Source organism: Bos taurus, chromosome 15, assembly GCF_002263795.3.
Source record: "Bos taurus isolate L1 Dominette 01449 registration number 42190680 breed Hereford chromosome 15, ARS-UCD2.0, whole genome shotgun sequence".
Taxonomy (NCBI): Eukaryota; Metazoa; Chordata; class Mammalia; order Artiodactyla; family Bovidae; genus Bos; species Bos taurus.
Window position 1 is genome coordinate 82,703,290 of NC_037342.1, and position 227,941 is coordinate 82,931,230.

The window sequence follows — 227,941 nt, forward strand, 5'->3', positions numbered from 1 at the left end:
GATTTCCAACAGCGGACTGCTCACCACCCTGTGGTTCGTCTTCCTCCTTGTATCGTATATGGTCATATTATTATTAATAAGGTCTCAGGCTGGGGAGGGCAGGGGGAAAGCCATCTCCACCTGCACCGCCCACATCACGGTGGTCACCCTGCACTTCGTGCCCTGCATCTACGTCTACGCCCGCCCCTTCTCCACCCTCCCCACTGATAAGGCCGTCTCTGTGACCTTCACTGTCATCTCCCCTCTGCTGAACCCCTTGATCTACACCCTGAGGAACCAGGAGATGAAGGCAGCCATGCGGAGACTGAGGGGAAGACTTGGGCCTTCTGACAAGGAATAGAAAATCTCCCAACTCCTCAGTACCAAAGAGTCCTTCTGTTATTTTCCTCATAGATTCTTATTCATATACTCAAATACATTGTCCAAGAACCCAGTGCCCTTACTAAGTAATCCTTTCTTTTCCTATTTAAGTCAATAGGTTACTGATAGCTCAAGCTTCTGGTCAGAAAAGTACTCAGACATCTTGATGGGCTAGATCACTGATGCTCTTCTATACACTACCTACATTTCATTTTGTAATATTTATACCCACGGCTTCAAATTTTGAAAATGTTGCTTATAAAATTAAATATTTGACTTCCCATGTGGTCCAGTGGTTAAGAGTCTACCTGCCAAAGCAGCGGACATGGGTTCCACCTCTGGTTCAGGAAGATTTCCACACGCCTCAGAGCAGCTAAGCCCTTGGACCACAACTACTGAAGCCTGCGTGCCTAGAGCCTACGCTCCCCAAAAAGAGACGCCACCACAAGGAGAGGCCTGTTCACTGCAGCTGGAGTCACCTCCCCAAAAAGAGACGCCACACAAGGAGAGGCCTGTTCACTGCAGCTGGAGTCACCTCCCCAAAAAGAGACGCCACCACAAGGAGAGGCCTGTTCACCGCAGCTGGAGTCACCTCCCCAAAAAGAGACGCCACCACAAGGAGAGGCCTGTTCACCGCAGCTGGAGTCACCTCCACTAGAAGCAACTAGAGAAAGCCTGTACCCAGTGCAGCCAAGAATCAATCAGTTAATTAAATCAGATTTTTTTAAAGCTAAAAAAAATTTTAAATTAAATATACTTACTAAATGACTGCTAAATATGTTTCATTTTCTTGAACAATATATGCAACATTCAGTTCAGTTCAGTCACTCAGTCATGTCCAACTCTTTGTGACCCCATGGGCTGCAGCACGCCAGGCCTTCCTGTCCATCACCAACTTCCAGAGTTTACTCAAACTCCTGTCCATCGAGTCAGTGATGCCATCCAACCATCTTATCCTCTGTCATCCCCTTCTCCTCCCAGCCTCACTCTTTCCCAGCATCGTTAGATATGCCACATTAGATTTATATGTGTGTGTGTGTATCAAACTTCCTATCAGCATTAGTTGATATAAATAATAATAATTTAAACAGATTTCATGCATCAAAGAGGAAGCAAAAGGAAAACCGCTAGCAAATGTACATGGATTTGCAGCGCAACTTTTAAAGATGATTAATCAAGGTCTATTCAGACATTATTTTTACGTTTCTGCTCATTTTACAGAAAAGGAAAGTAAGCTCTCACTCTCATTCTCTCTCTCTCTGCTGTGAACTTCTCATGGAGAGAGGTTATGCTTTACTTCCTTTCACAGCAACAAAAACATACTACCACTTCAACAAAAACTTATTGAATTAATGTGAGAATTCTGATTGAACATTGTCTTTTTTAAATTTATTTATTTTAATTGGAGGCTAATTACAATATTGTAGTGGTTTCATACAATTGACAATTCATACATTGACATGAGTCCGCCACGGGTGTACATGTGTTCCCTCACCTCCCTCCCCATCCCATCCCTCAGGGTCATCCCAGTGCACCAGCCCTGAGCACCCTGTCTCATGCATCAACCTGGACTGGTGATCTATTTCACATGTGATAATATACATGATTCAATGCTATTTTCTCAAATTATCCCACCCTCGCCTTCTCACACTGAGTCCAAAAGTCTGTTCTTTACATCTGTGTCTCTTTTGCTGTCTCACATATAGATCATCATTATTATCTTTCTAAATTCCACATATGTGCATTAGTATACTGTATTGGTGTTTTTCTTTCCGACTTACTTCACTCTGTATAATAGGCTCCAGCTTCATCCACCTCATTAGAACTGACTCAAATGCATTCTTCTTAATAGCCGAGTAATACTCCATTGTGTATATGTACCACAGCTTTCTTATCCATTCATCTGCTGCCAGACATTTGGGTTGCTTCCATGTCCTGGCTATTGTGAACAGTGCTGCGATGAACATTGGGGTACACAAGTCTCTTTCAGTTCTGGTTTCCTTGGTGTGTATGCCCAGCAGTGGGATTGCTGGATCATAAGGCAGTTCTATTTCCAGTTTTTTAAGGAATCTCCACACCATTCTCCATAGTGGCTGTACTAGTTTGCATTCCCACCAACAGTATAAAAGGGTTCCCTTTTCTCTGCACCCTCTCCAGCATTTATTGTTTGTAGACTGTTGGGGTTTTTCTCCCCGGGATTTGGAAGCAACGAAGCTGAAAGAAGGACACTTGGACAGTCTCTTGCAAAGACTGACAAGTTTATTTCTGCAGTCAAGCTTTTTTATAGAAGCAGGAACAAAGAGCTTAAAGTATGCGGCCAGCAGAGCGCATACGGAGTTAACACATAATCAGTAGAACCATTTCAAGGACAGCGTACTCTAAATGACTCATGGGCTTCTCCCACAACCCGTTTTCACAAGTAACATCTCTATTTATTATTAACTCTTGGCGCTGAGCATAACCAAAGGCAGGAGATGTCTTTCTGTCTGTAGTGCAAAGCCGAGTACTTCTGGCCCTTCGCCATTTTCCCAAGGACTTTCTCCTTTTACGGCTATTTTGCACTACGCTTCCCAACATACCCTCCTTTTGTTTTTAAATTAAGCACGGCGGAGGCTAGTTGGACTCCATTGTGGGAGGCACAAAGTCTTGAGTAGAGACTTCTGTATCCTATAATCAAGGACAAAAAAAGCAGGGTGATTAATACATATATGAAAATATTGCTTCCTGAAAGCCAAGCTCTAGGGTCTAGAGACGATAGGGTTTTGGTTAAAGTATCATAGAATTGAGTGCTAGACAATTCCCTAGGTACACTAACTTGAAAATTAGCAACTTGTTGTTTCAACAAATTGATGTCTAAACTTGAGTTACTTGTGAGATCCTGCAAATGCGCCTTAACCTTATTCCAAGGATATTCAGTGCTGTTAAAGGGCGTGTTAGTCAGACAAAAAGAAGTATCATTATTCTGAGTTCTTTTTCAGGTAGACTCCCTGTCTTCTCCTCTTTGGTTTGGTTTGGTGGGCCTTTACCTGATGACTGTTTCTCTGCTTTTTCATCTTGTTTATATTTTTGTGTTTCGGATGGCCTTTCTGTATGCTGGTAGTTTGTGGTTCTTTATTGTGGAAGTTCCCCCTTGTGGGTGGGGTTGGAAGAGTGGCTTGTCAAGGTTTCCTGGTTAGGGAAGCTTGTGTCGGTGTTTTGGTGGGTGGAACTGGATTTCTTCTCTCTGGAATGCAATGAAGTGTCCAATAGTGAGTTTTGAGGTGTCTATGGATTTGGAGTGACTTTTGGCCACCTGTATTTTAATGCTTAGTGTTGTATTCTTGTACTGTTGGAGAATTACCTTGGTATGTCTTGCTCTGAAACTTGTTGGCTCTTGGGTGAAGCTTGGTTTCAGTGTAGGTATGGAGGCTTTTGGATGAGCTCTTATCAATTGATGTTCACTGGAGTCAGGAGATTTCTGGAGTTCTCAAGTTTTGGATTTAAGCCTCCTGCCTCTGGCTTTCAGTCTTATTCTTACAGTAGTCTCAAGACTTCTCCATCCATACAGCATCAATGATAAAACATCTAGGTTAATGGTGAAAAGATTCTCCACAGTGAGGGACACTCAGAGAGGTTCACAGAGTTACATGGAGAAGAGAAGAGAGAGGAGGGAAATAGATGTAACCAGGAGGAGAAGAGGGGGAATCAAGGGGAGAGAGAGCAATCTGGCCAGTAATCAATTCTCTATGTGCTCTCCATGGTCTGGAACACTCACAGACATTCACAGAGTTACACAGAGAAGAGAAGAGGGAGGAAGGAGATACAGGTGACCAAGAGGAGAAGAGGGGGAGTCAAAGGGAGAGAGACAGATCTAGCCAGTAATCAGTTCCCTAAGTGTTCTCCACAGCCCGGAACACCCAAAAAGATTCCGAGTTGGGTAGAGAAGAGAAGAGGGAAGGAGGAGATAGAGGTGACCTGGGGGAGAAAAAAGAGAGTCAAAAAGGGGAGAGAGCAATCAAGCCAGTAATCACACTCCTAAAAATTGGTACTGAAGATTGGATTCTTAAAGGTACAAAACTGATAACAAAAACCAAAAAGCAAAGATTAAAAATCTAGAGTAGAGGTTCAGTTCAGTTCAGTTGCTCAGTCATGTCCAAATCTAACTCCCCAAAATACAATATTAAAAAACAAAACAAAATCACAAAAATTATTTTAAAATACATGTATGAAATTTGCTTTAAAAATAGGGTCTTTTTTTGCAAGGTAATAGTAAGTTATTAAAATTAAAGGAGTAATAACTTAAAATTTTTTAATTAAAAAATGATAATAGTAAAATATATCTAAGAATTTCTCTGGAGTTGTTGAGGGGAGTGTGGGGTCAGTTCAGTTTCAGATAGTTCCTTGTTCCAGCTTATACTTCTTCTCAAGGTCTATAGGCCCCTTCCAATGTAGTCAGTGCTAACTGCAGGGTTTTAATCTGTTGCACCTGTCACTTCCAGGTCAGTCCCCTCTTCTTTGTTTATTTTGGCTTCCTCTGTTTGCAAGTCTCTTCAGTGTCTAATTTCCGCCCTGACACAAGGGGGTGAAGGTGGTCACTTATTTAGGCTAACTTGTTCATTTGTGCTGTGGGGAGGGAGGAACACTGCAAACAAAGATCACTGGCATGTGTGGGGAGTGCTCACAGCGTCTGGGCCACACCAGGTTTGCCCCCGCTCACGGCGTGTGTGCTTTCCTGGTCTACACTGCTCAGGCTCCAGGTTGCTCTGCAGGGGTACTATCTAAAATGGGCCCTGGGCTGTGCGCACTTCCTGGGTCTAAGCCACTCAGGCTCAGGTTCTCGGGTACTCCACAAAGGCACAGACTCTGTTGCGCCTGTGTTTTGTGCCCCTCCCAGGTTTGAGCAGCTCAGGCAACCAGGTGCTTGGCGAGTGCACTCTCCCAGTTTGGCGGTGGGTCTTATCACCTCCCCCATCCCAGCCTCCCGGTTTCCTGGGTGTGCCAGCAAGAGCGTCATCTCAAGTGTGCTGTGTGTCTCCTCTGGGAGGCTGATTTCTGACTGTGACTCTCCTGGCGGATGTAAACTGTCCAAGATCCCAGGAAGACTTGGTTAGTAACTGAAAGCCTGCTCACAGTTTGGTGGAGGATGCCATCTCTGGGGCAGAGATTGCCCCTCGCCTTCCAGCTCTGGCTGCCGCCCGCCTGCCTCTCTGCCTCTGGCAGGCGGATTGGGGGGAGGGGCTGGTCCACAGCTAGCTAGCTCTCCTCTGGTGTTTGCTCAGTCCTTATCCTGTGAGCAGGCCAGGCTCTTGCGGAAAAGTTCTCTCTCTGACTCTTTTTTTCCCTCTCTCTCTCTCTCTCTGGCTATCTCATGTTTGCTCCCTCAGATTGTCCTCAGGGCATTCAGGCCCAGCGCCCACCCTAAGTACGCAGCCCATGCCTCCCTGTTCAACCCCACTCGCTGCTGGCGGTCTCCACTGGGAGTTGCGACTAGGCGCGTAATCTGTGGGTTTTTTTTTTTTTTTACCCCCCTCCCGGTTATGTTGCCCTCCAAAATTCCAAAACTCCCCAACAGATCCTCAAGTGAGAGGGTTTCCTGGTGTTTGGAAACTTCTCCTCCTTCACAACTCCCTCCCTGGGACAGGTCTCCATCACTAACTCTTTCGTCTCTCTTTTTATCTTTTAAATTTTGTCCTGCTGCTGCTGCTAAGTCACTTCAGTCATGTCCGACTCTGTGCGACCCCATAGATGGCAGCCCACCAGGCTCCCCTGTCCCCAGGATTCTCCAGGCAAGAACACTGGAGTGGGTTGCTATTTCTTTCTCCAATGCATGAAAGTGAAAAGTGAAAGGGAAGTCACTCAGTCATGTCCGACCCTCAGCAACCCCATGGACTGCAGCCTTCCAGGCTCCTGCATCCATGGGATTTTCCAGGCAAGAGTACTGGAGTGGGGTGCCATTGCCTTCTCCGATATTTTGTCCTACCTCCTTTCAAAGAGATTGGGCTGTCTTTCTGGGTACCTGGTGTCCTCTGCCAGCGTTCAGAAGTTGTTTTGTGGAATTTTCTCAGCGTTCAAATAATCTTTCAATGAATTTGTGGGGGAGAAAGTGGTCTCCCCATCCTATTCCTCTGCCATCTTAGGACCACCTGAACGTTGTCTCTTACACAATAGTCAGTGAGACCGTATAAAAGACAAAAACATGTGAAGCTACCTTGTGCATATTTATGCTAAAACTTCGAATAAACTGAAACTGTTATTTTATGTAATTCTGCAGTCGTATTTTTATTTGTTTACTTAATATTTTTTCACAGCTACCAAGAGTTCTTCCTGTTGAAACTGAGATTATTTTCTGAATCTGATACCAATATCATCCTATAATTTAGGCATACAAAAAAAGACATAGCATTCTTTAATTTTTGTGTAACAATTTAATTTCTATTTCAAGCTACCATTCAACTTTGATGTTTGAAGATTAATGAAAGTTCCCCACCACACCATAGTGTTTTCTGAGTTTCAGGAAAATAAGTAAAAAATAAGGGTAAAAAGAGATGCATAGTTATATAACATGAGTGTTTTTATAATCCACTTAGAGCAGAAGCCATAAATGAAATACAATTGTCTAATGTCTCTATCATGCTAACAAAGCACCAGGATACTCTGTGAATGTATTTCTCCACATTCAGATTAAAGAAAAAAAAGTTATCTCACTAAATGTAGAAGCATTTGACAATATTCTATACCAATTCATGATCAAACTCATAAATATATGAGGAAAAGAAAGATTTTTTTAATAAATAAAAAGTTAATGTAAAAAACATGTAATGGTAAACAGAAGCGATTTATTAAGTGCTGCCTCCTATATCCATTCCAATAAATTCCCTATTTTTTCCCATGAGAGACACAGAGAGACTCTGAATTCAACTACATATGTAATTTAGCAATCTGTATTATTAAATTGTGCTTCCCTAGTGGCTAAGGCAGTAAAGAATCTGCCTGAAATGCAGGAGACCCAGGTTCAATCCCTGGACAAAAAAATCCCCTAGAGAAGGGAATGGCTACCCGCTCCAGTATTCTTGCCTGAAGCATTCCATGGAGAGAGGAGCCTGGTAAGCTACAGCCCATGGGGCTGCAGTCAAGAGGTGACTGAGTGACGAATGCACTTAACATAATTAAATTATGGGTCTGATCTCAGTGAGATCAGTCCTATGTCAGCAAGAAATAAGAAGTTCAATGCTTCTAAGAAGGTCTCTAGAACTTGTACTTCACCTTGAGCTGGGAACATAAAACTAAGCTTTTCATTTCCTTAGTGTAAATTACCTCTTCCTCTACAGTCGCTATATTGATTCAATCAACTATGGTCACCACCTAGTGATACAAGGCACTTGTTTTACTAGGAAAATTACTGCAATCAATAATATGTGACAGTTAGTTTTAATGCCTTTATATGCCATGGCTTACCAACTCCTTAATTCCCATCTGTAAAAAGGTCAGCATGATGTTTAAGACTAAATTCATCCAGACACTTCTAAATAATGCAGATGTCAAAGAAAAAAGTCACAAGATAGTATTCTGAACTAAATCATAATGAAATCACCATATCCCAATTTGTGGAATGAATAAAGCTAAGAAATCATTTATAATTTCACTGCTTACACTAGAAAAGAAAGATACTCTAAAATCAGTAATCTAGCTTCCAACATTTCAATTTTTTCAAGGAAATGATAAAATTAAAAATCAAAGCAAGTTAAAGAACTAAAACAATAATGTAAAGACAAAAAATCAAAAACTCTACAAACAACAAGAGCTGGAAAAGGGAACCCTCCCACAATGCTGGTGGGAATGGAAATCGATACAGTGATTATGGAAGACCGTATGGAGATTCCTTAAAAAACTAGAAATAAAACCACCATAGGACCCAGCAATATCACTTTTAGGCATATACCCTGAAGAAACCAAAACTGAAAAAGACACATGTACCCCAAAGTTCATTGCAGCACTGTTTACAATAGCCAAGACATGGAAGCAACCTAGACGTCCATCAACAGATGAATGGGTGAAGAAGCTGTGGTACATGTGTGCAATGGAATACTACTCGGCCATAAAAAGGAACACATTTGAGTCAGTTCTAATGAGGTGGATGAACCTAGAGCCTACTTCACAGAGTGAAGTCAGAAAGAAACAAATATCATGTATTAACGCATATATATGGAATCTAGAATGGTACTGGTGAGTCTGTTTGCAGAGCAGCGATGGACACACAGACATAGAGAACAGACTTATGGACAAGGGTGGGGGAGAAGAGGGAGAGGGTGAGGTGAATGGAGAGTGTAGCATGGATGCATATGCAGTAGCAAATGTAAATAGATAGCCAATGGGAATTTGTTGTATGATTCAAGGAACTTAAATTGGGGCTCTGTAATAATCTAGAGGGGTGGGAATGGGCAGAAGGAGGGAGGGAGATACAAGAGGGAGGGGACATACGTACACCTATGGTTAATTCATGCTGATGTATGACAGAAATAAAACCAATATTGTAAAGCAATCATCAATTAAAAATAAATAAATATTTTTAAAAGTCAATAAAATAGGAAATGACTACACAGTAGAGAAAATCAATGACACCAAAAGGTTAGGAGGGTTCCTTTTCACCACATCCTCACCAGCATTTGATATTTGTAGACTTTTTCATGACAGCCATTCTGACAAGTATCAGATGACACTAAAATAGGATTCTTTGAGAAGATCAACAAAAGTGATAAAGGTGTAGATAACCAGTCAAGAAAAAAGGGGAGAAATTATCAGTATCAGTAATGAAATAAGGCAGCTCATACAGATTGCACAAACGTTAGGAGGATATTAAGGGAATATAATGACCACATGCCGAATGTTGACTATTTACATAAACAAATGAGGTGACATCTCCTTGTGGTTTTGGTTTGCAAATAAATTGAAATTTTAAATTTTAAAACCTTCCTATGAAGAAAACTCTAAGCCTAGTTAGCTTCATATGTAAATTCTAACAAAAATTTAAGGAAGAAATAGTAACATTACTACAGAGCTGCTTCAAAAAATAGGAGGGACCACTTCTCAACTCAGTTTCTAAGAACAACCTAACTCTGATAGCAAAACCAAAGACTATAAGAATCTCAAAGACTAGATCAAAATCCCTCATTAACACACATGTACACTGAAAACTAAACCAAAAAATTGCTACAGAAAATAAAGAAGTCTTTAAAAATGGAGATGTATATTATATTCACAGATTGGAAAACTCAATATTGTGAAGACTTCAATTCTCTCCCAAATTAATCAATAGGTTCAATGCAATTTGAGGCAAACTGCATTGCCTTGCAAATTGCCAAATTCCAGCAGGACTTCTTTTTTGTTAAGTTGATTATAATAGTTTTAAGCAAATGCAAAGAATCTGAATACCCAAAACAGTTTTGTAAAGAAAACAAATTTGGAGAACTTCTTCTACCTGAATTCAAGAACTATTATACAGTTCAATCATCAATATCGTTTAAAAAATGGGCATGAAGATAGAAACAAATCATTGGAAAAACATAGAGAGCCCATAAATGGGCACACAAACATACACACACATATGTATGTATGTATGTATGTGTATATATGTAGATATATACACAGTCAAATGAATTTAAATAAAGGTGCCAAGATAAATCAATCTGGAAGAGAGTAAATAATAAATTTTTCAGCAAACTGTGGTGGAAAAAACCAGACGTCCACATAGGGAAGAAATTAACCTTCATCCTTACCTCACAACTATACAAAAAATTAACTTGAAATCTATTAAAGACAAACATAAAAGCTCAAACTATTAAACTTCCGAAAGAAAATATTGGACAAGAATGTTTACAATCTTGGGGTAGGCAAGGATTTTTTAGAAAAGACATAAAGATCTTAACAAATATTGACTTCAAAATTTTAAATTTATAATTTTCCAAGTACATCATTAAGAAAATTAAAAGAGAGTTGTAGGCAAAACTATTTCCAATAGACATTTCTAAAAAAGGACTTGTATCCAAACTTTATTGTTAAAGAGAAAATTATTCATGGCACTTGTTATAGAACACTAAGAAAACCTTTATTAAACAAGAGGGTGTCATGATAGTCTGTAAGGACCATAGTGATGAAATTTTACAATAGGGGAGAGAAATTGGGCTCAACTCTGAATACAGTGTGGAAGAGCAGGAAATTACAGCCAGGGAGCAGGGTTGGAGCTGCGGAATGGCAGGAGATGGAAGACTACTAAAAAGAAACATCAGGAACAACACTGGCTAACTTGACCTCAGAGAATTGTCTCTGAAGGCAGTCCTGGGTGATTTGATGTCACTTGGGGGTGGATGGTAGAGAGTGAGAAACCCATTCAGATAGCAAAGGTGATCAGATGTGAAAGATGGAAGAGTCTGGCTAAACTGACTTAGCAGAGTCCTGGCTAATATTAAGAAAATGCAGAGATGAAAATTCAAAAGCCAAAGCATCACTGGAAAAGAACTCAGACTGAATAGGGTTTGCTCAAAGACAGAATCTTTCTCAATGCAGAGAATCGCTAAACTCAAAATAGGTACTAAAGAAATAATAAAAGCGTAAAACAATTTAAATAGCAGTAAATATGAAAACACTCCACAAAATGAATTATATGAATCCTCAGTAATTACTTGAAAAGATGTTCAGCATCACTAGTCATCAGAAATGCAAATCAACACCATAACGAGATACCACCACACACACACACCTCCAAATAGTTAAAGTAACATTGTCTTGCAAAGCAGAAACAGACACACAGACTCTGAGCACAAATGTATGGCAATCAGGGAGGGAAGGGGAGGAGGAATTGGGATATTGAGACTGGCCGTGTACACTGCTGACACTCTGCATAAAACAGAAGATGAATGAGAACGACCTGTGTAGCACAGGGAAGTCTACTGGATGCATGTGAGGAAGTCCAAAAGGCAGGGGATATGTGTACCTGTATGGCACATCCATTCACTCTACAGCAAAAACTAACACAACGTTTTAAAGCAACTATACACCAAAAAATTAAAAAAAGAGAAAAAAACATTGTTGAGGAGAACCTGGGCCCACTGGAGCGCTGCTATCGGCAAGGTCAAATGAACATACAATAAACACGCTTTCCAGTAAGAGTAAATGTGTACTTAGCGTATAACTGCCCTTACACCTCCAGGTACTTACCCAAGAGAAATGAAAAACTAGGTACACAAAAACACTTGCACAAATATTGATAGCCAACATTTACCCGTAAGAGCCAAAAATTGGATACAACTCAAACATCATTTAACATAATTAGATAATCAAACTGTGGTGTATATATACACATATAATCTAATACCACTCAGCAACAAACAGGAACAATCGGTACATGCAATAACATGGATGAATCTCAAAAACAGGAAAAATTCAAATATGAAAATTCCCCTATGTTACAACTCTATGGGCTTGATTTTTTTAATTGAACTGAAATTAATGTGTCCAAGTATTAATATCTACATACTCCTGATAATGAATACATAGTTTTCTATTGCTCTTCTTCAGTCATATTTCTACTGCTGCAAGAGATATCCCCAAAGACCAATCTTGTCAGTTCTCTGTTAAGAATCTTCCGTTTTCAGCATAAACCCTCGTCACCTTTTGACATCATCACATAATCAGTGGCATTCTCCATGCCTCACTCAACTATTCTTTCTGTACAAGTGTAAATTGAAACAATACAGGGCTATAATCATCCTGTGTGTAATTAGAAACTGGAATTGTAAAAACGAGATTTGTCCAGTTGTCTTCTTCCAGCTCTTTGGCCATCTAATTAAAACTCACTTGTATATGGTCCTCTGAGCTTTGTAAGTCCTAGAAACGGAACGCTTGCAGTCTCTCGGGCACAGAACTTGGCATGTTTTAACAAAGGTCTGATTGAATGGTGTATTAAGGCATAAGTTTCATCTACTGCCTCTAAATAATTTGGACACTAATTAAAATTCATGTGTGTGTGTGTGTGTGTGTGCATGTGTGTGTGTACATGTGCATGTCCTGGTGACATTTTAATAACTCCCATTGAAAATTCATCACCAACAACACAATCACACATTTGACTTTCCCTTGCTAGTCCAATAATATTCCCTTTCCAGCTCTTATATGAGATCAGAGCTGATGGGTTTGTTCATTAGACACAACGAAAGAGCCTTGAAGATGTGATTCTTTGAATCTGCCCTTTCTCTCCTGAAAAGAGAGAAAAGACACTAAGATATTTAGTCCTCCAAAGAGCTTGACCATCAGAAACAAATTTTTCAAGAATTAATGTCACCAGTATCTTATTCTGCACTTACCTAATGGCATACAATTCACACTTGGAGTTTCAGGATCAAAGGAATTAGGTAAAGACATTCAACTTCTAGCTAAAGTTAAGGTCACGAGAATGAAATTGAGGTGTCCGTCTTGATTTTGTATAAATACTTTGACTTTCATATTTCTCAGTTAAATTAAATATTTCAGAGCCAAGATGGTCTTCTCAGTGCTAGAGACAAAGGTGGGTGGTAACCAGTGGGAAGAGAGATGTTGTGTTAAGAGGAATGCAGAGATATGGTCCATTCAGCGTGATTTTCAGAGCCCTTTCCGCCAAGTGGCTTATCTTCAGACATACTTTATCACACATTCTTGTTATACAAAATTATTGTTATATATTCATCTTATATGTACACACACACACACACACACACATATTTTCTTATTGTTGTTCAGTCGCCCAGTCTTTGCCACCCCATGGACTGCAGCACACCAGGCCTCCCTGTCCTTCACCATCTCCTGGAGTTTGCCCAAGTTCAAGGTAAAAAAAATGGATAGTATTTCTTTCCATCCTATTTCCATCTCTTTATTCCCTTTAACCAGACATAGATTCATAACATATTCCATGTAAGAACCAAGAATAATATTAGTACTTACTAAAAGATGATGATAAATAAACTTTTGGTAACTCTTCACATATAGTAAGATCTTAAAAATAGTAGTTTTGTTACTACTGAAAATCATGACATCTCCTATCATATCTCTTATCCCCCCCCAAATCTACTACTTCTCTCCTCATAACACATTTCACTTTGTATCATGCTGAATTTATGTATGTTCATCAATTTACACGTACCATCAATTTTGTTAACCTGTAGACACTTTGACAATGTGGTGCAATGTATCTATATACATTGGGGTTTTTGTATACCTGTAATTTTTAAGCTGGAATATACTTGCTTTACAAGGTGGTGTTAGTTTTATCTGTATGCATTTGAAGATTGCAACAAATGGTCACTAGCTAACGAGGAACAAATGATAATTATAAAATTTCCTAAAGATTATTAGTAACAGCTTATGTAAAAATGCTGATGATACGAGTATCCCTGCCTGCTATACGAACACTCCACCCTTTTATCTTTCATCCACAGAAGAAGAGGCAGAGGAGAGCGTGCCTGATACAGTCTGGACCACCGCTCAGAACTAGGCCAGTGTCTCTACCATCTCCCCCAGATTAGAGCAAGAACATGTCAGTTACACAAGATGAATATGTTCTAGAGTTTGCTGCGCACGACCGCGGCCACGGCCGGCAGTACTGCGCTGTGCACTTGAAACTCTTGTTAAGAAGGGAGCTCTTACATTTCCGTTTTTACCAAAATAAAAAAATTATGATACCATTTGAGATTTGGATTTGCACAGTTTCAAGCTGTTTTCCAATAGCAAATTTTAAATGTTTTAAAGAATTAGGAAGTAAGTTATCTCATTAGTATAAAGTAATTGCAATGACAAGTTATCTACACAAAATAGCAGCCGCAGATTTAAGAAGTCCCTCCGTAAAAGCCAAGAGCAAGGAAACTGACTCATGGACAGCAACATTGTAATGAGAACCAGATGACAGCTTTTTTAAAGCAAGAAGTCAGCAGAATATTTCCTAATATGAAATTGAAACTTGCTAATATAAAGTGAAGGTGGCTCAGTCATGTCCGACTCTTTGTGACCCCATGGGCTAAACATCCATGGAATTCTCCAGGCCAGAATACTGGAGTGGGTAGCCTTTCCCTTCTCCAGGGGATCTTCCCAACCCAGGGATCAAACCCAGGTCTCCTGCATTGCAGGAGAATTCTTTACCATCTGAGCCACCAGGGAAGCCCAAGAATACTGGAGTGGGTAGCCTATCCCTTCTCCAGCGGATCTTCCTGACCTAGGACTGGAACTGCTATCTCCTGCATTGCAGGCAGACTCTTTACCAGCTGAGCTACCAGGGAAGCCCAATGAGAAACAGATGACATCTTTTTTAAACAAGAAGTCAGCAGAATATTTTGCTACTATGAATATTAAACTTGTAGATTCTTAAGTCCCCAATGGCTGGAGCCATGTCTTACTTATATCTGAATACAAAGATACGGTTTGAATACAGGAAAATACTTTAGACAGCTTCTGATATCAAGAAATGTGTGTGAAATTAAAAATAACATTTTAAAAATAAAATAAATTAATTAAATAAAATAGATTGTGTAAAGGTCACTCAGTTCGTTCAGTCGCTCAGTCGTGTCCAACTCTTTGCAACCCCATGAATTGCAGCACGCCAGGCCTCCCTGTCCATCACGAACTCCTGGAGTTCACTCAAACTCATGTCCATCGAGTCAATGATGCCATCCAGCCATCTCATCCTCTGTCGTTCCTTTCTCCTCCTGCCCCCAATCCCTCCTAGCATCAGAGTCTTTTCCAATGAGTCAATTCTTCATATGAGGTGGCCAAAGTACTGAAGTTTCAGCTTTAGCATCATTCCTTCCAAAGAATACCCAGGACTGATCTCCTTTAGAATGGACTGGTTGGATCTCCTTGCAGTCCAAGGGACTCTCAAGAGTCTTCTCCAACAACACAGTTCAAAAGCATCAATTCTTCGGCGCTCAGCTTTCTTCACAGTCCAACTCTCACATCCATACATGACTACTGGAAAAACCATAGCCTTGACTAGACAGGCCTTTGTTGGCAAAGTAATGTCTCTGCTTTTTAATATTCTATCTAGGTTTGTCATAACTTTCCTTCCAAGGAGTAAGCGTCTTTTAATTTCATGGCTGCAGTCACCATCTGCAGTGATTTTGGAGCCCCCCAAAAATAAAGTCTGACGCTGTTTCCACTGTTTCCCCATCTACTTCCCATGAAGTAAAGGTCACTACTTAACACAAATGTTTATTCCTTCCAAAAACAGGTTTACAGGAAATGAATTGTTGAATGGCTTCACATATGATGATTTGAATGGATCACTAAACTGAGTGCAATCTTAAAAATTTGGACAACTCAACCAATTGTAAACACTACGGCCACATGGGGAAAGTTCTGAATTGCATTCACAGTGTTTAAGAAGAAAACAAGATAAATAGCTGAGCACTTTCATATGAAGTAGCTTCAAACAAAACAGACAGAAAGAGGATGAGTCCATGGAGCTGGGAAACGGCACCAGGGTGAAAGAATTTATTTTCCTCGGCCTGACCCAGAATCAAGAACTGAGCTTGGTCTTATTTCTCTTCCTCCTTTTGGTGTACGTCACCACTCTGCTGGGAAACCTCCTCATCATGGTCACGGTGACCCGGGACTCTCGCCTTCACACCCCCATGTACTTTTTGCTCCGGAATTTGTCTGTTGCCGACATCAGCTTTTCTTCCATCACAGCCCCCAAGGTCCTGGCGGACCTTCTGGTCCAGAGAAAAGCCATCTCCTTCAACGGCTGCTTCACCCAGATGTTTTTCTTCCATCTTATTGGAGGGGTGGATGTATTTTCTTTGTCGCTGATGGCCTTTGACCGCTACGTGGCCATCACTAAGCCCTTGCACTACGTGACCATCATGAGTCGGGGGCGGTGCACTGCCCTCATCGTGGCCTCCTGGGCAGGGGGCTTTGTCCACTCCATCGTGCAGATCTCCCTGTTACTACCCCTCCCCTTCTGTGGACCCAATGTCCTGGACACTTTCTACTGCGATGGCCCCCAGGTCCTCACACTCGCCTGCACAGACACTGCTGTCCTTGAGCTCCTGATGATTTCCAACAGCGGACTGCTCACCACCCTGTGGTTCGTCTTCCTCCTTGTATCATATATGGTCATATTATTACTAATAAGGTCTCAGGCTGGGGAGAGCAGGGGGAAAGCCATCTCCACCTGCACCGCCCACATCACGGTGGTCACCCTGCACTTCGTGCCCTGCATCTACGTCTATGCCCGGCCCTTCACTGTCCTCCCCACCGATAAGGCCATCTCTGTGACCTTCACTGTCATCTCCCCTCTACTGAACCCCCTGATCTACACCCTGAGGAACCAGGAGATGAAGGCAGCCATGCGGAGACTGAGGGGAAGACTAGGGCCTTCTGACTGCATAGACTGATAGCTCACTCCATTTCACCATCTTTGAAAGTCTTTGTGCACCAATAATATATATTTATTAAAGGATTTCTGATTAATTTTTAAAGTCTACTAAGATACATTGTTCTTGCTGTTATTGTTGTTTAGTCACTAAGTCATGTCCTACACTTTAGGACCCCATGGACTATAGGCCGCCAGGCTCCTCCATTCATGGGATTCTCCAGGCAAGAATACTGGAATGGGTTTCCATTTCTGTCTCCAGATAATCTTCTCAACCCAAGGATCGAACCTGCATCTCCTTCATTGGCAGGCAGATTCTTTACCTCTGAGCCACCAGGAAAGCCCCACTAAGAAACATATGACTTACAAATGTTCTGAACAGCATGCAATAATAATTTTAAAATGGATTTTATATTACAAAAGAAGTAGAGACATTGAGTAGATAGCTAGAGAAATGAATGTCACCTACAGCCTTGGAAGAAATAAAGAAAATGGAATCCAATTCACTCAGATAATTTTATCACATTGGATAGCTATGGGGTTTTTTCAGCTCTATTGAGTTGCAATTGACAAATGCAAATGGCATATATTTAAGATGTACAACTTGATGTGTGGATATACATGAATATTGTGAAATGGTCACTGCAGCAAAATGAGTTACAGTGGGGTCTCTCTTGCTATCTCTTACAACTACATGGGAATCTACACTTATCTAAACAAATTTTTCGATTAAAAAAAAAAGCAAAATATATACACAGACATTCTCTCTGCATTCCTACACTGTTCACAGGAAGGGAGATGAGATACATTAGAAAATAACGCAGTTTGTGCGTTTGCATTCTATCAGGTTTTCACATCTTGAGGAAGTAAATATATCCAAAAGAAGTTCCTCCTCTGACTTTAGACTATGAATAAATTAAGTAACTATTTGCTGAAGGTCTTCCTTTCCAAAGCCCACACTTTAGTGGTTGAAAGAAGGTGCCCTGAAGTTAGCAAAGCTTGAATATGGATGTCACTGAGGAGTTCTGTCTGAGCCACAAAGGAAGCATGGCCGAGAGGAGCTACCCCACGTCCGAGGTAAGGAGCAGCGGCTGCACTTTGCTGGAGCAGCCATGAAGAGATACCCCACGTCCAAGGTAAGAGAAACCCAAGTAAGACAGTAGGTGCTGAGAGGGGGCATCAGAGGGCAGACAGACGGACACTACAATCACAGACAACTAGCCAATCTGATTACATGGACCACATCCTTGTCTAACTCAATGAAACTAAGCCATGCCTGTGGGGCCACCCAAGACGGACAGGTCATGGTGGGGAGTCCGACAGAATGTGGTCCACTGGAGAAGGGAATGGCAAACCACTTTGGTATTCTTGCCTTGAGAACCCCATGAACAGTATGAAAAGGCAAAATGATAGGATACTGAAAGAAGAACTCCCTAGGTCAGTAGGTGCCCAATATGCTACTGGAGATCAGTGGAGAAATAACTCCAGAAAGAATGAAGGGATGGAGCCAAAGCAAAAACAACACCCAGTTGTGGATGTGACTGGTGATAGAAGCAAGGTCCGATGCTGTAAAGAGCAATATTGCATAGGAACCTGGAGTGTCAGGTCCATAAATCAAGGCAAATTGGAAGTGGTCAAACAGGAGATGGCAAGAGTGAACATCAACATTATAGGAATCAGCAAACTAAGATGGACTGGAATCGGTGAATTTGACTCAATGACCATTATATCTACTACTGTGGGCAGGAATCCCTTACAAGAAATGGAGTAGCCATCATAGTCAACAAAAGTGTCCAAAATGCAATACTTGGATGCAATCCCAAAAATGACAGAATGATCTCTGTTTGTTTCCAATGCAAACCACTCAATATCACGGTAATCCAAGCCTGTGCCCCAACCAGTAAAGCTAAAGAAGCTGAAGTTGAACGGTTCTATGAAGACCTACAAGACCTTTTAGAACTAACACCCCCAAAAGATGTCTTTTTCATTATAGGGGACTGGAATGCAAAAGTAGGAAGTCAAGAAACACCTGGAGTAACAGGCAAATTTGGCCTTGGAGTACCGAATGAAGCAGGGCAAAGACTAATAGAGTTCTGCCAAGAGAACACACTGGCCATAGAAAATATCCACTTCCAACAACACAAGAGAAGACTCTACACATGGACATCACCAGATGGTCGATACCGAAATCAGATTGATTATATTCTTTGCAGTCAAAGATGGAGAAGCTCTATACAGTCAGCAAAAACAAGACCAGGAGCTGACTGTGGCTCAGACCATGAACTCCTTATTGACAAATTTAGACTGAAATTGAATAAAGTGGAGAAAACCACTAGACCATTCAGGTATGACCTAAATCAAATCTCTTATTATACAGTGGGAGTGAGAAATAGACTTAAGGGACTAGATTTGATAGACAGAGTGCCTGATGAACTATGGACGGAACTTTGTGACATTATACAGGAGACAGGAATCAAGACCATCCCCAAGAAAAAGAAAAGCAAAAAAGCAAAATGGCTGTCTAAGGAGGCCTTACAAATAGCTGTGAAAAAAGGGAAGCGAAAAGCAAAGGAGGCAAGGAAAGATATACCCATCTGAATGCAGAGTTCCAAAGAACAGCAAGGAGAGATAAGAAAGCCTTCCTCAGCGATCAGTGCAAAGAAATAGAGGAAAACAACAGAATGGGAAAGACTAGGGATCTCTTCAAGAAAATTAGAGATTCCAAGGGAACATTTCATGCAAAGATGGGCTCAATAAAGGACAGAAATGGTATGGACCTAACAGAAGCAGAAGGTATTAAGAATAGGTGGCAAGAATACACAGAAGAACTGTACAAAAAAGATCTTCACTACCCAGATAATCATGATAGTGTGATCACTTACCTAGAGCCAGACATCCTGGAATGTGAAGTCAAATGGTCCTTAGGAAGCATCACTATGAACAAAGCTAGTGGAAGTGATGGAATTCCAGTTGAGCTATTTCAAATCCTGAAAGACGATGCTGTGAAAGTGCTGCACTCAATATGTCAGCAAATTTGGAAAACTCAGCAGTGGCCACAGGACTGGAAAAGCTCAGTTTTCATTCCAATCCCAAAGAAAGGCAGTGCCAAAGAATGCTCAAACTACCACACAATTGCACTCATCTCACACGCTAGTAAAGTAATGCTCAAAATTCTCCAAGCCAGGCTTCAGCAATACGTGAACCATGAACTTCCAGATGTTCAAGCTGGTTTTAGAAAAGGCAGAGGAACCAGAGATAAAATTGCCAATATCCACTGGATCATTGAAAAAGCAAGAGAGTTCCAGAAAAACATCTACTTCTGATTTATTGACTATGCCAAAGCTTTTGACTATGTGGATCACAATAAACTGCGGAAAATTCTGAAAGAGATGGGAATACCAGACCACCTGACCTGCCCCTTGAGAAACCTATATGCAAGTCAGGAAGCAACAGTTAGAACTGGACATGGAACAACAGACTGGTTCCAAATAGGAAAAGGAGTACATCAAGGCTGTATATTGGCACCCTGCTTATTTAACTTATATGCAGAGTACATCATGAAATGCTGGGCTGGAGGAAGCACAGACTGGAATCAAGATTGCCGGGAGAAGTATCAATAACCTCAGATATGCATATGACACCTCCCTTAAGGCAGAAAGTGAAGGGGAACTAAAAGCCTCTTGATGAAGGTGAAAGAGGAGAGTGAAAAAATTGGCTTAAAGCTCAACATTCAGAAAACGAAGATCATGGCATCCAGTCCCATCACTTCATGGCAAATAGATGGGGAAACAGTGGCTGACTATTTTTCTGGGCTCCAAAATCTCTGCAGATGGTGATTGCAGCCATGAAATTAAAAGACGCTTACTCCTTTTAAGGAAAGTCATGACCAAACTAGACAGCATATTAAAAAAACAGAGACATTACTTTGTCAGCAGAGATCCATCTAATCAAGGCTATGATTTTTCCAGTGGTCATGTATAGATGTGAGAGTTGGACTATAAAGAAAGCTGAGCGCCGAAAAATTGATGCTTTTGAACTGTGGTGCTGGAGAAGACTCTAGAGAGTCCCTTTGGACTCTAGAGCCCAGAAGCCACGACAAGAGAAGCTGCCATGATAAGAAGCCCGCACACCACAGCAAAGGATAGCCCTCCCACTACGCACCTAGAGAAAGCCCAAGTAAAGCAGGAAGACCCAGGGCAGCCAAAAATAAACAAATTAAATTTTAAAACTAAAAAGTCAATAAATGAATACTGCCTCACAGTCATTTTGTTGCTGCTCAGATCGTTGGATAATAGGTTAAGAAAACAACTGACTCATTTTTTATGTCCTGACAACCTGACTTCCTAAAACAGAAACCTTTGAAGCTGCTTCAGAAGATGCACAAATACTTAAAAGAGTTGGGATGAAGTGGAAAACATATTTCCACTTATTTTTCCATATATCCATATTTCATTTGTTTACTGCTGACAGATGATGGGAGGGTTTTTGTTTCTCTCCTTTTCTGAAGGTAAATTATAGGTCTTAAAATTTTTGAAATTAGAAAAATGTTCATGTTGTGATATAACTATCAGCCCACAAATCAGACGTGCAAAAGCCCTAAGTTTGGGGTGGGAGATGTGCCCAGAGTATCCAAGAAACAGCGAGAAAGACTTTGTAATTCGATGAGAGGAAGCAAGGTGAGGGGTCAGAGAGAAAACCAGGTCATAAGATCAGCTCACTAGGACTTTTTAAACCATTGTAGGGATTTTGGCTGTCACAATATGTAAGATGAGCTGCACTTGGAGGACTTTGAAAAATGGACTAATTATGCAAGTTTTAATGGCATTGTAGGTGCTACTGTTTCCGAACAGACTAAAGAGGGTTGAGGACAAAAACATGGAGCCCAGTTAAGAAGTGACTACAGCAGAAATAATGAAGACATGACTTCGGGTGGTCATGGTGGAGGCAGCAAGACTGTTGAAAACTCTGAAGGTCAAGCAAGTAGGATTTTCTGATGGAGCCAGTGTAGACCTTACGAGAACTCCATCATCTGCCTTAGTCATCACCCTGCCGAGCCCTCCTTCACTCTCACCTACATGACCCTTCCGATCCAAGGGCTCCTGCCAACACCTGTGTCTTCAGGAATCTCCCCGCAACTGTGAAACTGCCTGAGGAAATTCACAATCCTTGAAGACAAACATTTATTTCCCAACAAGAAAATTACAAAGGAAACCATTAGTGTAAGGAGGCATCCTGGCTAACCTGCCCTAATGGGATTCTTGCGGAAGGCAGCCAGGCTGATCAGACATCACGTGGGAGGTAGTGGAGGATGAGAAAGCTGATTAGACAAGGAAGGTGATCAGATCGGGAGGGTGGGGAATTATGGCTAAAGTAACTTAGCGGGATTTTTGTTAAAATTGGACAATGCAGAGACAAACATGGTGGTCCAAATGTGCAGCGTTTGTTGAAACATTCAGGGGAGGCTTGCAGCACTCGGTCAAGGAGAGAACCTTTACCACTGCTGAAAATGTTAGACCCCAAACAAATATGTGTTTCAAAGTGTATGTGCCTGCATGAAAAGATGTTCAGCATTCTAATTATTAGAGAAATGCAAATTAAAGCTACAATGAGATATCACCTCACACCAGTCAAAATTGCTATCATCAAAAAATCCGCAAATAGGAAATGTTGGAGAGAAGGGACCCCTCCTACACTATTGGTGGGAATGTGAATTGGTACAGCCACTGTGGGGAACAATATGGAGGTTCCTTAGAAAACTAAAGATAGAGCTACCATATGACCCAACAATCCCACCAGGAGGCGTGTATCTGGAGGAAAACACGGTCCAAAAGGATGCATGCACCCCAGTGTTCACTGCAGCACTGTTTACAATCGCCAAGACACGGAAGCAACCTAAATGTCCATTGACAGATGGACATTATCCTTAGAAGATTTGGTACATACATACATATTCAGTTATCAGAAAGAATGCAATAATGCCATCTGCAGCAACATGGATGAACCCAGAGATTGTCATACTGAGTCAAGTCAGACAGAGAAGCAGAAACATCATGAAATCCCTTATATGCAGAATCTAAAAAGGTTTGATACAAATAAACTTAATTACAAAACAGAAATAGACTCATAGACTTAGAGACCACCTTCTGGTTGCCAGAGGGGGAAGGGTGGGAGGAGAGTTCGGGAGTTTGGGACGGACATGTACGCACTGCTACGTTTAAAATGAATAACGAACAAAGACCCACTGCACATGAACTCTGCTCAGTGTTATGTGGCAGCCTGGATGGGCGGGGCGTGCGGGGCAGAATGGATGCATGTGTACCTACATCTGAGTCCCTTTGCTGTCCCCCCAAAACTACCACCACAGTGTCAGTCGGCTATACTCCAACACACAATACACAGTTTAATAACAAAGTGTATGTGCCTGAGTAGCCTTTTAATTACTCCCACTGAAACCACCTCTCCACCAGCAGAATATTTCCAGAGCCACATCCATCTGCTTTCCCTGTGATAATTCTCACACTGGCTTGGGGATTAAGGCATTGGTAAATGTGGTGCGGCAGAGTCTCAGCATGGAAAAGTCAAGAAAATGTGGCTCCCTGTGTCTGCCCTTTTCCTCATAAAAATGGAGGCCACTGAAGTCACTGGCTTTCAGAGAGGTTTTTAACAGAGTTTTCTGAAGTTTAGTGATCCATGTGAACGTTATTTAGGATGTCAGAGACCTGGAAAGGAGACTGGAGATTTTAGGTAAGATGTATAACTCTATCTGGGTTTCCCAGGAGACGCTAGTGGTAAGGACCCCGCCTGCCAATGCAGGAGACATAATGCATGCGGGTTCGATTCCTGAGTCAGGAAGATCCCCTGGAGGAGAGTGTGACAACCCACTCCAGTATTCTTGCCTGGAGAATCTCACAGACAGAGGAGCCTGGCAGGCTACAGTCCAGAGGTTCGAAGAGTCGACACGACTGAAGCAACTTAGCACTCACACACAACTCTACCCGGGTATGTACATCTGTGATGTCTGGGTGTTTGGGCGTAAGAGGGAGAAAAACTGAAATCTAGATTTAATTGTTAATATTTATAAATATATTGTAACTACAAATAATAAGTACACAAGATCCCAGAGGCAGAACAGCACAGACAAGAAATGTTAACAAAGAAGACATTGCAAGATGAGAGACATGAAAACAAGTTCAGTTTGGAATTGGGAAAAAGCACCTTTTGCTTTCTGGCACCTTTTGAGCTGCACAAAGGAGAGATTTTTCTTATGCTAAATTTAAAACGACAGAGAAAAATAAAATAGTTACAACCCTCAAAGACATGGAAAGAATTGTACAATGATGCACATCTACATATCTTTTCTTCCATTTACAAAGAAAGAAAAGGTATAGCCATGATTTTCTTTCCTGTGTCTTTCCACGTCTACCTCTTTACATTTCTTCATTCCCACCAGACTTCCCACTCGCAAGCAGCTTTCATCATCCAAATGGTCCCCGAGAGTCAGAGCTCCCTCTCTCTCCATTCCTACGTGCCCCAAACGTAAATGCCACCTCCTCCATGCAGGATTCCCTGAGCCTCTCAAGGAGAAATCACCCTTTCCCCACACACAGCTCTTCATCTGTCTTTAGATGATCCCCATCATGGCCTACCTACTGTTAGATTTCAATTGTTTTTCCACTGGTTTAGGGTTACACTGTTTTCTCACAAATAGCATAGAACTCTGCCAATTTTCCTTTAATACTTGCTAAATAATCAGATGGATTCAAAATAGCAAAAAGATGGAGCAGCAGCCGGAATATGCTGTCTGAATCATCAAAGGTAGTTGGTGAACATGGGACCTGCTCCTTTCTGATACATGGGCTCACCTCGGGGCCTGAGGTTCCTTCTGCCCTCCTGTGCAGACCATAGTCTGTTATTTACTTGGGGGACCCTGTGGAAGGCTTCTGTAAGTAGGATGGATTCTCTCAATCTCTCTAGCAAATATATGGAGTTGGTTTTTGCTGGTAACCATTTCCTCTCTTTTTAAACTGGTCAGGATTGATAGCTCAGCTACCACTTAGTTCAGTACACTCTTTTACTGATAAGCCTCTTGTATTAAGGTTACTCAACAGAGTACTAACCATCGTATAGTCAAAGCTATGGCTTTGCCAGTAGTCATGTACGAATGTGAGGGTTGGACCATAAAGAAGGCTGAGCGCCAAGGAACTGATGTTTCAGGTTGCGGTGTTGGAGAAGACTCTTGAGAGTCCCTTGGACTGCAAGGAGATTGAACCTGTCCATCCTGAAGGAAATCAACCCTGAATATTCATTGGAAGGGCTGATGCTGAAGCTGAAGCTCCAATACTTTGGCCACCTGATGCGAAGAGCTGACTCATTGGAAAAGACCCTGATGCTGGGAAAGATTGAAGGCAGGAGGAGAAGGGGATGACAGAGGATGAGATGGCTGGATGGCATTATCAACACAATGGACGTGAGTCTGAGCAAGCTCTGGGAGATGGTGAGGGGCGGGCAAGCCTGGGGTGCTGCCATTGATGGGGTTGCAAAGAGTAGGACACGACTTAGAGACTGAACCACAACAAGCCTGTGTGCTGAGACCGCTGCAGAAGTTAATCCCCTTAATCCTCCTAACCTCCCTGGGAGGCGGGTATTACAACCCCCATTCCATACATGAAGTGGAGACTCAGTAGGTCTCTTATTCACATGAATTACACAGGGGCAAACCCAGAACTTGAGAACCTGTGACTTTCCATGCAGACATCCTGCCCCAGCCTTCTCTGGTCCGACAAGAAGCCCAAACAAGCAAGCCCTCTTCTTACGCCATACGCTGCCGCCACCTTCTGGGTTACTCTGCTTGCAATGGAAAGAAAAACAGCCTTCTATTTTCCTCAAAGCAGGATGTTCTGATGAAGCTGTAAAACGCACGTTCTCAGAAATATTTAGCTCCTCCGAGAGACGGTCAGTATATTTAAAGAAGCTGTGTGTCCCTATTATGCTTAAAACAGATAACCGACAAGACCCACTGTACAGCACAAGGAACTCTGCTCAGTACTCTATAATGACCTTAATGGAGAAAGAATCTGAAAAAGAACAGATACACGTATGTGTGCGTGTGCATACTCAGTCGCGTCCCACCCTGCAACCCCACGGTCCACACCCCGCCAGGATCCTCTGACCATGGATCTCCCGGGCAAGAATACTGGAGGGGGTGCCGCATCCTTCTTCAGGGGATCTTTCTGACCCAGGGATCAAACCCGCGTCTCTTGCATTGGCAGGCGGGTTCTTTACCACTGAGTCACTTTGGAAGCAGATACATGTATAAGTATAACTGAATCACTTTGCTATACACCTGAAACTAATACTACATTGTTAATCAACTATGCTGCTGCTGCTGAGTTTCGGCAGTCATGTCCGACTCTGTGCGACCCCAGAGACGGCAGCCCACCAGGCTTCCCCGTACCTGGGATTCTCCAGGCAAGAACACTGGAGTGGGTTGCCATTTCCTTCTCCAGTGCATGAAAGTGAAAAGGGAAAGTGAAGTCACTCAGTCAACTGTGCTACAATATAAAATAAAAAAATTTTTTAAGTAAAGAAGAGGAAGGTATTTGGGCCCACAGCATCCCACAAAAGCAAATAAAGGACTCAGAGATTAAAGAACAAAACTATGCCTGGTCTCTGAGCCAATTGTTATTCTTATTTCATAGAAGATTTCATGAGTTGTAAGTGTTAAAATAATAATTATTATAAACCTCTCAAATGTGACTTTCATGTCTTCAAAAGGAATTTAAAAAGGGAAGCTTCCAGAAAAAAAAAATGTTGTGTGACTGTGAGAATGATAACCTAAAGCTTTCCTTTGAGGTGACACACATGTAATCACACTTATCACGGATCAGGCAGGGCTCCCACTGCCGCTGCTTTGCTGCTGTTCGGTCGCTCAGCCGTGTCCGACTCTTTGCAACCCCATGGACTGCAGCACGCCAGGCCCCCCTGTCCTTCACCAACACCCGGAGTTTCCTCAAACTCATGTCCATCAAGTCAGTGATGCCATCCAACCATCTCATGCTCTGTCATCCCCTTCGCCTCCTGCCTTTAGTCTTTCCCAGCATCAGGGTCTTTTCCAGTGAGTCAGTTCTTCGTATCAGGTGGCCAAAGTATTGGAGTTTCAGCCTCAGCATCAGTCCTTCCGATGAACATTAAGGACTGATTTCCCTAAAGATTGACTGAAAGCATCAGTTCCTCGGCGCTCTTTATGGTCCAGCTCTCACACCCACACATGACCACTGGAAAAAACGTAGCTTGGCTATGTGGACCTTTGTTGGCAAAGTGACGTCTCTGCTTTTTAATATGCTGTCTAGGTTGGTCATAGCTTTTCCTTCAAGGAGCAAGCATCTTTTAAATTCATGGCTGCAGTCACTGTCCACAGTGATTTTGGAGCCCAAGAAAATAAAATCTGTCACTGTTTCCATTTTTTCCCCATCTATGTTTCATGAAGTAACGGAACTGGATGCTATGATCTTCATTTTATGAAAGTTGTGTTAAGCCAGCTTTTTCACTCTCCTCTTTCACCTTCATCAAGAGCCTCTTTAGGTCTTCTTCACTTTCTGCCATTAGAATGGTATTATCTGCATACCTGAGGTTGTTGATATTTCTCCCGGCAATCTTGATTCCAGCTTGTGCTTCATCCACCCTGGCATTTCACACAGTGTACTCTGCATATAAGTTAAATAAGCAGGGTGACAATATACACCCTTGACGTACTCCTTTCCCAATTCTGAGCCAGTCCATTGTTCTGTGTCTGGCTCCGATTGTTTCTTCTTGACCTGCATTCAGACGTTTCAGGAGACAGGTAAAGTGGGCTGATATTCTCATCTCTTTAAGAATCCTCCAGTTTGTTGTGATAGATGCAGACAAAAGCTTTAGTGTAGCTAATGAAGCAGAAAGTAGATGTTTTTCCGGAATTCTCTCTTTTTCTAAGATCCAATGGATGTTGGCAATTTGATCTCTGGTGCTTCTACCTTTTCTAAATCCAGCTTGTACATCTGCTGAAGTACTGATGTTTTACATAAGTGAGTTCATGTAATCCTTATAAAAATTATATAGAAGAGTTGCTACTGTTTCTAAACACCAGTGCAGAGCCGGAGGCCAAAGGGATGAAGCAACTTGCCCATTTTTGCATAACCAGTTAGGGTCTATCTGGGACTTGAACAGGTTTTGTGACGCCAGAGTTCCCCAGGTCTCTGCTGTATGCCGTGAGACCTCCCGTAGCTTTTTTAGTTTTCCATACTAAATAGACTGTGGACAAAACTGCACCCAGAGGAAAGACAGCTTGAAGGGAAAGTGAGCAGGGTGGAAAGAAAGATCTTCGTTGGAACTGAAAGATATACCCAGAAAGTAGGAGGGGGATGTATCTCACCTTTGTTTCTGATGCTAGCAAGAAAAGGGAGGCAAACTGCAAAGAAATAAGTTAAGGGCCATCTCAAAGATTCACACACACACATACACAGACCAAAAAAGTAGTAACTCAAAAGCCATAAGACTAAACAGTAAGTGCATGTTTAGCAATTTAAGAAACTGCCAAAATGTCGTATTCATCTCTTTATTTTTGGCTACACTCGGTCTCCATTGCTGCTCCCGAGTTTTCTCTTGCTGTGGGCACGGCTCTAGGCTGCGGACCTCAGGCTGCAGAGCTCGGCTTGGCGGCGGTGGCACACGGGCTCAGCTGCTCCTCAGCACGTGCAGTCTTCCCGGCCCAGGGATGGAACCTGCGTCCTCTGGCAGGCAGAGTCTTATCCACGGCGCCACCAGAAAAGTCCTTAACAAACACTTTTTAAGAAGTCACAATATTTGGGTCTCATTTGCATCAGGAAACGTGAGGCATTTTTGTTTGCTAGGTGTGCTAATGGCATGGCAGACAGATCATTATACGTTAGCATGTTAAGTAGTAATGGGTAAATTTATGTACAATGTGGGATTTTCTTTAAAATAATTAATCAAATAATTGGGTGGGGGGAAGTGTGGTTTGAAAAAGAGAGGAGTGCTTCTATAGAAATCAGTCCAAAGAGAACCATTCTAAAGATAGCAGTTTTTAAGCCATTTACATAAGGCATCATCTGAGGGAAAAAATGGAACTCTTGAGAACTAAGTCATATCAAACAGGCACTCATGGAAACTCAGCGGTATCAGACACTACCACTCACCAAGCCGACTCCAACTTCATATTCCTCATGCTACAATGGTCACTTTATCTTGAATACTTAGAACTTATATATGCAGAGCATCACTGTATTCATTTTCTAAAACATGTATAATCTACATAGGAAATAATAACTAAATGCATGCTTGTGTCATGAGGTATCACTTTGCTCATGTTAGCCATAACCCCAGAACAGATATCCACTGGGCAAAACATCTCACTAGTTTTTAGACCTAATACCTGACTCTCTAAACCTGACTCTGTTAAGGTAGGGCGGACACTCTCTGAAATAACACTTTTCATTTTTCCCCAGGAACACAGGAAGAGGACACATGATTCAATGGAGTTGGGAAATGGTAGCAGAGTAAATGAATTTGTGTTTCTGGGGCTTACTCAGTCCCAAGACCTGAGCTTGGTCTTATTTCTCTTTTTGTGCTTTGTGTACATGACCACTCTGCTGGGCAACCTCCTCATCATGGTCACTGTGAGCTGCGAGTCTCGCCTCCAGACCCCCATGTACTTCCTGCTCCGCAACCTCTCCGTCTTGGACATCTGCTTCTCCTCCATCACCGCCCCCAAGGTCCTGGTGGACCTTCTTTCAGAGAGAAAGACCATCTCCTTCCATGGCTGCCTCACGCAGATGTTTTTCTTCCACCTCCTCGGGGGTGCAGACATCTTCTCTCTCTCGGTCATGGCCTTTGACAGCTACGTGGCCATCACTAAGCCCCTGCACTACGTGACCGTCATGAGTCAGGGGCGGTGCACTGCCCTCATCGTGGCCTCCTGGGCGGGGGGCTTCGTCCACTCCATCGTGCAGATCTCCCTGTTACTCCCCCTCCCCTTCTGTGGACCGAACGTCCTGGACACTTTCTACTGCGACGTCCCCCAGGTCCTCACACTTGCCTGCACGGACACTGCTGTCCTTGAGCTCCTGATGATTTCTAACAATGGCCTGGTCACCACCCTGTGGTTCGTCTTCCTCCTTGTATCCTACATGGTCATATTATTACTAATAAGGTCCCACTCTGGGGAGGGCAGGGGGAAAGCCATCTCCACCTGCACCGCCCACATCACGGTGGTCACCCTGCACTTCGTGCCCTGCATCTACGTCTACGCCCGGCCCTTCTCTGCCCTCCCCACTGATAAGGCCGTCTCTGTGACCTTCACTGTCATCTCCCCTCTGCTGAACCCCCTGATCTACACCCTGAGGAACCAGGAGATGAAGGCAGCCATGTGGAGACTGAGGGGAAGACTCAGGCCTTCTGTAATGAAATAGAGTAAGACTTTCCAACTTATTCATCAGCAAGGATCCCTTTCATTATTTTTCCCATAGAGTCATATTTATATAGTCAAATACATTGTCAATAAACCAACTGCATGTACTAGGTAACACTTTATTTTGCAATTTAAATTAAGAGATTATTGGTAAGCCAAGCCTCTGGTGAGCACAGAGTATCAGGGTTACAGGATGATGTATTTTCACTCAAAGACCAAAGTCACAATGTGTGGACCACGAAAGCTATATGGCAGATGAAGAGACTAACTGAATCTAGTCAGTCTCTTTTCTTTCAAAAGGCAAGTAAATAGAAGAATAAAGATAGAGTGATTTGCTCAAGCTCTTGTCTAGAGTCAATTCCAGAGAGAAGCCTTCAGATACTCAGTCATTGCCGTCACCATACCAACGCAATTCACTTCATTACTGGGCCTGTCCGTGCCAAACTGCAATGCTCTACGAGAAAGTTCACGGATCGTGCCCCTGAAGTACACGTACATGAATACATATGGCCTATCACAGATTAAGGAATTTGTTCTGCTGAGCGTAACTCCATACGGGCTCCCAACCTAGTGAGCACCTCAAAGGTGCCTAATGGTTGTACCCCTGGATTCCTATCAGAATGAAGAAGCTTGGGAAGCTTTCCCATGATGGCCTCAAGGCATTTACCTTATGCAGAACTAAAGACAGATTCAAATTCTTGTAAGGTTAGACAAAGGCAGGGAGAACCTCAGGGATCCTACACAAAGAGTAACCCATTCTCCTTATTCAAGAGCTAGTTTTCAGTTGCAAACCTTTCTAGGCCCAAACTCAGGTAGGATTTACATTCTTCCCACTGGAAAGAGAGAGAAAGACAGATAAAAGTCTAACCAGACTGTCCGCTTCTCATCTGTTAGTGTTTATGAACAGGCAGCATAGGCTAGCGTTTTTGTCTGCAAATACAGTCAACGTAAAAAGTAAAGCGTGGCAGCTGAGAGCTCTAACTTCAGAGTTATACAAACCCGGCTCTAAATCCTACCTCTGCCACCCTTGAGTCGGTCTAACTTTTTTCTTTTTTTAGGTATTTATTTTGGCTGCGCTGGTCCTCACTGCTGTGAGCGGGCTTTCTCGAGCTGCGGTGAGAAGGGGCTCCCCTCCGGAGACGCGGAGTGTGGGCTTCTCTTTGCAGGGGCTTCTCCTTTCATGGAGCCCCAGGGTAGTGGGCTTCATCGTGGCTCACAGGCTTGGTTAGTCGCTCCTCAGAATGTAGGGTCTTCCCAGATCAGCGATCAAGCCGCATGTCCTCTGTTTTGACAGGCAGAGTCTTAACCACTGGGCCATCAGGGAAGTCCCTTGAGTTACTTTAACGCTTCACAGGCCACCGTTCGCCCATCCAAATGTACTTATACGATCTCCTGGAGTTGCTGCGAGGGTTAGCAGGCAATGGTGTATGTGGAACACAGTCCCTGGCAGATAGTACATGCTCAGTTACAGGCAAACAGGTCCATTTTATTTATTTATTTTATATTAGTGTTCATGCTTCTCTCTTTTCCAAAATGAAAATAACTGTATTTTAAAATTACACTTATAATGTATTTCTTACCTAAAATGCAGAAAGCTTAGAAAGCATAAAGCAGATAGTTAAAAATCTCCTACAGCTAACTGCTTTGCTCATCTGCGGTAAAAACCACAAATGAGTCCATTTTAATATGACCCTTTTTGCTCTTCCTAACACACATTCTGTCCCCCATCAGGCTGTTATACTCTTCTCCTATATATGGCCCATATTCATTATTATTAGAAAAAACAATAGTGTGGAAAAGATGGGAGTGTACATTGAATTCAAAGCGGCTATCATCTTAAATGCTGGGCTGGAAGAAGCACAAGCTGGAATCAAGATTGCCAGGAGAAATATCAATAACCTCAGATATGCAGATGACACCACGCTTATGGCAGAAAGTGAAGAGGAACTCAAAAGCCTCTTGATGAAGGTGAAAGTGGAGAGTAAAAAAGTTGGCTTAAAGCTCAACATTCAGAAAACAAAGATCATGGCATCTGGTCCCATCACTTCATGGGAAATAGATGGGGAAACAGTGGAAACAGTGTCAGACTTTATTTTGAGGGGCTCCAAAGTCACTTCAGGTGGTTACTGCAGCCATGAAATTAAAAGACACTTACTCCTTGGAAGGAAAGTTATGACCAACCTAGATAGCGTATTCAAAAGCAGAGACATTACTTTGCCAACAAAGGTCCGTCTAGTCACGGCTATGGTTTTTCCAGTGGCCATGTATGGATATGAGAGTTGGACTGTGAAGAAGGCTGAGCACCAAAGAATTGATGCTTTTGAACTGTGGTGTTGGAGAAGACTCTTGAGAGTCCCTTGGACTACAAGGAGATCCAACCAGTCCATTTTGAAGGAGATCAGCCCTGGGATTTCTTTGGAAGGACTGATGCTAAAGCTGAAACTCCAGTACTTTGGCCACCTCATGCGAAGAGTTGTCTCATTGGAAAAGACTCTGATGCTGGGAGGGATTGGGGGCAGGAGGAGAAGAGGACAACAGAGGATGAGATGGCTGGATGGCATCACTGACTCGATGGACGTGAGTCTGAGTGAACTCCGGGAGTTGGTGATGGACAGGGAGGCCTGGCGTGCTGCGATTCATGGGGTCACAAAGAGTCAGACACGACTGAGCAACTGAACTGAACTGACTGATCATCTTAAAATTTCTGGCTTTCTGAGACTTCCCTGGAAGTTAAGCCTCCCCAGTAGTTAAGTCTGCATGCTTGCAATGCAGGGGGCCTGGGGTCCCGGTCCTGGTCAGGGAACCACATTCCACTAAGAGTTTGCATGCCTGCAACTAAAAATAGTCTTGCATGCCACAATGAAGAGCAAAGATCCTGCCTCTGCAACTAAGGCCTGGGGCAGCCAAATAAATTAATAATTCTTAATTCTAGCTTTCTGTCACTTAAGCATGACAACAGGACTTCCTATTCACATAGCTTGGACCACCCTGAAGCTGCTGCAGTACAGCACAAGAAAGCTTCGTAGCAAAAGAAAACCATGGCTCAAAGAGAAACCATGGCCTTGAGAGCAGAGATAAGGAATCAGACCGAGAAGACAGACCCAAGCTGATTAAAGAGAGCCCCAAGGGAGTTAGTTAGCCAAAGGATGGTGCAGATTGAGGGGGCTTCCCAGGGGGCTCAGCGGTAAAGAATCCGCCTGCCAACTAGGAGACTCGGGTTCAGTCGCTGGGTGGGGAAAATCGTGGAGTAGAACATGGCAACCTGCTGCACTATCCTTACTTGGAACATTCCGTGGACAGAGAAGCCTGAGGGGCTGCGTCTGTGGGGCTGCCCGGTTGAGCACACACTGTGAATCTTAAAGACAGACTTCCTTCACACCCCTCACTGGATCTGGGCTGACCCCGTAAGGACCCATGAACTAACCAGCTCACTTGGTCATTTCCTGTCCCCTGATCAATCAGCTCTAACTTTTCACAGGACTAACCCAGCCTGCAAATGCTAAGAAGAATCCACACTTGTCACCACTCCTGTGGTCCTGCTAACACTGATCAGGTAGCTCTGGTCTCTAGACTCCTGAAGGTTTTCTTTATGAAACCGCCTATGAAAACTGCACACCACAAAGCACCTTATAGCCCATTTCGTGCAAATGCATCCTTCCCTTTCCTTCCTGTGACTCGCTCACACCAGAGCTTTATCACTGCGTTGGCACTGGATCTGTGGAGTGTGCATCACTGTATCGCAGAAGCATAGTCCCCAGGGAACAGGAACTCAGAACCCCAGCCACAGCATCGGGGACACCCGACACTCCCTCCAACTGTGTCTAAAAACACGGCATAGCCTGATTCAATGACCCCGGAGAAGGGGAAAGCAGCTGCATCTCATCATACCAAGATTTATTGTTTCTCTGGATGACATAAAAGTCACAAGCTGGGCTGCATTTTTCCCATTTAAATGAGTTGTTATTATTGCTTAAGCTCTATTGTTAAGAGCCATAGAAAATTTAACAGACTCTGATCATATACATGGGCTTCCCTCGTGGCTCAGCTGGTAAAGAATCCGGCTGCAATGCGGGAGATCTGGGTTCATGCCCTGGGTTGGGAAGATCCCCTGGAGAAGGGACAGGCTACCCACTCCAGTATTCTGGCCTGTAGAGTTCCATGGACTGTATAGTCCATGGGTTCAGAAAGAGTCAGACACGACTGAGCGACTTTCACGACCATAGGTCATATACATAGCTTTCAAACTACCCTTTCCTACCTCACACCCTTTAATCAGACATTGTAATGATAAACATCTCTGGGCATGAACCCGATGCCATAAAATAATTCTGAAGTAACTAAACAGATGAATATCAAGAACTATCACCATGCTACCTCCCGAGGATCCAAGTGAGCTATGGATCTCAGAGATGTAGATTAAGACAATCACATGGGGCAACGTGCATGTCACATTAAACAGAAATTGCAGGGAATTCCCTGGTGGTCCAGCGGCTAAGACTGTGCTCCCATTGCAGGGGACCCAGGCTCCATTCCTGGTCAGGGAGCTAGATCCCACTTGCCTCAACTAAGATTTTACATTCTTCTAGCTAAATATTCTGCATGCTGCAACTAAAGATCCCACATGCTATAACTAAAAAAAAATCCCGAATGCCACAACTAAAAAAGATCCCGCGGGCCACAGTGAAGATCAAAGGTGCTAAGTGCTGTGGCTAAGATCCGGTGCAGCCAAATAAATTCATTTTTAAGAAAAGAAACTGCATCTATAATCCACGCCATACGGTCTCTGAGAGCTACCCTGACTGTGGCCACAGAGCTTTGATTTTTCTATTGTTGCCTTTTTACTTAAGTTTCATTTCCCAGCTGGCGGCAAGCAAACCAATTTTGGTGAGGAAGAAAGTTGCGTGATCCACGGTGTGTTTTCACAGAACGTTTTCTTCCTGAGCCAAGGAGGGTAACACACGTCTCACGTGCTTCCTCTAGAGAAAAGGGTGTGACCTGGTGTTCACTAGTGTCTCTGCAGGTCCCTGTGAGACAGGTCGGAGTAGGGATGAGGGAGATGGAGACAGAGAAGGAGGAGGGCTTGGTGACCCTTTAATGACTCCCACAAGAACACCACTGAATTGGCCACTTGGCTTCTGCATTCATACCCAACAACACTCCCACTGTGAATTCCTCGATTAGGCTGTGGCTGGGCGACTAATAGAGGTGGCCGAGGCACTGCAAGGCAACACGGAAGAGACGAGATGATGTGACTTCCCGAGGTTGCCATTTCCCAGCTGAAGGAAAAACATAGCAAAATCACTCGCCTTGAGGTAGGCAATCCAGGAAACAGAATTTCCCCAGAACCAACTGCTAAGATGTGGTGGGAGCGTCATAAGAGGATCAACTTTTCCCTTGGAGACTGAGTCGTTTAACGCTGGCGGATGTGAACTTCCGAAACTGGAAGACTGCAGATTTTTCAGAAATGGCATAAATATGCAGAATATTCTTCTTGAAAGCAAACTTTTAATGAAGTCAAGAAAAGTGGTAGCTTTTCACTATTAGGAAAAAGGGAATTGGGGCTTGCAAAATAGAAGAAGGTCAGGTGGCTCCAAGGACATGAAGCATGTTTACTTGGTGAGATGTTGAGATTCGAATTGTTTTCAAGGTAGAGAGGGTGCTGATACCCCAGCTCCCCGGAGGCGACAGCCTTGGAAAAACTGCTCTCCAAGACAGCAGTTCCTGATTCCAAATATGCACTCTGGCCAGCTTTGCTTCTTGGCTGGGAATGGCATTTGGAAAGCTTTGAGTAAGGTGTTTTAACAGCTAGTTAATCTGTACTCTGGTGTGCTACTGAATATGAACAACGTTCCTAAAATTTGGAGGGATTCAATCAAGAGTAGGCACTTTTCAATCCAGGAAAAGAGACAGTTGTGACGGGGGCCCCTCTGAGATTCCACTCCATGCAGGGCCTGGGGCAGCACGCTCGGTGGGAAGCTGGGCTGGAAGGGAGCCTGAGTTTGCCGGCTCTGCGGTGTCCGATAAGCTTCTTTCCAAAGGGTGGTCCCCAAAGGGAGTGATTTCTAAGAAAACTTCATGATCCTTTTCACCTTGTAAAAACACACAAAATTCCATTTCTTTTTTTTTTTTTTTTGATTGAAGTATAGTTGATTTACAATGTTGTGTTAGTTTCAGGTATATAGCAAAGTGATTCAGTTATGCATATATGTATATATGTTCTTTTTCAGATTATTTTCCCTTATAGATTATACAAAATACTTAGTTCCCAGTGCTATCCAGTAGCTCCTTGTTGGTTATCTAATTTATATATAGTAATGTGTATTTCTTTGAGTCCCTTTTTTGGGGGAGGGGACAAGAATACTGGAGTGGGTTGCCATTCCCTTCTCCGGGAGATCTTTTCCCAGCCCAGGGATTGAAGCCAGGTCTCCCACATTGTAGGCAGACGCTTTACCATCTGAGCCACCAGGGAAACAGAGAAGTAGGCGCAGATGGTAAAGTATTGGCCTACAATGCAGGAGACCCAGGTTCAGTCCCTAGGTTGGGAAGATCTCCTGGAGAAGGAAATGGCAGCCCACTCCAGTACTCTTGCCTGGAAAATCCCATGGACGGAGGAGCCTGGTAGGCTACAGTCCATGGGGTCACAAAGAGTCGGACACAACTGAGTGACCTCACTTTCACTTTCACTTTCAATGTGTGTTAATCCCAAACTCTGAATTTACCCCTCCCCTCAATTGTATTTCTTTATCCACTACCCACCCCCACCCATCCTGTGCTGTGTCTCAATGCAATGTGCATAATCTTACAGTTTCAAAGCATCCTCACTCCGAACAAAGACAGCATCCTTAGAGACCCACAGGACTCATGATTTTCAGGAGGAGTTTGTGTTTGAGGTAATGCTACTGAGAACTCATTTCTGCACCTTGCGTTGGAACACTGTGGTTGATGGAGGTTCTTGGTGAAGGTACCTCTGAAAAATGTAGTCTACTTATCAAAATCACTTATCAAAAGGGAATTGGGGCTTGCAAAATAGAAGCAGGTCAGGTGGCTCCAAGGACATGAAGCACGTTTACTTGGTGAGATGTTGAGATTCGAATTATCTTATCCCATCACTCTGACACACTCTCGTGTAAGTTACTCCCAGTCAAGCCTTCCACTCACCGTGTGCCGGCTTCTGCCCTCACCATCACACACCCACGTTCTACTCTCACTCGCTTTGCAAAAGATGTTTTTTCTCTGCAGGGTTTTCTGAGAAGGGCTAATCGACACCGGGAAGAAGTATAGTTGCGGTAGTTAATAGCATCAGTCTTTGGATTAAGACAAATCTTGGTTTGAGACATGGATCTACCAGTAGTCAGATCTTGACCAAGTTACTTAATCTTTCTGTGTCTCGGTCCCCTCCTCTATAAAATCAGGATAATCATATTTATTTCACATGGATATGATGAGTTTTAGAAGCAATAAAATGAACATAAATATTCATGAAAAGGAAGAAAAAATTAGCAAAGCAGAGCTCCATTATTCTGCTCAGATTTCTATAATGCTGAAACCTTGCAAGTTGCCTGGACTCCCAACCCACCCCACTCCACCCCACCCCAAAGCCAAATATCCAGATGATGGTTTCAAAGTGAGGGTTATAGTTTATTTTCTTTCTGTAAAGATTTTTTTAATATAAATACCTATATTTATGACTGCATATAGAGATAAACTTACCTGTGGTTATAAGCAGGTGTGTGATATAATACCTTGATTATTTTTAACATATGCCTTAGTTTAAACTGCTGTGTAAAAAAAGAAAAACATCCCTAGAGGATAAATGGCATTTTGCACTTATTCCAAAGTGCTAGGAAGAGGGCTTTGAACCACAGAGTCAGTGGCAAGATGACCCACTCTCAGTCAAGTCCCTAAAAGGGATCTGACTTGTGTGAGGAAGCAGCGTGTGCCTGAAGCTGGTGAGACAGGGTAGCGACTGGCAACTCAGGTTCCTCAACGGCTTCTAGTTTGCAAAACAGACATACTGTCTTGCCTGCCCCTTAGAAGAGCCCTGCTTATGAGGTAGTTCTGAGTAACTGTCGCCAAGTCGTGTCCAACTCTTCGAGACCCCATGAACTGTAGCACGCCAGGCTTCCCTGTCCCTCACCATCTCCCAGAGTTTGCCTGAGTTCATGCCCAACTGTCACCATATTGTAAATCAGCTGTAGTGGTGCAGCCTGAGAACTGACTCTAATTCACGTCCTGTGACCCTCACATGTATTTCTCATGAGTTTGGTACTATTATCGAGTAACCTGCCCAAGGTCAAAGCAGCTAGGAAGCGGTCAATCCCAAACGGCATACATGCTCCAGATGATCCACAAAGGTGTATCCAAAATGCGAGTGTAGGATGTGCTGCTGCCCCAGCAGGCCTCCTGGACGAGGTTTGCAGATATTCCATGTCCAGTGGGGCGGTTTTTCATATATCTCCCCCTGGTTTTGTACCGCCTCACTTTTCTTTCTGCCGATTCCACAAGCTGCAACATGCTTCTTGTCTTAACTGTAAATGCCTTCAGGAGAGGATCTGTGTTAGAGTAACCATTTCCTCGATGTCATTATGATGATTACTTTTATGTGTCAACTGGACTGGCCACAGGGATTCAGATTAAAACTGGTTGCTGGGTGTGTCTGAGAGGCTGTTTCAGATGAGATTTGCGTTTGGATTTGGGGACTCAGTAAATCAGATTAGTCACCCGTCCCCCAGTAGGTGGATATCCTCCCACCTGTTGAGGACCCCAATAGAGCAAAAGAGGTGGAGGAAGGAGAAATGGAACCCCCATTCTTTTTTTTTTAAGAAAGAAAGATAAAAAGAGAAAAGAAAAAAAGTTCTGGTTTCCATTTTATTATTTATTTTTGGCCACACAGTGCAGCATGTGGGATCTTAGTTCCCTGACCAGGGATCAAACCCACGCCCCTGGCAGGGGAAGTGTGGCGTCTTAGTCATTGGACCGACAGGGAAGTCCTTGGACCCCTTATTTTGGCCTCACAGCTCAAGTTCGGCCATCTCATCATTTTATACCATTGGCTCCTCTAGTCCTCAGGTCGTTGAGTTAGGACTGAATTCCACTATCAGCTTTCGTGGGTCTCCAGCTCACAGAAGGCAGACTGAGGGACTTCTCAGCCTCCATAGCAGCATGAGTCAATTTTGCATAATAATTCTTTCACTAAATGTGCATATGTGTGTGTATATATATGTACATATATGCTTATATCCGTATGATGGATACAAATATAAATACTGATCTTACTGGTTCTGCTTCTGGAGAACCCTAACACGGCCATGGAAATGGTACGTAGAGGAAGGAAAGAAAAAAAGAAAACCCAGGTCTCCCACATTGCAGGTGGATTATTTACCAGCTAAGCCACCAGGGAAGCCCAAGAACTGGAGTGGGTAGCCTATCCCTTCTCCAAGGGGTCTTCCCAACCCAAGAATTGAACTGGGGCCTCCTACATTGCAGCTGGATTCTTTACTGGCTGGCTACCACGGAAGCTCCATATATGTGATGGATACAGATATAAATACAGATCTTATTGGTTCTGTATTAGGTTTCTAGAGAACCCTAGAAATGGTATATAAAGAAAGGAAAGAAAACAGAAATAGAGAAGAAAAACAGGAGCAAGAAGGAAGGGAGAACAGTTGACGCAGAAGCTTTTAATCTTGTCACAGTGGTTTCCTGAGCAGATTTGAAAACCATTCACTTATCACTCCAGTATCCAAAAGAAAGATTCTAGAATAAAGTGCTGTCGTCAATTAAAATACTTCTACGTTCCGGATTAACCAAAGACTTTGAGGATGATTTCTCCATTGGTTATGGTAAGTAGTTAGTGTAGGGAATATTAGGATTCCTGAGAGCCAAAATTTTCTGTATTCATGATTCTGAACATTTATTCTTACCACAATAACATTATTCTCATCACTCCATGTTGTTGACATAAACAACAAGCACTAACAGCAATGAAATGAAAAGGGGGCTCTTCTCTTATTTTTCTGTGTGAATAAAAGGAGAATGCTGCCTGGGGAACTGTGCTCTTTAAAGGATCTTTTCCTAAGATTTGGAGACGGAAATGGCAACCCACTTTAGTATTCTTGCCTAGAGATTTCCATGGACAGAGGAGGCTGGCAGGCTGCAGTCCACAGGCTTGCAAAGAGTCGGACAGGACTGAGCGACTAACTTATAAGACTTTCTGAGATTAGCAAAGCAAAAGGAGTGGGGATGGGGGTGTGAGGAATTAAAACTGGAATCAGAGAAAGAGCCACAGCAGGGCCACTGCACGAGGCAAGACTCTGGGAGGACCTAAGGTAAATAAACAAGGCAAAGACAAGACAATTTTCACGTTCTACTTGATAAAGGCTTTATTTGTTATAAAATAATAATTATGAAAATGCTGTTGTTCAGTCACTAAGGCAGGTCCTACTCTTTCGTGACCCCTGGACTGTGTGTAGCCCACCAGGCTCCTCTGTCCTTGGCGTTTCCCAGGCAAAAATACCGGAGCAGGTTGCCATTTCCTTCTCCAGGGAATCATCCCGAGTAGTCAATTAAATTTCCCTTGAAATGAAATGCAGCCTTTACACATGAGGCTAAAATATTATAAAGTCATTACCACGTTTATATTTTTTAACACTTTACTGAAGTACGATGTACATACATATAGAAAAATGTACATAAGCCTAGAGTCTGATGAACTTCCACACAAGCTGAATACATCTTTGCAACAAGTACCCAGATCAAAGAAACATAACATTCTCAGCACCTCAAAAGCCTCCCTCACGCTCCCTTTAGTTTTGCACACCTTGGTTCTTTATGTGAACAACACAGGAGTGTGTGTATCTTTTGTGCCTGGATCATTTGGTTCCACGTATTCGTGAGATTCGTGGATGTTGTTACATGTAGTGAGATCTTCCCCATTGCTACGTAGCAGTGTGTGGATTTAACAGTTTATCTTTCCTACTGTTAGCGGGTATTTGTGCCATTCTGCAGTTTGAGGCAATTACAAACAGTGCTATGAACATTCTAGGCTGTGTCTTCCAGTGGACACATAGAACAACAGATTGTTCTTAAGATGGAGATAGGTAGATGGATGACAGAGAGATACATATAGATCTCCATCTTAAAATAATAGCTAATAAAGATATCGGAGAAGGCAATGGCACCCCACTCCAGTACTCTTGCCTGGAGAATCCCATGGACAGAGGAGTCTGGTAGGCTGCAGTCCATGGGGTCGCTAAGAGTCGGACCCGACTGAGTGACTTCACTTTCACTTTTCACTTTCATGCATCGTAGAAGGAAATGGCAACCCACTCTAGTGTTCTTGCCTGGAGAATCCCAGGGATGGGGGAGCCTGGGGGGCTGCCATCTCTGGGGTCGCACAGAGTCGGACACGACTGAAGTGACTTAGCAGCAAAGATATAGGTATCAGTATTAGCAGATATAATCAAACAGCAAAATGGTTATTTGACACCCCACCAGCAGGGTTCCAACTGTCTCATAGCTTCACCATCACTTGATACTTTGCAGTTTCTTGCTGTGATTTTAATTTGCATTTCCCTGGTAATTAATGAAGCTGAATCCACTTTTCGATACTCTGTTGTGAATTTTTTTCTCCTAAATGTGCATCTATTATTTCAGCCATGCTGGGTCTTCCCTGCTATGCAGACTCTTTCTAGCTGCAGAGAGCAGGAACTCCTCTCTAGCTGTGGTGTGCGGGCTCCTCCTGGCGGCGGCTTCTCCGGCCGCGGAGCACTGGGCTCTAGGGTGCTCGGGCTCCGTAATTGCGGCTCCCAGGCTCTGGAGCACAGGCTCGATACGTGGGGCTCACTGGCTTAGTTGCTTTAAGGCGAGCGGGATCTTCCCCGACCAGAGATCAAACCCATGTCTCCTGCACTAGCAGGCAGATTCCTCACCACGGAGCCACCAGGAAAAGCCCTTTGGTAAAGTTTTGGTTCCTGTCTTTGGCCATTTTCTGCTTTGCTCATCTGCCTTCTTCTACTGATTTGCAGAAGTTGTTTACATACTCCGGATGTCGGTCTTTTCTCAGCTCTAAGTATTGTAAGTATCTTCTTCCATTTGAGAGTTCTTTTAATTCTCATAGTGATGTCTTTTCTTTGCGTGTCCTACAGCGCATGCTTGCTCTTCATCACGGCAAGTGTCACTTGCTACAGTACATGGAGAACTGAAGAGGTCCCCACAGCTGTCACCTGTGTCTCAGTGGCCACAGTGATAGAACCGACCTGCTTGAACGACTCCTGTCAGAAACCTGGGTCACCTTCTCCCTCACGATGGCGTACAGAGTTGCAGGCACAGAGCCTGCCCAGAAAATAAAGAACCTCCCAGGCCAACAGCAAAACCCAAGCGACAGAAAAGACAAGGGTAGATCTCTTAATACATCCTTTAACTGTGCTGTTATTTCTTCCAGAGATGTACTTGAAAAAGAATCTGTGACGCCATGGATCAGGGAAACTATACCAGAGTGAAAGAATTTATTTTCCTGGGCATTACCCAGTCTCGAGAGCTCAGCTGGGTCTTGTTCGTCTTTTTGTTTCTGGTTTACATGACGACTCTTCTGGGAAACCTCCTCATCATGGTTACGGTGACCTGGGATTCGCGTCTCCACACCCCCATGTACTTCCTGCTCCGTAACCTGTCAGTTCTTGACATCTGCTTTTCCTCCATCACAGCTCCTAAGGTCCTGGCTGACCTGCTCTCAGAGAGGAAGACCATCTCCTTCAGGGGCTGTGTCTCTCAGATGTTCTTCTTTCACCTGCTCGGGGGAGCGGATGTGTTTTCCCTCTCGGTGATGGCCTTTGACCGCTACGTGGCCATCTCAAGACCCCTCCACTATCTGACGGTCATGAGTCGGGGGCGGTGCACTGCCCTCATCGTGGCCTCCTGGGCGGGGGGCTTCGTCCACTCCATCGTGCAGATCTCCCTGCTGCTCCCCCTCCCCTTCTGCGGACCCAACGTCCTGGACACTTTCTACTGCGACGTCCCCCAGGTCCTCACACTCGCCTGCACGGACACCTCCTCTCTGGAGCTCCTGATGATTTCCAACAATGGATTAGTCAGTTGGTTCATATTCTTCTTTCTCCTCGTCTCCTACACAGTCATTCTGACAATGCTGAGGTCCCACTCCGGGGAGGGCAGGAGGAAAGCCATCTCCACCTGCACCGCCCACATCACGGTGGTCACCCTGCACTTCGTGCCCTGCATCTACGTCTACGCCCGGCCCTTCACCGCCCTCCCCACCGATAAGGCCGTCTCTGTGACCTTCACTGTCATCTCCCCTCTGCTGAACCCCCTGATCTACACCCTGAGGAACCAGGAGATGAAGGCAGCCATGCAGAGACTGAAGAAACAGCTAGGGCATTCAGAAAGGGTTTAGCGTCTATGAGGACAAGATAATACCAGAATTCAAAGATAAATATTAGGGGCTTCTCTGGCAGTCTTGTCATTCAATCCCTGGTCGGGGAGCTAAGATCCTGAAAGCTGCTTGATGTGACCAAATATATATACATACACAGGAGAGGGGTCCATTTGAGCCAGTCCTGAAAGTGGACTGTATTCCAGCCTTTAGTCCTACAGCCCCAACTAACTGCAAGGGAGTCGGGAATGTAATCCAGCTCTGCACCCAGAAAGAAGAGGTGAGATCATGAAAAACGGTGAGCGATAGAAATCTCTTTGGCATTTATGACTCATGGCTAAGAAATCACGATCGGATCGGAGTACAGGGACTAGAACATTGTGTTAAGGAGTCTCTTTATACATAGAAATGTTTGCTGGAAGGAGTACTGCACACTTGGAACGCACAGAGAACCACGCTGAAGTGAAAGAGACAAGAGATGAAGAAATCTAACTTTCCTGACCCAGGGATTGAAGCAGCGTCTCCTGCATTGGCCGGCAGATTCCCGACCAGCAGCGCCCCTGGGAATGCCTGTTGTAAGCCAACATTTATTAATACAGAGGCTCCTATAGAGATGAGCGTCGTCTTCTTACTGTCCTTTCCAGCGTTCTGTTCTCTTTCCACCACTCAAATATGTTCTGAATTATTTTCCAATATTAGACATTCTTCCTCCAAGCATCAAAGTCCCAGTAAAGACATAACTTGTCTTCAGTTGGATCCATCTGTAGAATAAACCCTCCTTTACTGCCTGGTTCCATCTTTACTCTGGTACCATTGTTCTCCAGCTCCTCTATACTTTTCACAAAGGTGTCTTTTTTTCCGCCTACTTCTCTGTTGACTTTACCTTGAGCAAAACTGTTATGACTGGGCAAAACTTTAAATAATCAAAGATCTATACCATCAGAGTCTGTGTTCCCAAGTGTGTGTGCGTCGCTCAGCCCTGTCCAAATCTTTTCAACCCCATGGACTGCAGCCCCCCAGGCTCCTCTATCCATGGGGGTTCTCCAGGCAAGAATACTAGACTGAGTTGCCATGCCCTCCTCCAGGGGATCTTCCTAACCCAGGTATCGAACTGGGGTCTCCTGCATTGCAAGCAGATTCCTTACCAGCTGAGCTACCAGGGAAGCCTGTTCCCAAGTGTAGGACCCCACAAAAGACTGTAACCTACAAAAGCTGTTCACGAAGCTGACTTGGACCATTTGCAACATGCAAAACAACCTCATAAAACACAGTGAGGAAAAGCAGCTGAATTCAGAAGACCGTTAAATTTACTTGTCTGTCACCATGACATCAAATACTTACTTGGATCAATATATATACATATTTTTTCTCCAAGTAGAGACATTTTCTTAAGGAACAATTAGATATTGAGCTGATTCTAGTTTATTCTACATACATTCCATATATCTGGCCCTATCATTTGTGATGTTTTTTCCTACCCCAGAAACATTGATTTTTTAAACTCCCATGATATTTTTCATAAGCAAATAAATGTATCTATATACACGGATGGGTTAATTTAGGGGTGATCCTGTCATTCTGGATGTCTTTGAAAAATTCAAAGAAGAGTCAGGTTGCTTCAGCTTAGTTTCCAAGATGCTAATGGAGTCAGCACCACAGAGACTATACTGAAGCAACCGTGAGATTCCGGCCACAAAACTCTACCCTGGACGGATCTGCAGAGTTCTGCTGTCGATACTGTTGTGTAACTTGTCTTTCGAGTCTGGAAGAGAGTGTTGTCCACATGGCTCTTACTCGATAACAGACTGTCAGCTCAGTACGATGTTAGTGAGCTATTGCTGTACAACCCATTACCCAAAACTTAGTGGCTTACAACAGCACCCGTTTCTTTTTATTTATCTATTTATGGCTGTGCTGGGTCTTCGTTTCTGCACATGGGCTTTCTCTAGCTGCAGTGGGCGGCCTTCCCACCTTTGTGGCAGCTGCTCTTGTTGTGGGCTCACGGGCTTCAGCAGTTGCAGCAAGCAGGCACAGTCGCTGAGGCCTGAGGGCTCCAGAGTGTGGGTTCAGCAGCTGTGGCCCACAGGCTTACTTGCTCTGTGGCACATAGCATCTTCCCCAACCAGGGACAGAACCCGTGTCCCCTGCAATGGCAGGTATTCCCACCCCCTGTACCCAGGGAAGTCCCACACACATTTCTTAAGTCACAGTTTGTGTGAGTTGGGGATCCGGGCACAGCTTAGCTACATCTTCTGCATAGAACCTCTCACAAGGCCGCAGTCAAGGCATGAGCTGAGAGCTGCAGTCTCATCTCAAGTTTCGACTAGGGAAGGGTCGGCTTCCAAGCTCACTCATATCGTGAGCCATTGGCCTGGGGGCTGCAGTTCCTTCCTGGCTGTGGCTGGAGGTTATCCCCAGGTTCTAACCCTCCAGGGCCTCTCTCACAGGGCACCTTACTTCACCAGAGTGCACAAACAAGGAGGAAAAGTGGGGGTCAGCAAGACAGAAGTCACGGGCTCTTATAGCCTGATCTGGAAAGGGGCAGGCTATCATTTTTGTCAACGTCTCATCTTTAGAAGCAAGTTAATTAAGTCCAGTCCACACACAAGGCAAGGGGATGGCACAAGAGCATGAATATTAGAGCAGGAACTGACAAGCTCTCCAAATAAACTAGGAAAAAATGATTGCAAATGATGAAAGAAACCTAAAAGCAATTGATTCAGGAAGAGTTACAAAAGACCTCCCTGCCAAAAAAAAAAAAGAGTAAAAGGAAGTATCAGAGGTATTTCAGAGATACTGAGTCCTTGTGACAAGGAGAAGAACAGTGCCAGGTATACCGAAAGAAGGATTGAGGTGTTCTTTTTTTTTTTTTTTGGCTACACGGGGTCTTCACTGCTGTGCTCGGCCTTTCTCTACTGCGGAAGGTCGAGATTACTCTCCAGCTGTGGCGCACGGACTGCTCACTGCTGTGTCTTCTCCTGTTGCAGAGCACGGACTCCGGGGCTTCAGTACTTTGGCCCACGGGCTTAGCTCCCCACAGCCTGTGGAATCTTCCCAAATCCGGGATGGAACCCAGATCCCCTGCATTGGCAGGCAGATTCTTAACCGCTGGACCACCAAGCAAGTCCTAGTTCTTTAAAAATATTTGTTATTTATTTGCCTGTCCTAGGTCTTCGTTGCAACATGCAGGATCTTTGGTTGTGGCGTGCAAAGAATTAGTTGCTGCATGTGGAATCCAATCCCCTGACCAAGGATTGAACCTGGGCCCCCTGCTTTGGGAGCACAGAGTGTTAGCCACTGGGCCAGGGAAGTGCCAGAAGTACTTAGTTCTTGAGAGCAATGATCAGATCTATTTTAGACGTTTTGAGTTGTAGGTGTGCCCTATATCCAAGTGAGACAAGCCATGGGTATGTGGTGAGAGACAAGGTTTCAAAAATGATATTGAAAATAAGAGGAGGGGGGAAATGGAGTTTTGGGGCTCATAGGGCCTGGAACAAGGGAGACAGTAAATATTTAGAGATGAATGGTACCAACCCATCCTTTGTCTGTTTACTTGCCTTCTTTGTATGAGAAGTTTGGGGGAAAACAAGAAAAAACGCATCTCCAAGTCTCTATGATGCATCTGATCATGTATACTATCAGGACAACAAGCAAACTACCTGCCTTAAAAAAAAAAAGAAAGAAATGAAACAGGCTGCACACACTCTCCTGGGAGTTCTGTTCATTTTCTCTGAGTTCCATCTCTTAAGGAGACAGAATCCTGTCTGTCCCCGTGAGCCCTTCAGGCAAAGATCCTCGGGTTCTAATCAGAAATCGAAGAGAAGTCACTCCTCCCCCGCACTAGGAGAATTTCAAAACCAAGGTGTGCGCGTTCGCATACCTTTTCCGGCGCGTGTTCAATTTCTTAATAAGACTCAAGGGAACGGCATCCCATTAGGAAAGTCTGGCCACTCAAGTTCAACAATCACATCTGGAAGCACACCCGGAGCCGAGGGACTGGCACTCGGGGCAGCCACACCTGCGGCTGGGTGGCAGGACGACGCGGAGGCGATTCTTGGAGCCCGCCATGTGCCTTCGGCAGCAGGAGAGAAGATACAGTGCGGCCAACCCCCAGCTGCACGTCCGCCTTAAAGGGGACTCTTGATGAGCATCCATGACTCCTAAGATCAGCGTATGCCGCCGGACGGCCAGCACTACTTCTCAGGTAGGAGTTAGAGGTCAGGGGCTCTAAGTGGCTCTATTTGGGGGCTTTGGGGTGCGGGCCTGTGTGTCTGAGTGTACGTCTGTGCCTGTGTGCGCATGCACTACCAGCTTGGAAAATCTTATTGTGGATTTCAGAAATACTTTGAACGTTAATAATGCTCCTGAAAGGTAGAGGATGCTGGACGTTAAAGCTCAAAACTTCAGAGACGCAGCGCAATTAGCCCTTCAGTATTCGGAAGGGTCCTTGAGGAGCAGAGAGAGGTCAGCTTGTCAAGAGGGCCCCAGGGGGCACACGCTTGGTGGACAATTGAGGGGGTGAGGAGTCCCTCAAGTTGGGGGTCCATGACGTTCCTTAAGCCTGTTTTGGTTGGGGGGATGTTGCTGTTTGGTTGCTACTGTTGTTTTGCATTTCAGCTGAGCCGTTCAGCTCGCAGGATCTTTAGGTTCCTGACCAGGGTTCGGACCCAGGCCCCATCAGTGAAAGCACCGAGTCCTAATCACAGGACGGCCGGGGAATTCCCTAGCCTGTTTTATCAGAATGGGTTTCTCTGGCCCTTTATTACTATTATTATTCTTTTTAAACTTTATTATGTAGATTAAAATATTCCCTTTAGAAGTTATCACTTTGCTTTTATGAGGGTTTCTTTTGTGAGCAGTACATTCGTTTTTTTAATTGCAACATAATTACAATGTTGCGTTAGTGTCCACAGTACAGCAAAGTGAACCATCCGCGTGTGGGCATACATCCCCTCCCACCCCACGCTCCAGGTCCGCACAGAGCGCCGCGCTGAGCCGTCGCGCTGCACAGCAGCTCCGCTAGCTGTCTATTTTACGCATAGTGGTGTGTATGTCAATGCTGCCCTCTCGACTGGTCCCTGGACCTACTTCTAAAGAAATTCTTGGGGTCTTGAACTCGTTCTTGCCAAAAGCAAAAAATAAAGCAAACATAAACAGTAATGTTCTGCTTTCTTTCCTTCTCTCCTGTTGCAAACAGACACACATACACAGAGGCTCTCATCTGTCTTCCCCTTTCCGCCTTTACTCTTAGCTGGGCAAATGCCCTGTGGAGGGAGGAGCAGCATTTTCAGCATTTTTCAGTTGGATCAATGATCACTTTGACCACTCCCTCCTGCACAGAATCTTGTGCCTTTGGGTTTCAAAGCCCATTCTTCTCACCACTAGGACGAACTGCCCCTGGCATTTCTTGCTACCAATCAGCCATCAGTTAACTTCCAAGACACACTTGAGATTTATAGGTTAACTGAGATTCAAATGCTGGTAAGCAATAGACAGAATACAATCTTAGACTCATCACAAGATAATTGAGGGCAACACTATTTAAAACAATCGAGAATTAAAGCTCCAAAGGTCTAGAGCAGGGGTAGGGGGTGGGAATAAATTGGGATTAACAAATGCACACTGTCATATATTAAAATAGATAAACAAGAATTTACTATATAGCACAGGAAACTATATTTGATATCTTGTAATAAACTATAATGCTATAATGGAAACAAATATTTGTAAAGAATATAGATACTTACATATATGTATATATAAAACTGAATCACTTTGCTATACTCTTGAAACTAACATGATAAGTCAACTATACTTAAACAAAAAATAATTTAATATATATTTATTTTTAAAAAGTTCCAAAGGACTTACCTGGAAGTCCACTGGTTAAGACTACACTTCCACGCAAGGGGCACAGGCTTGTCCTTGGTCAGGAACTAAGCCCCCACATGTTGCACGGTGCAGTCAAAAATATTTCTAATTTTTAAAAAAATGAAAAGAATTTTTTTTTTTAAAAAAAGCTGCAAAGGTCTGGAAATCACCTGGACCGATGGATCCATTTAATATTGTGTAATGCCGGGCAGACCTTGCCCGCTTACAAAGGGACTCGAGGCAGCGTGTTCTCCCGTTTCACGCATGAAAAGACTACACATCCTGGAGTTTAGACGCCTTTAAAACTTCCACTGTTGCTTCATGAAGTCCTCAGAGTTCAAATCTCCCAAGCTGGTATCTTCTTTCTGAGCCACAATACTTCCCACTGTAGTTTAAAATTTAAAAAAATAAATCCTCTGTGCGTTATCTAAAAAACTAAAAAGCTGCCTATGTTCTGATCACTTTATTTCAAAAATCTTTTAAAATATTTACTCTGGAAAAAAAAATAAGTGGCCCTTTTAAAAACAGAAAGCATTTGAAGGGGATGAAATCTTTGGGGAGTTCTTGATGGATTCGTAGGTCACTGGGAGTAAGCCAAGAAAATTAGCTTTGCTTGGCTTGGCCTTCAAAGGAAAGAGAATAGGAGGAAAGTTCACAACGTGAAGTTCTGTTCTGATGAGAAAATGACACATAAAGTACAGTGGGATCCAAAGACATATAGTACAGTGGGATCCAAAGACATAAAGTACAGTGGGATCCAAAGATCTGAGTCGTTAACTGAAGCTGAAGCTCCAATACTTTGGCCGCCTGATGTGAAGAGCTGACTCACTGGGAAAGACCCTGATGCTGGGAAAGGTTGAAGGCTAGAGGAGAAGGGGACGACAGAGGATGAGATGGCTGGATGGCATCACTGACTCCATGGACATAAGTTTGAGTAAACTCTGGGAGACAGTGAAGGACAGGGAGGCCTGGCGTGCTGCAGTCCATGGGGTCACAAAGAGTCAGACACAACTGAGCGACTGAGCAACAGCAACAGCAGAACAAAAGGATGGCTTCAAAGTGGGAAGGACACAGAAAGAAGTAAAAAGAAGTGTCAGAGGTGAACACAGCCCGACGTCCGTGAGAGCAGCAGTGAAAGGACTGAGCTCCGCGCCCATTTGCCCAGAGTGATCAAAGAGGGCGCAAAGGAGGGGGACAAGCTAGGGCTCGGCAGAGTCGAAAAGCAGAAAGTGGCAGCGGTGGTCGGTGCCAGTGCAGTCAGGCTTGTCTGCCAGCGGCATTTATGTAAGTCACCCCCTACACAGACTGGGAGACAGAGGCTCCTTCCTTCATCATGATCACATTCAAGGAAATGGCTCTTGGTCCTTGAAAGAGACACTTGTAAGTTGCAAGAGATACACATCACAGTTGCCAGGCTGCTGCTGCTGCTAAGTCGCTTCAGTCGCGTCCGACTCTGTTCGACCCCATAGACGGCAGCCCACCAGGCTCCGCTGTCCCTGGGATTCTCCAGGCAAGAACACTGGAGTGGGTTGCCATTTCCTTCTCCAATGCACAAAAGTGAAAAGTGAAAAGTGAAAGTGAAGTCGTTCAGTAAGTGTCAGACTCTTCGTGACCCCATGGACTACAGCCTACCAGGCTCCTCCGTCCATGGGATTTTCCAGGCAAGAGTACTGGAGTGGGTTGCCATTGTCTTCTCCGACATTTGCCAGGACTGTCCGTAAATGCTCTAAGCAAGGGAGATCGGGGGCCACCTCTGATGTTGGCTGGAACAAACAGTAAATTCTCCTGGCAGCTTTGTGCTTTCCCAGGCAGGCATTTTAAATGAGGGCCTGGGGTCATCCTAAGGACACTGTCCTGTGTCTCCAGAGGCCATGTGGTGGTCTGGTCATCTCTTTTGCAGGTTTGGACAGAGTCCTTAGGTGCCAAAATTCCGCAGTTCTCAGGGGCACAAGCGAACTTCAGGCTGAGGGAGATGTTCCTTATCCTAATTTGGTGATGGTTTCATGGGTGTATGTATATGTCAAAGCTCATCAAACCTTTAAATGTGTGTAGTAGTTCATTGCAAGTAAGTTACACCTCAAGAAAGCTGATTTTAACAAAAGAAAAAAGGTGCAAAGGATATTTTTTGTTGTTGTTGGTAAAATCACAATAGACTGATGCCTGTTAACACCCAAACTAGAATTCATTCTAAATACTCTCTTTAAAACAGGGTTGGAAACAGGACAACAGCAACAAATTAGGATCAGCAAATGAAGCTCGGTGATAAGCGTTTTAAAAATTGTGTTCCTTTGCAAAGTAGAAATGTTCTAAATTGTTTTATCCTTTGGTACATGTGTTGGGGCGGGGAGGTTCAGAGGAATAGATTTTATTTCTTAGAACAATTTTAAATTTACAGAAAAATTGGACAAAATGTACAGAGAGCTCCCATCAACTACCGTTGCCCACTGCCAGCCCAGTTGCCCCTCTGACTCCCACTGTCCACAGTGGGCTCCGTTGGGTAAAAGCTGACAGACCAGGATGGATACATTATTCTTAACCCCCTCTGACTCCCACTGTCCACAGTGGGCTCCATTGGGTAAAAGCTGACAGACCAGGATGGATACATTATTCTTAACCCCCTCTGACTCCCACTGTCCACAGTGGGCTCCGTTGGGTAAAAGCTGACAGACCAGGATGGATACATTATTCTTAACCCCCTCTGACTCCCACTGTCCACAGTGGGCTCAGTTGGGTAAAAGCTGACAGACCAGGATGGATACATTATTCTTAACCCCCTCTGACTCCCACTGTCCACAGTGGGCTCCGTTGGGTAAAAGCTGACAGACCAGGATGGATACATTATTCTTAACCCCCTCTGACTCCCACTGTCCACAGTGGGCTCCATTGGGTAAAAGCTGACAGACCAGGATGGATACATTATTCTTAACCCCCTCTGACTCCCACTGTCCACAGTGGGCTCCGTTGGGTAAAAGCTGACAGACCAGGATGGATACATTATTCTTAACCCCCTCTGACTCCCACTGTCCACAGTGGGCTCCGTTGGGTAAAAGCTGACAGACCAGGATGGATACATTATTCTTAACCCCCTCTGACTCCCACTGTCCACAGTGGGCTCCATTGGGTAAAAGCTGACAGACCAGGATGGATACATTATTCTTAACTGAAATCCATTGTTTGCATGAGGGCCAACTCTTTTTGTTAAGAAAAAAGGAAATTTTAAGTTTCCTTTCCATGCCATACATGATCATTTAGTATGAGGAAAGGAAAATTGGTTGCAATCACAGTTTTCCATATTCTAGATGTGTTTACAATACTGATACTTTAGCATTACTTTTAAAAAGGGAGGAAAATAGACACTTACCACATTCTTATTCTTTCTGACAAAAACAATAGTTCAAATAGTGCTAACAGCTTAATCATAAAAACAGATTATGGGTTTTATCCATAAAAGGTAATGGATGTTCACTTTTATCCATTAACTCACTTAGTGCTGAGTATTTCCATTTTCCTGCCAATAATAACAGAATAATAAAACATATGTCATAAGATGAGTATAGTACTTGCATGATTTTAGTAATGTTTTTTAAAAAGTAGATCTACCCTTCAATGACCTAGTATTGAATAACTGCCGTATTTCCTAAAAGCATGATTTAAATGATTTTTAAGCATTTGCTGAAAATTCTTTAAGTATCACTAACAATGATAGCATGACAATTAGAGTGTTCTTAAAGCTCTTTAGAATAACAACTTATAATATTTTAAGCTAACCTGAATCATGAGTGCAAATTTGGCTTCAGTGTAGAATTTCCCCTGGCAGTAACTGATTCAAGTGTGTGACCCAAATCCTTCCACATACTGGAAAGCAAGAATGTTATGTGTGCTTGTGCAAGATGAAGGTGTTCCACATGCATGAAAAGTCTGATCATGACCCGCTGAAAGCTTCAGACCCTGATCTTAAACGCCACTCGATGTTGTACATTCTATGGGTTTACACGGTGCTGTGTACCCGCAATCTGAGCGGCATACAGATTAGCTTCAGTGCCCTAAAAATCCCGTGTGTGTGTGTGTGTGTGTGTGAGTTGCTCAGTGCCCTAAAAATCCCGTGTGTGTGTGTGACTCGCTCAGTCATGTCTGACTCTTTGCGACCCCATGGACTATACCCTGCCAGGCTCCTCTGACCATGGAATTCTCCAGGCAAGAAGACTGGAGTGGGTTGGCATTCTCTTCTCCAGGGGATCTTCCTGACCCAGGGACTGACTCAGGTCTCCTGCATTGGCCGGCAGATTCTTTACCCTCTGAGCCACAAGGGATGCCCCTCAAATTCCCTGTGTCTCACCTATTTATCCCTCCCAGCCTCCACACCCAGCCCCCAGCAGCCATTAATATTTTATTATAATTGTGTTATAATCTTTCAATTATGATTTATTATATTGTCATTTCCAGACTGTCATATAGTGGGATCATACAGTAAACACCTTTTCAGATGGGCTTCTTTCATTTAGTACTATGAATAACGTTTCATCCCCATCTTTTGCTGGCTTGGTACCTCATTTCCTGTGATCACTGAATAATATCCCATTGTACAGAACATATCTGCTTTTGAGATGCTAGATTAGATAATAGTTGCAATTATTTCAAAGAACCATATTTTATAACAGAAGTATAAAAGTGCATTTTTGTCAGTGTTTTCAAAAAAAAATGTATAAACGACTGACCCTGCAAAATGTTAAGTGTATTATACATGGGGGAGATGTGGTCTGTGTCACCTCAGGTTGACTGTATTCAGCAAGTCTCCTCAAGGTCCACAGTCCTGTAAAACAAACACGATGATACTCAGTTTTACTGATGATGAAGAGTTATCTGCCAATTAAGTGGCAGCATCTACATTCAAATTCAGGTCTGCTGCATACAGAACAGACTTGTGCTTGCCAAGGATGCGGGTGGGGAGGGATGAATCAGGAGTTTGGGACTATCGGATGCAAACGTATTATACGCAGAATGGAGAAGCAACCAGGTCCTACCGTACAGCACACGGAACTATATTCAATAGTCTGTGATAAACCATAATGCAAATGACTGAATATGTGTGTAAGTGAGTCACTTTGCTGCACGGCAGAAATGTACATGCACTGTAGATCAGCCACATTCAGTAGAGTAAATTTGCACACACACACACAAATTCAGGTCTGCTGATACTAACATCTTTTTTTTTTCTTTTGAACTTTTTATTTTGTATTGGGGTACAGCTAATTAAAAATGCTGTGATAGTTTCAGGTGAACAGCAAAGGGGCCCAGCCACACGCACACACGCAGCAAAATCCATTCTCCCCCAAAGCCCCTCCCATCCAGGCTGCCACAGCATACTGAGCAGAGTTCCCTGCGCCGTACACTGGGTCCTTTTTGGTTACCCATTTTAAATATAGCAGGGTGTGATACTAACATTTTGCTCTTTGTGCAAAACTAAAGCCTCTACAAATACCGAAGTGACGCACAAATGTAGGTGACAAAAGGGAGGGAGACTGAGGAAGGAAGAGCACTGGTCCAGGGGCCAGGATGGTGAGGTCTTTGGCAACAGCATTATGAAAAGCAGAGACTGTAGTTGCCAAGTCCTGATCTTGGGCCACAGAAATCAGAGGAAAGCAAGACACCAAAGAGAAGGGAGATTGAAAAGGAAAAGAAGAAGGAAGAGGAGAAGGAAGGAAGGAAAGAAGAAAAAAAAGAAAGAGAGAGATGCACCCAATTAAATTGTCTTAGCTGCTGCAAAGCTGTTTGTCCTAAGTAGAAAGTAAAATGGAAACTGTCTTTCTGGCCTTGATTTAGTGCTGATCACTGGTATCATGAAGATCCAGCAAGACTATGCCAAGTAGATTGTCTCCGGTGGGAGAAAATGAAGGAGAGGCTACGAGCTTGCGTTAGAGCCACAGACTGTGCGTTATACCGTCCCCTCCGCGTGTTTCCCACTTCCTAACAACTGGATGCGTGAGTGTTCATTGAAAACAAAAACAAAGCTAGTCTCTTCACTTCTCAGAGCATTCAGCGGTTTTTCAAGAATAAAATGATGAGACATACAATTTTTAATAAGAATAACATACTAATTAAGGTGTTTTAATTAATTTGTTGGTGTTCACTCATTAAGTCATGTCCTACTCTTCACAACCCCATGGACTGCAGCACGCCAGGCTCCCCTGTCCTTCACTGTCTCCTGGAGTTCACTCAGATTCATGTCGATTGAGTCAGTGATGCTAACAAACTATTTCATCCTCTGATGCCCTCTTCTCCCACCTTCAGTCTTTCTCAGCATCAGGGTCTTTTCCAATGAGTTGGTTCTTCGAATCAGGTGGCCAAACTATTGAGCTTCAGCTTCAGCTTCAGCATCAGTCCTTCCAGTGAATATTCAGTGTTGATTTCCTTTGGTTTGATTGTCTTGCAGTTCAAGCGACTCTCAAGAGTCTTCTCCAACACCACAGTTTGAAAGCATCAGTTCCTCCTGCTCAGCTTTCTTAATGGTCCAACTCTCACATCTGTACATGACTACTGGAAAAACCATAGCTTTGACTATACAGACCTTTGTCGGCAAAGTGATGTCTCTGCTTTTTAATATGCTGTCTAGGTTTGTCATAGCTTTCCTTCCAAGGAGCAAGCGTCTTCTAATCTCATGGCTGCAGTCCCTGTCTGCAGTGATTTTGGAGCCAAGAAAATAAAATTTGTCACTGCTTCCACTTTCCCCCTGCTATGTGCCATGACTGGAAGACCCCTGGAATGGCAAACCACTCCAGGATTTTTGCCTCAAGAACCCCATGAATGGTATGAAAAGGTTTTAACTAAATACTCCTTTGAAAACCCACTCTTTGTTTTGCTCTGAGATAACTCAAAAACACCATCTACGGCAGTTGGGGTCTTTCCGCAAAAGGAAAATAACTGCAAAAATAACACCCAAGGCAGTCCAGTCATATAATTCACACTCCTTTGGTTTTTAATGATATGTTTTCTGTATTCCATTTTCTGTCTTCTCTCCAGGAAGTTGAGAAAGAAGAAAAAACATGACCCAATGGAGCAGGGAAATCACAGCAGGGTGAAAGAATTTATTTTTCAAGGACTGACCCAGTCCCGAGAACTGAGCCGGGTCTTATTTCTTTTGTTATCATTGGTGTACACAACTACCGTGTTGGGCAACCTCCTCATCATGGTCACTGTGAGCTGCGAGTCTCGCCTCCAGACCCCCATGTACTTCCTGCTCCGCAACCTCTCCGTCTTGGACATCTGCTTCTCCTCCACCACCGCCCCCAAGGTCCTGGTGGACCTTCTTTCAGAGAGAAAGACCATCTCCTTCCGTGGCTGCCTCACGCAGATGTTTTTCTTCCACCTCCTTGGTGGCGCAGACATCTTCTCTCTCTCAGTGATGGCCTTTGACCGCTACGTGGCCATCTCCAAGCCCCTGCACTACGTGACCATCATGAGTCGGGGGCGGTGCATTGGGTTGATAGTGGCCTCCTGGGCGGGGGGCTTCGTCCACTCCATCGTGCAGATCTCCCTGTTGCTCCCCCTCCCTTTCTGCGGACCCAACATTGTGGACGGTTTCTACTGCGATGTCCCCCAGGTGCTCACACTCGCCTGCACTGACACCTTTGTCCTTGAGCTCCTGATGATTTCCAACAATGGCTTGATCTCTACCCTGTGGTTCGTCTTCCTGCTTGTGTCCTACACAGTCATCCTGATGATGCTGAGGTCCCACTCTGGGGAGGGCAGGAGGAAAGCCATCTCCACCTGCACCGCCCACATCACGGTGGTCACCCTGCACTTCGTGCCCTGCATCTACGTCTACGCCCGGCCCTTCTCCGCCCTCCCCATGGACAGAGCTGTCTCCATCACCTTCACTGTCATCATTCCTGTCCTGAACCCCCTGATCTACACCCTGAGGAACCAGGAGATGAAGGCAGCCATGAAGAGACTGAAGAAGAGACTTGGACCTTCTGAAAAGGAATAGATACCATGCAGTCTAGAATGGAAGAGTCAGAACTGAAAAGTATTTTCTCACACACAGTAGAAGACCCTTATCAATAGACCATCGTGAGGCCAGATGAGGCCATCTTTACCCTATGGCAGAATCTTCTAACGAAGATGGTCTGAAATAATTGTTTCAGTAAGGATTTGTCATGGTGAGATTTTCTGCTACTTAAGTCTCAGATCCAAAAGCCATTAGCTCATGATGTTGTTGTTGTTCAGTTGCTAAGTTGTGTCCAACTCTTTGTGACCCCATGACTACAGCACACCAGGCTTCCCTGTGCTTCACTATCTCCCAGTGTTTACTCAAATTCATGTCCATTGAGTCAGTGATGTTATCAGACCATCTCATCCTCTGTCACCCCCTTCTCCTTTTGCCTTCCATCTTTCCCAGCATCAGGGTCTTTTCCAATGAGTCGGCTCTTCCCATCAGGTGGCCAAAGTATTGGAGCTTCAGTTTCAGCATCAGTCCTTCCAATGAATATTCAGGGTTGATTTCCTTTAGGATGGACTGTTTGGATCGCCTTGCAGTCCAAGGGACTCTCAAGAGTCTTCTCCAACACCACAGTTCAAAAGCATCAATTCTTTGGTGCTCTCACATCCTTACATGACCACTGGGAAAACCATAGCTTTGACCATATGGACCTTTGTCAACAAAGCGATATCTCTGCTTTTTAATATGCTGTTTAGGTTTGTCATAGCTTTCTTTCCAAGAAGCAAGCATTTTTTAATATCATGGCTGCAGTCACTGTCTGCAGTGATTTTGGAGCCCAAATAAATAAAATCTGTCACTACTTCCACTTTTTCCCCTTCTTTTTGCCATGAAGCAATGGGACTTGATGCTGTAATCTTAAAGGAACTCCAAAGTTTATATCACTCAAGCACCTCATTTTACAGGTGAGGAAATGAAATCTGAAAGAAAATTACCTCTCAGTTCTTGAGTTGTGGCTGTACCTTCTGCAGCCCAAGCAACAATTAGTAAAATGATCTTTAGGGACCAGAGTCCATCCTATAAAATCCAGCCACTCTTCCCTTTGTGGAGAATTTCCATTGCCCATTTTGAGGATATCAGTTCTGTTTTTCTAAGGAAACCTCTGGGTCTTCCTTACAGAAGCTGAGATGGTTCATATTTTATCAAAGTTTTTGTCATTGATAAATAGCTGAGACAAGGCTAGATCTGAGATATCTGACCTCAGGTAAATGCGTGTCTGACTACTCCTGTTGCCTCAGGCAAGATTTGATGGCATCTGAAACAAGCTCATCTATTTATCCTCTATTGTAGTGTTGAGCTTCCCAGGTGGCACAATGGTAAAGAATCCGCCTGCCAAGGTTGAAGCTGCAGGACATGCAGGCTCGACCCCTGGGTCAGGAAGATCCCCTGGAGGAGGGAAGCGGGCAGGCCACAGCCTTTAAATGAATGACAAGGCCTTGAGGATATGACAAACTGGCTAGAACCGACTAGGTCCAAGATGGCAGAAGATGTGACTTCCAGTGGACCTTGAGCCTCATTATGCACTCATTGTAATACACTAGCATCTAAATGACATACCCACAGTCACCATGACAATTCCGAGGCCAACCATCAAAGACCAATGATGCTGATACATGGTGCTCAGTTGTGTCTGACTGTTTGCAACCAGTCAGACTGTAGCCCACCAGGCTCCCCTGTCCTTGGGATTATCCCGGCAAGAATACTGGAGTGGGTTGCCATTTCCTCCTCTAGGAGAATTGTCATGGTGCCTGTGGGTATGTCATTTAGATACTAGTGTATTACAATCCATACATGACTACAGGAAAAACCATAGCTTTGACTAGATGGTGGAGAAGGAAATGGCAACCCACTCCAGTATTCTTGCCTGGAGAATCCCAGGGACAGAGGAGCCTGGTGGGCTGCTGTCTATGGGGTCACACAGAGTTGGACACAACTGAAGCGACTTAGCATGCATGCATTGACTAGATGGACGTTTGTCCACAAAGTAATGTCTCTACTTTTTAATATGCTGTCTAGGTTGGTCATAGGTTTTCTTCCAAGGAGCAAGTGTCTTTTAATTTCATGGCTGCAGTCACAATCTCCAGTGATTTTGGAGCCCCCAAAAATAAAGTCAGCCACTGTTTCCCCACCTATTTGCCATGAAGTGATGGGACCAGATGCCATGATCTAGTTTTCTGAATGTTGAGTGTTAAGCCAACTTTTTCACTCTCCTCTTTCACTTTCATCAAGAGGCTCTTTAGTTCTTCTTTGCTTTCTGCCATAAGGGTGGTGTCATCTGCATATCTGAGGTTATTGCTATTTCTCCTGGCAATCTTGATTCCAGCTTGTGCTTCATCCAGCCCAGCATTTCGCATGATGTAGTCTGCATACAAGTTAAATAATCAGGGTGACAATATACAGCCTTGACGTACTCCTTTCCCGATTTGGAACCAGTTCCCTCCTGTTTCACCATCACTACAAAAGTTAGATACATTTCTGGAAGGCCATGGCCATCTTCTGGTGGTTACGGTGTAGAAAGGGCATCTGCAGGCCCATTCTCAGTAGTGTCTCACTAGTAATTAACTTCAGGTGGTCTACTGGCCCAATCAATGGCTCCAGGTGTCATCTCACAGGGGAAGAGATACAGGACAGGACAACTGCAGAGGGTGCACATGAGGGAGATACGTCCAAGCCCAGGTGTCAGAGGTAACCTGAGAGACCCAGGTACAGACAAGTGAAATACTTCAGCCAGGTGATGGGCAACACAAGACAGAAGCTATGGACAAAATTCACATACACTCATATCTGATCCTGGACTTTTAAAACTCTACATTAAAAAAAATCTACATTTGCTTCTTTGGGGTGACTGTTACTTTCTGACTATAATTAAAATCATTCACCAGATTTCTGACTATAGCTTTGAATTTTGTACCTAGCTATCCACATGAATGGAGAAGGCGATGGCACCCCACTCCAGTACTCTTGCCTGGAGAATCCCAGGGACAGGGGAGCCTAGTGGGCTGCCGTCTCTGGGGTCGCACAGAGTCGGACACGACTGAAGCGACTTAGCAGCAGCAGCAGCAACCCACATGAAAAAACATCAAGAACAACAACAGAAAGTCAAGAACAATTCAAACTTCCTCTCAAACCAAAGAATACAGAATCATAGTCTCCCATAATCAGTATGTTGCTTTATCACCAATAGCTATTTGGTTCCTTGTAAATCAATTTTTATACAAAAAAAAAAAAAAATTCCCTTCCTCATACCTTTTCTCAGCATTTAATATTTACTTTCTAGAGACAGTGAATTGAGGATTCCAAATACACACACACACAAAATCATAAACACACAAACACCCACACATTTACTTTTAAGAAACAATTGATTTTAAAGAAAGTGAAAGTATTAGCCTCTCAGTCCTTTCCAACTCTTTGCGATCCTATGGGCTGTAGCCCACCAGGTTCCTGTCCATGGGTTTCTCCAGGCAAGAACACTGGAGTGGATAGCCATTCCCTTCTCCCGGGGATCTTCCCTACCCAGGGATTGGGCCCAGGTCTCCTGCATTGCAAGCAGATTCTTCACCATCTGAGCCACCAGAGAAGCCCAATTAATCAATTACTGGGTTCCTAAAAGACTATGGTACTTTGGAGACATAGTATACATTAAAATCTGTTTTCCCAAGGAATTCCCTGGCAGTTAAGCAGTTAAGATTCTGAGCTTTCACTGTCAGGGGTGCAGGTTCGGTCCCTGGCCGGGGAACTAAGATCCCCAGCTTTCTGTGTAGCCAAGTTCTTTTAAATAAGTTTGTGCTTTAAAAAAAAAAAATATTTTTCACAAAAATGTGTTTCTCCTCCTTCAGTGTGATAAGAACATGTTGCTTGACAACAACTGTTTAACATATGAGTTCTAACACAGGGTATTTGTATTTTGACTAAACTGTTCAACATCTCCCACCCTGGGAAGCTGTATTTCTTTCCTTCTTTTTTTTGAAGCGGGGTGGGGGGTGGGGGTGTGCTATATTTCTAAAGAACCTCTTCAATAGGAGCAGAGTCTACAGAGCAAAATGTTTCATAATGTCTTCTCACCACTAGAGGGAAACATTCATTTTCCATAATCCTCCCTTTGGCAAACCTGTAAGAGTTTAACTCAGATTTTTATTTCCAGAGATGAGGCCTGAAAACCCATGTTGAATGGGGGGGGGGGGGGGGGGGGTGGTGCAAGGACACACAACCTAAGAATCAAGAATTATGTTTTATTCGGTGGACTTACTGAGGACTTAAAGCTGGGGTCCAGCCTCTCAGGTAGCTCTGAAGGGTTGTTCTGAAGAGGAGAGGACCAGGATGTAAGAGTTTTTTGAAAAGAAAAACAAAAAGTCAAATATCAAAAGATTACTGCTAATTAAAGAGACATCTCAAGTTAATGAATTTCACACCTTTTTTATGCACGGGAAGATGCAAGAGTTGGGCTCGATGGAATCATTGCTCTGATGTGTACCATGACTGTCTAGGGCACTATGAGACTTGGGCTATCAATTAACTTCCCTGTTCTTTCTCTTCCTCATCTGTAAAATAGGTCAGATAATAGTGACCATTCAAGATTTCTGCTATTAGTACTCTACAGACTGATCCACTCCAAAACCTACACATAAGGAAACCCACTAGAGCATGGTCTGTAAGACTGAATACAATGTAATCGCTCATTAAAAGGCACAGATTAAAGAACTGGGCTATACCCAAACCATGAAGTGAAAGGATGAGTGAAGGCTTAAGAAGGAAATAGAAAGACTTCTAGGATATTGCTGGGGCGGGGGAGAGGTCCTTATGGCATGCTACCTTTTGTACAATAATCGTAAGTCTTTTACGAAGAGCGGCTCTGGGTGGTGCTAGTGGTAAAGAACCCGCCTGATGCAGGAGACACAGGCGATGAGGGCAAATTCAGCTCCTGTCTGGAACAAACAGTAAAGGCGGAACGGGGCGGCAGCCTTCAGCTTTCTCAGGCAGACTCTGTAATTGAAAGTCGGGCCATTTTAGGGGGTGCAGCCTTGAATTCAGTCAGTTCAGTCGTGTCTGACTCTTTGCGACCCTATAGACTGCAGCACGCCAGGCCTTCCTGTCCATCACCAACTCCCGGAGTTTACTCAAATCCATGTCCATCACGTCGGTGATGCCATCCAACCATCTCATCCTCTGTGGTCCCCTTCTCCTCCCACCTTCAATCTTTCCCAGCGTCGGGCTCTTTTCCAATGAGTCGGCTCTTCGCATCAGGTGGCCAAAGTATTAGAGTTTCCGCTTCAGCATCAGTCCTTCCAATGAATATTCAGGACTGATTTCCTTTAGGATGGACTGCTTGGATCTCCTTGCAGTCCAAAGGACTCTCAAGAGTCTTCTCCAACACTACAGTTCATTAAAAGCAATACTAGTGTTACTGTCTCTTCAAGCCTTATAAGCCGGCTATTTGAGACAAGGGCTCAGAGGGGCCGGCTACAATTTGGTCAAGGAGAAATTCTTAACCGGGGGAAACAACACTGTAAAAACAGAGGGCTGGTTTGGTTTCTCCAGCATCCGCGTGTTACTGCTCAGCGCTCAGTCGTCTCCGACTCTTTGCGACCCCAGGGGCGGCAGCACGCTGGGCCTCCCTGTCCCTCACTGTCTCCCAGGGTTTGCCCAAGTCCACGACCATCAGCACACAATGTTTCAAAAAGTACTGTAAACTTAAATGAAGCAACAGGTCAGCGGACGTGAAGTAATGAACAAACAAGGGAGGGGACCGTAGGGATGTCCCTCGCGGCCAAGCAGGCGTAAACAGAGCAGGGCCCGCGGACCTCCTCAGGGACCCGGAAGCAGATCCACTGGCGGGCGCGAGCGCGCAGGCGCAATGGCGCGCGACGCCCGCGGCCCCCTCAGGGACCCGGAGGCCGACCCACCGGCAGGCGCGAGCGCGCAGGCGCAATGGCGTGCGACGCCCTGAGCCGGGCGGGGCCGCCCGCACGCTCCTAGAAACGCCGCGAAGGGGCAGCCTCGGCGGCCCGTCTGCACGGGCACCTCGGCGCGAAGCCCCGTTGGGAGTCGCAGTCGCCACTTCCCGAGTTAAAACTCAAGCAGCGGCTGGCCCCAAGAAGTCTCAACTTAAAATGCTTCTAAAAGAGAGCGACCCCCGCCTCGTGGTTCCACTGGGGCTCGAACCCAGGACCTTCTGCGTGTAAAGCAGACGTGATAACCGCTACACTATGGAACCGCGCGCTGCAGACCTCCGCCAGGATGGGATACAGAAACCGCGCGCAGAGACTTTTTCCTCCGCACAGTGAGGCGGAGGGTGGAGGCCGGTGACGGCCCGCGGAGGGAAGCGTTCAGATGGCCCTCAGACCTCTCCCCGCAAGTCCCGTCCGCACTTGTCCTCGGCGACACGAGCGCCCCCACTTGTCCGGGGCAGAGCCGGTCTGGATGCGCCCGTGGCGGCCCCCAGACGCCGCCGCTCTGCCTTGATGTCAGCTGCGCGGAGGGGGCCTGAGCACCGGGCTCTGTGGCGCAATGGATAGCGCATTGGACTTCTAGATAGACGGAGGCATTCAAAGGTTGTGGGTTCGAGTCCCACCAGAGTCGCTTCTCTTTTGATAAATGAGGAAAGAGTTCGGAGGGAGATAAACACATCACCTACCAAGTCCAGCGACCTTCGCCCACGTTGGGAGGGGTCCCATCCCACTTCGCTGTGATGGCCTCAGGCGTGAGTCCTGCCTCTTCAGTCTTCCCCATCGCTTTGATGTGGCTCCAGAGCCTCTGCTAACTCGACCTGAGGAAATTAACAGGCCGTGGTGAAAGCTGCTGAGCGGCCCCTCCCCACTCCCATTCCCTTGTTGTTCTTGTACAACAGGAATAAAATTTAAAAGGAATAAAATGTTTTATTGTTTTACAACTTAGCAGTAGCTTAATATGACTCAATTTGCGTAAAAGTAAGACTTACTTGGCAGATACCAGAATGGCCGAGTGGTTAAGGCGTTGGACTTAAGATCCAATGGATTTATATCCTCGTGGGTTCGAACCCCACTTCTGGTACAACGGGTCCTGCTTTTCCAGCCTGAGGCGCGATGACCTTTTAATCTGAAAGTTTGTAGCAGACCTGGAAAATGTAGCAATAACTTCAGAATTTACGACTTGGAAAGTTAGAAAGTACACGTCAACGTGAAGCTATGCCACTTGGTAGAGAAGTGGGCAGGAGGCAGTGTGCAGTAAAAACTTTCGCTTTTTTAAACAGTCACCAAAATAAATTTAAATTAAAAAATAAAATAAGCAGTCGCCATTTAAGATCATGCTATGTGCCAAATACCGTTCTGAATGCCGAGGTTGTGGGCATGCAAAGATTAAAAAAATAAATAAGCAGAAAATAACATGAACAGCAACAAAGATACAAGGTCCTTACCAGCAGGCTTGCAGAGTAGAGTAAGAGAGGGGAGAGATGGTTTATAAACCAGCAAATAGAATTCCAGATGGTGGTAAGCGCTATGCACAATTAAGTGGGCTGGCACGATAGAGTGCCACAGAACTTTTTCAGGACAAAGGTGGGCCTGCCTGTGGTGGGCGCAGCAATACCGACGGTCTAAGAGTCCTCAGGACCGGACGCCCTCTGGAAGGGATCAAGCCGGGATCTCTGTGGCAAAGACAGGCGAGATCCCTGACTTTAAGGACTGGAGGGAACTTCCCAAACCAAAGAACTTGGAAAGTGGGAAGACGGTGGCATTTCAGGATGGAGGACGAAAAGATGGAGGGATAGTACATAGGGGGGGAAAAAAAAAAACACTACAGTTTGTTAAATGAGATTGCACACAGCTCCAGTTAACTCTCTCTGTGCCAAGCAACCCAGTTCCACACCATCAACACTTGATGTTTCGCCCTCTGAGACTTCGGTTCTCCGTGTTCAGTGCCTGTCCATCTAGTCTGCCTTAGGAGAACAGCAAATAGATCTTCATGCTCCCCCAGTTGCATTCAAAGCCGAACTCAGCTTTGAACCCAGAGCTGTGGTAGAAGCCGAGGTTATGCCAAAAGCTCACCAGCTCCTCAGAGGATTGACTTCATCAGACAGGGAACTCCTGAGGCAGGGGTGGGGGAGCTGCTTTTATTTTTCTTGGTTAAAGCCATGTCATATAATTCGTAGGGATCCACACCTTCATTTGTGAAAGATGCTTCTAATTTCACTGGTGATTTTTCACTACCAGTGGAGGGGAGCAAATTCACCATCTCAAAATGTGTCTTTGGCACGCGGATTGTCTCAAGCTGAAAACAATTGAAGTCTAAAACGCTGGAGAATAAAGTGTGACTTTTGACCTTCTCCCTGACCGCCTGAAGAAAGGCCATGGAGAACCTGTTCCAGGCAGGGAGCTATCGCTGTAGACAGCAGGAGCCCCAACAGGTGTGTAGACAGGGAAACACCCAGCACAGGCTCTGCATTAAAAGTCCCTACCCACCCCCCACCCCCCACCCCAAACACCCCCCCACCCCCCACACACTCTGTGTGACCCCATAGACAGCAGCCCACCAGGCTCCCCCATCCCTGGAATTCTCCAGGCAAGAACACTGGAGTGGGTTGCCATTTCCTTCTCCAATGCATGAAAGTGAAAAGTGAAAGTGAAGTCGCTCAGTCGTGTCTGGAGTGTCTGGAATACTGGAGTGGGGTACCATCGCCTTCTCTGGACCCAGCTCCTACTGGGAGGGAAATTTGTTTTTCTCTTTTGTCTGCTGGGGTCTGTAGAAAACACAGGATCAGGGACGCTTTGATCTGAAGGACTGCCTATGTGATCTCTGAAGAGTAGAATAATCTGATACATTTTTCTTCATTTATTATTTAAAACAATACGCGCTTGTTTTTTTTTTTACCCAATAATACAGATGTACTTAGAGGAAACACACACTTCAAAGCCGTTCCTCTAAAGGTGGTCATTTTTATTAGATTGTTTTCTATTCTTAAACATCTCATGTATATGCAAAAAACAAATATGTAAATATATATATTTAATACATGTATGCGTTTATACATGTTTATACATGTTTAATACGTATATATACAGATATACACATTTAAAGGATGTCTATTCCTGTGCACATCCTTGACTCTTCCACACATATTATGGCATACATATTGTTTGGCAATTTTTGTTCATTTTTGTTCAACGTAACTTGAATATCTTTCCATACTGGATTACTTTTTAAACTTTGTTCGTAGTTCCTGAGGTTAGCGGCAGGAGCTGGAAATGAACTCAGGTGCAGCTGCTCTCACTCAAAAGTCAATGTTCAAGAGACACAAGAACTGGTGGGAAAAGAAAGAAGCTTTTTATTCAGGAAGCCAGCAACCTAGGAAGATAGAAGACGGGTGTACCCCTAACCGTCTCCAAGTTTTCAGATGGAGAGAAAAAGATTTCATAGGGAAAAACCAGGAAGTGTCCGGGGTGAGCGAGTGGGTCTTGTGTGCAGAACAGCACAGCCAGCTCTGACGGTCGTCTCAAAATGAGTAACGCTGTGGTCTGGCTGGACTCGTCTTGTTTTAATCACAGTTAATCTTCAACTCCAGGGGCAGTTTGGTTCCACTTTCTTGAGGCAAATTTCTGGAAGTATGCAAGCCACAGATTTGGTACCGCTCAAGATGGAGTCATTTGTGTCAAGGCTACAGTCTGCTCTCTGTGCAGCTGGCTTTTTCCCTCTGGTGGTGGTTTTAGCATCTGCAAACCACCTCAGGAATGTGCATCAGATACTGTTATCTGTGTCTTTCAGGGAGGAACTAAAGATTCTGTGACTTATGTGGCTGATCTATTTCCATTGTTACCAGTTCTCTTGGCCCAGGAAGGGGGCGACAGAGGATGAGATGATCATATAGCACCACCACTCAGTGGGCATGAATTTGAGCAAACTCTGGAAGACAGTGAACAACAGGGAAGCCTGGTGTGCTGCAGTCCATGGGGTTGCAAAGAGTTGGACAGGATTTAGTGACTGAATAAAAACTCCTGGCCCAGCTGCTAGCTTTTGTTACTAGATGTTTACATGTTTCCAATCCTTACCTCTAGAGCTAGCCTTTGGGAGGCCTGGGATAGGAAACCTTTTCTACAAACAAGAGACAGGTAGCCTTGTAGTGGGGGGGGAGGAGTGTGTCCCAGGAAGGCCCCCTAGGATCCTGCTCAGTTACGCGGTACATTTCTCCATAAAAGAACTACAATTATTCTTCCCCAACAGAGGAGGTGTCTGAATTCCAGGGACAGCTAAAACCCTTATGAGGCTCTACTCCATAGGATTCCCTTCCCTTCCTTTCTCTTTCAAGGGATCTTATCCAACGCCTCGATGAATAACATGGCAATGAAGGAGCAGAAGTAAGAAAAAAAAAGCGGGGGGTGGGGTGGGCCTACTATTGACAATTGAAACACACACACACAACCGACAACTTACGAGTCACATTTTATTCAAGGAACTGACTGAAGACCAGCCAGAGAAGCAGACTTTCAGGTAGCTCTGAGGAACTGTTTCAAAGAAAGTAAGGCAGGACCCAGGATATATATGGATTTTTTCTGGAGGGGAAAAAAATATATAATTGAACATCAAAAGATTACTGCTAAACATAGAAAAACATACATCTCAAGTTAATTATTTTAGTGCTTTCCTAAGTATGGGATGATGCAATCGTCATTGAAATTATTGAAATTATTCCTTTGACATGCATCTTAACTATCTAGGGCCAATATCCTGTTTTTTATCCATTCTGAATTCCCCTTAGAGTACACAACAGGGAAGCTGCAGTGCCTGAAGGCTTGATGGCTGCAGTGCCTGATGGCCTGATGGCTTGATAGATGGCTATCTATCAGTGTTTGATAGAACGGTAGGCAACATGGGTTGCCTCCAGGGTAATAGGACTTCCTAAAAATATAAAATTCAGCCTGATTGAAACTTTTCAATGAGAGCTTCAAGGAAAATGTTCAGATTCACTAGCGGAGGTCTTTTCCCTTCTGCCCTTCCCTCTGCTCAGGATTCTCTTCCTGAGCCTTCAGGCCCCCAGTCACCATTGGCAGCTCAGCTGGCAATCATCATCCGCTGGAAGACTAGTTAGGACCCTTAACTTCCGGTGTTGACCGGCTTCCCACCACCCAAGCGCTTGATATCTATCTCGTGTGTCTTCCTGCCTCACTGAGGACGCCCACCGAGTCTTGGTCCTGAATAGGTTCTGATGAATAAAGACAGGAAACCTAATCAATTATTCATAAGGTTCCACCCACAAGATGCTCTGGGGCTCTTCACAGACCAAGACTGGGTTTAGAAATCCCCAGCTCCCCAGGAGGCCCCCCAAGGGTCCTAAATCAGAATTCCTCCTGAGATGTTTCCTTGAGATGCAAGGGGGAGAGCATCCTCCTCTGGTCGGAGCAGGGGTTGGCCGGCACTTACTAATATTTTCTTCATAGTCTGTCTGTGACGGGATCAGAAAAGACTTCCACCGAGAGCCTGCTCCAACTTGATTTTGCAGTTTCACCACTCACTAAATCAACAAAAAGACTCAGAATTTTAATCCAATAGGAACGGCAGCGCGGTCTATTTTCTGTGGATAGACTAGGAGAGGAAGTATTTTAGGGAGCCCGGATAGCTCAGTCGGTAGAGCATCAGACTTTTAATCTGAGGGTCCAGGGTTCAAGTCCCTGTTCGGGCGGCGGTTATTTTAAAATCGTGAAACAAATTGGAATGCGTCCACACCACTCTCTGAGGTGAGGTTGTGCAAAACACACTTGATTCAGTCCGGAGTTTACAACCCAGCAGGCAGGCCAGACCGGGGTGGGTTTTGCAGAAAAAGTGAAAGGGGAGGAAAGTGCCCAGTAACTTTCTCTCCCAACCTCAGTCTTTTACAGCCTTTGTATGATAGATACTTGGTCTTTGGATATTTTTATCTTAAAACTAGTGTGTAGAATTAGTTTATTTTCAAAACATCAATAAACACATAACCAAGACATTTGCATCCCTGTCGTCAGAGTAACGATGGTAATGCTCCTGACAGGAAATTTGCAAACATTCGCTCTGAGCAGTAACAGTTCACGCACGGTTTATGAGAAGAGAGGTGAGAAAACTGAGATTGCAAGAAATATTTTAGGTCGTGACACGTGCTTATAAATTACCTCTCCAGCCAGGAACCATCCCGACCATTCTTCTAATGCACTGGTGGGACCCTGATTTGCCAGTCCTGCTGTAGAGACAAACGTTTTTGAACACTGTCTTCATGTCTGCCTCCGATAAGAAAAACTTGCAAGCCCAACGTGATTATATCTGGCATCAAACCCAAGACCTTCCACCTGTAGACCTGAGCTGACCACATTATAAATGAGTCAGGCCACACGGCTGCGACCCAGCATCCGACAGTGTGTAAGTGGAGTGACTGTGCGACCGGGTCCAGGTTTCTTTAAAGGCTTAAGCTCTTAGCATCTTCACCGTGTGTGGTGGCCTGCCTTTGGAAAGGCACGAAAGAAAGGAAAGGACTCCAGACCCACTCAGCAAAAGCCCTGCCGAAACCCGGGATTGAACCAGGGACCTTTAGATCTTCAGTCTAACGCTCTCCCAACTGAGCTATTTCGGCGACGCTGGCTGCGTCTTCAACCCTGTTAAGGAAAATTCTAAAGAAAAATTGTAAAAAGACTCCTCTCTCGTCTCTGCTTCTTCAGTTGCCAACCTCACCTTCCAAAGTGCGCCGCTTTTAGCTCGGAGCTTTCCGGAGCAGTGAGGAAGAAACCGCATTCCTGTCGTCTGAGGAACAGTCACGGCCCGCCGAGTCCCAGGCCGCCTTTTCTCGCCCCCTGACGCTTCCCGGCCTCTCCCCCGGACGCCAACGAGAGGACCGACAGCCGCCCACCAAGTGCCCGCCGGGTGCCCAGCGCGTGACCGACGCGGGTCCCTTCAGGCGCCGCCCCGCCGTCAGGGTGGCAGAACACGCTATCTTTTAACTGCAGTCACTAATCTGCCCTCAAAGCACCCACAACCAAGCAGGGCTGCCCCGCTCCAAACTCTGGGTGAGACCGGAGGGCGGCGGCCATGCGGGAGCCCCGGCCTGCCCGACGCGCCGTCCACCTCCGCAGCGGGGCCGCGCCGCCCGCCCGCGGCTGCCCGGAAACCCGGGCTTTAGAGCGTCCGCGACGCCCGGCGCGTCTCGCGGGGCCTGTGCAACCAGGGCTTGCGGGGTCTGCGGGGCTGTTCCCCCGAAAGCGACTGGGTGCGCAGCGTACACGCGCCACATCTCACTCCCTTTTCCAAAGGAAAGAGGCTAACAAACGGAGGCTCTATACCTGGCTCTCACTTTCAAAAACCCCGGTATTTTTGTTAAAAAGTCAAAATTGCGCCCGAACAGGGACTTGAACCCTGGACCCTCAGATTAAAAGTCTGATGCTCTACCGACTGAGCTATCCGGGCTCACGACTCGGAAGCACACTCTGATGAGTGAAAGCCTACGAAGGCTGGCGCTGAGGATTGTGGGCGAGGCGCTCCGGGCGTTTCCGGCTTCCTCCAGCGAGCGTCTCAGTTCCAGTCTGCAGGTTCCGCGGCGGGGCGCGGCCAAGTGGGGAGGGCGGAGGGGAGGGGACTAGGCGGCTCTCTGGCAGCCGAAGGCAGGTTCCTGCAGTGAAACAGGAGAGGTGCGCCTTCCTGTAGAGAGCCCTGGCACACGTGCTTCCTGAGGCCGGAGAAGCCAGCCCTCAGGGCCCCACCCCGCGCGGCGCCCTCACCCCGGAGCGCGCGGGGTCGGAGGCCTCGGTTCAGCGCGCGAGGCGGGGTTGAGGCCGCTTCCTCGCCCAAGAAGCGCCACGCGGCACTTCCCTGTCCCCGTCCTGGGCCCACGAGACGGATTAGCGGAGGGCGACGCTCTGGGCTTCGTACACGCCCTGTTTCGGCGCCCTTTCGGTCCTGTGGGCTCGTCACGCCGCGCCCCCCCAATCCTTGGTGTTCCCTCGCCCGCGCTGTGGGTCCACTATAGAGCTGGGAGCAGACCTTTCAGTTCATTTCAGTTCAGTCGCTCAGTCGTGTCCGACTCTGCGACCCCATGGACTGCAGCACGCCAGGCCTCCCTGTCCATCACCAACTCCCGGAGTCCACCCAAACTCATGTCCATCGAGTCGGTGATGCCATCCAACCATCTCATCCTCTGTCATCCCCTTCTCCTCCCACCTTCAATCTTTCCCAGCGTCGGGCTCTTTTCCAATGAGTCAGTTCTTCGCATCAGGTGGCCAAAGTATTGGAGTTTCAGCCTCAGCATCAGTCCTTCCAATGAGTATTCAGGACTGATTTCCTTTAGGATGGACTGGTTGGATCTCCTTGCAGTCGAAGGGACTCTCAAGAGTCTTCTCCAACACCACAGTTCAAAAGCATCAGTTCTTCAGTGCTCAGCTGTCCTTATAGTCCAACTCTCACATCCATACAGGACTACTGAAAAAACCACAGCTTTGATTGAAGGGACCTTTGTTGGCAAAGTAATGTCTCCACTTTCTAATATGCTGTCTAGGGACCTTTGGAGCCGTGTAATTAATGCTTTAATCCAGGAAGATGGAAGTGCTCAGATAACACAGAGGAATGCTTAGAAGGCCAGGAGAGAAGGACCTGCCAGCAGGGGTGCGGGGAGAAGTAGAACTGTGCCCTGAAAGGCGAGTAGGAGTGTGCCAAGCTTTCAAGCTTGTTACTTGCAGGCAAGTAACACCTGTCTTCCCCGGGCCTCTTGTTTCTATCTAAATACCTCTGGAAGACATTCTTCAGGCTAGAAACTGGGAAGAATTTGCCTTTTTAAGGCAAAGGCCCAACATTTCCTAGGAATATAATGCCCACCCTCATGGTCCCGAGGTGGTTGACGTTGTTCAGAGCACTTTTTCCTCAGGAGCAATAACTACTATCTCATCCTTCCATCTTACCTGTGTGTAACACTTTAAAGCCTGCCATCCCGGTGGATCTGGAGAAGGCAATGGCACCCCACTCCAGTATTCTTGCCTGGAAAATCCCATGGACGGAGGAGCCTGGTGGGCTGCAGTCCATGGGGTTGCTGAGAGTCCGAACGACTAGCGACTTCACTTTCACTTTTCACTTTCATGCATTGGAGAAGGAAATGGCAACCCACTCCAGTGTCCTTGCCTGGAGAATCCCAGGGACAGAGGCGCCTAGTGGGCTGCCGTCTCTGGGGTCGCACAGAGTTGGACACGACTGAAGCGACTTAGCAGCAGCAGCAGCAGCAGCCTGGTGGATAGATCGAGACGACTTATTTTATCAGGGCTTCCCTGGTGGCTCAGACAGTAAAGAATCTGCCTGCAATGCAGGAGACCCAGATTCAATCCCTGGGTTGAGAATTTCCCCTGGAGAAAGGAATGACAACCCACTCCAGTATTCTTGCTTGGAAAATCCATGGATAGAGGAGCCCGGCAGGTTACAGTCCACGGAGTCACAAAGAGTCACACAGGACTGAGAGACTACTACTTCATTGGCTCAGGGGACTGTGGGGGCTGGCAAGTTTAAAATCTACTGGGTTGGCCAACACGCTGGAAATTCAGGTAAGAGTTGATTTTGCAGTCTCTAGGCCAACTTCAGCAGGGCAGCCATTTGTAGGCTCAGGCAGGTTTTCGATGTTAGTCTTGAGGAGAGTTCCTTCTCCATTAGGAAACCCCAATCTTTGTTCTTAAACCTTCAGATAATTAGATGAGGCACACCTGCGTTATGGAGGGTACTCCACTGCTTTATTCAGAGTCTGCTGATCTAAATGTTAATAATATCTAAAGAATACCTTCATAGCACCATCTCACCCGGCATTTATGTACCAGAGCTGCTATATTGACACATCAAATCCACTCTTACACACATTGACATAAATCACGCAAAGTTTGTTCTGCCTGACATTAATCCACTGTTGTTGTTGTTGTTGTTTTTTCCTTTCTTTGATCATCATTGACTTTTTCAGAGTCCCTTATCAAAATGCATCCTTCCACCCAAAAGCACAAAGATTTGGGGGATGAAGCTCCTCCTCAGTGGCTCTCTTGGCACAGGTTAACAGAAAGGGGAGAGCAAATCACAGGTCCTCCATGCCGACTTTCATCACATCTTGAGTTTTCAGAACGTGAGGTGTAGGCCTCCTGCCTCTCTCCCTGTGTCCCAGCCTGGGAGCTGGCGAAAAATGGAGCCTTGCCTGAGAGAGGGTGGTCCATGGGGCTTCCCAGGTGCCTAGTGGCAGAGAACCTGCAGCCAATGCCCAAGAAGTAAGAGGCCCCTGATCGATCCCTGGGTCAGGAAGATCCCCTGGAGGAGGGCATGGCAATCCAGTGTTCCTGCCTGAAGAATCCCATGAACAGAGGAGCCTGGTGGGCTACAGTCCATAGGGTTGCAAAGAGTTGCACATGACTGAAGCAACTAACACTTTTACTTGTGTGTGCCATTGCACTGCCTGGAATGAAGTGGCTCATTATCTCAACAAATTTTTCGATGTTTTCTGTTTGTTTTCAAGATTCAGTCCAGAGCTTTCAAATCTCCCTTTCCTTGATGCCCCCATCCCAGACCAATGTGGGCAGCACTGGACACCTGGAACCCGGGAAGATGGCGATTCCTGGGGTGTTCCCTGGTGGTCCCCACCCGAGGTCTTGTCTGGTGGTGACGAGAACAAATCAACTGATGCCTTTTGAAACCTGCGAGCTGTTAAGAACAAGAAACTACCGGTCTCTTCTGAAATCCACTTCCTGCTGATGAGAGTTTCTGACTATCTTTGCCGAGGCGCCTTCGGGATGGGGGTGGGGGCGGGGTGGGGGTGGGAGGGCGCATCCAAGTCTGAGCGGTGTGGATATGGGGTGGACAACAGCGATTTGCGATTAGCAAATAAAATTACAGTTAAATTTGAATTTCAGAAAAATAACGAGTATGTAATTATTATGTCCCATGCGCTCTTTGGGACATGCTTATACTAAAAATAGTCATTGTTTCTCTGAAATTTAAATTCAATTGGGCGCCGTGTATTTGATTTGGTAACCCTAGTGCAGACATAAACCAGAAAGGAATTCCAACCCCTCACCCCACCTCACCCGGCCACCGCCACCATCACCGAAAGCTGTCCTTGTGTCGTCAAACCAAGCTGCAGTGGAGGATCTCTTTGGCAGAGAGAGGGCGCAGGCTGTGGCCACCCCCGAGGACAGCCCCCCACCCCGCACGTGGCGGCTCCCTGCCCGCAAAACCCACCTGCAGAGCCGGGAGCCGCCGCCCCCGGACGCGCGGGGAAGATTGGAACTCCCGCAGCTCGCGGAGCGTGGTCCGAACCAGGAAGGCAGGACGAACTAGAAAGAGAATAAAGTAGAAGAGCCTGGCGCTTATTTTACAGAGTGAAGTAAGTCAGGAAGAGAAAAAACAAATGTATGTTAAGGCGTGTGTGTGGACTCTACAAAGATGGTATTGAAGAACCTCTTTGCAGGGCAGCCGTGGAGACGCAGACAGAGGGAACAGGCGGGGGAGGAGAGGGAGGGAAGAGTCCAAGAGTAACGTTGAAAAATACACTTTATCACATATGAAACAGAGAGCCGCTGGGAACTGGCCGGCCGAGGCAGGGAGCTCAAATCCGTGCTGTGACGCCTCCAGGGATGGTTGGGGTGGGAGTGAGGGGGGTTCACGAGGGAGGGGCGTGTCTGCCTACGGCTGACTGCAGAAAGAAACACACTACTGTAACGCAATTATCCTCTAACTAAAAATAAATTTAAAGAAAAGCGAAGGGCCTGTGGTGCATGGGGAGAGCTGGTTCCTCACACACTTAAGGGAAGGGAAAGGGACACTGACTTGATATTGACCAGCTTAAAAGCAAAGGTGTAGGGACCAGTGCTTCCTGTCGATCCAAGGGCAAATGAGGTTCCCCTCACCGAAGGGGGAGACGAGGATGCAAACCATAGCGGGTATTCAGGGAATATCGTTGGTGGTGACGCCTAAAACCACTGCCGAAACCCGGGATTGAACCAGGGACCTTTAGATCTTCAGTCTAACGCTCTCCCAACTGAGCTATTTCGGCAACTTCCGGAAAGTGGCTTCCTCGCATCTGTAATTAAATATCTGCTCCATTGTAGCAAAAGAAGGATTGGGATATACTTTTAGCCGGAGGTAGCGGAGAAGGCAATGGCACCCCACTCCAGTACTCTTGCCTGGAAAATCCCAAGGATGGAGGAGCCTGGTGGGCTACAGTCCATGGGGTCGCTAGGAGTCTGACACGACTGAGTGACTTCACTTTCATTTTTCACTCTCATGCATTTGAGAAGGAAATGGCAACCCACTCCAGTGTTCTTGCCTGGAGAATCCCAGGGACGGGGGAGCCTGGTGGGCTGCCGTCTATGGGGTCACACAGAGTCGGACACGACTGAAGCGACTTAGCAGCAGGCAAGGCCTCTGTTTATAAGCTAAAAGTAATAATTTTACTTTTCTCTTTTTCTAACTACCTTGCTATTTGTTTTTCTCATGTAAAAATAAATCATGGACTTTTTTCATGTTAGCTATGTAGACATATTTCATTCTTTTTAATGCTTACACCGTATTGGTTGTGTGGATATAACACATACACTTAATCAAATTCCTAATGATGGACATTTTAATTTGTCCCTCAGTTTTCATTATTAAAAACAATACTGTAATGACTATCCTTTTGTATTTGTTTTTCTTGTGAGAAGGCAGATTTCACAAAGCCAAAAGATACGAACATGTGGAATTTTTCAGATATTGTCAAAGTGGTTTCAAGACATGTATGGAAGAGAACAGTTAGGAAGGCCATTCGTAAAGATTTCCAATGTAAATTTTCAATATTACCTCCCGATGAAGTATTATACATAGGGTCATGGTTCAGTTGCTCAGTCGTGTCCGACTCTTTTCGACCCCATGAATTGCAGCACGCCAGGCCTCCCTGTCCATCACCAACTCCCAGAGTTCACTCAAACTCTCGTCCATCGAGTCGGTGACACCATCCAGCCATCTCATCCTCTGTCGTCCCCTTCTCCTCTTGCCCCCAATCCCTCCCAGCATCAGAGTCTTTTCCAATGAGTCAGCTCTTCCCATGAGGTGGCCAAAGTACTGGAGTTTCAGCTTTAGCATCATTCCTTCCAAAGAAATCCCAGGGCTGATCTTCAGAATGGACTGGTTGGATCTCCTTGCAGTCCAAGGGACTCTCAAGAGTCTTCTCCAACACCACAGTTCAAAAACATCAATTCTTCGGCGCTCAGCCTTCTTCACAGTCCAACTCTCACATCCATACATGACCACTGGAAAAACCATAGCCGTGACTAGACAGACCTTTGTTGGCAAAGTAATGTCTCTACTTTTTAATATCATGGTATCTGTATGTTAAAAGCATTGATTTGCTAAATCTAAACATTTAAAGTGTACCTCAATTTTGTTGAGGCTGTATATTGTCACCCTGCTTATTTAAAATTATATGAATAGTACATCGTGTGAAATGAGAGGCTGGATGAATCACAAGCTGAAATCAAGATTGCCAGGAGAAATAACCACCTCAGATATATAGATCATTCCACCTTTATGGCAGAAAATGAAGAGGAACTAAAGAGCCTCTTGCTGAGAGTGAAAAAGCTGGCTTAAAACTCAGTCTTCAAAAAACTAAGATCATGGCATCTGGTCCCATCACTTCACGGCAAATAAATGGGGTAAAAGTGAAAACAGTGACAGACTTTATTTTTTTAGGCTCCAAAATCACTGCAGATGGTGACTGCAGCCATGAAATTAGAAGTCTCTTGCTCCCTGGAAGAAAAGTTATGACAAACCTAGACAGAGTACTAAAAAGCAGAGACATCACTTCGCCAACAAAGGTCCTTGTAGTCAAATTATGGTTTTTCCAGTAGTCATGTATGGATGTGAGAGTTGGACCATAAAGAAAGCTGAGCACCAAACAACTGATGCTTTCTAATTGTGGTGCTGGAGAAGACTCTTGAGAGTCCCTTGGACTGCTAGGAGATCAAATCAGTCTATCTTAAAGGAAATCAACCCTGAATTTTCACTGGAAGGACTGATGCTGAAGCTGAAACTCCAATACTTTGGCCACCTGATGCAAAGAACCAACTGTTTGGAAAAGACCCTGATGCTGGGAAAGATTGAGGGCAGAAGGACAAGGGGGTGCAGAAGATGAGATGGTTGGATAACATCAGTGACTCAGTGGACATGAGTTTGAGCAAACTCCTGGGAGATAGTGATGGACAGGGAGGCCTAGTGTGCTGCAGTCCATCGGGTCGGAAAGAGTCAGACATGACTTAGCAACTGAACAACAAAATCTCAATTGTTGTAATCTCATCTTGGCATTTAAAAATTTTGAAACATACAGACATGGTCAAAAAGTAGAATTGACTCAGACCTCTCAAACTCTGAGAAGCAATCTATAGTTTAATAATATCCCCTAATATGCTGATTTAGCCCACCTTCTCCCATTTCATAATTTTTGGCCTTTTGCATTCATATATTATATATATATAAAATTGCACTAGCCCAAGCTCTAAGTGAATAAGAATCTCTGCAGATGGGGCTAAGAATTATACATATTTTTAACTTCCAGGTGATTTCAATGTGCAGCCTCTCAGCATCTCATTCCTCAGTCTTCACAAAAATGTAGCCATTACATTTGGTTGGATGACTTTAATTTTTATTGGGATATAGTTGATTTACAATGTTGTGTTTGCTTCAGGTGGACAGCAAAGTGAATCTGGGCCCATGTTTTAAATTGCTTCCTTAAGCTCTCCACAGGCTCCTCCAACTCGGAATGCCCCAAGTGAACCTGTCTTTCCTCTAGACTTGTTTAGCTAGCTGCCACCTTCCAGCCAAGTTTCCAGAGCCAGAAAAACACAGATTCCTTCCTCCTTCCCTCTGCTCCCCACCAGTAGTCATGCTCAAGTGCTACTCATCCCTGTTCAATATTCCTGGAATTCTTGCACCTCTCATTCTCACAGTTTCTCCAGCCTCTTAATTGATTGAGTAGCACTCATTTTCCACACTGGGACTCACGATCCTGCTTCCAGATCTCTCTCTGGCTCCCTCACTGAAAACAAAAACCAAGACTTCTTTGAACACCAAAGTATAAAGACTTCCATGACTTGGGATTCACCTCTGTCCATCACCCAATCAGCGTCCTCTCCCTGACCCTAAACTCCAGCCATTCGTATAGCCGTCCAAACTCAGGATGCTTTCCTTGATTTGGGTCCTTAATTTTTGGTCCATGCAGCACTTTATACTTTGCTCTTCCTCTAACTTGCAACTCTCAACTCAGATACGTTCTCCTAGTTGTGGAAGGCTTCCGTGAACGTCTTTATCCCCCCTCCCTACTCCCTATAGGCGTGTTGCCTCTCTACAGTGCCATTTATCAACCTAGATTGTAATTGTCCATTTTTCTGAGCTCGTTATCCCTAATGTATATTATGTAACAACTTGGAAGTCAGTGTTTAATGAATGAATGAAAACATACTTAGCCGTATCTATCTCAGGGCCAACTGGTTTTTTGGTGTGTGTTAGTCACTCAGTTGTGCCCGACTCTGCGACCCCATGGACTGTAGCCTGCCAGGTTCCTCTGTCCATAGAATTTTCCAGGCAAGAATGCTGGAGTAGGTTGCCATTCCCTTCTCCAGGCGATTTCCCGACCCAGGGATTAAACCGGTGTCTCCTGCATTGCAGGCAGATTCTGTACCGTCTAAGCCAACAGGGAAGCTCAAACATCTGGTTCTTTACTAACTTCTAAAATCACCTGATCAAACTCAGGTGTGACTTCCACAAGGCTATTTATAGAAGAATCTGAGATCTCCAGTTTTCACCTTTAAGGAAACTGCATCTAATCAGCTTGTTAGCTTCCCTTGGGGAATCAAGGTGAACCCCAAGAGGAGCACTTTACCTGAAAAGACAGTAGGGAGGAAAGCCTGAGGAGAATGTAACCACCGTTTATGAACTTTGGAACGGAAAACCATGGACGGCTTCGGGAATGCTTCCCACAGGGCAGGGCATATTACTGGGCAAAAGCTTTATAAACCTTTAGAAGCAAACTCTTAAGTTTTTATAACAATGTTAAGAGCTTCACAAGATATATACCTTATAGTGAATACGTTGTAGTGATTTTTCTACACTTCCTTTTAGGACTATAAGTTGATTTTCATTTGTCTTGCTGCAAGTAGAGCAGATCCTTGAAATGTAGAGGTTTAATGTTTTTGCGGGACTTCAGAGGTCCCTGTGGAGAAGGAAATGGCAACCCACTCCAGTATGCTTGCCTGGGATAATCCCATGGACAGAGGAGCCTGGCGGGCTGCAGTCCGTGGGGTCACAAAGAGTTGGACACGACTGAGTGACTGGGCAGAGTTCCCTGACAGATGCAATACTGTGTCATTTTGGTGAGTCATATATAACTGTGAATCATGAGGAAGGTAGACTCCGGGGGATCTCTGCCCCAGCCCATCATGTCACAGCAGCCCCTTAAAGGACTGAAGGAAGGATGTTGAAAGGATGGAGCTAGACAGCCTCACACTGAGTGAAGAAAGAAAGAAAAGCAATATCATATGACGTCCCTTACAAGTGGAACCTAAAAAGAAAGGATACAAATGAACTTACAAAACAGAGACTAAGAGACTTAGAAAATGAACTTAGGGTTGTGTGGGGAGCGGTGCAGGGAGGGCCAGTTAGGGAGTTTGGGATGGATATGCACACACGCTGTGTTTTATTTAAAATGGATAACCAACAGGACCTATTGTACAGCGCACGGAACTCTGTTGAATGCTATGTGGCAGCCTGGATGGGAGGGGATTTGATGGGGCGGGGCGGAGAACGGATACACGTATGTGCATGGCTGAATCCCTCGGCTGTTCACCTGAAACTTTCACCACATCGTTCATCAGCTTTACCCCAACACAAAATAATAAGTTAAAAAAAATGAAGAAGGATGTTGAAATGTTTTGGGTACATTCAACTGCCCTTATTGGAGGACATTACACACCACCTGCTATTCAAGATTGCAGGATGCAGCCTCACAAACGTCAGGGGTCTACTACCATGCTGTAGCTGCCAGAAAAACCACTGCTGATACTTCACACCCAGCCCATAATGGGAATCGGGCAAATGACTTGTGCCAGATCAGTGGCCTTCCCAAGAACCAGGCTCGAAAAAGTTAACCCTGACAATGCAACTGATTTTGTGGGCATGAGAGCCTTGAGAAGTGAAGGCGTCAGGAGGACGAACTTCAAGAACGCTCCTTCCTTCAGGTAGGACTCCCCACACAGTATTATCCACATTAAGAAGCTTCTGGAAAGACAGATACCCATGTCTTCACGATGTTTAGCCCAGGAGGAGGAAATGACTTAGCTACCCACTGCCTTCCAGCCCAGTGTCTCACAGAACACAAGGTTGCAGAGGTCGCAAACTCCAGGGTTAAACAAACCCTGCTTGGAATTCCAGTGGTGTGACTAACCAATCAACTATGTGACCTTGAGTAAATTAGTTTATTTTCTGGGCGTCTTTCTTCATATTCAGCCTGACGACTAACATGAACGGCTTAAAAATTGTTTAAGTGGAAGTCAGGCAACGTTGAGCGCTCCAGTCTCAGGACCCTGGACACAGAAACACAGGCTGAAGACAGGGGCCGCTCCCCCAGGCCAGAATTGGCAGTGCCCTCCTCCAAGGTCTCCACCCCCCCCACCCCCACCCCCACCGTGCCCAGCTTCTCCCCCTTTGAACTTCTCAGAGAAAACCTAAACCAGCATTTTCAGCGTCCTTGCGTCTTTCCAAGGTCTTCCAATCACCTCTCAGTTGCTTATTCTTCAAAACACAGAATTTGAATCCCTGCATGGATCAGCTAAGACTCTGAGAATTTATACGGGCGGGTGAAATTAAATTCAAACATCTGGAAACCCATGCCGAGTTTTTCACCCAGTTTCCCATGAAGATCAAGTTCCCTGACTCCCGAAAAACAAATCACCGTGGGGCCAGTTCTCCACCTCTTTCCGCTGCCTCCTACTAAGTAGAAGTGAATCAGACAGACAATCTGACTTTTTAAAAATTATTTAATTTAGTAGTTTTCTTGGAAAAAAAAAACAATAAGGCAAAAAAAAAAAAAAAGAAAATATATATAGTTTTGTTTTGCTTCCGTGTGACTATTTCACCTGAAGGACTCGAAGCCTCTTCCTTGAGCAGGAATCTGAGGATCAGGCTGGGAACGTAGTGCAGATGGAGGAGGAGGCAGGGATGGGGCGACAGAGCAGGGAGTTCAGTCTCCGGGGGGTCCCACCGGCCGAAGCACCCACCCCAGGAGCGGGTCGCTGCTTCGTGGGCCTCCCTGGAGGCGGCAGACCTGCCGTAACCCCTCGCTCGTGCTGGGAAGCGAGTCCCCGGAGGCAGCTCCCGACAGCCGCCAGGGAGGGGGCGGGCGGGGTAGGAGCAGGCCTGGTTCCCCGGCAGAAATCCAGTTTCCCTGCGGGGCCGGCTTCCCCTGGAATGATTCCCCCCAGGGACCCATGCTGGCTGAGGCTCGGCAGTTAGGGAACACAAACAGAACACTCAGGAAGAGCAGACAAGGAAGGCACCTCGATTTGCGATCCTCACCAAGGGTGGGCGGCACGGGGGTCAGATTTCAAAGACAACTGAAACGAAACACGGAACAAAAAAAGAAGGAAACCGGGGCCAAACAGGCGCGGTTCTCTTACCCAGCCCCAGTTCCCAGGAAGGAGGACCAGCTACGCGGCGCTGCAGCGGGAAACGCCCCTCCTGCCCATCTACCCACTCTGTCCCCGGAGGAGGACAGAACGCTGGGCAAGGGGGCAGGGCTTTGTCCTGCAGAGTGGGGTGAGGAGGGGAGCGGAGCTGAGACTGCAGTGGGCGCCCAGGATGCGACCCGCGGACACAGACCCTGCCGGGTGACCGAGAGTCCGGGGAGACAAGTGAGATCCGAGAGCAAGAGTCTTAACGGGAGGGAGGGAAATCAAACAGAAAATTCGGCCTTTTCTCTACATATATATAATATACAGATATTAACACATTATTCCAGCAGTGGCTTCAGTCCGTGGGCTCTGAGAGATGGTGAAAACTCACTCGGGATAAACGCCTTCCTTCGGATTCTGAAGTCTGTCAGAACGGGGCAGGTAATGCTTTGTCCCTCGGGGCACAAACCTAAGCGGGTACTGTGCCCGGAGACAGACAGAAAGACAGAAAGAGAGAGTGAGCAGCCAGGAGAACAGAGGAGAAGGCGGCGGGGACGGTGGGGTGAGGGGGCGGGAGGGCGCGGCGGCCAGCCGTGTCCACGCGGCCTCGTGCTCCGGGTTCTCCGAAGCTCTCTGCCTGAGCGAGTCCGTAAAGCTCCCCGTGAGGACAAGGCGACCCTTCTGCGCCCGGCCGTCAGGGAAGGCGGAGAAGAGCAGCGGGCTGTGCCAACGAGCGAAGTCACTTCCTTCCAAGCATGGCCTCTGCGCGTGCGGGTCCTGCAGACGAACCTCTTGCGGGTCGTGCGACCCCGGGCGTCTCCTGGGCCGCACCTCGGCTCCACCACGGCGCTCACCACGGTCCGTCGCCAAGTCTGAGCGTGCTTCTTTTTTGAGGGAACCTCTAGGATCAGCTCCCACTGCACAGCGCCGGGCGCCCCGCAGCAGCGTGCTCCGCGGGCCTGGCTGAGTGGCTGCTCCGGGGGGTGAGGGCCAGCATCTCGCGGGGGCGAGTGGGCCCCCCCGACTCCGGGGACGTGGGGGGGCGCCTCCCCGACACGCACGCGGGGGTCAGAATGTTGATTTCAGGGTCAGTCAGCTAAGGCAACCAGCCAATCACCACCAACGGGGTCTGCTTCTGGTGACTGATTCGGAACAAGAAGTGATTGGTTAAGACAGACGAGCTCGGCGGCGGCCCGGCAGCAGTCCGCGGGCTCCTCCTCCCCGGCGGCTCCTTCAGAAGATGTCGGGGCACGAGTCCCAGTCCTGCCGCTCCTTGCACTCCCAGTAGCCGCCCCGGTAGATGTGCGTCAGCTCCCGGGTCACCGGGTCCTTCCTGCGCTCGAACCACAGCGCCTTGTAGGGGTCGTGGGCCGCGCCTGTCGGGCAGGAGGCGGGGAGGCGGGATCAGGGCCGCGGGCGCCTCCCTCAACCGGGGCGCGGACACGCGGCGGGGCGCCCTTACCGTCCTCCGTGGCCCTCACGGCCTCGGCCTCGCGCCTCTTCCTCGCAAGCCGCTGCTTCTCCTCCAGGCGCTGCTTCTCCGCGTTCGCCTCGTCCCAGCGCCCGTTCTCCATCAGCCTCTGGTCGGGCCGCAGCCGGCTGTCGGTGGGCGCAGTGCCGGCCTCCCAGGCGTTGAGGGTCAGAGCCAGCTCGGAGAAGTAGTACATGTTCTCCGCGTTCTTCCTGCAGGGCAGGGGTCAGGAAGGGACGGGCAACGCCAGAGCCCAGAGCCCCGAGAGCCAGAGCACAGCTGAGCTCGCCCCAGGGATACAGCCCCAGGTGTCCACAGAGCCTGTCGGGGAGCCTAACTGAGACCGGGCGGGACCATCCCCTCCCCTCCCAGGGCCCCCTAGCTGGATTGTTTTCTGGGTGTGGGTTATGCTCAGTTGAAATTACGAAGACTGAAACATTCTACTAAATAAAACCTCAAGCCTGTTTCCTTTTGCTTTTTTTTCACCACTTTCTGGGATAACCTTGGCTATCACTAAGGACTAAACATATTAAATGATGACAGCAGACAAACGGTCTCCGTCTTAATTATTTCCAACGTCCTGGACATTATCTCAGGAACCATCATATTGCCATAAGCCTTTAGGCCACAGGTGGTAGGCATCTTTATTCCTTGGCCGTTTCTGAACAGTTTTGCTCTAAATTACAGAAAAATATTCTTCTGAATCACAATCTGAAGGACCTCTGGGTGTGTGCATGCTCAGTTGCCAAGTCGTGTCTGACTCTGTGACCCCATGGACTGCAGCCTGCCAGGCTCCCCTGTCCACGGGATTTCCCAGGCAAGAAAACACTGGACTGAGTTGCCATTTCCTTGTCCACCAAAGGACCTTTAGGAGACACCAAATTATTTTTTGGCAGGTGTGGTCTGAGTCGTTTGAACTCTCCTGGGACAAAGCAGGCGACAACCCCACCCCACAGGGCCGCCTTGGGGTCCTCTGCAGGCGTCCACCATGGCGCTGGTCCGCGCAGACTGAAGCCGGAGGGCAGGGGAGGGGCCGGCGAGATACTCACGGTAAAGGGTTCCGCTTCCAGAGCAGCACCCTGCTCTCCTCCGCGTCGTGGCCGCGCTGCCGGGCGTCACCCCCGTTCTCCCCGGGGACCGGCTGCACTTTGAAGCAGTCCATTTTCTCATCCCACGTGCCCAGCAGCGCGAAGTGAACTCTCCCCGAGGCATCGGTCACCTCCCCCGTCACCTAGGGGTGGAGAGCAGGCTCAGGAGGGCTGCACAGAGGCCGCGCCCCGGACGCCCTGGCCCTGGGGCATATGCTGCTCGCACCCTGCTGCACAGACTCCGGGGACCGCTTGACTTACTCCGGGAGCGTGTGCCTGAACTGCTCAAAGGAACAGCGTCATGAATGGGAGCTTCGTCACCATTCGGTGGTACAGCGGTTTTTGTCCTACGATGTATGCAGAAGGGTCTGACCATACTGGGGATTACGTTGTGTTCTTCTCAGAAATCAGAGACCACAGACGGACCTCTTCACTCTCCCAACACAATCCCCGGCACAGTTCCGCCGCGGTGGTGACGGACGCCTGGCTTGACTTCACAGGGGCCTCGCTGCCGTGCCTGCTCCCTGCAGCCCTCCCCTCGGTCCTGCCGCAGCGTCCCCCATTCTCAGTCTCTCGTGGTTCTGTTGTTTGTTTGTTTGCCACCTTTGCTCAGTTTGCAGGATCTTAGTTCCCTGACCAGGGATCAAACCTGGGCCCACGGCAGTGAAAGCCCCCTCACCACTGGGCCAATTCTAATCTCTCACTGCTCTTGACTTTTACTTTCTAACTGTCTTTTGCTGAGGTTCTCCTTTACCGCTCCTTTTTTTGAACACACACACACCCGTCTGTGCCAGCTCCAAAGGAACAGACTTTCTACAGGACATACACTCGGTGAAAAACACTTTAATTCCAACTTCTCTTACCTTTCTCGCTACGTCCCGAGAGAAGTAGCTATAAGGAACAAATTTGAGATTGCACTTGTCTCCCGTCTTGTGATTCACAATGTCAATTTCACCAGACTATGAAAAGAAAAGAACCATGGATTGTTTTATTAAGACTGAATGACTTGGATATATGCTAAGCCCCACGCCTCATAATTTTGTTCTTTTCAGTCTTACGTTCTAGAGCTTGTACACTTAAGATTCAAGTCTCAGTCATTCTTGAGATGCTGTGAAATGCTTTTATCATCTTGGTATTCCTGGTTGGAATCAAGGCCAAATGACTTTAAAAAAAAAAAAACTGTGTGCCAAGTTAGGTGGCGTAATCCAACCTTCAGCACACACACTGACATTCACATAATAATCTACCTTCCCAAACCAGTCCTCCACTCAGTCTTCATGAACTCTGTGCTTAAATCAAAGGATTCTACTCACAGTCTCAAGACTACACGCGGTGGGCCTTTCTGTATTTTATTCATTTCATTCTCTCCTCCTTTCTATCTTGTGAACCCCAATCCACTCTTGAAGACTCAGCTTCATTCCCATACCTACTGTGAAGCCTCTCCCACTGCTCGGACAATATTCCCTCTTTTTTCCTAAGTTTACTGCAACCATTGTCTTAAGAGCAAATTGATAATTAATTAGATATTATCTTAGTACACCTCTTATGTGGGTCATTTTGTCAAATACTTTTCATCCTACACATATTTGTCAAAAGTCTCCAATGATAAAATAACTCTTGAGGGACAATGCCCCATCTGACTTGGTACCCCAGAGACCCTGCGCTCCACCCGGCAATAAATGTCTGATGTGTAATCACATGATGGAGGCTGGGAGCCGAGCTTACTACTTTCTTGGAGCCTTCCTGGTGCCTAACCCAGTCCTAGGAGAGCAGTCACCGAATGAATGCGGTGACCTGGTCATTTACAGGTGGTCATTTGTGGTACAGCACGTCAGCAGCTGGGAGTGTGGCTGCTGCCGGAGAGGAAGCCCTTCGGTAACAGACAGAGCAGGAGCAGCACTCTGGGTCCAGGTCCCGAGCCCTAAACCCTGCAGAGATGGACACGAGGGCGCTTCTGGGCTTCAGAAGCACGCAGAGGCCCCTTGCTCACCTGGTCAATCCACAGTTTGCCCACGATGATGTTGTGCACCGTTGTGGTCACTTTCTTCCAAGTGTAGTGGTGCCCAGTCGCATGGAAAATACAGTGGATGCTCCCTAGAAGCAGAGCGCGGCACACATTAAGCCCAACGCTAGAAAAGCAGCCCCGTGCTGGCTGGAAATAATGATGGGTTGATTTTATTCTATCAATATTTCTTACTTTTAAAAAGAAAACAGTACATCAGAAAGGACTTATAATCTTTACAAATGTTGAAAGTACTGAATCTTTCACTAGATTTTTAAACTTGTTCAATATGAATAAAATATAATTAACAATGATGAACACTAACAACTGGTACAACTTAACTGACAAATAGTATTCTGCAACAACAGAAATAAAAATGAAGCAAAACCCCAGTCTTCACTAACTGGGCCTGCCATACTAGCAGCAAAATTAACAAGAACAGGTCAAATCTATCCCAACATGAAAAAAAAATTGCCTTGTGGCAAAGAGCACGTTGGTGATCAGTACTGAGGACAAGCCCCATTGTGAGTCACTAGCTGTGTGACTTTAGGCAAGTCACCGGTCCGTATATGGGCCTTTAAAAAAAATAAGCCTTTAGCATTTTTTTTTAAAGTCTTTACTGCATCTTTTACAACACTGCTTCTGCTTTACATGCTGGTCTTTTGGCCTCGAGGCATGTGGGATCGTAGCTGCCAGACCAGGACTGAACCCGTACCCACTGCACTGGAAAGCCGAGTTTCAGCCACTGGACCATTAGGGGGTCCCTACCTTTGAGCCTTAATAGATAAAAAAATAAAAACAAAGAGGAGTAGTGGACAGACCAAGGGCTCTAGAATCAGACAGAACTGGTTCACTGGTCCACCACTCGTTAGCTGTGTAAGCCTGTGTCGTATAATAAAGAATTTGTCTGGTCTTTGTCCAACATTGAAACCCTTGCCATTTCCCAAGTGATAGTGTCTCGTTGCTCGTGAGGGCCCTGGAGGTGTCTGCCAGTGAGGTGCCTCAGCTGGGCCCCTGGACAGCAAAGGTGATCTGAATCAACTTCTTTGTAACTCTGGAAATTAACCAAAGACTTACAGTAGTCCAAGAAGCATTTATTCAAGAAAAAGGGCTGGATCTCAGCAGCAAAATGAGCTGTGTGGCATTGTAACTTGTCCTACGACCCTCTCCCCAGCTCAGCAGAAGCCTTGGAAACCGGCAGCCTCACCGTCATGATAACCAGGAAGACCAGCTAGCAGGCCAGCAAACACCGGAGCGGGTAGAGCGGCATGAAGCCCCCCAGAACCCAGCTCCAAAGTACTGTCATTATCTGACCTGTCTGGTAGTCCCCTGTTAAGTCCCACTCACAGGGCTGATCTTTACTGGGTCTGATTCAGCACCAGCTCACCTCAAAAAGCTTCTTTCCTGGGACAAGTATCAAAACAATCAGAGGCAATTATTTAACACAACAGCTGCCAGAAGTGGTGATAACAGTTGGAGCACTTGAAGAAATAATGGCCCCAAATTCCCCAGGTTTGACAAAAAACACTCATCTACACATCCGAGAAGTCCACTGAATGCCAAGCAGGATCAACTCAAAGAGTACCAGGTACAAACCCACCATAATCAAATGAGAAAGAGTCAAAGAGAATCGTCCATGCCCTCAAGGAACAGAGGAGTGGCCGCAGCGCGAGCGGCCGAAGAGCCACGGGGCAGAGGCAGCAGCAGGACACAGCCGAGAGGCTGAAGGCCCTGTCCTGCAAAACCATCCTTCACAAACACAGGAGAATACAAGACATTCCCAGAAAACAAAGCCAAAAGAATGCATCGTTAGCAGATCTCATCTTCAAGAAACATTCAAGGAAGTCCTTCAGGCTGAAATGAAAAGACACGAGACAGAAACTTAAATCTACCTCAAGAAATTAAGAGACCAGTAAGTGCTGAGTCACTCAGTCGTGTATGAGTCTTTGCAACCCCATGGACTGTCACCCGCCAGCCTCCTCTGTCCATGGAATTCTCCAGGCAGGAATACTGGAGTGGGTAGCTATTCCCTTCTCCAGGGGATCTTCCCAACCCAGGGATTGAACCTGGGTCTCCCGCATTACAGGCAGATTCTTCAACATCTGAGCCACCATTAAAAGACAATTATGTAAAGCAACAGTTATAAAACAATGTTGATGGAATTACAATGTACAGAAATGGTTTGTATGACAATAAAAGCACGAAGGAGGGAGAAGGTAACGGAGCCATACAAGGGCAAAGTTTTCCTATACTGTAGAAACTCCGCTGTATTAATCTGAACTAGGTTATTAGAAGGTTTTAATACCAGGGTAACCACAGCAAAAATATCTTTAAAAACCACAGTAAAAGAAATAACCAGGGAATTAAAATGGTAAACTGGAAAAATCCTATTTAATACAAAGAAGGAAGTAATGGACAAACAGAGGAACAAAAAAGACGTAAGATCTACAGAAACAAAATACTAAAACAGCAGATGTAAACCCTACCTAATCAATAAATATAGATGGATTAATCGCTCTAAGCAAAAAGTAGAAACTGGAAAAATGGATAAAATACAAAAGGAGGATTTTTTGACCCAAGTGCCGCTGGAGCAAATTCAAGGTACGTGGAGCCCAGCAGTCACTGCCACAGAGACCAACAAGCTGAGCACTGGCTCCGTTCAGTCTCAGGCTGTGACTCTCCTCAGGCTTGAGAACTCCAAGCTGTGAAAGAAGAGTCTTATTTAAGTGTACCTCTTTAAACTGCAAGCTGCCACTCAATTCCAAAGTGAGTGGATGAGTAGACTCGTATTTATCCTCTACCACAGTCTTCATGATTTTGCAAACATCAATTACATTTCCTAGAAGCGTTCTTTTTTCCAGATTGCAAGAACTCTAACCTTTTCAGTCTACTTTACAAGAAGACTCAGACTTCTGTCTGCCTCGTTTATAACCCTGTCTGTACTTCTTTCACCAGTGACGTCTATCGCTTAACAATTTACCCTCTGAGAGGTGAACATCCCTGAACATGTGAAAATGACACTGCACAGTTCTCCTTCCAAGTCACGGATGAAAAATATTAAGTGCAGCCATCCTCGGGGCTAACGTCCGGAAACCCCTCTTTATACTCTGTACTCAGGTTCCTGTCACTATGTCAACTCTTCGTTCAATTTCTTGCATATTAACCATGAAGCAATAAAGTTAACACTTCAGTTTCACTTCCAACATCCTTGGGTTTTTTCCTCACATCCAGTTTGCACTGTGCCTGCTACACTGTGTGTTTTCTGAGGGAAAGCGGGTGGAGCCAGCAGAAAGCTGTCCTGCAACAGCCCAGCCCTGCAGCTCTGCCTCCTGAAAGACGAGCTCAGGCGCCTACTGCCAGCCGTCTCCAGGCTACTTGGTCTCTCGATCTGCTCTGGGTTTCTTTTCCTGCAGACCAGCACTCGCTCTTCAACACGTACAGGGTCAAACGTGGCTCCTCTCGCTGAACTCCAGGTTATTCAAGAGCCTGCTACACTTTCTGAATAACCTGAAGTCCAGACATGCTAACGCGGCATACTAGGATTCCTATTCCCAGGCCGGATCTTTTAGGTCTTGGTGCAGAATTAACTTGTAATCCAATAAGATCTTTTAAAACAAAGTTTCACCTTACCTGGAGTTTAGCTGTTACATAAATGATACCTAACCCCTCTGGTGGAGGCGGGGAGGGGCTACCAGGAAACCTATATAACCTTGCAGTCATAGGAGTTCTGATCTATGGAGAGAAACTGCCTGCTAGGGAATGAGAGGCAACACCACCAGTTTAAAGACAGAATTTTTAAAATGCAAGCTGAAATGTATATCCTAAAATAGTACTTAAAAGTAAAAGGAAGTGTCAAAGCGTTAGCCGCTCAGTCCTGTCCGACTCCCTATGGCCCGATGGACTTCTCAGCCCATGGGATCCTCCGGCAGGAACACTGGAGTGGGCCGCCATTCCTTCTCCAGATCTTCTGGCCCAAAGATCAAACCTGCTTCCCCTGCGCTGCAGGCGGTTTCTTCACCATCTGAGCCACCAGGGAAGCCCCCAAATAAAGACGCATTAGACGTAAGCTAAGAAGACAGAGAACCTGTGACTGAGTGTCCCTACAGAGTCTCTCAGCCCTCATTCACCCCGGAACCAGCGACCTCCTCCGTTCCACCAGAACGGCTTTCCTTCCCGGAGCACCAATCCTGACCCAGGCGCCGGCCTTACCGAGGGGCATAATGGAGAGGTATTTGCCGCGAAACTTGCTGGTAATCTTGATCTCCTGCCGCAGCGTCCAGCCGTTTCTGGACTCGGCATGGTGTGCAGCCGCGGGCGGATGGTGGCTCACCTGGAAGAGACCGGGAGCGCAAATGAACAGGCAGTCAGGAGAGATGCTGCCTAGTCACGCCCCAGATTCCCGCTGGACGTCGCACGCCCACAGCAGGAGGTGAACACCGGGGCCTCCAGGGCTGAAGTCCTGAAGGAAAGGAAGGCAGTCTGGGGTGAGGGGCTTGGAATTTCTGCAAATACTAACACCCAGGTTGGGGAGCAACCCCCCGAACCCCCCCTTCCTGCAACAGGAAGCGTGCTACAGTCCTGAGGCTCCTTCACCTGCTCACAGAGGGATCGGTAGCCATTCTCCTCTAACCGGTCCAGCTCAAAGGTCTCCCCGAGGAGTGGGTTGAACGGCTTGCTGGTGCGGAAGACAGTGGTGGAGTAGGAGGACACGGTGAAAGCTGCAACATAACAGAGCTGTTCTAGAGAGTTCTCGCACGTGGCGGCCCGGTCCAACAGCTCGTGGTACTCCAGGTCTTCAGTGAGGCGCTGAAGCATGGACAAGGGCTCGTTAAAGTTCACCTGTCAGGAAAAGAGCAGATGTAAACGCCTTGCCTGCACAGCCACACCACACCATTTCTTCTTTTCTTTCTCCGCAGGTGGAGACACACACTGAGACGTCAAGACGATAAAGCAGATCCCTGGGGAGAGCAGCCTCTGCTCCATGGGGACGCTCTACGCCAAAGAACGCCCGTTCTCCATGCTGAGCTGCTCGCGTCTGGGGCTGGGCGATCTCCACCTGCACTGATTTGCTAGCTGAAAGCTGAGACGGGAACCATGCCTCTTTTGTTCAGCACTGCATATCCAAGAGCCCCGGACGCCTGGCCCCGGGAGACTCATAAAACAGGCATCAAATGAGTCAATGAAAGGGGAAGGACGTGAGCACAGGGACACCCAGACAGGAGGCTGGGCACGTAACCCTTCTGAGGAGGAGAGGAAAGCTAGCGGAGTCCAGGAGCAGGCAGTCCTGACGGGGAGCACGCTACAGGGGCCAGCTTCCGCTCCACACCTGGCCATCACTGGACTCAATTCAGTGCCCCGTCAGGCCAGGTGCTGCCTTCTCTCAGGCTGCACAGCTGCATTCTGGACCGGGAGTGTTCACACCAGGGGCAGGGAAAGGGCTCTGCGTGCTCCTGTCTTCACGTTTAAGAGCCAACTTGAGGACACCAGACTACAGGATGAAGCGAGCGTGTGTCTGTGTGTGCCTCTCTCGGGAGAAGGTGTCCACGCACGCCACAGATTCATGGGTGCCAGGCCCTACACAACCCACTGGGGGCAGAGAAGTGAGCAGAAGAGACTTTGTTCTCCCCACCCCAAAGAGTCAGCTTCTAGGTTGACTGTTTGGAACATATCATGACTTTCTATTTAAAAACTTATTATCAAAAGAGGTTAGGTTCCCAGGTTAGCCCATAACGCTGTTTAGTCAGCAGCACAGCTAAACAAGCCTGAAAACCAGCAGCTCAAGTTCTGAGTCCAGAGAAGAGAAGAAGGAAGGAAAAAACGCCCTTTGTACTGGATGAAGCTGACCGAAAGCACCGTTTTGGTTACTGAAACAAGCAACAATGACACTTTTCTTCCTAGACTCCCACCTCTTTTCCTGTCTTTTTCTGCACTTTTATCCAACCTTCTGCCCGCCACTCTCTGTGAGTCACATACTACCCTAATATTTACTGTCCTGCCAATTACGAAATATCTTGTAATTTCCACTATGACACTTAGAGAAACAAAGTTTAAAGGAAAAAAAAATCTACTTAAAATACCATCACCCAAATATAACTATCCTTAATAGTTTCATATTTTTTCTATGCATTTATATATTTTTTAAAAGGGCCTGTTTTTTCCCAAAAAATAAACCAAGCATTTTTCTGTGAAACTTTCCCAATGGGGAAGGACGATCTACCATGCCTCAACTAAAAGTCTTCAAGTACCACACTCCAGCGCCACCTTGTCCACGGAGAGGAGAGCGGTGTGATGAGAAAAGTGCACACGGAGGGAAAGCGGACGGGCAGAGCGTGAAGCCTCCAGGTCTTTCAAAAGCGAGCACTGATTAACTACGCAGACAAAACCTCTCAGGGGCTGAGCTGCAGCCGACGTGCAGTCACACTTCCATACGTTTTGGGCAAAGTGGGGCGGGGACGGCACATCCTCAGGTCATCACCACTCATCACACGCACGGCTCTGCCCCCGAGAGCTATGCCAGGACCCACAGCGTCCCCGAGAGCAGGCAGGCTTTCCCTCCTGGTCTTTTTTACCACTCAGAGGCCTCACGGGGGACAGAGAAATCTGAGACTTCGAAGTGGAAGGGAGCGGGCATTAGCGACACGGTTGATGGAGGGCAGGGCAGCGTAAGAGACAGCCCAGAGACAGCAGCAGGAAGCCCTCGGCAGGCTGCAGGGACCGAGGGACGCACGGGGTCACTGCACACAGAGGCAGGGGCCCGTGCAGGACCTGAGGCCTCTGGGCCCGTCCAGCGGGAGCGTGGGCCAGGAGGACGCAGCCGCGGGGAGCACCCTGGGGTGGCTCCCTCCTCCCGCCCACTCCAGACGCCTTCTAGGGCCTCGCCCGGGGCATCCGGGGCCGGCACAGCCCACAGACGAGGAAGAAACCGCCCAGGGGCTCAGCTCCTGTGACTCGGCACAGGCAGGTGAGGGGTGAGGGCCAGGCTGCAGCAGCACCAGCAGGAACCGAGGTGGACGGGGGCCACCTGGACGTGGATGCTCCTCTGAGCAGGAACTGAACTTCCACGGCGATGACTGGCCTTTCCAGCCCCCTTTCCTACCACTTCCTTAGGGCGCTGGGCTAAAAAAGTGGGGCTTCTTTTCAAGACCCCCGCCCCACCCTGTGAACCAATTCTTTTATGTTTCTCTGCACCGTGCCTACTCACGGCCCTTCTGGTCTGCAGAGGAGTCTTTTTTTACCAAAAGTCCTACACGCTTACAGACAAATCTATTTGTTTTCCAAGACTCACATTTGCTGAATGATATACACGTGCCAGGCCCTGCTATGCATCAGGGGTATGAAGGCTGGTAAGATGGTCTGGGCAGAGCGCTGTCCACGGGAGGCGGAACCACTCACTGCTCCATAGGCCCTGAGCGGCCAGGAGCCTCTGTCTCCGGACGGCGCGCGGGCAGAACCTGCAGCCCCCCACACTCCACTCTCCCCTTCGTCCACAGGCAGCGGAATCCCCAGTTCTCATATCAGCCACACCACCAAAAACAGAAGTCGTGATCTCCAGCTAGCTGAGGCCATGTAACTGAGCTCAGAGTAAATCAAGAGACTGAAGGGGATGGTTCGCGCAATTTGCAGGAAGCACCCAGAAAAGGCAGGCGTGCCGTCTCCTCTCCCCCTGAGGGCCAGGGCTGCAGCAGCCACCCAGAACCCAGGAACTGAGGCCACGGGGCAGCACAGGGCAGGGCCACGGGCCAGGGTGAGCCTGGTCACAGCAGCAGGAGCATCGACCAGAACCCGACCACCTGCTTCTGGACTCCAGCATGATGGTGACTGAAGCTCATATTTACAGGCCAGCTTTTTCTGTGAGAGGCCAGACTGTAAATATTTGGGCTGTGAGGGCCATATGGCCTCTGTCACACCTACTCAGTACTGCTGTTCTAGGAGGACAGCAGCCACAGACAATCGGTACGTGAATGAGCGTTTACTGTGTTCCAATAAAACCGCCAGGACACTGACATCTAAACTGTATATAATTTTCAGATAACAAAATATTAGCCTCTTTTTGACATTTTCCAACCATTTACAAATATGAAAACGATGCCTGGCTTGTGAGCTGTGCAGAGGGCAGCGAGATTTGCCCCAAGGCCACCATCCGCTGACCCGTGGTCTAAACCAACATATTTTGGACTCGTTAAACTGAACCTATACCTAACTGAATCAGCCCCGGGCAGCTTGGCCGCCAGTAAATATTCGGGGAATGAAAGAGGAAGTGAAACCCACTGCCCAGAAATAAACGGGGGCACTTGCTGGAACATAGGGCTGAGACGGCTCGCCCTGACGGGACGCCTGAGTGAAGGGGGCTGACGCAGGGCTCTGCAGTCAGCTCCTGAAGAACAGGCACCAGCCAGGGTAACAGCAGAGTGGCGAGGGCGGTGGGAGCTGAGGGAAGTGCAGGCAGAGAGAGTAGCATGGGCAGATGCCGCGGGGGGCAAACGGAGGAGCCGGTGCAGACCTGAGGTGGCTCCCCCCGTGGGCACACTGCCTGCACTTCCCTGGGGGGAGGGCAAGGCCCGAGGGAGCTGGGCTCCACTCAGAGCAGGGAGCAGCGAGCAAAGGATTCCCAGGGAAGCGGCGACAGGACGTTTGCAATCCTAAACCCATCCCCTTCTAAAGCACTCTGGACAGACAGGAAGTGGGCCTGATGGGAGGCAGGGACATCCTCCCCCGGAGATGGGCCCGGGCTTCCTGCCTGGAATCAACTGCCCTGCTTTGCGCTCCCCAAGCCTCTGTGCGTGCAGCACTGCCCACCAGACGGTCACAGAAAGCGATGTCCTCTACCTGTCTTCGCGCCTGTCTCTTGAACTACACGGTTCGTGAAAACGGAAACGATGCTGAATTTCTCTGCACGGCCCCAGCACATCTGGCCTAGGAATCTGCTCATAAATCACTGCTTCTGAACAACGCATCTGATTCTCGCTGATCTGGAAGCATACCAGGAACCTAGCCGAAATCGAGGCCCCTGATCCTAGGCGATGGTCTATGATGGTACGGATAACACGGGTCACGCCGCAGGCGGCCGTGCGGGAGGGCAGGGCCGTCCCGGCAGCACCCCCGGGCCTGAGGGGCCCCGGCGTGTGAGACCCTCACCGGCATGGGGATCTTGGAGAGCTCTTTGCCGATGCAGTTCTTCATGATGCTCCACAGGTTTAGGCTGTAGTTTGGCTTGTAAGGTATCCGCGTCCGCTTCTCCTTCTTGGTCTCCTCCAGCTGGTGCTTGTACTAAGCGTAAACACAAAGACATTCAGGGACCCGCAGAGAACAGAAAACCCAGGATTTCTAGGCCTCCCTTCCCCCATGCTAAAAAACAAAAAGTCAGTGTCTCCTGTTCCTCTTCATGCTTTACAAGCACACCCTGGGAACACACTCACTCCGCCCCTGCTCATCACCCCAGGTGAGGTACCTGTTCATCGAGGCTGATGTCACTGCTGGCTCCGCTGATGTTGCTGCCGGTGCGTCTACACGGGCGGGAAACGGGGATGAGAATAAAGATCAGAACTAGACGGTGGTCCTCGCCACGTCTTCACAGAGCAGAACGCTAAGGACACTGCACAAACTTATTCACGAGTGGCCAAGAGACGACAGGTAGAAAAGCGTGCGTAGGAATAAGCGTCTCTGGAGAAGCTGCTCACGTAAAGACAGACGCTCTCCCAGGTACTTAGGGCAAAGAGTCCAGGCCTTGGGCAACAACCAGGATATCCCCACTGAAACACGTCCTGCCTTTCATGGCTGGGCCAGGGGAGGGCAGTCAAGCCGGACTCACTTGTGGCCCAAGTTCTCGGGCACAGTGATGATCTCAGGGGCATCAAAAAACTCGTTCTCGTCGTCTTCATCACTCAGGTCTCCTTTGCCAGAGCAGGACTGATCTGCCGGGAGGGGGACAAGCTGCGTTCGTTCACTTTGCTACATTTATTGAAACCTGGCAGGCAGACCTTCTAAACACGAACCACACACACGGGAACAAGGGCAGCAGGAGACACACAGGGCTGAATCCCTGCTCGCGTGAGACCCGGGGCTGCTCTGTCCGCCTTCCGAGGCCCCTGGCCGGTCGGACGCCCCCCGCCCCCCACCCCCCAGCCCCCCACCTTTGCCAGAGCCGGCGCCGCTGGCCGGTCAGACGCCCCCCACCCCAAGCCCCCGGAGCCCCCCACCTTTGCTGGAGCCAGCGCTGCTGGCCGGTCGGACGCCCCCCACCCCAAGCCCCCCGAGCCCCCCACCTTTGCTGCAGCCAGCGCTGCTGGCCGGTCGGACGCCCCCCCGAGCCCCCCGGCCCCCCACCTTTGCCGGGGCCGGCGCCGGGCGCGCCTGCGGGCAGCACCGTGGCCCCCCGGAAGGCCCTCTCCAGGTGGTTGTGCTGCTTTGCCAGCTGCTCCAGGGTCTCCTCCAGGCGGATGCGCTGGTCCCTCTCGTACTGCAGGGACTTCTGCCACTTCTTACTGTGGGTCTGGGCCAGCACGAGGAAATCTCTGCAGGCCTGTATGGAGACAAAGCGCTCGTGGGTCCCCTCAGCTCGACCAGTCAGAGTCCCCCCTGCCTCTGGACGCCCGCGGAGTAAGCTCACTCTGGGAGCCCGAGCCAGCGAAGCACAGTGAACGGCCTTCCCTGTCACGGCAGTGTCGGGGACAGCCAGCTCCGTGACACAACCAAGGTCCACGCAGGAAAGACACAGAAAACCGCCAGTGTGGCTGTCACGGTGGCTTAGTACTCTCCTGGTCGCGAGGACCACACGGGTGCCTGCTGAGCAGCAAACCCAGACCGGGGGGCTGCTCGAGAGGAGGCCGGCTGACCCGGAGCGGAGAGAAGGCATGGGGCGCCGGGTGTGGCTTTCGACCCATTCCTGACCACACTCAAGCCGCCGCCCGCGGAGGAACTCAACGCCGACGGCACCTGAGCCTGACCCGCATCACCCGGAACACGAGGAACTTCCTTGGTTTCTATCTCGGTCCCTAAGAGAACCACAGACCTCAAAAAGCCAACGCCTATGTGACCTCGAGACAGAACACAAACCCGACCGCGCTCAGTCCCGCCCCAGGCTCCGCGTGGGTTGCAGACCCAGGCCAGACGGCTGGCTGCGGACGCACAGGGCCCGGCGGGCCCGCCCCGCCACGGAGCCCCCGGCCGCGCACCCTTCTCAGACACGCAGATCTCCGCCAGATCTCCGCCGGACGGGGCCTGTGCTGTTCGCGCGGCCTAGGATGCCCTCCGCCCCCTTCCTCTACTTGGCTAAGCGCTCCTTATTCTTTGAGACCTATGGCAAAGTTACTTCTCCGTGACACCCCTTGCCCCCCAAGCCCAAAGGAGCCAGGCTCTCCTCTGCTACTGCAGCACTTGGCACATATTTCTATTTCTCAGCATCCACAGCATCCGATCGTGACTTTCTCTCCAGATGGATCGTGAGTGACTTGAAGATACCATTTATAGCTTATTCACATGCTTATCTCCAGCTCCTAACTTGGCTGCTTTGTACACAGTGGGAGTCCATAAAGTTTGCTTAATAAATAAATGGAGAAAGGAAGCAATGGAAGCTTAAAAGTCTAGACAATGTTAAAGAGAAACTAAAAGGTAAATAGAGTATCTGCTGCCATGGTTTCAACCCTGATCTATGGACTAAGGCCTATGGAGTCAGGAACTCCAGCTTTGTGCTCAGGGAACTGCAGATCAGACTACCCAACTGCCTACCAGAAAGCTCAAAGTAAGCTCAACATTAGCAGGCTCGCTTTCCGACTAGGCATCTTCTCGTTGGCAGAGAAGCAAGGGGCTTCCTGGATTCTGAGTCTTCCTCCCTCCCCAAGTCCAACGATCAGAGCCTATGGACTGTTCTTTGATACTGCTGGGATCTTCACACTTCTTTCCAAACTCCGTACTCGAGGCGGCACGGAGAACATACCCTGGGTCGTCACAGCTCCATCCCGCTGTCTAACTGGACTCTTTAGCAACTGACTGAACCGAGAAGCGCCTCGCCGTCCTCATCTGTGAAACAAGAATGACCACCGCAGCACTCTCACAGCGTCGATCAACAGGAACAGGGAAAGCTCTCAGCAAGACCCGGCTCAGAGTCATCACTCAACAAGGCGATCGTGACTACAGTTACGCCTGCACCAAAGTCGGTCTCATCCCCTCCTAACCCACCCCTGCCAAGCCCATGTGGGATCTGCACACACAGTGTCCCCGCCCACCTGAGCGCCTCTTCAGCCTTCTCTCAGCTCCCTCCTCCACCGGAGAGGCTCCCCGAAGACGCTGGGCAGCTGGGCAGTGATGCACACCAGGGATGCGCGCCCTCATCCGCATCCCAAGACCAGCGACAACTTGGTCAGCAAGAGGAGACGGCATGCTGGGCACTGTGCCCACCTCTCGACACCCATGAGCTCATGAAAGCCTTTCCACACCCCAAGAGCAGGACCATCGCCACTTACAGAAAAGGAACTGGAGTCACAGAGGAAGGAGGCACCCCAAGCTATAGAGACGGTTAACTGGGGCCACTGGGCTCCTCGGCCCCGAATCAGGGGTGCCTTTTTTTCACAGGAAGACTCTCTCAGGTCTTCCAGCATTTAGTTGAAGTGTTACCTTCTCAAATCCTCCTGGTCTGAGCTTGACACCCCCAAGAATTATAGTACAGCAGCCTGTGCCCACATCTGTCGGGGCGCTCAGCACACTCCATAATCATCTGCTCAACTCTCGGCCCCTAAACAGAGAGTAATCTCCCCGAGGGCAGGGACCACGGCCATACCCTCTAGCACCGGGCCTAGAACACAGAAGGTGCTCAACCGTGTTCACTGAAGTAGAAAATGGATACACTAACACAGGGCCAAATTCACTCGCCTGCTTAGAGACTTGCTCTGGCAGCAAGAAAAGCTGTATCCTAAGCAAGCAGGCAGCTGAGCGAAACTCACGCGCTCTCCTTTGCACTGACACGGCCCGTTTTGAGACGTGATGTGCTCGCAGCGCTTCTCAGGCCTTGCCACTGTCCCCTAGGGAACAACACACGGACTGAAAACACGCCTTCCCAGCAGTGACCGGCTATAGAAGGGGCAAAGAGTGCGCTCTGGAGAACACAGTGAGAGCGGACACAAGCTCTGGATACCTAGAACTCAGGGAAAAAGAATTCTCCCCAGGAACAAAAACAAGCATATTTTCAAGAAAAAAGTTCAAGATAAAGTTTCAGTTTTATGAGACATTTTTAAATCAAGAGGTGTTTTATGTAGCAAATATTTATCATAGTAGAAAAAAAATTGTCATGGGAGCTGCTGCTGCTGCTAAGTCACTTCAGCCGTGTCCAACTCTGTCCGACCCCATAGACAGCAGCCCACCAGGCTCCCCCATCCCTGGGATTCTCCAGGCAAGAACACTGGAGTGGGTTGCCATTTCCTTCTCCAATGCATCAAAGTGAAAAGTGAAAATGAAGTTGCTCAGTCGTGTCCGACTCTTCGCAACCCATGGACTGCAGTCCACCAGGCTCCTCCGTCCATGGGATTTTCCAGGCAAGAGTACTGGAGTGGGGTGCCATTGCCTTCTGCAGACTTGGATAAAAGGCAACAGACATTTGTCTCCTAAGCTGTTCTATTTCATACTACATTTATGTACTATTGATTAAACGCCCTGTACAATTCATGAGTTTTCCTGATCACAGGAGGACCAGAAAAGCAGGCACCGAGAGGTGGAAGAGTCTGGAAAGAGCACAGGACCGGACGTCAGAGACAAAGGTGCCCGCGCTGGAGCGCGGAACGCGGACTGGTGCTGCTGGGAGGCGCTGACCTGCCCCCAACCCCTAAATGGACAGAACAGCTTCCCTCTTCGCCTCTGTGTGAGTCAGAGCACGGAAGAGTGTTCAGTGTTTCAGAACAGGGCACGAAAATAGCTTCTATTATGGGGTTTTAAATGCAGGAAAGTAAAACTTCCCTTGGTCAGAGGAAAAGACTTTCGATCTCTGAGAGCCGCACGAACTAAACTAGTTCTAAACAGAAGCCTCATCATCACTTCTTCAACAGGGAAGAAATCTGGCCCTACTGAAGGCAGTGTGAAAGTAGCTTAGTTGTGTCCAGGTCTTTCCCACCCCGTGGGCTGAATCCATGGAGCTCTCCAGGCCAGGACACTGGAGTGGGTTGCAATGCCCTCCTCCAGGGGATCTTCCCAACCCAGGTTTCCTGAATTGCAGGCAGATTCTTTACCAGCTGAGCCATACGGGAAGCCCAAGAATACTGGAGTGGGAAGCCTTTCCCTTCTCCAGGGGATCTTCCCGACCCAGGAATCAAACCGGGGTCTCCTGCATTGCAGGCAGATCCTTTACCAGCTGAGCTATCAGGAAGTGTTAAGTTCCTCCCATTTAAGTAGACAGGAAACAAAAGCACCACCGTGTAAGTCCTTTCTCACAGATTCTCACGTGCCTTGAGAACTATGCTCTCATGTTCCTACCTGGAAGCTGACTAACACAACCTGCCAGGTGAGGGTCGGTCTCCAGCAGAGGAAGCGCGGCACTGTTTACAGACTGTGTACTCATTCCATACCTATCCCCCCGTATCTGCCCCACATCACCAGGGCCAGTGGCGCTTTGGGTTTACCTGGAGCCCTGCCTCCAAGCAGCCGAAGCATCCCACAGACCCATGACAGTCACCCGAGCTACAAGTCACAAGGGGACAGAAGCTCTGGTCCCTTCTTTTGAAAAAAAGTGCCCAAGGTTGATTATGTCATCTCATCACCTGGAAGTGTGCTGAAGTATTAGTTGCTCACTTGTGTCTGACTATTTGCAATCCCATGGGCTGTAGCCCACCAGGCTCCTGTCCATGGGATTCTCCAGGCAAGAATACTGGAGTTGGTTGCTATTTCCTTCTCCAGGGATCTTCCGGACCCAGGGATCAAACCCGTGTCTCCTGCATTGCAGGCAGACTCTTTACCAGCTGAGCCACCAGGAAAGCTCTATCACCTAGAGCTCTCTCACCTCTCAAAGACTAAAGGTGAGACTCACCCAGATTCCAAGGTTCTCAGTAATACCTGACCCAGCCCCCCACTTACCACACTGCAGGCCAGCATGCACTAGCAAAGCAGGGGTCAGACTCCAACGGAAATCTCAAAGAACAGAAAGGTGGAAAGGACCCACGAAGATCTTTCAGTTCCAACAGATAGAGTTAAGAAAAACAGATAAGGAGGAAGGGAGGAAGAAAGAAAAACAAAGAAAGCGTGAAAGGAAAAGAGAGACAAAGAAAGAGTCGCAACCCCGAGAGGTGAAGGACTCGGCGTTTCCATCAGAGGCCCTGCTGGGGTAGAAGCCTGGCTGGGCAGCGCCCTCCTGATGGCTCGAGCAGGGCAGCGCGGAGGGTCATTCTATCCATCCACCCTATTCAGTTTCACGCAACAGACACTGAAACTCAAATCCCCTGAACAAGGAGGCAGGACCTGTGGTCTACACTTGGCCAATTACAGCCTTCCAGCATGGGGGGGGGGGGGGGGGGCGTGGCCTTTCCCGCAGGGCGCTCACGTTGATCATGGCGTTGGACGTGATCCTGAAGAGTGTGGCACGCTCGTTGACCTGCTTGATCTTCTCGCTGCTCTCGGCCGGCAGCCGCAGGGCCTCCAGCTCGCTGAGCGAGCGCTGCAGTGCCGTGCCATGCTTGGCGATCAGGTCGTTGCAGGTACTCAGGTCCTCCACCTTGCTGGACAGGGTCCGCAGCGTGTTCTGCAGCTCCGTCTTGTCGGTCTGGGAAACGGACTCTTCGTCTCCTGACTCATCTGTGGGGCGAGAAGGGGAGCGATGGGACTCCAGGCCCAGGGCCGAGAGCCGGAACTCTCCCGGTCCACCCGCGGCGTGACCAGCCGGGCTCACCGCCGCCAGGGGGCTCTCCAGCACCGGTCCTCGGCCCCGCTAGGGCGGACACGGAGGCAGGTAACAATCGGCGTTTCTCCTGCTCCCGCTTTTCTAGTTTTATCAAGGTGTAACTGACGTACGATGCTGTTTTAAGTTTGAGGTGCACAGCACATACATCTATCTGGAAATGATTAAAGTAACTAACCTCCGTCACCTCATACAAACACAAAAGGAAGGCTTTTCCCTGCGATGACACTTTCAGGATCTGCTCTCTTGGCAACTTTCAAACACACGGCACAGCAGAGCTCATCACAGTCACGTGCTGTCCACGCCATCCCTAATACTTACTTGCCTTCTAACTGGAGGCCCGCACCTTTGGACCGCCCTCATCCAACCCTCTCAGGGCCCACCCGAGGTTCTTCCTAAAGGTGCGGAGTCTCTGGCCCCACACCTAGAAAGGCTTTGATCCGGCTGGTGTGAGGCAAGGTCCAGGAATCTGTACTTCGCAAAGCTGCCTGAGTGATTCTGATGCACACTGAGGTCTGTGAACTAGTGACGAGAGGTCAGGGTGGAGAAGCTAAATGGCTCTGACGGTTGGGAATGAATTATTGAGCCTTTAACCATAGCGTGAGGGTCCCAAAACAGTCAATCTGACTGTGAATGCCAACCCACAATTATCTGTTGGGTGACTGGCAGGCCCCTGTATGTCCTGGGCTGAGTCGCAGCCCAGCCGTCTGTGAACCACACTCACATCCTCAAAGGGCACATGAATTCCTCTTTCCTACAGGAGGACTCAGGAACCTCACGATGAATTCATCCGACACTGAAGCCACCGCTGCATGGAAAGCCGTGCAAGGCCTTCTGTTAAACGCCTCCTGAATAACAAGTCACGGAGAGGCTGTGCCTGCCTCTCACTGGCAGGTTTGTCCTTAACGCTGTGTAACTGCACAGTTCTTTTCTAGCCACGTCACTTCCTCTGGGGGAGCTAAAATCGGCACTAAAATCAAAACAAAACAAACGAGGAAAGACCTGCCCTGTCTATATCTGCTAGACAGAGGGGCAGGGCCAGAGTCAGAATATAACCTGTGACGCAGAGATTTATAAAGCAGGAAACTTGGCTTTCATTGCTTAAGAGACATTAAACAGCATGGGGAACCACAAGAGATAAGAACAAGAGATGAACAGAAGTCAGCAGGTGAGCAGCACGGTCAGCTCTAAGCAAACAAGCTCAGTATGATGAAACTACCACTTTCCTTTAAGAAAAATCAAAACATAAGCAGACTGTGCTTTTTAGTGACACTATGGTAGCAAAATAAAGATTTTTCACAGAAAATATCACAAGTAATTTTTTCCCATGTGTCTCAGGCATGAAACAGCTCCGGCCGCCCGACCCAGGTGTCAGGCAGGGGTGAGGGACGGCTGGAGCTACTCTGCCCCAACCCGTGAGAGCAACCCCTCCATCAGGGCTCTCTGCCCACTGCCAGGGGGTTCACACATCATGCTTTGGCAGTCTACGGAGACTGCTGGTTTCAATTCAAGTAAACAACCAGTTAAGTAAGAAGATGTCAGGAGAAAAGGAAACAGTAAGGACAGAGCCAACCTGTGAGTTCATCGGTTTTGATGAATTGATCTGGCTTATCAATAAAATCAATAAATAAAAACTGATTTATCAATAAATCATCCTTTCTCAAGATTTTAAGGCAGTCAGTGAGCATTAAAAGGCAAAAGCTAACTGCCATGCTTCTAAGACAAGAGTTTCCCAATCTCAACCGCTCTGACATTTGGGGCCAGCTGCCTCTGGAGGGGTGGCCGGGGGGCTCTCCTGAACACTGGTGGGAGCTTCAGCAGCAGCCCTGGCCTCTGCTCCCACGTGTCAGGAACACTGCCCCCCTCAGTGGTAACAAGCCGTCTCCAGACATCACCAGACGTCCCCTGAGGGGCTGAACTGCCCGGCTGAAAACCAGCCCTCCAGGAGAGGTTCTGCCTGCCGGGCAGCCAGCGGACAGCTGGTAATTAGACGACAGTGGGGGCAAAGGAGAGCTGCGAGTGCGGGGGAGCGGAGCGTCCCCAGGGGCTCGCCCCACCTGACTCAGCCAGCATCTTCACCGCCTTGGCCTTGGCCAGCTCCAGGGCCGTGACCCAGCGCTGCCGCTCCACCTCCGAGCTCGCCTTCAGGTGGTAGGTCTGCGCGCCCCCGTTGGAGATGATGAAGTTGCAGGAGTCCTCCACCGTGATGTTGGCCGTGGCGAGGTTGATGGTGCCGCGGCAGGTGTGCCGCATCTCTGCCTTGGACCTGCAAGAGCGAGCCAGACAGCTGAGCGGACGCAACCGCGTCCCAGTCTTTCAGACATGCCGCAGTCTCAGCAGGCAGCAAGTTCCAATACGCCCCTCGCACGGCTCCCTCCAATTAGAAAGCCAATCAGCAGGGACTCCCCTTCTGAGCCTGAGCGAGTTCTGAGTTGGAGTTTACTGCTCCGCTCTCCCCCTCACCCTGAGCTTTGGGAAAACAGGCTTCACTGAAGGCGAACTACAGACAGCATTAACCCAGCAATTTTAAGTGTACAATTTAGTGAGTTTGGACAAATGTAAGCAATTGTGCAACCACCTCCACAGTCAAGATGGAGAACACTTCCATCACCCCCCAGAGTCCTCTCAGGCCCCTTTGCAGTCAGGAGCTACCTTTCATTTAGCAAGATACAATTATCAAAGGGTGCTTTATAAATTCATGCAACCAAATTCTGTATAATAATCTCATTCTCTAAGAGAAAGAAGGAGTTCTCTGGCGGGCCAACGGTTAAGACGCTGTGTTCCCAGGGCAGGGGGCACGGGTTACATCCCACATGCCACGTGGTGTGGCCAAAAAAAAAAAGAAGTTAAAAGAATAACTCCATTTTACAAATATTGAACAATCCACTCCCCCAGTCCACTATAACTCAGCCCCAGTGAGAACTGTCATATCACTCTTAAAACCATCTTGCAGACATGTAAGGCACACTTAGATGTTTAGAGTATTAAATATTCCATGTGTGCTTAGCTGCTAAGTGGTATCTGACTCTCTGCGACCACATGGGCTGTAGGCCGCCAGGCTCTTCTGTCCACAGGATGATCCCCCAGGTGAGAATACTGGAGTGGGTTACCATTCCCTTCTCCAGAGGATCATCCCAACCCAGGGATCGAACCGCATCTCCCACACTGGCAGGCAGATTCTTTACCACTGAGCCACCAGGGAAGCCGTTAAATACTGACTACAGCTTAAATGATATGAAAGAGGAGTCACTAGCTCTCTGTGGCAGTGAAGAAAGAATATTCATTAAAAGAGCACGGGGTGGTATAATCTTTCAGGAATATATTCTTTCCTAAGGTCCACTGATCTCTATTGGTGGGAACTCCTAAGCCACCCTATTAATAGCTAGGAGAAATTCAGCAAATCTCTTCTCAGAGGACTGGGTGTAAAAATTTTCTTCATTGCTACTGACTGACAGCTCTATTAATAGGCTAACTCTTGAACCTTACAGCCCTGCTTGGTGACAACAAGCTACAAGAGACTTGGCATGAAACAGAGCTGCCAGCGCAGCCGAGTGTACAGGGCGACCTGCACTCATTTCCCGGCCACCCGCCGACCTACCCAGGGGACCTGTATGTTGAGACTGCAGTTTTCCCTGACCAACTTGGAACAGAAAGAGGTCAAAGTCCTTTGCCAACTGCCAGCGTGCAAAACAGGGCCGTCTCTCTTTCACGAGTGCCAAGCGGCCAAACACACCTGGCACATCCCAAATTCCTGCGTGCCGGAAACGATGACACTCGCTCCATCTCTAGAAACCAAGACTGGGGTAGGTTTGAGAAAGCCTGTTTGCTGTGCTTAGGAAGACAGCTTGGCTATTGTTCGGTTTGTCACATGAAACTGGTTTTTCCTCCTCAGATGCACAGACTAGAAGCCTGGGATCGCCGGTGGGGAGGGCCGGCGTCTCAATAAACCAGGCCATTTTCCACCTCCCGCACCTGCCATGCTGTTACGTGACCCCTGCTCTTTCGACTCCTCGTCCCCTCCCCCACCCCGCGCTGCAGTTACTTTATGCTCACCCTCACTTTCTACTCCAAAGGTGCAACTCGGACCTTCTGCCACATCCCTCAAATGCGCTGAGCTTTTCCACAGGCCGCTTCCTAGGAATCTCCTCTGCTCAGGTCATGTCCATCAACTAAAAAAGTTTCCCGAATCATACAGTCTACAGTACTTGTAAAAATACCAAAGGACTCTGGAAGTTCGGGCAGGCTTGACTCTAGAGCTCTTGGGCTCGAGCAGATACCCCTCTGCTTATAAACGATTAGTGCATAAGTATTTCAAAAGACATGCTTTTCAGGGTGCAAGAGGAGTTCTTCAGGCACCACAGTATTAGGTGGTGTTCTTCCCGGAAAAGGCCAGCCAAAATAGTAGCTCCATGTCTAGAAGCTAGCCAAGAAAACCAACACTACGGGCTTGTCACCGTGTGGCTGGGGAGCCGGGGGAGCTGGGGTTCTACACATGGTTTAAGTGACAGGACAGCTGTGTAACTTTGTGTGTAACGAAGAACAGGGTAGGCAAAAAGAAGGCTTGCCAAAGCCTATTAGGGCAGCTCATCAGAGGATGGGTTTAGGAAGCACTTGGTTAAAAACAAAACCGTATTTTGTAAGAGGCATATACAGGAGATGGTTTTGGAGGCATAAAAAGCAGGAGCCAGGATGACTTGGCTAAATGAACCCTAAGAACATGGGGATCCAAAGAACCAGTTTGGAAGAATACCAACTGGTTGACAGAAAGGACTTCAATGTGATTTTGAGGGTAGCGTGTAGACTTGATAATTCCGAATGCTGTTCCTTGGTTGGTTTGTGGGTGGAACGGTCTTGGCTGGCAAGGACAGGCCCGTGGCATATTTCCCAATACATGGTTTGGTATGTTTGGGAAGGCGTTCTAGCTGTAGTCAGACAGGTACCACTAGCTCTTGTAGGAGAGAAATTAAAAGTGGTTACAAGTACTTAAGAGATAACAACATATACGTTATTACTGTCCAACCAAGATCAATATTGACCAAGACAGGTACTGATTAAAGACAAAACTGGGCTGGAAAGTGGATCTGATTAAAAACTTGCATGAGGAAAAATGACCACACATTAAGGCTCTCAGCTGATACACAACTATTAAAAAATGGGGAATCAGTGTTAATACTGACTTATAAGCCAAGCTAGGATATGAATCAGTTAACATTACAATGATGGTCAATGTAACAGGAAAATATGAACTTGAGCAGGGGAAAAACTCTGGAACAAACGAGAACTTTAGATTTGTGATTTAACCTTAAACTGATAGTCCCGGACGAATAATTAAAACGGAAAATTAAAAACGAAAATCAATTCTGAATAATTCAAATGATACACATAGACGTTCACGATTAATGTCACTTAAGCAGTGAGGCTGCACTAAGGCGTTTTCTACCGTGTTAGAGACCAGGTAAGAATGTGCTCCTACTTCCACAACCTCCAACTCCAGTCTTCAATTCCTTTCAAGATTCTTTAAGAGTCAAGACAATGAAGTTGAGGGAAAAGAGATTCCTTCACCCAAACTGTCCCAGTGGCAAAGCGACTCCTGGCAGAGGGCAAGAAATACAGTCTTAACAACAATCTTTCGGGTCTCAAATAGAATGGTCTTTATAAAAAGACTTCACTTAGATTTCCCACTATATTAAACAAAATCTTCCTTAAAGACTTCTATACATTTTGTATAACACACACAGAGTGTCTTATCTATAAACTTGCTGTAGACAAGTAGTTCTCTCTTTATCTGACTGATTCACGTAACACTAACCTGGGTTTTAGGCTGTGCTGGTATGAAAACAACTAGTTTCAAATCCTGACTCAAGACCTTGGGAAAGCTGCCCACGCTGTCTCCGTTTCCTCACTGGTAAGGTGGGAGATCTCCTAACTTCCAGGTTGCCGTTGGGAGTCAAATACTGGACATAACACACCTGTCCAAACTGTCTAGCACTCAGGAAATGTTTGTCTTGTCCCCAGATCCAGTATCCCAACCTATCTATCTATAGTAATGCTCGTAGCCAAAAGCATGCTATGTTATGGCAAGACTGTGAGTCACCACAAGCGTGTATTAAACGTCCCAACACAAGCGCAGCTAACAGGAGTCAAACAAAAGACGTGGACTCTTCTTTTGAGGAAACTTGGACCGAACTAACCGGCTGGCCCCCAGCAATCCCGGCTGGAACACTTAATGATCTCCCCTCGGGAGGGCGCGGGGGCGGACGCAACGACCAGAAACCCTGGAGGGCGCGTCTCCGTGGTGGGCTGTGCAAAGGCGAGAGCTGAGGCGAATCTGGAGGAGATAAGGCCTGGGGACAGACCCCGAGGCCACCCTGTGCGTGGCGTCCTTGTGCCTGAACGTGGAGGGAGCAACGGCGGGAACGTCAAGGGCCGCTGATAACCCTGAGTTCTGGAGCCGGGGCACAGAAAACCAAGCCTCGGGACTCTTGACAGCAAGTTCCCCGGGAGCGGTGCCCGGGTTCTGCCCCCTAAGCACCGACACCGGCGCCCTCCCTGCGGACTCCTCACGGCACCGAGGCGCGGCTGGGGACACAACTCAAGAGGAGAAGCGATGCTCCCGGGACAACTGGCGGGGCCGGGGGCCGGGGGGCACCGAGGGCGGGGCACGCGGGCGGCGCCGTACGTCCCGGCGCGCCCACTCTCGCGAGGGTGGGCTTGTGTGGCGGCCGGCGGGGGGACGCGCCCCGGAAGCAGTTACCTGTAGTAGCTGAGGAGCCCGTTGCTCAGCACGAACCACCGCCGCTGGTAGCCTTTGATGTAATTGGTCCATTTGAAGAGCCAGCCCTCGCGAGCCGAGCCCGAGCCCCCGGCGCCCGAGCCGCCAGAGCCCCCCGCCGGCGGCGCGGGAGCCGGGCCCGCCGCCGCCACGGCTCCGGCCCCAGGGCCCGGGCCGCTCGCCGCCACCGAGGCCGCCGCGCCCGGCACGAGCCCGGAGCCCGGCCCGGAGTCTCCGCGGCCGCCGGCGCCTCCACCTCCCACCCCGGGGGGACCGGCGCCGCCGCCGCCCGGGGCCGCCATGGTGGCCGGGCCCGGGCCCAGCGCTCCTCTGAGCTCCGTCGCCGCCATGAACCGCCGCCGCCCGCTGATACACGACCGGAACCGCCTACGAGAGCCGCCGTCGCCGCCTGGAGGGCCCCAGTCGGCGAGCGCCTCAGCCGCCGCCGCGCAGCGTCCCCGCCCCGCCAGGCCGGCCACGGGGAGGAAGAAAGTCGATTGGTGCCTCCGAGTGTCACTTGCGCAGGGCCCCTAGGCCATTGGCATTTCTCTGGGACCTGTCATGCCACAGCGCCCAGTGAGCGTCCGAGGAGGGACGCTTCCGCCAGGCCCGCCGCCGATTGGTGCAGGTGAAGGCCAATCAGACTCAGGTCAAGCTCATTGGCGCTTTCCCGAAGTCTCCGGCGCTCGGGGAGGACTCGAGAATGCAGACCGCCCAGCCCGTGTAGCTGTCGATTGGCCAATATTTCTGCCACTCATTCACAATGTGCACTCGTCACCGCCACGTCACCTCCTCCCATGAGTCGTCTCCGCGGCCCTCTTCCGCCCTTACGGATTGGTGGTTGATATCAGCTACTCAACCTTTACTACCATTCACTGAACGCGTTGAGGGAAAAGGGGCGGAGTCTACGCGTCACATCTTCACTCTCATTTATTATTGGTTGGAGTGGATGTCACACCCAAGGCGGCGAAGAGCCGGGGCGGTGATTGGAGGCGATTGGTTCCTGGAATTGTCTGTGAACGCTGGAGCGTGACACTTCTGACCAATGAAAGAGACCGATTGAGAGATTGGGCGGGGCAGGCCAGGGCAGCCAATAAAACCCGGGAAGAGCAATTGGGGGCGTGCCCATCTGCTTCCGCCTTCGGGGAAGTTTATGAGTGGCCAAAGCCCGTAGATTTCTCTAACGCGTGTTTTGATGCTGTGTGTCAGTGTTGGAGTCGCTCTTTCTGAGTAAGATCGTCAGTTTGTTAGAGTGTTTCTGCGTAGTCGGCCTTTGCCTGAGTTTTTCCCTGCGAGCTGGAGGCCCGAGTTCCTGGGGACCCCAGAAATGGCTTCCCCAGTGTCCTCCAGAATCCACCATCTAACTCCCTTGCCTGGTTTGCTCATCATAGTACCACACACCTTATCTCTTGATTCTAGACTGTCATATGCTTCTCCTGATTTTGTCCCACTAGTTGCTGACCCAGCTGTGAGGCGTAAGTGGACTTGCCAGGACCTGACTTTATTTGTACTTGGACATGTCTCTAACAGTCCTAAAGGCCCTTGTTGGTTTTAGCATCATAAGCGCACGTGTGTACGCTTAACTTTGCACAGAATATTTTAGATACACTTATTTTGTTCACACATCTGTGAAAGTCACAACTTCAGTAACTCATTTAACATTTAGAACTCTTGTTAGCAAATGGAGCTTTGCGGGAACCTGGCGTCTGTTACATTTTGCTAGTTTTCCTGGACAATAGAAATAGCTGCTGGCTGGAAAACAAATCGCCTTTTCTTGGCAATGTGCTTCATGGTATCAGGAAAATAAAAATATCCTTTTTTAGAAAACGTTTTTAAGAGAAGAGACATTTATTGAATTCTGAAGATAAAATGCACTTTGAAAATCTGCAGTAGATGTAGCTTAGAGGATTGTTTTAACTCAACTAAAGAGAACCCCTTTATGCTTGAGTCATGCCTTTGCTAATTACTGGCCCTCTGACTAGGAAAGTTACTTAAGCATTCCCAGCCTCAGTTTTCGTTTCTGTTAAAAAGGAATAAAACATTATAGGGATATTGTTCTGATTAAATGCATATATGAACATATTTGATAAACTAAACAGCTACAAAATGTAAGTTGTATTGCTAAATACATCCCTCTGTACACAAAGGAGAAACACATACTTTTACACTGAGGAAAATCTGGCTGTCCCCACTTTAACCCCGTTAACCAACTGGGTTATCATTAACCCTGGGACAGCCAACATTTTTTATGAGATCCCTTATCTGCTGCTTTAAAAGACGCTTGTTCCTTGGAAGAAAAGCTATGACCAACCTATACAGCATATTAAAAAGCAGAGACATTACTTTGCCAACAAAGGTCCATCTAGTCAAGGCTATGGTTTTTCCAGTAGTCATGTATGGATGTGAAAGTTGGACTATAAAGAAAGCTGTGCACCGAAGAATTGATGCTTTTGACCTGTGTTGTCGTAGAAGACTCTTGAGGGTCCCTTGGACTTCAAGGAGATCCAACCAGTCCATCCTAAAGGAGATCAGTCCTGAGTGTTCATTGGAAGGACTGATGTTGAAGCTGAAACTCCAATACTTTGGCCACCTGATGAGAAAAACTGACTCATTGGAAAAGACCCCAATGCTGGGAAAGATTGAAGGCAGAAGGAGAAGGGGACGACAGAGAATGAGATGGTTGGATGGCTTCACCTACTCTATGGACGTGAGTTTGAATAAACTCTGGGAGTTGGTGATGGACAGGGAGGCCTGGTGTGCTGCAGTCCATGGGGTCGCAAAGAGTTGGCATGACTGAGCAACTAAATTGAACTGAACTTGTGTGCTGCAGCATGAGGTATACAGCTCCACTTAATTAAGTTTTCTTGCCAAAGTTTTCTTGATCCCAAGTCCAGTCAAGCCTTTAGATCTATCCTTCAGTTTACAGAGGCTGGAGGAATCAGTTAAACAACACCCCCCAAGGAGACAATTGAATAAATCAAGAATGTGAGACAGTCTATAAGACAACTGGTTTTACAGAAGATAAGATAGAAAGATTAAGGAAAAATGATGTGGTAACAGAGTCATGTGGTGATTGTTGTAAATTAAAAAAAAAAAATGTTTTTAAAAGAGACTTCCCCAACAAATGCTTGACTTTATTTTGATTCTGAAACAAAACAAAAACAAAAAAACTGTTCTTGTAGACATCGGAGGATAACTGGGCAAATTTGAAAATGGACTAGTATTAGATGATGTTAGGCAGTTATTACATTTGTTCAATGTAATACTGTATGATGGCTATGAATGAAAGCATCTTTAGACTCTGGAGAAATGTCACCCTCTTCAATAAATGGTTTTGGGGAACATGTCTAAACTACCTGCTAAAGAATCGAACTGGACTACCACTACAAACTCTCATACCATGTTACAAAAGAAGTTCAAAACGGATCAAAGACTTGAATGTAGGGCCTGAAACCATAAAACTTCTAAAGGGAAGCTTAGGCAGTATGCTCTCTAACATAAGTCTTAGCAATATTTTGGAGGGTATGTCTCCTCAGGCAAGGGAAACAAAATATAAGCGAATGGGACCTACTCAAACTTAAAAGCTTTTGTACAGCGAAGAAAACTGGCAAGCAAATGAAAAGACAGCTTACTGAATGGGAGAAGATATTTGCAAACTATATTTGGTAAGAGATTAATATGTAAAATATACAGAGGACTCCTACAACTCAACTTCAAAAACCCAAACAACCCAATTAAAAAATGGGCAGACGCTCTGAATAGACATTTTCCCAAAAAGACTTACAGATGGCCACCAGACATGTAAAAAGATGCTCAATATCATCTTTTCCCCTGATGATCCCTAATCATCAGGGAAAGGCAAATAAAAACCACCATGTTTTATCACCTCACACCGTCAGAATGGCTATTATTAAAAAAATATTTAACAAGTAACGAGTGCTGGCAAAGGTGTGGAGAAAAGGGAACCCTTGTGCACTGTTGGTGGGGATGTGAACTGGTACATCCACCATGGAAAACAGTATGGAAGTTCCTCAAAAAAGTAAAAGTGGAACAGCCCCATTTGAGCCGGCAGTCCCACTTCTGGATATTTATCTGAAGAAAACGAAAACGCTAATTCAAAAAACAAATCTGCAGCCTCATGTTCACTGCAGCATTGCTTACGATAGCCAAGACATGGCAACAGCCTAGAGGCCCACTGAGAGATGAATGGATAAAGAAAATATAGACTATTACTCAACCATAAAAAGGATGGCGTTTTGCAACACGGATGGACCCAGAGGGTATTCTGCTTACTGAAGTAAATGGAGAAAGACATGAAAGAAAGTACTTACCACTTACCTGTGGAATCTAAAAAAACGAGCAAACATAACAGAAACAGAGTGACAGATACAAAAACAAACAGGTGGCTGTCAGAGGGAGACAGGAGCGGGAAGGAAGAAATGAGCCGCGAGGTTAAGAGGTTCAGGCTTCCAGTTGCAAAATAAATTAGTCATTGGTATGAAGTGCAGAGTGTGGGGAATAGAGTAATTATGTAACATCTTTGTATTGTGAAAGATGGTCACTAGACATTTTGTGGCGAACATTTTGAAATCTATAGAAGTATCAAATCTCCATCTTGTTGCACAGGAACTAGCAGTGTTGAGGTCAATTATACTTGAAGAACAAATTCATAGAAAAGCAGATCACAGTTGTGGCAGGGGGCAGTGGCGGTGGGGGGAGGACTAGGGTGAAGGTAGCCAGTGGTTACAAGCATTCAGTTAGAAGACAGATGAGTCCTAGAAACTGTAATGTACGTGACACATATAATTAATACTGCTCTACCTTACATATAAGTTAAGAGAGTAACTCCTAAGAGTGCTCATCACAGGAAAAAAGAATTGTTCTATTTCTTTACTTATGTATCTATGAGATGACAAATGTTAACTAAACTTATTGTAGTCATCATTTCATGATGTATGTAAGTTGAATCATTGTGCTGTACACCTTAAACTTACACAGTGCTCTGTATTAATTAGATCTCAATAAAACTGAACGAAAAGAAACAGATTTTGGAGAAGAGTTAAGAATCTGTAAATTTCTTCTGAAATGGTAAGAACAGGAAAGAAAGCCCCCCCCCCAAAGTAATAAACTTTGATATGCACACACACAAACACATTTACATATATGTACCTGTATATCTGACATGACTGAAGCAACTTAGCATAACACATCTATATACCTATATATAAAAGCAGACTGTTGTTATTGTTCAGTCATTAAGTCGTGCCCAACTCTTTGAGACCCCATGGACTGCAGCATACCAGGCTCCTCAGTCCTCCGCTATCTCCCAGAATTTGCCTAGATTCACGTCCAGTGAGTCAGTAATGCTATCTAACCATCTCATCCTCTGCCACCTCCTTCTCCTTTGGCTTTCAATCTTTCCCAGCACCAGGATCTTTTCTTCTTTGCATCAGGTGGCCAAAGTATTGGGAGTTTCAGCTTCAGCATCAGTCCTTCCAATGAATATTCAGGGTTGGTTTCCTTTATAAAGGCAAGTAGACACAGGTTGGGCTTCCCCAATGGATCAGCAGAAAAGAATCCACCTGCAATGCAGGAGCCCCAGGAGAAGTGGGTTCAATCCCCCAGAGGAGAGCATGGCAACCCATTGCAGTATGCTTGCCTGGGAAATCCCAGGCGCAGAGGAGCCTGGCGGGCTACAGTTCACAGGGTCGCAAAGAGTTGGACACGACTGCAGGAACTTGGCACATGCACACAAAGTTAATTGTTGAATGTTGGTGAGAAGTACACAGGTGTGTATTGTACTACTATTCCTACTTCTGTTGTGTATCTGAAAACATTTCCTTAAAGGTTTTAAAAGGCTGAGTTGAGTTAATGTTGTTGCCCACCAACGCTTCCAGAGCACCACCCACACTTCTTTGCCTGCCAAGAGACGCCTTCGACCAGCTGGTGTCCCTTCCTTTCTAGCCTCTCCACCTCTCTTGCCTTGATGCACTCCATGCTCCAAGCTGATCCCTGTGTCTGCACCACCTTTGCGCTCTCCTTTCCCTCCCTCCACAGAGTCTGCTCTGAGCTTTCTGCCCAGAAGACCACCGCTTCCTCGGGACTCGGGATTCCTTGTCATGCTCACTGTCTTGCTTTGTAGCTGTGTTCCTACCACGCCACCCCTCCTCGGGGTGAGTTCCCCGTGTGTGACCTGCATCTCTTTCATCTCTGGTTTCCTCATGACAGCCCACAGCCTGTTACCGAGTGGGTGAGCGGTTCGGCTGCTTGCCGAACAAAAGCCAATAAATAGGCCAGGTTGGTGGAAAGGGAAGTTTGCTTTATTTCAGATGCCAGCGACCAGGGGTGCAGGGAGGGCGGTGGACATCTGTCCAGAGGCTGATTCTCCAGCCCCCGCCCCTACAAGCAGGGAGTGAGAGCTGTTATAGACAGAGCAGGGGGCCGGGCGTGCTATATGCAGAAACAGCACAGTCAGCTCGAACAGTCCGCTTCAGATTGCTCGTCGGTGGTCTGAGCAGCATCATCTTTGTTGTTTTAGGTACGGTTAATCGTCCGTTCCGTTCCGTTTGTTCCTATACTTTTTGAGGCCAGTTTTCGGAGCTGTGGCTGCTCACGTCCTGGGTACAGTCTGATCATCGTGTAGTTAACTTGGTGTTTCAGTTTCCAACTGGTGTTTCAGTATCGATAAGACAGCTCACAGGATATGGCTTTGAATATTATCTGTAGCCCTTGGGAAAGAACTAAAGTCCTTGACTTTGCTCAATGACATTGTTATTCTTTAGTCTCCTTTGACTGTTTCCCTTTGTTTTCACATCTTTCACTTCTCTGATTAAACATATTCTTTGACTAAGGTTTTCCACAGGCGAAAGGCATGCTGGAGGGGAGGCAATAGAGTCCTGCTCCGTCTCAAGCCCAGCAGGTTCATCATTTCACAAATATGAATTGGGCATCTCCCGTATAATCCCCAGGCTTTCGTCAAGTGTTGGGGGCAGAGTAATGAATGTATGGATACGCTCTGGTATTAAACCAGAAGCATACAAATGAATATATATAGTATATGCAGTATCTGCATGGGCTTCCCAGGTCGTGCCGTGGTCAAGAATCTGCCTGCCAATGCAGGAGATGCAAGAGATGCGGGCTACATCCTGGGTCAAGAAGATCCCCCAGAGGAGGAAATGGCAAGCCGCTCCAGTACTCCTGGCCTGGAAAATTGCCCAGACAGAGCAGCCTGGTGGGCTACAGTCCATGGGGTAGCAAAGAGTCGGCCGTGACTGCGTGCACACGCACACACTTGCACAGAGAAAATATGGACGGTAACGATATACCTGAAGTAACCTGGAGGACCACCAGGGCGCTGGGAAAGAACAGCAGGTGCAACCTGTCCCAAACAGGGATAAACTCTCTTGAAGCACCTGGGGGCTGGAGAGGACTTAGAAAGAGAAATGAAAGGATGGGGATAGTCTTTCTTCTGTGAAGAAAGAAAAGAGAGGCAGTACCTGAGGCACAGGGGTTACAGGTGGAGAAGGCAGGTGCGAAAGGCCTGCAGGGCCTCCTGAGGAGCGTGGGCTTCATTTCAGGAGCAAAGGGAAGCAACTAAAGGTGTGCAGCGTGCGTGCTGTGTCACTTCAGTCATGTGTGACGCTCTGCGACCGGATGGACTGTGACACACAAGGCCCCTCTGTCCACCGGATTCTCCAATCTAGAGTACTGGAGCGAGTTGCCGCGCCCTCCTCTAGGAGATCTTCGCCACCCAGGGATGGAACCCGTGTCTCTTGTCTCCTACTTTGGCGGGCGGGTTCTTTACCACTAGCACTGCCTAGGAAGCCCCGGGGTTAAGACAGTGACCCCGTTTTTAAATTTTTTTTTTTTGCCTCACTGCATTGTTTGTAGGATCTTGGTTCCCTGGGAGTGAGAGCCCTAAGACTTAACCACTGGACCACCCGGGAAATCCCTAGAGTTCACTCTTGATACTGTACATTCCGTGAGTCTTACAAGTATGTACCGACATGTATACACCATTATAGTTTCATACACCATAGTTTTGGGACTTTGTTGGCGACCCAGTGGGTAACACTCCATGCTTTGAAGGCAAGGGGCACAGGCTGTAGCCTGGGCGGGGGAACTAAGAGCCCACGTGCCCTGGGGCGCGGCTGAGTCAAACAAACCTGCCTCTTCATACAGAACAGTTTCCCTGCTCTCAAAATCCTCTGTGCGTGTTCATTCCTCCCTCCTTCCTGCTGGAGCCCTGGTGACCAGTGATCTTCCTACTGTCTCTGTGGTTTTGCCTTTTCTCAGAACGTCATATAGTTGGAGTCACACAATATGCAGCCTTTTCAGATTGGCCTTTTTCACTTAGTCACATCCATTTACGGTTCTTCCATGTCTTTTCATGGCTTGATGCTTTGTTGCTGTTTCTTAGTTGCTAAGTCGTGTCCGACTCTTTGCTGCAACCCTATGGCCTGCAGCAAGCCAGACTCCTCTGTCCTCCACTATCTCCAAGAGTTTGCTCAAATTCATGTCCATTGAGTTGGTGATGCTATCTAACCATCTCATCCTCTGCCACCCCCTTTTCCTTTTGCCCTCAGTCTTTCCCGGCATCAGGGCCTTTTCCAATGAGTCAGCTCTTTGCATCAGGTGGCCAAAGTATTAGAGCTTCTGCTTCAGCATTAGTCCTTCCAGTGAATATTCAAGGTTGATTTCCTTGGAAATCAACTGGTTTGACTGATTCGACTGGTTTAGGATTAACTGGTCCTAACCTTCTTCTTGCAGTCCAAGAGACTCCCAAGAGTGTTCTTCAGCACCACAGTTAGACTCTCAAGAGTGTTCTTCAGCACCACAATTAGAAAGTATCAATTCTTCAGCCTTCTTTATGGACCACCTCTCACATCCGTACATGAGTACTGGAAAAACCATAGCTTTGACTAGACAGACTGTCAGCAAAGTGATGTCTCTGCTTTGTAATATGCTGCCTGGGTTTGTCATAGCTTTCCTTCCAAGGAGCAAGCGTCTTCATATTCATGGCTGCAGTCACCGTCCACAGTGATTTTGGAGCCAAGAAAAAAAAAATCTGCCACTGCTTCCATTTTCCCCCCTTCTATGTGCCGTAAAGTGATGGGACCAGATGCCATGACCTTAGTTTTTTAAATGTTGAGCTTTAAGTCAGCTTTTCCACTCTCTTTCACCTTCATCAAGAGGCTCTTTAGTTCCTCTTCACTTTCTGCCATTAGAGTGGTATCATCTGCATATCTTTGGTTATTGGTATTTCTCCCAGCAGTCTTGATTCCACCTTGGGATTCATCCAGCCGGGCATTTTGCATGATATACTTTGCATAGAAGTTAAATAAGCAGGGTGACAACACACAGCCTTCCATGATCCTTTCCAAGTTTTGAGCCGGTCAGTTGTTTCATGTCTGGTTTTGTTTCTTCTTGACCCGAGTACAGGCTTTTCAGGATACAAGTAAAGTGGTCTGGTAGTCCCATCTCTTTAAGAATTTTCCAGTTTGTTGCAGTTCACACAGTCAAAGGCTTTAGCATAGTAAATGAAGCAGATGTTTTTCAGGAATTCCCCTGCTTTTTCCATGATCCAATGAATGTTGCAATTTGATCTCTATTTTCCTTTGCCTTTTCTAAACCCAACTTGTATATCTGGAAGCTCTTGATTCAAGTACTGATGAAGCTTAGCATGAAGGATTTTAAACATAACCTTACTAGCACGTGAAATGAGCACAATTGTATGGTAGTTGCAACATTCTTTGGCATTGCCTTTATCTGGGATTGGAGTGAAAACAGAACTTTTCCTGTCTTATGGATCCTGCAGAGTTTTACTCAAGGCTTGATGGTGGTTTAGTCCCTAAGTTGTGTTGACCTCTTGTGACCCCATGGACTGTAGCCCGCCAGGTTCCTCTGTCCATGGGATTTCCCAGGCTAGAATGCTGGAGTGGGTTGCCATTTCCTTCTCCAGGGAATCTTCCTGACCCAGGGATCAAACCTGGGTCTCCTGCATTGCAGGCAGATTCTTTACTAACTGAGCCACCAGGGAAGCCCATCATGGCTTGATAGATGATCTCTTTTCAGCACTGACTAATATTCCATTGCCTGGATGGGCCACAGTTGATCTTTTCACCTACTGAAGAACAACTTGGTTGTTTCCAAGTTTTTCTATTGTGAGTAAAGCTCCTATAAACATTACTGTGCATGTTTTTGTGTGGATTTAGCTTTAAACATACTTGGGTAACTTTCATGCTTTTTTTTTTCCATCATTCTCCTCATTGTCACTGGCTTGCTCTCCCAACTGTTGCCAAATAATAGTTACATATGCAGATTTTATCAGTGTGATCAGTCCAGGTATTGGGTTTCCCAGTTTTACCTTTTTTATAATCAAAACAAAAAATTCTTACTGGAAAAAAGTAATTCGTGATTTCAAAGGACAACATTGTGTCCCCCAACCAAATGAAGCAGAAATTCTAGTTTGTTTAAGTCAGGTTCGCCTCGTAAGTTAATTGAGGCATGCTCCCAGGGACAACACCTGTGAGGGGGTGAAGGAAACAGGATCAGAGGGAGAAGTTGAACCAAGAGGCACTTACAACAGAAGCCTCAGCTCTGGGGAAATCTGAACTTGGGTTGGTCTGTTGCAGGTGTGCAATCTTGAGACAAAACAGCTGGGTGCTTATTCCGCAGAACAGTCATAGCATGCGGGGCACGTGGAAGGAGCCAGAACTGCCTCCCAGCCCTTTGGTCTTCATCTCGCATTCACGTTTGCGCAGCAGGATGATGAAATTTACTGAAACTAGGAAAGTGCAGAAGTGAGGGCAGATTCCCCAGCGGGGCCTCAGGGGAGGTCACTCAACTCTCTGCTTGTGGTTTACAAGGGAACTGGGTGCGACCAGAGAGCAAAGACCACATTCTCTGTGTATTTTACAGACGATCACACAGGGATTGATTGTAAATTTTTAAAAGGGGAGCTGCATACTAGCTGGGGAAATTCACATCCCTAACTTCTTAGCAGGGGGCACTATTGACTGATCAACACTACAGTAAGTTCCCCTACGTACAAGTGAGTTCTGTTCTGAGAGCACATTTGTAAATCCAATTTGTAAGTACCACACGGTTAGTCTAGGTACTCAACTAATACAATCTGCTGTCATACTGTGCTGTAGTCGGTTTATAATACTTTTCACACAAATAATTCATAAAAAACAAAGACAAAAATAAACATTTTTAATCTTGCAGTGCAGTACAGTACCTTAGAAGTACAGTGAGTGTGAAGTTATTCAGTCATGTCCCACTCTTTTCGACCTCACGGACTGTCGCCTACCAGGCTCCTCCATCCATGGGATTTTCCAGGCTAGAGTACTGGAGGGGGTTGCCATTTCCTCCTCCAGTACAGTAGTACAGTAAACAACAGCTGGCACGCAGGGGCTGGCATCAAGCGAACAGGCGGGAAGAGTCACTGACGGAGGAGGAAGATGAGGGTGGAGACAGCAGAGCTGAAGGGTGGGCAGCAGTAGGAGACGAGGGGCGAGCTGCAAGCATGTTCATGCCTGACCTTGACGGCATGGGTCCTGGTTCCTCGATGGATTCAATTTCATACCTACCCTCTTGAGAAGAGCGATCCAGGGCTGTGGGGGTCTCTCTTCCCCGTCTTAGGTGACTCGACAGTGCTGCATTACATTCTGCATGCCTGTGGCAGCCCTGTGCACCATTCTACGTTTGGATCCTGGGCCCGAGGGCCCGAGAAACTAACACTGTGGCTCAAACAAAGGCAATCCCCTGGCCATTTCCTGTCCTGAATCTGCTGGGTTCTTCACTTCTTCTTCCTCCTGTCTCTCTCCATCCCTCCCCTGGGCACATTCATGTCTTTGAAAGTTCACAACTTAAAGGTTCCTACGTAGGGGCCTTACGTATTCATTACCACAAGTCTATCTTTACAGCACATGACTCACCCAAGTGGGACCCACACACATCTTCCTGGGGGTATGACAAACCTGCAAATACTGGGACTTCGTATGAAGTGCAAACAGACGAGTAGAGCAAGCGAGCGTCGACTCTTACTGCATGCTAAGCACATCTACAAATGCAATTTCCTTTATTCTTTGTCACTGTGCCAGTTGTTGTACCACCCCACCTACAATTTTAAAAACCGAGAATCAAACAAGCAAAATATCTTAGAAAAGCAAAGCCAGCATTCCAACATAGATACGAAAAGGTCTTCAGCCTTGGCAGGCTTCATATAACTGGTGCCTGGGAATCTTTTCTTCTCTTAAGGACAGAAACTATTCAAAGAATTAAATCCGGCTTCATAAACACAACAAACTGGTGTTTGGTTTAAATGTAACAGAACTACTGTGATACTTTTATCTTTAAAAAGTATCATGAGCCTGCCCCTGTTCCCCTTTCTCCCAGGGGCATATACTAAGATTTTAACCAACCTCTTCAGGCTATACAGAGCCTTCTGTTGCATACCAGCTAATCATGCACTGTACTTCAGAGAAAACGGAGGCTGTGTGTGAAGAACTCCTTCAAATTTGTAATAATTTTTTGTAAAAGATCATTCAAAAAATGTTTTTCCCCAATAGCACTTAATGAACTCTCATGTTGAATGGCTGAAAAAAAATCCTTTGTAATGATTCAGATTAGGTTTATTTGCAAGTACAAGTGCAGGCACTTCAGTCGTGTCCAACTCTTTGCGACCCCGTGGGCTGCAGTGCGCCAGGCTGCTCTGTCCATGGGATTCTCCGGGCAAGGATACTGGAGTGGGTTGCATTTCCTCCTCCAGGGGATCTTCCCAACCCAGGTATTGAACCTGAGTCTCCTGCACCTCCCACATTGGAGATGGATATTTACCGCTGAGTCACTGGGGACAGAGGCCCAACTTATGTTGGTTTAAACACAGAAGAGTTTATTCTCACACCTAAAGACATTTAAAAAATAATAATAAAAGAAATTCAGAGGTAGGCAGCTCAGGATTGGTTTGGTAGTTCACTGAAGTCTTCTCAAAGCCTCCTTCTCTCTGCTCCACTGTGCACTGTTACTGTCGTTGAGATTATTTTTTGCCCCAAGATGGCTGCTGGAGCTCCAATCATTGTATTTGCATTCTAGGCAGCAAGAAGAGGAAAGAAAGGAGGACAAATAAGTATTTCCTTTCTTTTAAGGAGCATTTTTGGAAGTTCCATACAAGGTGTCTGCTTCTCTGTTAGATGGAGAAACATTGGGAAATGACTATGATTCAGGTTTTCTTTTTCTGCCACTCACTCACTACAGTGTTGGACAAATCATGTCCATGCTCTCTCCCTTTCCTTCCTTTAAATACAAACCAAAATCTATTCATTATAAAAGATACAAGGGTTCAGAAATGCAAATATAGAAAAGGAAATTCCCCTTAACCACACCTTCTAGACATGACCATTGTTAACAGCTGGATATATATTCTTCTACTATCCTGTGGATTTTTAAAAATTAAAAAAAAGTCAATGATAAGATGTTTGACACTTGCTAGTTTGCCAGGACTGTCCTAACAAAGTACCACAGACAGGGTGGCTTAAACAATGAAAGTGTGTTTCCTCACAGTTCTGGCACCTGGACGTCTGAAGTCCAGGTGTGAGCAGCGCCGGTTTCTCCCGACGGCTCACCGTGGAGATGGCCGTCTTCTGGGGTCTTCACAGGCAGGCTCCCTGTGCCTGTGCTCCCATCACTGCTGCCTGTAAAGACGCTGCTCATACGGGATTAGAACTCACCCTAATGACTTCATTTATTTACTTATGACTTCATTTCAAATTCATCTTTTTTTGTTCTTTTGAAATCTCTATTCTGTATTGGCGTGTAGCTGATTAATGATGTGAGTTTTAGGTGAATGTGAAGGGGCTCAGCCACACATAGCCATGGGTCCAGCCTCCCCAGACTGCCCTCCCATCCAGGCTGGCCCAGAACATTGAGCAGAGTCCCCTGTGCCAAAAACAGTAGGTCCCTGTTGGTTATTATTTTAAATACAGCAGCACGTACATGTCCACCTCAAACTCCCTGACTACCCCTCCACCCCTTGTCAAAGGCGCTGTCCCCAGACAGTCACACGCTGAGGTGGGGTGCTAGGGCCACACCTTGGGCTTTGCGGCCGTTGTTGAATGGTAGGGACTTAGTGTTGTTTCTGCAGCACAGCAAAACTGAAGCAGTGACACGTGCATACATACACATCCACATATGTACTTAACGTCTTTTTCACATTCTATCCCCTTATGGATTATTACAAGATATTGCACGTAGTTCCCTATGCTATATGGTAGGCTTTTTTTTTTTAATCTATTTTATACAGTAGTGTGCATGTTATTCCCAAATTCCTAATTTATTCCTCCCCAGCCCCTACCCAGCAAAGTGACTTTAAAAATAGTTTTGTCCTTTTCCTTAAAAACTCTGCCAAGCTTTTCCTTACAGACTCTGCGAAGGCTTTCCGCGGCAATGTGAGTAAAGCCCTTCAAGGCAGTGTGGTCACTCCATTCCAGTGACATTAACCTGTCACGGTCCTGAGAACTCCCCACCCATTCTCGTCGCGGGCAGAGGTCACCTTCTTCATCCTGCTCGGGATGCTCCGCCCAGCCCTCCGCGTGGCGTCGTCTTAGTGTCCATGTGTCCGCTTCAGTGTCACCTTCTCGCCCAGGCCTTCCGCGGCCTGTCTACAGTACAGAGCCCCATCTCTCCACTCTTCCATCCTCTTGCGCTCTCCTTTTAGCGCTTGGCACCAACGACCCCCCAGAGCGGAGCCTTTGTCACCTCTGTGCCGAGTAACGCTGGACGTTCACAACAGCTTGTCTGCTTGCTGTATCCAATTGTTTCCGACCTAGGGGTTGCTGTGATAGAGTGAGTGACAATGTGTTTGGAATGGGCCTTGCACACACAGGTGAGTTCACACCATTAAGGTCTGTCCTCTTGGTTTTGAGGATCTGAATAATCCTGTCAACTATTTTATGAAAAGATGTCAGTTGGACGCTTGCTTGGTGTGGCCTGTGTGCTGGGAACTGGGGCGCGGGAGGGAATGAGGACTGGTGCCTTCGTGGAGCTCCCGTATTAGTGCAGGGAACTGACAAGTGAACTGACTGCCTGGGGCTGAATGTATCTCATATAAACAATGCATTTCCAAATACTGAGATGGAAGTGTGGGAGCAAATCTTTTTTAAAATCTCTTCAAAACGCTTAAACCAAAAGGACCACACAGATGCCGGACAGCTGCCTTTCTGAAATTCTGATCCTTGTATATTGTAATGGACCCCGATAGTTAAGACCTGAATCACATTTTTGACACTACTGAGAGGGAATTATTTAATCTGCCTACTGGAAATGAAGGCATTAAAACCCAATCAGACGAGTTTGCAGATGTGTCCTTAAATGCTTGCAGCTTCTCAGTTGCTGCTCCATGAAACATTTATCCAGAAGCAGGAGCCTTCTTGTAGCCACGATGCTGGATATGGAGTTTGAAACTTCCGGTCTTAAACCGGAGCCCTTATTAGCTGGATGGTCTTGCTAATCTCGTTTGGGTACTGTACAATTATAGCTGCCCATTCTAATATTTCAAAGGGTAATAGAGAAGAGTTGAGTTATAAAATGAATGTCAGTGCTCTCTGTACACTATAAAAAGAGCTTTAGAAACACGGACAGCATATTAAAAAGCAGACATCACTTTTCCGACAAAGGTCTGCATAGTCAAAGCCATGGCTTTTCCAGGAGTCATGTAGGGGTGTGAGAGTTGGACCACAAAGAAGGCTGAGCGCTTAACAACTGATGCTTTTGAACTGCGGTGTTGGAGAAGACTCTTGAGAGTCCCTTGGACTGCAAGATCAAAGCAGTTAGTCCAAAAGGAAATCAACCCTCAATATTCACTGGAAAGACTGATGCTGAAGCTCCAATATCTTTGGCCACCTGATGCAAAGAGCTGACTCATTGGAAAAGACCCTGGTGTCACAAAGATTAACAGCAGGAGGAGAAGGGGACGACAGAGGATGAGATGGTTGGATGGCACCGCTGACTCAATGGATGTGAGTTTGAGCAAGCTCTAGGAGATGGGGATGGACAGGGAAGCCTGGCGTGCTGCAGTCCATGGAGTCGCAAAGAGTCGGACACGACTGAGCAACTGAACGGCCATGGTGTGTTTACCTCTGCTCACTGCTGGACGAACAAGAATGAGTTGGCGAAACTACCTGAGGATGGAATCTGTTAACAGGGGAGCAGTTAAAGTACGGCGTGCGGCGGAGTACCGCGCAATCTCTAAATAAACCGAGGTGCCTCTCTGTGGACATGTAAGCACATCCACGATGCGTCAGGGAAACCCAGCATCTACCACAATGTGCACTGCATGTGCGTCGAGAAACCACTTGGAGGACAACGTATCAGGCTGTCAGCCAGGCTTTTTCTGGGGGTGGAATCCTTTAGACCGGTACTAAATCGTAAGCAACTTAAGAGATGCTCTACTCACAACAGGGAAAGTACACACATCACTGATTACCTCGTCCCCGTCCAGACGTTTCCTAGGTCTCGGGCTTGATTTCGGTTAACAGTTACCTTGGCTCGAACTTGGCTGAACTTCGGAGCTAGAGTCACAGTGAGTAAACAGGCTCCTTGGAAGTCTTTCATGCCACATTCTCAAGATAAAAGGCAAAGCTGAGGCTGTTAGGTGACCTGCAATCTATTCACAACTGCGCCTCTACTTCAAGGTTAATGGCCAAAACTACGCTACCTGTGGCCTTAACACACTAGACCTGCTGCCTGAAACCCGTTTTATTTTCTTAAGGATCACGCCAACATACTTAAACATAGCTGGGTGAGGAGAAGTGTAAAGATGTCTTCCACTATTTCCCCACTTGGACTTTTCACACAAAGGACTTCACTGCTCTCCACAGGGAGAGGGCAGTTGGTGGTCTGCATCAAACTCAGAAGGTCATCGTGGCCTTCCTGGGACAGACAGGGTAGCTCTGGTGAAAGCCAGCTGGCTGGTACTCAGGCCACAACGGACCTGAGCAGATTTTCTGTGTGGATGAAGCTGAGACCCACCCATTTTGATTCAGCAGTCAGTGAGGAAAAAATGCAATTTCTGTAAATATAGAAACTCACTAGGAGATATGGCTTGGACTTAAAGTGGTCCTTTGATTCCTCAACTGTTTAACAGTGGAGTGTTTAAGCGTTTAACAGTGCAATACCTGACCACGCCTCATAGGATAACTGCCTTGGCTTTCACACTTTTTTCAGCCCATTCATCTTTCAAAGTCAAATACACAGGCTCTGAAATCAAGCACAACTGTATCGGACATTCTTGCCCTACTAGCACTTCTCACTAGAGGGTAGGGGGCTGTGATTTTTAGCAGTTTTTAGAGAATAACCCCCTTTTGGTTCTAATAGCAATACATGAAGACTGAAGACAATCTGGACAATGGAAACGAGGAACCATCACCTAAATTCTCCACAAGCCTCCCCCTTAGAGGCAGCCACCGCCCTCCAATCGCCCGGGATTGTATCCCTTCTTCCATTCCCCGTGCCCGTATGAAGTCATATACATATAAGGGACTTACTTACACTCAACTTTATACTCCAAGTGCTTTCTGATGTAACTAAGCTCTTCAAAAATAGTATTTCTTCTCAGAATATAAGCAATGCTTGCTCTCTACGGAAGATTTGGAGAAAAAAGAAAGCAAAAGGAAGCTCCCCGTGGTCCTGCCGCTGAGAGATGCACATCTTCAGGGGAACACCTGCAGGAGCGCTGCTCTCGCTCAGTCGCGTCCAATTCTCTTCGACCCAACGGACTGCAGCCCGCCAGGCTCCTCTGTCCATGGGATTCCCCAGGCTAGAGTACTGGAGTGGGTCGCCATGCCCTCCTCCAGGGGATCTTCCCGACCCAGGGATTCAATCTCTATCTCCTGCATCCACTGAGCTACCTGGGAAGCATATTCTCCCAATTTCTTCCCCATCACATATACATTTTCATAAAAGAACTGCATTCCAAGCATATATACTTTCTGCGTTCCCCCACACTAGACCATAAACACTTTTCATGATTAAATATTATACCTGTCCATGACACATAGATTATTACTTAGCCACTAGTGAGCATTTAGGTTATTTCTAATTTTCCTATTACAAATGATGCTGTGTTAAGTTTGAAATAGCTAACATGAATTTACTACAAAGAATTACCCCCCCCTCAAAAAAAAGAATTACCAATTTTTTCTTACCTCTTCTGAGAAGATATAAATGAAAGCTAAGGAAATACTAACCATGAGGGCAGCTTAAGGTCAAACTGGGCTTTGTGAAGTTTCTTAACTAAACTCTCAGCTGCCTAGAGATGAGGAAGGTGAACTGTGGTCTATCCACTGAATTTTCTAATTCTGCTCTGCAGTTAAAAGTTGGGGGTGGAGGGCAGTGACTGTTGAAAGCATCCTAGCTTTTCTTTTTAAAAATATGCATTTATTTATTCGTGGCACACAGGATTGGACCAGGGATCGAACCCGTTTCCCCTGCACTGGAATTGCAGTTTCAGTCACTGAACCATCAGGGGAGGCCCACACCCTAGGTTTTTTAAGGAAAGTTATGTAAACTTAAGATCTTTATCTGTCTCCCTTATGACAAAATAAGAGATAAAAAAATCACATGATACCATCCTCACCAATCCCCAGCACCAAGAGGTCTGCTGATCTAAGTACGCTAGAAACACATTAAAAGGCATGTTTAGGAGAAACAAGCAGGAATGTTGGCACATATTTTTTTTTCAAGTATACAATTTGTTTTTATTTACAATACCCTATAAAAATGTAAATTTAGAAACTTTTTAATTAAAACCAAACAAAAAAGATAAAAGCACAGAAGAGAAGAGATAATCATCGAGCCTTCACTTGATCGGCTGTGAAGGGAAGGCAGGGGGTGATGGCAGAGGGGACGAGGGGGCGCGCAGGGCACAGCGGGGAGAAGTACAGGCGGAGAACAGGAGGGCCTCACTGCTGTAGGATACATTTATGTGCAAAACGTTCGTTCGCGTATTAAATACCATAACCTGCCCCCCTCCCTCCTACATTCAGAAACGTGAGAGCAGCGAGGTGTGCTCAGGACAGGCCGGTGAGATCAATCAGATGCCATCTGCTCAGGGCTGGCATCACCAGTGACCCGGGCCCGCATCTGGGTGACTGCGGAGCGGGAGAGGGTGGTGACTGCGGAGGGGGGAGAGGGTGGTGACTGCGGAGAAGAAGAGGGTGGTGACTGCGGAGCAGGAGAAGGTGGTGACCGGGGCACAGGCCGCCCAGGCCGGACACAGACCCAGGCCCTGGCTGCACCAAGGGGCTAGGGCAGCGCTTCCGCGTGCGGTGCAGAGGGATCGAGGGGCGGAGCGACGGCCCTGCGCTCACGTTGGGAGGTGCGGAGGTCCCCCAAGGACACCAAGTACAAACAGGGAAGGAGACGTCAGAGAATGGCTTACTGCAGCGGTCTCAGGAAGACAGAACGAGCGCGCTGAAGCTGCGCGGTGGAAGCTCCAGGCCGGCCGTCTCCCACAAGCCTCCGCGCACCTGAAGGCACGGGCTCAAGTAGCCGCGGCTGGAGCAGGACCCAGGCTAACTGTGTGCCGTTTCCACCGCGGTGGACAGAACCGAAGGAAACCCGAGTGGGGAGGAGACAAGGAACGGCTCAGCTGAGAGCTGGGCACCGGCCAACTGAGAGCTCTGAGTTTATTACACGTGCTGCATACCCTACATTTTATTAGAACAAGTAGAACCCACCAAATTAATCAGAAGATGGATGAGGAACAGATTAAAAACACATCAGCTGGTTTGTGGTTAGAGAAGGGATGGTGTGCCAAGTAAATTTCTCAGTCTAAACTCATTCTTTAAGGACCCTTTGGAGACCACATAAACATACGTATCGGGGTGTGTGTGCGCACATATATACTTATATTTCTACTTCATCAGCTTTCCTACAGTCATATTAATAAGGGGCGATGAGGGAAGGAATTCTGTGGCAGGCTACAACCTACTCTGAGCTGGAGCGGTGGTGGGGGATGAAGGGAGAGGTTATGGTTGTGTCTCAAGGGCAAAGAAAAGGCAGTATGGAGAAGAATCGAGTAAGGTGGGACATGCAGGACTGTCACACGGAAGGTAAGAAAACCAGCAGAAGTGTGAACCCAGCCACATTTCACAGAGCAGTGGGGAGTACCTGGCATTCAGAGGCAACCCCTGTGAATGGGACTCGGTCCCACCAGACGCTCTGGGGAGTGAGCTCCCTTCCCTCCCTCGTTTAAAACAACACTCCATGGGTGATGGCAGCAGAGCGGGAGGCAGCCAAGAGGAGGCACAGGGCGTGCGTGGAGGCCTTTACCGTATCCCCTGAACTAGCCTACGGCACAAAGAGAGAGAGGAGACCCGTGTGAATGAGTTCAGAGAGCAGTCATCTGCACCAGAACCCCAGCCCGTGTGACCTCTCCTATCGGTCACTGAGAGATCTGGACCCCAGCTGGAATTTCACTGGGCGGGTTCTGCTGTGGCCACAGTGCTTTACACCCAGCAGACACTCGTGTATCTCACAGAAGTCTTTAATCTCTTCCACTGGATTCATGACGTCTTATGCCCCTTCCACCCCCAGCCTCCTCAACGTAACTTCTAAAGTGCCGACTTCAGTGAGATGTGGAATCCTCCTGTTTCCAACTTACTGCAGTTTTGTCTCCAGCAAGTTCAGTTTCTGTCGGTCAACGTAACGAGAAAAGAGGGATACTAGGTTTGTGGGTATAGAGATTGGCTTGGCCAGGCCCGTCTGGGGAATCCGCAAAAGTTCTCGGGTTGCCACAAACATCACCTCCGTCCTAACAGGGAAAACCGATAATAATGTAAGAAAAGGAATGAAAAAGAGGACCTGAAAGAACTTCAAAGAAGAAACATGGCCCAGACTGACCATGGGTTGCTTTGCGCCAATTCTGAAGCAGCGTCTGAGCTCTGTAGGTCTTCCCCGCGGCTCAGGACGACGAGGAGCAGGGACAGGCCAAACTGCGAGAGGAGAAAGGAGAGGAGACAGAGGGCGTGAGACACCGCGCCGGCCGACGGGGGGCCAGGCGGTCGAGGGGGCGGCGCTGAATGCAGGCACCCCTCGCCATGCTGCTCCGAGCCCGTGCAGAGCCCAGAGGGGTCCCTCCAGACTCAGCAGCTCAGGCTCTCTCAAGGGCAACGGCTCCCCCATCCCACCCTTCGATGAAAAGCGGACTCTTCCCTGCCACAAGATGGGCAGGGGGTAGCTTTTCTCCTATTTATTAGAACAGAAATAGAAGGGAAAGTTACATGAAGACAAATTTTGATACAGAAAATTAAAGTATATAGAAAAAACAAACAAAAAAATAGAGTTTGAATTAAGAAAACAGGTGTTAAAGCCCTGTAGGAAAATAAAAAGAAATGGAAGGATTAGGCTATAAAGAAAACATTTCCTTAAAAAATGACATACGTATCTGGAAATATAAAGGCTTAGAGGGTGTTAATGAGAGTTTAAAAGATAAAAAAAGAGAGAGGATAAACAGATTCATCTACCATATCTAGGACTGTTAAAATTTAGCAACATGCTGCAGAGAGATATATAAATATTTATTTTACTCCGTGGGCAGTAAGAGCAGAAAACGTGGACTCTAAAGGGGCACAAACATGGCCAAAACTGAGGTTAAACGCGTGAATTGTGGCTCTCGCAGCCCGTGACGAGAAGCTGGGCAGATTCTGGGATTCCATCCCCCCTTTCTGAGTTCACCTCACAGAGGATAACCTTGCCTTTCCACAAAGTTCCCTTCATGTCACTGTCAGAAAAACAACAGGTTACATAATCTCGTCTGACTTCAGGCTTTTTGACTGCCTTTATCAAAATTAAAGCTAAGAGACCAAATAACGAGGAAGGCACACAACTTTGGGACCCCTGTCTTGCGTCCCAAGGCACCGCCACCCTCTCAGTCTCTGAGGTGCTCACTGCCCTTCGAGCCAGGCTCTCCAGGTTTTCAGGTGCCAGAAGAAAACCCGCCTCAGTCTCCTTTTCCCTTTACTGTTAACGGATGGTCCCGAGTGAGCGCCACTGTGTACCCAGCATTAAACTGCAACATTCACAGCTGCCTGCTCATCTAAGTGACGCTGCCATCACCTCCACTTTACAGATCAGGAAACCGTGGCTCAGCAAAGCAAAATGATCTGTTCATGGTCACAAACCTAGGACGCGGCCGACGAGGAGTGGAAACCTGCTCTGTCTAAAAGCTTATCACTCTCCTTCTGTATTTATGCTTCCCCTGGGAGTCTCTGGATCTTTAATCTGATATAAACGAAATATGAACTGGGATGTCTTATGACAGAGACTGCTCATTACCTACCTAATCCTCTCTCCTCCTACTAGATCTGACTTCACCCATGGTGACAATGGCGTGAACTCAGAGATGTTTCCAGCTTTCCCTGCACTCAGGTGTGGCGTGAGACTAAGAGCTGGCCATTGAGATTAAGTAGAAGTCGGTGGTTAGAGCTCCAAGTGAGGAGGCCAGCTCCCCCACACCCTTCAGCCCTCTAAACCCTCCTCTCCTGATGCAGAGTGGAGCCCTAAATTCCACACCCACTGAGGACGCAAGCGTGGCAGCTGCTGCTGGGATGGCACAGCGGGGGACCAAAGGAGTCTGTACCCCGACACACACCGGGTTTTCTCCATGTGAGGTACAGAGCACCCTGTCTTGTGAAAATCACTACCATCTCCAGCTTCTGTCACCACGAGCTTAATGGAGCTCCCCGCTGAGGTTACAGCCCCAACCCCCTCACCCTCCTGTTTCCCGCCAAGACGGCCACAGCGGCCATCATTTGTACCCATACCTCGGACTGAGAAGGCTCGCAGGGCTCAGGGCTCACCTTGTTCTGGAGCACGGCAGAGAGGTGCGGGTTGGACGGAGCTGGGGCCGCTGCACTCTGAGGTAGGTTCATCAGCTGCTGCAGAAGGCTGGTGACGGTCACTGGTGGAAGATGGTAGAGGAGGAGAGAGAAGGGACTCAATAGGCATGGCAGCACCTACCGAAAAACAGAACGGACAGGCCGTCACAGTCTGGTTAACTGCTACTTCAGCTATACCCATTAGTGGGCAGGGACGGAGGGGTACCCACTGCCCCAGGCAAGATGTAACAAAGGAGCCTGACAAGTCTGGCAGATACTGTCAGCATCTCAGCAGCAGATTCCACGGTAACTGCTGAGAATTTTTTCCACTCGTACAGGAACATCATTACTTGTGTGAAGCAAGGGGGCAAAATCACTTCTCAAATACAGAGCAAGATACATGACAGAACATCGGTATTCACTGTACAAGTACTCAGATGCTCACACTGTACCGGCACTATGGGCTAAAAGCACATGGTGGACAGGACAGACCCTCAGGCTCCAAGACACAGAGAAGCCGTGAGTAAACTGCCAGCTTAACTGCTGTGCGAGGCAGTCTAACATAGGTAAATTCCTAGAGTCAGAGAGTTACTGAGAAGTATTTTCAGACTTAATGGTATCTTGATTTATCTTTATAAAAGCTCAATGAGGAAACAGAGAAATGATCAATCAATGTTTATAGATCAGAGAAGCTAAGTGATCAGAAACCCAGACTTTGGTTACAAAGCTAGTAGCCAGAACCAGAATTCAAGGCTGTTGGATTCCAGCCTGCTAGTTCACTCATTCTGCTTTGCCATAAGGCCCAGGCTGGGAAACTAAAATACAGAGCTACTGGTGTAACTGGGTTATGACGCTTGAAATCAAGGGTGCTTCCAGCACTCAATGACCACAGCATAAAAAATGAAGGCTGGTTCTACTTTAAGTAGCATTCAAGAATAGAGAAGACTCTTTTTCATGATAGACTATTCTAAATAAACAGAGCTTTAAAAATTAAAGCATTCTTGCGTGCGTGCTAAGTCACTTCAGTTGTGTCCAACTCTGTGCGACCCTATGGACTGTAGCCCACCAGGCTCCTCTGTCCATGGGATTCTCCAGGCGAGAATGCCCTCCTCCAGGGGATCTTCCCGACCCAGGGACTGCACCCGTGTCTCTCACGTCTCCTGCACTGGCAGGCGGGTTCTTTACTGCTAGTTCCCCCTGGGAAGCCCAGAGCATTTTCAAACACACACAGAAGTGCACACAACGGTATAGTGAAGTCCACGTACCCACAACCCAACTTCAACAATTCAGTCAGTAACAGGGTGCCAACCTCATTAAATCTATGTTCTTCCCATGTCACATCATCTTTGTCATAAATAGCAATAGTTCAATTCTGTCACAATATTATCGTACCTGTGGAAGTTTAACTCCTTAACGATCATCTAATATCCACTCCAAACTCAAATTAGTCCAACTGTCTCAGAAATGTCTAGGAGCCGATTTGTTCTAACGATGATTCAAATCGGATCCACACGCTGCATGGTGGCTCTAAGGCTTTTAGAATCTGTTAACAGGTCTTCTGTCACTTGCCCATCTCCTTTTCTCGTGCCATTTTATTTGAAGAAACTGGGTCATTTGTCCCATAATTTGAATCTCGCTAATGGCACCTCTGTGGTATCACTTAAGAATGACCCAATCTTCAGTCTTTCCCCCATAAAAACTAGTAATTAGGATCAGAGGTTTGACTGAACTCGAGTTCAGCAGAGGGGGCAGGGCGGTGCGCAGCAAGGACACCCATGGAGAGCTGAGCGCTCCCTCTGCGCGGGGTCAGGAAGCACGCAGTTGCACTGCTTCCCTCAGTGGGGCTGGTGGTCGTCTGGGGGTTCAGGTGTGGCCAGCCTGCCCCAACCAAAGAAATGAGAAAATCCCCATTCGCCTCTGGCCCACGCTTTCAGCTCCAGTAATGGCTGCTGCTGAGACAGACTGTTTTTTCCATTAGGAGCTTGTAAAACGGCAATTTTCTTGTTTCTTTGGAATTTATTAGCTGAAATTCTATAAAGGAGAACTTCCTAATATCAACACTCTAGTCTCCTTGACATTTGGCTGTAATGAGGCAGGATAAATGTTTCTTTTCCTTTACTTACCACTTTTCAGAATAATGAGTTGATGACCAAGCAATCTCTACATTTTTTTCATATCATTATGAACTCATTAAACATATCCGATCTACAGCAATCCACTGATGTTAATTTTTGTTTCTGACACAAATTATCCCATTGTGACAGAAACGAGGTTCCTTCAAGTTGGTCTGTGCGTCTTTTACACAGAACCATAGTAATCTTTCAGCTTTCTTGGTTTCTGACATGATACTCCATGATTATCTTGTACATTTTATGCCTCAGACCTGGAACCTGCTATTACTTCAAACAAACAGTATTTAGAGATGTGGTCTATTACTCTTTAACACATACAGGTAAAATCTTAGCCTCTATATTCAACCAAGTTTTCCTCACTAGCACGTAAGCTCCACTACAGCAGGCCTCTCTGGGTTCCTAACTCCTAGCACCAAGAATTAGGTGCTATACTTATAGGATCTATATAACAGTGCCTGGGACATAGAAGTGCTTAGTATTTGCTGAGTGAAGAAATTCTTTCAATTCTATTATTTCAGAAAGAATAATTTTCACTCATAAATGAGTAAAAGAATAAATTTCACTCGGGTTCATTCGCATGAATTCTATTACTTTGAATCTCATACTTAATGATATTAGCCCTTTGCGCTAACCGTATCAATTTCTTGCTTTGAACTTCTAATACTATTTCGAATTTTGCTAATCTTTCAAGGATCGTGATAGGAATAAGCAGAGAACAGTTCTTACAAACTTGATACTCATGCTTCAGATTCTAGCCCACGGCTCCCCAGTGGCTCAGCAGTACAGACTGTGCCTGCTAGTTCAGGAGACGTGGGTTTGATCCCTGGTGCAGGAGGATCCCACACGCCTTGGAGTAACTATGCCAGTGAACCCCAACTACTGAAGCCCACACCCCTGAGAGCCTGTGCTCCGCAACAAGAGAAGCCTGAGCACCGTAACTAGAGCAGCCCTGCTTGCCGCGACTAGGGGAATGCCCGTGCAGCAACAAAGACCCAGCACAGTCAAACATAAATAAAATTTAAAATACTATGATTAATAATAAAGAAAATGAAACCCACAAATTCTAGCCCAGTTTAAACTGCTTAAAAGCACTGGCCCAGTTCTTGTGGGACACCATTCAAGTCTACAGGTCAGTGTTAAGCCACTAATAACAGCCCATGAATGATACTTTATATCCAATAAGGTAACCAGGATCATGAATGGCAAATAGTGAGCGGTCAGGCCCAGCTGGGGGCCTGGTCTTCTCTCTGTAAACACCAATTCAGCAAGTCTGGGGTAGGGCTGAACTATTTGCTTCCAAAGCAGTTCTAATACAGATCACAGCTTAACAACTGTGCCACATAAGATGGAATTACTGCTTTCCTCATGTTTAGGAACACGGTCTGTTGGATAAAGAAGTCGCATTAAAAATACAGGCTTGGAGTAAAGTTTTTGCTTTAAATACTCAAATGATTGAGCCAAAGATTAGGTAAAAGAACACAAAAGGGATAAGGGGGAAAAATAAGAAGTCTGGCTTCTAGAAATCTTATCCACTGTGAAGACCCAAAGGAAAGAGGACCCCACGTGGCGGGTCACCTCATCCTGTGCGTCCTTCTTGATGAGGAAAGGGAGGTTCCTGGCTGTTGTCATGAGAATGTCAGCTGCTTGCTCTGTGGAGAGGAAAGGCAGAATCCGGGCTACCATTCTCTTCCCCTTTCGGATACACATGATCTGTACAAAGTGGTCATCACTCGGCCTGCGGGGGAAGAAAATGCCAACTTAGGTCAGCAAGAACAATAGAAAAACCCCCTTTCTCCTCTTACATGTTACTAGATGAACACACTGCATTTATTTTCACTCTGCAATGATCTGTACTACAAAGCAGTGAGAATTACTTTACCAACTCTCAACCAAATAATAAAAAGTAAATTCTTCGAGTTTCATGAATACTGAAAATCATTTCAAAAATTGTACATTAAAAAAACTAATCAAACTATAGGCATTGATTTCCTTTACTAACTTTTAAGTAACTACACAAATGACATAGTTAAAACAGCAAAATCTGGAAATATATATATATATATATATATAAAATAATATTCATAATCTCAGAGATAACTTACTAGTGTTATCATTTTGAAGGCATTTTTGCTGTGTATTATATATTTTTATCTTTCATTTTTTAAAAAGGGGGGATCCATATAATTTATATGGCTTGTTACTTGACTTTTTTCACTTGACAACTTCTTATGAACACTTTTCCATGGCAATACATAATACTTTATAGATTTTACTGGCTGCATAACAGTCCAATCTATGGAGAAACCCAGATTTATTCAACCAAGCTCCCTGTCAGTCCAACTCCGGAAAAGATGTACTAAAAAGAAGGTCCTTTTCAAAAAGTTTTGTTTTGCATATGTCCTAGCTTAAAAGAATCATCAATTCTCTTGAATGGGCAAAGACAAAGGGAGTGTCCTCTTGGATTTATCAAATAAATATTGTGATTTCTAGAACATTTACCATTAGCAAGATTCTATTCCAGATACTGGGTAGGAGAGAGATGACAGACAGAGAAATCATACTAAGAAGCTTAGTCTTCACTGGAAGACTGATTGGCTTCCACAGCAAATAACAATTGTATGGCAACCCCAAGAAAGTATGAATGTTTACACTTTCCATCTTAGTAGGAAACAAAATACATAAAGATTACATGGTTAATTCCTGGGTTGGGAAGTTCCTCTGGAGAAGGGAATGGCAATCCACTCCAGTATTCTTGCCTGCAGAATTCCATGGACAGAGAAGCCTGGTGGGCTACAGTCCGTGGGGTGGCAAAGAGTCGGACACAACTGAGTGACTAACACACACACAACACACAAGCATAAACTAGATACAGTCTCTAAGCTCAACAAAAGAAGCTAAATACTGTTTCTCACTGTCTCCAGTGTCCAGCACCGTTCCTAACAGATACTGAAGAGGTACTTGCTAAATAAATGAACTCAAGATACAGAGATTTTCCTCCCCGGCTCAAAAGGATTCTAAAATGTTTTATATGGAGCGGCATTTGAGTTAGGCCAAAAGGAAAGACTCTGAGCTTACTGAAATGGTAAAGAAGGGTAAGGGTAGAATGTATAAAGCCCAAAGGAATCTAGCGAGACTAACGTTTTTACCAAAGGACACAATTCTTACCTCTCCTGTCCAGGCAATTTCCCCCTTAAGTTGTCATACATGCAACAAATTTTGTGCTTTCTTTCATCCATCAGGGCAGGTCGCTCTTCTTCCAGACTTAGGAGATAACGCCTTTCGTAATCCTCCACATCAAGCAGTAAACTATAGGTCTAAGGGAGAGACAAAGCCGGCCTCAGCAAACTCAGAACATCAGGTGAACAGCTTGGCCGTTCAGGACGAGTAGACAACAACGTAAGAGTGAAAGCTCATGGAAGTGACAGCGGGAGGGAGAGCCTGCTCTCTTAATCCAGAGAAACACTGTGAAACAACTTAAAAAAGACAACCGCCTTCAGGTATTGTTCCCTGTCCCTTCTTGACCGCTAATCCAGCAGGCGATGGTGAGGAAACGATTCTCCACTTTCCAAATTTTCCAGCAGCGGCACTGTTAGTAACGTGAACAACAGGCGCCACTGCGTCCCGTGATGCCTCTATCTGTGAACACGTAACAGCTAACGACTACAGGGTCCCAGGCCCCGCTCCAAGCGCCGTGCAGATACTCACTCATGGAGTACTCACCACAGCCCAGTGAGAAGAGACTCTCAGCATTTTCATTTTTAAAGATAAAGACAGCACAGAAAGGTTAAATAACTTGCCCCAAGTCACAGGCTTGGTGAGAAATGAAAAAGACGTGATTTGGAGCCTGTTCTCAGAGTCTGCGCTCTTAACTCCTATACTCCATGCCCCACAACACGGTGTTTATGGTCCAACACGAGCTGCCTACTGCTGATTCTCCGTAGAACCCGGGACAGTGCCCAGCACCCAGGGAACGGTCAATAAATACACGTGAACTGACTGAACAGACAATCCATTCACAGGCAGAACAATTTTTCTTTTCATTTTCTTAGAAAGATGCCCTGCCCTAAAACACTCAGCTGTTAACTGAACAAGCTTGGACAAAACCCCAGGACTTCTAATTGTAACTGCAGTGCTTTCTCCATGAGGCCACAGGTGAAGTAAACCACATTCCCTTCCAGCACGCCCTGTACACAATAGGCACTTTACACAACCATGTACGTTAATTAAGATCACAGGACACTAACCGATTGCTTACTTTCCCACGTGTTGCGTACACATACATTTCACAGTTCGCTTAATTGAAACTAACTACAGCAACTTTAGCAATTCTAAAACTTACTTTCTCAATTATGAAAAGGGTTTTTCGTCTTTTGTCCCGAACCTGTTTTTCTTTTGTCTCCTAAAAAAAAACAAGACATTTCAATATGAACTCTTTAACCACGTTAAGAATAATTTACTGCTGGTAAATTCTATAGGTAATTCTATTTGTGACAGGACTGTGAAGATTAATAATCAAACAAAAGTAACGTGGACAAAGGTCACGGAGTTGACTGAATAAACCCACACATAAACTATTAACTAAATTCACAGATAAGCAAAAGGTATTGGAGAATGCAATGGAAAATGAAGATATCATAGGAAAATCTTAAACACACAGAAAACGATAGTTTTAAAAACTGGAATAAACAGCTAATGCTGTTTGTAGCCAGGGTTACCCAGTTCAAAGGCTCCTGCCACCCCAGGTCCTGCCTGGCTGCCTTAGGATTCCAACCCAGGGACCGTCAAAGAAGCAGTGCTGACCCAGACTTCCTTAAACACACAATTCTGTGGCTACTTACATCATCCTCACTCCGAGACGTCACAACAGCATCAATCATTTTTCGGGGATTATTCACACTAGAGACAGTGAGCTTTCCCAAAGAGCCCTCAAACTGCACTGCAAGGACAAAAAATTGCCAACAAGTAAAAACCCAGCAACACAGGCAGACAGCATTCAAAAGATCATCAGTCTCTCTTTTCTGGCCCCACTGCACGGCCTGTTGTTGTTTAGTTGCTGAGTCGTGTCCAACTCTCTGTGGCCTCATGGACTGCAGCCCGCCAGGCTCCTCTGTCCGTGCGATTTCCCAAGCAAGAATACTGAAGCAGGTTGCCATTTCCTTCTCTAGGGGATCTTCCTGACCCAGGGATCGAGCCCGTGTCTCCTCTGTGCCTTGCACTGGGAGGTGGGTTCAGCCCCGCTGTGCTGCATGTGCGGACTTTAGTTCCCTGACCAGGGATGGAACTCAAGCCCCTGCTGCGGAAGCACAGTCTTAACCACTAGGCTGCCAGGGAGGTCCTATGTTCTCTAGTCTTTACTCCAGACCTAAAAATTCACCACAAAAATCTATGTATTATCTAAGGCCATGTCTTAACAAAACCTATCCTTTCCCATTTTTTTTTGGTTATAATAATAAAAAGTCTGAAGTATCTTCCCCTTTATCTATTTTATGGATACTAGAAACTATAACATTTTAAAAAGTCACAGAATCTCAAGTAGAAATGGACTTAAAAGGTCATCTGTCAAAATATCCACTCCGCACTTGAATCGGTGGCCTCCGCGTCTGTCAAGGACAGCGGTGCCGTGTGCCATCGGTCTCACACGTCTGCATCCCATCATCCACACGCTGCTGCTGCGCTGTCCCACCAGCAGCACGGCGCGCCTCCCCGCCGTGGGCGTGGGGACGCGACCTCACCTGGCTTGTAGGTGTGCTCCAGCTTGGCCACCTGAGGCGTGATGAGCTTGGTGCGCTCCTTTTTTGGGCCGTCACCTTGCATTTCTTCAGCAGCTGACAGTTTCTCCAGTTTTTCAAAGTAATTCTACCACACGAGAAGACGGTTTCATTTGCAGCAAGCGCAGCACACGGCCGCTCTTTACCATGAAGCGGCTTATACCAGTGGCAGCGATGCTGCTCGTGCTCTATATGTACTGGCTTTTAACTTTTGTCAGATTGTGAAGAACTTATCAAAAAATCCCGCCTTCAAAATTAGCATCAATGGAAACATCATTAGATTGCCAAGATTCTTAATTTTAAGAACCAGATTACTGATGCCAAAAAGATTTGAAAATATTGGTTTGAGAGTCTCTAAAGTTTAGAAATAAAAGGCATATTTGCAAACCTTTCAGCGAATATTGTGAGAGATTCTTCAGCTTGAAAAACGGGACAAAATTCTTACCCACTTGAAGACTACCTCAGAAGAAAATTCTACCAGTATTTAACTGAGTACCTTCACCAGGGTAAGTGACTAAACTTATCTTTCAGACTGGCACAGAGTACATACCTGATAATAAAAATCATCCAGGTAGGGATCAGTGCTTTGCAGTTGCATCATCTGGATTTTAGAGACCCAGTCTTTTTCTCGCTGCAGCATGAGGTTGGCATACGGATCCTTTCGGATATGATCCTGATGACTGCTCCGGTGACTCCCTCTGTCTCCTGCACCGTTGAGATTCCGATGTTGACTGGAAAAGAAATACAGGTCATATGCACTCCGAGAGGACACATGAATTACGCCTTGTAACAATACTGGAGTAAACCAGGCCAACTAAAAAATAAATTCCCCTTTGCTTTTATTAAAAAAGGAGTGAAAAAGAATAGAATCTTAACAAAATTTGAGAGGAAAGAGCTATGCAGTACCTAACCAGAGGACTACGCTAAGATCCGGTGCCTCACCATAAGCTAAGCACCTTCACCTACGGACTTGTGTGTAAGCCCCACAACAACCCTAGGAGGTCCCTAGGTTTATTTTCCCCACTTGAGACGATAAGCTGAGCTCAGAAGAGATCAGGTGCCTTGCCCAAAGCAATACACCTAGCAGCAGTGAGGTCTGAGCACAGGCCAACTTGACTCCAAGTCTACATACTTTTAAGAAACTTGTTGAAAATTATGATATACTTTAAACACATAGAAAGGTCCAGCAAACATTCAAAAATCCATTTATTCACCATTTGGACTTAATGAAAAAATTATTTGGTCAAATTTGCTTCAGATTTTTAAAAAGTGATATTAAAGTAACACAGTGCTACATTTACAGTTGAAGGCACACCTGTGCCCCTCGAGAGCACAGTTTCCAGCTTCCCTTCCTTCCTATAGGAACCACTATCCTAACTCTGATACATATCCTTCATGAAATATTTTTATACTTGTATTACTGGTACATCTACCTTTAAATATCATACAGTAGTGCTCCATTTTACACAAATGGAATCAGGCATGAAATTCTGCTCCTTGATTCTTAATCAGCATTATGTGTTTCATACTTGTCCACAGTGATGACATACCCCCAGGTATGTTCTGAAAAGTGAAACTGTTAGGATTCAATGTACCTACATTGTCACCCTTATCGTTTATTGCCAAATTCTCTCTCCAAAGGCTACATATATTCCACTCCTGCTAACAACAAGAGTGTTGAGAGACGTCATGTTTTGCCGTCTGAGGATATAAAATGATTATCTAATTTCAGTCTGCACTCTTCTCAATACAGGTGAGCCTGAAAATCTTTGCATTTTTATGAGCCATGTAGGTTTCCTCTATTGGAAAACTGCATGCTTGTGTTTGATGCCTTTTGTTATACAGAAATTTAATATATTTTTACAATTTCATAAAAAATATTTGTAAACACCTTTATTCAGTGATAACTACTGTACAAAGAAACATACAATTCAATGTATACAAATCAGTAAGTCTGGAAAAATGCAAACACTTGTCATGCCATCAGCATAAAAAAGGCACTAGACGGATACACCCACTCCTTGGGTCCCTTTGTTCTTCTTCCCTTTTTGAGGAGTTGGGGGGATAAGATGCTTAACATGAGATCTACCCTTTTAAATTCTGAAATGCACAATACCATAATGTCAACTGCAGGCCTGAGAAGCTTGTATTTTAACAGTCAATGTATTATTAATCTTTTCCTTTATGGTTTTTATTTTTTGTGTCTTAAAGGCCCATACTAGTTTTTTACCTCTGCAAAAAATATTCCAGAATTTTTTTTTTGAAAGAAAAAGGAAATTATACACAAAGAACCATAAAAGGGAAAGCTGTAAAAACTTCAAAGTTATGTTTAATTCTCTTATTTTATGTATAAGAATGATAATAAAATATAAGCTCCATGAAAGCAAGGGCTTGTTGTGTCTTGTTCTTCTTCTAATCCCCCAAACTGACCACAGTAGCTGGTACACAGCTGGGGCCACATATATAAATATATATTTGAATGAGGATGAAACAGAGGCAAAAATAAAGTGGCTGTTGGCTTTACATAAGACCCCAATGTAATGTTAGAGACTATACTTCAAGATTACCTCTGAGCCGAGATGGTAAATAAAATGTAGTTAAAAGTATGGGAAGAATTTGATAAGGAGTGAGTATAATAAGTTGACCACCCCCCACCCCAGATCTAAACTGCATTTCAGAATTATATTAACTTGGAAATAAGTTGATAAGCTCTAGTCATTCAAAGCTTGTGCGTTACATAAAATAGCACATATAACCTGACTTAGCCAATTGAAATAAGCTCAATATTGATTAAATTTACTTAAAAAGTAAGCTAGATAGGTCAAAAATGAAACCTAAATTAAGAAACCACAAAAGAGAAGGTTAAGTACTTACTTTCTATTCTGTTGCTGTCTCTGATGCAAAAGTCGACGGTGCTGTGGATGAAGGTGGGTTGTGTCTGGTCTAAACATTGGAGCCTGTGATCTAAGAAAAAAGGGAAAGATGTTCAGTTCTGTCCTTCTGATGACCTGAAGCTTTAAAGAATGTGGTCAATAACTGGATAACTTCACACAGGTTCACCCAAGAGAATGTTGGTGTCTACTCTAAGAAGATCTTTCATAAGGAAGACATAGCTGTATTTTCATATCTTCCACGAAAGACAATTATCAACTCCCAAGAAGACAATCATAAAATCTGAATCAGCAGTAAGCGAGTTTAATTCTCTTTGCTCCTAACTGTTAAAGAGAAGTCTCTAACTAAATTTAATGTACTCAAGTTCACATTTGGAAATGACACTGAGAATATACCTGTGACAGTTGATTTAATATGTCGACTTGTCTCAGACACCCAGTTGTTTGGACACTCATCTAGACGTTGCTGTGATGGTATTCTGTAGATGCTATTAACATTTACAATTACTAACTTTAAGAGATAGAGAGATGGCCCTAGATAACGTGGGTGGGCCTTGCCTATCAGTTGAAGGCCCTAAAAGGAAAACCAGTTTCCCAGAGAAGGAATTTTGCCTCAAGACTGGAACATGGGAAGGCCTGACTGAGTTTCCAGCCTGCTCACCTGCCCTACAAATTCAGACCTCAGGTTGCAACCACAACTTCCGACAGAATGTCCAGCCTGCTGGCCTGCCCTACGGATTTTGGACTTCCTAGCCCCACAATCATGTAAGCCAATGCCTTAAAGTAAATATCTTCTTTATATCCTACTGGTTCTGCTTCTTAGGAGAACCCTGAGACAACGTGATATATAATAAAACACAATTTCACTGAAGCAGGAACTTAAACCTCTATCGTAAAATCCCAGTGGAAGCAAGCAAGTAGCTAAGCACTGAGATTAGCTGACAACTCAGCATCTATTTCTCTGTTCCTCTTTTTTTTTTGGTTGCACGATGTACCTTGCTGGATCTCAGTTCCCCTGACTGAACATGGGCCATGGCAGTAAAAGCACTGAGTCCTAACCACGGGACCATCAGGGACTCCCCTCTCTGCTCCGTAGTGTAAGACAAGTCTTGTTAGGTGAGCAGCACTTCACGCATTATGTGTGTGTGTCGAATGGATACGTGAGACATAAGAAACTTCAGAAGAAATGAAAAAGGTGATTATTAACGTGCAAATGTAAGTAGGAAGCATCTTGTTGTTGTTTAGTTGCTGAATTGTGCCCTACTCTTTGCGACCCCAAGGACTGCAGCCCATCAGGCTCCTCTGTCCATGGGATTTCTCAGGCAAGAATCCTGGAAGGGGTTGCCATTTCCTTCTCCAGGGGATCTTTCCGACCCAGGGATGGAACCCACCTCTCCAGCACTGGCAGGCAGTTCTTTATCACTGAGCCACCTGGGAAGCCCAGGAAGCACATGACTGGAGGGAAATGTGATTCATATGAAACCTTGGAGACCATCCAACATTTCTGTGTTTGGCAACTTGAGGATCAAATAACAGCTCAAAATACATCATTTGAAAATAGCAAGGAGACTGCTACCTTCTATCACTAAACGTCAACAATCAAGAGACTCAGCGGACCAGGGACAGTCACACTCCTCTGTATACCTTAGGTTTTGCAGGTGGGGTCCTGGGCCAGGGGGGTGCTGCTGCGGAGGGGGTGGTGTAGTGGGGGGTGGGGCGCTGAAGAAGGCGCGGAAGCCTGGCGCCGGGGGGAGCATCTGTCCAATTCGCCCTTGCAACAGCTTGGGATTCATGGCGGCAAGTGGGCTGCCCACGAATCCAGGGACCCGTGCAAACTGGCTGGGAGACATCCGTCCAGGCTGTAGCTGCAAGAAGAACAAGATCTTGGATTTAGTTGATTGGCAGGTCCCCTTACTTTCATCCACAGAACAGTGAATACTGTTTCCATCAATAACTTTGCTTGAGAAAGTAATGGGGGGAAGAAAGAAGAGGCAGTAGGAATTGATTAGTAGCGAGAATAAAAAAAGTGGGGGGGGAATGTGAGCTAGTGAACGCTAGGAAAGTCAGGTGAGCTCTTTACGGGCTAAGCTAATCCTACGCTTACCTGTGCTCCTCCAAGAAGCTGTGCTCTCTGGAGGGGGCTGAGGACAGGAGGGACGCTAGGGGGAAAAGGGTGGCCCAGCAGGGAGGAGTTCTAAAAAAAAAAAAAAGGAAACGAAAACATTAGAGTCATACCATAAAAACAGAGAAATAACAGGGGAACGCACTAGAAACGCAGAATAGACATGGACAGGAAAACTCCCAAAGGGTAGAGCTGAGCTGTCCACTGAAGGGACGTAAGAGAGAGTAACGCTAGGAGTTACGAACCACTAGGATTATGTAATGGGAAAAGGAAGCAGGAGAACGAAGGACTGTAACAGCACGAAACCAGATCATATCAAGTTTAGATCTTTAAAGATACGAAATTAGTTGAGGTAAGAAATAGCTGAACACAATGAACCATGTTTCCTGACCTGGGTACTCTTAAGATCCAGAAATTCAAGTATGGAGATTATGAAAAACATGTATCATTTAGGAGGTATCGATACACCAGGCACTGATCAGAAAACACACACTGCACGTCTTCACTAGGCTGCAGAGCGGCATACCGGGACACTGCAGAGCTGGTTTGGAGACATCCTCTCACCATAGGGAGCAGGATACCGTGGCGGCATTGGGGGCCGAACGTGGACAGGCTTTGGACACAGAATCTACAAGGACAAGCACACATACAACTGCACTCAGTGAAGCCAGTTTTCCCTCCACCTGTACCCCCTCCCCTCGAGTACTGGCAGAGACACAGAACTCAATGCGAAGCCCTACTTCTAAGCAAACTGCTATGGCTTTGGTCCACGTGTAGAACCTTCGGTCACTTCCTCTCACAAATATCAAGCAACGTGCCACTTTTTAACTGAGGAAGATTTAGCTAATTCTCCAGTTATCCCCACCCTTCCATGCTATCTGAGGGAGGTACCAGCAGATACTCTGACTTGCAAATTCTCTCCAAGAGGATATGTTTTGGTAGCAGTGAGGGAGATGGAATAAGAAAGCTGGAGGATTAACTAAGTCCTATTCTGAAGCCCCTGTGATATGGCCGCCATGCTCAGCTCTTTTGTGTCCACTGTGACTCCACCATTTCAGAGGATATTGAGCCTAACTAGGCCATACCAACACCACCCTCCCCCCATACCTTCCACATTGGCCTTCCTTTCCAGCTGCTGGTTTCAGGTGGAGGGAAGTCTATGGAACAGGACTGCACAGGCTCTAGGGAAAGCAGGGATATCTTAAAGGTAAAAAGGGATGTGGACAATGCTGTGTGTCCCCACTCCCCCCAGCTTTCAGCTACCTCTCTGCCAAGGTTTTGGGCAGCCAGTAAAACACTTTAAAACGGATATTTACACTAAATGTGGTTAACTACCCTTTTTCTCCCCCAATTAAAAGGCAGCAGCAACAGGAGCAGCACCAGCAAAGGGCATTGGGGAATGTGTCTCTTGTTTGTGCTAACTTCTCCTCTAATCAGCTATTTTTCTTTCTAATCTAATGCCTACCCCACACTTCCACCCTCCTCCCAGTAGCACATTTCCCAAAGAGTTTTGCCCAGATTCCCAGTATCCTGGGCTGAGTGCCTGTTGAGGAGAGGTACCTGCTGGTTGAAGCTGGGCACAGCCATCTGCTTAGGTGGGGTGCCTATGGGGACAGCTCTAACAGGAGGACTCCCAATGACAGGCGAGGTGGACCGCCTTGGTAATGCGCGCTCGGAAAGGTCCCGATCGTCTTCTGGGCCCTGGGGGGGCCTCTGAGGCAAGGCATATTCTAACACAGACACTGTAGGCATTTCCTAATTGAGGAAGTAGTGTTAAAAAAATTAGCTAGCTTGAAATCTCTTCATCACCTTTACAGACGCCCAATACCTTGAGAAATTATTTTTTTAATTTTTATTTAGTTTTATTTCACATCCAATAAAATTTACCCTCTGTGGCGTATAGGACTAAATTCTGATAAATGCAGAGTCACGGACCTGCCGCCAAAATCAAGACTCAGCAGTTCTGTCACTCCCCAAACTGCCTCAGCGCTGCCCATTTGCAGTCGCCTCTCCCGTCACCCTCAACCACTGGCCAACATCGGTCTGCTCTGTCCTGACAGTTGTGCCTAAAAATGACTGTGTGTGTGTGTGTTGTGTGCGTTCAGTCGCTTGGTCGTGTCCAACTCTCTGCAGCCCTACAGACTGTAGCCCGCCAGGTTCCTCTGTCCGTGTATTCCAGGCAAGAATACTGGAGCGAGTTCCCATTTCCTACTCCAGGGGATCTTCCCGGCCCAGGGATAGAACCCGTGTCTCTTGCAACTCTTGCACTGCAGGCAGATTCTTTATCACTAGCGTCACCTGGGAAGCCCCTAAAATGACTTTAATTGAAATTGAGATCATAAGCTGCCAAAATTTTCATGTTCCAATGGCTCCCTTTCAACCATTTCAAAGGAAAGCACAATCAAGTGAGCATTACCATGGAGTCTGAGGTTCAGCTATGGCTGCTGGACGATGTGACCAACACGAGGCCAGCAGAGAACATACATCTATACATCACTCCAGTAAGGGAAGGGCAATAACAGGAGCCAGGCTGCGGATGCTAGGAATTTTATATAATGAGAAAACGTTTAATACCTGAGCAAGCAGTGGTCCTCGGATTCGCCTCAGAACTTCAGATCCATCCCAGATGCTGGAATTGAGACTTCCTGGTTGGGGCTAGCAAGAAAGGAAAACACATACAAAGTGTGGAACAGTGCAGGCTCTCTGGGGAACTTACCAGTTTGTAGTGAACAAAGCTCTCAAAGAGCTGCAACTGTTGAGGATAAAGAAACTACAGCATTCTAGAAAATACCTTATACCCCAACTTCATGTCTAGAACTGCTATCATAAGGAATAATATCACCAAATTTCTATGGCATGTGTAATTCTCTCAGTATGGTAAATCAGCTCACAGCCACTTACTTGCAACACGGGCCTGGTCTGTACCGCCCTCATGATAGCTGGGTCTTCAAGTTCATTTTCAATCACCATCTTGCTGAGCCTCTCTGCCAGATTCTCCTCATGGTCACCCAACAAGTCCATCTCATCCCTTTCTCCATTGCCACTTTGTTCATTAACTGCTGCAGGTAGCTTCTCTTCCAGTTCAGCCAGGCGCTCATGTGCTTCCTGCCAATCATCATCTATGAGGAAATCAGAAAAAGAAACAGAGTTCATATTGGAATAAAAAGTTTCATGAAATTCTTCTGTTAACCAAATAAACAATTCCAACTCCAGAAGACAGGTGGGAAGTTAAATTTCCACCTAGACACATGAAATAAGATTTAAATTAAGGGGGCACATTTAAAGTGGGCTTCTCACTATTGAGAACAAACATACTATCAGGAATAAAATTCAAACTTTTAGAGTAATAGATTAATACATTAGCAATGGCATCTAGATTATATTCTGAAACTGATTTCTAAATTGGTGATATATATGTGTACTACAACCTGTGGCTTTGAGATTCTGTTCCATTTTAGGCAAAAACTCATGCTAGCATACGACTTTCTCTTAGATAACTGTCATCTTCTTTACAAGCTTTTAAATCCATTCCTTTCATCCAGTTAGTGTGTTTTGAGCATCTATCATGTGACAAACACTGTTCTAGGTGCATGGCATACATCACGGCATACATCATGGCATACATCAAGGGAAGTGACATTTGAGCAAAAATTCAAGAGTTAAAAAGTTAGCCACGTGGATATCTAGGGGAAGCGTGTCTCAGGCAAAGGACGGTCAGTATAGAGGACTTAAAATGAGAGACTGACAATTTTCAGAAGCAGCAAGGACTGCGTTTGGACTGGAACGAACACGGGTGAAGGGAGAAGAAAAATGAGGTTGGCGTGGATTGGGGGGAGCTCTCGGGGGTCCTTTAGAGCTGCTCTGAAATGGGACCCCGAGAAGTCAGGATGTGGCTGGGCTTGCTGAAAGAATTGATCTGGTTGCTGTGCTGAAAACAGATTTGGGGAGAAGGGGGTCGCACTACGGGAAGAATGGAGGTCTGTTAGCAGGCTACTGCAGTACGTCAGGGGAAAGGTGAGGCTCAGCTCTCTTCTTTAACTGTCTCCGTTTCTGTACACTACTATGGAGTCTGTATCACTGATCCTAGGCTATTTTCTCATTGTTTATGCTGACAGAGGATTATTTCACAGATGAAAATCTACAGAAGCCTTTATCAGCTTCTCCAGAACTAGACCTCATCTCCATCACCTCTTTCATTCCAGGCTCCTTAACCACATCACTCATCATTCCCTTCTACCTCCATCATAAAAGCGCTACTATTTCGCCTTTAGCATTCAAATTCAGACACCTCTCTTTCCCTCCTCACTGACGCTTTCTCTAAATAATCTTTTCATTTCAATTCTTACCTTTGCCTCATCTAACCCACCAAAACCCCATGTATTCTCTTGCATACGTTACATATTTTTATTCTTATTTTAGTTTTATATGTTCTGCAAATCCAACACAGACAATAGGTAATTCTCTTTATAACTAACATCACAACACAGAATTCTGAAGAACTGTCCTTAATGACAATCCTCCCCATTTTATTTTTCTATATATCTCATTTAAAGAAAGGAGAAGGACTGGAAACAACATGCAAAGAAAAAAAAGTGTCTGGTATATACTAAGGGTGTAATAAATGGTAGCTACTTCAAAAAAAGATTTAGACTTTCATATGGAACTTGTTAAAAGTATCTTTACTCTTTTTTCCTGTTTACAAATACATGTTTGCTAAAAAAAAAATTTTAAACATTATACAAATATGTAACTCAGCAAAACTTCCCCACAATTCTTCAGGAATGTTAAATTTTTAAAAGTAGAAACACAAAGTGGGATATCTGATACGATCAGAACCACTGTCTAGTCTTGGAGGGCTGTGATAGATCTGAATGTACTATGTACAGTAAGGGAAAAATCTAGTTTAGATGAAAATTTAGAGTACTAAATTATCAGTTATTAAAAAAAAACAAGGAATAGCATAATCAAAAATCAATTGTGACATTAATACTTGGTGTCATCTTTGCTAAAGAAGAGTAAGCTAGGATGCTCTGAAGGACCAACTGCTTTTTCCAACCTTATTGACTCAACAATGCCAAAAAAAGGGGGGGAAAAAAAAAGAGTCTATGATCTCTAATTATGGGATATTTTAAAAACATTTATTACCCAAATTTAAGAAACTGATTTGTTAATGGATTAATTCTAATGTAGAAGAGTTTCCATTCACTTCTCATAATCCTATTTACTAACTTTTCTATGAAGTGAAGTGAAGTCGCTCAGTCATGTCCAACTCTTCGCGACTCCACGGACTGTAGCCTACCAGGCTCCTCGGTCAATGGGATTTTCCAGGCAAGATTACTGGAGTGGGTTGCCATTTCCTTCTTCAGGGGATCTTCCCGACCCAGGGATCGAACCTGGGTCTCCCGCATTGTAGGCAGACACTTTACCATTTGAGCTACCAGGGAAGCTTTACTATATGTCTCATCAAAGACGATTATCTATTTGTCCTTAGTAATTAATTTAAAAAACACTGATTAGTAGCCATATTCTGTAAGAAAGGCTCTGTTGTGAATTGTTACTTTTTCAAACATGTAAGTAAAGAAATCTATGCCACAAAATGCCATCATCATCATTTTATGTATTTCCTGTTTTGTGAAAAATCACCTGAAGCAACGTCAGAGGCCACACATGGCCTTGGTGTAAAAAGACACTTCACTCTGTATCTTCTTTGAATGACTGAAAAATATAGTTAAACATGCCTTTGTTTGTTTGACCTCAACCCACACTCACCAAAATGATAAAGGGTAGGGGAAAACAACAAGAGAAATGAAGGGAAAGAGATATCTATTTTCCTTTAACTATAACCTATACTCTGGGACTTCCCTGGTGGTCTGATGGCTAACACTGTGCTCCCAGTGCAGAGAGCCCTGGTTCAACCCCTGGTCAGGGAACTAGATCCCACATGCCACAGTGAAGATTCTCATGTGATGCAACTAAGACTCAGTACAGCCAAATAAATACAAATGTTAAAAAAAATTAACCTATACCCAGATGTGAGTTACTAAAATCCTGTCTGCTTTTATAAACACGTACTTGTTGTGGCAATTCCCTTCAAATCTGTCTCTGGGATATATCTGAATAAAAACAAAATAAAAAGAAGTAGAGTTAATTTAACTTTAGAGCAATCTCAGTCTCTAAAGATTTCAGCAGTTATCAGTAAAAAGGAGGAAGAAACAATGAGGATCCTTCCACGTGGAGGCAGATTTCCAAGGATTCCCCAAATACTGTTAAACATAACTTGTAGTTTACACTGATTGTATTTATAGTTACTTAACCCCTCTGGCACTTTCCTTCTTCATTGGCTAAAATGACGATAATAATAGTGCCTACCTCATAAGATTGCTATCAGGATTGATAATATATGTAAAACATTTAGAATGGTCCCGAGCATCTAATAAGTACCTTGGAAGTGTAAGCTTTCATTTTTAGAGAATGAGTTGAGGTTACTATGGCCCATTTATTGCTCAAAGATGATGCAAATATTTTTTTCCATGCAAAGACACTGACTAGTTTCTTACGGAAAGGTGACATCAGAGCATTTGTAGCCAGTGACTTAAAATAACTACTGTATTAACAGGTATTACTCAAGACACTCACTCCTTGAGTTAAAAACCATCAAGTCAAAACATATGTCATAGGTCTAACATTCTACCTCCTTGTTTAAATTCTCTACCCATCTGTGGAAGTACATTAAACAAGTCACAGGTGGACTTAGAAATGTTCTTTTTATAAATCTGTATACTATTTATATCAAGGTGTTAGGAGGAACTAGGATTTTAACCTTACAATTGTCTCAATGTTAAGGGCTCACATTTAGAAATCTTTTCTCAACTACAGACTCTGTAGACCAAGAAGTCCTTAACCATCCTTGTGCCTCAGGGTACAGAAACGGGCTGCCCTATCCACATGCGATTTCGCAGCTCTTACCTTTTTACCACCTGTTCTTTTACTGTGTAACCCTAGGGGCTTTTTCAATGTGTGTGCACTTTTTGCTTTTCCATCCCATAAAATACAATTCTGCATACTTTAAAATTCTTTTAGGGCAATACTTTCCTTATCTTGGGAGAAACTCAGAAAAAAAAAGACTGTCAAGCACTCTGGAAGTCAGGGAAAAGGCAAGACTATTATTTCTCTCCAGTCCAGGTTCAAAACTGAGGACATTTGCTATGTCCTGTCTTAACATATTTCATTTTAATACAGACAAATTTGCTACACAATGGTAACATTCGGCACACTATTTTAAGAGAGAAAGAGTTCCAGAAGCAAGCACACACTTGTTTGGAGCTTTATTGTATTCTATAGGTTTTTACTAAAGTTTCAAATATAATCTGCAATTTCCATCAGCCCCCTGCTCCCACCATTCTCTGTTCTTCCCCTCCTTCCCTGTGATCTCCCTGGAGAAAGAACAGCATCTTAGATCATCCTCTGGGACGAGGTCTTCCCTTAAACTACGGCTGGAATCCAAAAGGTCTTCAGTTCCCTTTTGTAATGAGCCTTGCTTCCACCTTAAATACTTCTCTTCCTGCTCCCAAAAGTGGCAGTTTTAGCTCTCCAGTGAATTCTCTAAACCCTGACTGAACAGAGAACATTTTTTCATTTTTGCCAGTTAACTCGGTCTAAGCTTAAACAAACAAGTCATTTAGGTCACTGCAAAACCAGTAACCAATACGACGTTTTTAAAGACCTTCTTTGTTTTTGATATTCAACATTTTGGGGTTACTCAATACTGATAAGTTTCCTCTTCTTATTACTTAAGTTTGAATATTTGTTGCTTAGACAGAGTTCAAAGAAACTCCACACATTCACACATCCCAGTGTAAATGCGGTCACTGTTGTTTTTCAACACCATCAAAGATAGCCGCATCTCCCTCTCTTTTTGGCCTCGCACATGCTGGATCTTAGTTCTCCAACCAGAAATGGAACCGGGGCCCTTGGCAGTGAGAGTTCAGCCTTAAGCACTGGACCGCTAGGGAATTCCCTCACCTACTCATCTTTTAAGTGCAGTTTAACTTATTAGTATGCTTGTTCCAGAATCTCAAATTTCAGACTTTATCATATAAACTTGCCCCCTAAATTTCTCATCTCAGTAATTATAACCATGACCTCTAGTTTAGTTTGGCTCTTTAATTTTTTAACCTCTTCCAATTCCTGAAATATTTATCTATCTCCAGGGATGAGAAAATCTCATTTGTACACAGCACTTTTCTAATTTATGAAGACTTTCTATCACCAAAATTCTTGGAATCAAAAACTCTATTTAACTGAATATACTACAGTACAACAGAGGATCATGCTATATACTACTGATCAACTAAATTTTAAAACATACATATCAGAACCTGAGTTTTCTCCTAGTCCACTAGTTAAGTTGTATGTTCCACAAATAAATATTTACTTCTTCTAGGATTATTTTCTGGAGAAGGAAATGGCAAGCCACTCCAGTGTTCTTGCCTGGAGAATCCCAGGGATGGGGGAGCCTGGTGGGCTGCCGTCTACGGGGTCGCATAGAGTCGGACACGACTGAAGTGACTTAGCAGCAGGATTATTTTCAGCCTTTATAAAATGTGTACTTCTCTAATCACTTGATTTTCTCATAGTGTCAACTGAGGGCCACAGATCATAAAGCTGGGAGGGACACGGCTTAGAAAAACACCTGGTTTTTGTAAGTGAGGCAAACAGAAGCCCAGAGGAGCACGGTAGATGCTTGGAGTGAAGAATAGAAGTCTGCCAACTCTGTGAATGAGGATATTCCTGCTAAGACAAAAGTATCAATGCTGATAAAAGACAGCATTTGAAAAGAGCAGGAGACCGAGACATTATAAAAGAAAGCTGTCACTTACCAACTGCACCTGACCCAAATGTATCATCATTGAATTGATCAATCTCTTCGTCCTCCTCTCCCAGGCCCTGAAATGCATCTTCATCTTCATCCAGAGGACAATCCTCCAAAGACTTAAAAAAAAAAAAGAGAGAGAAAAAAAGATTAGCTATTCAGGAAGTTCACAACCTCATTTTCAAAATGTTCTAAAAATGTTCTTACCTTACCAATCTACACAATAGCTTCATTATGACTTTCTGTACAGATGGCATTTTTTCTATACCCCGATTTCCCTGACATTGGAAGATTCAGTACCTTTTCTTTCAGCTTCCCTTTCCTATTTATTTAACCTCTTCCCCCAAACTTCCATTTCTCTATTTATCAAGGCTCTAATAATAGCATTTCCTCATGCAACCAAGAAATTAGGCCTGCAACTTCCTTTCCATCACTTGTTACAATGACAACTGAAAATGAACACTTTTTTTGCCTGAGTTATTTTTCACTGAAATTCTCATCTTTCCCATGTTCATGTCATGTTCTCAACTATTAAGCCCTTTTAAAGCTTTCTCTCCATTTTCCTTCACACATTTTGTTTTCCTATACGCTCAAACTCGGTGGTAAAAGAGAAAGCTAAGTTTTCAATCACAGTGAACTCTTGAAAAATTGTGATGTGACGAGTTCAAGCTCAGTCTCTACTCCTACAAAAGATGCCAACCTGGACAAGCCACACCCCTTCTGATTAATTCATTCAATACCTCCTGAGCACCTATTGTGTCTCAGGCTGTGTTAGACTTTAAACCACAGTCTCTTTAAGTGGTAATGCAGGGACAATACCATCTCCTTCAGAGGTGTTGTGAGGCTCAAAGGAGGCACAGTTTTAGACAAACACTGGATACTGCTAAACAATGCTAGATATCACCATAACAACCTAGGTGTGTTCTAAACACTCCCTTCCCTCCCTCTTCATTTCACTTTTCAACTGATTAATTTTCCAAGTTTTCTTGGGAATTTTGCCTACTGCATCTCATCGCTTCTCTCCATATTTTCATAAAGTCAGTTTGATCTTGAGCCATTCCTATCAAATAGAAGGTCTATGTGTCCACAGTTTTCAAAGACTCAGGGTCGGAAATCCACTCTCTCTGCAGGCACATTTCTGATATACCTTGACTGACCACCTCTCAGCGAGGCTGTTCCCAAACGAAAAGTTAGGTTCAAGGGCCAGTCTACCCATCTTAAGTCCTCCCAAACTCAACACGAAACAAGCAAGCGACTGCGTCCACATCAGAGGCAACTTCTCCAAGCACTCGCAAATCACGAAAGTCTACTGAACCAAATCACTGCTTCTCAAATTGGAGAGACTCTTAGGGATCACCTAGATCAACCCTGTCAGTTCTACAAGTCCCAGAAACCCTGTCCAAGGCATCAGGAGTCGCTAGAGGTCACACGGCGAGTTAGCGACAGCGCCAAGACTCTCGACTGGTCCTGCATTCCCGGGACCTTCCCCCAGCCCACGTCTCCGTCCGCTCGCCCCCAAGGAACTCCTGCGGGACACGCCCCTCCCCAACCCCCAGTCCTCTTCAGTAAACAGTCCTCGGCCCCAGTCAGAAGGCAAGTCCGGGCCCCCGGGACCTGACGATCGCCCGTTTGTGAGGGGGAGACGCTTCCGTGTCCAGGGCGGGAAACGCGTCTCTGGCCTTTCCCGAGTGAGTCCTCCACAGGAATCACCGGCTGCGGGTGCAAGGCTCTCTACTCGGCGCTCCTCCGAGGCGGGGGCGGGGGGCTGTGTGGTCACGGTACTTCACGGGCCCGCCCCAGCCCAACACAGAGGTCAGCTCTCTCCGCCGGCCACCGACAGGGCGATCCCGCCCCCACCCCCCCGCCCAAAGCTGGCTCTCCACCCGCGGCTGAAACCCGCGACCCCAAACCGACGCCTTCCGCGGGGTCCCGCGGGTTCCCCCGGCCGCTCCCTCCTCCCCAGAGCGCGGGACCGACGCGCGTGAGAGAGAGACTGAAAGAGAGCTGGGCTTGTGCGGGACCGAGGGAGGGGTCACTTCCGGTCGCGGCGGCTCACCTCGTAGCGGAACATTCTTGGGGAGGGGGGGAGAGGGAGCGGGGAGGGGAATGGGAGAGGGAGGGAAGAGGCGCCGACTCTCCGGGCTCCTCCGTGCGCGGGTCCTCCACCGGCTCGCGACCCCTGGCCGCCGCCGTACGCCGGAGCGTGCGTGGGGACGTGCGCAGGCGCGCCTCGGAGAGGGCGGCCGCCCCGCTCGGCACCCGGCGGCGGCGGCTGCGCGGGGACAGATTTGGCGTCCCGCTTCCTAGTCTCAGCGGCGGGAAGGAGGTCCCGCGGCGAGAGACTGCGCACGCGCCGCCCGTCGGGGGCTTCCTCGCGGTCTAGGCTTGTAGCTCCGCCCCCTCCGGCTCCTCTGCGTTCGCCCGGCGCTCAGGTTCCAGTCACGAGTTTTCCGTCACCGACGGGGCGGAGAAAAGCCTTGTGATTGTCACAGGACAGGGCTTTGAAGAGTCCCAGGCTTAAGTTAGCCTGGGCTGGAAAAACGGAGATTCCTAGACTGTCTTTCCAACGTCCGACACCGTCTTCGAGTTGCTCGGGCGGTCCTCACGACTGACCGTTTGCGCCGAATGCGGGGGAGGGGCGGGGGGAGACGTTCAGGTCTTTGGAAGGGGCTGCGTTCGTCGCCACTTGCAGCGGCATGTCACCCGCTGAGCCGACAGCAGGCCAGGGCTGTGATTTATGTGTGTCTAAGTGGTGAGGGTGTTAAAAAAAAAAAAAGGCCGAGGACTTGTTTAGGGAGGTTCCACCCGAGAGGTATTTTTAGGCCCCAGGCGCGCGGAGTGGGAGAGCAGAGAAGGGCAGCCCAGCCGTGGGCAGCACGGTCTTCGAGGCTGAGTGCGCCGCTGGGTGACACCAGCTCCTGAGAGGATCAAGCCCGGGAAGGCGTTTGCCCGGGGCGCCGTGCTTCCGGGAGCCTGTTGGGGAGATTTACCTCAGCTAGCGCGGCCCGCCCTGCCCTTTCGGCCTCAGGACTCTCCTCGAGGATTAAACTCGCACAGCGAAGAATTAATTCCAAGAATTAAGGAGGGCGTTTCGCAACTCCTTTCTCCTGGTGTCTCAGAGTGCAGCCTCGCCTTAGGAGTGGCATAAATTCCTTGCGTGTTAGGATGACCAGCTTAATCAGAGTCTGAGGAGTGGAAATTGTGAATTTGGAACAGGAAGTTCTGGGTGGGAGGCAGTGCTTTGTCACTGGCTATTAGATTTGGAGCAAATTACCTAAACGTGTCTGAGGCTTAATTTCTCTGTAAAGTGCACTTAATGATCCCTGTCTCATAGAGTAGCGGTTCAATGGCACGATGATTCTAATACTACTCCTCATGATTGCGGTTTGTGAGATAGTGATACTGTTAATCGCTCAGTTGTGTCATTCGTTGCGACCCCATGGACTGTAACCCATGTTACAGCTGACGCCTCCTCTGTGCCTGGAGTTCTCCAGGCAGGACCACTGCGGTGGTTTCCTATTCCCTTTGGATCTTCCCCACCCAGGGATCGAACCTGGGTCTTCTGGATTGGCAGGCAGATTCTTTACCTTCTGAACTTGTGAGATGGGTACTATTATTTTCTGTACAGATGTGCAACCTGAGGATTAGAGATGTCAAATAATTTATCCTAAACCATTCCCTTGTAGCTCAGTCAGCATAGAATCTGCCTGCAGTGTAGGAGACCCGCGTCTCTGGGTCCCTGGGTCAGGAAGATCCTCTGGAGAAGGAAATGGCAACCCACTCCAGTATCCTTCCCTGGAAAATCTCATGGACACAGGAGCCTGCTGGGCTGCAGTCCATGGGGTTGCAAAGAGGAGTCGGCAAGACTGAGAGACTAACAATAAACCACACATAGCAATGGCAACCAGGTCTCTCTGATTCCAAAAATCCAATCTCTTAATCACTGTGATGGTTTTACAAGTGAATGTTTACATGGGCCAGACCTAAAGCTTGAAATGGAGCAGGCTAAGTATAAGATGACAATTAGAATCCAAGCATTCATACAACATTACACAATGTCATATGCTGCTGCTACCACTTCAGTCGTGTCCGACTCTGTGCAGCCCTGTGGACTGCAGCCTACCAGGCTTATCCGTCCATGGGATTCTCTAGGCAAAAACACTGGAGTGGGTTAACAATGATCAAAGAATTGGTGCCATGTAGACCCATGCATGCGTGCCGAATCGTGCCCGACTCTGTGCAACCCCATGGACTGTAGCCCAGGAGGCTCTTCTGTCCATGGGGTTTTCCAGGCAGAAATACTGGAGTGGGTTGCCATTTCCTCCTCCAGGGGATCTTCCCATCCCAGGGATCAAACTCAAGTCTCTGAGTCTTCTGCACTGGCAGGAGGATTCTTTACCACTGCACCACCCGGGAAGCCTGGCAGATCGTGACCCACAGTCAAATCTGGCCAGCTGCCTGCTTTTGTCAGTAAAGTTTTGTTGGAATGCAGCCATCCTTATTTATTTACATATTCTTGGTTGCTTTAGGGAACCAAGGGAGAGTTGCATACTTAGTGGAGGCCATTTGGCTAGCAAAGCCTGAAATATTTACTACCTGGCCTGTACAGAAACAGTTTGCTGATTCCTGATGTTGTGGATCCTGTTTTCTGATGATTACAGTAGAAATCAGAAATTTAAAAGAACTCTATGCCTCTAATTAATGATCTGCTTGAGAAAACATAATGGGAAGTAGGAAACATTTAGAACTAAGCTATAAACTTATTAACATAGAAAGATTTTTCAGTTCAGTTCAGTCTCTCAGTCGTGTCCGACTCTTTGTGACCCCATGAATTGCAGCACGCCAGGCCTCCCTGTCCATCACCAACTCCTGGTGTTTACCCAAACCCATGTCCATTGAGTTGGTGATGCCATCCAGCCATCTCATCCTCTGTCGTCCCCTTCTCCTCCTGCCCTCAATCTCTCCCAGCATCAGGGTCCTTTCCAATGAGTCAACTCTTCTCATGAGGTGGCCAAAGTATTGGAGTTTCAGCTTTAGCATCATTCCTTCCAAAGGACACCCAGGACTGATCTCCTTCAGAATGGACTGGTTGGATCTCCTTGCAGTCCAAGGGACTCTCAAGAGTCTTCTCCAACACCACAGTTCAAAAGCATCAATTCTTTGGCGCTCAGCCTTCTTCACAGTCCAACTCTCACATCCATACATGACCACTGGAAAAACCATAGCCTTGACTAGACGGACCTTTGTTAGCAAAGTAATGTCTCTGCTTTTGAATATGCTATCTAGGTTGGTCATAACTTTCCTTCCAAGGAGTAAGGGGGATACAGCTAAAGCAGTTTATATAGAAAATAGGATAATCTCAAAGAATAAGGAAAAAAATTATAAAGAGCAGAAGTGAAAGAAAGCAAGGTTATCATAGAGACCATGGATAAAATTACCTGTTTTTCTCACTGTGAGGCCTGTCTTTAATGGAGGTTCATGAGAATCCCTTTAGGTGAATAGTGTATTTTTTGAACTACATAACAGGCCCATTCTTTTCTTTTTAAAAAATATTTATTTATTTGGATTTGCAGCGCATTAGTTGCTGCATGTGGGATCTAATTCCCTGACCAGAGATTGAACCCAGGTCCTCTGTCTTGGGAGCACAGAATCTTATCCACTAGGCCACCAGAGAAGTCCCAACAAGCCCATTCTTAAGATGGAGAAGGTACAAATTATTTTCACAAGTAATTCTGGGGAAATACAGTATGAGGTCTCTGGAGAGTGTCCCTTGAGTGGATGGAATAAAAGTCTCTCCTTCATGCCAGGTGTATGAAAAAGGCTTTTGACATCAGAGAGAGGACATCAGTTAGTGAAAACTGCCATGCTTTGGCATTGTCTGTCCTTGTTCAGAAGTTGTAAATAATCCACTGTGGTATTTGCAGACTCTAGACATGGTGGTAAAAATGTACTTTTTTGTAAGACTAGTTTCAGATGTTGTATTCATTTTCATTAAGTAATGTACAGCTCTACAATAGTGGTTCCCAGCCTCAGCAAGAGGGTTTATTAAAACAGGCTGCCGGGCCCCATCACCAGAGTTTATGAAGTTATGAAATAGGACCTAAGGATTACAGTTATACGGTTCCCAAGTGATGCAGATGCTATTGGTTCTGGGACTACACTTTGAGAACCACTGCTTTATTACCCTTGAGTGCTTGCAGAGGGTTATAGAGAGGGAGAAAAAGAGTGGTGGGCTGCCCAGAGGGTCATTGCTTACATAGTCAACAAAGTTGTAACGGACATTCTAGAAAGTTACGGGAACCTTTGGTGCAGCAGACCTTAGACAAAAAGATTAGCAATATAATGAAAATAAAAATGTATAAGACAAAAACTTGTGGTAAATTAAAAGAGCCCACAGATTCTTTGACTGTTCTCTCATTAAGAGGTGAGTTCTGTTTCCACGATTCCTTGAATCTGGACTGGATGTGATGGCTTTGACCAATGGAGAGGTGGGGGGAGGCATGCTGTGTCAGCTCTGTGTCTAGTCTCTAAGAAGGTTGACATTGTGGGTCCACGTTAGAGGCCTAGTTACCTTGCTGAGGAGGTCACATGGGAAGGCTCTGAGACTCCATGGAGAGCAAGAGGGGTCCAGCTGTAACCAAATCACCAGTCGCACTAGACTGATGAATAAAGCTGTCTTGGACTCTCCAGACCAACTCAACTACCAGCTGAGTATCATTGAGTGACCCCATTCAACCCCGTGTGGAGTAGAAGAATCACTCAACTGAGCCTTTCCCAAATACCTGACCCATAAAACTGTGGTGATACAATAAAATGGTTGTTTAAAACACAAGATTCTGGAGTGGTTTATTACTACTAATAGGTACCTGGGAATTCTCTTTAGAAAAGTTACACCAAACTTGGAAATAAGGGAAAAGGTTACTATCTGCCCTTTCTGTGTTGTAACAAGAACATTGTCTAATGAGCCTGCTTAAGGATAACTTGAAGTTCTTGGGGAGGTAATTTTATTTGACTTAGTATTTACTGTTAGGGAGGTGCCAAACTCGGTACAAATTAGATGTTATTTTGTAGAAGATTGCTAAATTGCAAATTATTTTTGTCCAATTGAGATGATTTCATTTTGATAGAAAAGGTAATCCCAAAGGGGACAGTTTAACTGCCTCCTCAGATATTAACTGGTATATTTAACACTTGAGCCTTATTCAGCATTCTTTTCTCTACTCGGTTTGGTACATGTTTTCTTGTATTTGTTTTAAACCAGCCTTACCATTCTGCTGGTTTTCTCATTAATGAGATAAATAAATGGCCCATACTCATATTGGTTCACAGACTGGTCCCCAGACACGGAGGACGAGGAGAGACTGAAGAGAGTCACTGCAGGTTGGTAGGTGGTAGGAAGCACCTACAAAGCAGGAGAACTTACATACCGAGTCTGTCTTGGGCAGTCAGAAGACAAATAGGTCACTGCACTCACCTTCCAGAATCTTAAAAGATGTAGAGCTCTGAACAGAGTCCCGTCATGCATCCCGTCCAGGTGGTCTCAACAACATCCTATTCTCTTGTCCTTAAAAATAGGTCCCACTGTGGGAAAGGTGGGCAGAAGGTACCTTCTGAGTACAGAGGAGGGGATGTGGAGCATCCGGTCTCCAGAGGCCAGTTCCGGATGATCGTGTGCTCTTAGTGACAGCTTGTGATACATTCGACAGTTTATTACATAAGAAGCTGAGAATCTGTTATGTGCTGTGCTTTGATCATGGCCTGAGTGGTTTATTAGGCATGAGTTAAGTGCTGAATGGTTGTGTACTAGTTTACACTGGCTGCTGTAACAACTTACCACAAACTGAATGGGTTAAGGCAGCACTCATTTATTCTCTTGCAGTTCTGGAGGTCAGAGTCTCAACTGTAGTTTGAGTTGTTGTAGTACTGTGTTCTTGCTGCCAGAGATGCCTAGGAGAGAATCTGTTTTCTTACCTTTTTTGGTGTCTAGAGGTTGGTGCATCCTTTAGCTTGTAGCCTCATCCTCCATTTTCAAAGCAAGGAGCATGGCTTCTCCCAGACTCTCCATCTGTCTCTCTCTCCTTCTGTTGTCACATTTCTCTCTCCCTTCCTCCTTCCTCCCTCTTATAAAGTGATCTGTGATAACAGTGGGCGGGGGGACTGCATATTCATAATCCAGGGTAGTCTCTTCATCTCAGGATCCTTAATCTCATCTGCAAAAATCCCTGTTACTGTATAAAGTACATGCAGGTTCTGGGGGTTAGGACCTGGGGAACCATTTGGGAGACCAGTTTTCAGCCTGCCCCACGTGGTATATGTGAACCATTGTTGGGTATCCAAAATGATTTTTGGTGGTATAGTGAACATTTTAACATTTAAGTGTTGGTTCTGTATACTATTTAAAGATGGAAAAAAAGACTTCACTAGGTGGAACTATGAGGGACGTTGAAAGGAGAATCGAGAATGAGTAGGGAAACAGGCAGGCTTCCCGCCCCCTCTGGCCATGGGTCCCGGAAGGGGCAGCTTGGTGCTGACAAGGCCTTGGCAGTAAGAACAGGCTGTAGAGACATCTCCTGTGAGTGGCTGGCTTTTAGAGGTGAGGAAATGTGATGGTTTGCTGGGGTAGACCATGGCATTAGAGGATAAGACAGCAGAAAGTCAGTCTTGCTGTACATGTTTCTCTTACCGAACTGGTGAGAGAAGGGGGCGCTTACAGTGCTGTTGCTCCTGTTATTTCCTGTTGACGCTGAGCACTGCAGAGCAGAGGTGGGGCTCTGAGTACTAGTCCCCTCATCATTCACACCAGTGGTCCCCAACCTTTTTGGCACCAGGGACAGGTTTTGTGGAAGACAGTTTTTCCACAGACTGGTGGAGAGGGGGAGAGTTTTGGGATTATTCAAATGCATTACTTATTGTGTACTTAATTGTTCTTACATTGTGATATCATTGTACAACTCACCATCACTCGCACTCACTGATAGGGTTTTGATACAAGCGTGTAAGCAGCTGGTTTATGGTGGTCCCTGTGAGTCAAGCCTCTCTGGAAATGATGATCTGTATTTGCAGCTGCTCCCCAGCACTAGCATCCCTGCCTCAGCTGCTCCTCAGACGATCAGGCGTTACATTCTCATTAGATCTGATGGGAGGCAGAGCTCAGTGGTAACAGCTCTGGGGAGCAGCTGCAAACACAGACAAAGCTTCAGCTTCCTCACTGGATGCTGGTCATTTCCTGCTGGACCGTCCAGCTGGGAGCCCCGATTTACACCACTCAGGAAAGGAATGATATATATATATATAACCCTAACCCTAACCCTATATATATATATTTTTTTTTTTTTTGCTGCTTGGTCTGCAGGATCTTAGTTCCCTGATCAGGGGTTGAACCCGTGTTGAACTCAGTGAAGGCACTGAGCCCTAACCACTGGACAGCCAGGGAATTCCCGGAAACTGTTTCTTATTCAGCATTCCATTCTCTCCACAGCACCTGCTTCAGCACCTAACTGTGTAATTTTTCAAACACTGCTGAGTTCTTCTTTTTGGTTGTAAACCAACATATAGAAAAGAGATGGTTCATAGGCAGTGTCTTCACACACTCTACCTTGTAGGTCCAGGTGCTCTTCAAGTGCCCCTTAGTATTACCTCCTTCCCTTGATTTCTTGTGGTTTCTGCAGAATCGTCAGAACTGGACTGGATGGCAGCATCCCATTCAAAGTATAGCTTTGCCCATTTTACTGGCGATAGCTAGGGCTAAAGAAATGGGGGTGGGGAGGGTCAGGAGAGAGGGAGCAAATCCCATGAAAGCTTAATCAGCTCCTACTCTTAACTTCCTGTCCAATACCTTGGCTTTCCTAGGCCCGAGCTTAGTGGTACCATGTTTCTGGCATTAGACTCCCATATTTCCCCACACCTAAATGAGAGAGGCTGGGCTTCCCAGGTGGCTCGGCAGTAAAGAGTTCACCTGCCAACGCGGGAGACGTGGGGTTGATCCCTGGGTCGGGAAGGTCCCTGGAGTAGGAAATGGCAACCCGCTTCAGTACTCTTGCCTGGAGAATCCCACGGACAGAGGAGCCTGGCAGGCTATAGTCCGTGGAGTCACAGAGTGTCCCAGGACTCAGTGACTATACAACAGCAACAAATGAGGAGGGCTAGGTTAGCTGCTAGTTTCCGGCCTTTTCCGGGGACACATGGGAGAAGCAGAGAGAGATTCAGACTATTTCATGAGCCTGTTGTTACTGGAGGGACCTTGGCTGGATCTCCTTTTGGGGGGCGAAATTCACAAAAGGAAGAGAAGCTTGTTCAACAAAGCCTGAGAATTTGCCAGCGTTGCACGACTACTACTGAAAGCCTGGCGGTGTCCACGAACAATCATACAGAAGCCTGATGAAGTTACTAGGGTGCTTGAGCACTCGGGCACACTTGTTTCCCTCGCTTGTTAGTGGACAGGAACACATTTTGACCAGGAAGATGTCTGCATTGCGGTTTTCTTTCGTTTCTTCCCTATTGAGTAAGAGAGGATACCTATAATAGAAAACACAAGACGTGTGGTATAAGACACAGGACATTCAGGATTTGATAGTGAACTGGGGGTTATACAACGTGCGTAGCAAACCATCCTGGGTTTAGTGGGTTAAAACAACAATCATGATTGATTTGGCTAATGAACCTGCAGTTTGGCCAGGACCGTCTCTGCTCCAGGTGGCATCAGTTGGTACTGCTTGAAGGCTGGGGGTGACTCAGTGGTTGGTTGCTGGAATCATCTGACATTTCACTCACTGTCTGGCATTTGATGCTACCAGTCAGCTGGGGGCCCAGTGGGGTTTTCAGCCACAGCACTTATTTGTGGGCTTTCTCTGCAGTTTCTTACTTTCTTCCCAGCATGGTGGCTGTGTTCCAAGAGCAAGTGTCCCAGAAGGGTCCGCTGGGGGTGTGTCTCTTTTATGATCCAACCTAGAAAGTCACAAAACATCACTTCTGCTTTAGTTACAAGTCCATCCAGGTTGGAGGGAAAGATGGACCCCATTTCTGGAGGGGAAAAGTGTCAACATTATCATGTGAGGAGAACATGTGGGAAGGGATGTGACATCAAGGTCATTTTTGGAAAATACAATCTGTCACAGGACTAAGAGGTAGGAACTCAGGCCCTTTGGATCAGACAGGCTCAGAAACCTCTGGAAACAGAAGTCAAATCTCACAAGGCAAATATGTTTCCGCCCTTATGAAGTCACTGCCACCACCACCAGGACCGCTACCTGTGTTTACTATAACTGTGTGTGAGGAAGGGACATATTCGGAGGAGGCTGGGGAATCTTTGTAATTTGGGAGCTTACTAAATCTCTGGTAGGTGTATGCCCTGATTCCATGGTGGCATATGGGCAAGGGGCACATAAAATCCTCCTGAAACCCAACCTATCAACGGCTGCCCTGTTCATTTCAATCACTCCCTAGACACTGGGATTTGTCATGTCATGTTAGTTATCTATTGCTGCATAAAAAATAGCCCCCAAATAGAGTAGCCTAAAACAAAAGTCATTTACTACCTCACAAAGCTTCTGAAGGTTGGCAGTCTGGGAGCAGCTTAGCTGGGTGGTTCTGGCTCATTGTTTTAGGAGGTTGTAGTCCTCTGAAGGCCTCCCTGGGGCTGGAGGATCTGGACCGAAGATGGCTCACTTACACGGCTGTTGGCCAAACACATCGATTCCTCCCTGGCTCTTCATAGGAGGCTGTGGTTCCTTGCCATGTGGACGTCTCCATGGGGCTTCCTGATTGTCCTCAGTACGCAGGAGGTCCTCTTAGAGTGAGTAACGTGAGTGTGAGGCTGCAATATCTTTTATGACCCAGCCTCAGAAGTCATTTGTCATCATTTCTGCCACATTCTTTTTGCTAGAAATAAGTTAAGTACACTCTGACACTCAAAGAGAGTGGGATTAAGCCCCACCTTGTAAAGAGAGATATATCAAAGAATTTGTAGATGTATTTTAAAACCAGCACAGCCTATGTGAAGGCAAACTGCAGACCTTTTCATCATGGTAGTTTTCTGGAAAGATGAACAGATTCTAATATTATGATGTAAATGATTATAAAATGGGGTTTCTCAGGTGGCTCAGCAGTAAAGAATCCACTGGCCAATGCAGGAGAGGCAGGAGGCACGGGTTCTGTCCCTGTGTCAGGAAGATCCCCTGGAGGAGGAAATGGCAACCCACTCCGATATTCTTGCCTGGAAAATTCCATGAACAGAGGAGCCTGGTGGGGCTATAGTCCATGGGGTTGCAATGAAATGATTATAAAATAGAATGAAAATAAGGTGGTATCGGTGCAGGAATATACAGACTGATTTATGGAGCAAAGTAAACAGCCAAGAACGTAACATAAATGTGCCTTTAGTGTGTGATAAAGATGACAGCTCAATTCAACGGATAAAGGAAACATGGTTTGAAAATTACACTAAAGCAAGTGGTTACTTATTTTGGGAGGAAAGTTAACCCTGTAGCACAGCATAAACCAGAATAAACACGCAGCACATAGCAGAATGATGGATCAGTTCCCTGTGAAATTTCAAACAGAAGCAGCAAGAACAAAAATGAATGAATATTTGTATGATTTCAGGATAAAATGTCAGGATGTCTTTACTGTAAAAATGGAAAAATTTCAAAATTTAAACACAGAATTCCATAATAATAAACATATCATACATATGTATATATATAATCATTAACAAAATTTTAAAATATTTTTCACACATACGAGAAAGTGTTGACTTAAAATACCAAGACAAAAATAAATCTTAAAGTTCTTTAAGCATCTTAAAAAAACTCACACAAATTTAAAGGCTGTAAATATATAAAAAGATGAATTAATAAGCAAATGGAAACCAGATAAATAGTTGCTGCTGTAAAACCATCAAGTTGACAAATAATAAGAGAGAAAGAAAGAAAAAAAGGAGAAGGAAAGAGAAGGAAGGAGGAAAGAAGAGGGGGAAGGAAAGACAGAGGGAAGGAAGGAAAGAAACCAGCCCAGGGTTGATCATAAAATTATAAGATCAGTACCTTTGTGGAACAACAGACTGTTTCCAAGTCGGGAAAAGGGTACATCAAGGCTGTATATTGTCATCCTACTTATTTAACTTATATGCAGACTGCATCATGAGAAATGCTGAACTGGATGAAGCACAAGCTGGAATCAAGATTGCCGGGAGAAATATCAATAACCTCAGATATGCAGATGATACCACCCTTATGGCAGAAAGTGAAGAGGAACTAAAGAGCCTCTTAATGAAAGTGAAAGAGGAGAGTGAAAAAGGTGGCTTAAAAATCAACATTCAGAAAACTAAAATTATGGCATCCAGTCCCATCACTTCATGGCAAATAGATGGGGAAACAATAGAAACAGTGTCAGACTTTATTTTTGGGGGCTCCAAAATCACTGCAGATGGTGATTGCAGCCATGAAATTAAAAGACGCTTGCTCCTTGGAAGAAAAGTTATGAAAAACCTAGATAGCATATTAAAAACCAGAGACATTACTTTGCTAACAAAGGTCCATCTAGTCAAGGCTATGGTTTTTCCAGTAGTCATGTATGGATGTGAGAGTTGGACTATAAAGAAAGCTGAGCCCCAAAGAATTGATGCTTTTGAACTGTGGTGTTGGAGAAGACTCTTGAGAGTCCCTTGGACTGCAAGGAGATCCAACCAGTCCATCCTAAAGGAAATCAGTCCTGAATATTCATTGGAAGGACTGATGCTGAAGCTGAAACTCCAATATTTTGGCCACCTGATGTGAAGAACTGACTCATTTGAAAAGACCCTGATGCTGGGAAAGATTGAAGGCATGAGAAGGGGACGACAGAGGATAAGATGGTTGGATGGCATCACCGACTCAATGGACATGAGTGTGCGTAAACTCTGAGAGTTGGTGATGGACAGGAAGGCCTGGCATGTTGCAATCCATGGGGTCGCAAAGAGTCAGACACAACTGGGCGACTGAACTGAACCTTTGTGAATGGGGCTTTGCTCATGGCTCAGTGGTAAGGAATCCACCTGCCAATGCAGGAGACGCGGGTTTGATCCTGGGTGGGGAAGATGCCCTGGAGGAGGACATGGCAGCCCACTCCAGTGCTCTTGCCTGGAGAATCCCATGGACAGAGGAGCCTGGTGGGCAACAGTCCATGGGATCCCAAAGAGTCGGACACTGACTGACCGAGCACACACCTTTGTGCATCATCTGTGGGAGTACAAATTAGTGGTCTTTCTAGAATGCAATTTGGCAGTGTGTAAGTAGGGGGTTAAAATATTTTAACTTTAAGGAAGTAATCAGGTTCATAGACAGTAACTTATATACAAGGCTTTTTATCACAGTGATACTTAGAACAGTGAAGCATTAGTAGCCATCTATTTTTTTTTTAAGTCACATGGGCTTAGTTGCTCCGAAGCATGTAAGACCATCCGGGATCAGGGATCTCACCAGTGTCTCCAGCATTGGCAGGGAGATTCTTTACCACTGAGCTACGGGAAGCCCTGGTAGGCATCTAAATGCCAGTAAAAATAAATGGATATGTTACGACAGTCATGTTTTTGAAGGCTACTCGAGTGTGGCAGATGTTTGTGCTACAAGTTAGAGAATGAAGCAGGATATCAAAGCTCCTTGTTATATGATATACCTAATGTATAAAGAACCCAAATATTATCTGAGGTTTAATTGGTGAAGTTAGAAGGACTTCCCGGTGATCCAGTGGTTAAGACTTTGTGCTCCCAGTGCAAGGGGCATGGCTTGAGCCTTGGTCGGATAACTAAGGTCCTGGAGGCCCCAGGGAAGGGGAAAAGGTAGACCAGTAACATCACAGCCCGGCAAGAGCAGAGAGGCAGACCGTCTCCTTCCAGCTCTGCCAAACAACCGTCGTCAGTTCACCCCTTCTTGAAATTTCCCTTTCGTATTGAGAAGAAAATGGATGAAGATATTGTTTCTAATTTTAAAGCATCACCTATTACACTTTTTTCAATGACATATCAGATATTAATGTATTATACTTTTACAACTTCTCAAGACTGACTGACCTGGAAATAAACATTTACCGAAACTCAGCCAATAGAAGAGCTTATGAGTGGAAATTTGAAGAATCCCTAGTGCTCTTAGAGGGACTCTCAGGTAGTCCACAGATAGTTATTGAATACCCAGTATATCGAATCTCTGAATAGCATTGTGGAGAGATTACAAAGAAATAGCAACATTCTTTGCCATCACTTGATCATTAATTCAATAAATATATATTGAGTGTTTAGTTAGGCACTATTTTTGACTTCCCTGGTGGCTCAGCTGGTAAAGAATCTGCCTGCAATGCAGGAGAGCTGAGTTCAATCTCTGGGTTGGGAAGATCCCCTGGAGGAGGGGAAGGCTACCCACTCCAGTATTCTTGCCTGGAAAATCCCATGGACAGAGGAGTCATGGGGTTGCAGAGTCAGACACGACTGAGCGACTTCACATTCACTTACACTTCAAGGTTCATGGATGGAAAATATTCCTCTTATAAGCCTGAAAGTGAAAGTGTGCCTCAATTGTGCCCAACTGTTTGTGACCCCATGGACTGTAGCCTACCAGGCTCCTCCGTCCATGGGATTTTCCAGGCAAGAGTACCAGAGTGGGGTGCCATTTCCTTCTCCAGGGGATCCTCCTTGTGTCTTATAAGCCTGCTGCTGCTGCTGCTAAGTCGCTGCAGTCATGTCCGACTCTGTGCGACCCCATAGACAGCAGCCCACCAGGCTCCCCAGTCCCTGGGATTCTCCAGGCAAGAACACTGGAGTGGGTTGCCATTTCCTTCTCCAATGCATGAAAGTGAAAAGTGAAAGTGAAGTCGCTCAGTTGTGTCCGACTCTTATCGACCCCATGGACTGCAGCCTACCAGGCTCCTCCATCCATGGGATTTTGCCTGGTACAGCTTAATTCCTTTGGGTTTAGAAAACATGGCCACTAAAAACGTGCCCGTCTTATTAGCACTCCTTAGTTTGTCTTTAAATCTTTCAGCGCTCAAAGCTCCCACTGCTTTCCCACATAAGGAAAATATCCACTGTCTCCATCTCCCTGCATCTCTGCGTGAAGGAGATCAGGCTGGTGTGCACTGCCCATCGGGGCGCTCACTGCCCTGGGCAGCACCACCGAAAAGGGACTGAACGTTGAAGATGCATTTCTCTAGACCAGCGCTCCCCCGCTACTGGCACCAGGGCCGGTTTCCTGGAATGGATTTTCCCAGACCGGGTACAGGGGAGGGGATGGTGTGGGGACGATTCAAGCACATCACATTTATTGGGCACTTTATTCCTATTAGCACATCAGCTCCACCTCCCATCATCAGGCATTCGCTCCTGGACTTTGAGGACTTCTGCTCTAGACTGTTGGCAGTGTGCTGGGCTAGAATAGACTCTCAAAGGGAAACGAGAATTTAAAACAGCAAGCGTCTTGCTTCTGATGCTCTGTAGCTGCTGTCACGCACATGAACGTTCCTCCCACCCAGCAGTCACCACGTAACAGGCCGCCCAGATGCTCATGTGTTTTGTTCATTACTACTTGGACCTGCGTCAGAGTCACCCTCGTGGGAAGGACGTTTAGGTTTTTATGAAGGAGCAAGATTTGAAGGGTCTTGTAAAGACTCTCTTCCCTAAAATTATTTTTTTTCCCTGATAAAAAAGAAAATTCACCCAGCTAAAATAAAAATGTGAGCTAAGATGGATGGGAGTAGGTGTGTAAATTAAGAGGGCCAGGTAAATGCTTTTGTATCTGTCAATAGCACCTTATCTGATTTTATTTGCCAGAATGAATTTAGCTGCTTTTTCAGGCCCTACAAAGGGCATTTGGGAGAAGAGGGTGACATTCACTGGATGTAAACCTTGGTCTTCCCTTGTGGTTCAGATGGTAAAGAATCTGCCTGCAGTGCGGGAGACCTGGCTTCGATCCCTGGGTTGGGAAGATCCCCTGGAGAAGTGAACAGCTGCCCACTCCAGTATTCTGGCTTGGAGAATTCCATGGACTGTTCAGTCCATGGGGTCCCAAAGAGCCGGACACAGCTGAGCGACTTTCATTTCACAAACCTTGGGGCATGACTAAATGTCTTCCAGCAACTCGGACAATTTGTTAAATCCCACTTTATACTTTGTCAATGTATTTACGTTCAGATAGCTTATTTAAATATTGTTAAAATGTTCAGCAGGTAGGAGGTTAGCTATTAATACCTCCATCTTGGGGCTGGGAGACAAAAAGTGTAATTAACTTGACTCATTATCTTTCAGGGATTTACAACATTTAGATCTCCTTGTAGGTAGCAAAGATGACATACATCTTGGCTTGATTCTTGTCCCAAAACCATGAACCATCTGTGATCTTGTCACTGAAAACAGTCAAGGAACCCAGGACAAACCAATGAATGACTTTTCCCAGGTCATAAAAGATCTATTATACACAGAAGCATGACCTTAATGACATTTAAAACTAGAGGAAAAGATAAAAAGAGTTTCATCCAAAATTTTAAGCTAATTCTTTGAATCTACAAGGTGTCTGTGGTTGCGCTACTGTAAAAATACTACTGATTCGAATAAAATTTACATGAGTGAGACTTGGCTGAGCCTATAAGCGGTTCATATATCTGCAGACTCAAAGCTGTGGTTATAGGCACCACAGGGGCCAACCTCTGGTTCTTTAAAACACAGTCATACTGATTGGTCCACAAAATTGGCAGTAAAGTCTGGTAGGGTTAAAAGCTATTTAGAAGAATGTAATAAGTACTCTACAACCAACCTGTCTTGATAGATCTAACTCACTCTGAGTAGCACATGCCCAGGAAAATATTTTAAAAGAAAAAAAGGCTATTTGTATGAAGATATTTCTAGTGATTGTATTCATTTGAATTAAAAAAAAAACTCAGTAATTGGAAACTGAATAAGTATATTTTTATTTATTATGATTGCTATCATAGATTGTTATATAGCCATTAAGTCGTATTGATATATGTATAACCACATGGAAAAATGTTTAAATGAGACTCAAAGTGTTAAAACACAAATTATTGTGTTTACTGATTGAACTTGTATAAAAATTTCTCTACATTAGAAAGAATCAGAAGAAAACACTATAATTAGAGTTTAAGAGGTTTTTTTTTTTGTATAAAATACTGATGTGTGCAATAAAAAGTAAAAGACTAAGTGATAAAATGAAAAAACAAAACCTTGAGTCTGGATTCAAGAAGACCTTTGCTTAGTTACACAGTTTTTTTGCCAGCTGTGTAACTATGGCAACCTTATCTATGTGCATTTCAGTTTCATCTTCAAAGTACAAGTAATTAGCATCTACCCTACACAATTGTTGTAAAGGTTAAATGACGGAATGGTTTACATGGGGCCTGGTGTTGTCACGACAGGCTAGGTATTATCATAATTGATTTATCAAAAGCTGTACTAGTGGCCCTGTGTGAGTTTTATCAGACAGCACGAGTTATTCTGATGTAATATTGTATAAGAACCCCATGATCATTTTTTCCTGCTTTCATTTCTTTCTGTACAATAATATGCCTTCCTGCATCTGATTATCTGCCCAGGACAAGGTAGAAGTACATTGGTGTGGCATTGTTATTACTCCAAGTTGAACCAGTACAACTCAGTCTCATGGAGAAATCCCTGACCATAAAAATATTCCTAACTCTGTGAGAAATTGCCAGTGTATCTTTACCTTCCTGGGTTTTAATGACTGTAATTGATGACTAAGACTGTATATATATATATTTTTCTCTCATTTCAGGTTCTCCAAGAAGGAGGGTGTCATGGCTCTTGAATCTTGTGCCTACCAGTGCATGTAGCAACTAGTACCAGAATGTAGGAGGCGATGTAAGAATGAATTCATGAATGAATAAATCAGTGATTTCTTACTTTTATGTGCTGGGAAAGAGAGAGAATATATAGCATAGTCTGGGAGATTTTGAGGTTCTTGTAAAGACTAGTTCAATGTAGGGTCTTATTTTGATCTTTATAAGAAACAAAAAATAGTAGGGAACTTCTCTAGACCATCCTGAATCTTGGGGCCAGAGCCAAAAGAATTTCTACTTGATACTTTAGGACCACACAGATTCGTGTTACATAATGGGGTCTTAAGGAGTTGACCTGTCTACCGAGAAATGATCATTACGTTCTTGTGACTAGATGCATAACCTCTCACTTCTCTTCATTGTGAAGTTATCCAATACTTTTCTACTCTGAACCCAAACAGGAAATTGCTCAATTGATTCCCTGCGTCTGTCTTCATTTGCACTAAATTGGGAAAACAAGGCCCCGTGATGAATGGCACGGCATGAATAAGTCTGATTATCTGGATAGAAAGTCAAAATAAAACAAACATAAAAAAAGAAAGTCAAGACTTAGATCAAAATTCTATGGTGCTGCCAGCCTTCCAGATTTTTGCAGATGTTACAAAAACCAAAGACAGATCATCTTTATTATCCTAAGGAATAATTAGGATCATTTCGTTGTCGTGAAGAACTCTAAATGGCATAATCTGTATCTTTACTATAGTCTGTATCTTCATAGTTGGATCTTAAACACAGAGATAAAGAATCTGACACTCTAAAAGGCAGCTAAGAGAGATACTGGGTTTGGCTGACAACTTACCTTCCCATAGAAGAATAAACCTGTCTTCTAAGCCAAGTATAATGCTAAAGATTTCTCACTGTCCCTAAGCCTTTACAGTTCCTGCAGGGATTGACACTAATCTCGTGGAGTCCCTAGATCCCTGCCCAGAAGCAAGGGCTAGGTTGTGGCACACACCTCAAAGCTCAGACTTGCCTGCAGGAATCTCTGTTAAGTCAAAGTTCTTCTTCAGCAGTTTGGCATCTCGTTCTGTTTTATTTAGAGTGAGGTATTCCCAAAGAAAGGCAATGCCAAAGAATGCTCGAACTACCGCACAATTGCACTCATCTCACACGCTAGTAAAGTAATGCTCAAAATTCTCCAAGCCAGGCTTTAGCAATATGTGAACCGTGAACTTCCTGATGTTCAAGCTGGTTTTAGAAAAGGCAGAGGAACCAGAGATCAAATTGCCAACATCCGCTGGATCATCGAAAAAGCAAGAGAGTTCCAGAAAGGCATCTATTTCTGCTTTATTGACTATGCCAAAGCCTTTGACTGTGTGGATCACAATAAACTGTGGAAAATTCTGAAAGAGATGGGAATACCAGACCACCTGATCTGCCTCTTGAGAAATTTGTATGCAGGTCAGGAAGCAACAGTTAGAACTGGACACGGAACAACAGACTGGTTCCAAATAGGAAAAGGAGTTTGTCAAGGCTGTATATTGTCACCCTGTTTATTTAACTTATATGCAGAGTACATCATGAGAAACGCTGGACTGGAAGAAACACAAGCTGGAATCAAGATTGCTGGGAGAAATATCAATAACCTCAGATATGCAGATGACACCACCCTTATGGCAGAAAGTGAAGAGGAACTCAAAAGCCTCTTGATGAAAGTGAAAGTGGAGAGTGAAAAAGTTGGCTTAAAGCTCAACATTCAGAAAACGAAGATCATGGCATCCGGTCCCATCACTTCATGGGAAATAGATGGGGAAACAGTGGAAACAGTGTCAGACTTTATTTTTCTGGGCTCCAAAATCACTACAGATGGTGACTGCAGCCATGAAATTAAAAGACACTTACTCCTTGGAAGGTAAGTTATGACCAACCTAGATAGCATATTCAAAAGCAGCGACATTACTTTGCCAACAAAGGTTCGTCTAGTCAAGGCTATGGTTTTTCCAGTGGTCACGTATGGATGTGAGAGTTGGACTGTGAAGAAGGCTGAGCGCCGAAGAATTGATGCTTTTGAACTGTGGTGTTGGAGAAGACTCTTGAGAGTCCCTTGGACTGCAAGGAGATCCAACCAGTCCATTCTGAAGGAGAACAGCCCTGGGATTTCTTTGGAAGGAATGATGCTAAAGCTGAAACTCCAGTACTTTGGCCACCTCTTGGGAAGAGTTGACTCATTGGAAAAGACTGTGATGCTGGGAGGGATTGCGGGCAGGAGGAGAAGGGGACGACAGAGGATGAGATGGCTGGATGGCATCACTGACTCCATGGACGTGAGTCTGAGTGAACTTCAGGAGTTGGTGATGGACAGGGAGGCCTGGCGTGCTGCGATTCATGGGGTCGCAAAGAGTCAGACATGACTGAGCGACTGATCTGATCTGATCTGATCTGATTCCCCTTTCAGAGCTTGGACACCAGAAGTGTTGTACAACCAACAAGTAAATTTACATCTTCAACAGTGGTTGGTAGCCCTTAGAAATTTCAAAGTAGGAAAAGCAAAAAGCCTTAATAGTCATTGTTCAGCAGCATTTCAGGAGTCGACTTGACACTTCTCACTGGTACTTTGCCTTGATTACGTCATTCTCTTTCTCTATTGTTTTGAAAATTGTTCCTAAGTACACCTGAAAGGGCTTTTCCCAGGAGGTGCTAGTGGTAAAGAATTCAGTTGCCAAGGCAGGATAAGCAAGTTTCCATCCTTGGGTGAGGAATATCCTCTGGAGGAGGAAATGGCAACATACTCCAGTATTCTTGCCTGAAAAACCCCATGGACAAGAGGAGCTGGGCGGGCTACAGTCTATGGGATTGCAAAGAGTCGGATGCGACTGAGCGCAGAGCACAGGTACACCCGAAACTCACACAGCATTGTAAATCACCTGAACGCCAATGCAATTTTTTTTTAATGAAAAAGCTATAAAAATTAGTTCTTAGGGTGTTACGTGGATGTTATATTCCATGATCGTGTTGTTACACCAGAAGGCAACAGCCAGAGTAATTTCTCTTCTAAAGTAAGATCACTAGTGCTATTTTTATATAAAGAAAATGAATATTAAGTAATACAGTATCTAGTTACCTAAAGGGTTGAGAGATTGGATCAAACATATAATTATTTTGATGCAAGTCCCTTGAAATTTTATGTGATGAAGGCAAAATTTTGGGCTAACAGAATACCTCTTTATTTTTCAGACATTCTGAAGTTTTGTAGACACAGTAAAATACTCATTTAAAAATAATGTAAAATGTATATCACAATATGTAATCTTTTCCAGGTGCTCTTGCATTACTCTTTTATTCGAAAAGGGGGCAGAGCACGCCCTTTGGAAGGACGACATAGCCCACACCGATTAGAACCAAATGGGGCAAAAGTGGCGGGCGAGTTGCCTCCCTTAGCCCTTGAGTCTCAGCATGCGGTCATCGTAACACGTCAGCAAGCGAAGTGACATACTTGCAGGCACCAGGACGCTTCCAAAGCCAACTATCAAAGACCGAAAAGTGGGTGATGTTCCAATTTCTGAAAATTCCTGCCCCTTCCCACTAATAGTTGGAATAATCCTCCCACTTATTAGCCTATGAAATCACCCAGTTCATAAAAACTAACCACCCCATATTTCAAGGTCACTCTTACCTTCTGAGATGGCCCATACGCTGTCTATGGAATGTGTTTATCTCTAAATAAACCCATTTCTTCCCTGGGTGAAGATCCCTTTATCAGATGATAAAGTGTCTGCCAACATTGCGGGAGACCCAGGTTCAATCCCCGGGTGGGGAAGATCTCTTGGAGAAGGAAATGGCAACCCACTCCAGTATTTGTGCCTAAAAAATCCCATGGACAGAGGAGCCTGGTAGGCTATAGTCCATGGGGTCACAAAGAGTTGAACACGACTTCACTTTCACTTTTCTTACCTAAAAACAAAAAACAATCCCCCCTCATTTAAAAGTAATGTAAAATGTATGTAAAATATACATATATTACAATATGTAATGTTTTCCAGATACTTTTGCATTACTCTTTTATTCTAACACTATTTTGTGAGCTTGAGATTATTATTTGTGTTTGGTACTGAGTCTTACAAAAGTCTTAAGAGCAACAGGTTAACACAGAAAAGCCTCATCTTCTGAGCCTCAGTGGTACAATGCCAGGGGGAGGTTTCTTTTATTATATTAGGCTACCCTGTGGTCTCTCAGCTGGTAAAGAATCTGCCCGCATTGCGGGAGACCTGGGTTCAATCCCTGGGTTTGGAAGATCCCCTGGAGAAGGGAAAGGCTCCCCACTCCAGGATTCTGGCCTGGGGGATTCCATGGACTGTCCATGGGGTCGCAAAGAGTCGGACACGACTGAGTGACTTTCACTCTTTCCTTTCCAGTGAAACGACCTGTTGGCCTAGACGGCAGGGTGAACCTTTGTTGATTTTTCCTCTCCCCTGTCTTCCTGCTGCTTGGCCTCAGACTTGGGTGCTGTCAAGGGAAACTCCCTTCAGCACAGGGTGAACAAAGCCTTCTCAGCCTTCTGACCAAACAGGAGAACCTCAGGAACTGGAAAGCACCAGGGAGGTTCTGGAGAGGGAGGGTCTTAGGAAAATAACCAGATAGGGTTGTTTATGAACTCCTGAGATCACCCCTGAGCCACAGATGAGTGGAAATGACTCTACACAGCAAGACTTCGAGAACTGAACTAAGAGATAAATTGCTTTTCAGGTGCCAGACTGGCCACAGGGTGCTGGAACACGTGTGGAATGCATCTGAATATCCCATTTTTGCTTTGAAATATCCCTTCTCACGGAAAATGGAACTGACATTGAAACTACAACATGAAGGGGTGGTGGAGGTAAGAGAATTTCTTTGACTCTAATAACCAGAGAAATCACGGCGACTTGGGGTGATAGGAACCATGGCAGAGAAGCAGGATGGGGGGACAGATGGTCAAGATTTGGGGAGAGCTGGAACGCTGCTGATGCCCCAGCTGGACCACTTTCTCGGGCAGTGGGTCTTAAACTTTATTAAGTATCAGGGTCACTTGGAAGGCTTGTGGAAACAGGTTGCTGAGCTCCACCTCCTCCAGTTTCTGACTGAGTAGGTCTGGGGTGGGGCCCGAGAGTTCACACTTGTAACGGCTTTCGAGGTGACCTGGGTGGTCGTGGCCACGGAAACGCACTTCGAGGGTCCCTGCTGTCAAGGAGCATTGCAGAGGGACCAGCTTGGTTCCAGGTGCAGATTACTAATTGGAATAAGCGAGACACCAGATAGAATCCTGTGTGACTTAACATTTCCGTCTAACAGTTAGGTGTTCAGTGTTACACACACACACACAGTTTAGGCCCTAACCCAAGCTGAAGAGACTTCCCTGGTGGTCCAGTGATCAAGCATCCACCTGCCAGGGCAGGGGGCATCAGTTCAACCTCTGGACCGGAAACTAAGACCCCACATGCTGTGGAGTAACTAGGCCCGGGCCCCACGCCTGAGCCCGCGGCCTGGAGCTCTGGGCAGCAGAGAAGCCTCCGCAAGGAGAAGCCCGTACGCAGCTAGAGAGTAGCCCCTGCTCAGGGCAACTAGAGAAGGCCTGCGGGTGGTTACAAAGACCCAGTGCAGCCAAAAATGAACAGATAAACGAACAAATCAGGAATAATACATATATGTTAAAAAAAAAGAAAAATAAACAAAAAATATATAACACATACATGTAAAAACCCCCCAAAACAAAAATAAACAAAATAAGAAATAATAGATATATGTAAAAAATAAACAAACAAGTAATAAATAATACATGTATGTAAAAAACCCTCCAAAACAAAAATAAGAAATAATACATATATGTAAAAAAAAAAACCCAAAACAAAAATAAATAAATAAACACATAAGAAATGATACATATATGTAAAAGCAACCCTCACGCTGCCCCCAGGAGCAGCCCCTTCTTTCTGCTCCCCCTCCTCCCCCCACACTCACTCCTCACTGTCCCCCTTTCCTCCTCTGGGAGCTGTTGCAACAAGTGTGCAAAGAATGTCTGTGTCTCCCCGACCTCAGGAACAGCTCCTTCCGTCTCCCCGCCACCTCCTTCTCCTTCCGTCTCCCCGCCACCTCCTTCTCCTTCCCTTCCCTTGTCCCTTTCCCGTCTCTCCATTCTACTTCTGCCTTATCTTAGATGCACTTACAAAGCATAGTTGGAATTTCCATGAGAACAACTCCAATTCTCAGCACAGTGGTGACTCAGAAGAGGTCAGAGACTTTCTTCAAATAATTATTAAATTGTTGCAACATCGGACGCCTGGTTCCGTCGCCTATAGATACTCATAATACCTTTCGGCTCACTTCTCAGCCATACATTGCTGACTTTCCCAGGTGAAGAATGGGTCTAGGTGGGGTTCACTGATTCAGTTCCAGTTTTTGTAAACTGAACGTACCACATATATCCATTAAGATAGATCGGTGTCTAGAAAATCAAATGAAAGAGCACTTTTATTCGCAGTGAAACCCACCCGCCTAACAGTGGGTGCGGCTACTACACAAGCTGGCCTCTGTGCTTTTTTGTTCTTGGGATTTGGAAAGAAAGAGGCAGAACTTGAGAAAGATAACAGATGAGCTAGTTTCAGCAAGTTCCATGAGAAACAGGAAAGAATCCTTTTGAATGTCAAAAAAGAATTACATTTACAATCTTTCTGACATCAGGAAGAAAAGAATGAGCTTGTTCCGATTCTCTTCATAATTTTCCTTTTTAGAAAAATATCCGTAAATAAAACTTTCTCAACCTACCCATATAAACAGCACATCTGAACTTAATGATCAGAAATAATGGAGCCGTCTTAGGTGCAAAAAAAAGTACATTAATTGTATTATTAAAAAACTGGACACACCTAAAACATTCAGTTTGGGTAGCATGGTTTGACTCTGTATTAATCAGCTCTTGCTTCGAAGATGTTGTGTAGCAAACCAGTCCCAAACCCAGTGACCTATAAGCATGAATATACTTATTTACTTAAAACAATTGTGCCGGTGACTGTGGGCCAGTGTGGGTTGCTCTGATCCAAGCTGCAGGCGGCACAGGCTTGTCTTCAGACTGGGTTTCGTCTTCTGCACACGCGTTGTTTTTGGTCCAGAGTGAAGCGTCACGCTTCCTGGGGTGTGGTTTTCTCATTGTGATACAGGAAGGTAACGGGATTAGTCAAACCAAGTCAGCGTGTCTGAAATCTGTGCCCCATCGTGTATGCTAACCTTCCATTGGTCAGAGAGAGTCACATGACCAAGACCAGCATCCAGGGAGCCTGCCAGCTTGCCCTGCCCAGTCCAGGGTGCAGCCAGGTCACGTGGCGGGGCGGGGAGAGCGTGCAGAGCTGAGAATGACAGTCTGCATCTAGGACACACCTCAACAATCACATAATGAGATGTGTGTGTGATTGAGAAAGCTCAGTGGATAAGTCGTGTCCAACTCTCTGTGACCCTGTGGACTGTAGCCCACCAGGTTTCTCTGTCCACGAAATTTCCCAGGCAAGAGTACTGGAGTGGGTTGCCATTTCCTCCTCCAGGGGTCTTCCTGATCTGGAGATCTAATCCGCTGTCTCCTGCGTTGCAGGTGGATTCTTTACCATTGCACCACCTGATAAGCCCACATGATGAGATATTTTTCTTAAAAAAAAAAACACAAAAAAACCCCCACAACTTTTTATTGTGGGTATTGTTAAAATGCTGAAGCTGAAACTCCAATTCTTTGGCTACCTGATGCGAAGAGCTGACTCACTGGAAAAGACCCTGATGCTGGGAAAGATTGAGGGCAGGAGGAGAAGGGGATGGCAGAGGATGAGATGGCTGGATGGCATTGCTGACTCAATGGACATGAGTTTGAGTAAACTCTGGGAGTTGGTGATGGACAGGGAGGTCTGGCGTGCTGCAGTCCATGGGGGTCACAAAGAGTCGGACACAACTGAGAGACTGAACTGAACTCAACTGAATGTCAAAATATGCAAATAGCAAGAGAAGTCCAGGGAACCCCTAAGGGCCTTCACTCAGCCCCAGCAGTCATCAACACGGGCTTCCCTTCCTTTATCTGAATTTCCATTCACCCACCCCCCACCCCAGTTGGGTTATTTTAACTCCTAGATATCATTGAGGAGACAGAAATGGCAACCCACTCCAGTGTTCTTTGCCGGGAGCTGGTGAGGCATTCCACTCGTGACAAAGGTCATGAGGAAGGAGGCTCGGCATACGCAAAGGCGGGATCGAGCCTCAGGAGTCCGCCCGGATATTCTCGAGCATCTACCCCCCAAAAAACCAGAGTCTGCCTACTTTATTGCTTTGTGCTCTCACCTCTGACTTTACTGGGGGCTGTCCCCTACCACCATCTCGCTCTCTCTGTCAAAGAGTTAACTTACAGCTCCAATTAATAAAGTTCCTGGGCAATTAGGAGTGTTTAAATCCAAACCCCTCAGATGGCTCTCTAACTCACCTGACAAGTTTACCCTGGACTCCTATAACTATGCATACGATTGTTTACAGTCTCCCAGCCTCAAGAGGCACGGGAAGCTTAAGATATTCAAATAGCTTAGAACCTCTCAGAGAGTTAGAAACTGTCAGAATAAACTAGTAAAGGATTTCATTGATGAGCCAATGCTTGCTGCCAAGTTTTCACATCCCCTGTATTGTATCCTTGAATGTGTATTAATTAATATAGTTGGTATGTAGAAAAAATAAGTAGTGGCCTTGGTGCTAGCAACTTTAGACCCTTAAGGTAATAAATTCTTTCCTTTGTTGTAAACCCATTACACATCCTCCCTATAGGAATGCAATTTTATCTTTGGAAGATGGCGCCAAACCTTAAAATAATTACTCTTAGAGAAAATAAGTCTTTGTTGATAAGTCCTTGTCAAGAGTCATAAAATGTTAGTAGGCCTTCTGGCCAGAAGATGATGTAAATCACCTAAACCATTTGTATACGATAAATTTGCAGGAAAGAAACCCTGGTTTTTGATAAGAATCAAAGACTGCTGACTTTGCATCCCCTATTATCCTCTATGTGTAACTTAGGGTATAAAAGCCCCTGTTAAAAATAAAGCTATGGGCCTTGCTCACCAACGCTTGGTCTCCCCATGTCATTCTTTCCTTTAACTTCCGGCTGAAGTCTCCATCTGGAGCGTGGATATCCTCTGCGACCACTTATTTGCCTGGGCTTCTAAGACCCACTCGAGAAGGTGTCTAAGGTGGGGCACCTTCTGCTATTCGAGAGGGCGCCTGCGGCCTCCGTGGTCAGAGCTAACCTGGTGTCACGGGTTATATTGATTTTCCGCGTAAACCAAGCTACTCAGCCTCTTTTCTCCACTGAATTTTCCTACTGAGCTATCCTCATTCTATTACTCTTTATATCTCTAATTACCATTTGAATAGGTCGCTGACGCCGTCTCCCCTTCGAATACCCTGGATCAGCCGGGGCTGGTCCTCGGCAGTTCTTGCCTGGAGAATGCCAGGGATGGGGGGGCCTGGTGGGCTGCCGTCTATGGGGCCGCACAGAGTCGGACACAACTGAAGTGACTTAGCAGATATCATATACTATAGGATCTATATGTAAGAGAATTTTAATAAAACATTGGCCATGATCTCTCAAACAATAATTTCTTAAGAACATGATGGAATCTTAGTTATAAAAACCTATGTCAATTGTAGGTTTGAACGACGCAGGAAATGAACACAGCTTTTCGTGAAAGAGGATAACGTATTATTACAGGTACATTAAAAGTATGCTATATAAGAGATCAAGTGGAAATTTAACAAAATGCTAATAACAGTTGTTCTTGAGTAGTGGGAATAAAGATGAATTTTAATAACTTTTAATTTCTAGTCACTTATGCACTTTCTTTAATAATTATGGACTACTTTTATAATGATGACAAATGTCAGTTCAAACATAAATTTAAATTCCTGGGCAAGGCAGCTTACCTGTTTGGATATGCAATCTCCCCTAATAGTCCTGTAACTAGTTTACTGTAAAGGAAGCACAGAAAAGTAGAAAGAGAAATACACTTGCCATCAAAGGACCTTGGGCAGACCACTCAGACTCTCAGAACCTAGGTGGACTCCCCATTTGTCAAATAAGGATAATGTAAGAGCAAGCTAGAAACATTTTGTTCTTGAGGCTTAAGTACATGTGAAAACATTTTGTAAATGGAAACGTGCTATACAGTTGGAAGATAATACTACTATTTCTGAGACCAGATTCCAAGCTAGGACCCGAAGGCCGATAACCATGATAGCATGTTTTAGACGGCAGGCTCTGAGAAGCTGTCTCGTTCTTTCATTTCACGTGGTCAGTTGGAAAGAGCACTGGGCTGATGACAGGGTGGGCCAGGGTTCTAAGTCTGGTGTTGTCACTGACAGGTGCTGGAACCTTCTAAGAGTCCTGCCCGCTTTTTTTTTTTGTTTTTTTTTTTGTAAAAATTAGAAGTTTGGATTAGATAATGTTCAAAGGTTTGAACATTTGCTTCCAGGCATTAGGTTGATTTGTTTACATCTGCTGGGTTGATATTCACACAAATCTTTGCAAATATGGTGAGAGGGAATGGACCAGTTAAAACATGGAATCCAAGTTTTCATAAAGCAGATGTGGATTATGGAGTTTCATATTTAGAACCACACAATGCACTGAAACATCATTTGTTTGAGAACTTGTGAGCTGCCTTCAGCATGAGCTGGACTTAATCAGAGTACTTAAGTTGACAGACAGCCTGCCCCTTACTAGCTGAGTGACCTTGGGCAAATCCCTTAAGTGTCTTGATGATCCATTTCTCAGTCTGACAAATGTACGTTATAACGTTTGTTTCATAGGGATTCTGTTAAGAGGATAAAGATGGTAATATTCTTGAAAGAGCTATGCATGTGGGAAAGTACTGTACACACACAAGATTTCTACTCTGACGGTCGGGGGGTGAGTCATCTGAAAATACAGCATGTCCTGTTCTCACTTGTCTTAATGAGTGAAGCTGGTAAAGGGAGTCACCAAAGGCCATGGGTATTTTTTAAAAAGTAAACAAAAGAAATAATTAGTTTCAAAAGCTTACAAGAACCAGAAATGGGTGTTGGAGTTTTGAATGCTGACACAGGAGCAAGAGATTTGTCAGGAGACCAGGGCTTCAGCTCAGTAATTACCACTCCCTGGATTATTACCCTGAGCCTTATTAAACAGAGTTAGAACCCTTAGAGATATGTATAAGAGCAAGCTATAATAATTATCCGGGGACACTGTGTGACCTCAAGACATAATTATCAGACTCAAGAAAAAAGTTGAATTTGTGTTACATTAACAAAGAGAACTCTGATAATAACTGGGCACAAAAGATTCAGCACACATCTAAATAAAAATGCCAGTTCTCAAATATTGGGGTCAATAGTTCAGAGATGTTTTCTTGTTTCATGCATCGGCACAACTCTTTTAAGACTGCACGGTGTATATTCTTTTCCCTCTTTCTCATGTCTTACAAAGCCTTAGTATTCTGGTTATTTTATTCCTTGTAATCTTGATGTCTTGGGAAAATATAATTTTTTTTTCCTCTAATGGTAAAATAAGCAATTCTCTTAGTTCCTCCTGGCAGTCCAAATGTCCATCTCTCTTTTGGAGTGTGCTCCCCTAATCATTTTCCTAGACAACTCCAGCTCATCTTTCCTCAGGCGCTCCGATGCCGCAGCCTCTGCAGGCTCCTGTGGCTAACCCAGCGTCTCACCGTACTTGATGTGCGTTTCAGTTTAGCCCTTGTTGCCTCAGATCACGGTGATTGGTTATCATGTTGTTACCCTCTCTGGCCTGGTAGTTCCTTAAAGAGAGAACATGTCTTTTTCCATCTTTAGGTCTCACAATCTCACACTTTGATGTTGAATATGGGATGACATCAGAAGAGGGAATGGAAGAACCCAGTGGCTGAACACGTGGTCTGATTTTTTAAGGATATTTGGCTGCTCCAGCTCTTAGGTGGGGCACACAGAATCTTTGATCTTTGTTGCGGCCAGCCAGGGATCAAGCCTTCTGCATGGCGGGTGTGGAGTCTTAGCCACTGGACCACCAGGGAAGTCCCACCTAGCCTAATTTTTGCCCTGCATCTCTTCTCTGAAATGGATGGATGTTCAAAAGACAGAACTAAGAAAAGAAATCTCATCTCTTTTCTTGCTTCCTTAGTGGTAAATTCAGACTGAAATTGAAGAAAGTAGGGAAAACCACTAGACCATTCAGGTATGACCTAAATCAAATCCCTTATGATTATACAGTGGAAGTGAGAAATAGATTTAAGGGCCTAGATCTGATAGATAAGAGTGCCTGATGAACTATGGAATGAGGTTCGTGACATTGTACAGGAGACAGGGATCAAACCATCCCCATGGAAAAGAAATGCAAAAAAGCAAAATGGCTGTCTGGGGAGGCCTTACAAATAGCTGTGAAAAGAAGAGAAGCGAAAAGCAAAGGAGAAAAGGAAAGATATAAACATCTGAATGCAGAGTTCCAAAGAATAGCAAGAAGCGATAAGAAAGCCTTCTTCAGCAATCAATGCAAAGAAATAGAGGAAAACAACAGAATGGGAAAGACTAGAGATCTCTTCAAGAAAACTAGAGATACCAAAGGAAGATTTCATGCAAAGATGGGCTCAATAAAGGACAGTAATGGTATGGACCTAACAGAAGCAGAAGATATTAAGAAGAGATGGCAAGGATACACAGAAGAACTATACAAAAAAGATCTTCATGACCCAGATAATCACGATGATGTGATCACTGACCTAGAGCCAGACATCCTGGAATGTGAAGTCAAGTGGGCCTTAGAAAGCATCACTACGAACAAAGCTAGTGGAGGTGATAGAATTCCAGTTGAGCTATTTCAAATTCTGAAAGATGATACTGTGAAAGTGTTGCACTCAATATGCCAGCAAATTTGGAAAACTCAGCAGTGGCCACAGGACTGGAAAAGGTCAGTTTTCATCCTAATCCCAAAGAAAGGCAATGCCAAAGAATGCTCAAACTATCGCACAATTGCAGTCATCTCACACACTAGTAAAGTAATGCTCAAAATTCTCCAAGCCAGGCTTCAGCAATACGTGAACCGTGAACTTCCTGATGTTCAAGGTGGTTTTAGAAAAGGCAGAGGAACCAGAGATCAAATTGCCAACATCCGCTGGATCATCGAAAAAGCAAGAGAGTTCCAGAAAGGCATCTATTTCTGCTTTATTGACTATGCCAAAGCCTTTGACTGTGTGGATCACAATAAACTGTGGAAAATCCTGAAAGAGATGGGAATACCAGACCACCTGACCTGCCTCTTGAGAAACCTCTATGCAGGTCAGGAAGCAACAGTTAGAACTGGACATGGAACAACAGACTGGTTCCAAATAGGAAAAGGAGTATGTCAAGGCTGTATATTGTCACCCTGCTTATTTAACTTGTATGCAGAGTACATAATGAGAAACGCTGGGCTGGAAGAAGCACAAGCTGGAATCAAGATTGCCGGGAGAAATATCAATAACCTCAGATATGCAGATGATACCACCCTTATGGCAGAAAGTGAAGAGGAACTCAAAAGCCTCTTGATGAAAGTGAAAGAGGAGAGTGAAAAAGTTGGCTTAAAGCTCAACATTCAGAAAATGAAGATCATGGCATCTGGTCCCATCACTTCATGGGAAACAGATGGGGAAACAGTGTAAACAGTGTCAGACTTTATTTTTGGGGCCTCCAAAATCACTGCAGATGGTGACTGCAACCATGAAATTAAAAGACGCTTACTCCTTGGAAGGAAAGTTATGACCAACCTAGATAGCATATTGAAAATCAAAGACATTACTTTGCCAACAAAGGTCTGTCTAGTCAAGGCTTGAATTGAATGAAAAGAATTGATGCTTTTGAACTGTGGTGTTGGAGAAGACTCTTGAGAGTCCCTTGGACTGCAAGGAGATCCAACCAGTCCATTCTGAAGGAGATCAGCCCTGGGATTTCTTTGGAAGGACTGATGTTGAAGCTGAAACTCCAATACTTTGGCCACCTCATGGGAAGAGTTGACTCATTGGAAAAGACTCTGATGCTGGGAGGGATTGGGGGCAGGAGGAGAAGGGGACAACAGAGGATGAGATGGCTGGACGGCATCACTGACTCGATGGACGTGGGTCTGGGTGAACTCTGGGAGTTGGTGATGGACAGGGAGGCCTGGTGTGCTACGATTCATGGGGTCACGCAGAGCCGGACATGACTGAGCAACTGAGCTGAACTGAACTGAACTTAGTGGTAAAGAATCCGCCTGCCAATGCAAGAGACCTGGGTTTCATCCCTGGGTCAGAAAGATCCCCTGGAGAAAGAAATGGCAACCCACTGCAGTATTCTTGACTGGAGAATCCCATGGACAGAAAAGCCTGGCAGGTTACAGTCCATGGGGTTGCAAAGAGTCAGACACGACTTAGTGACTAAACCGCAAGAAGAACCATCCCCCATTTTACTCCAGTCCTTCCTTCCTTTTATCTTTCCCCACTTCTTGCTTGTAATAAGTAAAATGGTTCATTGTCAAAAAATAAAGCAATATGGATTAGGACCTAAAGGACAAAATAAATAATCATGATTAGATGCTGATATAAATACATAATTGAATAAAATTAAAGAGGGAGAACAGACAAATGTCCCAAACAGTAGATACTTCCTTCTCAATCTGGGGGAGAATAACTCTGTATTATATGGACATGAGTTTGAGCAAACTCCGGGACATAGTGGAAGACAGGGAAGCCTGGGGTGCTGCAGTCCATGGGATCGCAAAGAGTCAGACTCGACTGAGCGACTGAATAACAAACTCTATATTCCTCAAGCGTGAAAGTAAGTGGTGACTTCCTTCCCAAAAAACCAACATGGAAAGGGAGGAAAAAAGGTAAGTTTACACTGGAGCACATGACAAATGCAACCTCCATCCGTTGATCAAAGTCAATGTCAACAGTGAAGCCATGTTTTCAGTATGTGCCCTTGACACGACGTGGTTAGAATGATGCTTCACCTCCGTGTCTTTCTTCCCAAAACCCAGAACCCTTTGTCTCACTGTCAGAAAAATTCAATCTGAAGGAAATTCTTCAAAATACCTGGCCAGAACGTCTCAAAACTGTCAAGGTTATTCAAAATAAGCAAAGTCTGAGAAACTCACGGCCAAGAAGAACCTTACGGGACACCACAACTGAGTATTATGTGGTATCAGGTGGATGGGACGCTTGGACAGAAAAAGGTAGCATGTGAAGAAAGTATGGAATTTAGTTCTCAAGAAATGTGTCAATACTGGTTAACTAGTAATGACAAATGTACTTTAATCACATTAACGATAGGGGAAACTGAGGGTAGTGTATAGACACTCCCAGTCTTTTCTAAAGCAGATATGCCCCTGGGACTTCCCTGGTGGCGCCGTGGCTAAGACTCCAAGCTCCCGGTGCAGGGGGCCCAGGCTGGACCCTTGGTCAGGGAACTGGATTCCACATGCTGCAATGAAGAGTTCCACGCCACAATTAGAGGTCCCGCACGCCACAGCTGTGACTGCACGGCCAAATAAAGAAATGTTTATTTAGAAAATAATAAATATTCCTCAGTTTATGTTATCATGTTGATCGCCTTTGTGGAAATTATTGCAGTCTATAATGATCTTTTCTGTTGTTTTAGCATCAGCATTCATTAGCAGGCTGACACAACATGTAAAGTAGGCAAAGACTGTTTTCACTGCATCTTTGGTTTCCTTACTTCTCCATATACCATGGAGCCCTGGTTAGAATTTAGAGCCACGGCTTCCTCCTAGAACTCAATAAGACATTGCATATAGGCCTGTTTCTTAATAGCATCTTTTTCTTGTTTTTTTTTTTTTTTTTTTGAGCAGAGAAAGGTTTATTTCAGGACCAAGCAAGGAGAACAAGTGGCTTGTGTTCAAAAATCCAACTCCTGTTAAGAGCATCTTCAGATCAGATCAGATCAGATCAGTTGCTCAGTCGTGTCCAACTCTTTGCGACCCAATGAATCGAAGCACGCCAGGCCTCCCTGTCCAACACCAACTCCCGGAGTTCACCCAGACTCACATCCATCGAGTCAGTGATGCCATCCAGCCATCTCATCCTCTGTCGTGCCCTTCTCCTCCTGCCCCCAATCCCTCCCAGCATCAGAGTCTTTTCCAATGAGTCAACTCTTCGCATGAGGTGGCCAAAGTACTGGAGTTTCAGCTTTAGCATCATTCCTTCCAAAGAAATCCTAGGGCTGTTCTCCTTCAGAATGGACTGGTTGGATCTCCTTGCAGTCCAAGGGACTCTCAAGAGTCTTCTCCAACACCACAGTTCAAAAGCATCAATTCTTCGGCACTCAGCCTTCTTCCCAGTCCAACTCTCACATCCATACATGACCACTGGAAAAACCATAGCCTTGATGGACAGGGAGGCCTGGCATGCTGCGATTCATGGGGTCGAAAAGAGTCCGACACGACTGAGCGATTGATCTGATCTGACTAGACGGACCTTTGTTGGCAAAGTAATGTCTCTGCTTTTCAATATGCTATCTAGGTTGGTCATAACTTTCCTTCCAAGGAGTAAGCATCTTTTAATTTCATGGCTGCAGTCACCATCTGCAGTGATTTTGGAGCCCCAAAAAATAAAGTCTTGCCGGGGTCCAGCCCCGGCTCATCCAGGGTATTCGAAGGAGAGACGGCGTCGGCGAGGATCAGGAAACAACTGCTTAATTAAACGTTAATTAAGGATATAAAGAGTAATAGAATGAGGATAGCTCAGTGAGGAAATTCAGTGGAGAAAAGAGGCTGAGTAGCTTGGTTTACACAGGAGACCAATAAAACTTCAAGACAAGAAGTTTGCACAACTTACGTAGGCCGCAGGCATCCTTCCATTCTCCTGCAGGAGAGGAGACACTGAGGCCTCCCCGGTCGGATCTTAGAAGCCCAGGCATAATTAGTAACCATGGTGGGTTCCGCACTCCAGATGGAGACTCAGCCAGAGTGAGAGAGAGAGCGACATGGGGAGACCAAGTTTCGGTGAACAAGGCCCGCACTTTATTTTCCAAAGTAGTTTTATACCTTAAGTTGTGCATAGAGGATAATGGGGGAAGGGGTAGAGTCTTGCAAGGACAGCAGTTCCTGATCCTAATCGAAGCCAGGCTTTCAAACTTATCATATGCAAAAGTTCAGGTGAATTACAGCATCTTCTGGCCAGGAGGCCTGTTAACATTTTAAGAAACTTATTTTTCTCTAAAGGTGATTATTCCAAAGTCAGGAGCCACCCTCCAAAAGCATTAGATAAAGTTGCATTCCTATAGGGCAAAGGTGTGGTGGGCTCAGTCAAGAAAAGAATTAACTCAAGGGTCCAAGGTTACAAACATTAAAGCTACTACTTACACCAATTATATTAATCAATACACTGCCAGGGACACAGCAGGTAAGGGATATGGAGACTTAGTAGCAAACATTGGCCCAATAAATGAAATACCCTTCACCAATACAATTTCTAATCAATCTTTTAACTACTCAAAGGACTCTGTGTTTAGACAGTTTAGAACATCTCATGCCTCTCACAGTTGGGAGGCTCTGAACAATCACATGTGGCCGGAAAAACCTATTCAGGCAGGCTAGAGGACTTCCAAAGGAGTTTGTAGGTTGAAACACTGTCACACCCAGGAATTATTAACTGGAGCTGTAAGCTAACTCTTTTTTTCAGAGAGAGGTAGTGGGGGACAGCCCCCCGTAAAGTCAGAGGTGTAGGTGAGAGCACAAAGCAGAAAGTAGGCAGACTCTGGTTTTGGGGGTAGATGCTCGAGAATTTCCAGGGGGACTCCTGAGGCTCAATCCCACCTTTGAGTATGCCAAGCCTCCTTCCTCATGACCTTTATCATGAGTGGAGCTCCTCACGCTGGCTCCCAGCAGTGATAGAATTCCAGTTGAGCTATTCTAGATCCTGAAAGATGATGCTGTGGAAAGTGCTGCACTCAATACGCAATATGCAATATGCAATATGCTGGCTCCCGGCAAAGTCTGACACTGTTTCCACTGTTTCCCCATCTATTTCCCGTGAAGTGATGGGATCTGATGCCATGATCTTCGTTTTATGAATATTGAGCTTTAAGCCAACTTTTTCACTCTCCTCTTTCACTTTCATCAAGAGGCTTTTTAGTTCCTCTTCACTTTCTGCCATAAGGGTGGTGTCATCTGCATATCTGAGGTTATTGATATTTCTCCTAGCAATCTTGATTCCAGCTTGTGTTTCTTCCAGTCCAGCGTTTCTAATCATGTACTCTGCATATAAGTTAAATAAACAGGGTGACAATATACAGCCTTGACATACTCCTTTTCCTATTTGGAACCAGTCTATTGTTCCATGTCCAGTTCTAACTGTTGCTTCCTGACCTGCATAGAGGTTTCTCAAGAGGCAGATCAGGTGGTCTGGTATTCCCATCTCTTTCAGGATTTTCCACAGTTTATTGTGATCCACACAGTCAAAGGCTTTGGCATAGTCAATAAAGCAGAAATAGATGTTTTTCTGGAACTCTCTTGTTTTTCGATGATCCAGCGGATGTTGGCAATTTGATCTCTGGTTCCTCTGCCTTTTCTAAAACCACCTTGAACATCAGGAAGTTCACGGTTCACATACTGCTGAAGCCTGGCTTGGAGAATTTTGAGCATTACTTTACTAGCGTGTGAGATGAGTGCAATTGTGCGGTAGTTCGAGCATTCTTTGGCATTGCCTTTCTTTGGGATTAGGATGAAAACTGACCTTTTCCAGTCCTGTGGCCACTGCTGAGTTTTCCAAATTTGCTGGCATATTGAATGCAGCACTTTCACAGCATCATCTTTCAGGATTTGGAATAGCTCAACTGGAATTCCATCACCTCCACTAGCTTTGTTCTTAATAATGCTTTCTAAGGCCCACTTGACTTCACATTCCAGGATGTTTGGCTCTAGGTCAGTGATCACATCATCGTGATTATCTGGGTCATGAAGATCTTTTTTGTACAGTTCTTCTGTGTATTCTTGCCATCTCTTCTTAATTTCTTCTGCTTCTGTTAGGTCCATACCATTACTGTCCTTTATTGAGCCCATCTTTGCATGAAATCTTCCTTTGGTATCTCTAGTTTTCTTGAAGAGATCTCTAGTCTTTCCCATTCTGTTGTTTTCCTCTATTTATTTGCATTGATCGCTGAAGAAGGCTTTCTTATCTCTTCTTGCAATTCTTTGGAACTCTGCATTCAGATGTTTATATCTTTCCTTTTCTCCTTTGCTTTTCGCTTCTCTTCTTTTCACAGCTATTTGTAAGGCATTTGTAAGGCATTGACAGCCATTTTGCTTTTTTGCATTTCTTTTCCATGGGGATGGTCTTGATCCCTGTCTCCTGTACAATGTCACGAACCCCATTCCATAGTTCATCAGGCACTCTATCTATCAGATCTAGGCCCTTAAATCTATTTCTCACTTCCACTGTATAATCATAAGGGATTTGATTTAGGTCATACCTGAATGGTCTAGTGGTTTTCCCTACTTTCTTCAATTTCAGTCTGAATTTGGCAATAAGGAGTTCATGGTCTGAGCCACAGTCAGCTCCTGGTCTTGTTTTTGTTGACTGCATAGAGCTTCTCCATCTTTGGCTGCAAAGAATATAATCAATCTGATTTCGGTGTTGACCATCTGGTGATGTCCATGTATAGAGTCTTCTCTTGTGTTGTTGGAAGAGGGTGTTTGTTATGACCAGTGCATTTTCTTGGCAAAACTCTATTAGTCTTGCCCTGCTTCATTCATATTCCAAGGCCAAATTTGCCTGTTACTACAGGTGTTTCTTGACTTCCTACTTTTGCATTCCAGTCCCCTATAATGAAAAGGACATCTTTTTTGGGTGTTAGTTCTAAAAGGTCTTGTACATCTTCATAGAACCGTTCAACTTCAGCTTCTTCAGTGTTACTGGTTGGGGCATAGACTTGGATTACTGTGATATTGAATGGTTTGCCTCAGAGACAAACAAAGATCATTCTGTCGTTTTTGAGATTGCATCCAAGTACTGTATTTCAGACTCTTTTGTTGACCATGATGGCTACTCCATTTCTTCTGAGGGATTCCTGCCCGCAGTAGTAGATACAATGGTCATCTGAGTTAAATTCTCCCATTCCAGTCCATTTCAGTTCGCTGATTCCTAGAATGTCGACATTCACTCTTGCCATCTCCTGTTTGACCACTTCCAATTTGCCTTGATTCATGGGCCTGACATTCCAGGTTCCTATGCAATATTGCTCTTTACAGCATCGAACCTTGCTTCTATCACCAGTCACATCCACAGCTGGGTATTCTTTTTGCTTTGGCTCCATCCCTTCATTCTTTCTGGAGTTATTTCTCCACTTATCTCCAGTAGCATGTTGGGCACCCACTGACCTGGGGAGTTTCTTTTTCAGTATCCTATCATTTTGCCTTTTCATACTGTTCATGGGGTTCTCAAGGCAAGAATACTGAAGTGGTTTGCCATTCCCTTCTCCAGTGGACCACATTCTGTCAGATCTCTCCACCACGACCCTCCCGTCTTGGGTTGCCCCACAGGCATGGCTTAGATTCATTGAGTTAGACAAGGCTGTGGTCCTAGTGTGATTAAATTGACTAGTTTTCTGTGAGTATGGTTTCAGTGTGTCTGCCCTCTGATGCCCTCTTGCAACACCTACCATCTTCTTACATCACCCTTAACCTAAGTAAACAGATTGGCACTGTATAGAGATTCCTCTTAAGAGCATCTTACACCACCCTTAACTTAAGTCAACGGATTGGCATGGTACAGAGAGTCCTCTTAAGACCATCTTACATCATCCTTAACCTTAATCAATGGATCAGCACTGTACAGAGATTCCTCATAAGAGCATCTTCAGTTCAGTTCAGTTCAGTTCAGTCGCTCATGTCCGACCCCATGAATCACAGCACACCAGGCCTTCCTGTACATCACCATCTCCCGGAGTATCTTACACCACCCTTAACCTTAGTCAACGGATTGGCGGTACAGAGAGTCCACCTTGAAATACACGTATCTTCTTTGTTCACTTTCTGTCTTTCCCATTAGATCGCAATCCCCACAAGGTGACCATCTTCTCTGTCCCTGCACTGCTGCATTCTCAGGATGTTCCAGGTTGCCATATATCAAAGATGCTCAGTTAGTGACCGTTGAGTGAAGGAAGGAAGGAAATCTGGTGATTATAACCTAGACCTGTAGGATCATTGCAACTGGAGCAGAACTACCATGACATTACATTTTAGATAGAAGACCCTTCACGCCTTCCTAAGGAGAGGCAGTAGACAACATTTCTTCCACGTGGGCTCCATTTCCCTCCTTCCCTCCCTCTCACCTTCCCTTGTCTCTTTCCTTCCTCCCTCTCTCCCTTGCCCACTTCCCATTCTCCCTCCCTTCCTTCCTTTTCTTCCTTCCCTCCTCCATTCTTTCTTTCTTTCAATAATAAAAGTAATAATATCCCCAAGCATCCCATGAAGTGTGAATAACATGACATTGCCTGGAGTTGTGTACATAAGGTGGTGACGTACGTTGCTAGGAAGTCACTTCTAGGAGACTCGGACTTCATTGAAAAGTTGTCAGTGAACCAGAAGCACCTGGCTATTAAGGATAAAGAAAGGCTGTTTCTGTGCACAGCTGGGGGCTTCCCCCACCTGGGGATCCCTGAAGACAAGGATGACAAAGAGGCTGGGAGCCCTGAAAGACAGACACGGAGGAAGGGCTGGGTGTTAGGCCCTAAGCACCGTGCATCTCCCTATGTGTTTAATCAAGAGCGGGGGTGGACAGTGAAGGCAGACTGTGTTTCATACAGCCTGTGTTAGTCTTTGAAGTATTTCTGCGCTTTGACCGGTGTGTTCAGTTTCTTCCTTTAGGTTATTTAACCTGCACTTCTCCAGATGATTTTTTTTTTTTTTTTTTGAGTGTCATGCATTCAGTTAAGTTCAGTCGCTCAGTCATGTCTGACTCTGCGATCCCATGGACTGCAGCACACCAGGCCTCCCTGTCCATCACCAACTCCCAGAGTTTGCTCAAACTACATGTCCATCAAGTCGGTGATGCCATCCAACCAGCTCATCCTCCTTCATCCCCTTCTCCTCCAGCCTTCAATCTTTCCCAGCATGAGGGTCTTTTCCAATGAGTCAGTTCTTCCCATCAGGTGGCCAAAGTATTGGAGTTTCAGCTTCAGCATAAGTCCTTCCAATGAATATTCAGGACTAATTTCCTTTAGGATGGATTGGTTGGATCTCCTTGCAGTCGAAGGGACTCTCAAGAGTCTTCTCCAACACCACAGTTCAAAAGCATCAATTCTTTGGCACTCAGCTTTCTTCACCGTCCAACTCTCACATCCATACATGACCACTGGAAAAACCATAGCATTGACTAGACGGACCTTTGTTGGCAAAGTAATGTCTCTGCTTTTTAATATGCTGTCTAGGTTTTTCATAGCTTTTCTTTCAAGGAGCAAGTGTCTTTTAATTTCAGGGCTGCAGTCACCATCTGCAGTGATTTTGGAGTCCAAGAAAATAAAGTCTGACACTGTTTCCATTGTTTCCCCATCTTTTTGCCATGCAGTGATGGGACTGGATGCCATGATCTTAGCTTTTTGAATGCTGAGTTTTAAGCCAGCTTTTTCACTCTCCTCTTTCACTTTCATCAAGAGGCTCTTTAGTTCCTCTTCACATTCTGTCATAAGGGTGGTGTCATCTGCATATCTGAGGTTATTGATATTTCTCCTAGCAATCTTGATTCCAGCTTGTGCTTCATCCAGCCCAGCATTTTGCATGATATACTCTGTATATAACTTAAATAAGCAGGGTGCCAATATACAGCCTTGACATACTCCTTTTCCTATTTGGAACCAATCTGTTGTTCCATGTCCAGTTCTAACTGTTGCTTCCTGATCTGTATGCAGATTTCTCAGGAAGAAGATCAGGTGGTCTGGTATTCCTATCTCTTGAAGAATTTTCCACATTTTGTTGTGATCCACACAGTCAAAGTCTTTGGCATAGTCAATAAAGCAGAAATAGATGTTTTTCTGGAATTCTCTTGCTTTTTCTATGATCCAACAGATGTTGGTAATTTGATCTCTGTTTCCTCTGCCTTTTCTAAATCTAGCTAGAACATCTGGAAGTTCATGGTTCACATACTGTTGAAGCCTGGCTTAGGGAATTTTGAGCATTACTTTGCTAACGTGTGAGATGAGTGCAATTGTTCATTCTGGTAAATTTACGAGATATTCAAAGATATATTAGGTATCGTCTCTGGCATCAGTGAGGTCAGCGTCTGACTTGGGAGATAAAACACAACTTTATCTCCCAAGTTGTTAGGGAGGCCAGAAATGCTTCCCTAACAACAGAGTCCAAAGTGAGACTGTCCCTTGAAAGTGATGCTATCATAGTTGAGGATGGACAGACAGTAAGAGTCAGGGAAGGCTTTGTGGTGGAGGTGAGCTGGCCCTGAAAGAATGACTGCGCATCAATGATGATTGAATTGATTTAATGTTTTTGAAATCTCTGGATCCCAAGCTAATAGAAATAGTTTCTTTCTCCCAAGCGGTCAGAGTGTACCTAGAAAGGTAACTAGGAGCAGTACCATGTTACAGATGCAGCGATGTCGTTATATTCCAGCACAGAAGGTGCTCAGGCACAGCGCCATCACATGTTCTGGCGTGAGAGGGTGGCCAGGAAGCCTTTTTAGCTGATGTGCTGCTGGGCTAAGTAGCTCAGAATAAAATTTTGCGTCCTTTAAAAGTACGTAAAAGGCAGGCTTCCCTGGTGGCTCAGTGGTAAAGAATTGCCTGCCCACGCCGTGGACACGGGCTCAATCCCTGGTCTAGGAAGATCCCACACGCTGCAGAGCAACTAAGCCCAGGCGCCACAACTACCGAGCCTGCGCTCTAAGCCGGGAGCCGCGACTACTGAGCCCCCGCGCCCGCGGGCCCAGGCTCTGCAACAGGAGGAACCACAGCAATGAGAGGCCCAAGCATTGCAGCTGGAGAGTCGCCCCCCAGCCACGACTAGAGAAAGCCCACTCACAGAGACAGACCGAGAACCACCAAAAATAAACAAATGACCCTTTTAGAAATGGTACATAAAAGAGAAGGGATGGTGGGGTAGCATTTAGCTTTTAACCATCTTCCATATTTTAAACAGAAAAGATGGAACGTGCTGCTGCTGCTAAGTCACTTCAGTCGTGTCCGACTCTGTGCGACCCCATAGACGGCAGCCCACCAGGCTCCCCCCTCCCTGGGATTCTCCAGGCAAGAACAGTGGAGTGGGTTGCCATTTCCTTCTCCAATGCATGAAAGTGAAAAGTGAAGGTGAAGTCGCTCAGTCGTGCCCAACTCCCAGCGACCCCATGGACTGAAGCCTACCAGGCTCCTTCGTCCATGGGATTTTCCAGGCAAGAGTACTGGAGTGGGGTGCCATTGCCTTTGAGAGAGTCATTTCCTAGGCAGGTTGATAGGGAGTCTAGGGGTCCCCAAGGAGAGAGGGGTCTGGAATTCTCAAGGAGGAAGAAAGGACAAACTTTTTTTCTTTCTCCACATTCCTTAGGATTATATAACAATAATGTATCCTGCCTAAGGACAGTCTTTGGATTAAACCTTCTGGCTAATCCTGTTATCTTAAAATGTAAATTATGGGAGTAGGTCTGATGAGGTCTTTACAACCTCCAGATATTCTTTGGATTCATTGGAGAGTATATAACTTCATTGTTAACACTGGTAAGCGGGTACTCTTTCTGCCCCCTTCTGATGCCTATGTCAGAAGCTTTCTCTATCTCCTTTATACTTTAATAAAAGTTTATTACACAAAAGCTCTGAGCGATCAAGCCTCGTCTCTGGCCCCGGATTGAATTCTTGTCCTCCGGGGGCCAAGAATCCTGGTGTATTTGCGTGATTCAACAACAACCTTTCACCTTTTCCAAAAGATGGAATGTAGTGAGCCGTAAATCACTGAAAAATCATTGAAAGGGGTGGAGAGGTGGGCTCTAGGCTCAGACTCCAGGAGAGACTCTACAACATGGAACTGTCATCCCGAGGAACCAGGTTGTTTAACTGAAAGCATCAGGGGGAGCAGGGAGTCTCCAAAGATGGACTGTTTGACCCCAGAACCACGACTCAGGTACTTGACTCCCAGCAGCAGAATGGAAGCCTCACGCTCAGGACACTTCCTTCTCCAGGTTACTGGACTTCAATTCACATCTTAAGGGATTGCATTTAGTTGGTGGAAAGTAAATAATATCCTAGTGGCTAGAGAATCTGGGAAGTCTAAAGCTGGTACGTGAAGATTCACCAGAGGGTGGTTGGACTAGGTTATGCACAGACCAAGCTGCCATATCCTGCACAAGTGGCACACCAGCTGCAAAAGTCAGAGAGCACCTGGTCCATTACCCTGTGTGTGTGTGTGTGTGTGTGTGTTAATTATAAATTGTTGTCGTTTAGTTGCTAAGTCATGTCCAACTCTTCTGAGCCCAGGGACTGTAGCCCACCAGGCTCCTCTGTCCATGGAGTTTTCTAGGCAAGAACACTGGAGTGGGCTGCCATTCCCTTCTCCAGGGGATCTTCCCAGCCCAGGGATGGAGCCCAGGTCTCCTGCATTGGCAGAAGGGTTCTTTACTACTGTGCCACCAGGGAAGCCCAATTATAAATTACAAACTTGAACATTCTCCACGTGTTTGACTGGGGTGAGACAATTTCTGATCTGTAATTTGCAGTCCATTTAGACAGCCCACTTACCTGAGATCCCACCTACCAACTAAAGATCCTGTATGCTGCTACTAAGACCTGGCACAGCCCAATAAATAAATATTAAAAAAAAAAAATAAAGTAGTGGTTCTCTTCAAAACCAACCAACCAACAAACAAACTAGTGGTGACCAAGCGTCCATAGGAAGTTACTCAAATATGCCAAATGTGCGTCACTTGAAAATAAGGCTTCTAAATGGCTAGGTTTATATGTGTTTTAGTGTATTTTGATTGTATGAAAGGATTTGATATGCTTTCTATGATGTCCTTCTTGAAAAGATGGTTTAGTCTGGATTGCATGGTGAATTGGTTACTTCTTTGCGGCAAAAGGAACCACTCCAGACTTAAAATACCAGTCATTTTATTTTCCCAGGCTTCTGTGGGTAGCATTTAGGCCAGCTCAGCTGGGCAGTCCTTCTGCTGGTCTTGATGGGGTCACTTATGTGGCTTCAGACATCCGGTGGTTTGACTGGGGCTGTTCCAGGGAGCCTCAGCTTGGCATCCAGTTTGTGCTCCGTGGGGTGTCGCCCTAGCTCTGGCTTCTTCACAGGTCAGTCTTAGGACAGCGAGAGAAGACAGGCTCCAAAGGGAAGGGTGACAGCTGTGGCACCTTTGCGGACGTCCCAGGGACCAGCGAGTCCTGTGTCCCTGGAGGAGCACCTTTGCGGACGTCCCAGTGACCAGCGAGTCACGTGTCCCTGGAGGAGCACCTTTGCGGACGTCCCAGGGACCAGCGAGTCCCGTGTCCCTGGAGGACAGAGGTCACCTAGATGCATGGATACAGGACAGCGCGGCCCCCTGGGGCAGGTCCCATGGAGATGGGACCGCAGAAGGTATTCACTGAGCGGCTTTCTATCTCGTTGGACGACAGTTCCCAAAGAGGAAGACTGAATTCCTCCTGGCCTATTCTAGATATTTGTCAATGACTTGGAGAAGGAAATGACATACAATTATAATTTTGGCCATGACATAAAATTCTGATGAATGAGATAAATCCTGAAAATCACTTTGTGAGTTTGGATCCCTCCAAAACCAATAAAAGCAAAATGTATCGTGTTAAATAAAGAGTTTTGCATGTACGTTAGTAAAATAAATTATGGTCAGGCAGCATTGAGAGTCGTATGAAAACTGTACTTGGGGACTTGCCTGGTGATCCAGTGGTCAAGACTCTGCTTCCATCCCTGGTCAGGGACATAAGATCCCACATGCCCGTGTGGCACAGCCAATAAAAGAAAGAAACAAAGAAAACTATATTTGATTCATATTTATGAGACTAAAATGATCAAGATTAATTAATAAAAATACAGTTCACAGGTAAAAGTAAAAATTAATGGGTGAATTTAACTCAGATGACCATTGTATCTACTACTGTGGGCAAGAATCCCTTAGAAGAAGTGGAGTAGCCATCATGGTCAACAAAAGAGTCTGAAATGCAGTACTTGGGTGCAGTCTCAAAAATGACACAATGATCTCTGTTCATTTCCAAGGCAAACCATTCAGTATCACAGTAATCCAAGCCTATGCCCCAACCAGTAATGCTGAAGAAGCTGAAGTAGAACGGTTCTGTGAAGACCTACAAGACCTTGCTCCCTGGAAGAAAAATTATGACCAACCTAGGTGGCATATTAACAAGCAGAGATATTACTTTGCCAACAAAGGTCTGTCTAGTCAAGGCTATGGTTTTTCCAGTGGTCATGTATAGATGTGAGAGTTGGACTATAAAGAAAGCTGAGCATGGAAGAATTGATGCTTTTGAACTGTGGTGTTGGAGGAAATTCTTGACAGTCCACTGGGCGGCAAGGAGATCCAACCACTCCATCCTAAAGGAGATCAGTCCTGGGTGCTCATTGGAGGGACTGATGCTGAGGCTGAAACTCCAATACTTTGGCCACCTGATGCGAAGAGCTGACTCACTGGAAAAGACCCTGGTGAGGAGCTACCCCACACCCGAGGTCAGGGGCAGTGGCCGAGAGGAGCAACCCCACGCCCAAGGAGCAGCGGCTGCATGGGGAGGGCCGAGAGGAGCTACTCCACGTTCAAGGTCAGGAGGGGTGGCCGTGAGGAGATACCCCTCGTCCAAGGTGAGGACCAGCAGCTGCACTTTGCTGGAGCAGCCGTGAAGATATACCTCTCATCCAAGGTAAGAAAAACCCAAGTAAGATGGTAGGTGTTGTGAGAGGGCATCGGTGGGCAGACAGACTGAAACCATAATCACAGAAAACTAGCCAATCTGATCACATGGACCACAGCCTTGTCTAACTCAATGAAACTAAGCCATGCTGTGTGGGGCCACCCAAGACAGATGGGTCATGATGGAGAGATGTGACAGAATGTGGTCCACTGGAGAAGGGAATGGCAAACCACTTCAGTATCCTTGCCTTGAGAACCCCATGAACAATATGAAAAGGCAAAATGATAGGATACTGAAAGAGGAACTCCCCAGGTCGGTAGGTGCCCAATATGCTACTGGAGATCAGTGGAGAAATAACTCCAGAAAGAATGAAGGGATGGAGCCAAAGCAAAAAAAAAATACCCAGCTGTAGATATGACTGGTGATAGAAGCAAGGTCCGATGCTGTAAAGAGCAATATTGCATAGGAACCTGGAATGTCAGGTCCATGAATCAGGGCAAATTGGAAGTGGTCAAACAAGAGATGGCAAGGGTCAATGTCGACATTCTAGGAATCAGCGAACTGAAATGGACCGGGATGGGTGAATTTAACTCAGATGACCATTATATCTACTACTGTGGGCAGGAATCCCTCAGAAGAAATGGAGTAGCCATCATAGTCAACAAAAGAGTCCAAAATGCAGTACTTGGATGCAATCTCAAAAACGACAGAATGATCTCTGTTCATTTCCAAGGCAAACCATTCAATATCACAGTAATCCAAGTCTATGTCCCAACCAGTAATGCTGAAGAGGCTGAAGTTGAATGGTTCTATGAAGACCTACAAGACCTTTTAGAACTAACACCCCAAAACAGATGTCCTTTTCATTATATTGGACTGGAACGCAAAAGTAGGAAGTCAAGAAACACCTGGAGTAACAGGCAAGTCTGGCCTTGGAGTACAGAATGAAGCAGGGCAAAGGCTAATAGAGTTTTGCCAAGAGAACACCCTGGTCATAGCAAACACCCTCTTCCAACAACACAAGAGAAGACTCTACACATGGACATCACTAGATGGTCAACACCAAAATCAGATTGATTATATTCTTTGCAGCCAAAGATGGAGAAGCTCTATACAGTTAGCAAAAACAAGACCAGGAGCTGACTGTGGCTCAGACCATGAACTCCTTATTGCCAAATTCAGACTGAAATTGAAGTAAGTAAGGAAAACCACTAGACCATTCAGGTATGACCTAAATCAAATCCCTTATGATTATACAGTGGAAGTGAAAAATAGATTTAAGGGACTAGATCTGATAGACAGAGTGCCTGATGAACTATGGGTGGAGGTTCGTGACATTGTACAGGAGACAGGGATTAAGACCATCCCCATGGAAAAGAAATGCAAAAAAGCAAAATGGCTGCCTGAGGAAGCCTTACAAATAGCTGTGAAAAGAAGAGAAGCAAAAAGCAAAGGAGAAAAGGAAAGATATAAGCATCTGAATGCAGAGTTCCAAAGAATAGCACAGAGATAAAAAAGCCTTCCTCAGTGATCAATGCAAAGAAATAGAGGAAAACAACAGAATGGGAAAGACTAGAGATCTCTTCAAGAAAATTAGAGATACCAAGGGAACATTTCATGCAAAGATGGACTTGATAAAGGACAAAAATGGTATGGACCTAACAGAAGCAGAAGATATTAAGAAGAGGTGGCAAGAATACACAAAAGAACTGTACAAAAAAGAGCTTCTTGACCAAGATAATCACAATGGTGTGATCACTCACCTAGAGCCAGACATCCTGGAATGTGAACTCAAGTGGGCCTTAGAAAGCATTATTAAGAACAAAGCTAGTGGAGGTGATGGAATTCCAGTTGAGCTATTTCAAATCCTGAAAGATGATGCTGTGTAAGTGCTGCACTCAATATGCCAGAAAATGTGGAAAACTCAGCAGTGGCCACAGGACTGGAAAAGGTCAGTTTTCATCCTAATCCCAAAGAAAGGCAATGCCAAAGAATCCTCAAACTACCGCACAATTGCACTCATCTCGCATGCTAGTAAAGTAATGCTCGAAATTCTCCAAGCCAGGCTTCAGCAATATGTGAACTGTGAACTTCCTGATGTTCAAGCTGGTTTTAGAAAAGGCAGAGGAACCAGAGATCAAATTGCCAACATCTGCTGGATCATCAAAAAAGCAAGAAAGTTCCAGAAAAACATCTATTTCTGCTTTATTGACTATGCCAAAGCCTTTAACCATGTGGATCACAATTAACTGTGGAAAATTCTGGAAGAGATGGGAAAAACAGACCACCTGACCTGCCTCTTGAGAAACCTGTATACAGGTCAGGAAGCAACAGTTAGAACTGGACATGGAACAACAGACTGGTTCCAAATAGGAAAAGGAGTATGTCAAGGCTGTATATTGTCACCCTGCTTATTTAACTTCTATGCAGAGTACATCATGGGAAACGCTGGGCTGGAGGAAGCACAGGCTGGAATCAAGATTGTCGAGGGAAATATCAATAACCTCAGATACGCAGATGACACCACCCTTATGGCAGAAAGTGAAGAAGAACTAAAGAGCCTCTTGATGAAAGTGAAGGAGAAGAGTGAAAAAGTTGGCTTAAAACTCAACATTCAGAAAACGAAGATCATGGCATCCGGTCCCACCACTTCATGGGAAATAGATGGGGAAACAGTGGAAACAGTGTCAGACTTTATTTTTCTGGGCTCCAAAATCACTACAGATGGTGACTGCAGCCATGAAATTAAAAGACGCTTACTCCTTGGAAGGAAAGTTATGACCAACCTAGATAGCATATTCAAAAGCAGAGACATTACTTTGCCAACAAAGGTTCGTCTAGTCAAGGCTATGGTTTTTCCTGTGGTCACGTATGGATATGAGAGTTGGACTGTGAAGAAGGCTGAGTGTTGAAGAATTGATGCTTTTGAACTGTGGTGTTGGAGAAGACTCTTGAGAGTCCCTTGGACTGCAAGGAGATCCAACCAGTCCATTCTAAAGGAGATCAGTCCTGGGTATTCATTGGAAGGACTGATATTGTAGCTGAAACTACAATACTTTGGCCACCTCATGCGAAGAGTTGACTCATTGGAAAAAACCCTAATGTTGGGAAGGGTTGTGGGCAGGAAGAGAAGGGGACAACAGAGGATGAGATGGCTGGATGGCATCACCGACTCAATGGACATGAGTTTGGGTAAACTCTGGGAGTTGGTGATGGACAGGGAGGCCTGGCGTGCTGTGGTTAATGAGGTCACAAAGAGTCAGACACGACTGAGCAACGGAACTGAACTGAACTGATGACCTTTGAAGGAACAGGTGCAATCTTCTAGTTCAGCTTTGTCTTCTCAGATATAAGGAAACTGAAGTCTAGAGGCTTAGAGAGACTTGTACAAGGTAACACATACTCCTACTGGCAGAGCGAGAGTAGAACAAGGAGAGCATGACTGTGTGAAGACAGCTTAGTCTAGATTTCTGAATACTTGTGTTCTCATCCTGGTATATATTCTGGTAGCCACTTTAGTTTTCTCTTCTAAAGTAAAGAAGACAATGATACTTATGATGGGCTAAGTGAGAGAACCCACATAAAGTACCTCATACCCAGTGGATGTCCAATAAATAAATGTTGCTACTCCTCCATCCACGCCCAGGACACTGTGCTGCCCTGTGTGATAAAGCTGTATTTCAGTTGGTAGCATCCACAGCCTCTAGTGCTCCTAGAATACCATGTCTCTGTTGAGTACACTCTTGGCTCCTGCAGACCATCCGGGCATAATTATTAACAGCGTCCCATTTCATTCTCAGAAGTGTCCTGATTTAAATAAGTCACAGAACCACCCGACCTAGAGCCTGCGTAATGCCCTCCTGAGGGCATTTTTCAATTCTTTGTTCCTCATACTATAGATTAAGGGGTTTAAGATGGGAGTGATGAAGGTGTAGACCACTGACACCACCCGGCCCGTCTCAGGAGAGTAGCTGGACCTGGGGGACAAATACATGAAGCTGGTGCAGCCGCACTGCAGGAGGACCACCGAGAGGTGAGCGGAGCACGTGGAGCAGGCCCGGCGGCGCCCTTCCGTGGACCGGATCCGTAAGACGGTCACCACGATGAAGACGTAGGAGACGAAGATCATCGAGAGGGGAATGCTTAGGACGGTGAAGCTGATGGCGTACAGAGCGGACTGGTGAACGTGCGTGTCCGCGCAAGCCAGGCGCATGACAGCAGGCATGTCGCAGAAGAAGTGGTAGATTTCACTATTGTTGCAGAACGGGAGGCGGAAGATTAAAACTGTCAGCGGTAGTGACAGCAAGAACCCTAGTTTCAGGGACCCCACCATCAGCTGCACACACAAGGGCCAGCTCATGAGGAGGGTGTACCCTAAAGGGTAACGGATCGCCATCAACCGGTCGTAAGCCATGACCGCGAGCAGGACGCAATCAGCCCCTCCCAGGAAGACGAAGAAAAACATCTGGGTACCACATCCAGTGATAGAAATGGGGGTTCTGCCCATTGAAAGAAGGTTTGCCAAGGCCAGGGGGGCGAGGCAAGATGTATAGAGGATTTCCAGAGCTGCCAGGTTAGCCAGGAAAAAGTACATGGGGGTGTGGAGGGAATGATTGATCTGAACAATAAGGGCTATGAGGGCATTTCCACCCAGGCTGGTCAGGTACATCGCCAGGAAGGCCACAGAAATCAGCGCCTGGACCTTAGGGTCGGCTGAGAATGGACGAAAGAAGAATTGCACCTTTGCGGTTTTATTTATTTCTTCCATGGGTACCACATTGGACCTACGAAAAGGGAAGATGACAGGAGTCTCTAGGGATCTCTTTTAAGCTTTTTGCTTTCTGTTGGGGTATAGCTGATTAACAGTATTCCGATAGTTCAGGTGAACAGTGAAGGGACTCAACACACATAAACGTGTATCCGTTCTCCCCCAAACGCCCCTCCCCGCCAGGCGTCCACATATCACTGCGCGGAGCTCCTTGTGCTGGTCAGTAGGTCCCCGCCAAAGTCCCTGACCATGTCTTCCCCCCATTCTAGATGTCTCTTTTAACATGATGCTTTCCCAACTTCTCCATGCACAGAGGTACTTCGGCAGCTTTCCTTTTACAGCGGAGCATGTGACATTACAATTTATGGTTTGGCCCTCTCTCAGCTTTCTCCCTTTTCCTTCCTGCCCTGAAGACTGAAAACTCCTGGGTGCTGGGGGTTCTGACGACCTTTACTTTAACTCCCGTCTCCAGCACAGTACCTGGCAGAGAATATTTCTCAAGAAGTATTTCTGAACAAACGAATGGATAAAGTCAATTTAAAGTTCAAATTTACAAAACAGATAAAGTTGGGTATCAGTTCATCATGGGAAACTTGAAATAAAAAGTTTTAGGAACATATAAGTAGATACGTGACAAAGTTTAAAGAAAACCAGGCATTGTGATGCTGTATCAGAAGCTCCATAGGTTACAGGCATATACGATCGATACTGTGCATAAAACAGGTACCTAATGAGAACCCAGCATAGCACAGGGAACTCTGCTTAATGCTCTGTGGGGCCTGAATGGAAAGGAAACCCAGAAAAGAGGCAATATATGTATATGAATAGCTGCTGTACTCTTCCGTACGGTCGAAGCTAACACAACACTGTACAGCAACTATACGCCAGAAAAAATTAAAAAAACAAACTCTGTAATTTAGTTTAAAACCTGGAGACTTTAATGATTTGTTTTGCTTCCTCTCCTTTATCCAATAATATCAGTATTTATTTGTCCCTAAACACTGATACTGTCCTTCAGAATTTCTCATCTCTAAAGACTAATATCATATGATATAACTTATGTGCAGAATCTTAAAAAATGATGCAAATGAGCTTATTTACAAAACAGAAACAGACTCACAGAGAACACACCAGGGGGTGGAGGGGTAGACTGGAACTTTGGGATTGACATGTGCTGTGCTCAGTCACTCAGTCGTGTCTGACTCTTTGTGACCCCGTGGACTGCAGTCCGCCATGCTCCTCTGTCCATGAGATTCTCCAGGCAAGGACACTGGAGTGGGTTGCCATACCCTCCTCCAGGGGATCTTCCTGACCCTGGGATAGAACCAGGTCTCCCACATTGCAGGTGATTTCTTTACAGTCTGAGCCACTAGGGAAGCCCAAGAATACTGGAGTGGGTAGCCTATCCCTTCTCCAGGGGATCTCTGGACCCAGGAATTGAACTGGGGTCTTCTGCATTGCAGGCAGATTCTTTACCAGCTGAGCTACCAGGGAAGCCCAGGACTGACACGTACACCCTGCTATATTTAAAACCGATAGCCAGCAAGTACCTGCTCTATCGCACAGGGAACCCTGCTCTGTAACAACCTACATGGGAAAAGAATTTGAAAAGGAATAGATGGATATGTATAACTGAGTCATTTTTGCTGTACCTGAAACTAACACAACACTGTTAATCAACTCTAAAATAGAAATTAAGGACTTCCCTGGTCGTCCAGTGGTTACGAATACACCTGCCGATGCAGAGAACGTGGGTTTGATCTCTGGTCTGGGAAGACTGCGCATGCTGCAGGCCACAACTGGTCCTGCGTCCCCCTGAGCTCGTGTGCGGCAGCAGAGAAGCCGCCGCAACGAAGAGCAGCCCAGCTCACAGCAACCGGAGAAAGCCTGCGAGCAGCAGGGAAGGCCCAGGGCAGCCGAAAAGAAACAAACACTTAAGCAGTTAAAAGATTTCGCTTATCCTTTGCTTGGTCCCTTCCCGCTGCCCCATCAGTTCTATCCGCTGTTATCTTCCATTGGCCTTCCTTGTAATCTTCCATTTCTCTTCTTTTCTCTCTATAGTTCATCTTGCTCTCCATGATCATATAATTCACCTGCTTAAGAGTTTTTAATGCCTTCCTGTTTGTTAAACGACAGCTTTCACACCCCTCTGCTGGTTATTCAGTCTCTCCTGGGTCTGGCTTTCCCGGCTAACCCCACTGAGGACGGCCCTCGGTCATCCCTGCTCCGCACCATGTGGTACTCATCGGCCTCTTATCTATCTTTCATCTTTCCGCTTCATGTGATTCTGTTCTCTTTCTAGCAAGAAAACTTCTCCCTTTTGCCTAATGCAGATTCTGCCCACTTTTAAAATTCTAGGTTATGTTCTTCTTTTGCGAAGCCTTTCTGGAACACTCCAGTTTAAATCTCTCTCCTTTCTCCAAGATTCTTTGTCACTCATAGTGTTATGATTTTAGGGTTAATATACAGTCTTTACTGTATCTGTATGTTCTGTTCCAAATTGTATTCGAGGTTCCTGGAGGACAAGGGCTCTGTCTTCTGACAAATGATCATTTATTACAAGGTAAGTCCTAGACAAAGTGAGAGTGTTGAGCACGTGCTTGGGCTGGCTTACTTCATCCATCCCAGTGGCCCCCAACCTTTCTGGCACCAGGGACCTGTGTCTTGGAAGACAGTTTTTCCATGGGCCGGCATTGGGGGAGATGGTTTTGGGATGATTTAAGCACATTACATGTATTGTGCGCTTTATTTCTATTATTATTACATCATCTCCACTTCACATCATCAGACATCAGGTCCCAGAGCTTGGGGACACCTGCATTAAACCACTTTAGTAAGCGTGTACTATTATCTCCCCAATCTACAGATGAAGACATGTAGGATTAAAAGGTTAAAAAGTGCTTTGAAGTCACGTAAGTTAGCAGTAGGAAAGCTAGCACTTGCCAGTCTGTTCATAGACTTCTGTGCTTAATCTTCGTCTGTACTACACTGCCTTCCCCTGTGCTTCATGTCTCTGAAGTGGTGGCTTGGGCGGTCAAGCATCAGCCTGCAATGCAGGAGGCTTGGGTTTGGTCCCTGGGTCGGGAAGATCCCCTGGAGTAGGCAATGGCAACCCACTCCACTATTCTTGCCTGGAGATTTCAATGGACAGAGGAGCCTGGAGGGCTGCAGCCCATGGGGTTGTGAAGAGTCAGATCCCACCGAGCGACTAACACTTCCAGCACTTCCAAGTGGCTTTGTTATTTGATTATAGTTCAGCCATAGGTAGAACTCTAGATGGTCTATTGGGAAAAGAGCACCTAAGATCTGAGACCAAAAATGTTGGATTACAGTGTTCCTGGACTAGAGAGGCATGATTTTAACCTGGACCATGGTTTACCTGCATGGCCTGATTGACCTTAATGTTTCACCTGTTAGCACAAATTTGGGCTCACCTGAAGAAAAAAGTAAAATCTTGATTTGAGAGTTCTGACTGTGGGGTAAACAGGGAAGGGGGAATGATGTTCTCTCACTCAGAGGCTGAAAGCCTGCTTGGGGCAGAGGTTTCTGTGCCTCCTGGAGAGACTCGTACCAGCTGGAGGATTTCCACATCAGACGTACCCAAACAAAAATATATTTGTCCTTATTCTTGAATAAGTGTTATTCTTGAATAACGCTGTTTATATGTCATTATAAATGAGTTTTATATATGAATTTATGGATGCATAAATGGCATTCATAAAATTAATTCATAAAATGAAATATATATTTTATGTTGTTCAGTCACGAAGTCATGTCCGACTCTTTGCAACCCCATGGACTGCAAATTTTAAATATGTCTGCAAATCTGAGAAAATTATGTGTCTGAAGACACTATTTACTTTCTAAAAGAGACTCCAAGAGTATTTTCTGGCAGCAGCATCTGGAAAGATGAGTCAAAATTATGTCCCTTTTCTGTTAATACCTTGAGTCATATGGAATTCGCTTCTGAAAGTTGATAATGGTGGCATATAGGCAATCTCACAGAATAGTTTTCAACGTAATACTTTCACAAGCACACCCTTGAGTAAATCAAATGAACTGTTCAGACCAACAGCATTCAACAAAAGGTATTGTTCTTCTATTGCATAATGCTAGATAATATTTACTGGGTCCTGTATACCATGCTAATCATTGTACATCCTCTCCCTTAAGTGGCCCTTCAGTCCTTTATTGTCTGTATTTTTTTCAGATGAAGACATTCAGGCTTAAAGGCTTTAACCAACTTGCCCAGCTAGCAAATGGGAAAGGAACAATTCCTCGTTCAGGCTGAAGCAAATCTCAGCTTCCGTCACGAAAATAAAGTACACAGAGCAGCACGCTGTGCGTAAGGCCGACTGGTAGGTGTCCCAGAAAGTCAAGTCCCTTCGTCCGAATTGTCCTTCATCAACAAACTTTTTCTCCTTGGAGTGAGTGCCACAAACCTTTCTCAGATCCTTACAAAGTCAGTGCTCGGAACCCTAATTTATAATCTCCCTTTTTTCTTTTTGCTCTTTCTTTTCACCCTCTCTCACCAACTACTCACTAAATCAATATTCATATTCATAAATTTTTAAAAAATTAATTTTATTGGAAATAGTTGCTTTCCAGTGTTAGTTTCTGCTGTACAGCAAAGGGATTCGGCCATGCACACACACACATCCTCTTTTCTGGACTTCCTTCCCATTCAGGTCTTCACAGGGACCAAGCGGAGTTCCCTGTGCTGGATGTTTTCATTCGTTATCTATTTTAGTAAATAGTAAAAACATTTATTAAGACCCTCCACTATGTCAGGCATAGCTCTAGTTTCTCGGAGAAGAGGGAAGAGGGTGGAGAATTATTCAGTGTGTCTACACTCAGAGAGCTCAAAATCGAATGAGAGATACAGTAATAAAAAGAATATAAGTCAAGTTCAGCTAGTGAAGCCGCTCAGTCGTGTCCAACTCTTTGAGACCCCATGGACTGCAGCCTACCAAGCTCCTCTGTCCATTGGATTTTCCAGGCAATAGTACTGGAGTGGATTGCCATTTCTTTCTCCAGGGGATCTTCCTGACCCAGGAGTCAAACCCGGGTCTCCCGCATTGTAGACAGACACTTTGCCGTCTGAGCCACCAGGGTGTCGTAAAAAGGCCAGTGTGTGAGGAAAACTCAGGCACATCTCTTTCTATCCAATAATGCTTTTTGAAAAGTTCATGTAATTAGAATTATTTTTTTAATGTATATGGGGGATTCTTTTCTTTTTTTAAAAAATTTATTTTTTAACTGGAGGATAATTGCTTTATAGAATTTTGTTGTTTTCTGTCAAACCTCAACATGAATCAGCCATAGGTATACACATATGGGGGATTCTTAATGAGAAGGAACCTTCTAGCTATTCCTCTTATAACAGAAGCAGACATTTTCTAATTCTTTGACCTCTATAAGTTTGGTGTTTGTGATGATGGATTTTTTTAAACCAGAGAAATCCTTGAAAGGACCGACATCTCTGTATTTCAAGGTTAGGCTAGTGTTGGACTCAATCTAATCTAGGGGCTTCCCTGGTGGCTTAGTGGTAAAGAATCCACCTGCCAATGCAGAAGACACAGATTTGATCCCTGGGTCGGGAAGATCCCCTGGAGAAGGAAATGGCAACCCATTCCAGTATTCTTGCCTGGGAAATTCCATGGACAGGGGAGCCTGGTGGGCTACAGTCCACGGGCTCAGAAAGGATTCAGACATGACTGAGCGACTGAAACAGCAGTCTGATCTGGATCACGATCCCTTGACCATATTGGACAGAGCCTCCTTCTTGCCATTCGCCATTCTGAAAAGCATGGATTTCACTGCATGTGTTCTGGAACTCCCCTTCAACTGTCTAGTATAGAACACTGGTTCTGAGTCAAAACTGAACTTTGTTTCTGGGAAAATTTCCATACTTAGCTTCTGTTCCTGGACAATGTCCACCACGAGGCTTGTCCTGGTTACAAGTTAGAGTTTTCCCCAAGCTTCTAAAAGTGGAGTCTAGAAGAAGATTCTTACCTTTTAATGTAGTCATGTGGATTACAAGTCATTGCAGATTTACGTGGATTCTTTGCTAAACGCTGAGGATGCCAGCGTTCTGTCTTCAAAGGATCCCCAGGCTGGTTTGCTGATCACTTATGGATTCAAGCATATCGCTATGTTAAAGCACTTCTCAAACTAGATCTGATTCAACTCTGGGACTGAGAGAACGTTTCATCCTGCCTCTTCTTTCTGTATAAGGCAAACCTGGCTTTACTTATCATATCTTTGAAGCCTGGAACTAACCTCTGAAGTTCCCGTGATGTTTAGACTCAAAATTATCATCAAATAATGACATTCATAATAACAAAGCTGACTGAAGGGACACTCTTGGTCCCCAGAGATGACTTGGGAAGGTCTGCCTGGGAAGCATAAAGCTACAAGATTAAATTCAGTGTTCCTAATATTTAAAATTGCATCAGGAATATTCCATTGGTACATCTTCCCTAAGGATTATTTTTTCAGTCACTTGATGAATTCAACGATGAGGTCAGTTGGGGAAAAGAAAAATGATTATTTTCACTGATTTACCTTGAAATCATATTCAAAAAAGGAAATGTCCACATGGAGCATTATTCGTGGCTCTTTTCCATATTCTGCAACATCCCATTCTCTCTCTGTTTTATGATTTTATTTATTACCTTGACTGTGCTGGGTCTTCGCTGCTGTGCGGGCTTTTCTCTGGCTGCAGCAGCAGGGGCTACTCTCCTGTTGCAGAGCACGGGCTCCAGGGTTCTGGGGTCGGTAGCTGTGACATGTGGTCTCAGTAGTCGTGGCTCCCAGGCTCTAGGACACAGGCTCAACAGTTGTGCACGAGCTTAGCTGCTCTGCGGTGTGTGGGATCTTCCTAGATCAGGCGCTGAACCCTGGTCTCCTGCACTGGCAGGTGGATTCTTTACCACTGAGCCACTGGGGAAGCCCTCCCCTTCTCTCTTTGTTCCTGGGAAATTCATTCCTCCTGACTTTCCTCTCGCATCTTTGATATTTCTTCTTAGTCTCAGTTCAGTTCAGTTCCGTGGCTCAGTCGTGTCCGACTCTCTGTGACCCCACGGACTGCAACACACCAGGCCTCCCTGTCCATTACCAACTTCCGGACTTTACTCAAACTCGTGTCCATTGAGTCAGTGATGCTATCCAACCATCTCATCGCCTGTCATCCCCTTCTCCTGCCTTCAATCTTTCCCAGCATCAGGGTCTTTTCCAAGGAGTCAGTTCTTCACATCAGGTGGCCAAAGTATTGGAGTTTCAGCTTCAGCATCAGTCCTTCCAATAAATATTCAGGACTGATTTCCTTTAGGATCGACTGCTTTGCTTTAGGATTCATTTCTTAATCCATATTGCTGGTTTTCCCACTTTCCCTAACTCCCACTCAAGCTGGGTCTTTGTCTCGGTTCCTCTTTTCTATTTACATTTTTTGGGGATAAGTAATCCAGTTTAGTTGTTTGACTTTAAATACAAACAACAGGTTGATAACGCTGAAATGCGCCATTCCCAGCCCTTGGACAGCACGGAGGCCATCCTAAAGGAAATTAACTCTGAATATTCTTACTCCTTGGAAGGAAAGTTATGACCAACCTAGATAGTATATTGAAAAGCAGAGATATTACTTTGCCAACAAAGGTCTGTCTAGTCAAGGCTATGGTTTTTCCAGTGGTCATGTATGGATGTGAGAGTTGGACTGGGAAGAAAGCTGAGCACTGAAGAATTGATGCTTTTGAACTGCGGTGTTGGAGAAGACTCTTGAGAGTCCCTTGGACTGCAAGGAGATCCAACCAGTCCATTCTGAAGGAGATCAGCCCTGGGTGTTCATTGGAAGGACTGATGCTAAAGCTGAAACTCCAGTACTTTGGCCACCGCATGCGAAGAGTTGACTCACTGGAAAGACCCTGATACTGGGAGGGATTGGGGGCAGGAGGAGAAGGGGACGACAGAGGATGAGATGGCTGGATGGCATCACCAACTCGATGGACATGAGTTTGAGTGAACTCTGGGAGTTGGTGATGGACAGGGAGGCCTGGCGTGCTGTGATTCATGGGGTCGCAAAGAATCGGACATGACTGAGCGACTGAACTGAACTGAACTAATTGACTGGAAGGACTGATGCTGAAGCTGAAGCTCCAATACTTTGGCCACCTGATGCAAAGAGCTGACACATTTGAAAAGACCCTGCTCCTGGGAAAGATTGAAGGCAGGAGGAGAAGAGGACGACAGAGGATGAGCTGGTTGGATGACCTGGCATCACCGACTCAATGGACATGAGTTTGAGCAAACTCTGGTAGATGGTGAAGGACAGGGAAGCCTGGAGTGCAGCAGTTCATGGGGTCACAAAGAGTCCACACAACCTAGCAACTGAACAACAACAACTCTGTCCCTGAACTAGGGATGAGTATATCCACCATCTGTCAATGACAGATTGATTTTGCCAGCTTGCCTTCTGCGTCTGCAGAGCCTGAGCCCTGTGCTGCTGCAGCTGCTGACCTTCCACACACCGTGAAGGGAGGTCAGGGTGGAGAGTGAGACCCTCTGCTCCGGGAGACTGGTGGAACAGGTCTCTAGACAGTTGCATGTTTTCAGGAACTGATTTTATGATCCTAGTCCTTGCTTCTCCTCATATCTAGGAAAGCACTAAATCCTTTCATGGTGATGTCAGCTGCTCAGGACCAGCAGAAAACCTTTTGTAAAATAAGCACTTGGTTGAACTCCCCCTACACCAAGAGCATATTTATTGACTTTCTCCCACTACCTCTGTGGAGCAGTTTCTCGGCTCTCTGAGGTGCTGTCTCCCAGGCTGCAGTCCTCATTTTCCCCCAAATAAAACTTTACTCCCAACTCTCACGTTGTGCCTCTTTTTGCAGTTGACATGTCTAACACCTCTAATTTGATCCTAATATCTTACATTGTGCTTCCTGGTGGCTCAGCTGGTAAAGAATCCGCCTGCAATGTGGGAGACCTGGGTTCAATCCCTGGGTCAGGAAGATCCCCTGGAGAAGGGAATGGCAACCCACTCCAGTATCTTGCCTGGACAGTTCCATGGACAGAGGAGCCTGCAGGCTACAGTACATGGGGTCAAAAAGAGTTGGACATGACTGAGCAACCAACGGTCTTATATTTAGCATATCAAAACCAGAACTTTTCACCCACCATCTGCTCAGGTGTTATGCATTGAACCATTCAAATCCTGACAGTAGTCTCTCAATATTATTTGTTGACCTTGATGAAACTAACATTTCATTCAATTTCTTGTAAAACATCTGAAGAGATGGTTTTCTTTCAGTGTCCCTTGGAGAAATGAAGGATCATTAAAAAAATTTTTTTTAATTTCATTCATGAAATTACAGAATTATTGTAGAAGGGATTTTAAGAAGTCATGTAGTGATTATTATCTTGGATCCCATATCTCAAAGGGCCTTCAAGATTATTAATGGAGTTTCCAAGTTTTCAATTTCAAAAGCACTCACATGCATCAAACATTTTCTTGGGATAATTTTATGCATATATTGTTATTAGTGTTATGCTGCTCTTTGTTTTTGGTTGTTTTGTTACTTGGGGATTGGAGACAATATGCAAGAACGGTTAAAAGACTAAATCTGATTCAGGCACCTTGCATGCTAAGCTGTTTCAGTTGTTCTGACTCTTTGTGACCCCATGGAATGTAGCCCACCAGCTTCTTCTGTCCATGGGATTTCCCAGGCTAGAATACTGCATGGGTTTCCATGCACTCCTCCAGGGGATCTTCCCGACCCGGGGATCAAATCTGAGTCTCTCGTGTTTCCAGCGTCGGCAGGCAGGGTCCTTATCACTAGTGCGCCTGGGAAGCCCAAGCTTGGATGCTGACCCTGGCCAAGCCCCTGACCACGTGTCCTTGGGTAAGTTAACTACACTTTCTGAGCCTTGGCTGCCTCCCTGGTGGCTCAGTGGTAAAGAATCTGCCCGCCACTGTAGGAGATGTGGGTTCGATCCCTGGATCAGGAAGATCCCCTGGAGAAGGGAATGGCAACCCATTCCAGTATTCTGGCCTGGAGAATCCCATGGACAGAGGAGCCTGGAGGGATACAGTCCATGGGGTCACAGAGAGTCGGACATGACTGGGTGACTAAGAATGGATGCATGCAAGCAACTCTTCATTAGCTCTAAAATGATTATTGTGGGGTTTATGGAGAAAACACTGTAAAATTTGTATACTGCAGAGAATGTTGAGAGCTACAGATTTTATTCAAGCTTACTTCCTAAACAGATGTTCATTCTGAATATGTACTTTTCAGCTTCGTTGAGGTATAATTGGTGATGTTACAATTGCAAAGGAGATCCAACCAGTCCATTCTGAAGGAGATCAGCCCTGGGATTTCTTTGGAGGGAATGATGCTGAAGCTGAAACTGCAGTACTTTGGCCACCTCACGTGAAGAGTTGACTCATTGGAAAGGACTCTGATGCTGGCAGGGATTGGGGGCAGGAGGAGAAGGGGACGACAGAGGATGAGATGGCTGGATGGCATCACCGACTCAATGGACTTGAGTCTGGGTGAACTCCGGGAGTTGGTGATGGACAGGGAGGCCTGATGTGCTGCGGTTCATGGGTTCACAAAGAGTTGGACACGACTGAGCGACTGAACTGAACCGAACTGAAAGTGTACAATGTGATTTTTTATACATTAGGAAATGATTACCATGGTCAAGCTAATTAATATATCCCTCACTTCATATGGTTTTTTGTATGTGTGTTAAGAACACTTAATACCTCTTTGCTTAGGAAATTTCAAGTATACAGCGCATTTTGGTAACTTCAGTCACCGTGTTGTACGTCAGAGCTCTGGAACTTTCTCATCTTATAATGCAGCTTGTGCGCTCTGGCCACCCCGTCCTCTCCGCTCCGTAGCACTTGGTAGCCAGCCTTCTACTCTTTGTTTCCATGGGTTCAACAACTGTTTTAGATTCCACATGTAAGTGTAAACACAAACCATTTGTTTTTCTGTGTCTAGCTTATCTCACTTAACGTAATCCCTTCCAGGTTCATCTATGTTGTCTCAAATGGGAGATTATCATTCTTTATTAGGCTGATTAATATTGCATTTTTTATGTATATGTACATATATATGTGTATACACACACACTGCTGCTGCTGCTAAGTTGCTTCAGCTGTGTCCGACTCTGTGCGACCCCATGGACTGCAGCCTACCAGGCTCCCCCGTCCCTGGGATTCTCCAGGCAAGAGTACTGGAGTGGGGTGCTATTGCCTTCTCCATACACACACATACACACACGCATATATATATCTCTATACACTTTTTAGTCCATCCATCCTTCAATAGACATTTGGCTTGACTCCATGTCTCAGATACTCCAAATAATGCTGCCATGAAGACGGGAATGCAGATGTCTCTTTGAGACGCTGATTTCACTTCCTTTGGCTTCTCCCAAGGGGTGGGACTGCTTGATTCCGCTGCGACAGGGTGGTTCTATTTTTAATTGTTCGCAGAGCCTCTGTGCTCTTTTCCGTAGTGGCAGCACCACGTAACTGTATAAGACCTCCCTTTCCCCCACACCTTCGCCAAGACTTGCTATCTTTTGACTTTGGGATAATAGTCATTCTAACAGGAGTCAGCTGATATCTCACTGTGGTTTTTATTTGCACTTTCTTGATGAATAGTTGCATTGGAACATGTTTTTATACACTTTTTGGCCATTTGTGTGTCTTCTTTGGAGAAATGTTTATTTGGGGTTTTGCCCGTTTTAAAATTGGGTTGTTTGTGGAGTTTTTGCTTTTGTGTTGTATGCATTCTTTACATATTTTGGATGTTATCCCATTATCGCATTTATGGTTTGCAAACATCTTCCCTCACTCTTCAGGTTGCTTTTCGGTTTCTTGACTGTTTCCTTTGCTGTGCAGAAACTTCAGCTTGATGTAGTCCTAGTTGTTTATTTTTGCTTTTCTTGTTCATGCTTTTGGTGTCAGCATGGAAAAAGTCATCGCCAAGATCGGTATCATGCAGTCTCCCTCTGTGTTCTCTTCCCGGAATTGTATGGTTTCAGGTCTTATGTCTATGTTCTTAACAGATTTTGTGCTGATTTTTGTGTGTGGTGTAAGATGAAGACCCAGTTTCATTTTTTCATGAAAAATGTAAGATATACAATTTTCCTCATACTGTTTGTTGGAGACTGTCCTTTCTCCACTGTGTGTTCTTGGGGCCTCTGTTGAAAGTTGTTGGCTGTATATATGGGTTTATTTCTAGGCTTTCTATCTGTTCAGTTGGTCAGTGTGTCTGTTTTTGTGCCAACACCAATACTATTTAAATTACTGTAGCTTTGTATATAATTAAAAATCAGGAAGTGTGCTCCCTCTGGTTTTGTTCTTATTACTCATTGCTTTTGCTCTGGAGTCTTTTGTGGTTCCTTCCATTCGAATTCTAGGATAGATTTTTCTACTTCTGTGGAAAATGCCATCGGAATCTTGATAGGAATTGCCTGACTCTGTAGATAATTTCGAGTATCATGGACGTTTTGAAAGTATTAATTCTTTCAATCCATGCACATGGGTTGCCATTTCATTTATTTGCGTCATCTTCAGCTTCTTTCATCAGTGTTCAAACTGATGATTTTCCATGCACGTGGCTTTTACCTTCTCCTTTAGGTTTACTCTTAAGCATTTTATTCTTTTTGCTGCTATTAGAAATGGGATTATGTTCTTAATTCCCTTTTCAGATAGTTTTTGTTAGGGTATAGAAATGCAGCTTATTTTTGTATATTGTATTCTGCAACTTTGCCGAGTTTTCCTATGGATTCTCTGGGTATTTTTGTGGAGTCTTTGGAGTTTTCTGTGTCATATAAAATCATGCCATCCACAGAGATAATTTTGTTTTTCTGACTTGGATAGCCTCTATTTCTTTTTCTTACCTAACTTCTCTGGCTAGAAGTTCTAGTATTTTCTTGACTAGAAGTAGTGGATTTGTGTTCAAAGATGCCTAAAAATTATTTGATATATTTCAGCAGAGGTTCTTTATAAAAGCTCTGAATAAAATACAAATAGAAATAAACTGTTTGAATATATTGTAATTTTCAGTAATTCTGTAAGTATTTATTGAGTACTTATGCTGTGCCAGGAACTTGCAGTACACTGGTGAGCAAGACAGAGAGCACTTCTGCTTTGGGCTTGTATTGGTGAGTGCGTTCTGTGATGTAAGGGCTTCCTTGGTGGCTCAGTCAGTAAAGAATCCACCTGCAGTTCAGGAGACCTGGGTTCGATCCCCGTCAAGAAGATCCCCTGGAGGAGGGCATGGCAACACACTCCAGTATTCTTGCCTGGAGAATCCCATGGACAGAGGAGCCTGGTGGGCTACAGTCCATGGGGTCACAAAGAGTTGGACAAGACTTAGCGACTAAACCACCATGGGCGCTTCTCTGGCTCCTTCACATGTATCACTTAATATTCACAATCAGCTTGATGAAGGAGGCAATACTATTAACCTCATTTTTCAGTTAAAGAAACTGAGGGCCAAGATATTGAGGAACTCACCCAAGGTCACACAATCAAGGAATGGCCCCCAAATTCAAACCCGTGCTCCCCCGCTCTAAAGCAGGAATCAGAGACCTTCCTGGCAGTCCAGTGGTTAAGTTCTGCCTTGCAAGGCAGGAGACACCACTTTGATTCCTGGTCTGGGAGCTGAGATCCCACATGGCGTGGAGCAACAAGCCCGTGCACTGCGACAAAAGATCCTGCATGATGTACAATGAAGGTCCGACGTGCCGCAGCCAAGGCTCAGTGCAGCCAGGTTGTAATAAATAAGCAAATATTCTTAACAGTTCGTAGCGCAGGTATCAGCAAACTACAGCCTACAGGCCCCATCTGCAGGCTGCTTAGTTTTGTAAATCATGTTTACTGGAACACAGCCACACTTACTCATTTCTCTGTTGCCTGTGGCTGCTTTTGTGTTACAACAGCAAAGACGAGCAATTGCGACAGAGACTGTGTGGCCCCTAAAGCCCCAAATATGTGTCCTCTAGGACTTCACAGAAAACATTTGGTGGTCCCCGTTGCAGACCTTAATTCTCCATCGTGCACTGACTCTTCATGTTAAAAGACTGTTAAACTCTCACAGAAGGCATCATTTTAAATGGTGGACAAGCAAACCAGGTTCATAAAATATCAGGTGCTAGAAAGGACACCCACTGTTACAATGATTATTCAAGGCTTTGCAGAGGTTCTAAATAATGCATTAAGACGAGAAAATAAAATAGTTGGCCTCGATGATATGATTTCACACCTTGAAAAGGTTAAATCTTCATTTTACATTAAAACTATTAAAATGGATTTTTCTTCAGTGTGGCTGCGTTGCCACGTTGTGTTAAGTTCTGCTGTGCAGAGAAGTGAGCCAGCCTCACGCGCATATACCCCTTCCCATCCACACGCATATACCCCTTCCCCTCGGACTTCCTTCCCATCCACGCGCATATACCCCTTCCCCTCGGACCTCCTTCCCATCCGGGTTGCCACAGGGCATTGAGCGGAGGTCCCTGTGCTCTGCAGAAGGTTCTCATTAGTTGTCTCCTTTATACACAGGACCGACAGTGTGTGTGCGTGCTGGTCCCGGTCTCCCAGCTCTATCCCCCTCTTTGGTATCCATACGCTTGTTCTCTACATCTACGTCTCTATTTCTGCTTTGCAAATAGGGTCATCTATACTATTCTTCTGGATTCCACATATATGAATTAATCTGTGATATTTATTTTTCTGACTTACTTCACTCCGCATGATACTCTCTAGGTCCATCCATGTCTCTACAAACGACCCAATTTCATTCTTTTTCATGGCAGAGTAATATTCCACTGTATATATGTACTACATCTTCTTTATCCATTCCTCTGTTGATAGACATTGAGGTTGCTTCCATGTCCCAGCTGTTGGAACCCTGCTGTGATGAGCATTGGGGTGCATGTATCTTTTGTGGTTTTCTCTGGGTCTATGCCCAGGAGTGGGATTGTTGGGTCATATGATATAGAACATAACAATAGTCTTGCATCGGCATGTTTTAACTTCTGTGTTTCAGGACTCTGTTTAACAATCATTTTCATAGAAAGGTCATCCTCTACTCCCTTAGCTAAAGTTGCCCCCTCCAACCCCCATTCCTCTGCTTTATTTTTCACTTATCATCACCTCAATTCATTTACTTTCTAATTTGCCGTCCGTTCTTTCTCACTAGGTTGTAAGCTTCCTCAAGCCTAGGACTTGTCTGTCTTGTTTGCCACTGTTTCCACTCGCTACCTCAGTGTCAGGAGCGCATCGCGGTACTCAGTACAGAGACGTGAGATGACCTTGGCGCGATTCCTGTGAAAGAAGAGCTGACACAGTTGACTCCAGGGTCTAGCGTCCCTCAGGAGACTCCGGCAGTTGTTCTCTCTGGTCCCCAGATGATAAGTCACGTTTCCCAAGCTCTCAGGGCAAGAAACGCTTAAAGATCCCACTGCTAACTAAGCCTCCTGAAGATTTTCAACAAGCCTGAGGTAAGGTTTGGCTTTTGTTTGGGAAAAAGCCTCTTTGATGATGGGTTCCCTCCAGCCCATGGGGTCACAAAGGGTCAGACACGACTGAGCAACAAAGACTTTCACTTTCTTTTCTTTTCTTTTTTCTTATTATGTTTTAAGGTTAGACAATTAAATGCACCACGAATTTATAGAAAACAGGCAAAGTTCCTCATTTCTCCTCACAGCACGTTTATAACTACTGACGGGCTCTTAAGGGCTTCCCAGCTGGTGCTGGTTGTAAAGAACCAGCCTGCCAATACAGGAGACATAAGAGGCGTGGGTTCGATCCCTGAGCCAGGAAGATCCCCTGGAGAAGGAGACAGCAACTCACTCCGGTATTCTCGTCTGGGAAATCCCAGGGACAGAGCCGCCTGGTGGGCTACAAGTCCATGGGGTTGCAAAGAGTCAGACACGACCGAGCGACCAACAATGACAACAAATTGGCTCTCAAGCCTTTGGTCCGGTTACAAAGATGTTTCACACTGCGTGTGTGTGCTGGGTAGAGGGTTCAGCCTTCTTTGCTTATTTTTTAAAATATTTTATTTTATTAAAAATTATTAACTTTTTGGCCACACCGGGTCTTCGCTGGTGCTCTCAGGTGTGCTCTGGTTGCGGTGAGCGGGGCTGGCTGCTCTCTAGCTGTGGCCCAGGGTCTTCTCGTGGGCTCTGAAGTGTGCGAGCTTCAGCAGCTGCAGCCCGTGGGCCCTAGAGCCCCGAAGTCGTTGGGGTGCACAGGCTTAGTTGCCCTGTGGCACGTGGGATCTTCCTGGACCAGGCACAGAACCCGTGTCCCCTGGCTTGGCTGGAAGACTCTTAACCACTGGACCACGAGGGGAGTCTTTCTTTGCTTACTTTTAAGCTGACTTACCTCTATTCACGCTTTCCACCTTTCATCGTTTCTTGATTCTTTTCCTAGTGAAGGCGTTTTAAGGCACTGAGTTCATACACCACGTGATTTAATGATTCTTGAACAATTAGAGGATTTTGTTCCCCGTGGGTGGCACGATTTGCTTCTTTCTTTTAGGTACAGAAATATTAGTACTAGAAATAGCTTTATGTGAATATCTTTTCCGTTCCTTTGACTTGCTTCTTTAGAGTTAATTCCCAGCAGTAGAAAGATTAAGAGCCTATTTTTTTAGTGTAGTCATCTTTATTATAGTTCATGAATAATTAGAAACAGACATGGATTTCTTTATTAAGACACCGAGACTCTGGTGAGCGTCTGCTTTCCATGTGTTAGAAAATTCACTGCTGACTTGAGAATGGTGGACAGGCCAGTGTCTTCGAGTCATCATGACAGATTCGCATCTCATAGGAAACCTGAAGGGGTCTCTGGGCTACCCAGATCACCTATGCCATCGTAACAGACACGTCTACCCTTAAGTGTCCTCTGGAATTCCTTACACCTCTCCCTGGTGGTCCGGTGGTAAAGAATCTGCCAATGCGGGAGATGTGGGTTCGAGCCGGGTCCGAGGAGATCTCACCTGCTGCGGAGCAACCAAGGCCGTGGGCCGCGGCTACCGTGGCTGCGGTCTAGAGCCTGGGAGCGACAGCTGCTGAAGCCGAACGCCCTGGAGCCGCTGCTGCATGACCAGAGGGCACGGGGCGCAGCCGGGCCTCTCGACTCGGGAGAAGCAGAAGCGCGGAGCAACCGAGACCCGGCACAGCCAGGAGTAAATACAGAAGCGAGCAAGCAAATAAGTAAAGCTTAAGATAGATGTTCAGTTGGCACCCGGGCAACAGAACATTCTATTACTCTGCTGGTTTTTAAGGTACAGTTCCAGGGTTAAATGTTGCGCCCGAACAATATTTTCAAATCGTCCAAAAGTAGTGTATTCCTTTACCGAATCAAATGAAGGACCCCAAAGCATTGTGTTAACCACAGGAACGATTTGCTGCGTTCCGTCTACGGGAGAGAGTGCGCCTAAGCACGTAAAGCATGGTGTGAACCGCAAAGACGGTGGGTGAGGCTCCTCTTCTCTCCCCGAATCAAGTTATTTGGAACCCCAAGCACAGGCAGGACGGGAGTCTTTCCCGAAAAAGCTTCAATTTTTTAAAAAAAACTTTTCCAAACAGGAGATAATGCACTGTCTCCTATAGATGGAATATAGCAAATCAGTGCCGGGAGCCGGCATATTGCATATTGAGTGCAGCGCTTTTCAGGATCTGGAATAGCTCAACTGGAATTCTTTCACTGCCGGGAGCCAGTGTGAGGAACCCCGCCCATGACAAAGGTCATGAGGAAGGAGGCTCGGCATATGCAAAGGCGGGATCGAGCTTCAGGAGTCCCCCTGGAAATTCTCGAGCATATACCCCGAAAACCAGAGTCTGCCTACTTTCTGCTTTGTGCTTTCACCTACACCTCTGACTTTACGGGGGGCTGTCCCCCACTACCTCTCTGAAAAAAGTTAGTTTACAGCTCCAGTTAATAATTCCTGGGTGTGACAGTGTTTAACCTACAAACTCCTTTGGAAATCCTCTAGCCTGCCTGAATAGGTTTTTCCGGCCACATGTGATTGTTCAGAGCCTCCCAACTGTGAGAGGCAGGAGATGTTCTAAACTGTCTAAACACAGATTCTTTTGAGTAGTTAAAAGATTGATTAGAAATTGTATTGGTGAAGGGATTTTTCACTTGCTGGGCCAATGTTTGCTGCTAAGTTTCCATATCCCTTACCTGCTGTGTCCCTGGCAGTGTATTGATTAATATAATTGGTGTAAGTAGTAGCTTTAATGTTTGTAACCTGGGACCCTTGAGTTAATTCTTTTTCTTGTTATAGCCCACCACACCTTTGCGCTGTAGGAATGCAACTTTATCTAATGCTTTTGGAGGGTGGCTCCTGACCAATCACCTTTAGAGAAAAATAAGTTTTCTGAAGGAAAGGTCTTAAAATGTTAACAGGCCTCCGGGCCAGAAGATGATGCAAATCACCTAAGCTTTTGCATATGAGTTTGCAGGAAGAAAGCCTGGCTTGCTGCCTGACTCTACCCCTTCCCCCATTATCCTCTATGCATAACTTAAGGTATAAAAACTACTTTGGAAAATAAAGTGCGGGCCTTGTTTACCGAAACTTGGTCTCACCATGTCGTTCTTTCTCTTACCTTCTGGCTGAATTATTCAGCCCCTTTTCTCCACTGAATTTCCTCACTGAGCTATCCTCATTTTATTACTCTTTATATCCTTAATTAACGTTTAATTAAGCAGTTGTTTCCTGAGCTTCGCCTACGCCGTCTCTCCTTCGAATACCCTGTATCAGCCGGGGCTGGTCCCCCGCAAATCAGTATTCTGCCCCAAATCCAAAAAAATCTGCAAGGGAAACAAACACGGGGACGTGACGGCAAGCGGACACGGAGCGGTGTAAGTGTGCGCAGCATGGGGACGAGACGGCAAGCGGACACGGAGCGGTGTAAGTGTGCGCAGCATGCGGATGAGACGGCAAGCGGACACGGAGCGGTGTAAGTGTGCGCAGCATGGGGACGAGACGGCAAGTGGACACGGAGCGGTGTAAGTGTGCGCAGCATGCGGATGAGACGGCAAGCCGGACACGGAGCGGTGCAAGCATGCGCAGCCGGCAGTTTCTTGGCCACGGCTGGAGCCTGTGCTTCAGTTTTCTTGTCTGTAAAATGAAGACAATAATGGTTCCTACCTCACAAGTTTATTATCAGGAGTAAACTCATTAATTGGCATATAGTGCCTGGAATCGTCCCTGACACCCAGTAAATGTTAGTTTCTATTATTTTTAAAGCAGTGAGCACCCAGCAACAGTTCATACACGTTAGCTAGTATTTTATTTTTATTTTTCCAGTTTCCCCTGCTGTGACTCAAGATACTTGGCTTTGTTGCTTTGGCTTAATTATTTTTTAAAAATCGAATTGCCAAAAAACCAGCGTTGCATTTACTATATGCAAATCACATGTGAGTACGTGTGTAAAGGCAAACAATACAGACGCTGCCTCAGAGACACTGGCAGTGTGTTGTGTAGCCGGGGAGACAGACCCACACACAAGTAACTCAAGTAAGTAGTGTAGAATGAAAGGAATGTGTTGACTATGTATCGAGTGAGAAAGAGCCCATTTCAAGCTTCCCAATCAGCATTTCCCTCCGAGGGGCCTGGTGGTTCTAGCCAGGATGACTTTGGATCAGATGTGGCGGTAAGAGCTGACGCACAGGGACTGGTCTGCTGTGGGCATTCTGGGAAAGCGGGCTGGCTGGGAAAGCAAACTTCCTTCAACTCCATTCCAGGGGTGATTGATGATGCTATCTGAATGACGGACTAACTGTGCGTTCAGGAATGACACGTTTATTGTTGAAAATAAAGTCATCAGTTGTGACTAGACATATATTTTCTTAATTTCTGTAATTTTGCAAAACACTGTACTCTGCAGTTTGAGGACAACACTGCTTGTTACTCCCTTTGTCACGCTAAAGTTTGCAATTAAGTAGCATGCTCAGAATGTTGATGTTTAGTAAAGAATATTAGAACATACGGAACAGGAAAAACACTTTTCAGGCTCATCACTCAAAGTGTGTATTCTTTCTACAGTGTGGTGATTGCAATTTTTTAAACCTCATTTTCTGTTTAGTATTATATCACAACTATTTTCATGTTATTACATTGTATTTATAAATATAATTTTAAACAATTGCATAGTATTTCATCAACTGAATCTAGCCTTCTATATGAGGTTGGTTTCATGAATCCCTATTAAAAGGATGCTGTGATTTTTTCCCTGTATATAAAGCTTTCTGTTGCTGTTGTCATTATCATTCTTAAGATTAATTTCTAATTTTAAACTCCAAAGCATGATAACTAAAGTCAAATGCTAATTTGTATTTGGAAAATTTCACACCTACACAAATTAAGAGGCTAGTATATGAACACTTATGCATGCATTACTCAGCTTGCAAACTTCTGAAATATTATTTTCCTAAAGTGTTGCGCCTTTTACCTCTCCATCACTGAGTTTGGTAATACTCATTTCTTTAAGACACTGCCTGTATTGGGGATCATTGTTAACAACTAAAGCAAAAGAAAACACAATGTTAAAACTTGGTTCACTTGTTACACCAAAAAAAAAAAAAAAAGGTGGCGGAGTGTTTAATTTGCGGATATTTTGGTCCCACCCCCCTCTATTTAGCAGGAGTGTTTGGGGCATGGCCCGGCCTCTCTGAGAATCCCCCAAGAAGATTAGTGCAAACACTTCTCCATTTAGAACTACTGCCTTCAGCCATTTGAATAACACTGAAAAGGTAATCCATAAATACAAGACAAAGTTTGTGTGCACATGCAAGTCTATTTTGCAGCAAATTAAAACTCGACACAATTTAAGGGCCGTGTGCATAAGGCCTGGATGGCTTAGAACAAAGGCGTGGTGGGCAGGATGCGCCTGTGGATTTGGGCACTGAGGAGCTAAGGGTCATGTGCATAAGGCCTGGATGGCTTAGAACAAAGGCGTGGTGGGCAGGATGTGCCTGTGGATTTGGGCACTGAGGAGCTTCCTGGCATTATACCCCAGGGAAGTTGTGCTAATTTCACTTATAAAAATATTTTGTGGTAATTGTATGTGATATCAAAAGAATAAGAAATTTCTTTTTTATTTTTTTCTTTGGTTTTATTGAGGTATAATTGACTAATAAAATCAAGGTTCCTTTCCTTTTTTTTTTTTTTGGACTGCAGCACTGAAGCATGTGAGACCATAGCACCCCCATCAGGGATCAAAGCCGTGCCCCTTGCAGTGGAAGCACAGTCTTAACCTCTGGACTGCCAGGGGACTCCCGAGGTTCCTTTGCATTTTAAGTTTGGGATCAGAGTAGAGGAACATGTCTTAAAAAGTGTTTAGGGGAACTTAATCTAAAATTATGCTAAGTTGGGTTGGTGGAGGGTGAGCCATACATAAGGGGATGAAAGCCCTATTTCGGGTGGGCTTGATAATAATGCAAATGAAGATGGATATGAGAAAGAAGGTGAAACAAGAGTAGGGTTAGTATTTGATGAAATAAAACAGAACAAAACTGGATTGTTGAAAGTTTAAAGAAAAAACAAAACACAATACCGAAACTGTGGATTTGGGGAATGGGGGAGACAGCAGTGTCAGCTGTTTAACGTCTCTGGCTTCCAGCTGCCACCTCTGTAAAACAGGTAAAGGAAACACCTGTGTTGCCGGCCTTCTAGGCTTGCTATGAGAACGGCATGCTCTTTGTACGAATATGTACTTTTAAGGTGTCCTGGGCGTGATTGGACAATCAGAGTAACGGAGAGGCATGAGCGTGGTCAGACAGGTCTGCTTTAAGAAAGAAAAAGGAGGAATGGAGGTCAAGGGGAAATGCTGGAATAGAAAGGAAACCTCCTTGAGAGGTGGTCTACGCCCGGCTGGCGTGGGGCGTGACACTTTCAGACACCACCTCTCCAAGGTGGGTGTCACACCTTCCCAAGTGTGAAAGGACAACGCTGACATGTGTAGCTTCCCAGGGTCACACAGCTAGCAGGTTGACGGTAGGGGAGGCGAGACCAGTCAACCGAACTCCAGAGGAAGCAGTAAGGGTAAGGACTCGGCGACTGCGAACTGCTGCCAGCGCCGCTGCGCCTGCGCCAGGCCCGAGGACGCAGGGGGTGCCCTGCCCGTGACCTCCTCCCCCATCGCAGGGCTAACGGAGGAGCACCGGCGGGAGCGGTCCCCTTCCCCTGCCGCCCCTTCTCAACAGACCCGGTGGGGGCTTCCATCGTCGCGGCCTCCTTGCGGCTGTACTTACGAAGCCTCGTCGGACGGGGCGCCGTCGGGCTCAGGGTCTGGCGAGACCCCTCCCTGCATACCCCGATGTGCTTCTTCCTGCGCGGCCTGCCCTTGCTGGAGATCGCCCACTCCCCCGGCGTTGCCCCCCTGACCCTGGCCGGCACCCTTCCCACGGGGAGGACGCCCTTGTCTCTCCCTGGCTGCGGATCCCGGATGTGCTTTTTCATCCTTCTCGAGGGTCTGACTGTGTCTTGCTGGCCGCCAGTGCTTAGGACAGGCAC

The 227,941-nt window shown here is 45.8% G+C and overlaps 8 protein-coding genes, 3 long non-coding RNA genes and 7 other non-coding genes across 27 annotated transcripts in view; 9 read left to right on the plus strand and 9 right to left on the minus strand.

The window, feature by feature from the left end:
• OR4D11B (olfactory receptor family 4 subfamily D member 11B) overlaps nucleotides 1–340 on the plus strand; it is a 936-nt gene extending 596 nt beyond the window's left edge. Inside the window, exon 1 of the mRNA NM_001390575.1 lies at nucleotides 1–340. This exon is cut by the window's left edge and continues 596 nt beyond it. Within this exon, the coding sequence (NP_001377504.1) occupies nucleotides 1–340 (340 nt within the window).
• Nucleotides 341–15,812: 15,472 nt separating this feature from the next.
• OR4D31 (olfactory receptor family 4 subfamily D member 31) lies at nucleotides 15,813–16,751 on the plus strand. The gene has a single exon (NM_001390119.1). It carries the CDS (start codon nucleotides 15,813–15,815, stop codon nucleotides 16,749–16,751), a length of 939 nt encoding a protein of 312 aa, NP_001377048.1.
• A 12,505-nt stretch (nucleotides 16,752–29,256) lies between these two features.
• On the plus strand, nucleotides 29,257–30,192 carry OR4D11 (olfactory receptor family 4 subfamily D member 11). Its single transcript, NM_001390579.1, has one exon. It carries the CDS (start codon nucleotides 29,257–29,259, stop codon nucleotides 30,190–30,192), a length of 936 nt encoding a protein of 311 aa, NP_001377508.1.
• A 12,471-nt stretch (nucleotides 30,193–42,663) lies between these two features.
• Nucleotides 42,664–43,599, plus strand: OR4D9 (olfactory receptor family 4 subfamily D member 9). The gene has a single exon (NM_001206742.1). It carries the CDS (start codon nucleotides 42,664–42,666, stop codon nucleotides 43,597–43,599), a length of 936 nt encoding a protein of 311 aa, NP_001193671.1.
• A 10,497-nt stretch (nucleotides 43,600–54,096) lies between these two features.
• On the minus strand, nucleotides 54,097–65,847 carry LOC112441664 (uncharacterized). 2 transcript variants are annotated; one of them, XR_003029527.2, is made up of 4 exons: nucleotides 64,836–65,630; nucleotides 64,380–64,535; nucleotides 64,077–64,208; nucleotides 54,097–54,259 (listed from the first exon to the last, which is right to left on the minus strand). It is a non-coding gene; the product is annotated as an uncharacterized lncRNA (long non-coding RNA). The 2 variants fall into 2 exon arrangements; XR_009490736.1 differs by lacking the exon at nucleotides 54,097–54,259 and having other exon boundaries at nucleotides 63,568–64,208; nucleotides 64,836–65,847.
• Nucleotides 56,498–58,182, plus strand: OR4D9D (olfactory receptor family 4 subfamily D member 9D). The gene has a single exon (XM_015474981.3). The coding sequence runs from the start codon at nucleotides 56,498–56,500 to the stop codon at nucleotides 57,431–57,433; it is 936 nt and encodes a 311-aa protein (XP_015330467.2). The 3' UTR covers nucleotides 57,434–58,182.
• On the minus strand, nucleotides 63,584–63,656 carry TRNAV-UAC (transfer RNA valine (anticodon UAC)). Its single transcript has one exon. It is a non-coding gene; the product is annotated as a tRNA-Val (tRNA).
• Nucleotides 63,936–64,021, plus strand: TRNAR-UCU (transfer RNA arginine (anticodon UCU)). The gene is given in 2 exon segments: nucleotides 63,936–63,972; nucleotides 63,986–64,021. It is a non-coding gene; the product is annotated as a tRNA-Arg (tRNA).
• On the plus strand, nucleotides 64,389–64,471 carry TRNAL-UAA (transfer RNA leucine (anticodon UAA)). Its single transcript has one exon. It is a non-coding gene; the product is annotated as a tRNA-Leu (tRNA).
• Nucleotides 65,848–67,835: 1,988 nt separating the features above from the next.
• Nucleotides 67,836–70,987, minus strand: LOC107133209 (uncharacterized). The gene is made up of 2 exons (XR_001501985.3): nucleotides 68,831–70,987; nucleotides 67,836–67,962 (listed from the first exon to the last, which is right to left on the minus strand). It is a non-coding gene; the product is annotated as an uncharacterized lncRNA (long non-coding RNA).
• TRNAK-UUU (transfer RNA lysine (anticodon UUU)) lies at nucleotides 69,017–69,089 on the plus strand. The gene has a single exon. It is a non-coding gene; the product is annotated as a tRNA-Lys (tRNA).
• Nucleotides 69,932–70,004, minus strand: TRNAF-GAA (transfer RNA phenylalanine (anticodon GAA)). The gene has a single exon. It is a non-coding gene; the product is annotated as a tRNA-Phe (tRNA).
• TRNAK-UUU (transfer RNA lysine (anticodon UUU)) lies at nucleotides 70,759–70,831 on the minus strand. Its single transcript has one exon. It is a non-coding gene; the product is annotated as a tRNA-Lys (tRNA).
• A 4,365-nt stretch (nucleotides 70,988–75,352) lies between the features above and the next one.
• TRNAF-GAA (transfer RNA phenylalanine (anticodon GAA)) lies at nucleotides 75,353–75,425 on the minus strand. The gene has a single exon. It is a non-coding gene; the product is annotated as a tRNA-Phe (tRNA).
• A 6,949-nt stretch (nucleotides 75,426–82,374) lies between these two features.
• On the minus strand, nucleotides 82,375–110,230 carry OSBP (oxysterol binding protein). Its single transcript, NM_001205970.2, has 14 exons — nucleotides 109,252–110,230; nucleotides 104,555–104,763; nucleotides 102,144–102,394; nucleotides 96,953–97,148; nucleotides 96,438–96,540; nucleotides 96,078–96,132; nucleotides 95,765–95,896; nucleotides 91,223–91,468; nucleotides 90,839–90,959; nucleotides 86,618–86,721; nucleotides 85,491–85,586; nucleotides 84,589–84,770; nucleotides 83,531–83,751; nucleotides 82,375–83,444 (listed from the first exon to the last, which is right to left on the minus strand). The coding sequence occupies exons 1-14, from the start codon at nucleotides 109,617–109,619 to the stop codon at nucleotides 83,302–83,304; spliced, it is 2,427 nt and encodes an 808-aa protein (NP_001192899.2). The 5' UTR covers nucleotides 109,620–110,230; the 3' UTR covers nucleotides 82,375–83,301.
• A 247-nt stretch (nucleotides 110,231–110,477) lies between these two features.
• PATL1 (PAT1 homolog 1, processing body mRNA decay factor) lies at nucleotides 110,478–156,166 on the minus strand. 9 transcript variants are annotated; one of them, XM_024975416.2, is made up of 20 exons: nucleotides 154,147–155,942; nucleotides 153,942–154,053; nucleotides 147,964–148,181; nucleotides 147,637–147,717; nucleotides 146,623–146,817; nucleotides 146,170–146,241; nucleotides 145,589–145,690; nucleotides 145,045–145,134; nucleotides 144,585–144,805; nucleotides 142,924–143,013; nucleotides 140,600–140,780; nucleotides 140,014–140,137; nucleotides 139,120–139,217; nucleotides 138,621–138,680; nucleotides 137,447–137,595; nucleotides 135,857–136,016; nucleotides 132,132–132,287; nucleotides 130,174–130,265; nucleotides 129,935–130,084; nucleotides 122,259–122,363 (listed from the first exon to the last, which is right to left on the minus strand). In XM_024975416.2, the coding sequence occupies exons 1-20, from the start codon at nucleotides 154,189–154,191 to the stop codon at nucleotides 122,348–122,350; spliced, it is 2,412 nt and encodes an 803-aa protein (XP_024831184.1). In that variant the 5' UTR covers nucleotides 154,192–155,942; the 3' UTR covers nucleotides 122,259–122,347. The 9 variants fall into 9 exon arrangements, with proteins under 9 accessions (XP_024831187.1, XP_024831184.1, NP_001180136.1 ...); XM_010812957.4 differs by lacking the exons at nucleotides 122,259–122,363; nucleotides 154,147–155,942 and adding exons at nucleotides 128,053–129,621; nucleotides 155,991–156,129; XM_059874886.1 differs by lacking the exon at nucleotides 122,259–122,363 and adding an exon at nucleotides 128,053–129,621 and having other exon boundaries at nucleotides 154,754–155,941.
• Nucleotides 156,167–171,995: 15,829 nt separating this feature from the next.
• On the plus strand, nucleotides 171,996–209,865 carry LOC101907407 (uncharacterized). The gene is made up of 4 exons (XR_001501986.3): nucleotides 171,996–172,787; nucleotides 176,023–176,245; nucleotides 177,449–177,578; nucleotides 209,593–209,865. It is a non-coding gene; the product is annotated as an uncharacterized lncRNA (long non-coding RNA).
• OR10V1 (olfactory receptor family 10 subfamily V member 1) lies at nucleotides 204,453–205,382 on the minus strand. The gene has a single exon (NM_001390588.1). The coding sequence runs from the start codon at nucleotides 205,380–205,382 to the stop codon at nucleotides 204,453–204,455; it is 930 nt and encodes a 309-aa protein (NP_001377517.1).
• Nucleotides 209,866–227,941: the final 18,076 nt, after the last annotated feature.

Bases quoted from the DNA above. Each gene is read 5' to 3' on its own strand.
- OR4D31 (NM_001390119.1), top strand. From the start codon at position 15,813: ATGGAGCTGGGAAACGGCACCAGGGTGAAAGAATTTATTTTCCTCGGC.
- OR4D11 (NM_001390579.1), top strand. From the start codon at position 29,257: ATGGAGTTGGGAAATGGTAGCAGAGTAAATGAATTTGTGTTTCTGGGG.
- OR4D9 (NM_001206742.1), top strand. From the start codon at position 42,664: ATGGATCAGGGAAACTATACCAGAGTGAAAGAATTTATTTTCCTGGGC.
- OR4D9D (XM_015474981.3), top strand. From the start codon at position 56,498: ATGGAGCAGGGAAATCACAGCAGGGTGAAAGAATTTATTTTTCAAGGA.
- OSBP (NM_001205970.2), bottom strand. From the start codon at position 109,619: ATGGCGGCGACGGAGCTCAGAGGAGCGCTGGGCCCGGGCCCGGCCACC. The intron at 90,960-91,222 runs GTGAAGGAGCCT...GGTCTCTTCCAG, and splicing joins ACCGATCCCTCTGTGAGCAG to GTGAGCCACCATCCGCCCGC. The intron at 83,445-83,530 runs GTAAGGGCGCCC...CCTGCCCGACAG, and splicing joins CGTGAGGGCCACGGAGGACG to GCGCGGCCCACGACCCCTAC.
- PATL1 (XM_024975415.2), bottom strand. From the start codon at position 154,191: ATGCCATCTGTACAGAAAGTCATAATGAAGCTATTGTGTAGATTG. The intron at 137,596-138,620 runs GTAAGTTTTAGA...TCTCTCCCTTAG, and splicing joins CCCTTTTCATAATTGAGAAA to ACCTATAGTTTACTGCTTGA. The intron at 129,622-129,934 runs GTAAGTTGGAAA...TTTGTGCCGTAG, and splicing joins TTGCTGGAGACAAAACTGCA to GCTAGTTCAGGGGATACGGT.
- OR10V1 (NM_001390588.1), bottom strand. From the start codon at position 205,382: ATGGAAGAAATAAATAAAACCGCAAAGGTGCAATTCTTCTTTCGTCCA.